The following is a 288,358-nucleotide window of genomic DNA, read 5'->3' on the forward strand; positions in this document are numbered from 1 at the left end:
TTAATGTTTTTAACCTAGATGTTTATATATTTTTACCTTGTGTGCTGTCATTCGAAAATGAGATATTTTATTCCTATTTATATCTTCTACAAGATATAAATAAATCTTCTACAATGTGTGAATTACTTATTTTTTTTTATTCTTATTCATATATTTTTACTACTTATCATTGGCTGCAGGTACAAAATACATTTCAATATACATTGTACTGTGTATAACTGTGCATGTGACAAATAAACCTTATTTTATCTTAAAATAACCTACCAGAAACAAAACATCAAGACATGTTTGGGTTTTTTTTTGTTTGTTTGTTTTGAGACAAGGAAGTTCTAAGAGGTTTAATTTAAAGAGCTTTTTACAACTTCAAAGCTGAATTTGTGTACTACCAGGCACTGTTTTTGTGTTTCTGTGTGTGGAGTGGAACTGTGAAACAGTCTGAATCCCCATGTCTCATCACTGGTGACATTTCAAAAGTTTTTTAGAGGACGCTGTTAGGGTACATAAACTGAATAAAATATATCCAGACTATATATGTTTTTATCTGTTCATTTACTGCTCTTACCAGATGCTGTACCGAATACATGGTCTAGTGAGCTAAACACTTGCCCAATGCAACACTTCAGACAGGAGCTGACGTTGAGGTAGTTCATTGGACATCCTTTTTTGTGAAACTGTAGACACTGATATGAAGATGAAGAAATGGGTAACAGTGTTACATCCAATACTATGCTATGAAACAAGATAAGTTTGCACCAATTACACACTCTATTCGATTTACAATTGATTAAAACAACTCTGTAACATTTGGAAGGCATTTAACGATTACATAGTTGCCTCTGATTGTCACATAACCACTAACTCTGACCATGACATCATTGAAATATAAGAAAATGTCAATATATGTACAGTGAACTTAATACTCATCAGAAAAATATACAACTGAAAACATACTTACAGTTTGGTTGAAATCAAGGCCAGAAAGGAGAGGATGGATTTGGATGCTGCCATGCCTCTTTGCCGTCATGTGCTTCCACCTTCCAGACAAAATGGAGGGCTTGCCCTATACATAGGTTTTATTTTAAGTCCTCCCACCACTAGGTGTCAGTAAAACGAACTAAATTCACTGGGACCAGAACACTCCCTGCCTGGCATCAGTAGGATGCCAGGCCAAGTAACAACATAAGATTAGCTATACTAATAGAAAAGCACTTACAAGTTTCATTTTTTGAATGAAATAAAGTAAAGTAAAAGTAAAGTAAAATTTTATTTATATAGCACTTTTCTAGATAAAATCACAAAGTGCTTTACAGCATTTAAAAGAAAACAATAATACACAATAAAACACACACAAACCACTAGTTAAAAGCAAGCCTGTACAAATGAGTCTTGAGCTGTTCTTTAAATGATTCAATAGAGTCCACAGATCTCAGGTGTGATGGTAGTGCATTCCACAATTTAGGAGCTGCAACCTCGAAAGCACAGTCTCCCTTAGTTTTTAGCCTAGAGCGAGGAACCACCAACAGATTTTGGTCAGAAGACCTCAGCAGTCTGTGCGTTATGTATGGGTGTAAGAGCTCACTAATGTATTCAGGCATTTGACCATGCAGAGCTCTGAAAGTGATCACCAAGATCTTAAACTGGGATCTGAACTTTATGGGAAGCCAGTGCAGAGATGACAAGATAGGTGTCACATGAGACCACTTAGAGGATCCTTTAAGTAGCCTGGCAGCAGCATTTTGGACCAACTGGAGGCGATTCAAAGACGATTTGCTGAGACCAATGTATAAAGAATTACAGTAGTCCAACCGAGAGGAGACAAAAGCATGAACAATAATTTCCAATTCCGGCTTGGACACCATTCGACTGAGGCGGGCAATATTTCGCAAATGAAAAAAGCAGGATCGCACAAGGCTATTAACATGTTTCTCAAAGCTAAGAGCTTGGTCAAATGTAACTCCTAGGTTTCGAACATTTGACTGAACCATTGATGATAAAAAACCAAGATTGTTTATCACAGTGGGAACAAAGCTATCGAATATCATGAAAAATAAATCAACTTTTTCGTGATATTCTAATTTTATGACCACCACCTGTATGTCAAAGAAAGCAGACCTGGCCAATGACACATTACTCTGGTCATCAAGAATTACGTACATCATCTTCTTTTGTTCAGAACATTCTTTGGGATACACATTGACTAAACACACCTTTGCACACGACTTCCCATAGAGGCCTTCCCCACAGACCTCTGTGCAGCTGCACCTTGTGATATCGAAAAGAGGAAGAGGTGCCCTCGTCACATTGCTGTCAAAAACAACAGTTGAGTACATTATAAGTACAATCCAATCCCTAATGAAAAACATTATTGCAACAGAAATCCTTGAGACTGGTATGTACTCTAAGACCACCAGCACCACTGCACGTGTCAATGCAATGGGATACATCACCCAGCTCCTGAAGTATGAAACTGTACTTACAGCCCAGATTTTCCTGAGAATTTTCCAGTCTCAAAGTACCTCCAGACAAGTGGAATGGACATTCTGACAGCTCATCTGATGGTTGTGGCTGCAGAAACACAGCTGACAAATATGAGCCGAGACTTTCAGGAAGAGCAAAACAGCAGCTTTGTCCACTGGGCCAACATCAACCTAAATGATGAGAATGAGCTGGAGGTTGAAGCCTGTCTTTTACAAAAACTTTGTAGAAAGAAAAAAATCCATGCCAGGTAAATGTGCCAAGACGAGGCTGTAAGTGATGTTATCACCTCATATGAGATTGATGTCCATAACCAAATCATGGACAGAGTTTCAGACAGCATTCACCAGCGATTTCTCAAAAATGGCACACTGCATGCAGATTTGGCACTTTTGGATCCCAAAAACTTCCACCAGGTGGCAACTTATGCTGGCAGATTCCCAGAGTCATCTTTGTAACAGCTGACCAAGTGTCTGCTGCCATTTGAAGACAATGCAACAGTTGCCAATTTACAGGGTGAGCTCTTCAGCCTGGAAGGACAGTGGGAGAGGTGAAAGTCTTCTGTAATGGAGGAATATGCAATCAAGGAAACAAAAGAAGGACCGCAGGATGCTGAAGATCAAGTGGAGATAATTTACAAAAACTGTTCATCTTGTAACAGCTGTCCATTTTGCTGCTATCGTGTTCTGAGACAATACAACCTCCTTACAAATGCATACAGTATCATAGGGCTTACATACAAGTTTCTTCTCACCCTGTCTGTAACACAGGTAGCTTGTGAAAGAAGCTTTTCCATGCAAAAATTCATCAAAAACAGTCTTAGGGCCTCTCTCTCACAACAGCTCCTTGAGGCTTTCATGCTCATGGCTACTCAGCCAGATGTACTAAAGCTGCTGGAGAGTGATAAGATAATAGATGGTGTAGCAGAAAAGAGTCAGTTGCTGCAGAGGTTACTCATAGAGTAAATAATGTAGGTTTACAAAAGCAGAAACTTTCCAGTTTCATTAATACAATACAATAATGGCTTCATGAATTTCAGAGATGTGAAAAGTTGATATCTTCCACCAATGAAGCATTAACATCAACAAAAAAGAGAAAGAACTAAAAATGGCTAAAGCTGTGGTGAGGAAATGACTGATGACAGGAAGTACGATCATCTTAAAGAGTCGTCAGTTCAGAGACTGTGACAGTCGAGATCAGGAACAAGGAAGAAGTGAGACAGAGAAGCACGATGGATGAATTCAGATGGATTCAAATGTTTTTATGTCTGATGCTGATGATTCAGATTGCAGGTAAGGATACAGGAAACATTTTAATAGCAGGAAAACTAAATGTTATCAATATTATTACAATCAGTGACCTTTACAGTAAATAAGACAGCTGAGCATGCTCTGTGGTTTTAGGGCAGCATGGGACATGTTTATAAACTTGTGTCTAAAATCATAAAAAGTGCTGTATTCTCATTTATTTTTTATATTTCTCTTCAATCTTCAACAGTATCTGTAAATGAAACGTCCATTTTTATGAAAGTTGGAGATGACGTCACTCTGCCTTGTCTAAATGTGATAGATGACCAGAATAACTGTGATGGTACTACGTGGATCTTTGGTTCAAGAAACAAACCAAAAGCAGTAGAGCTGATCACACTTGGACAGATTAGTGAAGAAGCCAAAACTGAATCAGACAGACTGAATGTTACAGCGAACTGTTCTCTGGTAATAAAGAAGCAGAAGTGGAAAATATTATAAAGGTTTATTGGATCTAAACTATTAATCATTATGCAACTCCAAAACTTTCACATGTTTAACTTTATTGAAAGCTTCATATTTAAAGACAAACATTCACAGTAATGACACATTTATCAACAGAAACTGTCTGACGCAATCAAAAACATTCAGGTGCTGAATGTTTTTAAACATTTTCAAAAGTTAAAAAATCTCTTTAAAGTGACAGGATTTAAACCACAGAAAACTGTAACCAACGAATTTTAATAATTAGAAGTTTTTATTCTTTTTACAGATTTTTCTGTGTCTTTGAGGTTCATTATTGTCTCTGTGGCTTTAGCAGCACTTCTAATAACTGCTGTGACAGTCAACAAATGGACAAGAGCTAAAGGTAAATTTAATCATGACAAGTTTGAATGATTTTGAATTTTCATTTCAAACTGAAACTGACTTTCTTCTCTCATTTTAGGGAACAAAGCACAGATGGATAAAACCACAGTAAGTACAAAACTCAGTAATCCAACATTCAAAAATCTGAAGGTCGTGTTTCTGATATTTGTTATTTACTAATAACTGTAGATGATGTTCATGAGATTGTTTTGGATTTCTTGAGCTAAATGTGGTTGAGCAGAGGACTGAGAGTCAGAAGTTTATAACTGGAAGGTTGTTGGTTTGAATCCCTGAGAACCCACATGTGAGAGTTTGCTTTGGGGAAGTGGACGATTGATGCTCTCCTTTAAATTATCACTGAAGTTATATTGATGTCACACTTGTGGTGGAGTTGTTAAGCCGGGCCCAACAGCTGACATACTTGAAGCAGACCGGCAGGTGGCAGAGCAAAAGAATTTGAACTAGAAATTACAAAGAAAGAAAAATGGCTGCACAGTGGAAGCAGAAAAGTCAGAAACACAGACACAAAACAAAGATCAACAAAATCCAGAGAAAAAAGAATCCAGCAGGAGAAAAGAGAAACTCAGGAACATCCACACAGCAGGGAGAGGGATAAAAAGGCACAGATGAACTCAGTCAAGGCAGGAAGCAAAAACACAAAAAGACACACAACAAGCTAACCTTCAAAATAAAACAGGAAGTAACTGAATGAACAAAGAAAAGAAATGCACAAAGACAAACAGTACGACACAGAAAGGGAACAAACTCAAAAACACAAAGGAAGAGAAAACAAATAAATGTTTGTTTTCCACAGGTACGTTATGATAACGATGAAGATGATGTTGCAATAAACTATGAAAACGTGGGAGACTCTGCAGCTTCTGTCAGACTCCACTGATCAACATCAGCTCACCAGAGAAAACTGCTGTTATATTATCAACATTTCATCTAGATTTACAGGTTCAATCCTTCAAATGTAAAAAGATTTAAGACTATTTTAATATAAATGGTTGCTTTTGTATTTCAAGCTGTTTTTCTGTTAGTCTCATTGAATGATGTGTATTTAAGTCTGACTCTCATCTTCTGTCCAGTATGAGTTTAACATGTCTTTCATGATCTTTAAATAGAATCTGTGTCAATATCCTCTTTATTATTCTTCATCATAATGTAATCTGGAAATAAAATGTATTTCTATTCACTTTTAGTGTTTTATGTTGTTGTTTTTGCAGGTGTAACTGTTCTTGTGTAGAACAAATTTAAACTCGTCACAGTTCAGCTCTGAGCCCTTCTCTCCACCAGAGGACCTCAGTCTGTCAGTCTGTCAGTCACCTGTTCATTACACCAACCTCACCTTCCCCCAAAGCTTTTCTCATTTCTCTAGTTTGTGCCTCCTCGTCTCCTCTGTCCTCCATCCTGTGATCCAGAAATTAATCTCACTACACCATAGTGAGGGATATCGTAATTCCCAAATCTTTGGGACAGAGGAGGCTTGCTGGAGGAGCTCCAATCAGTGGTTGGACAGGTGTGTGCTTTGCAAAAGTTTTGACCTTCACTGTAAAAAAAAGAGGCCTGACACAGAGCCAAGAGTACTCAATTGCACACCTAAATCATTGAATTCAGGTGTTTCAGTCACTTCCACGGCCACAGGTGTATAAACCAAGCACCTAGGCATGCAGACTGCTTCTGCAAACATTTGTGAAAGAATGGGTCACTCTCAGGAGCTCAGTGAATTCCAGTTTGTTACTGTGATACGATGCCACCTGTGCAACAAATCCAGTCATGAACTTTTTTGCTGTTAAATATTCCAGTCAGCTGTTAGTGGAATTATAACAAAGTGGAAGAGATTGGGAACAACAGCTACTCAGCCACAAAGTGGCAGACCACATGAAATCACAGAGTGGGGTCAGCAGACTTGAGAGCAATGGAGACGTGTTCTCTGGAGAGACAAATCCCACTTCTCTGTGTGGTAATCTGATGGATGAGTGTGGGTTTGGTGGTTGCCAGGAGAACGGTTCCTATCTCACTGCACTGTGTAAAGACTGATGGAGGGGGGGCGGGGGTTATGGTGTGAGGGTGTGAGGGTGTTTTTCTGGAGTTGGCCTCGGCCCCTTAGTTCCAGTGAATGGGACTCTTAATGCTTCAGCATAGCAAGACATTTGGGACAATTTCATGCTCCCAACTTTGTAGGAACAGTTTGGGGATGGCCCCTTCCTGTTCCAACATGACTGCACACCAGTGCACAAAGCAGCTCCATAAAGACATGGACTTCCAGATTGCATTTAATGTGTACCTAAATAACAATAAGACAAAGAAACATCCATGATTTGTAATCCATGTGTGTAATGGCTTTCTTTATGGAAGGGTCATATTTAATTCTACTCATTTCTGAAGTCTTTATACAGACCAGCCAAAACAATCAACCCACCTGTCTAATATTGTGTAGGTCTCCTTTGTGCCACCAAAATAGCTTTGCCATATAGAGGCATGGGAATGAATATCTGAGGGTTTTCCTGGGGTTTATGGAAACAGTGTAACCATTTGAGCTGTTTCCTCTGGAGGTTTTGGGATGATTTGTTTTGTTTTAGTTTTTTTCATTAACATGTCACAGTTAATCTGTGTGGTATGCAAGGTTGGACTCAAATGCAGGACATGAAACAGAGCTAGACTCACACAGCTTTATTCGCTGGAGGGTCAAAGGTACAAAACTCAAAATATAATAATAAAATCTCAACCAAGGAAATAAACCAAGCCTGGGAGAAAAGGGGAAAACAAACCACTAATGGGGAGGAGCTCAGACAAAGACACAACAAAGAACAAAGAAAAACTGAAGGCTTAAATACACACACTACTGTAGGTAATCACAGCAAGTGGAAACAGCAGGGAACAACAGCTGAAACAAATTAATAACACAGAGGAAGCAAAACTAAACACAAAGCACAGGGAACACGGAACTGTCAAAATAAAACAGGAAGTGACCAAACAAAATACAAACACAGACTTGACACCACACGAGGAATAACATGCATACTGGGGAAACAGACACAAGAGACACCACAACACAAGGGAGGGATACTAAGGGAAAACAGAGGGAAAACTAAACCCTAAAGCTACAGGAGAGGGAACCTGAACACCACACAAGGAAACAACAGGGAAGGAAACTAAATACAAAAGGGCAAAACACGGGAACAAAACAGAGACAGGAAGGCAAAACACGGGGAAGACAAGAATGAAGGGAAACCAGAATAAAGTACAAATAACTTTAACCAAAAACAGAATACAAAACAACAACAAACTGAGTCTAAACTGTGAGAAAACTAAGAAACACAACCAGAAAATACAACAAAACTGCAAAACTAGAACTCAAAACACTGAGCCACTAGCAGGACGATAACATAACAAGATGTTTTCAATCAAATTTGTTCCATTGAAATTATATCTGCAGAATAAATTACATAAAATGAAGAAAAATATAAAATTGCCAGTTTAACTTTGTTTTCATGTATATCCCCGTCTATCCATCAGAGGGCCTCAGTTGCTCATTCTGGACCACATCAACCTCCTGCCATTACCCCATCACACACACACACACACACACACACACACACACACACACACACACACACACACACACACACACACACACACACTCTGTGCCAGCTTATTTACTGAATTTATCAAATTCAAAGCTTCTTTGCGCATTTTCTGCTTGTTTGATGAAATTTCTGTTTTACATTTATCAATAAATTGTTTCCTCTGTGAATAACTTGTAATAAGTGATACTGTCAACAGGTCTGTGAAAAACATGAACTGATAGCTGAAGTGAGAGAACAGGAAGCTGATTGGAGTGAGAAGCTGACAGAACTTCACTAAAACACTCCCTCCTCCAACACGTGAAAACTTAACAATGAGGAAGAGGAGGGTCTCAGTCCACTAAAACATCTGCTGGATTTCCTGTAGCTGCAGCTGGATTATCAAGTCATCTCTTAGACCTCAGGAGTCAAACTGTGGTGGGTGAGGAGTTTGACCCGTCAACTGCCAGCCGCATTATGGAAACGCTTATCTTAGTTAATAATCTTCACACATTCAACTTCCTCACAAATGTACTGTGGGAATGGACAATGTGCAGCTGCTGGGTCTCAATTTCATTTCTTTTAACAATAATTTCCCTTTTGGAAAATGTCTTCATCCATTTCAGAAATCAGAAAAGTTGATATACACCACCTATGAAACATTATGGACAAAAAAGAAAACTAAAAATGGCTAAAGCTGTGGTGAGGAAATGACTGATGACAGGAAGTACGATCATCTTAAAGAGTCGTCAGTTCAGAGACTGTGACAGTCGAGATCCGGAACAAGGAAGAAGTGAGACAGAGAAGCACGATGGATGAATTCAGATGGATTCAAATGTTTTTATGTCTGATGCTGATGAATCAGATTGCAGGTAAGGATACAAGAAACATTTTAATAGCAGGAAACTAAATGTTATCAATATTATTACAATCAGTGACCTTTACAGTAAATAAGACAGCTGAGCATGCTCTGTGGTTTTAGGGCAGCATGGGACATGTTTATAAACTTGTGTCTAAAATCATAAAAAGTGCTGTATTCTCATTTATTTTTCATATTTCTCTTCAATCTTCAACAGTATCTGTAAATGAAATGTTCATTTTTATGAAAGTTGGAGATGACGTCACTCTGCCTTGTCTAAATGTGATAGATGACCAGAATAACTGTGATGGTACTACGTGGATCTTTACTTCAAGAAACAAACCAAAAGCAGCAGAGCTGATCACACTTGGACAGATTAGTAAAGAAGCCAAAAATCAATCAGACAGACTGAATGTTACAGTGAACTGTTCTCTGGTTATAAAGAAGCTCAGAGTTGAGGATGTTGGTCGTTATTACTGTCAACAATACAAAGTAGGACAAACTCCACACACTCTGGTTCATCAGTCTGTGGTTCTTCTCTCTGTTATTATCTGTGAGTATTTATATCAAAATGTTTTCAGTTCAAACTGGTTTTGGAACTAAATAATTACAAAAATCATAATTAAAGTTACTGAATTAATTTGACTAATTTGTGCTGTCTTTGTCTCATATTATCACATTATGTTCACCAGTGACTGAACACAAGGACACTAATAAGGTGACATTAAACTGCTCTGTGCTGACTTATGAAGAGTGTCATCACACAGTGAAGTGGCTGCTTAAAGGTCGACATCTGGACAAAGATAACAATCAAATGATGACCTCACAGACTGGCTGCTCCACCTCTGTGACTTTTCTGGATTCTCACTATTTATACTCATCAAGATATAACACAGTGAAGTGTGAAGTGACTGATACTGAGACAGGAAGAGTGCAGCTGTTTACCTTCAGCCCTCAGACCTCAGGCGAGGAAACAGGTGAGATCATCATCAACTGTTTAAGATGATTAAAATCACCTCAAACATTTATTTGTTGGATTTCAAGAGTTTAGGCAGGATTTTTTTTTTTTTCAGTGTCAGTCAGTAAAATCAGGCATCTGAATTCAAACCTTCTTGCTGTTCGTAGGATTTCCTCTTTCATTAGATCTGTAATAAACTGACTTTTTTCACATAAATTAGCAGAAAACACGTCTCTGCTTATGTGTGTTTATATTTTTCTGTGCATACAACATCATACAAAGTGATTGTGTATAAACAGAATGCCACTTTAGCTGTATTTTTGCACATTTGTAGCTACATGAAAACATTGAAAATTTTGAGAAAAATTCACCCAAAATGTTTGTTTGTTTATAAGTTTGTTTCTTTCCTTCTTGTCAGATATCCACTGGTACATCATTGCAGCTGTGGGTTCAGTCTCACTCTTGATAATAGTTGTGATTTTTGTCGGCTGGAAGAGAAATAAAGGTGAGAACATTTACAGATAAAAACTTTTTAGTTTTACTGTCAGTTTTAGAGACTGTTTATTTTTTCTTTCCAGGAAAAAAAACACAGATGGATGGAGCTGTTGTGAGTTTTAATATAAATAATTAAACGCTTGTGTAACTGGCATTAAATAAACACCAAATCAGCTCATCTATGAGGAGGTTTAACAAGAACTAAACTGCCTTCATGGAGACAGTTTTAAATCCAGATGTAACTGAACTGTGTCTGTTTTTCAGGGACTGAGTTTAAATCCTGCTGCTCCACAAACCAGTCAGGACTTGGTGAGATCACACACACACACACACACACACACACACACACACACACACACACACACACACACACACACACACACACACACACACACACACACACACACACACACACAAAAAACCACACTACACCCAGAGCAGAGTTAAAATCACTTCTTCTTTGTGTTCTCTAAATATAAATCCACGAGACTCTCTGTGACTTTGATGCTCCTAAAATAATTTAGTGCTGAAAGTGATAAAATAATGTATAAAGTTATTGTTACATGACACATCATGGCACATCATGACACACACTGTGATGCTTTTTGTCAATTTTTGACCAATAAATCATGAAGTTGACCTTGAAGACCTTGATGGATGTCAGCCAAGTTTAAATGGATTAACATGACCCCGCTCTACACCCTTAAAAGGTTTTATCAGAATTCATTCAAACGTTTTCAGGCTTCTGTGTTTACAATCAGAACGACACACAACCGTTACCAGCAACATAACCTGCATGGCAGAGGTAACAGTGTGGTACTCGTCCTGTTAGTGGAACACTGGATCAGCTCTTGACCCTCTCAAGTTTATTCGAGTGTGTGTGGGAGTTTGTCTATCCAGTCAATGTGTGTTTTGTGGACTTTGAGAGAGCATTTGAGTGTGTCCCTCAGGGGATCCTGTGGGATGTGCTTCAGGGCTGTGGGGTATTAGATCCTTTGTTGAGGGTTATCTGATCCCTGTATGAATTTCTGGCAACAAGTCAAACTGCTGCACCCTCAAAAATGATGACTGTTGGTTAGAGAAGCATTTGTCTCTCCTTCTTTTTCTGCACGTGCAGAAAAACTGAATTTCTAAGCAACTGAAACAGCCTCATTAACAGGCGGATAAAATAATATATGCTGAGCACAGTGTTCTAGACAGCTAGACAGCTCACTGTCTTCAACAATATTTTTCTGTCCTTGTTTGTATGTGGATTTCTTTAAAACATGTTTTGATCATAGTTATTGATAGTTTGGTATAATAAGTAGCCTTGTTTAGAATTGTGCAGAGAATTTTTGCAGCATCGTTTCAGATATGACGATTGCAAAAGTGGCCAGTAGGTGGCGATGGGTGTCAGATTGTTTCAGTGCCTTGATACAATTCTGGCACAATTGTTTCAAATGTTTCAGTATTTCACAAGCGTCCCTTTGCACATCACTGTTATTATTATTATTAGAGGTAGTAGTAGCAGCAATAATACTAATTATAATAATTCAAACTTCTGTGGCAAAATTATTTTTGGTATAAATATGAGATAAATAAAGCATTTCCCATCTCGTCATCATCCATATGTCTGCATGTTCATGTCTGTGTAGGTGGATCCGGAAGTTTCCTACGCTACCATCAGTTTCACCAGGACCCCCCGCAGAGCCCGGGTAAGCTGTAGCAAGAACAAACAATGTTGACAGAGGGTCTCAGCTACACACGGTGCTTTATTTTTGTAATAATTACAACTCTAACAATGTTAGAAATGTATATTTTTAAGATAGATAGATAGATCTCTTTATTGTCATTGTTACAAGAACAACGAAATTAAAAGTGCCATCAGTCGGTGCCATAACTAATCATTTGCACACAACATAAGAAATAAATAACAAATAACTAACATTCTCATGCACATCTTACATGTCGATTTTGTGGGTTGTTTGAAATTGCATTTAGTTTGGTTATTGCTGTGGGATAGAAACTGTCTCTGAGTCGGTTTGTTTTTGTTCTTAATGCTCTGAAGGCAACAGTGCAAACAAAGAGTGAGATTAAAACCATGGTTACTGCATAAAAAACATAGGAAACCATGGTGGATTGTAGTAAGTGTTATATTAACACATATTTCTAACATTGTCAAATGTATTTTAAGCCACTTATGAGGTGGGTCTGGGGGTCTGAAACGAACCAAACTTGTATGTATCGTGTGAGATAGATCCTTGATCCCGGTGGAGGGTTAAGGAAAACTTTGGAGGATGCGGGCATCGATCCCGCTACCTCTCGCATGCTAAGCGAGCGCTCTACCATTTGAGCTAATCCCCCGTTCTGCTTTACGATGTAAGTCATCTGTAAGGAAAGTTACATTAAAGCTACATGAAACTTCATGGAACGTCATGAACAGGTTGAGCACAGGCAAATAAAGAGTCGGTCATATGTTGGAGTTGATCCAGATCACTTTCTTTAAAATTGCAAAATAAGGCACTGAACAAGGGAAGATGCGCCCCCCCCCCCCGAACCGAGGGGGGAAAGTTTTGTGCCCACTACAGAGGACATAAGGTCTCTCTTTTTATGTTAATTTATGTGGACCGCTTCTTTTGGTTTTCCAGGTGCGAGGTGATGATGAAGGTGACGCAGTGACCTACAGCACTGTGAAGGCTCCTTCCTCTTCTGCTGCAGCCGCTGCTGATCCCACCAACCTCGACTCTACTGTCAGTTTTCCAGTCCTGTAGCTCAAGCAGCTGAGAAAAAGGGCTGGCATTTAGGTGAAAGACAGTTTAATAACCATAACTTCAATCAAGCAAGTAAATGTAACCACAAAATTTTATATAAATATTAATGCTTTCTATATTTCATGACAAGATGTCATATTTTGGAGGGAAAATGTCTCTAAATATTCTTTCTCAACATATTTACAACTTTAAAAAAATTAATTTGTTCCTTGTTAGGTAATAAGAGGCTGGAATTTCATTAGAAACCTGTTTGCTGTTTTTAGTTTGGTTCATTTTAAGCCAATGAAATTAAATATGAAATGATGGCAGCTGGGCTACTGAATGGCCCACAGCATTCAGTGTTACCGTCCTCGGGTTTTGTGTTGTATTTAAGTTTTGGATTCCTGTTTCGATGACTTCATTATTCTGGTAATGTAAGACAAAGGTCAGAGGTCAAGTTTTTATGATATCTGGTGAACCCAGTAACTTGATAACAATGTTGCCTAGGATGTTCTAATTGATGCCACAGAGCTACTAAAAGTCTGGGATGGTTTAGTTCTAGTAATAATTTCTGATTGTCTTCATGTGTCTCGCTCCCCTCCTGTCTGTCATCTCCTCAGTGTATATATAGTCCCGTCTTTCTCAGTTGTGCTTCCTGCCTGTGCCATAGTGGTTTCCCTCATTAATCCTCTGGTTTTTGTTTCATCTTGGTCTTTTGTTTTGCTGTTCATCTGTTTGGGGGGGGGGGCTTTGTATTGAGCCAAATAAAGCATCTCTGTTATATATGACTTGCAGTCCGGTCCTCTCCACACCTAAATCTGTGGCATTCAATTCTGAGTCTTCTTGTCACTACATTTCCTCGAGTTTACAGGATCCTGATTTTCTGAATTGATGTCTTCAGTGCCTCTATTGATTTGACAGTGTGATTCCAGGAGCAATAATTACATTTTGTGGATCCTCAAGCTGTTAAATGAGTTTTATTTGATGTTAAAAAAATGTATGAGTTTTTTTTACATGAATTTTACTGATATTGAGTCAGCACGATGGGGCTAATTCAGGGTCTATATTTGCCTCACAGGCACCCATCCGTAAGAGTTCTTTAATACGGGACTCGTTTCAAACAGGAAACTGCAGGAATGAATTTGTGGAGGGTGTTAGATGATGATCCAAAGGAGAAAAATGTCTTTTTCTTATTATTTATTGCTCCACATGACACAAACATAATTCTCCAACACTTCACTGATATCATTTGCATTTTGATTAAAAAAAAGTCAACATAAAGTAAGAAATCACTGACAGTTACAGAGATCATCATCATCATCATCATAGACTGTGCTTTCAGAATATTTGTGCGTTTCCATCTTCAGTTAATGCAACACTTTTCTTTAAAAAAAGGAACACAACAGAAAACAACCTCTGCATACAACCAGGGGAGGGGTGTAACAGCTCTAAAGTGGACATACATCAGAAGCATTTAGTTTGTTTTTGTTCATGAGCCAAATGATTATTTTTGCCTCTGTGGGTTTGGAGAACTGTTACACCCCCACAATCATCTGACGTAACAGGCTCAGTAAATCGGTCCAAACAGACAAAGTAAAATGTGGACTTAACCCTCTGACATCCTCACTGGTCCCTTTATACACAGCAGATGAAGCAGCTGCAGGTTTAACCCAGATATCAAAAATACTTTTAAAAAAATGATACCAGCACCCACTTCCTTTTCTTCCTTCCCTTTGCTCCTCGATTTGCCACATCGATGCACAAACACTGATTATCTCTAAACCTTCTCAAACAAGAAAGTTTCTCTGTGGTCCCTAAAAGTTCAGGTTAAGAAGGAGTTTTCTGTTTTAAGACATGTAAAAATAAAGTCATCTTGAAATACAGCAGGAAAAAGAAACATCTGTGTGACTGCAAAAATATCATTTTAATGTTTAATGTTTAATATTTGTAAAATTGATATAAAAATGAGTAGTAGTCAGGATTTTAGCAGTTTGTAGTATATATTCTTTGCGGTGTAAGCATGTTTATTTCTAACCTGTTTGATGCCCTTTGAGGCCACGTAGCTGATGATCTCTGCTGGCATGTGGAGGTTTTTGGGAGCCACGTAGCGCAGGGTGATGCGGTACTGGGTCAGCAGCTTGGCGAGGGAATGAACTGTGCGGCCATGCTTCAGATCGCCCACCATCGTTATCTGAAAACCAGAGTTTTAACGTGTTTTTACACGAGCTTTTATTCCAGCTGAGGATTTCATTAAAACGCTTCACTGTCGCTCACCGTCATGCCGTTGACCGTCCCCAGCTCCTCTCTGATGGTGAAGACGTCCAGGAGGGCCTGGGTGGGGTGCTCCCCGACACCATCGCCTACATTGATCACCGGCTTACGGCAATGGCGGGATGCTCTCTAAGACAACACAGAAACTCAAATTCAGAGAGACCAAATTGTTTATGCCCCTAACCAGCAGTTAAAAATGTTACACACACACAAAAGAAAGTATGTCTAAAACTCACCTCTACAGCTCCAGGCGATGGGTGACGGAGCACGAGGACGTCTGCGTAGCAGCTCATGGTCTGAACTGAGTCGGCCAGCGATTCTCCCTTCTGTGAGGAGGAAGTGGACTCGCTGAAATGGACGACGGAGCCGCCCAGACGCTGCATGGCCGCTGCAAAGGAGCTGCTGGTGCGAGTGCTGACCTCATAGAACATGGAGGCCATCGCTTTACCCTGGACAGGAAGGAATGAGGGATTACTTTAACGTGCACTGATCTCATTATTTTATAACTTTGGCCACGTGTGATACGGACATCTGCCACTGTAACAGAACATATATAATAAACTGTGGAAAAAAAACAAGTTAGTTTCGTCTTAACAATAAACAGTAACACGAAGAGCTTTCTGGAGATACCTTCAGGATTTCCAGACTTCTTTCCTTCTGAACCATCAAACGCAAAGTGTGAGCAACATTGAACAGGTGTGAGATCTGAAACAGACACAAAAACATGTCAGCAGGTGGATTTTCAGACCACAGAGACCCTGTTCACGCACTACTGCAGTGTTATCTTCTTTGGTGTACCTGCTCCTTGCTGAACTGCCTGACAGACAGGATGTGCTGGCCCACCAGTGGGTGAAGCAGAGGAGACATCTGGAGGTGTAACACCTGACCAGGAGGCACCTGTCCCGACCCGGACTGTGGGGACAGCAGCCTGGACAGCGGGGGAGGGTGGCTGTAACCGTCACCAGCACCGGCTGATGGGAAAATGACCATCTCTGTGGAGATAAGAGTCACAGTTAATCAGTGGACACATAAAGAACACCAAGATGCTCGACTTAGAAGAAGAAACAGCCTTTATTGTCCCACAGAGGGGAAATTTGGGTGTAACAGCAGCCGCAGTTATTATAAATATAAGTAAAAATATAATAATTCACACTATTAAGAAAAGAATATAAATATATATAAAATCAACAAACAAGATTAACCTTAATACTACTAATAATAACACTATATACAATGTACATGATGTGCCTGTGTGTTGAACCTTGACAGGCCGGACTATTTACAGTATATTATATATTATCCTACATTGTGTAGGTTATTGTGGTTTTTGTTGGGAGCAGTGATGATTATAAAGTCTTACAGCTGCTGGGAGGAAGGATCTGCGGTAACGCTCCTTTGTGCATTTAGGATGCAGCAGTCTGTCACTGAAGGAGCTCTCCAGCTCAGCAACAGTTTCATGCATGGGATGGGAGACCTTGTCCATCAGTGATGTTATTTTGGTCAGAGTCCTTCTGTCTCCCACCACCTGCACTGAGTCGAGAGGACATCCTAGGACAGAGCTGGCTTTCCTGATGAGCTTGTCTATCTTCTTCCTCTCAGCTGTAGATAAGCTGCTGCTCCAACATACTGCTGCATAGAAGATGGCTGATGCCACCACAGAGTCATAGAAGGTCTTCAGGAGTGTCCCCTGCACTCCAAAAGACCTCAGCCTTCTCAGCAGGTAGAGTCTGCTCTGACCCTTCCTGTAGAGCGCATCAGTGTTATGAGTCCAGTCCAGTTTATTGTTTAGGTGAACACCCAGGTACTTATAAGAGTCCACTATCTCAATGTCCACTCCCTGGATGTTCACCGGTGTCCGTGTGGTGGGTCTGCGCCTGCGGAAATCCACCACCAGCTCCTTGGTTTTAGCGGCGTTGATCAGGAGGTGGTTCCGCTGGCACCAGTCCACAAAGTCCTGAGTCCACTGTCTGTACTCTGAGTCATCCTCACCTGTGATGAGGCCAACTATGGCAGAGTCGTCAGAGAACTTCTGCAGATGGCAGCGTGGGGAGTTGATGGAGAAGTCTGCAGTGTAGAGGGTGAAGAGGAACGGTGCCAGCACAGTTCCCTGTGGGGCCCCCGTACTGCAGACCAGCCTGTCAGAGACACAGCCCTGTGTCCTCACGTACTGTGGGCGAGCACTGAACAACTTAAAATTTCACTTAACCTTGTTTTCAGACAGTAATGAATAAGTTTGCTTATCTTGATTATGGAGCGATATCAGCAGAACATGTAAAATGATATTAACCCTTTTTTTTTTAACCCATTTATACCTTTTGTTAAAAGATTTTTTTTTAATTCGTGGTCCAAAGGCCAGCTTGTAATTCACTGGTGGAAACCCTGATGCTGGAGGCAGCAGGGAAAAAAGGTTTTATTTTGTTATACTTTAGTTACTCTTCAAACGAACTACATTACAAGCAGCTTCAGATACATAAAAAAATATTTGTTCCAAAGCATTATGGGAGTTGTAGTACCTGGTGGCAGTCCAGGATCAGAGGAGCGGTGGATGCGGGGCGGCAGCAGGTAGCGGCCTTCTCCAGCACCCCGACGCGGGCTTGCTGCTCGTGTCCGAACGCCTTCACGGGGAGGAGTCGGACGCCGACGCTCAGGAGTCTGACGGAACAGAATAAACGCACACAACACGTTAAATAGTACCCAGGCAGAGGACGAGATCCATACAGACTATAAATGTTTGTCTTACTTTTGTCATCAAACTTGGCCAGTTGTGCACTCACCAAAAATTGTGCCTGCATTTTTGCATTTTGTAAACTTTTGTAACTCAGCCAACATCTGACCGCGCATTATATTAAATTCTTCTATAGTAAAGAAGACAAAACACAGACGCTCAGCACCAACTTGCAGATATCTGCATCTGTGTCTCACACGCCGCTAACAGAGCTGGTTATTTTTCACAGATAACTTAACTCTACCCTGCTGTTAAAATACTTCTTTCTACACTCATTGACTGTTGTGAGTACAACATTCAGGTACTCAGAGAGCACATCGTTTAGCAGACTGTAAACACACTTGCACATCATAAAAGCAGAAGTAATGGAAAAGTACACAGACTGAGCCTAAAGCATAGTATAACACAACAGTTAATTCAGCTGCATTATTATTGGAGTCCCTTTTAGTACCACTGGAGTTTCTTTAACAGGTTAGTACACCATGGTGAGGGATATCGCAATTCCCAAATCTTTGGGACAGAGGAGGCTTGCTGGAGGAGCTCCAATCAGTGGTTGGACAGGTGTGTCCTTAGCAAAAGTTTTGACCTTCACTGTAAAAAAGAGGCCTGACACACAGCCAAAAGTACTCAATCGCACACCTAAATCATTGAATTCAGGTGTTTCAGTCACTTCCATGGACACCGGTGTATAAACCAAGCACCATTCAACCTTCCAGGGCAAAGCCAGGGGGGTTGCTATATTGATTAATAAAAATGTACCCTTTACACCAGCCTCTTCAATATTAGACCCCAACAGGCGTTATGTTATAGTTACTGGTAAACTTCATAACAAAGATGCAATATTAGCTAATGTGTATGCTCCAAATTTTGACGACCCCCAATTCTTTTCTCATTTTATTAAGCTACTCCCTTGCTTGAACTCGTATGAGCTTATTATGGGAGGGGATTTTAATTTGTGTCTGGACCCTGGGCTGGATCGATCATCAGTGAGACCAGGTTATGCCACATCCAAATCAGCATCCTGTCTACAAGCTCTTCTTGCAGAATATGGCATTTCAGATATTTGGCGTTTTTTACACCCACTTGATAGGCAATATTCCTTTTTTTCTCATGCTCATCATAGTTACAGCAGGATTGATTATTTTTTCATTGATGATAAATTAATTCAGGATGTTCAATCATGTGAATATCATGCCATAGTAATATCTGACCATGCTCCACTGATGCTTAAACTTAATATATCTGAAGTGATGACTCCTAGGAGACACTGGAGGTTTAACTCTCTTCTATTATCTGATGAAAACTTTAGAAAATTCTTGTCAGACCAAATTTCGCTGTTCTTGGATATCAATGTGACCCCTGAAGTTTCTATGTCGACTGTTTGGGAGGCGCTCAAGGCATATCTAAGAGGCCAGGTAATATCTGTTGTGGCCAAAAAGTAAAAGAGCAGTGTAGCCAAACAACTGGATTTGGAAAGTCAGATTGCGGCCATAGATAACAAGAACGCACAGGCTCCATCCCGGGATCTGTATAAGGAACGTTTGAAACTCAAGGCAGAATATGATTTACTTTCCTCACAATCTATAGAATACCTATTATTGAAAAATAGGAGTAACTTGTATGAACATGGCGATAAGGCTGGAGAGATATTGTCAAGACAATTAAAAGGCATGAGAGCTAAACACATTATTAAAAGGTATCAAGTCTCATCATGGCAGGCTCACCATTGATCAGCAGGGGATAAATGATGCTTTTCAACAGTATTATGAAGAATTGTATAGTTCTGATAATCTCAGCAACCCTGATCTCTTACAGAACTTTTTTAGGGATTTACCTATTCCAATCTTGTCTCAAGACCGGGTCTCTGCCTTGGATGCACCAATAACGCAGCAGGAGGTCGAGATGGCAGTCAAAACACTGCAATCTCGGAAATCTCCCAGGCCAGATGGTTTACCGAGTGAGTGCTATGCCACATTCTCCGCACAACTTACTCCTGTGCTGGCGGCCGTGTACTCTGACTCTCTTGAGAGAGGGTCTCTTCCTGCCACTTTGAATGAGGCTTGTATAACATTGCTACCAAAAAAAGATAAAGACCCCTTGGACTGTGCATCCTATCGACCAATATCCCTGTTAAATTGTGACTATAAAATATTAGCTAAGGTACTGGTCCAACGATTAGAGAATGTCTTGCCAGACATTGTCTCTCCAGACCAAACAGGTTTCGTTAAAGATAGACGCTCCTTCTTTAATGTACGGTGTCTGTTTAACATTATGTACACCACATGCCAGGCTGACTCAGAGTGCCTTCTCTCCATGGATGCAGAGAAGGCATTCGATAGAGTAGAGTGGAATTACCTTTTTGAGACATTGGCAAGATTTGGATTTGGTAGAACATTTATTTCATGGATTAAGTTATTATATACCAACCCTTCAGCCATGGTTCTAACAAATCACCTTTATTCTAAATCTTTCAAATTAAATCGTGGGACTCGCCAGGGATGTCGTCTGAGTCCCCTTCTTTTTGTATTAGCCATCGAGCCCTTGGCTATAGCCATAAGATCTAGTGGTTCTATTCATGGTATTATCAGAGGCTGTACAGAACACAAATTATCCCTCTATGCTGATGACCTACTGTTGTTCGTATCCAGGGCAGAGATGACTATTCCTCCTATTCTAGACCTTCTCACTCAATTTGGAAAAATTTCAGGGTATAAATTAAACCTGCATAAGAGTGAGCTGTTGCCATTAAACTTAGATAACACTGTTCTTGCAAAGATTAGGGTGCCTTTTAAGATTGCTGAGCATAGCTTTGTTTACCTAGGAGTTTCTGTAACTAAGGATTTTGCAGATCTCAAAAGAAATAATTTTAATAAACTATTACTTGAACAAGATTTGGCTAAATGGTCTCCCCTCCTGCTGTCTATGCTTGGGAGAGTGAATGCGATTAAAATGTCTGTGCTTCCTAGGTATCTATACTTGTTCCAGTGTCTCCCTGTGTTTCTTCCCAATGCCTATTTTAAAAAGCTTGACTCTATTATATTAACATACATTTGGAATGGGGAAAGGCCACACTTGCGAAAAGATCATCTACAGAAATCAAAATAAGTTGGTGGAATGGCCCTTCCAAATCATAGATATTATTATTAGGCAACTAATCTGTGGTGTCTGTCATTTTGGGCATATTACTGCTTTGATAAAGAGGCCCCATATGGGTTGAGATGGAGAAACAGTCCTGTGACCCTCAATTTTTACCATTAGTAATTGGAGCATCTCTACCTTTTTCCATAAATCGGACAATCAATAACCCAGTAGTTAATAACTCTATTAGAATTTATTCACAATTTAGGAAATACTTTGGCCTTTGAAACATGAACCTTTCTAATTCAATAGCATCAAACGTTTTTTTTCCTCCGTCGATGCAAGAGGCCACTTTTAATACTTGGTTCAAAAAAGGCCTGAAGTATTTTAAAGACCTTTTGATTGAAGACAAGTTTGCCTCTTTCGCACAGCTGTCTTCTAAATTTAATCTCCCCACTTCACATTTTTTTAGGTACCTACAAGTTAGGCATTATGTTTCACGCTCCATTTCAGGGTTCCCAGATAAACCAGACAATAATATAATTGACGAACTGATATCATTTAACCCAACCAAGAAAAGAGCGATCTCTGCCATCTTGAGACTGATTTCCCATTTGCATTTCCCTCCCATCCCTGCAGTAAAATTAGCTTGGGAGCAAGACTTGCAAATCACAATCAGTGAGACAATTTGGGCTAAAGTATTAAAGAGAATTCCCGCCTCTTCCATGTGTGCAAGACACTCCCTTATTCAATTTAAAGTTGTTCACCAGATGCACCTTCATAAATCAAAATTGGCTAAGATTTATCCAGAAGTAGATCCAATCTGTGATAGATGTAAATCTGAGGAAGCCACTCTGATTCACATGTTCTGGGCCTGTCCTAAAATACAAGAATTCTGGGGAGGTGTCTGTGAAGCTCTTTCTGCTGTTCTTGCACTTAAATTGAACCTAAATCCAACTATGTTGCTTTTTGGGGTTGTTCCTGAGGGGATGATATTACCTGTTGGGGGACACAGGGTGATCGCCTTTTCGACTTTGTTGACACGCCGTCTGATCCTTTTGGGGTGGAGGGACGCTGCCCCACCCACAGTAACACACTGGATCAGGGATGTGTTAGCTACTTTCAAACTGGAGAAAATCAGATGTATAATGAGAGGCTCAGAAAAGAAATTTTATCAGACTTGGAAATCTTTCTTTCTTTTCCTTAATCAACCCTCAACACAGGTTCAGGAATACTGTAAGGCTCTTTCTTTAGTTATACAGATCAATCTGGTATTATTCATCAGTATATACAGTTTTACACCCTTTGAATAGTATTTCATGACAGTGTGGACTGGGTTTGTTCATTATTGGGGGGTGGGAGGGGGGTTCTTTTTTGTTTTTTGTTACTATCATTATTACTCTTTTTTTCTCTCAGGGATATTTCTTGTACATTTATATCTGTTTTTGTAATGTAAAATTTTCAATAAATATATCAAACACTAAAAATGGCTAAAGCTTTGGTGAGCAAGTGTCACAAATGACAGGAAGTACGATCATCTTAAAGAGTCGTCAGTTCAGAGACTGTGACAGTCGAGATCAGGAACAAGGAAGAAGTGAGACAGAGAAGCACGATGGATGAATTCAGATGGATTCAAATGTTTTTATGTCTGATGCTGATGATTCAGATTGCAGGTAAGGATACAGGAAACATTTTAATAGCAGGAAAACTAAATGTTATCAATATTGTTACAATCAGTGACCTTTACAGTAAATAAAACAGCTGAGCATGCTCTGTGGTTTTAGGGCAGCATGGGACATGTTTATAAACTTGTGTCTAAAATCATAAAAAGTGCTGTATTCTCATTTATTTTTCATATTTCTCTTCAATATTCAACAGTATCTGTAAATGAAACGTTCATTTTTATGAAAGTTGGAGATGACGTCACTCTGCCTTGTCTAAATGTGACAGATGACCAGAATAACTGTGATTGTACTACGTGGATCTTTGCTTCAAGAAACAAACCAACAGTAGAGCTGATCAAACTTGGACAGATTGGTGAAGGAGCCAAATTTCAATCAGACAGACTGAGTGTTACAGCGAACTGTTCTCTGGTTATAAAGAAGCTCACAGTTGAGGATGTTGGTCGTTATTACTGTGAACAATACAAAGTAGAACAAACTCCACACACTCAGGTTCATCACTCTCAGGTTCTTCTCTCTGTTATTATCTGTGAGTATTTACATAAACATAGGACACTAATAAGGTGAATTTAACCTGCTCTGTACTGACATATGAAAAATGTTATCACACAGTGAAGTGTCTGATTAAAGGTCGACATGTGGACAAAGATAACAATCAAATAAAGACCTCACAGACTGACTGCTCCACCTCTGTGACTTTTCTGGATTCTCACTATTTATACTCATCAAGAGATAACACAGTGAAGTGTGAAGTGACTGATACTAACACAGGAAGAGTGCAGCTGTTTACCTTCAGCACTCAGCCCTCAGGTCAGGAAACAGGTGAGATCATCATCAACTGTTCATGATGACTAAAAATTGCCTAAAACAATTATTTGTTAGATTTCAAGTGTTTAAGCAGATTTTTTTTTACAACAAATGAAGAACATGAAAATGTTTTGGTTCATCAGTCTGTGGTTCTTCTCTCTGTTATTATCTGTGAGTATTTACATCAAAATGTTTTCACCTTAAACTCTTTTTACAGTAATTGTCTAATTTGTGCTGTCTTTGTCTCACATTATCACATTATGTTCACCAGTGACTGAACACAAGGATAATAATAAGGTGACATTAAACTGCTCTGTACTGACATATGAAAAATGTCATCACACAGTGAAGTGGATGATTAAAGGTCGACATTTGGACAAAGATAACAATCAAATGATGACCTCACAGACTGACTGCTCCACCTCTGTGACTTTTCTGGATTCTCACTATTTATACTCATCAAGAGATAACACAGTGAAGTGTGAAGTGACTGATACTGAGACAGGAAGAGTGCAGCTGTTTACCTTCAGCCCTCAGCCCTCAGGTGAGGAAACAGGTGAGATCATCATCAACTGTTTAAGATGACTAAAATCACCTGAAACATTTATTCGATGGATTTTAACTTTTGATGCAAAATGTAATCATTTTTTAATCAAAGATTTTACTGGCAATAAATGAGTTAAATGTGTCAGATTCAATAAATGAAGAACCAAAATAAGGAGAAAATGTGGAAATTGTTTCATGAGGTACAAACACTTGTAAAACTTGACATAAAATATTAAGCATTATGTAATCCCAAAGTTCAGATGTTTAACTTTATTAAAAGTTTTTCATTTAAAGACAAACACATTTATATCACAGTAATGACATATTTATCAATAAAAACTGCCTGTCACAGTCAATAACAGAAGATTTTAAAGGAATTTCAACACAACATAAAACTGTAACCAACGAATTTTAATAATTAGAAGTTTTTATTCTTTTTACAGATTTTTCTGTGTCTTTGAGGTTCATTATTGTCTCTGTGGCTTTAGCAGCACTTCTAATAACTGCTGTGACAGTCAACAAATGGACAAGAGCTAAAGGTAAATTTAATCATGACAAGTTTGAATGATTTTGAATTTTCATTTCAAACTGAAACTGACTTTCTTCTCTCATTTTAGGGAACAAAGCACAGATGGATAAAACCACAGTAAGTACAAAACTCAGTAATCCAACATTCAAAAATCTGAAGGTTGTGTTTCTGATATTTGTTATTTACTAATAACTGTAGATGATGTTCATGAGATTGTTTTGGATTTCTTGAGCTAAATGGGGTTGAGCAGAGGACTGAGAGTCAGAAGTTTATAACTGGAAGGTTGTTGGTTTGAATCCCTGAGAACCCACATGTGAGAGTTTGCTTTGGGGAAGTGGACGATTGATGCTCTCCTTTAAATTATCACTGAAGTTATATTGATGTCACACTTGTGGTGGAGTTGTTAAGCCGGGCCCAACAGCTGACATACTTGAAGCAGACCGGCAGGTGGCAGAGCAAAAGAATTTGAACTAGAAATTACAAAGAAAGAAAAATGGCTGCACAGTGGAAGCAGAAAAGTCAGAAACAGACACAAAACAAAGATCAACAAAATCCAGAGAAAAAAGAATCCAGCAGGAGAAAAGAGAAACTCAGGAACATCCACACAGCAGGGAGAGGGATAAAAAGGCACAGATGAACTCAGTCAAGGCAGGAAGCAAAAACACAAAAAGACACACAACAAGCTAACCTTCAAAATAAAACAGGAAGTAACTGAATGAACAAAGAAAAGAAATGCACAAAGACAAACAGTACGACACAGAAAGGGAACAAACTCAAAAACACAAAGGAAGAGAAAACAAATAAATGTTGTTTGTTTTCCACAGGTACGTTATGATAACGATGAAGATGATGTTGCAATAAACTATGAAAACGTGGGAGACTCTGCAGCTTCTGTCAGACTCCACTGATCAACATCAGCTCAGCAGAGAAAACTGCTGTTATATTATCAACATTTCATCTAGATTTACAGGCTCAGTCCTTCAAATGTAAAAAGATGATCAAACTATTTTAATATAAATGGTTGTTCTTGTATTTCAAGCTGTTTTTCTGTTAGTCTCATTGAATGATGTGTATTTAAGTCTGACTCTCATCTTCTGTCCAGTATGAGTTTAACATGTCTTTCATGATCTTTAAATAGAATCTGAGTCAATATCCTCTTTATTATTCTTCATCATAATGTAATCTGGAAATAAAATGTATTTCTATTCACTTTTAGTGTTTTATGTTGTTGTTTTTGCAGGTGTAACTGTTCTTGTGTAGAACAAATTTAAACTTGTCACAGTTCAGCTCTGAGCCCTTCTCTCCACCAGAGGACCTCAGTCTGTCAGTCTGTCAGTCACCTGTTCATTACACCAACCTCACCTTCCCCCAAAGCTTTTCTCATTTCTCTAATTTGTGCCTCCTCGTCTCCTCTGTCCTCCATCCTGTGATCCAGAAATTAATCTCACTACACCATAGTGAGGGATATCGTAATTCCCAAATCTTTAGGACAGAGGAGGCTTGCTGGAGGAGCTCCAATCAGTGGTTGGACAGGTGTGTGCTTTGCAAAAGTTTTGACCTTCACTGTAAAAAAAAGAGGCCTGACACAGAGCCAAGAGTACTCAATTGCACACCTAAATCATTGAATTCAGGTGTTTCAGTCACTTCCACGGCCACAGGTGTATAAACCAAGCACCTAGGCATGCAGACTGCTTCTGCAAACATTTGTGAAAGAATGGGTCACTCTCAGGAGCTCAGTGAATTCCAGTTTGTTACTGTGATACGATGCCACCTGTGCAACAAATCCAGTCATGAACTTTTTTGCTGTTAAATATTCCAGTCAGCTGTTAGTGGAATTATAACAAAGTGGAAGAGATGGGGAACAACAGCAACTCAGCCACAAAGTGGCAGACCACATGAAATCACAGAGTGGGGTCAGCAGACTTGAGAGCAATGGAGATGTGTTCTCTGGAGTGACAAGTCCCACTTCTCTGTGTGGTAATCTGATGGATGAGTGTGGGTTTGGTGGTTTCCAGGAGAACGGTTCCTATCTCACTGCACTGTGTAAAGACTGATGGAGGGGGGGCAGGGGTTATGGTGTGAGGGTGTTTTTCTGGAGTTGGCCTCGGCCCCTTAGTTCCAGTGAATGGGACTCTTAATGCTTCAGCATAGCAAGACATTTGGGACAATTTCATGCTCCCAACTTTGTAGGAACAGTTTGGGGATGGCCCCTTCCTGTTCCAACATGACTGCACACCAGTGCACAAAGCAGCTCCATAAAGACATGGACTTCCAGATTGCATTTAATGTGTACCTAAATAACAATAAGACAAAGAAACATCCATGATTTGTAATCCATGTGTGTAATGGCTTTCTTTACGGAAGGGTCATATTTAATTCTACTCATTTCTGAAGTCTTTATACAGACCAGCCAAAACAATCAACCCACCTGTCTAATATTGTGTAGGTCTCCTTTGTGCCACCAAAATAGCTTTGCCATATAGAGGCATGGGAATGAATATCTGAGGGTTTTCCTGGGGTTTATGGAAACAGTGTAACCATTTGAGCTGTTTCCTCTGGAGGTTTTGGGATGATTTGTTTTGTTTTAGTTTTTTTCATTAACATGTCACAGTTAATCTGTGTGGTATGCAAGGTTGGACTCAAATGCAGGACATGAAACAGAGCTAGACTCACACAGCTTTATTCGCTGGAGGGTCAAAGGTACAAAACTCAAACTACAATAACAAAATCTCAACCAAGGAAATAAACCAAGCCTGGGAGAAAAGGGGAAAACAAACCACTAATGGGGAGGAGCTCAGACAAAGACACAACAAAGAACAGAGAAAAACTGAAGGCTTAAATACACACACTACTGTAGGTAATCACAGCAAGTGGAAACAGCAGGGAACAACAGCTGAAACAAATTAATAACACAGAGGAAGCAAAACTAAACACAAAGCACAGGGAACACGGAACTGTCAAAATAAAACAGGAAGTGACCAAACAAAATACAAACACAGACTTGACACCACACGAGGAATAACATGCATACTGGGGAAACAGACACAAGAGACACCACAACACAAGGGAGGGATACTAAGGGAAAACAGAGGGAAAACTAAACCCTAAAGCTACAGGAGAGGGAACCTGAACACCACACAAGGAAACAACAGGGAAGGAAACTAAAAACAAAAGGGCAAAACACGGGAACAAAACAGAGACAGGAAGACAAAACACGGGGAAGACAAGAATGAAGGGAAACCAGAATAAAGTACAAATAACTTTAACCAAAAACAGAATACAAAACAACAACAAACTGGGTCTAAACTGTTAGAAAACTAAGAAACACAACCAGAAAATACAACAAAACTGCAAAATTAGAACTCAAAACACTGAGCCACTAGCAGGACGATAACATAACAAGATGTTTTCAATCAAATTTGTTCTGTTGAAATTATATCTGCAGAATAAATTACATAAAATGAAGAAAAATATAAAATTGCCAGTTTAACTTTGTTTTCTTGTACATCCCCGTCTATCCACCAGAGGGCCTCAGTCGCTCATTCTGGACCACATCAACCTCCTGCCATTACCCCATCACACACACACACACACACACACACACACACACACACACACACACACACACACACACACACTCTGTGCCAGCTTATTTACTGAATTTATCAAATTCAAAGCTTCTTTGCGCATTTTCTGCTTGTTTGATGAAATTTCTGTTTTACATTTATCAATAAATTGTTTCCTCTGTGAATAACTTGTAATAAGTGGTACTGTCAACAGGTCTGTGAAAAACATGAACTGATAGCTGAAGTGAGAGAACAGGAAGCTGATTGGAGTGAGAAGCTGACAGAACTTCACTAAAACACTCCCTCCTCCAACACGTGAAAACTTAACAATGAGGAAGAGGAGGGTCTCAGTCCACTAAAACATCTGCTGGATTTCCTGTAGCTGCAGCTGGATTATCAAGTCATCTCTTAGACCTCAGGAGTCAAACTGTGGTGGCTGAGGAGTTTGACCCGTCAACTGCCAGCCGCATTAATGGAAACACTTTTCTTAGCTAACAATCTTCACACATTCAACTTCCTCACAAATGTACTGTGGGAATGGACAGTGTGCAGCTGCTGGGTCTGAATTTCATTTCTTTTAACAATAATTTCCCTTTTAGAAAATGTCTTCATCCATTTCAGAAATCAGAAAAGTTGATATACACCACCTATGAAACATTATGGACAAAAAAGAAAACTAAAAATGGCTAAAGCTGTGGTGAGGAAATGACTGATGACAGGAAGTACAATCGTCTTAAAGAGTCGTCAGTTCAGAGACTGTGACAGTCGAGATCCGGAACAAGGAAGAAGTGAGACAGAGAAGCACGATGGATGAATTCAGATGGATTCAAATGTTTTTATGTCTGATGCTGATGATTCAGATTGCAGGTAAGGATACAGGAAACATTTTAATAGCAGGAAAACTAAATGTTATCAATATTATTACAATCAGTGACCTTTACAGTAAATAAGACAGCTGAGCATGCTCTGAGGTTTTAGGGCAGCATGGGACATGTTTATAAACTTGTGTCTAAAATCATAAAAAGTGCTGTATTCTCATTTATTTTTCATATTTCTCTTCAATCTTCAACAGTATCTGTAAATGAAACGTTCATTTTTATGAAAGTTGGAGATGACGTCACTCTGCCTTGTCTAAATGTGATAGATGACCAGAATAACTGTGATGGTACTACGTGGATCTTTGGTTCAAGAAACAAACCAACAGTAGAGCTGATCACACTTGGACAGATTAGTGAAGAAGCCAAAACTGAATCAGACAGACTGAATGTTACAGTGAACTGTTCTCTGGTTATAAAGAAGCTCAGAGTTGAGGATGTTGGTCGTTATTACTGTCAACAATACAAAGTAGGACAAACTCCACACACTCTGGTTCATCAGTCTGTGGTTCTTCTCTCTGTTATTATCTGTGAGTATTTACATCAAAATGTTTTCACCTTAAATTCTTTTTACAGTAATTGTCTAATTTGTGCTGTCTTTGTCTCACATTATTACATTATGTTCACCAGTGACTGAACACAAGGACACTAATAAGGTGACATTAAACTGCTCTGTGCTGACATATAAAAAGTGTCATCACACAGTGAAGTGGATGATTAAAGGTCGACATGTGTACAAAGATAACAATCACATAAAGACCTCACAGACTGACTGCTCCACCTCTGTGACTTTTCTGGAATCTCACTATTTATACTCATCAAGAGATAACACAGTGAAGTGTGAAGTGACTGATACTGAGACAGGAAGAGTGCAGCTGTTTACCTTCAGCCCTCAGCCCTCAGGCGAGGAAACAGGTGAGATCACCATCAACTATTTAAGATGATTAAAATCACCTCAAACATTTATTTGATGGATTTTAACTTTTGATGCAAAAGATTTTTTCTTTAATTTGCAACAGATGAAAACCTTTTGTGTTCAATTTATTCAGGTGACACAAGAACAACAAAGAAACTAACTGAAAGCACAAAATCTGAAACAACCACAACAACAACTGATGATCCTTCAGACTGGAAAGGTGACTCAATACTGTATCTTTGATTTACTAAATGTATTTTTATCAATCATTTTTATTGATTTATTCATTTATTAAATTTTTATGGGATGATGAACCAAAATGTGGAAAATGTTCCATGAGATACAAACACTTATAAAACTTGACATAAAATATTAAGAACTCTGTAACCCCAGAGTTCAGATGATTAACTTTATTGAAAACTTTTCATTTAAAGACAAACACATTTATATCACAGAAATGACATATTTATCAATAAAAACTGTCTGACACAGTCAACAACAGGATCTGAAGATTTTAAAGGAATTTCATCACAACATAAAACTGTAACCAAAGAATTTTAATAATTAGAAGTTTTTATTCTTTTTACAGATTTTTCTGTGTCTTTGAGGTTCATTATTGTCTCTGTGGCTTTAGCAGCACTTCTAATAACTGCTGTGACAGTCAACATATGGACAAGAGCTAAAGGTAAATTTAATCATGACAAGTTTGAATGATTTTGAATTTTCATGTCAAAATGAAACTGACTTTCTTCTCTCATTTTAGGGAACAAAGCACAGATGGATAAAACCACAGTAAGTACAAAACTCAGTAATCCAACATTCAAAAATCTGAAGGTCGTGTTTCTGATATTTGTTATTTACTAATAACTGTAGATGATGTTCCACCAGCAGGTGGCAGAGCAAAAGAATTTGAACTAGAAATTACAAAGAAAGAAAAATGGCTGCACAGTGGAAGCAGAAAAGTCAGAAACAGACACAAAACAAAGATCAACAAAATCCAGAGAAAAAAGAATCCAGCAGGAGAAAAGAGAAACTCAGGAACATCCACACAGCAGGGAGAGGGATAAAAAGGCACAGATGAACTCAGTCAATGCAGGAAGCAAAAACACAAAAAGACACGTGACATACAAACCTTCAAAATAAAACAGGAAGTAACTGAATGAAAAAAAAGGAAATAGATGCACAAAGACAAACAGTACAACACAGAAAAGAAACAAACACTCACAAACACAAAGGAAGAGAAAACAAAGAATTGTTGTGTGTTTTCCACAGGTACGTTATGATAACGATGAAGATGATGTTGCAATAAACTATGAAAACATGGGAGACTCTGCAGCTTCTGTCAGACTCCACTGATCAACATCAGCTCAGCAGAGAAAACTGCTGTTATATTATCAACATTTCATCTAGATTTACAGGTTCAATCCTTCAAATGTAAAAAGATTTTAAGACTATTTTAATATAAATGGTTGCTTTTGTATTTCATACTGTTTTTCTGTTAGTCTCATTGAATGATGTGTATTTAAGTCTGACTCTCATCTTCTGTCCAGTATGAGTTTAACATGTCTTTCATGATCTTTAAATAGAATCTGTGTCAATATCCTCTTTATTGTTCTTCATCATAATGTAATCTGGAAATAAAATGTATTTCTATTCACTTTTAGTGTTTTGTTTGTGTTGTTTTTGCAGGTGTAACTGTTCTTGTGCAGAACAAATTTAAACTTGTCACCGTTTAGCTCTGAGCCCTTCTCTCCACCAGAGGACCTCAGTCTGTGCAGTCACCTGTTCATTACACCAACCTCACCTTCCCCCAAAGCTTTTCTCATTTCTCTAATTTGTGCCTCCTCGTCTCCTCTGTCCTCCATCCTGTGATCCAGAAATTAATCTCACTACACCATGGTGAGGGATATCATAACTCCCAAAATACATCTTTAGGACAGAGGAGAGAGGATGTTTGCTCGAGGCGCTACAATCAGTGGTTGGACAGGTGTGTGCTTTGCAAAAGTGTCACGGTTGCTGCGTCTAACTTGGCAGGGAGACCCTCAGAGCAGGACACAGGCGAAAGCAGGATTGACACTTTAAATTTTATTGACAACGCTGTAACTCAAACAGGCTGGTCAGGACTCAGCTACACAAAGAAAACCTGAAAACACTAAACACACAGCAGGGCCGTAAACATAGACGTTAAAATGACGAGGACCCAAACACAGAGCTAAACAACACTGAGACTTAAATACACAAGAGGGAACGAGGGGCGAGTGGAAATAGCGGGGTGAAACAGGTGAAATGAATGAACTTAACACAGGAAGCAAAATCTGAACACAACACACAAAGAGCACAAGACTACCAAAATAAAACAGGAAGTGAACAAAATACACGCAGAACTAGCACAGAAAACTTGACAAAGGGGACTAGACATTCACAAAGAAACAACAGGAAGGGAAACTAAACAGAACATCCAAACAACAAACTGAGAAAATTATCTATAAGAAACACTAAAAGGCACAACCCACGATAAAACAAAACAGAGCTATACAAAAGAAACAAAAAAACACTGGGCCATCGGCCCAGGACGATAACAAAAAGTTTTGACCTGTGCTGTAAAAAAGAGGCCTGACACACAGCCGTCTTCCTGCATTGGAGGGGTATGTGGCCCCTTGGCCATGTGGGGTGGGTTGGCCCGTGTCGGGGTGGATGGCTGGAATTCTGGGTACGTTTTAGACATTGAGGGCCTTGGGGGGTTGGTGTGGTTGGGCACTGGTATTCAGTGCTCATATTACATCTGTCCCTCCAATTTTAATAGCACTATAGCTTTCACACAGCCATACACATTCTTCTCATTACATACACTCACATCACCCCAAACACGTTGAGTGGGAGGAGGTGGTGTCCAGGTCTTCTCACATGTTCGGTGCTGGGTTGGCTGCTTCCCTGGGTTGCCGCTGGCTCTGTGCTGGTACCCGCTCTCCCACACTAGGTGTCCATGTATGTTCCGTGTGTGTGCATGAGTGAGTGACTGGTGCGAGTGTGCGTGTGTGTGTGTGTGTGTGTGTGTGTGTGTGTGTGTGTGTGTGTGTGTGTGTGTGTGTGTGTGTGTGTGTGTGTGTGTGCGTGTGTGTGTGGGCAGCTGTGCCTGGGTCTGTGGCTTAATGAGCCTTGGCACCTGTGGGACACGGTTGAGGAGGGCGGGAGTTACCCCTCCCTACCGCTCCACGCTGCTCCCCACTGATCGTCACTGCCGCCCCTGGGGTGTGGGTGCCCGTGGGTCCTGGGGTGCATGGCCAGATGTCTTGGCGTGGTTTTTGGCCCTCTCTCTTGGTGGCTGTGGCCTGGGGGTGGCTTGGACCTCTTTGTCGTGGGGGGTGGGGGGCTCTGCCGGGTGTTGGGCCGTTCTTGGGGGTGGGCTGCTCATCACATCTGGCTCTCTGGACTCTTGTCCTTTGGCCGTGGAGGCACAGTCTTTGGTCTCCCTCCTTCCTCCTCTGGGGTGTGCACGTGGTTGCCATCAGGATGTGTGGCCTCAGGTCTTGTGAGCTCTGAGTGACAGTGGGAAGGAAAAACTCCCTTTTAACAGGAAGAAACCTCCAGCAGAACCAGGCTCAGGGAGGGGCAGTCATCTGCCACGACTGGTTGGGCTGAGGGGAGAGAAAAAAAGGCATGCTGTGGAAGAGAGCCAGAGATTAATAACAATTAATGATTAAATGCAGAGTAGAGTATAAACAAAATAAATAAGGTGAATGAGATGAAACAGTGCATTATGGGAACCCCCCAGCAGCCTAGGCCTACAGTAGCAAGGGGTGGTTCAGGGTAACTATAAGCTTGATCATAAAGGAAAGTTTTAGGTCTAATCTTAAAAATAGAGAGGGTGTCTGTCTCCTGAATCCAAGCTGGAAGCTGGTTCCACAGAAGAGGGGCCTGAAAGCTGAAGGCTCTGCCTCCCATTCTACTCTTAAGTATCCTAGTGAAGGAAGTAATTTTATGAAAATCACAAATATAATCATTTTATACATTTCTGCCTTTGCGGAATCAAATTTATTAAATTATATTAGAAGAGAGAAATGAAGAAAGTGTTGCTAATCAACAGAGAAGAAGTACATCTTGTTTTGTGCTGTAGCAAGAACAGGCTAGGCCTTTTGTGTCTCTGTGTTTTTCATAACAGATCCCAGAAAGTGCTGGCCAGAGCGGCGACGGCCGTCTCAGGCGCCTGAGGAGATAAACAACGATAAGGGGAACATCCAAGGTCCCCCAAACCAACAGCTGATGGGAACCAGCCTGAACCAGCCTGAACCACCCTTGCACATTTTCAGATATTTTTAATGATGTAATAAAATGTGATAACCAAAAATTATATGTCTGGGCTTAGCCAGAGAGGGGTTCAGACTTCATGCCCTGAACCAACTGATTTGTATTAGCTCAGATAGGTTGCAAGTCTCACCCAGACCGGTCTGTAACTTGTGTGATTTTTTGGCTGATTAAATTCAAGTTATTGATTTTTATTCCGTTGTCGTTTGAATCCTTTTTGTTTAAGAGAACACGCACATGCACCAGATATATATATATATTAAATTCCAACACTAGGAACCACAAGTAAGCCAGCAGTCTGAGAGAGAAGTGCTCTGTTGGGGTGATATGGGACTATTATTCAAGATTATTGATTATTCAAGACCTTGTATGCGAGGAGAAGGATTTTCAATTCTATTCTAGATTTAACAGGGAGCCAATGAAGAGAAGCCAATATGGGAGAAATCTGCTCTCTCTTTCTAGTCCCTGTCAGTACTCTAGCTGCAGCATTTTGGATCAGCTGAAGGCTTTTCAGGGAGCTTTTAGGACAGCCTGATAATAATGAATTACAATAGTCCAGCCTAGAAGTAATAAATGCATGAATTAGCTTTTCAGCATCAGTCTGAGAAAGGATGTTTCTAATTTTAGAAATATTGTGCAAATGCAATAAAGCGGTCTTACATATTTGTTTAACATGTGCATTGAAGGACATATCCTGGTCAAAAATGGCTCCAACATCATTTTTGACCAAGATCCATCTGTGCAGGAAATTAAAGGTCACCCAGGCCTTTGGATCAGCTGGGATAAGTGATAGATTTTTACACAGAAATCCCAAACAAATAATTGGACAGGAGTTACAATTCCCAGCAGAAAAAATAAGCTTTATTTCCTTTTATTAGCTACAGGCCAGATTTACTAAATGGTGCAAATTAGTATGATGCCACGATCACAAAGTAATCTGCTAGTTTTGCATTACTTTCCACACAAACATGCAACTAATTAATTTGAACAATAGTCAGCACTCTACACAGAAAAGAGCAAATTAGCAGCTCAGCAACCTGCAGACCCGATGAATGAGTAATACTAATCAGAATCAGAGAGTGTAAGTGCAGGTCTGACATCCGCCTCTGAAAACAGCAAGGCTGTTCCATGTTCATCATTTCTTGGTACAATTTGCTGTTTTCTTATTAGTGTCTCAAGAGCTCCTGCACTGCTGTGTGAGGGACAAACCTTCCAAACACAGCAGAATGAAGTTCTTTTGAAAAGCTGCTCTTAACATTTTCGTCTTAAGACTTTTAGAAATAATTACCATACCACTTTATTTATAAGGCACTTTTAAAAGCAACAGGGCTGACCAAAGTGCTGTACAATAGCATCAAACATAAAAGACCAAGACAGACCAAAAGGCAATGAAACAGAAACAAAACAAAGGTGTAAGAGATTAAATAAATAAATAAATAGATAAATTAAGAACTATAATGTCTTACGATTTCAGTCAAAGTCTCACACTGGTTCGAAGGCCAGGGAATAAAAATGTGTTTTAAACTAGATTTAAAAACAGCAAGTGAAGGAGCTTGTCTGACATACAGCGGCAAATCATTCCATAATTTTGGAGCCGCAACTGCAAAAACTCGATAACCTCCAGGACATTATAAAAGCATGTATTACCATTTCCAGATTACCTTTTGAAAGAAGAGATTTTTGACAGTCTCCTCAGCTGAAAGAAGCAGGATTTCACCACTGCGTTCACCAGAGTATCAAGTCTTAAAGTTGGGTCCATTTTCACACCTAAATTAGCAATAATGGATTTCTCATATGGGGCCAGAGAGGAAAGGTCAACAAAGCGGGTACTGCTGGTCCCACTGGGTCTAAACAACATCCTTTCTGTCTTTTTTTCATTCAAACTCAGAAAATTTAGTGACATCCATCCCCTGATGTCCATAAGGCAGTCAAGGAGAGGCTGGATAGAGCGTGAACCAGTGTGTTTCAGTGGAAAATGTGCTTGACAGTCGTCAAGTGTAACAGTGAAAAGAAATAACATTTTTCCAGTAAATACTTCCAAGTGTCAGCAGGTACAAGTAGAAAAGGAGAGGTCCCAGAATGGAGCCTTGTGGACCCCCCAACGGAGGGCAGCAGAGGCAGACTTAATGTCATCAATGCTGACACAGAAGCTTCTATCAGAGAGGTACGACTTAAACCACTGGAGAGCTGCACCTGTGATGCCCATACACTGCTCCAGCCTGGAGATGAGGATCTCATGGTCCACAGTGTCAAAAGCAGATGTTAAGTCTAATAACACGAGTACACAGTCATCAGAGTCGGTTGCTAACAGAAAATCATTAAAACTCCTTAACAGAGTGGACTCAGTGCTGTGTGCATGTTCATCTGGGAAGGTCTTTAGTTTGGTGAAAACAATCTTTTCCAGGATTTTTGACAAAAATGGTAGCTTGGAGATGGGCCACAACAGCATGTTGTGCAGCATAATTCACTCGTGTCATCAAGGCGTTTGTTTTTCTGATGTGTAACTGGTCATTATTATAGAGTCATACCTTCCGGGCTCTGCTGCTTTTGTAGTCACATTCTCACCAAAATACTTCCTCTTCAGTTCTCAGGAAGAAATTGCTGAAGATTAACAATGAGGAACAAGTGAGTGTCAGTCCGCTAAGATATCTGCTGCATCTCTTACTGCTGCAACTGTATCAGCTCATGGTTTGTAGTAGGGATGGCACAATACCACTTTTTTATGTCCGATACTGATATTTTACATTTAGGTATCTGCCAATACAAATATTGGTAGACCCCCTCCAGCACCCCCTCCAGGGTCAACCAAGGAAACGGCTGTATATCAGGCCTCTTTTTCACAGCAAAGGTCAAAACTTACTGTCATGGTTTTGTTTTGTGTTTCTTGTGTATAGCTCTTTTTAAAATAAATAAAATAAAAATTGTTTTTAAATGCCTGGATACATTTTACATAAATCAACAGTCTCTCACACAAAAAAATCAAAACCTTTTAGTTGTTCCATGTACAAGACTAAGGACCAGGGGGGCAAAGCTTTTCAGGCAGTGGCGCCAAAACTCTGGAACTGTTTACCACTCCAGCTCTTTTTAGATGACTCTGTGGTGTTTCTTTTAATATGGTAATGTTATTATGTTTTTAACATGGTGTTTTATCTGTTTGCTTGTTTTTTTGATATTGTCTTTTAATTATTGTACAGCACTTTGTGACTTTTTTCTGTGAAAAGAGCTAGATTAATAAACTTTACTTACTTAGAACAATTGCTCAGTCACCTGAATCCTGTTGCTCCAATGTGAGAAGGTGATGCATTGGCTTATGGCATGTTGCAAATTTCATAAGGGAACACATGCCGTCTCTTGAGTGGATGTGTATTCTTGGAAAAAATCCTCGCTGACAAAGTCTTAATGCATATACAAAGTTTATTGCAAAGAAACAGACAGTGTCAAAACAGGCGCTTCTTGCCACCTGGGACAGGGTAAATTGCCAATCGCCCTAGCTCACTAAACAAAGGGCAGAACAAAGGTTATATAGGGGTGGTCAAAACCCCCCAAACTCCTAACTTTCCATATATGGCTATGAAAACAGCTTCATCCTACAACCTACAGCTAAACATATGGTCTATTCCTTATATGGAAGGCCAGAGAGCCTGCAAAGGGGGCCTCTTTGTGCAGGATGTTTAAATCAAATTTCCTTTGCATGAACCCTTAAGGAAGAAGAGACGATACATGCATTTAACACAGACTTTAGCATGGCAGTACAGACACCACACACACATGTGAGTGTTTGCTTTGGGGAAGTGGATGATTGATGCTCTCATCTATTTATAAAATATCACTGAAGTTATATTTATGTCACACTTGTGGTATAGTTACTGTAGTTGAGAAATTACAAAGAAACAAGAAGTTATTTTAGGGGATTTTAATCTCACAAACGTGTCACTCTCCAAACACTGAATCACTGAGATAACACAGAGGTCCTGTTGTCCATGCCCACAATTTTCCAAGGTTTTAAAAGCTGAAGTACAAGAAATGAATAACTTTCATTTTATGTTTTTTTTTTCATTTTCTATGAAAGCTATATCTGTTATAATGAGAATATATATGGCACCAGTTCTTGTCCATAACTGTGTACACAATATCAGATAATTCTGACCGGGTTTGAGAGAGATATGACTTTTTTTTATTATTATTTTGGCCTATGTGGAGTCCAGAGTGTAACTGCCTGTTTTTGACTACTGTTATGTTGCTCCCTTATAGTGTCAAGTAAACATTATTACTCGACACACAGAGCATGGAGGACAACTTCTTTCTGGTTCACTCGTTTGTTTATTATCCTACTGTTGCTATGGTTACATTCAGAACCCCTGTATGCCCTAGTGGCGGTCTGCCCCTCTGGTGGTAAGTATTGGTAGGACATCTCTAGGTTCATACATCACATATCTCCTCCCCACTAAGATTTGTTGTCAGTAACAAAAAAATTTCTTAGGAAACAAACGTAAGACATTATATCCCCTTTTAAACTACATGAGATTATTTCTTTCTATACTTCTCCACAACATTACCAGAAAATAGGAGAGTTATGTCACGGCTTATAATCACTTCAAATATCAAAACTCAGAACCATTTAACAACATTCTACAAGAGCAAACATTCTTAAACATTCTTCAACTTTTTCTTTTCTTTTTTTTTTTTACAACATCTTGGAATGTCAACATTGTTCAACTCTTTTTTTTTTTTTTTTTTTTTTTTTTGTGGTTGTTAAGTTTACTGATCCCTGTAACGTACCGGCGGACGTGTGATCCTCACAGGATATCGTCGTACAGTCCCTGTTGTCTCTGAATGTTCTGTGTGTGTCATTTCTGGGGACTGTGGTGTCTTGAGTGTTTTGGGTGTTTTTGGTGGTGCATGTGGTGTGTGTGGCACTGTATCAGTATCCTCCTTCTGTTGAGGTGTATTTGGGTCAGGTGTGGTTGTCTGAGGAAGTGACAGCGGACAACTCACAGGAAAACTCCCTGCAGTCTCTGGTGGGTCTGACTCGGGCCGAGTCAGCATCTGGTCCACATGACGCTTCCAGACCCCTTGTGTTCCCACATGTACCTTGTAGGACACTGGTCCGGTCTTCTCGATCACCACAGCTTGCGTCCACTTATCCTCCCCCCTCCTATAATCACGCACGAGCACTGGCTCACCAAGTTCAAACTGTCTCTGTTTAGAGTGTAGCTGGCGTCGTTGCAGTTGAGCCTCTTGTGACTGGTGCACTGTTCCAGCCATACTTGGTTTCAGGAAATCCAGTCGAGAACGCAGCTTGCGTCCGATGAACAGCATTGCAGGGCTTTCCTTGGTTGTTGCATGGGGGGTGTTACGGTAGGTCAGGAGGAACGTATCCAGACGCTGCTGCACTGGTGTAGTTCCTCTGGAAGATTTCAGAGCGTGCTTGAAGGTTTGCACAAATCGCTCTGCCAAGCCATTGGAGGCAGGGTGGTATGGTGCTGAGCGAATGTGTTTGACTCCATTGGCTTTCAGAAACGTGCTGAATTCTTCAGAGCAGAACTGAGGGCCGTTGTCGCTTACAAGACTGTGTGGAATGCCATAGCGACTAAAAAGTCCCCTAAGCACTTGGATGGTTTTGCTGGATGTGGTGCTATCCATGATGTGCACCTCGGGCCATTTGGAGTGTGCGTCCACTATGACCAGGTACATGTGCCCTTCAAATGGACCGGCAAAGTCCACATGTATCCGTTCCCAAGGACTGGATGGCCACATCCACGGGTGTAAGGGTGCTAGGCCAGGGTCTTTCTGCACTCGTTGACATGAGTGGCATGATTTTGCTTGGTGCTCGATCTGGGAGTCGATGCTGGGCCACCAAACGTAGCTACGAGCTAAGCTCTTCATCCTTACTACACCTGGGTGTGCTGAGTGTAGCTCTGTCAGCACCCGGGGGCGCAGTTTGGGTGGCACAATCACTCTCAACCCCCACATAAGGCATCCGTGCTGCACAGTGAGATCATGGCAGCGCTGGAGATAGGGAGACAGGTCACCTGCGTCCTTTGCAGCTGGAAAACAACCAGTTGTGACCATTTCCATGACACGGGGCAGGGTGGAATCCGACATGGTGTGACGCTTGATCTCGGCATTGCTGACTGGCAATGTGTCCAACTATGACGTGTAGAACACCTCCACTGCACCTTGTTTCTCACTGGGGGCATGAGGGAGCGGTAACCTTGACAGTCCATCAGCGTTGGCATGTAGGGCCCCCTTTCGGTACTCAATGGTGTAATTGTGAGCGGAAAGCATGAGCGCCCAGCGTTGCATGCGAGCTGCAGCCATGGATGGTGTGCTTTTCACTGGACTGAAGATGGTTGTAAGCGGGCGATGGTCAGTGAGTAGCGTGAATGTATTGCCATACAGGTACTGGTGGAACTTGCGTACTCCAAAGACTATCGCTAACGCCTCCCTCTCAATCTGAGCGTAGTTTTGTTCTGCTTTGCTGAGAGTTCTGGATGCATAGGCGATGGGTTTTTCATCGCCATCCGGCATGACATGCGAGAGAACAGCTCCGACCCCATAGGGTGAAGCATCGCAAGCAAGACGGAGAGGCAACTCAGGGTTGTAGTGTGTGAGCACCTCTTGTGATACCAGGAGTGCTTTGGCTTTCTGGAACGCTGATGCACAGGCTGACGTCCACTGCCATTTCTTTTCTTTGTTCAGCAGTTCATTCAATGGCTTTAGCACAGTGGCCAGATCAGGGATAAAGCGTCCATAATAGTTAAGCATTCCTAGAAAAGATCGAAGTTTACTTACATCGCCTGGTGCTGGTGCTTCCACGATGGCACGTACCTTCTCCGGTGACTTGTGGAGCCCAGCAGCATCGATGATGTGGCCCAGGTATTCCACGGATTCCTGGAAGAAGAGACATTTCTCTTGCTTGAGGTGCAGGCCGTATTCCTCTAGCCTGCTGAGTACTGCATCCAGAATTTTCAGGTGTGTCTGCTTGTCAGGACCACTGACCAGTATGTCGTCCAGGTAGCAGTGAGTGTGTGGCAGTCCGAGGAGCACCTGGTCCATTGCCTTCTGGAACAAGGCGGGCGATGACGCTACACCAAACGGCAAGCGGTTGAAGCAGAACAGTCCTTTCTGTGTTGTGATGGTCAGCAACTTCTTGGAGCTCTCTTCTACTTCCATCTGTAGATATGCATTGGATAGATCCAGCTTACTGAAGCGTTGACCTCCAGCAAGAGAAGCGAACAAGTCCTCAATACGTGGAATTGGGTACTTGTCGATGCAGAGGGCTGGGTTGATGGTGACTTTGAAGTCCCCGCAGAGTCTCACGGCGCCGTCCTTCTTGTTCACGGGCACCACTGGCGTAGCCCAGTCACTATGCGCCACAGGTGAGATGAGGCCAAGCTCAGTGAGGCGTGTCAGCTCAGCTTCCACTCGCGGTCGAAGAGCATATGGCACATTGCGTGGTGGGCAGAATTTGGGTACACTGTTTGGTCTTAGAGTGAGCCTGGCTTTCACTCCTCTCATGGTGCCTAACTTATCGGAGAAAACAGCGGAGTGTCTCTTTAACACTGTCTCTAAGCTGTCTGTCTGTCTGTACTCAATTGCATGTACAGTCTTTAAGTCTCTCCAATTTAGTTGAATGGCTCTCAGCCACTCCCTGCCAAATAATGGTGGAGCATCCGCCTTCACCACATACAGTGGCAAGACAGCGTGTTGCTTGTTCAATGCCACTTGCACTTTAACGACTCCTTCTGGTGCCAAAGGCTCTCCTGTGTATGTCTTTAGTATGATATCAGTGGGTTGCAGAGGAAACTTATGCAGCTTTCGTTTGTACAGTTCCCAAGGAATCAATGACACTGCAGCCCCTGTATCCAATTCCATCTCCATTTTCTTTCCGTTAACTGTTGGCACTACTGATATGCGTGAATATTTCCCTTTCTGAGACACTGCATACAGTCCCAAGTCACATTCACTATCCGATTTCGTTCCTTCACTTTCACTTTCATTCGCCTCAACGTGATGGATCTTTTTCTTTCTATCTTTCACGCTGCGTTTGTGTGCATGGCTTTTCTGTTCAGGCTTAATATCTTTGTGTTTATGTTCTCTTTCATGACTGCTTTTTGATTTACTCCTGCACATTCGTTTCGTGTGGCCCTTCCTCCCGCACTGGTGACATTCGCGGTCTTTGTACCAGCAGTCATCATCACTATGATTTCCCTTCCCACAGCAGCGGCATTTTTCACCTTGCGAAAACACTGCGTTTACTTTCAGGGAATTACTTAACTGCTGTACGTCGCGTGCTGCTGTCTCTGCTGACACTGCATGTTCAACTGCTTTCTTGAACGTGAGGTTTTCCTCAGTCAGAAGGCGTTTCTGCACAGCTTCACATTTCAATCCGCAAACAAATCTGTCCCTCAGAGCGTCCTCTAGGTAAGCCTCGAACTCACAGTGTTCCGATAGCTTCTTGAGCACTACTACATACTGTGCTACCGTTTCTCCTTCCCCCTGATTTCGCTTGTGGAACCTGAACCTCTCAGCTATAACAAGCGGTTTCGATGTGAAGTGATCTTTAAGCACAGTCACCGCCTGTTCGTAAGTCATTGTGCCAGGTGCCACGGGAGCTACTAAGCTACGAAGCAGTCCATACGTTTTAGGTCCCATCACACTGAACAGTACTGAAACTTTCTTAGCCTCATGAATGTCATTAGCCACCACGTAATGCTCAAAACGTTCAATATACGTTGCCCATTGCTCACCAGACTCATCGAAAATGTCCATATGTCCATATATTCCAGCCATCATACGTCTTTCTGGGATTACGTGCACTGTAGATGAACTCGAAGCACTCGATGTCCTTGTATCCGCAGATGTAACACTAGCTGCACTCGGGTCATCCGCTCATTGCTCTTGGTGGCGCTGTCACTTGGTGTTGGCTCTCACTGCGGTATTGTATCACTTCCTGTTCCTGTTTCGGAGCACAGTGTTTTGCTGTCTGTTAGCTGTTATATCTGTATAACTAGATTTATCTGGATAATAACATATTTTAGTGTAATCTTCACCTACTTTAAATAGCATACTCTTTGCTGAATCACCTGTATTCACATTACTCACTTTATTTGTTTTTAGAAATTCGCTAGCTTAGCTTAGCTAGTAGCTTAGCCCTTAGCCGACTCACTACCAGCATGGCTTCTTCTCCTGTCTCTCCTGCACTTTCCTGCTCTGGGTGTCACATGTTTAGTTACTCCTCGGCCTCCTTTAGCAGTAACGGTACTTGTAATAAATGTAGTCTGTTTGTAGCTCTGGAGGCCAGGCTTTCTGAACTGGAGACTCGGCTCCGCACCCTGGAAAATCCTACATCTAGCCAGGCCCCTGTAGCGGGTGCGGACCATGGTAGCTTAGCCACCGTTAGCTCCCCCCCAGCAGATCCCGAGCAGCAGGGAAAACAGGCCAGCTGGGTGACGGTGAGGAGGAAGCGTAGTCCTAAGCAGAAGCCCCGGGTACACCACCAACCTATTCACGTCTCTAACCGTTTTTCTCCACTCGGCGACACACCCGCCGAGGAACAAACTCTGGTTATTGGTGACTCTGTTTTGAGAAACGTGAAGCTAGAGACACCGGCGACCATAGTCAAATGTCTTCCAGGGGCCAGAGCAGGCGACATTCATGGAAATTTGAAACTGCTGGCTAAGGCTAATCGTAGATTTGGTAAGATCGTTATTCACGTCGGCAGTAATGACACCCGGTTACGCCAATCGGAGGTCACTAAAATTAATATTGACTCGGTGTGTAACTTTGCAAAAACGATGTCGGACTCTGTAGTTTTCTCTGGGCCCCTCCCCAATCAGACCAGGAGCGACATGTTTAGCCGCATGTTCTCCTTGAATCGCTGGCTGTCTGAGTGGTGTCCAAAAAACGACGTGGGCTTCATAGATAATTGGCAAAGTTTCTGGGGAAAACCTGGTCTTGTTAGGAGAGACGGCATCCATCCCACTTTGGATGGAGCAGCTCTCATTTCTAGAAATCTGGCCAAATTTATTAACCCTCCTAAAAACTGACTACCCAGAGTTGAGACCAGGAAGCAGAGTTGCAGTCTTACACGCCTCTCTGCAGCTTCTCTCCTCCTGCCATCCCCCCAAAACCCCATCCCCATAGAGTCGGTGCCTGCTCCCAGACCACCAAAAACCAAAGCTAAAATCAGCAAAAAACTATTTAAGCATAAAAATTCAAAAACAATAAATAATACAGCTTCATCAACTGCACCAAAGAATAAAACAATTAAATGTGGATTGTTAAACATTAGGTCTCTCTCTTCCAAGTCCCTATTAGTAAATGATTTAATAATTGATCAACGTATTGATTTATTCTGCCTTACAGAAACCTGGTTACAGCAGGATGAATATGTTAGTTTAAATGAATCAACACCCCCGAGTCACAGTAACTGTCAGAATGCTCGAAGCACAGGTCGAGGAGGAGGATTAGCTGCAATCTTCAATTCCAGCTTATTAATTAATCAGAGACCCAGACAAAGTTTTCATTCTTTTGAAAGCCTGACTCTTAGTCTTGTCCATCCTAATTGGGAAAATCAAAAACCTGTTTTATTTGTTATTATCTATCGTCCACCTGGTCCCTACTCAGAGTTTCTGTCTGATTTCTCAGACTTTTTATCTGATTTAGTGCTCAGTTCAGATAAAATAATTATAGTGGGTGATTTCAACATCCATGTAGATGCTGAGAATGACAGCCTCAACACTGCATTTAATCTATTGTTAGATTCAATTGGCTTCTCTCAAAATGTAAAGGAGCCCACTCACCACTTTAATCATACTCTGGATCTTGTCCTGACATATGGCATAGAAACTGAAGACTTAACAGTATTCCCTGAAAGCCCCCTCCTGTCTGATCATTTCTTAGTAACATTTACATTTACTTTAATGGATTACACAGCAGTGGGGAATAAGTTTAATTACAGTAGAAGTCTTTCTGAAAGTGCTGTAACTAAGTTTAAGGATCTAATTCCTTCATTGTTATGCTCTTCAGTGCCATGTGCCAACACAGTGCAGAGCAGCTACCTAAACTCTGCTCCCAGTGAGGTTGATTATCTCGTCAATAGTTTTACATCCTCACTGCGTACGACTTTGGATACTGTGGCTCCTCTGAAAAGGAAAGCTTCAAATCAGAAGTGCCTGACTCCGTGGTATAATTCACAAACGCACAGCTTAAAGCAGATAACCCGAAAGCTGGAGAGGGAATGGCGTCTCACTAAATTAGAAGATGCTCATTTAGCCTGGAAAAAGAGTTTGTTGCTCTATAAAAAAGCCCTCCGTAAAGCTAGGACATCTTACTATTCATCATTAATTGAAGAAAATAAGAACAACCCCAGGTTTCTTTTCAGCACTGTAGCCAGGCTGACAAAGAGTCAGAGCTCTGTAGAGCCGAGTATTCCTTTCACGTTAACTAGTAGTGACTTCATGGATTTCTTTACAAATAAAATTTTAGACATTCGAGAAAAAATTATTCATAACCATCTCAAAGATTATTCTTCATGTTCGGCTGTTTTCAGCACTGCTGGTATTTGTTTAGACTCTTTTGCTCCAGTTGATCTTTCAGAGTTAACTTCAATAGTTACTTCCTCCAAACCAGCAACATGTTTATTAGATCCCATTCCTACTAGACTGTTCAAAGAAGTCTTTCCAATTATTGATGCTTCAATCTTAAAAATGATCAATCAGTCTTTATTAGTTGGCTATGTACCACAGACCTTCAAGGTGGCTGTAATTAAACCTCTGCTTAAAAAGCCATCACTTGCCCAGCTGTCTTAGCTAATTATAGGCCAATCTCCAACCTTCCTTTTCTCTCAAAGATTCTTGAAAGAGTAGTTGTAAAACAGCTAACTGATCATCTGCAGAGGAACGGTTTATTTGAAGAGTTTCAGTCAGGTTTCAGAATTCATCACAGTACAGAAACAGCATTAGTGAAGGTTACAAATGATCTTCTTAGAGCCTCTGACAGTGGACTCATCTCTGTGCTTGTCCTGTTGGACCTCAGTGCAGCTTTTGATACTGTTGACCATAACATTTTATTACAGAGATTAGAGCATGCCATAGGTATTAAAGGTACTGCACTGCAGTGGTTTGAATCATATTTATCTCATAGACTCCAATTTGTTCATGTAAATGGGGAGTCTTCTTCACACACTAAGGTTAATTATGGAGTTCCACAGGGTTCTGTGCTAGGACCAATTTTATTTACATTATACATGCTTCCCTTAGGCAGTATTATTAGAAAGCGCTGCATCAATTTTCATTGTTATGCAGATGATACTCAGCTTTACCTATCAATGAAGCCAGATGACACACATCAATTAGTTAAACTGCAGGAATGTCTTAAAGATATTAAGGCCTGGATGACCTCTAATTTCCTGCTTCTAAATTCAGATAAAACTGAAATTCTTGTTCTCGGCCCCACAAATCTTAGAAACATGGTGTCTAACCAGATACTTACTCTGGATGGCATTACTTTGGCCTCCAGTAACACTGTGAGAAATCCTGGAGTCATTTTTGACCAGGATATGTCCTTCAATGCACATATTAAACAAATATGTAGGACCGCTTTTTTGCATTTGCGCAATATTTCTAAAATTAGAAACATCCTTTCTCAGAGTGATGCTGAAAAGCTCATTCATGCATTTATTACTTCTAGGCTGGATTATTGTAATTCATTATTATCAGGCTGTCCTAAAAGCTCCCTGAAAAGCCTTCAGCTGATCCAAAATGCTGCAGCTAGAGTACTGACAGGGACTAGAAAGAGAGAGCATATTTCTCCCATATTGGCTTCTCTTCATTGGCTCCCTGTTAAATCTAGAATAGAATTTAAAATTCTTCTCCTCACATACAAGGTCTTGAATAATCAGGCACCATCTTATCTCAAAGACCTCATAGTACCATATCACCCCAACAGAGCACTTCGCTCTCAGACTGCTGGCTTACTTGTGGTTCCTAGGATACTTAAGAGTAGAATGGGAGGCAGAGCCTTCAGCTTTCAGGCGCCTCTTCTGTGGAACCAGCTCCCAGCTTGGATTCAGGAGACAGACACCCTCTCTATTTTTAAGATTAGGCTTAAAACTTTCCTTTATGATAAAGCTTATAGTTAGGGCTGGATCAGGTGACCCTGAACCATCCCTTAGTTATGCTGCTATAGGCCTAGTCTGCTGGGGGGTTCACATAATGCACTGTTTCTCATTCACCTTATTTACTTTGTTTATACTCCACTCTGCATTTAATCATTAATTGATATTAATCTCTGGCTCTCTTCCACAGCATGTCTTTCTCTCCCCTCAGCCCAACCGGTCGCGGCACATGACTGCCCCACCCTGAGCCTGGTTCTGCTGGAGGTTTCTTCCTGTTAAAAGGGAGTTTTTCCTTTCCACTGTCGCCAAGTGCTTGCTCATAGGGGGTCGTTTTGACTGTTGGGTTTTCTCTGTATTATTGTAGGGTCTTTACCCACAATACAAAGCGCCTTGAGGCGACAGTTTGTTGTGATTTGGCGCTATATAAATAAAATTGAATTGAATTGAAAATGATGGTTGGCTCATAGTTGATCAGCACATTAGCTATCCAAAAACGCGGGTGTTCATTTCGGTCCAAAAACTTGCACAAAGCTGACTTAACTTTCACAGCCAGTCGATGAAAAGTATTCCGAAATACACGACTCGTCACCAATTTATGTTATGTTGCTCCCTTATAGTGTCAATAAGTAAACATTATTACTCGACACACAGAGCATGGAGGACAACTTCTTGCTGGTTCACTCGTTTGTTTATTATCCTACTGTTGCTATGGTTACATTCAGAACCCCTGTATGCCCTAGTGGCGGTCTGCCCCTCTGGTGGTAAGTATTGGTAGGACATCTCTAGGTTCATACATCACAACTACTTTTGATTTTACTTTTATATTTTACCTTAAAAATTGTCTACCTCGTCTTGTTTGGTATAATTTTTTTATGCACAACCTCACATGTCTGACATTCCATCCATCCATCTATCCATTTTCTTCCACTTATCCGGGGCCAGGTCATGGGGGCAGCAGCCTAAGCAGAAAAGTTCAGACCTCTCTCTCCCCAGCTTCCTCCACCAGCTAATCCAGGGGGACCCCAAAGCGTTCTCAGGCCAGCCAAGAGACAGAATCTTTCCAGTGTGTCCTGGGTCTGTCCCAGTAGGACATGCTCGGAACACCTCACCCAAGTGGCGCCCAGGAAGCATCCTAGTCAGATGCCTGAACCCCCTCAACTGACTCCTTTTGATGTGGAGGAGCAGCGGCTCTACTTTGAGCCCCTCTCAAACGGCTGCACTCACTTTATCTCTGAGGGAGAGGCCAGCCAACCTTCAGAGGAAGCTCATATCTGCTGTTTGTATTGGCAAGCTCATTTTTTTCAGTCACTACCCAAAGTACATAACCAGAGGAATCACATTATTCCTCTTGAATCCAAGGTTCGACTAACAGAGGGACCATCCTGGCATAGACCTTACCAGGGAGGCTGAGGAGTGTGATCCCACTGATAGTTGGAGCACACCCTCCAGTCTCCCTTCTGAAAGATTGGGACCACCACCCCAGTCTGCCAATCCAGTGCCACTGCCCCAGATCTCCACACGATGTTGCAGAGGCGTGTCAACCAAGACAGCCCCACAACATCCAGAGCCTTCAGGAACTCAGGGTGACTCTCATCCACGCCAGGGGCCCTGCCACCAAGGAGCTGTTTAACCACCTCTGTGACCTCACCCCCAGTGATGGGTGAGTCATCCCCCTCACCTCCAGTAACCACCATCTGGTTCAGGATTACCACCGCGACAGGCACCAACTGTCATATGTGGCTTTGTGGGGTCGGAACCAAATGCAGGATGCACGAGACAAAATTAAATTGTGAGGCAGCTTTAATTCTGAAATCTCACAGGATACAAAACTCAAAATACAAAATCCTAAACTCAACCAAGGCTGTACAAAAGACAAAATAACAATCCTGGGAAAAAAAGGGAAAAACACTAAACAGGGGAACAGACAGCTCGGGCAAACAGATGAGGACGCAACAAAGAACAGAGGAAAAACTGAGGGCTTAAATCAGGGGTGGCCAAACTACTGTCAGTGGGCCACATGTGGCCCATTGGTCGTTTAATCCAGCCTGCCAAAGATTGGTGCATAACTGCCCAAATCAAATCCTGTCATAATTATGACTGATGTCGAGGATCCTAAGAATTGCTGCAACAAAACTAACACCAGGCTTCGATGTGCTGGTAAAAACAACACTGTTCCCACTAAATGTAAATGTAAGTATTAACACTGTAACACCTTTTTTACATTTATGTTTGATATGTATGCATGTGGTGTTGGCCCGGCCCCTCTGTCAAATTTCAGAAAGTCAATGTGGCTCCAGAGCCAAAAAGTTTGCCCATCCCTGGCTTAAATACACAAAAGGAAATTATGGAGAGTGAAGACAGCAGGGAACAACAGGTGAACCAAATGAAATTAATAACACAAAGGACGCAAAACCAAACACTTGGGACTGTCAAAATAAAACAGGAAGTGCCCAACCATGACATACATGCAGACTTTACAGAACACAGAAGCACAAACATAAAAGGGATACGAACATACTGCCACTCAGACGGGATCTAAGGGACAAGAGACAAGAAAGGAAAACTAAAGTCAGGATAAATAAGAACACAGAAAAATACAGAAATGCAAAGGTGAAAAATGAACCAAAACACAAAACGCTGGGTGAAATCCCAGGATCATGATACCAACCACCTTGCAGCCACAGCTCTGAGCAGCAGCTTCAAAAAAGGAGATGCAGAACAAGGTCCATTCGGATTAAATGTCCTTAGCCTCCCTTGGAATGCTTTTAAAGTTCTGCTGGAGGGGGGAGTTGAAGATCTCGCAGACTGGGGCCTCTGCCAGGCATTCCCAGCGCACCCTCACAATATGTTTAAGTGCACCAGGTCTGTCCAGCATCCTCCCCTACTACCTGATCCAACTCACCACCAGGAGGTGATCAGTTGATAGCTCAGCTCCTCTCTTTACCTGAGCTTCCCGAACATATGGATGCAGATCTGATGATACGATTGAAAACTTGATCAGCTTCTAGGTGCAGGTCCTCTTCTGCTTCTCTTGCCTGTAGTATGCCGCAAGGTTCTTCAGCTTTCAGGCCCCTCTTCTGTGGAACCAGCTCCCAGCTTGGATTCAGGAGACAGACACCCTCTCTATTTTTAAGATTAGGATGACTGTTGGGTTTATTCTGTAATTATTGTAGGGTCATTACCTTACAGTATAAAGTGCCTTGAGGTGCATGTTTGTTGTGAGCTGGTGCTGTATAAATAAAATTGAATTGAAAAGGTTGAAGCAGTATTGTAAAAAAAATTAATAATCAACTTTAACCCTCCAGCATTAATAACGGTTAAGTTCAGGGGACAATGAAGTGGTATGAAGCGGGCCCCAAATCAAATCTTGCTTAGGGCCCCTTCAAGGCTTGGACCCCTCTGCTGTAGGCGAAGACAGCAGCAGCAGAGAGGAGCAGCCAGAGATGCAGGCTTTGGAAACCGAGGGACAGAGTGAACAGGAAAGTGTAGTACGTAAGCAGGTAGTAATGTTAGAATAATACAGGGACTTTGAGGTAATGGAGGTAACGTTAGCTCTATTACATGAGAATGATGAGCAATGGCAATTGATTAGTATCAATATTTATTGGTATTTGCATACTTTCCAAAATCTGGCAGCCACGGCACCTTAATCTGATAAAATAGCAAACGGTCAAGGCTGAGAAGTGTTGGATCAGCAGCAAGTGTCCATTTTAGGCTACATCATAGCATTTTAGATAATTAGGTTAAAGGTGTGCTGAAAGGCTGCACAGTAGTTTGAATTTGTAGCCTCTATGCTGGTTAATCATGTTTTAAAAAGTAATAAATGCAAAATAAAAGATTTTTTTTAAAAAGCTAAGTAAAAACTCTGCAATTTAAGCATTACTAGCATAGTCCTGGAGTGGTGGCCTAGGGGAGAAGAAGAGGGTTCGTCACTGAGAGGACCCTGGTTCAAATCCTCGGGCTGGCATCACTGTGGGTCCCTGAGCAAGCCCACCCCCCCAGGTTGCTCCCCGGGCGCCCTTTGGCTGCCCCCTGCTCCATGCTGTGCTGTGTGTACTACATACTCCATGTGTGTGATGGGTTAAATGCAGAGAATGAATTTCACTGCATGTAAATGTATGTGACAAATAAAGCTCTTTCTTCTTCTTCTTCTTCTACTAAACTAAGTGTAAAAAAGTATAAAAAAATTATTAGCAAAAGGTATGCCCACATTGATTAAGAGTAAGACAGTGTCAAATGCTTTTAAGGCATAATTGTGGGCCGGTCTAAGCCAAAAATGCCAGAGCCGATTTTTTGCCCCAGTCCAGCCCTGTCTGTGTTAGGTCTGTGTCTGTTATGTTTCACGTCCTGTTTTATTTTGGCAGTCCCGTGTTCCCTGTGTTTTGTGTTGAGTCAGTCACGGCTTGCCGTTGTGCGGGCAGGAAGGAGGACCCCAAAACGCAGAGCTCCGGGATGGGTGTAAGTCACTCACATGCTTTATTTGCACAAATACACAGAAATACAGGAGCTCTCCCCGGCATACACCAAACGGGGGAGAGACGTGAAACCAACTGGGCTTTACTCGAACAGACGAACATGCAAGACAGCAGCGAACAACCAATGACCACACAACCACACAGAGAAAACACAAGACTTATATACACAGGAGGTAATGAACAAATGGGAAACAGCTGGGAGGGAAATACAGGAAACAAACTAAACCCGAGGCGCACAGACCAAGAACCTACCAAAATAAAACAGGAAGAAACCTAACATTGTACACACAGACTAAACATCTAGGGACAACACATAAGCACAGGAAGACAGAAACCATAATAAAACAGAACTATACAACAAGAACCAAAAACACTGGGCCACCGGCCCAGGACCATGACAGTCTTACTTCCTGTGTCATTATTTTCATTCAGGTTCAATCCTTCAAATGTAAAAAGATGATCAGACTTTTTTAATATAAATGGTTGTTTTTGTATTTCAAGCTGCTTTTCTGTTAGTCTCATTGAATGATGTGTATTTAAGTCTGACTCTCGTCTTGTATTGTGTCCAGTATGAGTTTAACATGTCTTTCATGATCTTTAAATAGAATCTGTGTCAATATCCTCTTTATTATTCTTCATCATAATGTAATCTGGAAATAAAATGTATTTGCTCCGTATGCAGCTCCGGAGCCGCATGCAGCTCATCCAGGCTTAATCTGCGTCTCTGTGCGGCTCGCGGAAGTAAATTATAAGTATCCAGTTGAAGTGCATTTTATTTTTCTCAGTTCGGTTTTTGTTGTAGTTTTAAATTGGAACATTAGTGTGATCATGAAATATTAAAATAAAATCATTTTATTTATTTATTTTAGTTTCTCAATATATGTGTCACTCGCGGTAACCGCTACCGGTAGCGGCTATCGGCTTCCGCTAGTATTTGCGGCTTTTCCGTGTAAACCGGGTTTAAATGGCTCTTTCCGGATTACGGGTTGCCGACCCCTGGCCTCGGGTCTGGAACCAGTTTCCTGGAGAAAGGCTGGACTCTGTTCATGAGCTTGACACCTCTCACCAAGGGCGTCAAGCTCAGGTGGGTATGCTTGTACCCTCTAGACTTGCTGCCTGTACATCAGAGTATGTTGAGAGGGTTGCTTCCTGCACCTTCAAGAACAGATCCTGATTGTGCTTGTGCACCAAATGAGAATTCAGAGTACCCTCCTTTCCAGCACCCTGGCATAGACCTTCCTGGGGAAGCCGAGGACTGTGATCCCCCGATAGTTGGAGCACACCCTCTGGTCCCCCTTCTTAATGATGGGGACCACCACCCTGGTCTGCCAATCCAGGGGCACTGCCCCAGATCTCCATGCTACGTTGCAGCCAAAACAGCCTCATAACATCCAGAACTTTCAGGAAGTCAGGGCAAATCTCATCCACACCAGGAGCCCTGCCACCAAAGAGTTGTTTAACTACCTTAGTGACCTCACCCCCAGCGATGGGCGAGTCGTCCCATTCGTGCCAGACTCTGCATCCACTACAGAAGGTGTGTCAGTGGGATTAAAGAAGTCCTCAAAGTATTCTGTCCAGTGCCTGACTAGCCTCTGTTGGAGTCAGTAGTGCTTCGAGGCCATCACAAAGTCTTTTTCCATGGCCTCACTGAACCTCTCCCACACTTGAGTTTTTCCCTTCAGCCACCAAGCGAGCCATGTTCCACTTGGCCTGTTTCTACTCGTCAGCTGCCTCCAAAGTCCCAGAGGCTAACCAAGCTCGATAGTACTCCTTCTTCAGCTTGATGGCTCCCTTCACCTCTGGTGTCACCATCTGGTTCAAAGATTACCACCATGACAGATACCAACCACCTTGCAGCCACAGCTCTGAGCAGCAGCCTCAACAATGGAGGTGTGGAACGTGGTCCATTCTGAGTTGAGGTCCTCAGCCTCCCTCAGAATGCTGTTGAAGTTTTGCTGGAGGTGGGAATTCTGTGAGTTCAGTCATAGCAGTCGACAGATGAAGGGCACTACTCCACTATTGTTTGTGTTAAACAGAATAAATCAACCTTGAGGATGCCATTCAACACCTCGTGATAAGCATTTGTATTTCTGATGTTTAACTGGTTGTTGTTATTAGAGTCAAATCTCAAGCGGTCTGCTCCTGTTGTGTTCCTGCAGAAACACTTCCTGTTCAGAAATTTTTTCAGATTAACAGGGAGGAACATGTGGGTTTGGACCACTTAAATATCTGCTGTATTTCCTATAGCTGCAGCTGTATAATCTAATCATCTCTGAGACACAGAGAGTCAGACTGTGGTGGGTGAGGAGTTTGACCCTTCAACTGTCAGTTCTTACGTGCTGTTTGTTTTCTAATATTCAAAGAAAGAGAAGATACATTCATGGAAAGATTTATCTTAACTAACAATCTTCACACATTCAACTTCCTCAGTCATCCTTCTAAATTTCATGGTGTCAAAAACGTCATTGTCACAAATACACTGTGCGAAGGGACACGATGTGCAGCTGCTGAGTCTGAATATAAGTTCTCTTTATAATAATAGCACTTTATAAAAAGCAACTTCACGCGCACCGGGGCAGCTCAGTGGATGAGCAGCCAATCGTGTATGCCACGTGTCTTTACCTGCGTGTCTTCCCCTCTTTGTCTCACCCCACTTTCCTGTCTCTCTTCACTGTGCACTATTTAATAAAAAGGGGAAAAAAAAAAATCAACTTGATATATTTCAGAGATGTGAAAAGCTGACACATGAAACATTAATATCACAAAAAGAAAAGAGACCTGGAAATCGCTAATGTTGTGGTGAGGAAATGACTGATGACAGGAAGTACGATCATCTTAAAGAGTCGTCAGTTCAGAGACTGTGACAGTCGAGATCCGGAACAAGGAAGAAGTGAGACAGAGAAGCACGATGGATGAATTCAGATGGATTCAAATGTTTTTATGTCTGATGCTGATGATTCAGATTGCAGGTAAGGATACAGGAAACATTTAATAGCAGGAAACTAAATGTTATCAATATTATTACAATCAGTGACCTTTACAGTAAATAAGACAGCTGAGCATGCTCTGTGGTTTTAGGGCAGCATGGGACATGTTTATAAACTTGTGTCTAAAATCATAAAAAGTGCTGTATTCTAATTTATTTTTCATATTTCTCTTCAATATTCAACAGCATCAGTAAAGGAAACGTTCATTTTTATGAAACTTGGAGATGACGTCACTCTGCCTTGTCTAAATGTGATAGATGACCAGAATAACTGTGATGGTACTACGTGGATCTTTGGTTCAAGAAACAAACCAACAGTAGAGCTGATCAGACTTGGACAGATTGGTGAAGAAGCCAAAACTCAATCAGACAGACTGAGTGTTACAGCGAACTGTTCTCTGGATATAAAGAAGCTCAGAGTTGAGGATGTTGGTCGTTATCACTGTGAACAATACAAAGTAGAACAAACTCCACACACTCTGGTTCATCAGTCTGTGGTTCTTCTCTCTGTTATTATCTGTGAGTATTTACATCAAAATGTTTTCAGTTCAAACTCTTTTTACAGTAATTGTCTAATTTGTGCTGTCTTTGTCTCACATTATCACATTATGTTCACCAGTGACTGAACACAAGGACACTAATAAGGTGACATTAAACTGCTCTGTGCTGACTTATAAAAAGTGTTATCACACAGTGAAGTGGCTGCTTAAAGGTCAACATGTGGACAAAGATAACAATCAAATGATGACCTCACAGACTGACTGCTCCACCTCTGTGACTTTTCTGGATTCTCACTATTTATACTCATCAAGAGATAACACAGTGAAGTGTGAAGTGACTGATACTGACACAGGAAGAGTGCAGCTGTTTACCTTCAGCCCTCAGCCCTCAGGCGAGGAAACAGGTGAGATCATCATCAACTGTTTAAGATGATTAAAATCACCTCAAACATTTATTTGATGGATTTTAACTTTTGATGCAAAAGATTTTTTCTTTAATTTGCAACAGATGAAAACCTTTTGTGTTCAATTTATTCAGGTGACACAAGAACAACAAAGAAACCAACTGAAAGCACAAAATCTGAAACAACCACAACAACAACTGATGATCCTTCAGACTGGAAAGGTGACTCAATACAGTATCTTTGATTTACTGAATGTATTTTATTGATTTATTGATTTATTACATTTTTATGGGATTTGTTAAAATGAATTCTGAGATAAAACAGCTTAAAGTAATTGGACATTTATCTTTAGCTTTACATTATGTAACCTTTTGGTACAGCAGTGTTTATTTTTAACAGGTTTTTAACATATATTTCTGTCGGTGTCAGTCAGTAAAATCAGGCATCTGAATTCAAACCTTCTTGCTGTTCGTAGGATTTCCTCTTTCATTAGATCTGTAATAAACTGACTTTTTTCACATAAATTAGCAGAAAACATGTCTCTGCTTATGCGTGTTTATATTTTTCTGTGCATACAACATCATACAAAGTGATTGTGTATAAACAGAATGCCACTTTAGCTGTATTTTTGCACATTTGCAGCTACATGAAAACATTGAAAATTTTGAGAAAAATTCACCCATAAGTTTATAAGTTTGTTTCTTTCCTTCTTGTCAGATATCCACTGGTACATCATTGCAGCTGTGGGTTCAGTCTCACTCTTGATAATAGTTGTGATTTTTGTCGGCTGGAAGAGAAATAAAGGTGAGAACATTTACAGATAAAAACTTTTTAGTTTTACTGTCAGTTTTAGAGACTGTTTATTTTTTCTTTCCAGGAAAAAAAACACAGATGGATGGAGCTGTTGTGAGTTTTAATATAAATAATTAAACGCTTGTGTAACTGGCATTAAATAAACACCAAATCAGCTCATCTATGAGGAGGTTTAACAAGAACTAAACTGCCTTCATGGAGACAGTTTTAAATCCAGATGTAACTGAACTGTGTCTGTTTTTCAGGGACTGAGTTTAAATCCTGCTGCTCCACAAACCAGTCAGGACTTGGTGAGATCACACACACACACACACACACACACACACACACACACACACACACACACACACACACACACACACACACACACACACACACACACACACAAAAAAAAAAACCACACTACACCCAGAGCAGAGTTAAAATCACTTCTTCTTTGTGTTCTCTAAATATAAATCCACAAGACTCTCTGTGACTTTGATGCTCCTAAAATAATTTAGTGCTGAAAGTGATAAAATAATGTATAAAGTTATTGTTACATGACACATCATGGCACATCATGGCACACACTGTGATGCTTTTTGTCAATTTTTGACCAATAAATCATGAAGTTGACCTTGAAGACCTTGATGGATGTCAGCCAAGTTTAAATGGATTCTTAACATGACCCCGCTCTACACCCTTAAAAGGTTTTATCAGAATTCATTCAAACGTTTTCAGGCGTCTGTGTTTACAATCAGAACGACACACAACCGTTACCAGCAACATAACCTGCATGGCAGAGGTAACAGTGTGGTACTCGTCCTGTTAGTGGAACACTGGATCAGCTCTTGACCCTCTCAAGTTTATTCGAGTGTGTGTGGGAGTTTGTCTATCCAGTCAATGTGTGTTTTGTGGACTTTGAGAGAGCATTTGAGTGTGTCCCTCAGGGGATCCTGTGGGATGTGCTTCAGGGCTGTGGGGTATTAGATCCTTTGTTGAGGGTTATCTGATCCCTGTATGAATTTCTGGCAACAAGTCAAACTGCTGCACCCTCAAAAATGACGACTGTTGGTTAGAGAAGCATTTGTCTCTCCTTCTTTTTCTGCACGTGCAGAAAAACTGAATTTCTAAGCAACTGAAACAGCCTCATTAACAGGCGGATAAAATAATATATGCTGAGCACAGTGTTCTAGACAGCTAGACAGCTCTCTGTCTTCAACAATATTTTTCTGTCCTTGTTTGTATGTGGATTTCTTTAAAACATGTGTTGATCATAGTTATTGATAGTTTGGTATAATAAGTAGCCTTGTTTAGAATTGTGCAGAGAATTTTTGCAGCATCGTTTCAGATATGACGATTGCAAAAGTGGCCAGTAGGTGGCGATGGGTGTCAGATTGTTTCAGTGCCTTGATACAATTCTGGCACAATTGTTTCAAATGTTTCAGTATTTCACAAGCGTCCCTTTGCACATCACTGTTATTATTATTATTAGAGGTAGTAGTAGCAGCAATAATACTAATTATAATAATTCAAACTTCTGTGGCAAAATTATTTTTGGTATAAATATGAGATAAATAAAGCATTTCCCATCTCGTCATCATCCATATGTCTGCATGTTCATATCTGTGTAGGTGGATCCGGAAGTTTCCTACGCTACCATCAGTTTCACCAGGACCCCCCGCAGAGCCCGGGTAAGCTGTAGCAAGAACAAACAGTGTTGACAGAGGGTCTCAGCTACACACGGTGCTTTATTTTTGTAATATTTACAACTCTAACAATGTTAGAAATGTATATTTTTAAGATAGATAGATAGATCTCTTTATTGTCATTGTTACAAGAACAACGAAATTAAAAGTGCCATCAGTCGGTGCCATAATAATAAAATTATAGCTATAGTAACTAATCATTTGCACACAACATAAGAAATAAATAACAAATAACTAACATTCTCATGCACATCTTTCGTGTCGATTTTGTGGGTTGTTTGAAATTGCATTTAGTTTGGTTATTGCTGTGGGATAGAAACTGTCTCTGAGTCGGTTTGTTTTTGTTCTTAATGCTCTGAAGGCAACAGTGCAAACAAAGAGTGAGATTAAAACCATGGTTACTGCATAAAAAACATAGGAAACCATGGTGGATTGTAGTAAGTGTTATATTAACACATATTTCTAACATTGTCAAATGTATTTTAAGCCACTTATGAGGTGGGTCTGGGGGTCTGAAACGAACCAAACTTGTATGTATCGTGTGAGATAGATCCTTGATCCCGGTGGAGGGTTAAGGAAAACTTTGGAGGATGCGGGCATCGATCCCGCTACCTCTCGCATGCTAAGCGAGCGCTCTACCATTTGAGCTAATCCCCCGTTCTGCTTTACGATGTAAGTCATCTGTAAGGAAAGTTACATTAAAGCTACATGAAACTTCATGGAACGTCATGAACAGGTTGAGCACAGGCAAATAAAGAGTCGGTCATATGTTGGAGTTGATCCAGATCACTTTCTTTAAAATTGCAAAATAAGGCACTGAACAAGGGAAGATGCGCCCCCCCCCCCCCGAACTGAGGGGGGAAAGTTTTGTGCCCACTACAGAGGACATAAGGTCTCTCTTTTTATGTTAATTTATGTGGACCGCTTCTTTTGGTTTTCCAGGTGCGAGGTGATGATGAAGGTGACGCAGTGACCTACAGCACTGTGAAGGCTCCTTCCTCTTCTGCTGCAGCCGCTGCTGATCCCACCAACCTCGACTCTACTGTCAGTTTTCCAGTCCTGTAGCTCAAGCAGCTGAGAAAAAGGGCTGGCATTTAGGTGAAAGACAGTTTAATAACCATAACTTCAATCAAGCAAGTAAATGTAACCACAAAATTTTATATAAATATTAATGCTTTCTATATTTCATGACAAGATGTCATATTTTGGAGGGAAAATGTCTCTAAATATTCTTTCTCAACATATTTACAACTTTAAAAAAATTAATTTGTTCCTTGTTAGGTAATAAGAGGCTGGAATTTCATTAGAAACCTGTTTGCTGTTTTTAGTTTGGTTCATTTTAAGCCAATGAAATTAAATATGAAATGATGGCAGCTGGGCTACTGAATGGCCCACAGCATTCAGTGTTACCGTCCTCGGGTTTTGTGTTGTATTTAAGTTTTGGATTCCTGTTTCGATGACTTCATTATTCTGGTAATGCAAGACAAAGGTCAGAGGTCAAGTTTTTATGATATCTGGTGAACCCAGTAACTTGATAACAATGTTGCCTAGGATGTTCTAATTGATGCCACAGAGCTACTAAAAGTCTGGGATGGTTTAGTTCTAGTAATAATTTCTGATTGTCTTCATGTGTCTCGCTCCCCTCCTGTCTGTCATCTCCTCAGTGTATATATAGTCCCGTCTTTCTCAGTTGTGCTTCCTGCCTGTGCCATAGTGGTTTCCCTCATTAATCCTCTGGTTTTTGTTTCATCTTGGTCTTTTGTTTTGCTGTTCATCTGTTTGGGGGGGGGCTTTGTATTGAGCCAAATAAAGCATCTCTGTTATATATGACTTGCAGTCCGGTCCTCTCCACACCTAAATCTGTGGCATTCAATTCTGAGTCTTCTTGTCACTACATTTCCTCGAGTTTACAGGATCCTGATTTTCTGAATTGATGTCTTCAGTGCCTCTATTGATTTGACAGTGTGATTCCAGGAGCAATAATTACATTTTGTGGATCCTCAAGCTGTTAAATGAGTTTTATTTGATGTTAAAAAAATGTATGAGTTTTTTTTACATGAATTTTACTGATATTGAGTCAGCACGATGGGGCTAATTCAGGGTCTATATTTGCCTCACAGGCACCCATCCGTAAGAGTTCTTTAATACGGGACTCGTTTCAAACAGCAAACTGCAGGAATGAATTTGTGGAGGGTGTTAGATGATGATCCAAAGGAGAAAAATGTCTTTTTCTTATTATTTATTGCTCCACATGACACAAACATAATTCTCCAACACTTCACTGATATCATTTGCATTTTGATTAAAAAAAAGTCAACATAAAGTAAGAAATCACTGACAGTTACAGAGATCATCATCATCATCATCATAGACTGTGCTTTCAGAATATTTGTGCGTTTCCATCTTCAGTTAATGCAACACTTTTCTTTAAAAAAAGGAACACAACAGAAAACAACCTCTGCATACAAGCAGGGGAGGGGTGTAACAGCTCTAAAGTGGACATACATCAGAAGCATTTAGTTTGTTTTTGTTCATGAGCCAAATGATTATTTTTGCCTCTGTGGGTTTGGAGAACTGTTACACCCCCACAATCATCTGACGTAACAGGCTCAGTAAATCGGTCCAAACAGACAAAGTAAAATGTGGACTTAACCCTCTGACATCCTCACTGGTCCCTTTATACACAGCAGATGAAGCAGCTGCAGGTTTAACCCAGATATCAAAAATACTTTTAAAAAAATGATACCAGCACCCACTTCCTTTTCTTCCTTCCCTTTGCTCCTCGATTTGCCACATCGATGCACAAACACTGATTATCTCTAAACCTTCTCAAACAAGAAAGTTTCTCTGTGGTCCCTAAAAGTTCAGGTTAAGAAGGAGTTTTCTGTTTTAAGACATGTAAAAATAAAGTCATCTTGAAATACAGCAGGAAAAAGAAACATCTGTGTGACTGGAACAAAAAGCAGCACTTTTATAAACTATGACTCTGTATTAAATCTAGTATTTAATCCTACTTGCGACCCGTCAAGGGCAGGAGATGAGAAATTTATGGATTTCAGGAAAGAAGATACCGTGTCTGACATTTATGTTTCTCTAACAGTTTGTCCCACAAAGAAGTGACACACGGATTTATCGGCCCAGTACGGTGGCCAGCAGGGCCATTCGGATGTACATGCCGTTCTCCGCCTGACGGAAATATGCCGCCCTCGGGTCGGTGTCCACCTCCACACTGAGACAGAGAAACAGATGATTAGTTCACCTCTATAGGAAAACAGTAAGTGTAAGCGATCAGTGATCTCACTGATAGATGATCAGCACACAAAGGTCTCATCATTCAAGGCATTTTTAGAGGGGCAATTTCAAGAGACTCCAGTTGTTACCCCCACAGAGGTCAGCTGCAGATGCTGCATTCAAGTGAATCAAGACTTTTCATGTATTGCCTCACATCAAAGAAGAGATTTACTGGAAATGTGGCCCAGATAGAATTCCAGTGTGGACTTTTCACAGCCCTGAACCGACCTGGCAAAAGTTCAACAACGTACTCTGAACTTTTAGAAAGTTAAAGTCACAAAGTGACAACAGTCACATATTTAACTCACCTGATTTCATTGACTCTGGGCAGCGGATGCATCACGACCATCTTCTTTTTGGCTCCAGTCATGATGTGAGGGGTGAGGACGAACTGACCAAAACACTGACAGAGAAACAGACACAGAAGACCCATGTTCACCTCCGGCTTCTGACTTCAATTTTCTTTGAGCTCATTTTACTACAAACACTCCTGTGAGTCACGATTTTACACATGGGATATCTGGTTTTTAATCTCCAATGAAAAACGGTTATTCAGTACCGTTTTACTCTGAAACATTATTTTGAAAGTGAGGCATGAGGGAACATGTGAATCAGTGTGTCTACGCTGTCTTTCACAGCACATACGCTGCTGTCTTAAGATAATTGTATTTCTAAGTTTTGCTTTATCTGTACTTTGTACTTCGTGAAGAATAACTGAACAAATCAGCTTCTCTCCGATCAGGATGAACTCCAGCTTCAGCATCTCTGCCTGCAGCTGCTGATGGTGGTTCTTCAGCTTCTGTGAACTCTCTGGAGCAGCACATGAACGAGCTGCTCACCTGCTGCTGCTTCAGATTAAAGGGACACACATAATCCCGTAGCTGATCTCCAGCATGTGGAGTCTGGGATATGTCCAACTATGAGATGAAACCCCTCTTATGAAGCAGCTTAATGATATTAAAGACAACTACAGCAGCAACATGGCCAACATGAGGTGGGAAGCAGTGGGACTGGAACTGGAACTTTCAAAATAAGAGAGGACTGTCCGCTAGTCAATCAATTATGGATCATTCTCTCACACAGATAAAATAAACAGTGGATGTGCAGTTAAAGTTCAGTTCATTCAAAATTGACCTGCAGGTCAGTCCGGGTCACACACTAAAAATCACTCGATGAAATGAAACTTACGGCTTCGTACTCGTCCTCAGACGCAAACCTCTCCTTCTGGATCCTCGTCATGTAGAGGACGTCGGTGTCAGGCAGAGCCTCCTCGATGCTGTCAAACTCCTCCTGCAAAAATATCATTTTAATGTTTAATATTTGTGAAACTGATATAAAAATGAGTAGTAGTCAGGATTTTAGCAGTTTGTAGTATATATTCTTTGCGGTGTAAGCATGTTTATTTCTAACCTGTTTGATGCCCTTTGAGGCCACGTAGCTGATGATCTCTGCTGGCATGTGGAGGTTTTTGGGAGCCACGTAGCGCAGGGTGATGCGGTACTGGGTCAGCAGCTTGGCGAGGGAATGAACTGTGCGGCCATGCTTCAGATCGCCCACCATCGTTATCTGAAAACCAGAGTTTTAACGTGTTTTTACACGAGCTTTTATTCCAGCTGAGGATTTCATTAAAACGCTTCACTGTCGCTCACCGTCATGCCGTTGACCGTCCCCAGCTCCTCTCTGATGGTGAAGACGTCCAGGAGGGCCTGGGTGGGGTGCTCCCCGACACCATCGCCTGCATTGATCACCGGCTTACGGCAATGGCGGGATGCTCTCTAAGACAACACAGAAACTCAAATTCAGAGAGACCAAATTGTTTTTGCCCCTAACCAGCAGTTAAAAATGTTACACACACACAAAAGAAAGTATGTCTAAAACTCACCTCTACAGCTCCAGGCGATGGGTGACGGAGCACGAGGACGTCTGCGTAGCAGCTCATGGTCTGAACTGAGTCGGCCAGCGATTCTCCCTTCTGTGAGGAGGAAGTGGACTCGCTGAAATGGACGACGGAGCCACCCAGACGCTGCATGGCCGCTGCAAAGGAGCTGCTGGTGCGAGTGCTGACCTCATAGAACATGGAGGCCATCACTTTACCCTGGACAGGAAGGAATGAGGGATTACTTTAACGTGCACTGATCTCATTATTTTATAACTTTGGCCACGTGTGATACGGACATCTGCCACTGTAACAGAACATATATAATAAACTGTGGAAAAAAAACAAGTTAGTTTCGTCTTAACAATAAACAGTAACACGAAGAGCTTTCTGGAGATACCTTCAGGATTTCCAGACTTCTTTCCTTCTGAACCATCAAACGCAAAGTGTGAGCAACATTGAACAGGTGTGAGATCTGAAACAGACACAAAAACATGTCAGCAGGTGGATTTTCAGACCACAGAGACCCTGTTCACGCACTACTGCAGTGTTATCTTCTTTGGTGTACCTGCTCCTTGCTGAACTGCCTGACAGACAGGATGTGCTGGCCCACCAGTGGGTGAAGCAGAGGAGACATCTGGAGGTGTAACACCTGACCAGGAGGCACCTGTCCCGACCCGGACTGTGGGGACAGCAGCCTGGACAGCGGGGGAGGGTGGCTGTAACCGTCACCAGCACCGGCTGATGGGAAAATGACCATCTCTGTGGAGATAAGAGTCACAGTTACTCAGTGGACACATAAAGAACACCAAGATGCTCGACTTAGAAACCAGTGGATGAGCACTGAACAACTTAAAATTTCACTTAACCTTGTTTTCAGACAGTAATGAATAAGTTTGCTTATCTTGATTAGTGGAGCGATATCAGCAGAACATGTAAAATGATATTAACCCTTTTTTTTTTAACCCATTTATACCTTTTGTTAAAAGATTTATTTTTAATTCATGGTCCAAAGGCCAGCTTGTAATTCACTGGTGGAAACCCTGATGCTGGAGGCAGCAGGGAAAAAAGGTTTTATTTTGTTATACTTTAGTTACTCTTCAAACGAACTACATTACAAGCAGCTTCAAATACATAAAAAAATATTTGTTCCAAAGCATTATGGGAGTTGTAGTACCTGGTGGCAGTCCAGGATCAGAGGAGCGGTGGATGCGGGGCGGCAGCAGGTAGCGGCCTTCTCCAGCCCCCCGACGCGGGCTTGCTGCTCGTGTCCGAACGCCTTCACGGGGAGGAGTCGGACGCCGACGCTCAGGAGTCTGATGGAACAGAATAAACGCACACAACACGTTAAATAGTACCCAGGCAGAGGACGAGATCCATACAGACTATAAATGTTTGTCTTACTTTTGTCATCAAACTTGGCCAGTTGTGCACTCACCAAAAATTGTGCCTGCATTTTTGCATTTTGTAAACTTTTGTAACTCAGCCAACATCTGACCGCGCATTATATTAAATTCTTCTATAGTAAAGAAGACAAAACACAGACGCTCAGCACCAACTTGCAGATATCTGTGTCTCACACGCCGCTAACAGAGCTGGTTATTTTTCACAGATAACTTAACTCTACCCTGCTGTTAAAATACTTCTTTCTACACTCATTGACTGTTGTGAGTACAACATTCAGGTACTCAGAGAGCACATCGTTTAGCAGACTGTAAACACACTTGCACATCATAAAAGCAGAAGTAATGGAAAAGTACACAGACTGAGCCTAAAGCATAGTATAACACAACACAACACAACACACAATTCAGCTGCATTATTATTGGAGTCCCTTTTAGTACCACTGGAGTTTCTTTAACAGGTTCAGGAGGATGGGTGGAGGACGTGCCCCAAGTCTTCACATCTTCACCATAACCTGGAGGCACGAGCACCTGCAGGAGATGATCTTCAGTCAGACAACTCACACAAATGTGAACATTTACATAAACAGTGAAGTTCCTCTTCTATCTGAGAATCAGACGATTCATGACGTGCTTATATCGTTGTAATACGTTTGGTTTTATTTTCACCTTAATTGTATAGTTTGAACAGGGTTCTGTGCGTGTGATTTAATACACAATGATTTATATTTCTGCTGTTTGTTTGCTCAAGCAAAATGAAAATATGGACACACAAAAAAATTATTATAACTGAAGTTGTCACCACAGACCCGGAGACAGAGAGCTCGTAAAACACAAACTGGCGCGTGCGTGGATGCTCACCTGGCCGTCGATGTAGGCCACCTCTCCTCGCAGGACCACGCGGCGGACTTTACCTTTCACCTTCATGCCTTCAAATGGAGTCCACTTGGACTTCGTGAACTGCATTGCCTGAGGAATAACCCACTCCTGCTCCAGGTCCACCTGAAAAACACACAAATGACAAATAATCAGGAACATTGTTTGTCAGGTTATTGATAGTCTGTTCATTTTTGCATAAAGTAAGTAAGTAAAGTAAAGGAATGGCTTCTTAAGTTTAACTGCGTGTGTTTGTCTGTGTACCTCCACATAGGTGTTTTCCTGGACTGGTAGGTTGAAGATCTTGCGTGGATTGTCATAAAGACGTCTGACAATATCATCCAAAGTCAGACGCCCATCGCTGACGGCGGTGAGCAGCAGAGGCAGCATGGTTTCCAGACCGGGATAACCAGGAGGAGACTGCTCACTGTTCTTCTCCTCCACGGAGTGAGGAGCTAAAAAAACAAGAAAAAAAAAAAAAAATGCAGTTCAGGAGCTTTTAAGACAGGTTTGTCTGCATGTTTGGTGAAAGAAATGCGTGCTCTCTAACCGTGGTCTGTAGCAAAGCAATCGATGATGTCCATGTTTTCCCAGAGCGCTTCCATGTCCTCACGTGTTCCCAGCATGGGTCGCACCTGTGCTCGACCACCGCCAATCTGTGCCACATTTTCCTCACACAGGAAGAGGTGGTGGGGGGCAACCTCACATGTGACCTGGATGCCCTTCTGCTTTGCAGCTCGGATTATCAGGATCTGAAAACCATTTAAAAAGTATTAAAATTGTAGGAAAGGATCTGAAAATGAAATCAGGAGAAATGAAATTACAGCATCATGATGTAATGTAGAAAAGCTGCACTTTATTTCTAAAGATTAAACACAATCTACAAGAGCTGACTAAATGTAAAATAACCCAATAATCCAATAAAATACTTACTAAAATTCCACAGAATAAACAACAATATGAAAACCAGCTCTTTACCTCCTCTTTTTTGGCCACGTGGCAGATGTGGACTGGGCGCTGGTACAGCTGGGCCACCATGAGGATCGCAGCCACCGTCTGCTTCTCAGCGTGAACCACAATGGGCATCTGCTTGGGCCACTTCTCAAAGTGCTTTAGACAGATTTACACAGTTTAGTCAGAGCACCTGTAACGACCGCCTCCAATAACATTTAAAATCCAGCTGTCCATTCAGCCTACCTCCATCCACAGAGAGACGTTGTCCATCTTGAGGGTGGAGTACGTGTCGTTCAGGTACATCTTCAGGCCGGCGGTCTGGCTGGCGATGGGCGGCAGCAGAGCTGCATTGTCGGAGGCGGCGCCCACGTACAGGGCGTAGTCACAGCGGCAGCCTGCTTTGGCTAGCTGCAACATAACACGAGTTTATCTCACATCAGTCAAAAAAATGTACTGAATCCTGAGCTGGGATTGAGTGTAGGTAATAACTGTAGTTTCCAAATGATGTAAGACCATGTGTGCCATACTTTCTCATCTATTACTGTCATATAAAACTGCACAAAGAGTAGTTATACATTAAGATATACCTACAATTTTTTTCTAAATCCTTTCTGTCAAAGGCAACCACAACTACCCACCAGAATGAACCACCATCTATAGAAAGGTTCCACAGCCTGCTGTCTGACGTGGCTAATGATGCCATAGTGCCAAACAACCTGATAAACAAATATAAGTTATATGCTCATTGAGCTTATTACAACTATTCAAACTACATCAGGGCTATTTACCCATGTATGAATGTGGGTATGCCTGTATGCCTTGATATGTTTTTATGCCTGTGAAGCCCACAGCAGATCTGCCTCCACCTCATCCAATCCCTGGCATCTTCCTGACTCTTCCTACTCTGCACATGTCCAAAACATCTCAATGTTGTCATCAAACTGCTCAACCTTGAGCTGCCCCTCTGGAGTATTTCTAATCTTTTCCATCCTGGTCACTCCCAGCCAAACATCTTAACATCTTCAACTCTGCCACCTCCACCTCCAGCTCAGCCTCCTGTCTTTTTGTCAGTGCCACCATCTCCAAACCATCCATCACAGCAGGTCTCACTCGTGCAGCTATCACATCTTCATTGAACACATTTTGCGTCCTTTTGTAAAATACGAGGTGAGCTTACAAGAAAAACACAGCCCACATAAAGTGTCATGAAATCACGTGTAGCTCAGGAGCATCTCAGCCATCTGTCAAGGCTACTAGCTGCCTCACTAAGCATCAGTTTAAAAAAAAAAAAGTCCCTTTGCACACACACCATTACAGATACCATTGAACTGATCCAAAAGCAGCCACAGATTAAAAAATAAAGCATGAGGGCTTACCTTCTGCACCAGAGCGAGATTATTAGCATCGATGATGGAGGGGGAAGTGTTGGGCATCGCACACACCAGGGTCACTCCTCCCGCCAAAGCAGCTGCTGAACCAGAGGAGAAGTCCTCCTTATGGGTGGCGCCAGGCTCCCGCAGGTGAACGTGGACATCGATCAGACCTGTGATTCAATCAAAAAACGAAAAGTTTGACCGGATATCTTGGTATCAAAAGAGCCCGTGATTAGATGCACACAAGCACCCATTTATGAGATTCATCTTTCTTTTAGATTCTGCAATGAGATGTTTCTAGAAGCAGGATAACATGAAAATCCAAGATTAGTAGATATGGAAATAAGACTTTACTTTCAATTAATCAATATATTAAAAAAAAAAATAGAAGGGCACTCAGTAGAGCGCATACCTCGCCCACCCCAAATTTTCTGTGTGTGACACTACGCTGCAATAGATACCACCCAGGTGATGTTTGTAACCACTCACCTGGCAGACGGACAAGCGTCTGGGATGTCATGCTGTCGATGTGCGTTTTCACTGGTGGACTCCTTCCGATCTGATGAAGAGCCTGCAAACGAGTCCCCTCATTACTACTTATGCTCCTGTGCAACTGCAGGCTAGTAGCTTAATAGATCATCTTCAAATAGAGAGGAAAACAAGAGACAGCGTACCTGAACAAAGAGCTTGGTGCACTTGATATCAATGATGAGTGGGACGGAGTAGTCGACGGCCATTCGCCTGGTCCTGTAGCCTTTGGTGACAAAGGAGGAGAGCCTTCGACCTCCGCTGTTCCTCATGGAGAGGTTAATGACCAGGTCGAAGTGGTTCTCCTCCAGGTAGTTCATGATGCTGCGCTGCTTCTCTTTGGTGGCACATTCACTGTCATCCTCCTCAAACGGCCAATCGACTGCAGTCACCTGGAGAAGAGGACAGAAGCTCTTTTTGATCCTGTTTTCATTATATTTATCCATTCAGGAAGTATTTAATAGACTGATACTTAAAAGAGAGTTTTAGTAAAGTGTATTTAACAGTTACAGATATCTACACTGTCTCCAGGTATAACTGCTGCTCAGCTGGCATCTTTAATTTAATGACACAGATGTAACTGGCCTTAAAAATGAGTGAACATAAACATGATCGTATTTATGATCACAAACATCTGCAGATGTGCCACTGCAGGGTAAGTTGATTTTAATTCAAATTAGGTTTTGTTACAGCAGAGATCTTTGGTTTTAGGCCACATCGAGTCAATTTATAGTCACTGTGTTTAATTACATGCAGTTCCTGCGTCTGAACTATCCAGGTCCTGATTGTTTTTATTCATTCCATTTTTTTGGCTGGTTGGGAATCAATAAAATCAAATAATGAAGCTCGTGTCAGAATAAATACCTTGACTCCATGTTCTGTGTAGAAGTCAGCGGTGCCCATGCTGGCGTACAGGTCATATCCCATAGACTCCAGAGCCTGCACGGTGGGCAGCAGCTCACTCTTGTTCTGCAAACACAAAAATAATCAGAATAAATGATAAAAATCATAACATTAGTCCTGAAACTGGAAACATGTCTTTGTTTGCTACACTCCTCACAAGTGGAACAATCTGAAGAAACTCAAAATCAGATGAACTCAACTATTTAAATCTACTGCGGTGGACATTGAACGGTCTTATTTCACCTGACTTTATCTTTCATCTTGGCCTTTATTTATTTGGCCTTTATGTATTTGCATTTAATGGAGTTTTTATATATATTATTTTATATTTTTTAAATCCTTCCTGCTTTCAATGGCCATCCATGCTGAAATAAAGTCACCATAATAACTCTGAAAAATCACTGCTAGACGACCGTTTTAAACCGTTCAGCCCGTATACATCTGACTGCACTGCTTTTCTGTCTGAATTGCATCCATTTCATTAATAAACAATAACTTAAACTGGTTACAGATTAATTTTCTGCCAAGAATTACATGATGAACTCACTTTTGAGGTCCCACTTAAGAGTTCAGCTACATTATACAGCATGATGTGATGTATTAATATTTAGTGGCAGCACTCCTACTGACATTTGACTGCACAGGAAAAAGCAAACACAGAGACAAACAGCCACATATATACATTCACATTCACACCTACAAACATTTAGAAGTTAAAGTGATATTTGGACTGTAGGAGGAAGCCAGAGTAAAATGTTTACGATAAAAGTTTATCATTCTTCTGTTTATGTAACTGAGATGGATTTGATTTAGAAATTAAGGTGGTGGCAACTAATAGAGATACAAATAAACAGTTCAAACAGCAGTCAGGTCCTCAGTTCTGTTGGGAACTTTGTGGTTTGAATTTGTTCATTTTCTGATTTTTATCATCAGACACCATCATGAAGCAGATCTGTCTGCATAAAATCTGCTTTTTAACCTTGCGTGGCTGAGCAGCCACAAAAACATTTAGCAAACACACAACCCAAGGCTGTGACTGGACCTTAATGCGCCACTGTGTTCCACTAAAATGCATCATTTGTCCTGCCAGCTGCAGCACATATGAGCTGAACTCAGTGTTCATGTCTGCATCCCTATCTGCTCTTATTAAGTACCTTGTAGCTGCCGATGGAGAGCAGGATGTTCTTCTTGGGGATCTTGAAGCCTGTGGAGAGCATGGCTTTGAGGTAAGCTTCGTACCGGTTCTCCCCAAAACAGGCTACTTCTCCAGTGCTGGTCATCTCCACGCCGAGCACCACATCGGCTCCGGCCAGCCGAGAGAAAGAAAACTGAGGGACCTGGAGGACATTTGGTTCCAAGGAATCCAGAAATCCATTTCCACAGAAATGATTTTACATCAAGAGAAAAATTTATGATTGGATTCAGGCTACTTACCTTAACTCCCACAATCCCTTTCCCTTTCATGAGGCCCACTGGCTCCACATCCTCCCCCATAATGACCTGAGTAGCCAGAGCAACGAGGTCCACTCCCAGTGTTTTGGACACAAAGGGGAAGGAGCGGGAAACCCGGACGTTGCACTCGATCACTTTGAGCTGGTCATCCTGATGAGAAACATAACAGCGATGAATTATTATTATTATTATTACGACTTATTATTCTGAGTAGTGCCAATAAAGGATATAACTGTCCTTTGTTTATTTTCATATGTACTTTGCACCTTTCCTTTAATCACTACTTTGAAGAATAAACAATGGCACATTCAGTTTACTTTAAAAGCTGCAGTAATGGTTGTTAAAGGGTAGAATAACAGGATATACCTGTAGTCTGTTTCTACAGCAGAAGCTCACATTGGTCATGGATGAAGCTTGTTAGTTTGCTTCCTGTGCAGGAAGCAGGCGTAAACCTTCTTCTCAATCCACCTACTCGAGTTATTTGAAGGTCTGAAACGAAGCTAAGATTGTCTCAGAGACTAACATCACATTCATCTCTTCTTTCCTGGTGCCCCCTGTGCTGGCTCTGAGCCACATTCACTGCAAAACTGCATCCAACAGCCTTTTTCAAAGGGACTTGTACACCTACTACTGCATGAACGTGGCATTTGTTGTATTTTTTTGTTACATCAGAGTTAGCTTTATTAAGAAAATAATTTTAAAAATGATCCTTTGAAGTTTTTATTAGATGTAAGTAAAATTATTACTGTCAGATTTTTCTCTCTGCTGCCTACAAAATGCTGAGATCAGAAAACTTTCATTTCAGGTTAAATCTCAAATCTCTTTTCTCCATGAGATTGTTTTTTTTTTTTTTTTTTTTTTAGGAGTCACAGTTTTGCAACATTTTAAGGATTAAAAGGTTGATTAATCTACTCGTTTGTAGCTGTATGATCAAAGAAAGGCCATTAATTGCCCAGAATTTTTAAAAAATTGAGCAAACATGTCAACTTTGGGGCGCCTGGGTGGCTTAGTGGTGAAGCCAGCGACCACATACACACGCCGCGTTGCGGTGCGGGCGGCGCGGGTTCGCGCCCCGGCCTGTTGCCAATTTGCCTGCGTGTCTTCCCCTGTATCTTTCCCCCATTTCCTGTCTCTCTCCACTGCTAACAAAAGCTGCTGTGGCCAAAAACGCAAAAAAAAAAAAACAAAAAAACATGTCAACTTTGAATTTGAATTCCCAGCCTCAGTAACAGCACTTCCACATCCCACTGCCTACATCCAGTGGATTTCTCACCTTGGCAATTAACTGCAGGTTAAATGGTCCGGTGACCTGCAGCTCCTGGCCGATGGCATGAACGATCTGCATGATCCGCTCTATGGTTTTCTGATTGAGGTCCTGAGGCGGCGTCACCAAGGTGGCATCACCAGAGTGAACTCCGGCGTTCTCCACATGCTCAGAAATCGCGATGGCCATCACTACACCGTCACACGCGACAGCGTCCACGTCTATCTCCTGTGAAATCCAAGAATATTACACGCTCAACTTGGTCATATTTAGCAATAAATTTACTGTAATTATCATCCCTTGAATTACCTTCGCTTCCTGTATGAATTTAGAGATGACCACAGGGTGTTCCTTGGATACTGCTACAGCGCTACTCAGGTATTTTTCGAGGTCGCTGTCACCGTAGGCGACGTTCATGGCCGCTCCGCTCAGAACGTAAGAGGGGCGAACGAGGCAGGGATAACCGACCATCTCGCAAAACTTCACAGCCGACTAAAAAAGAAAGAAATGTAAACATTGAATACAATACAAATACAATATTAAAAAATATATATATTTTAGTGGCATATTACTGCAACACTGGAGTATTACAGTATACTGGATACATCAGTAACAGAAGCTTAGCTCGTTTTCAGTCTGGTGTACCTCCGTGTCTGACAGCTCCTTCCACTGTGGCTGGCTGATGCCGATGGTGTCCAGCATTCGTGAGAACTTGAACCTGTTCTCGGCGCTGTCGATGAACTCCGGCGAAGTTCCCAAGATGTGGCACTGCTGGCGGTGCAGCGACATGGCGATGTTGTTGGGAAGCTGGCCTCCCATGGACAGGATCACCCCCTCTGGGTTTTCCCTCTCGTAGATGTCCATCACCACCTGAGATCAGCATAGAAATATTTACCTCGAGATGACCCGCTGCACCATCAAGCAGGATTAATACATGTACAAGCAAATTTAATAACAGATGTGGAAAAGACAAGTCTCAGCCAGTGAAGTAAAGCTGGATAAAACCGCAGGTGGTAGTTAGCTTGTAAAGTCCCTGTTAACTATGAATGCCTGAAAGGAAGTAGTTTAAACTGCAGAGAGACGAACAAAACAGTAAAATGAAGCCTTTCAAAGACAGAAATTCAGCAATAAATATCCTGGAGCTGGAATAAGATAACTGTAACAGATGGAGACAAAGTTACTCAAATCCTATTTCTAAACATAATTGATTAGCATGCCTTATGTTTAGACTCATGAGAGCTATGACATTCTTATTTTACTGATTTGTTGCCTTTTATGCTTTTATTAGAGACAGAGAAGGTTTGGGAGTAAGAGAGGATGACATGCAAGGAAGAGCCAAAGGAGACTCCAACCTGACATTATTATTTAACATGATTAAATCCAGGAGACGGTGCAGGATTTATATCTATACATGCCATCATCAGTCAAACTAGAGGGGCTACTTTCATCCAGAAAGTGGGACTTAAATAAAGTCACATTAATTAAGTTTCCAGTATGAACGAAAACTTACCTCAAAGGAGATTTCATCAAAGTAGAGGCGGTCACACATGTCGTAGTCTGTGCTGACTGTCTCGGGGTTGTAGTTCACCATGATGGTTTTATAGCCCATCTGAAAATGGTTTAATGCTCAGGATTAGTGGCTCTGGCGTCCATGACCAAAACAATTTCAAAACATGTAATAAGCAACCTATTACACGAAACATCAAAATTTGCATCTATGTTTTAAAAGTAAAACATTAACTGAATCTCGAGGAGCCTCCAGTACCCTTCTTACCTTCCTGAGCTCTGTGATGCACCCAACAGCACACCAATCAAACTCCACGCTGCTGCCGATGCGGTACACGCCTGAGCCAATCACCATGACGTGCGGATCGCCGAAGCTCAGGTCATCCTCGGTGCCGTGGTAGGTCAGGTAAAGGTAGTTTGTGTGGGCCGGCCATTCAGCTGCCACCGTGTCAATCTGCTTCACCACTGGCAGGATGGACCAATCGTGACGCAGCTTTCTGACAGCCAGCTCTGTGCTGTGAGAGGGAAACATGGATTTAATGATAGAGAGGAAACTGAGGAAGAAAAGACCTTCAATCAGTTTTCTTTTGCTGTTTAAGACTGTGTAATGCCACTTTATATACAATATAATTTAAATATACTGATCAAAGAGGACGTTGAGATTAAGTTAAAATAAGACAAATTAATATTTCCTTTCACACAGCAGCTGTCCTACCCACCTCTGTACAGCCAGTGCTATCTGCTTGTCTGAGAAGCCCAGCTGTTTGGCCTTAAGCATCAACTCTGGAGGCATGGTGCTCTCATCCTAGATGGACACGTTAGTGAGAGGAAAATGAATCCACATCGATCGATCTGGAACGGCTCTCAGTTTTTCCACCTTATGTTTGATCAGCCTTACCTGGTTGTAGGTCTCCAGCAGCAGCTCGTGGTCCGCGATGTTCTTCATCTTGTGCAGGAACCAGCGGTCGATCTTGGTGAGCTCGTACAGCTTTTCCACCGTGTAGCCAGCTCGGAACGCCGCCGCCAACACAAAGATACGCTTATCTGTAGGAGTCTGCAACTCCTGGTGAGCGGAGGCAGCACAACATTAACGCTGACATAATGTCGTGCTAGTTATTTGTCAGTCATGAGCATCAGGTCAGATATTTGGGTTTATTTTCTCATAAAATTAACGACACGCACATTAGCAGAGCATGATTAACAACATAAACACAGAAGCCATAAGCATGTAAATGGCTCACCAGATAATTTGAACATGATAGTGTCAGAGACGGCTCTTTATGCAGACATAAAGTGAGTCTGCAGGCATTTCACATCCATAAAAAAAGATATGCAACACACTCAATGTTCCAAAAAAATTCCAAAAAGGAGAATATGAGCACTTGAAAATGTTGGAAGTTTCCACCATTAAATGAGGCAAAGCATTTTTTGCTCTGCCATTTTTAAAAAACTGAAAACCGAGCTGAAGTAGAGAAAAATTTATGACATTTTCCTCAAACGGCGTGTGGACAGGTTCACTCAGCAAATGTGAACGTATTAAAAAAAGTGATAAAATGAGAGTAACACTGATTCATCACAGCTTAACAAAGATTACGGGGGTGTTGAGATGAGGGCCAAACTGCTTTTTGCTTTTTACCTTTTCAGAGACGGGCTTGATGGTGTGGTCGAAGCCAACACAATTCTCATCCACCATCCGCAGAGCTTTCTGGAAAGCTTCCTCAAAGCTACGGCCAATAGCCATCACCTCCCCTGTTGAGAAAAAGGATCAAGCACTGAGCCCAACAATAAGCACCCGGCCTCTGTACCTGTACAGGTAAAGATCTACTTTCTGACCAAAGCTTATGGAATAAAGCAGTAAAATAAAACTTTAATGGCCTCATGAAGAAATCTGCTTTGACAACAGTACACACACACACACAAAATTTTTTGCAGCTGTGGTTATTGCCTCTTACCAACACTCTTCATGGAGCTGCCTATCTTGGTGGAAACCCTGAGGAACTTGCTGAGATCCCAGCGAGGCACCTTCACCACACAGTAGTCCAAACTGGGCTCAAAGTTTGCTGTCGTCGAGTTGGTGACAGAGTTTCTAGACAAAAAGACAAAAGTACTGTAAATATTTTTCATGACTATATCACCCAATTTAGGGGTGCTTTATAGTCAAACTTCTTTAAAGGGAAAATCCTGCTATCCTTAAACTGAGAGACGTACTTGAGCTGTGGCAGCGGGATTCCCAGACCGAGTTTAGCTGCGACGTAGGCCAGAGGATAACCAGTTGCTTTACTGGCCAGAGCAGAGCTCCGCGACAGACGGGCGTTCACCTCGATGATGTAGTACTGCAAAACATTATACGTGGAAGATGAAACAAACTGTGTTTCAACCAGAGACATCGAGGGAATTACACGGGTGTACTGCACACTAATCAGGAACAGAGACAGCAGCTCCTTACGTGTTCAACGCCCGGTATCTCTAGTTGTGATTTGTATGAAATGAATGTGATCAACAAGGTAATACGGTGACACATTAAACAATTTTCCTTTAAAATCTACTGAACCGTGCAATTCAAACCTTCAGGAGAATTTTACAACAGCAAGTACGGAGGCAGAAACTTAAAATCTTAAACTTAAAAATTTAGAAGGTAAAGCTTTTTAAAACCTTATTGTGGATCAAAATCAGCAAACCTAATAAGATGTTTCTTCAGATTTGACTGCTGAGTGTATACATGCAATCCTAGAGACTTGAAATCTAAGATAATTTAAACACAGCTTCAAAATATAAGCCCAGGGGAGTCCCCAGGGGCAGCTGCATCTAGAAGGACTTTGTTTCAATATCAACTCTTCTACAAAATAAGTCTTTTAGAACAATTATCAAAAATGCTGCCTTGGCAGGGTGAAACGCATCACCAAAGCTCCAGCTCACTCTAATCAAGCACTACAGGAGCCTCCACCCACACCAGCAGGCTCGGGAAGAGCTTCCTTCCTGAGGGTGTCACCCTAAGAGGAGCTTTGCATGATTCACTGTTTAAAATATTCTGTATATAACTTAAAGGAGGTCTCTGTGCAGCTCATCGGTTCAGTTCCCCTGTCTGAAACCAACTTTCTTCTGATTGGCTGCCCCTCACGAGCAGAGTGGGCGCTCATAGCCAGAGCTGTCTGGATGATGATGTCAGTGAAAGATATCCAGTCTCACTGACATCATATACTGCTGAGCCAGGAGTAAAAAAAAAACCTGGAATAATAATTTTCATAATATTAAAATTAGATGGTGGCAATACAGGTGGTGGTAGCACATCTACAAGCTGTTTGCAAGCTGCTATTGAACAACAAAAATAGAAGAAAAACACCCTACGATCTGATTTATGCTTTTCATAACCCACGTCTTCACATATACCTGTTCAGATTCAGGGTTAAGAGCATACTGGATGTTGCACTCTCCCACGATGCCGAGGTGCCTGATGACTTTGATGGCTGTATTTCTCAGCATGTTGTACTCGCGGTCGTTAAGCGTTTGACTGGGGGCCACCACGATGGATTCCCCAGTATGGATGCCCAGGGGGTCGATATTCTCCATATTACACACCTTAACGAGAGGAAAGAACTCTTAAGTGGTGCAGCAGGAAAAACAAGTGATTTTAAATCATTCTTAGTTATTTTGGCGTATATATTATTTGTTCTCTTCTTACTCACAGTGACACAGTTGTCATAGGCATCCCGCACCACCTCGTATTCAATCTCCTTCCAGCCTTTCAGGGATTTATCCACCAGCACCTGAGAGGTGTGAGCGAATGCTGACGTAACCAGAGAGGTCAGCTCCTCTCGGTTGTTAGCAAAACCAGAGCCAAGGCCTCCGAGAGCAAATGCTGAACGAACCAAGACGGGATAGCCAAGACGCTCAGCAGCCGCCACCGCCTACAGCAGAGTTAATCAGATCAATTTAGACTTCATGGTGGGAAAAACAAAGCAGAAGTGAAGTTTTGTAGGTGAATGTGTCTCCTCACCTGTTCCACTGACAGCGCTGCTTCACTGGGAGCTACATGCTCATTGATCTCTTCCATTTTCTCCACAAAGATCTTCCTGTCTTCAGTCATCTCAATGGAGGAGACCGGAGTTCCCAGAACCTTCACTTTATACTTCTCCAAGACACCCAGCTTAGTCAGCTCCACACCGCAGTTCAGAGCGGTCTGACCACCAAAAGTCAGCAGGACGCCATCCGGACGCTCGTTTTTTATCACCTGTAACAACGAAGCATTCAAACCACATAGAAATGATACCCAGAACAACTTCAGTGTGCACATATAACACTTTTTTTCCCCCAAACAGCTCTGGGAAAGGGCCCAGGAATGACATTTTGCTGTTTGCAGTTGCAGCACTAAAAGCAGCTCAAGTGATCTTTTGTTTTTCCATGTCAGTCAAAGTTTCTTATCCACAGTAGGAGATAAAAAAAAAAAAAAATGCTGCTGTTCTACAAACCAGGCAGACGCAGAAAAAAGACTCCAACAGTTACTAAAACTATAAAATGTCTCTCTGGTCCTAAAACAATTATCCAGAAATGCTGTGTTCTTTGGTGGGTTGTGTTACATGTGAGTTTATAAAACAGAAAATCTGGAGACAGAATTGACCGATAAAAACAAACAAACAAACAAAAAAACTCTTGGCCCTCAAATTTCTCCATGTCCACAGTTTCTCTTCTTTTATCAGTTACTTAGTTACAACAGAGAGAATCCATACCTGAGTGACATACTCCGGTGTAATCGGCAGAAAGTAGACTTTGTCAGCCAGACCTGTGGAGGTCTGGACAGTGGCAATGTTGGGATTGATCAACACAGTCTGGATATTCTCTTCCTTCAGAGCTTTAATAGCCTGGAAAACAGAGCAGAGTAACATCAGTAGGAGCACAGAAAATGTGTGATCAACTTCAACATCTTCTGTAATCAAGCGGTGTTCTGTAAATCTTCAACTCACTAAGAGCTTTAAAAGGCCACCGTCACAAATTTCCAGTTTGCAAATCATCCCAAAAAAAACATTTATCCGCCTTTACCTGCGAGCCGGAGTAGTCAAACTCTCCAGCCTGGCCGATGGAGAGTCCTCCTGAGCCTAGGATGAGGACTTTTCTGGGCCTGACATCCTCTTCAGTCTTTGGGGAAGCAGTGAAGGTGAGGTGGTCCATCAGACGCTGCTTCACTGGGAAAAATAAATAAATATCACATGCAAATTGTTACTAATTAATTGTTACACAAGCCACGTTTACAAAGGCTTTCTCTTCTAATTCACAGTGACAGTTACATCAATATGCTGAAAAATAAATAAAAAGTAATTTAGTGATAAAATAATATCAATAACAATTTTAAAGATAATAAAAAAATCTTGTCACCAGATTTTCCAGTGTTGCCCTCTTTATGGTCTTTCACCGTTTCCAGGAAGACGTCAAACAGGCCGACCAGATCCGTGGGACCAGCCATGTGCTCTGGGTGGAACTGAACGCTGAATGAAAGGGATCGCAAATGATTTAATCACATTTTTTATCCAGAACACATTCATGCAAGCCACCAGAGCCGGTTATTTATGGAGTGAATCACCACTGGACCCCATCTCTCAGAGACCATTACCTGAACAGGGGTTTGGTGCTGTGCACGATGCCCTCGTTGGTGTGGTCGTTGGCATTTGTGAAGAGCACGTCCCAGTCTTTCGGCAAGGTGTGGGGGTCAACAGCGAAGCCGTGGTTCTGACTGGTGATGAAGCAGCGTTCTGTCCCCTTGTGGATGCACGGCTGGTTGTGTCCACGGTTACCATACCTGAGAAACAACAGAAAAATAAAGCGCTAATAAAACAAAAAAAATTAAAGACATTTTCCACTGTTAACAAAGTGTATGCCTCTGATGAGGCATTATAATAGTAGAAGCTTTAATAAAGAGGTTGTACGATGGTTCAGTTTCACTGTTAGTTGGCAAGATTACCCCAAAAAAGTCATGAAGCTTTAACTAGATTTGAGGCTTGTGCCAATTTAGCACTGAAGGACAGAGCAAACCTGAATATTTCATGTCAGACGTTCACAAAAAACATCAAAGGGATGAATTATCTTATATTATATATATTATTATTATATATATTAATTTTATAAGAAAATGAATCCATCCACAAATACACAAATGAATCCATTCCAGACCTGGAATTCAATGATTCATGAAGAGAGAACTCTGACACGGCAAAGATCTCGGGCCGTCCCGCCTCTGCCTCAAAAGAGCCAATCAGCAACATGTTTCAGGGTTACGACCGTTTCAACAGTTTGACAGAACACACAGCGACTCATTATCGTAGTACTGATGCTTGCAGATGCAGCTGTGGTTCAGCTGATCTGGTCATATTAGTGAGGGACGGTCAATTTTGTCAGTACTCCTGATTGATGGAAAAGTTATGTAGTGAAATTCTGTACATGTATTAGGACCTTTTAAAAATCATTTTGGAGCAGAGTGGCCAAACTTTTGAAGCTGTTTTTAAATTAGATTTGATTGGAGATTATATACATTCAGTTTCGATGTTCTAGTGAGCAGTGAAATAAAGGTTATAGCTTTATTTTCACTTTTTACTTTGGTCTATGCAGACATGCTGTGAAGATGGCTCCCAGGTGGCAAAACCAGCTTTAGACTTCCCCTCCAGGAACAGACAAAACATGCTGTAGGACCACATGTTTTATACCCATAGTCTGTCAGAAAGAATCTCCATGAGTAACCCTAATCTGGGATGCCAGCCACATTCCTGCAGAACACTGGGAATATTTGAGGCCACCCTGACCTTCAGACTTAGCCTGATAAAGCTCCCATCTGTGGAGTCTCCCCTAACCTTCCCAGCCAGAGCTCCAGAATTTGACATGTTTATTCAGCCTTTTTCATAACAGCGACGCTCAATCAACACTCTGGTGATCATAAGGGAGAAGCCAGACTGCTGAGAACAGCAGAAAGCTGCATTTCACATCACAACGCTCCCAAAGAAAGTGTGCGAGTGTGTAAATCTCTGCTTTTAGAGAGCGTAGAGGGTGCCCCCAGTGACCCGGGGGCTCAGCAAAAGACAGACATCAGTGCGTGCCATCAGTACACAACAAACTGAATCAACTTTTAACTCCTCAGCCTTTAAAGGCGCTTTCCATTAACGGGCTCATCAATGCTCTAAGCTTTAAGTTTCAAAGTGTTACAATGCTGACCTCGTTTCTTATAATGGAGCGGCGTTATTTTGTAGTTCTTTGTGTAATCTTGCAAACAAACAGCAATGATCACATCGCTTGATAAAGGCAATTTGTCTTTGTGGTACAAGTTTAAAAGCACTTAGTTCCACATAGTTCGACATTATCCTTCAGTTTATGCAAGCATTGAGCTCGAGGTACTCACTTCATCTTGTAGGTCTTTGCGCCGATGACCAGAGAGAGCAGCTGGTGCCCGAGACAGATGCCGAATACAGGCTTCGGTTGGTCCACGCAGACCACATTTCTCACGTTGGTGATGGTGGCCTGACAGAGCTGCGGATCCCCGGGACCGTTACTGATGAACAAACCATCAAAATCTGGAAAAAGACAAAAAACGTTTGTTTATATAACAACAGATAGAAACAATACGAGTTCCCTTGAAACAAATGTATGGCATAACATGAACCAAATGAAGTCACAATAGGTGTGTGTGTCTGTGTGAGTGGCTGTGAGCGTGTGTGTTACTGACCGGCGGTGCTGAGAGGGTGGTCCCAGGGTACGACAGTAACGCGGGCTCCTCTCTGAGCCAGGCAGCGGATCTGGTTGTACTTGATGCCGCAGTCCACCACTGTGATTCGACAGCTGCCGCTCGGGTTGAACACTTTTGGCTCCTGCAGACAAACAAACAGGAAGAAATGCAGATTTCAAAACCTCTCATTCGAACTGCGGTGTCAACACTACACTTGAATTTTATTTTGGAGCTTTATTTGACACAACATAACAACCTGCACAGTATTAAAGCCAAAGATCAAATCACAGAGTTTCTAATTTATCATGAGCATAAATGATCCACTTTACTAGCACTAGAGAGCCGTCAGAGCTTCGATGAGGCAACCACAGCATTGTCGGTGGGTTACCTTCATGGAGACCTCTTGGACCAGGTTCCTCTTGTCTGGGTTATCAAAGGGAATGCTGTCCTCAGGAGTCCCATCCACTACCAGCTTCCCCAACATGGTCCCCTTCTCTCGAATCTTTTTGGTCAAGCAGCGGGTGTCGACACCTGAGAAAATGGAAACAACGTGTAGCATTTAAACTGAAACGCTCGCATCTGTTATTATTTTATATTCTAGATGTTAAATTAATCTTATTCTTATTTACATATTAAGACATTTTCAGCTAAAACATATCGCTTTTTACATTGGGTTTCTGACCTTGTAATCCAGGAATGCCTTGCTCTTTGAGCCACTGGTCCAGTGACTTGGCTGAACTCCAGTGACTGGGACTTTCGGACAGCTCTCCAATGATCAAAGCAGCAGCGTGGATCTTGTACGACTCAAACCACTGAAAAAGACGACAACATCAGATAAGACGGCGTCTTTTATTAAGTCCTCTTTCATTCAGATAAAATCGTGTCCTGGAGGGAAATTACTAACTCACTTTTCCACTTTAAATATTGCAAGTTTTAAATGTAAATAAGTGCTTACCCTGCTCAGCCCAAACTCTCCCTCTTCATCCTTTGGTACACCATAGTTGCCAACCAGAGGGTAAGTGAGGGTCAGCAGCTGCCCGTGGTAGGATGGGTCAGTGAGAGCCTCGGGGTATCCCACCATCCCCGTCTGAAACACTGAACACACAAAACATTCTTCAGCATATCACATCTTAAATCTGCCACACAGTTAATTTAAACAAACGAGTCAGAGTATAATTACAAGGCGCTGCCTCAGCTGGAAGGTGCCACATGCTTTAATTTGGCAGATTTTTACACCGAATGCCAAACCCCAAAGGGAATTTTATCTCTTCCTGATACCGAACTGGGAATATTTTGCTTGTTAGGTGACTGTGTAACCCACTACACTAGATACATGACATAAATATGAGATATTAGGTCATAATTATACCATAACATTGTAGTCCTGAGGAAAAAAAAAAGGCAGTATTTAAATGAATCTAATGCATGTTAACTGAGGTTAGTTTTGTTTGCTCTTTAACGGATTGTTAGTGCACTGATGCAATTTTAATAACAATTATTTCCTTGCTTTAATGACTGAGCTCTCATGATTAGGACTTGGATGACTTTATGAAGTTGTACCTCATAATTATGACTTAATATCTCATACTTGGCTTTGCATGCACAATGATAACTTTGTATCTCATCACAACTATGTTTGTGTGTAATAAATATGATATATATTCTCATTAAGCCCATTTTTCGTTTTTGCCAAATGGTAAAGCAGGCTTCTGGTATTAAAACTATTTCATTCAGTGATGTATGAATGCACAGGTACCTGTGTAGTCTGGTGCTCTCTGAGTGATCACTAACACTAGAAAGTTAATTATTTTCAATAACTCTTTCTGATAATTGATATAAAATCTGACAGTGTGGCTCAACATGAACTCACGCAGCAGCGTTAACTCTCTACATCTGATTACTTTTTATTGACAGTGTGTTGATGTTCCCTGAGCTCTACAGTCTTTTTTTTATTAGTGTGTCTTACCTCCTGGTGTTTCAGTAATAAACCTTTAATGGGTTATGACGCCCGGCAGAGACACATTCCACTGGGCTGTACTTCCTCCCGCCAATCTACACTTAAAATTTAGTCACTTTAAGGTTGAGTCGCTCATCTCTAAATTCAAGCAGACCCGGCGGTAAAAAATTGACTGTTTCTAAAATCATTATTGTCTAATCTTTAATTCGGCATGCCTATTACGACACAGCAAGCAGCTCACTGGTCACATCAGTCTGCCAAAATACACACAGGCAGGTACTGAAAGTTGATAAAGTCTATGACGGCGTCACTCTATTTCACGCTCTAATGAGACCTTTTTAAACGGACTTTGGCTCTGAGGGGCAAAGCGTTATGAGGGTTGGCGCTTTACAGAGCGTCTCAGCACAAAGGGGCAAACCACATCAAACACCCAACTTACACAATAAACTAAAACAAATGCTCAACCCTGTCTTGTTTATGTTTTCCAGAGGTGGATTATGCACAGTAATACAGCTGAGGTCTGTTCTGTATTAAAACCCTCTAAAACACGTACCAACTTCTCCGGATATCGACACGTTCGCACCAAACAGTCGGCCTTTGAACGTCGTCCCGTCCTCCAAAACCAGGGTTGCCATCTTTGCCGTTTTGTGTGGTGAGGATAGCTACGGCTAACTGCTGATACCGGTAAACTGATGGGTTTCCAGTGAAGTGATGAGCTCCGGTCTCCACGTGAACCTTCTGCCGCGCGGAAGCAAAGGATGTAAATGAGACTGAGCCGCCCCCCCACACACAAAAAACACCAATAAACATGAGATTTGGCTCCTCCAAAACAAACCTGGAGATACTGTAATTAATCCAAGTTAAATTCGGGAACACCAAAACAAAACAAATGTGTTAAGTTTGATACTTTACTGGTTAGTCGGACGGGACGTTGACACCGAAGCGTTCCACACGCGCCGCCAGCAGCGTGGAAGTCGACCCGCAGGCCGCGCCGGTAAGTTTGACGCATTCACGCTCCACGCTTCCATAAAGGATTTTCAAAATAAAACACAAGTTGAACGACTCAAAGAGCTTAGTCCCGACAAAGGTTTAAAAAAAAAAAAGTCAGGACTTTCAGAACCAAAACACAACAAAATTAGTTCGAATTAAATAAAAATAATAATATACCTAGAAATACAAAAAAACTAAGATAATTATGAGCACATTAAGGAATATTTTAAATACAGTTGTAACAATGATGCAATCCTGACTTGACTGACTTTAATGAATCACTACCTCATAAGACTTGTTTTTTTTTCTAATGTAATAAAATCAACAAAGGTTACTCCAGAAACTCCAAAAATGCAGACAAGCATTATGTGAGGCACCGTGTTGAGACAATGTCCCATATTTTAATTGGCTCCATTTTAAAAAGGTGAACGGATTAAACCAGAAATGTGTGGTTCAAATGAAGATATAAGATAAGATAAGATAGTGTTTAATTGTCACATGCGCAAGTATACACAGTACAATGCACAGTGAAATGTATTTTGTACCTGCAGCCATATATACATACACACATATAAATAAGGAGAATAAAAAGTAATTCACACTATATTCTATACACTATACACACAGAATTATAGAATATTATATTATTTACATTGTGCAATAATGGTCCAGTTAGGGCTCAAAGTTGAGCAGATGGATGGCTTGTGGGTAAAAGCTCTTCTTCAACCTTTCAGTCTTAGCCCTCAGGCAGCGGTAACGCCGGCCTGATGGGAGCAGGGAGAAGAGAGTGTCCGGGGTGGCTGGGCTGTTTTAGGATCTTCAGAGCCCTCGACCTGCACTGCTTGGTGTAAATGCTGCTTGGTGTAAATGCTGCTTGGTGTATATGCAGATCCCTGCCAAAGCCCTAATATACACTCCCCTCCAAAAGTGCTAGAACAGTAAGGCCAATACTTTTATTTATTTATTTATTGCTGTAGATTGGAAACATTTGAGTCTGACATTAAAAGCTGAATATGAGACAAAAATTTCAACACCTCAGCTTTTATTTCCAGATATTTACTTCTGGATCTGATACACAATTCAGCACCTTTAGTCTGAACCCACCCATTTTTTTTTGTGTGTGTGAACAAAAATGTTGATCAGATAGACCAAGGAAAACAACAGCAGTTGATGACAGAAACATTGTAAGCACTGTAAATAAAGACCCTAAAACAACTGTTAGTGATGTCAGCAACAACCTCCAGAGGGCAGGCGTGAAGTTATTACAATCTACTGTTTGCAGAAGGCTTCATGAACAAAAGTACAGAGGCTTCACCAGAAGATGTAAACCACTTTTTAGCAAGAAGAACAGAAGGCCAGGCTGGAACTTGCCAAGAAGTACAGAGGCAGAGGCAGTTTTATGGACTGATGAGACAAAGATGAACCTTCACTAAGGTGATGGAAAGGCTAAAGTTTGGAGAAAGAAAGGATCTGCTCACGATGCCAGACATACAAGCTCATCTATGAAACACAGTGGAGGTAATGCCATGGCTTGGGTATGCATGGCTTTTTCTGGGACAAGCTCATTAATCTTAAACCCTATAAAAAAGCCTGGAAGAACATCACAACAGAAGAATGCAAACATTTAGTGATGTCAGTGGGTCACAGGCTTGATGCAGCTATTGCAAAGGATTTGCAACTAGATATTAAGTCTTATTCACTTTAGTCTATTTTAAGTTTCTGTTCCAATTCTTTTGCTCACAAGAAAAATGAGTGGGTTCAGACAAAAAGTGCTGTTTTCTGAACTGTGTATCAGATCCAGACATACATACCTGGAAATAAAAGCTGAGATGCTGATCTTTTGTCTCATATTGATTTATTTATATCAAACCCTGTAGAATCTAGGTAGAATCGCTGATTTCCGGTACACTTTGGAAACTTAACACCTCCACATTCTCTACGTCACCACACCACCTGCAATTTTTCAATGTTTCTTAGTGCTGCCAGTAAAGAAGTTCCTACAACTTTTTAATTTTCACATTGTCGTGAAATGTGTGATTATTGCATTCTCATCATCTCAGCTGTTGATAATGAATTTGATGATATGGAGATTTTGAAAAGCAAAAGATACCTCCAGGCCCTTTAGAAGGGATAAATTAAGTATGACATCCTTTCAGGAATGGATTTGGGAATACTTAAACATAACATAACATAACATAACATAACATAACATAACATAACATAACATAACATAACATAACATAACATAACATAACATAACATAACATAACATAACATAACATAACATAACATACATGTTCGGATTAAATTGGTTACGCTTCTTAACACAAGTATGCACACCATCCCCAGGTCACTGGTAGATTTATAGATAGAGGACCATCGCTAACCGAAACGCGGAAGGGGATGTAGCTCAGTGGTAGAGCGCATGCTTTGCATGTATGAGGCCCCGGGTTCAATCCCCGGCATCTCCAATTAGTTTTTTTTTTTTTCTCTCCGCTCACATTTCCTGTTTCTGTTCTCAACAGAAATGTACACATATCATAGCTAAACTGATCGCGAATATGTATAAACAAGGGGATTTTTTTTACTTTTGCACTAGTTTTAATTATTTAATCGCATTCATTTCTAGAAACAAAAGCGGACAAGCTGCTGGTGTTTTGCCAAAAAGTGATTGTCTGCCAAAAAGTGATTTCCGGTATTTGCCAGAAAACGATTGCCTGTATTTAAACTGTTGTAAATGACTTGCTGAGCTATAATCTGTGGAAAATACGTCAAACATATCTCTTGTGAATGTTATCAAGTCACTTTGAGCGAGAAACAACGATCTGGCACAAGGCAGAAGTTGCAATTAGTTTTTGGCAGTGACTTTTATATATTCTTTATTTTTCAGGGTAAAAACTATAATTGATCTTAAAAATGTCTTTTAAAGAGAAATCTGGCGAAGAGGGCAGCAGAAATTACAACAAATATAACATTACACTCTATAAAGATATTTTAAGTGACCAAAGAGGACTGGATTTATTATAATGTATAATAATGAGTCATAAACATACGTGAAAAACAGGTAATTTCTTCATTTTATATATAAGCCCTTCATAAATCCTACTGACTACACTCTATTCACAATATAAGCAAATACATTATACATAAAAGTACATAGAAACATCGGAAATCACTTTATGGCAGACGATCACTTTTTGGCTCAACACCGGAAAAAGCTGGTATTCCCCACAGTTTTAAACGCACCATAGGTCCCCGCCCCAGCGGTAACTAAGGAGATCACAGTTATGTTTACTTCAAAGATGTCTCCCCCCTCCTCCCCGCTAGCTCTTAGCTTTAGCTCACCGACAAAATTTCCAAGAATCTGAAGAACATTCCAGCAATAATAATATTATTCTGTGTACGAGCTTCCTAAAGCGTCCTCGGAATGCAGCTGAAGCATCTCAAGACACTTTTAACCCCGCAGGTAAGTACAGCGGTGAGTTAGCTAACGGTAACTGATGCTGGGAAGCCAATAATCTTCATACTGAAAAGCTCCAATTTAATTTGATTTTACAGACTTACGTTGGACGTGATCCAGGTTCATACAGGTTTATAACTAACCTGGCTTGCTAGCAGCTAAATGTGACATCTATATGATTCACAGATGGTCAGAAATGATGTTACAGCAGTCTTTGCGCAAGTTAAACCAGGTTTTAAAACAGCCAAATCTAGCATGTCTGATTAAAAAGACCATCTAGCTTCAGCTCGTAAGGGAGGGTATCTCTGCTCGCCAAAAATAGCCAGAAATGCTCGGCAAAGACACCAGCTAGTGGTCACTTGTAATCATAATAATATCAGTTTTATCGATTTAGCGCCTATAAAAATATGGTTAAAACCTGCTTTGATGGACAAATAGAAAACCAGGCATCAGAGCCAAAATTAAAACGAGATAAAAGAGAGAGAAACATTGTTTTTTTATTAACAGTAGAAACATTAAACCACGTGTAACAGATACACAAACAATATTAAATTAATTAACTGAATTTAAAAGGATTGCGTCATGTAAAAGCAAGTCTGTAAAACAAGTGTTTTGGGACTGTGTGGTTTCCCTGTCTTCACAGGAGGGTGCTGCCAAAGTGACCTGCATGTCCTGGGCACCGAACAACAACAAGTTTGCTGTTTGCACTGTGGACAGAGTGGTGCTGCTCTATGATGAGCAGGGAGAGAGGAGGGACAAGTTCTCCACCAAACCTCTGGATGCCAAGGTGAGACTAATCCTGCTGTCCTCTGAGCTGCATGTGCATATGAAGGGTGCTGCTGTATATAACGTTAACAAATCTGCAGCAGTACATTGTGATGCATGAATTGTCCTTAACTGAAATGTGGTGTTGGAATCATATAAAAGATGGTTGTAGCCATTGTGACTTAGCCCACTGATTTTGGATTGAGTAAGGATCCGGTAGATGATAGATACTAACAAATAAAACAGTTTTTTGAATTTGCCATTTAGGCTGGACAAGAGAGTCAGGCTTTTGAATGAGATAAAGTGTCTGGGTCTTTGATTAATTAATAACCTGGAGTGGAAGATTGCGGTTACTCCTCCTCCTCGACCTGTGCTTCAAGCATTCTGGCAGTTACTGTGACTCGGGGGTGTTGATTTATTTAAACTAACATATTCATCCTGCTGTAACCAGGTTTCTGTAAGGCAGATTAAATCACTATGTTGATCACTTATTAAATCATTTACTAACAGGAACTTGGAAGAGAGAGACCTAATTATTAATAATCCACATTTAACTCTTTTATTCTTTGGTGCAGTATTTTATCCTTCATGGAGCTACTGTGGGAAATCTATGTTAACCCTAGAACACGAACCTAAGTTTTGTAACACTATCATCTAACGTTAGTGTTCTAGGGTTAAATGCAACCAAGCACCTACCCAGCAAACATACCCTCCTGAGGCCCATCTGGGGCCGCTGTGGGCAGACCCATACAGTCCACAGCTGACAGCCCACCATGGGCCCCAGTACTCGCAATAAATGTGGGGCCCCCTGGGGGTTTGGCCATGCAGGTCCCACAGTAGTTTTAACCCGTGGTGCCCCCATGATGGTTTTCTATGGGCAAGCCCACTGTGCATATTTTCTGGGTAATCATAACTGAGTTTTGGGGAAATCTCAAAGTTTTACCTCTTACACACTTGTATCCTCAGCACAGGATGCAATTTAAAATTTATTTTTGATAAAAGCCAAATTTTTGATTAAACAAAAACTCACCCAACAGAAAATGCTGCCAGGAAAAAGCAGCTTCTTTTCCTGCACCTCGCTGAATCTCTACTCGCTGGTCAGGATAGTGGCTACAGTGGTGTTTTTGGCACAGTCCAGAACATGTAGAAACTCAAGTAACCAAAAACTGAATATTTTTTAGATGGATTAAATTGAGATATATCTAACATTCTGTATCAACAATGGATCGAGGTTAAACATCAAAATGTTGTAAACATTGACTTATTGTGCACATGTCCAGGACAATATTGTGTATTTTAGGACCCTACTAGAGTAACTTTACGTGATTCACAGTTCAAAATAGTCATAATAGAAGATACACTTCACTGACACAACTTTTATTACAGTGCTTTTCTATCAGGTTTGTCTAAGATTCTTCCTGTTTGTCTGATAATAATATTCAAATGTGATTTTTCCTCAGTATGGAAAGCAGAGCTACGTTGTGAATGACATGGCCTTCTCGCCGGATTCCACCAAAATTGCCATCGGCCAATCAGACAATATCATCTTTGTCTACAGGATTGGAGAGGATTGGTAATTATCTTTTCTTAATTCAGTTTTTCTCATTAGTTTATGTTTCGGTCTGTTTCCAAGCAGAAGTTTTAATCAATTTAATCGTCTCTCCTAGGGGGGACAAGAAAGCCATCTGCAACAAATTTGTTCAGACGGTAAGAAAGCATGAATTAATACTTTGTTACTGCAGTGAGGAGTGTGCAAAAAGAGATAGTGACTATGTTTTTTGTCAGAGTTGTAGAGTTGATGTTTCAACCAGACCAGTAAGCAGTTCTTATAGATGAGTGCAGCATTTCTTTGCGTAACTCAGCCACGAAGTGGTTCGCAACGTAAAATGAGAGCGCAGGGTCGGTGGATACGGATTTATTTTTGCATTTTATGTTCTTGGCTGACATTTTAGTGTTAATACACTTTGTAGGGTTTAACTGTTGAGTTATCTATTCTGGTATTGGTTTTTACTTGTGGGATAAATTTTGTTTTTGTCAGAAATTTTACTTTTTCCTGCTTTCTTCCAATTTTACAGCATCAGCTGTAACAGCATGGTTGTGTTATTTTCTTGTATTTATTGCAGAGTGCTGTGACCTGTCTGCTTTGGCCTGCAGAGCATGCTATTGTCTACGGATTAGTCGATGGCAAGGTAAGCCTCAGGCATTTCATGTGTTTATTATAATATTAGGCAGAAGTATTAAAAATTTTGTAGTGGTTGCAGTAGACTAATAGTTGCATCATTTTGATTTTAGTGGACATTTTAGGCCCACATGTCTAATTTCTTTGTCAGAGGTGAATCTGTAGAGGTCCAAAACTGCCAAAGTAATAAATAAGTGAATTACTAAATAATTTAATATTTAATAATGTTTGGGACAAAGACAGAATTTTTGTAGTTTGGCCTGCCCACACCACTGCAGTGGATTATAACTCAAACAATGAATATGTGGTAGAAGTGCAACCTTTAAGCTCTAATTTTAGGGGTTTTACAGAAATTTTGCGTGATGTGTTTTAGAAAGACCCACAAACAAGCAGCAGCTGAAGGTGGCTGCAGTTAAAGTTTACTGGAACAGCACGAGGGAGGAAACCCAACATTTAGTGGTGCCCGTGGGTTCTAGACTTCAGGCAGATGTTGGCTTTTTTTCAATCAAGTATTAAAAAGAGTCTTTATATTTAAATTTATGCTAGTTTGTGCCATTCACTGTGAATCTCCTTCTTGGACTGTGTATGTCTATTAAACAGTTCATGCAAAATCAGCTGAAACATTGATTTATGCTACATTCTATAAATAAATTCATATATTTACTTTTACACTATTTTTGATAACGTATTATTATGTATCTATTTATTTTTGGGGGTTTTGGCAGTTTTGTTGTTCCATTTTTGGCCTTTTGTATTTGTTGACACTGAATTATTCAAGTTAAAATAGTGTTCATTTGTGAGCAGAGAGGTTTTAGATTTTACTTGTCGTACAGCTGTTACACTGGTATAAAAAAGCTTTTCCAGAGAAATAAAAGCTTGTTTTAAGGAAGTTTATTGATCTTAATGAATAAGTTCTCTGATGTTCTTTACAGGTCCGGCTTGCCAATATTCAGACAAATAAATCCTCAACCATCTACGCCACAGAGTCCTGTGTTATCTCATTAGCATCAAAGTAAGTCCTTAAAATATCTTTATATATAACTGTGACCTGGGATGCAACTATATACGTTTATGGTGAAGATTTGTTTGTTCACCTGGTGCAAAAGAAAGTATAAATGCCATGAAAACCCAAATAAAAATGAGCAGTGTGCACGCTTTTGTCTGTCCCAAAACATGATGTGAGTGCTGACTTTCTTAAACTGATGAATTTCCCAGTTGTACAGCTCGTGAAATAATTTGTGCTTTATTGCTTTTGTTCTACGGCCGCTGTGGGCCATTTGTAAGACCTCTGCTCTGTGTCAGTGTCTCTGGTAAAGGGATCCTGTCGGGCCACGCTAACGGGACAGTTGTGCGGTACTTCTTTGATGATGAAGGCTCAGGGGAGTCACAGGTACATCCACCCACAGAAGCTGTTTTCACACATGAAATCCGGAAAATGCTGGGAGAATCGGGTTAAGATATTGCTCAAACTTGTTCTTTTTGATAGAAGGAAACAACCAGCTTCATTCTCACTTTAGGAAATGCTCTGGTTTGTCATGGGGTGGTGCTAAGTGCAGGACTTGGAGTCACAGAGAATGAATTAGAAGAACAGGCCTTTAATGGGCAATTTAAAAACAAAAAACGAGAAACATAAAGCCCAAAAGTGAAGGAAATAGGAATCCAAAAAACATGAAACAGTGAATAAACAGACAAATTGAGAAACATCAAGAGAAAGATGTGCCAAATCCTAGGCACAAGTGGAAACAGTCAGACGTGAAGTAATGAGCGTGGGGCAAATAATTCCTCTTACTCATTCCCCAAATTGCACATCCTCAATTCCTCTCTTCATGTCCTCTCCTCACATCTTGGTCCCTTCAGACATGTGAGCGAATGAGGTGATGAACGGACACGAGAAGAGGAGTCAAAGCTACAGGCATTTAAATTACTTTGGTCTGAATATTCCAGCTGTGTGTCACACAGCTTTTATAGGCTGAACGTAAACACACTTCCACAAAGGATACACCCGTGCATCCTCCAATCAGCCTCTTCCATTGTCCTCTGGTCTCCAGATGCATTTTAGGAATTGAGAGACTCTGTAATATAGTAGACTGGGATTGATTTCCAGGTCAGTGACTGCAGGATGGAGGAGATGACGATGCACAGATTAGAGAAAAGGGAAAAGGAAGGAAAGGAGCAAAAGCAGGAAGAAACAACTAAAACAAAACACCTGAGAAAATAAGTAAAACAGAGCGATGGATACATAGAACACTAAACCTGCTGACAGAGACAGATATAACAGAAACTATGGTGCATTCACTCTAGATGCAGTACCGCCTAAATAGAGGAGGCAGGAAACAGGAGGACCAGTTTTTGGACTCTTGCCTGCACTAGTCTCATATTGATGTGATCAAACATTGCTCAGAGTTTGTATTAATGAGCTACAAGGTTTAAAAAACATTCAGTGTTCAATCTGACTGCACTTTATCCCAATTTTGAAATTTGTGTTTCTCTTTGATCTCCAGCAATAAAAACATATTTTCTCACACATTTGCACACTTGTCACAGGGTAAGCTTCTGACACACCCGTGCCCACCCTACGCTCTGGCCTGGGGTGCCAACAGCATCGTGGTGGGCGGCTGCGACAAGAAGGTGGTGGCCTACGGCAGAGAAGGCCACATCCTGCAGACCTTCGACTACAGCCGTGACCGAGCAGAGAGGGAGTTCACCGTGGCCGTCGCCAGCCCCAGCGGGCAGTCTGTGGTGTTTGGCAGCTTTGACCGGTCAGTGTACGGCAGTCTCTCAGTGAAAGTGCAGATATGTTTGTTGTGACACTTCTGCCAAGTTTGTTTCTCTTTCCAATGTGTGTCCAGGTTGCGGGTGTTTAATTGGGCTCCGAGGAGAGGAGTGTGGGATGAAGCCAAACCTAAAGAAATTGCCAACCTCTACACCATCACCAGCTTGGCCTGGAAGAAAGATGGATCACGCCTGTGCGCTGTAAGCTCTTGATCTAGCACATTATTTGAATCCACAGTGTGACTTTATCTCCAACCTTGTGGTACTTTGCCTTTTGATCTCTTATTTTTCACCAACTCTCAACTGAAAGAGTTTATTATGGCACTGAAAACGTGTATATCCTAAAATAACTCCTAATTTCTTTACAGCTACATCAGAAAATTAGAAACAAACACACAAACAAATCTGTAAAATAATTAAAATTGTGTCTTTTTAGGTGTTTAAATTGTTGTGTGTGTGTCTCAACAGGGAACGCTGTGCGGAGGAGTGGAGCTGTTTGACTGCTGCTTGCGAAGGACCATCTATAAGAACAAGTTTGAGATAACCTACGTCGGCCTGAGCCAGGTAGGAACAACCAGGCAACAAGAAAACCATCAATGCAGAACCGCAGTGTTTGTAATTTCCCCAAATTGGACAAACAGGCAACCAAATAGGCAATTTCAGCCTTCTCGTTGCTCTCCTTCTTTTGCTAATTAACAGATGATGTGAAAACAGCCCTGTTGATTTTGTGAGAGCTGTAATGCAGACTTAATGAATTCAGGTGCACCAAGCAGGCGTGTATGATTAAGAAAGAGATGAGCTCTGAAAACAATCATCCAGCCTTTTTGTTTGTCTGATTTTGTTCTTAATTGACAAATTAAATGTAGCAGAAAATGATGTTTACAGTAGTCTGGGGACAAAAAGTCAGCTGGAAATACACGTCTTTTTTGTTTTTCATTATTTGTAAGCTATCAAATATTGATGTTGGCCTTTTTTATTATTCCTTAAAGTATATAATTTATTATTTTTTATAATGTTACCCTTACAATAAATAATTTGCTGTGGGCCTTTACAATATGGAGACGTCAACAACACATACACAATAGGCAGTGAGGCAGGGAGGGTGCTAGGGGGTGCTATATCTCCCCCTGGAAAAGTCATAGCACCCCCTAGAAAATAGCTTGTGTCTGTGTGTGTTGAGAACTGAAAGAACAAATGATCCTTCATAGCCAGTGGCAGTTCCTGATGTGGGCGACATGGGCAGCCGCCCAGGGCAGCTTCTCATCTAGGGCGGCATGACCCCCCCCCCTACGCATTGCGATCGCCGCAGCAGCACCTACCGCACTACTCCACCTGTGGGGTAATGGGCGCCCTCTGCCTGCTGTGTGGTGCATGTAGCTTTCTGCCATGATCAGACAGGTTGTAACAGAAAGAAAGCAGCAGGTGGGGGATTCTCCCGTCTCGGTTGCTGAGCCTACAATGAATCTATAATGAATCTATTGATAGAACACAAAGCACATTTCATTTATAAATAGTGATGGGAATCGAGAACCGGTTCCCAGTAATTCAGTCCCTTGGAATCATTAGTCTGCTTGCTTCATGATTCCACTCATCGATTCCACTAACACGAGGATGCATTTGCGTGATTACATCACACACGCGCCTCATTTGGTTCGGAATATATTCAACAGCCATGACAGAAGCGTCAAGATAAAAAGCATTAACGACAGCAGCAGCTGTTTTACACGCAGTCTGTGCGCAGCAAGCGCAAAAAAGGCGGAGCCGTTACCGATGAGCTCGGATGGAGCGAAAGGAAACGTTTTTCTGGCGCCCAAAGCAGCAGCGCTTTTTCCTGTAACCACCGTTAAAACCTTTACTTTGAAACAGCTGGAGGTCCTTCATCAACCACCTGATCAGTAAGTGAAGAACAGAGAACTTTGTAGCTGCTTCATCCACCCTGTTTGTTTCACACAACAAAAAACTGCAGTACGGAATTTAAAAAATACAGATGCATTGTAAATACGAGAAAAGTATTTCTAATCTGATCACTCAATCAATGGAATAATCAATAGTTGCAACCCTATTTGGCTGTAGTGCTTTCACTACACTGTATGAATAATCTCCATCTCATGTAACATTTAGTTGATGAGGACTGCCAGAGTCTGGCTGGCTCAGAGGTTCTCGCACACCTTACAGTTGTATTTTATGTTAAAATATTATTAGTATTGATTTTGAAAGAGGAATTCTTGTTTGTTTTTTTTATACCAGTTTTAATTTTGTTCTGCTTTACATTTAAAAGAGTTTGTGGTATATTTTATTCACTAACCCAATAAGAATCGATAAGAGAATGGATAAGGAATCGAATTGATAAGTGATATTGATAATGGAATGGGAATTGCTAAATTCTTATCAATTCCCATCCCTATTTATAATACTGTAAGTATGGTCATTAATTTACAGTATTTGTGTGAACCTGAATCCTGTGTTGCCCAGTTGGGCCAGATTCTACATTATTTATTTTTTTAGTTGTTTGTTATACTTTTAACTTACCCAGTATTACAGTTTTTTTATTATGTTTGTTTATAGTAATATTTCAGTTTCTTCCATTTTTTTTTTAAATAAAATTTTAAAAGAAATTCTGATTGTGCCTGTGATGGTGGTGGTGGTGGGGGGGGGACCTTCTGTTAAAACCTGCCTGTCAGACAGTGGCAGAAAGCTACATGCACCACACAGCAGGCAGAGGGCACTCACTACCTCCCAAGTGGAGCAGTGCGGTAGGCGCTGCTGTGGCAGTCGCTGTGGGGGGTGGTGGTGCTCGCTCAGGGTGCCAAACAGGCTAGGACCACCACTGTTGATAGCACCCTCAATAAAATGCTTAGCCCCCCTTAGCACCTGCAGAAAAATATTTCTGGAGCCGCCACTGACAATAGGTAGGACAAAATAGAAGCTATACAATAATTACACACATTATGGACACAGACAAACTCTTCTTCTTCTTGGGAATAAGTTGCCGGATGTTACGCCCACCTGACTGAGCTGATTGGTGTTTTCAACAGGATTAACAGGCTGAAAGCGTCTTATACTGCAGCAGTGTGTAAATCAGCTGTTAATGGATTTCAGAACATTAAATACTGTTTTTTTTTTTTTTTAATTCTAGGTGATAGTGAGAAACCTCTCTACAGGAACTCGGGTTGTCCTGAAGTCCTACTACGGTTATGAGGTAGAAGAAGTGAAGATCATGGGGAAAGATCGCTACCTGGTGGCTCACACCTCAGATACTCTTCTGCTGGGAGATCTGCTGACAAATAAATTAAGTGAGGTTGTACCTCAATTAATATATCATGAAATATACCATAAAAGAAAGACGTAACCGGGTGGTGCTCATGGAAGGGAATAATAAAGGGAGAGGGAAACATTTTGACCCAAAAATAAATGCATATAAATTTCAGGTCAAGCCACTCATTATTGTGCTATAGCAGTGCGTGTTTTACAAGTGCTTGACAAATATTAGTGATTTTCACAGTAAACTCACTCTTCACCCTGTGTAATTGTATTATTTTCACCATATTGTGATAATGTTTGCACCAAAGTTAATCCTGCTTTCTCCGTCCCCTCTCAGGTGCCTTGGCCCGGCTCTGGGGGAAACGAGAAATTCTTTTTTGAAAATGAAACAGTGAGTACACACTAACAATTTAGACAGTGTGCAAATAGTTTTTTTTTCTCTTAAAAATGACAAAACACTCCTACCTTTATAGCATTGCCAAAGAGCGCAGTGGCCTGGTGTTTATTAAATATAATTACCTCTGCCGAGGAGGTTATGTTTCAGGTCCTGCCATGTTGTGCATAAAACCACAGCCTCTGCTGCACTGTAGTCACTCTCCTGTTTTTATTTCTGTGTTTTCAGGTGTGCATGATTTTTAATGCTGGGGAGTTGAGCCTGGTGGAGTACAGCAGCAACGAGATTCTGGGATCAGTCCGGACGGAATTTATGAACCCCCACCTCATCAGGTTAGCTCAGTTCCTCGAAATCATACAGAAGCATGTCGCGTTCGATGACGCTCAAGGAACGCCTCAACCTGTTGGTTTGGTTCCAAGGAACAGATGTGAAATAGTCCCACAGATGCAGTATTACTGATGTGCTGATGGGTGTAGAAACTGTATAAATATCATTAAAAGTCCCAGTAGGAAAGATATCGGCAATGTAAGCAGCAGTCTCAGCTCCAAAACAGGAATGTTTTGGGTTATTCAAGCATGCATCACCTAGTTGAAGACAGTATTTGTAACATATTGGGCAACTAAACAAAACTGAAACTTAGTTTTTATTTTTTTCCAGTGTTGACCATATAAAAATGTCAAATTTATACACATAGAGTACAAATAGTCTCTGCCAGCAGTAACCTTGTTCCTCCCTCATAAGTGCTTCCAGTTCTGACCTTTAGATGGCAGTATTGTGTTTTGCAGAAATCTCCTGCATCATTACAGTAAGGCGCGCACAGAGGTCAGTGAGGCTAAACCAGCTAGTCAGCACACATCCATGTTAATGTATTCAGACCTGTCAAAGGTGTCAGGGCTGACAGCCCCGCTGTGACTGACTGATGGCTGTTGAGGCGAGCGGATTTTAGGATACTCTGACTGCTGCTCGCCTCCGGCTGGACACTGTAGCATGACAGCATCATGACCAGGTTTATCCTCTGTGTGTGTGTGTGTGTGTGTGTGTGTGTGTGTGTGTGTGTGTGTGTGTGTGTGTGTGTGTGTGTGTGTGTGTGTGTGTGTGTGTGTGTGTGCTTCTAGTGTCCGACTAAATGAGAGGAAGCAGAGAGGAGTTGAAGACAACAAGAAGCTTGCTTATCTGATTGACATAAAGACCATCGCTGTTGGTAAGAAATAATGTGTGTGTGTGTGTGTGTGTGTTTGTGTGTGTGTGTGTGTGAGAGAGAGAGAGATATTGAGTCTGTTCAAAATGTGGCCGTGCAGGTTAGCGGAGGATTTGGCAGTAGGCAGGGCTCCTCCCGACGCCCCCGCTGACCTGCGCTCACACCGTGCTCCACAAACAAACACACTTCGGTTTGTCTCAGCATCTTAGCTCCTCCCTCTTGTGCTCACTCTCTCTCTTTCAAAAGCGCACGCGCATTCATGATTTTATGCATTTGAGGCTTATTTTTTGTGAGCACACACCGTTCTCTCATGTGTCCTATAGATTTATTAATTATTTACCAGAGTGGTTTTCATGGAGGCGGCTGTCATTGAGGAACTGTAGGAGTTCTGCTCTGGCTCACCTCCTTAAGTGGGCCAGGTCACAGTACACCGGGCTCATTAAAGAAACTGGACTTTGGATGTGATAGATCAATGTAGGGGTGAGAGGCTTGATAATGCATTCATGTCCTCAGAAAGTGTGCGTTTACCTGTTTTAAATTAATTTGTTTTTCACATGAAACAGCAGATATTACCAGCACTTTCTAACTTAACCATTTTTTCTTTGGCACACAACTCCAAGCTTGTTGCTTTTTTACTGAAAACATAAAATATGTTTAATAAAGTTTCATCTCATAAGAGTTCAGATTGAGTTTTCATGAGTGTGTAAAACAGGTATTTTAGGCCAATATTATTTAAACAGGAGGAGGTAGCAGGAGGGGACTATTTTCAGCAGCGGATGAATATATTACAGAGGCCTACTGGGTATTTATGGTAACAACATGGCGCATGATGTATTGACTAAAAATGAAGTTATAAGGTCATGTTTATGGTTAAGAAAGTCTACCATTCATGATCAAGGGCAACATTGTTTCTTTCTGGCACAAAGAAATAAGACATAAAGGTCATACTTGTTAGTAGAATCTGTATTATTGCTTTAAAGTTTGTTAAGAATATAAAAAAATGCTGAATATTTTCAGCCATATTCTGAGGATCTCTGAGGACGCGCATAACGCATCTGCAGAGCTCTGCAGAGGGTGTTAGGAGTAACGGCAGGTCGCAGAGGCTCCTTTGATAAAGCTCCTGCTCTTCTTCAGAAGAACACAAACGTACTCCATATGAGCATAAAAGAAACCAGCATGTAGTTGTACTTCACTGGGGCCCATACACACCCATCTACATGCAGCTCAAAGTCTATAATTCCAGCTTTATCCTTTTTATTCCAAGAACAGCTCCATGAAAACTGTCAGCATTTGACCAAGTCATAACACACAGGAGCTCAGCCAGCCCATATGATTACTTACCATAATATTAAACTCATAAAGTAATATACCGACAATAACTGCAATATAAAGTCAGTTAGATCATACTGAGTGGACAATAACCCCCATTTTAATTAAAAAGACTGTATAGGCCTCACATCAGCACACTAATATCAGCTGGATCCCAGAGCAGGTACATTTTGAGAGTAGAGAAACAGCTCAGGCTCTGCCTGATAGAATTATGGAAAGTTATAAAAGAACTGGCTGATTTGTGATCTTGAATAAAAGGCCAGTGTTAGCCAGACGCTGGCAGTCTGACTCAGTTAATCTGTCGGTTTATTTCTCCCCTCAGTGGACTTGGCCGGAGGCTACAATCTGGGAACCATCAGCCATGACTCCAAGATTGACTGGCTGGAGCTCAATGAAACCGGGCACAAACTGCTGTTCAGGGACAAGAAGCTGCGGGTGAGAATAAAACCTCGGCACAATGAGATAGAGACCCAGAGGCAAAAAAAGAGCAGGGGGGGTTGATAGACAGTGTGATGAGTAAAGTAGAAAAGTCTGTCGATGCTGAGGACATTTCTTTAGTTACGGCCACGTCAATCATCCAGAACCGGTGCTGTGGCTCTGTTTTGAACCATCTCGGTCATACGAGCTCTATGACAGACCGCCAGGACAAACGTGGAAGCCCTTTGCCACTGGGGGGCGCCGTAAATTAACCATGAAAGGTATGAAATTTTATTCACAGGGTTTAAATCACTGGTTTTGATTCCTTTAAATGACACAGTGCTCACTTCTCTCACTGTTTTCTGAGACTTGAAGAAGTAAACATAATTAATAAGAATAAAAATGAAAGAACATCTGAAAATGCTTTCTGGGTCAGTGTGAATATTTTATCTGCTTTTGTACTAATGTTTAATGTCTGGCAATTTATTAAGTGGAAAAGGTTTTCAGCATCATGTTGTTGCTTTCCTAGCAGGATGCCCTCACTCATGTGTTGTTATAAACGTGATATTATATTGTATTAAGATATTAAAAAAAAATCTAAGAAGAGAGCCAGTTTTAAATAATTTCTCTTCTTAGATGTATAATTCTTAGCTGACCAATGATAAACCTGCAAAATATCTGCGTTTTTTTACGTGAAGAGAAGTAGAAATATGTTTTTTATATATATATTTAAAGGACAGGACAAAATTAAATTTACATATATTTTCTCTATTCAGCTATTAATTATTCACATAGATTATTTTGGGGCCGGTTGCCCAGTTTTGTAGATACTGTCTGTCTTCCTTCCCTTCATTTTAATGGGAACCTATTATGCCGTTCCTTATTTTTAGTCATAAATGTTCTATTACAGTGATGGATGTTCATATTAAATATGGTGAGCGTTTCAGATAGTGAGTTCATTGTATGTATAGGTAATCCCTGTGAGCCAAAACCTCAGGCTTCAGGGTGCTCAAAATAATCAGTTTCACAGTTTTTTTTTCTTCTCTTGGCTCTGTGTGATGCCTCCTCAGGCACACAGCTGTGGCCGGGCACACAGAAACCCACTCATCTGTTATTCAAACCTTTTGTTTGCAAAAAAGTATGAAAAAAAGGTGAAACAAGCTCAAAGGGAGGATAAACTGAGGAGCTGCAGCAAGGCACAATATAAGAAAAATTATACATTATAAGAAAAATTTATTGTTTTGAAATATGAACCATGCAGAGCTTCTCAAGTAGAGGCCAAGAATAAACCTATAGAGCTTAAAATAAGCAAACAGGTCCTGTTTAAATTAGGTTGGATTTGTTCCTTCTGACAGTTACCAAATGAAAAAATGCAGTTCAGTAAATGTGCTAAAAGGCACTCGTCCTGGCTCTTAAAGCAGCAAAACAACAACAAAAAGAACAGTGAAAAAAAATTCAGCAGTGATGTCTCTTTCTATAAATCATGACCCAGTTACTTTAAAAAAAAAAAAAACATCCATAAAACTTGATGCATCAGTTTCATGTGAGAACTACAGCGTTTTCTTCCTACCAAACTCCACCCAGCAATCACCGCACCGTGCAGAGGGAAGCGGCCACGTGAGGAGAGACTCATGCCTGTGACAGCGTGACAGGATGTAAACTCTGATGACATCACTTCTCCTCTGCTACGCTGGAGCGTTAGCTGACGCCACACGTGTTTTGGTTGGTGGATGTAGACAGTAGAAAGAAAATAGTTCCCACGTGAAACGGCTTAGAACAAGGTTTTTGGACTTCTTTAGGCACCAGGTCACAACTTTTGGAAGTAGACATTTCTGCTGACTTCTTCAAATGTATTTTTTTCATATTCAGGAGAAGGTAGATATACAGGTCATACCTCAAAAACTGGGCAGCATAGACCAATGCAATCTGGGTGAAGAAACAGCACTTACAGGCCAGAAAATCTGAATTATTTTGGGGGGTGGACTGTCCCTTTCAAGCTGCCTGGTTTAAAGCTTCTTTTGCACGTAATGACTCATATTTTTTCTTTTAGTCACATCTTGTATTATATAGGTGGGAATGCATTAATTTTGGGCCCCATCTAGAAACAATATAAATTTTCTTGTGGTTATATGTAAGAGGTTGCTGAGATTCACAGAGGCCTTGTGCGGAGGATGAGAGTAGCAGGGAGTTGTTGTCAGTTGTTGCCTCGGGGTAAATAAAAAGTTTGATGCCTAAGCCTTGGGGCAAAGACGAGGAGAACTCAGGTAATTGAGAATCCCTCAGTGGAGTAACTTTTTTCTCTAGTGTGACTTGCTACGACACAGTTCAGCTCTACAAATGTAATGTACAAGTTCCTTTTTAGTATCTGCAAAATTGACTTTGGCGGGAGAGACTGTAAAATATTTATGAGCACCGATGACTCGAGGAGGAAGACAAAGAAAAGAAAAGTTTGATGGTAATTAGAGCCACAAAAATTCTCTGTAATCACTGAAAAGTTTTGTGGCTCATATGCAGATTGTTTTATTTCAGTGAAGCTTCTTTTATGCACAGGTTTATTTTAAATGTTCGTCTGATCTGCAGTAGTTATTAACTTTCCCCTTTACTTCAGCACTCGTGCTGATTTCTTAAGTGGATGAACTACAATTCTGTGTTCAACAATCTGGGAGAAATTTCATTTTCCCATTTTTTTTCCCAACAGTAAGAAGTCATAAAATGTTTCTTTAATTGGCCCTGGCTTTCAGATGACCTTATCAACAGGCTGCTTGTCCTCATTACATTTTAAAGTTGGCAAGCTCAGCACCAGGGTGAGACTATAGACAAAGCATTATTAAAATCGGCGGCAGTGGTGGGTGTGGGGAGGGCATTAAGGTAGCTGATTACAACAGCGGGTGGTTCGACGTACTCACACATGCACATTAAGTGCTGCAGGAGTCTCTGCAGCTTATAGAATCTACATTCTCATCAGGTGCACAGTGGAATAGATTATTGCAGTGGGAGTTTTCACGTGGAGCTGCTGGAAGTTAATCAACTTTGTTCAAGCCAAATGAGTTTAACTATGCTAATGTAAACCTAAACCTACTAGGACAGGGTGCTAACAAAATCTGCTGTTTCCTTTAGAATAGCTACTCTTTACTTGAAGTGTTTCTGACACACATAACAGATAACAGATAAGAGTGTACGTTAATCCTGAGATGTTACAGTAGCAAAAGATTATACTATAAAGGAGGAAAGTCAGTTAAACATTGAAGTGTACCTATTAAGCACTTCCTTGTTGTAGGCTTGGTTAAACATGGTTAAGGTTTCAAATAAGGAAGTTAGCGTATACAGTTAATCCATGTTAGCCAAAGGTTTAGGCTTAGGATTGCTCTAAATCAGGGATCCTCAAATCCAGGCCTCGAGGTCCGGTGTCCTGCAGGTTTTAGATGTGTCCCTGATCCAACACACCTGAATCAAATGGCTGAATTAGCTCCTCAGTATGCAGTCAAGTTCTCCAGAGTCCTGCTAATGACTTCTATATTTGACTCAGGTGTTTTGAAGCAGAGACGCATCTAAAAGGTGCAGGACACTGGACCTCGAGGCCTGGATTTGAGGATCCCTGCTCTAAATCCTCCAAGTTTCAGAGTATTTTTTTCTTTTTTATATCTTATTCTTTTATATCTTATCAATAAGTGGATAGCCCTGGTATGGTCATCTCAGTCGCACCATCCCATCTGCTGTCAAACCTTTTGGTTCCAGTGGCAGCCAATCAGAAGAACGTTGGCTCAAAAGAGGGTGGAGAGTTAAAATGGCTTGTTTCCAGCCAGCCTGGTCTCTCAGCAAAATGTGAAAGCGGAAGAATATTTCATGCTTTAAAAGAAGTGGCAACTATTGTATTTGAAATTTTTGTAAACCTATACAAGTAATTTTTAGTGCCTGAACCTAAACAAATATCTGTAATTAATAATGTATTAAAAATAGTACAAATGAACTGTGACTAGTATGACTGAGGTTTCTGGTATGGGCAGCAAAATGATTCACTCCATTTCAAATCCCTCCAACCTCCAAATTTGGAGTTCTCAGCCTGTCAAAGTGGAACATGTTGCTTTTGTGTACATGAATGCCAATCAGTGTAAATGAAACCAGAAAAAATTGTGTCCAGGGACATAAAAAAACACAGATCAGTCAGTCAGTCAGAGGATGAACTCAAGGGTTGGTCCATAATTTGTTGGACAAAGACAGCAACTTGATATAGTTTTTTTCTCTGTAAAATAACACAGTGGAGTTTAAATTAATCAAGATGTGATGTAAGTACAAACTTTTAGCTTTAATTCAGGGAGTTTTACAAAAAGTTATGCACTAAATGTTTAGGTGGTGTTCTGGGAGAGAGACAGAGAGAGAGAGAGAGAGAGAGAGAGGAGGAGATGTATTTCCCAGCCTCTTTAAATAGCAGAACAATTCAGACTGTTTCTTGAGACCAGTCTTTGCAAAAGTATTCTAATTTTAAATTGTTCTTTTCTCTTTAAAAATGTTAAAAATCAAATTAAATCCCACTTAGTCCGGGTTTAGTGGGGATTTGTGGTGATCCATGATGGCCTGAATACTCTTGAAATGATTTTTCCAGGCAAATCAGGAAAAACTATTTCAAAGACAGAAAAAGATTGTCTGGCAACATAATCAGGTGAAAACTGCTGTTGGCCTAACCTTCCTATAAAAAGTATTTTTGTGGGTTCAGGTGAGCTTTAATGAACTGGAAGGTGGATTTTGCTGCCTTTGTCTAAAATCATTTTCACTTGTTATGCTGAGCTAAGCCAGGCCAATTATCTCTGGACTCCAGCTTTAACGGTCACAGCTGAGATCGCTATCATTTTTCTTGTGTACAGTAACTGTTGCTGGATTTTGCCTTTGCCACTGCGCTTGATGGAGGTCAGAGCATTTGCTGATAATGAAATTAAGAATTTCTACAGCTCCCTGTCTTTCTCTGTCCTCCTCAGCTCCATCTGTACGACATAGAGTCTGGCATGAAGACCACATTGCTGAGCTTCTGCTCTTACGTCCAGTGGGTGCCCGGCAGCGATGTGGTGGTCGCCCAGAACCGGGGAAACCTCTGCATCTGGTACAGCATCGACAGCCCAGAGAGCATCACTATGTTCCCTATCAAGGTGAGCCTTTGTTCTCTTTGTAAGCGTGATTTATGTATGGTCAGCATCATTAACTGTTATGGCTGATATGTTATTCCACAATGGAAAAATATTCTCATTCTCAGTGAACGTTTTAGGCTGAGTTTGATGCTCTGGACCTGCCCTGGCTGGCTTGTTTGATAGTTTCTTCATTATGTTATTTTTTTTATGAAATAGCTCCACTGTGTTTATACTCAAGCCACATGTTTTACTTTTACTATCCTCAAGCTTTTTCCTGTTGCTGGTTAAACCTTAACAGAGCAGCAGCTTATTGCGCCGCTGTCCTGAGGCAGTTAGTGGCCCTTGGCGTGCACAGGGTTTTGAAATTTGCTTGCCTTTGAAGCACTTGCTGGTGTTCTCATTAATAATAAAAATCAAGCAGAGCAGCCTCTTGTGTGGCTGATTTATGTTTCTGCAATGCGCACTGAGCTTTGTGCAAGACATTTTTATTTTGCAGACAAATAGCAGAGGGTCATGATGGATAAATCGCTGCGGTTATGTGTTGACCGTAATTTTTAAAAAGTGTTTGATTTCATAGTGGTTAGTGGGAGTTCTCATTAATAATAACCATATTATTGGGCATCAAAGTGTCTCGAGGTGACTATTGATTTGACGCAATATAAATAAAACTGACTTGAATTGAAGATTCCAGTTGTGAGGTGAGTCCTTCTATAAAAAAGTCTTACCGATCCGGAGCCATCTTAGTGACACCTCCGGGTTGTATAGAAAGTTATTTTGAAGCCGCTATCTAAAAGAATTGGGAGAGGGCCAGAACTTCAATTTCAGTAGTAACTGGAAGTAAAAACTAGACATATAAAATCACCAGTCGAGTCTGAAAATAAAAGCTTAAAATGTTTAAAGATTTTGCTGCAAAATAATGTTTAAAAACCTCTGAACAGCCAAGCCAGGAAACAGAAACCTGTCATACTGGTTCCAACCTGTTTCCTATTTGTCTGTTTTTTTTGTAATAATGACGCATTTAAGTGTACTCGCTGTATTTCTTGGTTAAACACAAACACATTCACACTGTGAATTTGCAGGTGCAAATTGATTGTGTTGGTAAACTGGATTGAGCCATTAGTGAAGCTGTTATTTTGTAAAACTGTGTGCATGCATACTAATTAGCAGAGGGAAACCAGCTTTTTAAACATTGTTTTAAGGGCAAAATTACCAACATCTGGTGACTCTTGACATGTAGCTTTTATGGCCTTAAAACAATTTAAATCAAAGCTGTACCTCGCTCCCCATTCATTTAGATAAAGCCTCTGTCACACAGGCCTAGAGACCAGTCAGTGACCCCCTCGAAACTTCCATTCACTGGGGAAAAATCTGTGTTCCCTGACTGGTTGGCGAGTGGTTGTTGCAACTGGTCAGGGAATACACTTAAGGGGTTGCAAAGTGGTCTCTAGGCCTGTGTGATTGAGGCCTGAGAGCTTCAAAAGAACAGCTCCTTTAACTCTCTGGAGGTGTTGCTGAGATGGCTGCAGAGCTGCAGGACCCAGTTCTTTTGTCAAGATGCTTCAAATAGATAAAGACTAAAAAGAAAACAAGTCCAATTTTTTTAATTAGTAGTAGTAAAATGTACCTGTGAAGTTAAACAGAGTAGCAGACTATTCCAACAAGGAGTAAGCAAAATCAATGTCCACAAAAGGAGGACAATAATTATAAAGCTAAAAAAGGAGCTAAAAAACTTTATCTAAACAGAAAAATTTAGTAACTAAAATTGTCTAATAAATATATTATCACAAAAAGTGCAAGGTTTTTCACTTTATTAACGCAGTGTTCAGGTGTAAAGAAGAATTTTTCCTTTCTATGTCAGGGAGACATTGTGGATCTAGAAAGAGCCGATGGGAAGACCAATGTGATTGTGACAGAGGGCGTCAACACGGTGACATACACACTGGACGAAGGCCTCATTGAGTTTGGTACTGCTGTTGATGACGGAGATTATGACAGGTAAGCACAGACCGCTAAAACAAACATACAGCCCATCAAAATGATGGCTGCGATGCAGTGCGAACATCCGTCCGTCCTTCCTCGCACTCGTCACTTTTCTGGGTCAGAGGCGCAGTGACAGCAGGGCGAGCAGAACAGGCCAGATGTCCTTTTATCCAGCAGCTTCCTCCAGCTCTTCTCGAGTATTTCCTCGGCACTCCCAGGCCAGCTGGGAGATATAATCCATCCCTTCAGCGTGTTGTGATTTGAACACCTCCGAAAGGATGCGCTTGTGAAGCCACCTCATCAGATGGAGTAAATAATTATAACTGACCTCTCTTATTCTGGAGCAGCATCAACTCGACTCCTTCCTCCAGCACTTTGGGAGTCCTTAGAGGAGGTTGATTGTTTATGTCATAAAAAGTGTTGAATTCACTTTTGTAAGCTAAAACTACACAAAAAGGGAAAATCATGAATATTTTTTAAAAGTCAGATTTTCTCTCTTTATGTTGTAAATTTAGTTATAAAACATTTTTTATCGAATTGCTGTGTTTTGGGTGACAGTATACTACAACCATTAACCGAACGTAGGACTGTTTTAACGTGGGATTGTCCTCCACTGAGCACCATCAGGCCTCCGGCTGACACTGTCACTAATGCCAGCTACAGCAGAAAAGCCTTGTTTCTAGCAGAGGCTTACTTTGAATCACTTTAATGAATTAATTGTTTTTCACTTTAATGAATTAATTGTTTTATTTTGATTAATTCATCAGTGGAATTGATTCTGCTACTCATTCCAGTCAAGGTTGCATTAGTAGTTATGCAGTTATAAATTATTGTGGTATACTGCTGGGAAGTATTAAGCTTGGCTTGATTTTAGGTAATAAGAGTGAGATTGTGTTTAATTGTATTCTCTGTGGTGTTATGGATCTACTAGAAGGAATGTATCTTAGAGGGGGAGGAGCTAAAACGTGGTGTTTCAGACATTAGATCTTTGTTAGGTAATGGATCAGATAAATAAGGATTATTTTGAACTGTTAATCATGCAAAGCTTCTGTAGTAGAGTCCAAGAATAAAAATCACATGGGGACAAGTGCCACTGAATATGTGAAACTTCTGCAGGGCATCTTATTTCAGCCAATGATCATCAGAGCTAAAAGGTCACTGTGTTATTGCAATTATTTTATAAAGTCATTTTACAGCTTCGTGCTTTCTAAAGAGCAATTTCTTAGTCCTCTCATTTGTATAAATCTTTGTAATCCACTAATCTGTCAAATAATTCTTGTAAATTTTATTTTACTAATGTTGTTGAATCTGATTGAGTTAGATTAAGAAGAGAGCCCTGGTCGCTCTGTCGCTGTCACACTGATGAAGTTCAGCATCTTTTCAGGTCATACCAGTAATAATCTTTCTAACTGGTCCAGTGATCTCCGCAGCAGACTTTGTTAGATTGAGAGCATCTGAAGGTCCATTATGACTTGCTGTGTATTTTGTAGAGCATTTTATAGTTAAACACTGGACTGTGAGCAGTTTTTATTTATTGATTTGCTTCATTCAGTAATAGAAAACATAAATATTTGGTGTGGTTAAACTTTGCCATTAAAACAACGCCGTTTTTCCTCAGTTCATGTGAAACACATCATGGGGAAATAATCACACGTCCTGTTTGGACTCTGCCAGTGAGAGTATGTTCTTCATGTTCCTGATGGAGTGCATGATGTTGGGATCAGAGGCCTGCTGCAGGCTTCTTTTTTCTACATGTGGCTGTAGATAGTTCTTTATGATTCTGGCTCTGTGTGTGGGACTCTTATCCTGCTGTAGAAGGAATTTAGGCTGATCAGGCAGCAGTTTAAGGCTAGATTTTAGTTCAGCCTCCGTGTCCTTCATTTGGGTACTCTCCCCAACAAATCCTGACAGTTTTATGGTTGACTAAAACTAAATTAAAAACTTACACTAAATGTGAAAAACAGTTTAAAATATTGAAAATTACATTTGAGTCCCACTGATACTGAGGTGTCTGTGCAAGTGTGCATCTGCTGTTTGCATTGATGTATCGTTCTTTTCCAAATTCTTTAAATTGCACAACCTGACATATACCTGACAATAGTAACAAGCAACTTTGGAGACTAACTAAGCTGAATTAAAGAAGATTTAAAACTGAAAAAATAATAATACAATTAATAATAACTCCATGAACTCTGAAGGGCCTTACCTTTTGGACTTTATTTTGGATGTGTAAGAGTATACCAGTTTAACTATGTGTTTTAATGGGGCAGTGAAAGTAATTTATAATAAACAAATAAATACATAGATAAATACAATTCTTAATTTTCAATTTTATAATTCAGTGTCATTAAATATTTACATTAAATAAAGAAGTCATGGGATTTAACTCGTCTTATAGTTTATTATTAGCAGATATAAAATAAGTGGAGCCGCGGTGGAAGTAAAGCTGTTAATGGAGAATCAATCTTAGCTAGTAATCATTAGACGATTCAAACGAATCAGTAAAAACCGAGACTGCTTCACCTTAGCCAGGTGTGATAATCAGAGTGATGAGTTTAGTGGGCCACCTTAAAATTGGGAACGGCTGCTATAACACAGTTTCTTCAGTATTTACAGCTCCTCTGCAGCTCTTTGTCTTTATACAGCTTTTGTGGGAGCTATCTGCAACACAGAATACTTGCTTTATGCCACCTGGCTCAGCACAACTTGTGCATGTGTGTGTGTGTGTGTGTGTGTGTGTGTGTGTTTTCCAGAGCCATAGCCTTCCTCGAGACTCTGGAGATGTCACCAGAGACTGAAGCCATGTGGAAGACACTCAGCAAGCTGGCTCTAGAGGCTCGCCAGCTGCACATCGCAGAAAGGTCAGCACGACACACACACACACACACACACACACACACACACACACACACACACAAACCCTTTCAAAGTAATGTTCTTGTCTCCGGACTAATTACATTCAGTATCAGTCGTCACTGGAAGTGAGACTTATCTCTGGGACTGGAGAGAAAAGAGGCAACAAAGGGCACCTTCATCACCTGGAATGAAGAAATAGACTCTTGGACACACTCACACACACCTGAGCAGAGCGGTTGTTTTTCATCACTTCAGAGGACATAACAACGACTAACATTCATTTCCTAAAGGTTTACCATAACCTTTACTCTTCTAACCAAGTCTTAAATCTAAAATGTTTTATAACTTTTAAGGGTTTGCTTTTTTGCCCGTAAAACATGGTCATATAATTCCCCCAAATATTAGATTAAAATCAGATCAATGTCCCCATAACATGTTATAAATGAAGCTGATGGCTGTGTCCCTGCCAGACCCCCACCCAGCTTCATTTATCATCAAAGACAGTTTTTAATTTTCTATCATTTTTCCCTCTCGCTCCATCTTTATTTCTCTCTGTTTTGAGAAACCCTTTCAAATTTGAATTCTCTGTCATTAATAATGCATATGCTGTTCGTTAGGCATCGGCTTGAATTGCATAAATCATGAATTCGGGCAGAGAAACAGTTTTGTCTGGAGTGGATAATGTTAATGAGGAAGGGAAGTGATGTTAATGAGAGAGGGAAGCAGGAAAAAAAGAGTCAGACAGTAGGAGTTTTTAAACTTTTTTTTTTTTCTTTCGTGACTCGTTCATTAATCTGATGCAACTGTTCACAGAGAGTTGGTAATAACGTGGCCAAATGCTAAGATGTGCCTGTGCATTTCTCAGTTCCTCACACTGAATCTAAAGGCTAATTAGACAAAGAGCTTTAATTCATCTCAGTTCATTAAGTGAACAAGTTTTCAGAGCTTCGACCGACCAGCACTGCGTTCTTCCTCAAATGAGCCAAATACGCTTCTCTTTATTTCTTTGTTTCTGTTGGTCTTTCTCTGTCACCATCTCTTGCTTAATTGCTTACTTCCTTTACAGTTTTCTGTCCCTTTTTATTTTGTAGGTGTTTTGCTGCGCTGGGTGACGTCTCAACCGTCCGTTTCCTGCACCAAACAAACCAGATTGCAGACAGAGTTTCACAGGAAATGGTGGGTTTCATCTCAACACACTGACCATAAATAGAGCAGATAAAGACCCTTAAAGATAGTAGAGAGTCTTGGATTAAATGGCTAATTACTAGTATTCGCCTCCAAAATGCAACGCTGTATTTGGCATTTTTATGCAACGGAAACCTGAATAATTCAACAGTTCCCTTAAAGATTAATGCATCTTATGATGGAACTGGAAACGCAGCATTCATTGTACAGAAAGTCTCTGCTGGAGTTGATATTAATGAAATTCTTTTTAGCTGAGTCTCTGTGATTGGTCCTTTAAAAAATGCAGCTTTGCAGTTCTTGAAAAGTTTCGCTGTAGGTTCCTCTTTCTCTCTGCACATCTCAGAACGAGTGCTCGGTGGCTTTTATATGTTTTAATCTGTGTGTGTCTTTATTAGGGAGAGGATGGTGCATCGTTTTATCAAGTCCAAGCCCGTGTGGCCATGCTGGATAAGAACTTTAAACTGGCTGAGATGCATTACATGGAACAGGTGGGCAGTAAAAAAAAAAAAAAGGTAGAAATTAATAACCTTCAGCAAGAAGGTTATATTTTTGGCAGCGTTTGTGTGTGTGTGTGTATTGAATGAAGTCTGATTGTAGTTTGAAGTCTGATTGAAGTTTGGGGACGCTGCACCAGTCTGTCGTGGTGAAGAGGGAGCTGAGTGTAGAAACAAAGCTGTCGATTAACTGCTCGTTCTACGTTCCTACCCTCATCTGTGGTCACGAGCTTTAGGTAGTGGCCAAAAGAATAAGAGCGGAAATACAAACGGCAGAAATGAGCTTCCTCCGAAGGGTCCTGGCCTCTCTCTTAGAGATAAGGTGAGGAGTGCGGCCATTCGGGAGGGGCTCAGAGTAGAGCTGCTTCTCCTCCACATCGAAAGGAGCCAGATGAGATGGTTCGGGCATCTGATTAGGATGCCTCCTGGACGCCTCTTGGGTGAGGTGTTCCAGGCATGTCCCACCAGGAGGAGGCCCGGGGGTAGATCCAGGACACGCTGGAGAGATTATATCTCTCAGCTGGTCTGGGAACGCCTTGGGGTCCCTCTGGATGAGCTGGTGGAGGTGGCTGGGGAGAGGGAAGCCTGGGCTTCTCTGCTTAGGCTGCTGCCCCTGTGACCCCGCCCCAAGTGGAGAAAGATGGATGGATGGATGGATGGATGGATGGATGGATGGATGAAATTTGGCTTTCATCCATCAAGCTCAACTTGATTTATTGGTCAAAAACTGACAAAAAGCCTTATAACTTGAAAACTAATTAACCAATTATTATGTCACATTTGACCTCTGACCTCACGTTTACATATCACATCTGCCTTTCTTTCAAATTGACCCCAAAATGTGTTCTATCTTTAAATAAAGTGTCAACAGAAAGAGAATGAGCTGCTTGATTAGTTAGAAATATACAGTAGTATAATATTACATAATAAGCTCAAGTTCTTCATGTCCAGTTATTTACAAATCAATACCTGTTATTCATGACCTGCTCCTACATAATGTTTGTGTAATCAACGTAAACTATTATTATTATTATTAGTTTATTTGACAGGGACAGTGTACATTAATTAACATTACAGTAAATGCACCAGAATTAGCCAAAAGGCTATTTTTCATCTGTTGTCCCTGGACAGATCTTAAAATTGTCTACCTAAAAACAACAATAAGAAGATTACAATGAACAAATATCTGTTTACCTTATCTGATTTTTATTGCACTACAAACTTCTTAAAGTATGTTTAAAAATAACAATGGAAACATAATGAATATATACAAAATTCGATGCTTTTCCCTTAAAAGTAAATACTGCCCAGAGAGTGAGCTGCCCTGGCGGAGGTTTGCGCTCTCGGAGTGCTTCTTGCTGTTTATAAAATTCAATGCTTTTCAGATTTTAGAGCAAACCAAACACCCCAAAATTCAGAGAGTTGTTAACATAGGGTACGGTTTGGTTAAATATCCTTTATTGGATTAGTATTTATATATGATTATAGATATTATATATGATTTATATTACAGCATCATATCTACAGCATAACCTGATGCGCACCTTCCCAGAAATGTAAGTAAATGTTGCAGCACCACCAATGTCAACAACTTTTATTGGTCTGAAAAACTTTACTACAAACTAAATGCAGGAACCACTAAAACAACAGAGGCACTCTGTCTTCAGGTAAAATGATATTTTAAGTGAAATAAGTTTGTTCTATGAGCAAAGTGACTTAAAATAGACCAACGTGTGCAATTCTAAGTCTTTGGTCACTTTAATGTAATACACAAAAGGTTAACAGACTGTAATTGTTTTTAGCTTGCTACATAATGTTAGTGCAGTCAGTACTCTGCTGCTGTAGACGCATCATTTTTCTTGCTTTTTACACGCTTGTTGAAAGACGGGACGCATTATGTGATCATTCGGCGGGCTCGTGGGCATCCATTGAAGTGTCCGCTCGATAATTTGAGAACCATTCAGCCTACACTTACCAAACTTCATGGGTAGATGGCTTTTCACCAAAGCAAAGTTGGGTTTGTATGTGGGGTCACTGGGGTCAAGATCAAGGTCCCTGTTATTTAAAAAAGAAAAACTGTGTCCACTCAGTACCTTCGCCTTCGGAGCAGCGGGCAGCCACACACTAGACTAAATTTCCTTCCCCCATGTAAGCACAGGACAGGCTTTCACTGCTAAAAGTATTGATTACCTTGGAAGTTAGTAACCAAGAAATCTTTGTGAGGATCGCACTGATGAGTTAATGCTGTCTTTTACCAAACATCTGTGATTGGTAGGACAGTTTATCTTGAATTGGGAGCCCATGACAAACCACACCCGGTCACTAGATCAAGCTTCTAAACCTAACTCTGCATCCTTAATGCTAGGTCTCTGGAGGATTAATTTAGTATCTTGCTTTTGTTATGCAGAACGCCATTGATGAAGCCATAGAGATGTACCAAGAGCTCCACATGTGGGATGACTGCATTGCCGTAGCTGAAGCCAAGGTAAAAATTAAAATCGGATAAAATAATTCTGTACACGGTAACCTGTCAGCTCAGTGTATTTTGGCTTATTTTGATTCCAGCCCCCTTAAAATATGTGTTTTACATATTTATATTAAGATAAAAGCTACTTTCGGCTGCTCCCTTATTCAGAAGGGGTTGCCACAGCGGGTAGTGCCGCATATTTGACATATTTGGTCTTACTGACTCATATTCTTACTCACTTAAAATAGTGTTTCTAAAACATATTAAAATAGCCCCTTCATGCTTTCATCTCACTTAGATGTATTCCCTGTTTACATTACTTCATCTATTCTGAAAGACCTTTGGTTGGCCAGTAAGTGTCCTCATTATTTTCTTAAGTCTGAAAGCAGAGTTCAGATGATGGGCAGGAGTCTTGTTACCCCTCATAAAATTTGAATTACAATATTCTAAAAGGTTATTATGTTAATTTTTTATCTAATAATGCCTACCCGCGCTGCCAACCACCAGAAAGTATTGTTGGTTAACTGTTTGGTTCTTTATTGTTTAAATTAAACCAACCAAACCAAACTTTAAATGCAAAATAACCACAGGGCTACCCAGAGCTCGACACCTTGCGCGGGAACTACTACCGCTGGTTGACTGAGACGGGTCAGGACGAGAAGGCTGGTGAGGTGAAGGAGAGCGAGGGAGACCTCCAGGGCGCCATCAACCTCTACCTGAAAGCGGGACTGCCGGCTAAAGCTGCCCGCCTCGCCATCAGCCAGCCGGAGATCACGAATAGCAGCCAGACCGTCGGTCGCATCGCTGCCAGTCTCATCAAGGGAGAGTTTTACGAGAGAGTGAGTGGATTAGTTACACTGGTGAAACATTCCTCCTCCTCCTCCTCCTCCTGTGTTCCCACTTTTCTTTACCTCTGAGCCCACCCCTCCTTGCCTCAACTTCAATGCAGGAACAAGTGTTCTTTGTTATTTTCAGTTTTGAACTCTGTCTCCCTCCATCTGTCTGTTTTTTCTCGATGGGTTTTTTTTTTGTCTAAAAGCTTCTTTTCCCCTAGCCATCTGTGTTTATGTAACAGGTGGGAAAAAAGCTTGGAAAGACAGAATGAATCCTCAAAGCAAATTTTGGATCCTCATATTGTTGAGTTTTCATCAGTTTAGGTGTCTGGAAATATATATATATATATATATATATATATATATATAGAGAGAGAGAGAGAGAGAGAGAGAGAGAGAGAGAATTTGGTGATTGTAATTTAACTTGCAGTAGCTAAGACAACATTTTGAATATTTTCTGTATTTTGCAAAGAGCCCTTATTCTTCCCTGCATTTATCATTAGAAACGCCACCGAGTTAGCATTTAAAGCATGCACATTCTTGTACAACAAAAAAAGAGATAATCATAGTTTGAACATATTTAAATGAGGATGGATGCAGGAAAAGATTTAGCCATAACAAGACTGTAAGTATTCTGATTGTTAGTCATTTCATCATTTGTATATGGAAATGCCTAGCAGCAGAGAAATAAAGGAACAAAATGTTCCCGCTCAATTCATAAAAAAAGCAAACAACAAAAAAAAACTAAGGTAACTAATTAAATTGTAGCACTGTGTAAACGCCAGCTTTGGTCCACACAGTCTCAGCTAAATTCTTCACAGTTATTGTCCAAGAGTATAGTGACACCGGGCACCCTGTGTTTCAATCCAAAAGGCACCAAATAAGAATATATACATTTTAAACACTACTTTCATATGTGATAGTAGTCATTATTCCTAAAGCATCTGCTGCAATAGGAAACTCCCCTCTTCATTTTACCAATTATATGAACAAGATTCAAAAGAAACCTTCTTAAGCTCCTCATTTTTATTCTTTACTCTCTACTAGAGTAGCTTTGCATTATCCGCAGTTCAAAATAATCCTTCTTTATCTCTTCATACACTGTCAGAATCAAGCTCTCTTGCTCCTCTCTTTAAGCTAGCTTTCTTCTGATTTGCTGCCCTTTGCATAAAGAAGGTTTGAGGATGACGATCTGTGAAATATTTGATTTCCATCGTGGTACAGTGGTTAGCACAGTCACCTCCCAGAGTTCAGACCTCCTGGCTGGAAGTAGCATGTTCTCCCTGCACCTGCTTGGGTTCTTTCCAGGTGCTCCAGCTTCTTCCACAGTCCAAAGTCATGAACCTGAAGTTACCTGGTGTGTGTGGTTGCCTGTTTTTTTGTGTGTTAGCTCTTTGATGGACTGGTAACCTGTTCAGGGTGTAACCTTCCTCTAGCCCAATGACAGCTGGGATAGGCTTCAGGCCCCCATGATCCTAAGATGGAAAAATGATTAAGAAAATTGACAGAAAAATGTGTGTTATCTCTGCTGACCAGGCAGGAGATCTGTATGAGAAGATCAGTAACAACCAGAGAGCTCTGGAGTGCTACTGCAAAGGAGGCGCCTTCAGGAAAGGTAAAACAGTTATGTAGCTTGTACATAACATATACCATTTGATTGCTTCTTCAATATTTTGTACAGTTTGGGTGGTAACTTTTCTGGGACCAAAGTTTCTCCTTCCTGTTTCCTGTAGCGGTGGAGCTGGCTCGACTTGCCTTCCCTGCTGAGGTGGTGAAACTGGAGGAGGCCTGGGGAGACTACCTCGTCCAGCAGAAACAGATGGACGCTGCCATCAACCACTTCATTGAAGCAGGGTATGTTGTGTAGAGGAGGGATGATAGAGGGAGAGGACTGGAGAGACAAAGATAAGGACAGATGGAGAGGAGGAAAGATGACACATGAAAAACAGTCCAACGGCGACAGCCAACAATTCTTTAAATCATCACCAGGATAATGGAGAGATGAAAAGACAGTTCTTTAAATATGGCTATATTAATACCCCAAAATTCCAAATAAAGGCAGGTAGTCAGGGCTCTGAAGCTTCTGAAACTGAATTTTGACTGTGAGCGGCTAAAAGTCTCTACAGAAACAAAGGTGTTAAAAATACTGCTTTTGTATTTCTATAGTCAGTAAAATTTCAAGCAGTATTTCAGAGAACTTCAACCAGAAGTGTTCTCTAAGAAGTACTAATGACACAATCTACATTTCATCTGTGACGCTTGCTACCTGAGCAATTATGGGTGCACAAGCACAGTAACATGTCCAGGTTGCCTTCCATGTAGCTGTTCCCTTAAAGCAATCGAGGCGGCCATCGCAGCTCGCCAGTGGAAGAAAGCCGTCCACATCCTGGAGTTACAGGAGGACCCGTTGGCAGCGAAATACTACGTGAAGATAGCTCAGTACTACGCCTCCATGCAGGACTATGAGGTGAGAGACAGGAGGAGCGAGGTAGGAGGTGAAGAGCAAGTAGGTGAAGGTATAACCACATCATGTTTTCTTTCAGATCAGTGAAAAGAACACATTAAAAAATGCATGTTTATTTTACAGTCTTTATTTATTGGACTTTTATGAAATTATGTGACTATTTAATGTTGTAATGTATATGTATTGCAGATGTAAATATAACTTTTCTTTAAAAATGTCCAATAAAAAAAGTTATTATCCTAATGTGAACTGGGGGAGGTTCACATTAGGTTCATAATCTGAGACATAAAAATCTTCAATAGCACTTAAATACATATTTTTTTCTAGTTTTATCCTTGTCTGTATTCTGAAGGGGTTTATTCATTCAAAGACTGAATTAGAGAACACATTTTTAAAACCATTTTTTTTTTAACTTTTTTTATGTTTATCCCCTCTTTAAAAACCTTTGACTATTAATACAACAGCATATTCATATTCTCATATTAGAGTCGAGCAGCTGCAGCTATGAAAAGGATGAAGAGTGGAAATGCAGTTGGTCCAGATGACATACCTGTGAAGGTATGGAGATGTCAGGCAGAGGGGGCAGTGGACTTTTTAACCAGATTGTTTAACACAATCTCGGAGAGTGAGAAGATGCCTGAGGAATGAAGAAGTGTACTGATGCCAATTTTCAAGAATAAGGGTGATGTGCAGAGTGGCAGTAAATACAGAGGGATAAAGCTGATGACCGTACCGTGAAGACATGGGAAAGAGTTGTTGAAGCACAAGGTTAAGAAGAGAGGTGACAATCAGTGAGCAGGAGCATAGCTTTATGCTGAGAAAGAGGACCACAGATGAGATGTTTGCGTTGAAAGTTGATGGAGAAGTCTCTGTGGACTACCATGTTTGCAGACAACATTGTGATCTGGAGTAAGAGTTTGGAGCAGATCGAAGAGAACCTGGAGAGGTGGAGGTATTCTCTGGAAAGAAGAGCGAAAGTCAGTAGAAGAAAAACAGAATACATGTGTGTGGATGAGAGGACGACAGGTGGAAAGGTGAATATGCAAGGAGCAGAGGAAGTGAATGTAGATGAGTTTAATGCAATGGACAGTGCACGAGAGAGGTGAAGGAGAGTGCAGGCAGGGTGGAGTGAGTGGAGATGATGTCAGGGGTGATTTTCAGGAGGTAGTGGTAGTGAAACCTGCTATGATGTATGGTTTGGAGACAGTGACACTGACAAAAAGATAGGAAGCAGAGTTGGAGGTGGCAGAGCTGAAGGTTTTCATTGGGAGTGACCAGGATGGACGGGATTATGTCCGAGCAACAGCTCAGGTTTGGAGACAAAGTTGGAGAAGCAAGGCTGAGATGGTTTGGAGATGTGAGATGTTGAAGATGGAGCTGTGAGGTAGGAGGAAAAAAGGGAGACAACAGAGAAAATTAATAGATGTAGTGAAAGGAGGACATGCAGAGGGTCATTGTGACAGAGGAGGATATTATAGACAAGGTGAGATGGAGGCAGGTGGTGACCCCTAAAGGCAGCAGCCAAAGGAAGAAGAAGAAGAAGGAGAACAAGAAGAAGAAAACATTTATACACCTGGGAAAGTCGTCTTTTCAGTGTCATTTCAACAAGGTTTTGCTCAGCGGATAGTGGTGGGAAGGTGCTTTCAATGAAAAAGATAAATCCACCGTACACGTCCTCCACAGCACTAGACAGATGGTGAAGTAAGAAACACAACTTCAAATGATTTCAAATGTGTGCAAACAGGAAACTGCATTTTCAACTGTTTGTGGTGGTCATCTACTTTGAAGTTACCTAGTGGTATTCTCACTTGTGTTATGTATGTACCTCATAAAAGTACTGCACAGGCTCGGCTACTGTAAATGCTGGAACCTGGCATTGTGGTTAGGTCAGCACACAAGTTTGGTTTTGCTCCCTGAACACTTCACAGGACTGTGGAGACAGCCAGAGGGATGGAGGAGACTGTGACATTTTGCCACTGGCAATTAATTTCTACACATCTCATGAGGATATGCACACACACACACACACACACACACAAACACATGTACACACACCCACACACACAGTGCCCAGTTTTAACTTTACTGCAGTCTCTGTGGACACTGAGCCGTGTTTGTTCCAGGGTGCTTTGGCAATAAGGACGAGTTTGGTAGTTGTAACAATAGTTTTAAAAGTTGCCCCAAAACCACAAAAAACATGACTGTTGAAAAGAAGAAGATAACGAGAGCAATCTGGTATGAATACAAAGAAAAGGAAGTGAGCTGATGGTGGCGAAGCGCAGTGGGCTCTGCTTATTCTGATGAGCTCAGCTGAGCCAAACGGCCTCCACAGACTGCCAGGCTCTGAAAATAGCAGCCTATTTCAGTCAGATTGCTCCATGGGCATATTCACAGAAAGTAATTAAGATAACAAGCTCTTTGCTCTCCAAGTTGGGGGGGGGGGGGGGGGGGGGGGGGGGGGGGGGGGTAGTTGTTGCAGCAAAGTGAAATTCAGTGCAAGCTATAAACAATGACGCGCACGCACCTGCTACAGCTATAGAGAAAGTATCCTGGAAAAACAGTGACTAAACACTTTTTAATCAGAATGGCAAACAACCAGCTCATCCGCTTGTTGTGTTGAAGCGACTTTTATTACAGATTCAGTGTATGAGTATCTTTGCCTTTATGTAGCTTTTTGTGGTTTGTTTATTGTAAAGTAGTGGGAACTCATTCCATTAACTGTTACACACCAGGGCAAGAAATCATTTCATTTACCCTGCAGAAATGCCATTCAGTGTATTAATATGTTGCAAATTTTCACTCTCTGCTTTGTGTTAAACTCAACTCATGTGCCTCAACATAAAGCTGCAACTGGCAGCAGAGTTTACAATAACCAAAAAAATCAAAAAAGCCATCTCACAGAAGCTGTCATTTAAGAGGTCTGATACTACATTGTGTTACATGTAATGGAAGAATTTCAGAGCAGCCTTCCAGTATGTGTTATGACACATCTAATGAGCAGTAATAAAAAAGTATACCACCAGAATAAGCATAATTAGAATTTAATTTAACTAATTACAGATCCTTAGTGTAGAAGAATAAGCAACCATTGGAGTGTGGGGAGCTCCATATGCTCCATACATGACTTTTATGCTCATCTCCTCAGGTATGGACAGTGGCAATAAGCTCTCTGCAACACCCAGAAACTCTTGCACAAATACAATATATATCATGAATTCAAATTAAATAAGTCTAGGTTTTTATATTTTGATGTAGTGCCTGGGCAGATCACATAAAACTATACGATAAACAAAGAGTGAAGCAACTGAAAAGGAACAAATACAAACAACACATCATACAAAACTCAGTCTTTTCTTCACCTATCTCATGACAGCTGGTGACCCACTCAAACTTGATGATTTTATTTGCTGGGAACCTGCACGAGTGCAGTGCCAAGTTTGAAGCCATTTGGATGAGAGATTCTCATATTTTGGCTACAAGTTGTTCTTTATTACTGGTGTTTTCCTGTAATAACTGCTGCCTGCTCCACTCTGTGTGTAGGAGGAGGGGACTCATACACACACACACACACACACACACGCGGCATGTTTGGCTATCCTTGTGAGGACATTCATTGATATTGTCTTCCCAAAGTGCTTACCCTAAAAATCAACCATCAGAAGTAAGCTCCAAACCATAAGGGGCATCCAAACAGGAAGTGATTGACTCGGCGGGCGTTGCTTTGTCGCTAACAGAGCAATTCAAGGCTCTGGTTGCCTTTTTAACCCTGTAATATAATCAGCTCACGCTGACAGTCACTCCCATCGCTCACCTAGTTGAGAAAAGTTCATTTTGGGGCCATTTCTCATCACCATCTGTTATTTCGCTGGTCATCACTTGAAGTTGCTGAATGTAGCTGACATTTTATGATCTCTGGTCACCACGTTGCTGCTGTCGCATCCTGTGTGGACACCTGTAACATTACTGTAATTCTGACTTTAACCCTTAAACAGGCCTTTGAAGGGGTGTAAGAAAAAAAAGTTCTAACCATCAAAAGGTTATTCTAATAGTCAAAACCTCAAACAGTTTCTTACAGGATAGCTGGGCAAGAGCTTATTATTGCCTCTATGACAGATGACTTTAATAAATCACTCATGTTGAACTGCACTAGTAATATCAAATATAACTTTTCTAACATTATGTTCTGTATTTTGTTATTTTTTTATTGACCTGTAGGTGGCAGAGCAGCTGTTTGTGAAAGGAGGTCACATTAAAGATGCAATAGACATGTACACCACAGCAGGACACTGGGAGGAGGCTCACAAGGTCAGTGCTGACGCATTACGGTGTAGTTTTAAATATTCAGTGTTTTCTGGACTCATATTGACTCTCCTGTTAAAGAATCTCTCCCTGGAATACATATTTAAGCGTCTATCATCAAATATGAGATTAAATAAGAAATTTTCCCTTCTCGTGTGATCATAACAGAAGTGTTATTAAAGGTATTTTTTATTTGATGTGTGTCTTATAAAGCTGGCAGTGACGTGTATGACAGAGGAGGAGGTTATGGCTCTGTACATCGACAAAGCTCAGGAGCTGGAAAGCGAAGGGAAGTTCAAGGAGGCTGAGAGGTAAATATGAATCTCCAGATTTACAGGAATTTGTCACGTTTTTTGGTGGGAGACAAACTAACATGACGACTTTTGAGTTAATCTCTGACCTTGAAAACAGCAGGAGAAAAACTGTGAAAATGTGGTTTCAGATGCGAGGCAGTACTTCAGACCTCAAGTCTTTTTTAAGTCCTCTCTCCCCTTTAACTCACACATGATGAGTAAACCGATTATTCACTAATGGTCACCTTTGTGTGTGTGTGCATTCACACAGGCTGTTTGCTACAGTAAAGAAGCCCGAACTCGCCATCAGCATGTACAACAAAAACCGGATGTTTGATGATGTCATTCGTTTGGTGGCCAAGCATCACCCTGACAAGCTGACTCAGACCCATCTCAGTCTAGCCAAGGTACGCACTACACTGCACTACACGACTGTGATAACTGTGATAATCAAATACTGCCTGCCTGTGACCCTGTGAGCCTGAGCTCAGGGGGGGAAAAAAAAACCTAAGAGTTAAAAATGCCTCTTTTCACACACATTTTCAAATTGCTTCATGCATTTGTAGATCTGCAAGTGCAGAGATGCTAAAACCTTTTTTTTTTTTGGGTACCAGCTTATACACATGTTTATTTCTGCTTTAAGCTTTGGGAGCCAATCTCAAGTGGCCGCTAGAGGAACTGCAGTTTTGTCATCATTTGATAAGAACATCATCCACTGTTGTAACAGCATGAATAAATGACAGAAAGTCAGGAAAAGCTTGATAGGTCACAAAGTCGGGCTGAAGAGGTAGATTTTAAGTGTGTGTTTAAAGGGCTTAATACTTCCCGCTGCTCTCAGGCACAAAAACTAATCGCTGCCTCTTTCTCCTCATTGTACTGGTTCATACACTTTAAATACCAGAGCACTAATGCGGGACTTTAAGACAGGTGTAATTTGTTCTCTCCTTGGGTGCTATGAAAGATAAATAGGATGCTTAAAATGCAGTGGCAGTGTTTGTACTGTAAAGCAGAGGCTTGTTGCGGCAGTTCATCTGCTTATTCTTCCTGTTTAATTACTTGCAGATGAGGAACAAAGTGTCAGCAGCAAAAACAATTCCTTCAGATTTTTGCAGCTCATCTGAACCCAGTTTAAAAGTGAGCGGCCGGCGCTTTGGTTGATGTCATTACCTCACAGCTCAGCATTACACAGGCAGCAGTGGATGAGGCTTCTAATCAGAAGAGCTCTCACGGGCGCAGATAATGCTGCGGTCCTGCAGCTGCGTGATATTTTATTGGGAAGGCTGCATCTGAGACCACTCTCTGTTTCTAATGTAACAGCAGAAAAACGAGTGCGCTCACAGTTTGTTTTGTGAGAATCGCCCTGCAGCGCTTTAAATTCAAACAATAATTAACTCAGAGTTTTCCTGAATTTTGAAGTCCATTTTTTTGGCACCAATATCCCTTTTTTTGCTGTGTCAAAAACCTAGAAAAATAATTTGCTGAAGGGACATTAATTCTATCCTAACTCTGATTCAGCGCCCCTTTCATGCGCTGTGTGGTAGGTCTGAGCCGGCCTGTATACGATGTGTAAGTTAAGATAAGTGATGGTGATGATAAATGTGCTTTTTTTTGCAGGAGTTGGAGGCAGAATCGAGGTTCTCAGAGGCGGAGTACCACTTCATGGAGGCTGAAGAGTGGAAAGCTGCTGTCCACATGTACAGCGTCAACGATATGTGGGAGGATGCGTACAGGGTACAAATGCCGCATTTGTTTTATTCATTTGCTTTTAATCTCATTACATTATTAAGAGCTCGGTAAAGTCTAGAACCTCGTCCCACGCAGCAAATGTTTTCTGCACCTCACGCTCTCCTTAGATCACCTGTTATCTATTGTTGTAAGCATGTAGATTACATATATTATGTTTATTCCTGCTGCTAAATAGTGGGGTTAATGTTACTGTTATTATCAAGCTTCAGATACACAGCATTCTTACAGGTGTGTGCCTCCCTGTTGACAGTGTTTATTGCTGTTGTCAGTCTGGGAATGCACCAGAGCTTTACAGCTTCTTCCAAATGTTTCTCTCTGGGATTATGTGTGGTAAGGGGGTCAGGGAGCCACAGGACTGAAGTGCTGGTGTAATGATTTTTTTTTTATGATGTGTTGGTGTGTTTGTCAGGTGGTAAAGAGCCACGGAGGTGCTGGTGCGCAGAAGCAGGTGGCCTACCTGTGGGCCCAGAGTCTGGGTGGAGAGGCTGCCGTCAAGCTGCTCAACAAGTTTGGCCTGATAGAGCATGCCATCGAGGCCGCTTCAAATAATTAGTGAGCATCATCTCAACAGAGAGACCCAAATAACTCTGATTAAGTTTAATTTACTCACACACCGAGTTTCATTTTACCAGCTTAAAATATTATGAGATAGTGTTGATTCTTTCCAAGAGCTTTAACACATATTTGCCACTCATTCAGAAGGTTTTATTAGTTGGTTTGTCTCAAAGGAAATCCTAACAGTAAGACTTGGAAAATTGCTTTCTTCTTAAAAATAAAATGAATCAATGAGCAAAGTCCTTCTAGAAGCAAGAATTATTTTGGCTATAATTTCCCAGTTTATATCAGAATGAATAGGGAGAAAGCTGTGACTTTAACTTCTATGATCACGGGTATAATAAATTATAGGATCACGTATCACTGGTCAAATCCACATCTTACACTTACCTACCGTTATCTATGCTGTTAAAGTCTTCTCCCATAGATTTCTATTCAGTTCTTTGAGTGCCATATCTCCTCTTATGTGCTGCTCAAAAAAATTAAAGGAACACTTAGAAAACACATCAGATCTCAATGGGAGAAATATCATGCTGGATATCTATACTGATATAGACTGGGTAATGTGTTAGGAACAAAAGGATGTCACATCATTTGATGGAAATGAAAATTACCAGCCTGCAGAGGGCTGAACTCAAAGACACCCTGAAAGTGAAAAAAGTCAGTTTTGCTGAAATTTCATTGCAGCAGCTCAAAATGGTACTCAGTAGTTTGTATGGCCCCCACGTACTTGTATGCATGCCTGACAATGTCGAGGCTCCTAATGAGATGACGGATGGTGTCCCAGGGGGATCTCCTCCCAGATCTGGACCAGGGCATTACTGAGCTCCTGGGCAGTCTGAGGTTCAATCTGGCTGCATCGGATGGACTGAAACATAATGTTCCAGAGGTGTTCTGTTGGATTTAGATCAGGCAAGCATTGGGGCCAGTCAATGGTATCAATTCCTTCATCCTCCAGGAACCGCCTGCATATGCTTGTCACATGAGGCAGAGCATTGTCGTGCACCAGGAGGAACCCAGGTCCTACTGTACCAGCGTAGGGTCTGACAGTGGGTTCAAGGATTTCATCCTGATACCTGATGGCAGTCAGGGTGCTGATGCCTAGCCTGTAGAGCTCTGTGTGTTCCTCCATGTATATGCCTCCAGAGACCATCACTGACCCACCACTAAACTAGTCATGCTGAACGATGTTACAGGCAGCATAACATTCTCCACGGCTTCTCCGGACCCTTTCACATCTGTCACTTGTGCTCATGTTGAACCTGCTCTGGTGGAGTGGTGGACCTGCCAGTTCTGGTATTCTATGGCAAGTGCCAATCAGGCTCCACACTGGTGGGCAGTGAACACAGGGCCCACCTGAGGATGTTTGGCCCTCAGGCCACCTTCATGAAGGCTGCAGATACCGGTCCTGCTGACGGGTTAAGGACCTTCTACGGCCCTGTCCAGAGTAACTGCCGGTGTCCTGGGATCTCCTCCATGCTCTTGAGTCTGTGCTGAGAGACACCAAAAACCTTGTGGCAATGGTACATATTGATGTGCCATCCTGGAGGAGCTCTGTAGGGTCTGGGCTTTGCTCTAATGCTACCAGAAGTGACACTGACATTAGCCAAATGCAAAATTCGTGAAAAAGAAAAAACGAGTAGAGAAAAAAATTCATTGTCTTCCACCTGCTAAACCATTCCTGTTTGGGTGTCGTCTAATTGTTGCCCCTCTAGTGCACCTGTTGTTAATTTCATGAAGTCCAAAGCAGCTGAAACTGATTAACACCCCCTCTGCTACTTAAATGACAGAACAATATCCCAGAAGTTTAACTGACTTGATGCTATACTCTAATTAAAAACTTTTTTTTTGAGCAGTGTATAAGGTCTCTGGCATAAGTAGAGTCTCTCTTTTTTCTTCTCTTCAGCTCATTTGACTTTGCTTTTGACTTGGCCCGACTTGCATGTAAGGAAAAGATTCCTGAGATCCACCTCAAGCATGCCATGTGCCTGGAAGATAAGGTAACGCCACCACAGTTTTACTACATTGTTAGTTCGCTGTTGTTCATATACACTATGAAAAGCTGCTACAGCTAAACACATATGCTTTTGAGTCACCATCACCACGGACGTTAAAAACCTGATTTTTTTTTTTTTTAATTACTCAGCAGTCAGCTCACATCAGAATAAAAATAGAACCTGCTGCTCTTGTTTCTGTAAAGTAACCCACTGAAATTTCTGCTTGTACTTTCTATAACTGTTAATCTCTTGCTGCACACATTAAGTCGTATTAATCCTAAATTTTGCTATGGTTTCATCTTCCAGGGGAAGTTTCCTGAAGCTGAGGTTGAGTTCATTAAAGCAGGAAAACCCAAAGAAGCTGTGGACATGTGAGTATTGGAGGTGACGGTGTTCTGCTCACACAGCTGAGGAACAGATTTATATCAGTTTAATAATAATATACTAATTGTACTATGATAGTAGCAATAGTAGCGTATGTATGTCTGTTCCCTAAATTCTCCTACACACGTGAATCAATCTGGATGAAACTTAATATATGGACTGCCCAGAGTACCAGGGTTATCAACAACTATATAGCTTTTGTGAATAATTTTTATAATATTCAAAGCCTTACAAAGGATAAGCTAAAGAAGATGGATGGTTGGTTGGTTGGAAGGATGGATGATGGATGGATGGATGGTTGGATGGATGGATGGATGGATGGATGGATGGATGGTTGGATGGATGGATGGATGATGGATGATGGATGGATGGATGTGTAGTAGCTGATCTCAGATCAAACAGTGGCATTATGTGTACTTTCCCACACATCTGTGAATTGTACATTTAACATACATGTTAATTTACCATACGTGTATGATAAATTAATATATACTGTAAGTCTGTGTTTCAATACATGAGTGAAGTGAACAAGTATAATATTGCTACATTTTTTTGGTGCAGTTTATTGCAGTGTTTTTACAGTGTGGTATTTTGGTGACTTTTTCTCTCTTTTTAAAATTTTTTTTCTATTAACTTTAAAAACATATAAGACACATAACAATACACAAGACAAAAACAAAAACTGCATCTCAACAGACACAGCACAGCACAGAAAATATTTATTTTTTTAGTTATTTACTCTACTCTTGGGATGACTTCCTAAAAGAGTGAGTCCACAAAGGGGTCACAGGTTTGAGGTTCAAGTTTGAGGTGTTGCATTACTTCCCTAAACCACTGACTGAAAGCACACACGTTTTTAAATCAATTTCCAGCCTCCCAGGTAACCCCTGCTTTAAGTAAATTTCTCTTGAACTGAACTTATTCAAAGTCCTTTTCAGAGAGTTAATCCTGAAATAGCTTATTTTTAGGTTTTACTTTCTGTGTGTGTGTGTGTGTTTGTGTGTGAACTGTTCCAGGTACATCCACAACAAGGACTGGGCCAGTGCACAGCGGGTGGCTGAAGCCCACGATCCAGAGAGCATGTCTGAGGTTCTGGTTGGCCAAGCCAAGTTCTGCTTTGAACAGAAAGATTTCCAAAAGGCTGAAGCTTTCCTGCTCCGAGCACAGAGGCCCGAACTCGCTGTTAAATACTACAAGGTGACTCCAAAAGCCAAAAAAAAAAAAGAAAAGAGAGAAGAAAAGATTTGCAGAATGTTCTTCATTTTACTGAAAAATGTCTTAAATTGTAGGATTTATTTTCAAAATGTAGATGTTGATGAGCTGCCTGATGGTTGACTGTTTCATTTATTTCACATCTGTTTTAAATTTAGGATGCAGACATGTGGAGCGATGCCATACGTATCTGCAAAGAGTATCTCCCCAACAAGCTCTCCATTCTCCAAGAGGAGTACGAGAGGGAGACCTCCAGGAAAGGAATCAGGTGAGATTAAGACCAAAAAAAGAAAGAAAGAAATCTTGTTTCTTGTGTTGTTCATTTATTTCAGTTCTAGATTGTAAATGAATACTGAAGTCATCCAGACTATGAAGGAACACGTAAGGAATCATGTAGTAAACTTAAAAGTGTTAAACAAATGAAAATATGTTTTAGATTTGAGATTCTTCAAAGTCGGCACCTTTTTGCTCTGATTACAGCTTTGCACACTCTTACCATTCTCTCAGTCTGCTTCATGAGGTCATCACCTGAAATGGTTTTGCAACAGTCTTGAAGGAGTTCCCAGAGGTGCTGAGAACTTGTTGGCTGCTTTGCCTTCACTCTGCAGTCCAACTCATCCCAAACCATCTCAGTTGGGTTTAGATCAGGTGATTGTGGAGGCCAGGTCATCTGACGCAACACTCCTTCACCCTCTTTCTTGGTCAAATAGCCCTCACATAGCCTGGAGGTGTGTTTGGGGTCATTGTCCTGTTGAAAACCAAATGTTGGTCCCACTAAGGACAAACCAGATGGCATGGCATTATGCTGTAGAATGCTGTGGTAGCCGTGCTGGTTAAGTGTGCCTTGGATTTTGAATAAATCGCCAATAGTGTCACCAGTAAAGCACCCCCAAACCATCACACTTCCTCCTTCAAACTTCACGGTGGGAACTACACATGTAGGAACCATCCGCTCACCTTTTCTGCATCTTACAAAGACATGGTGTTGGAACCAAAAATCTCAAATTTGGACTCATCAGACCAAAGGACAGATTTCCACTGGTCTGATGTCCATTCCTTGTGTTCTTTGGCCCAAGACATTCTCTTCCTCTTGTTGTTCTTCATTAGAAGTGGCTTCTTTGCAGCAACTCGACCATGAAGTCCAGATTCACGCAGTCTTCTCTGAACAGCTGATGTTGAGATGTGTGTGCTACTTGAACTCTGTGAAGCATTTAGGTGGGCTCTTATCTGGGGTGCTGTTAACTTGCAGTTTCTGAGGCTGCTAACTCTGATGAACTGATCCTGTGCATCAGAGGGAACTCTTGGTCCTCCTTTCCTGGAGCGGTCCTGATGAGAGCCAGTTCCATCAAAACATTTGATGGTCTTTGTGACTGCATTTCACAGTTTGTGAAATTTTTCAGATTGACTGATCTTCATTTCTTAAAGTAATGATGGACTGTCATTTTTCTTTACTTATTTGCCATAATGTGGATCAGAACATTACTCACTGTATACCAACTCTACCTCTTCACAGCTGATGGTCTCAAACACATTAAGAGGGCAAGAAATTCAAGAGATTAACTCTTTAACAAGACACATCTGTTAACTGAAAGCCATTCCAGGTGACTGAGAAAATACCAAGATGTGCAAATCTGTCATTTACATAAGAGGTGCATACATTGAAGAATCTAAAATATAAAACATATTCTGGTTTGTTTAACACTTTTTTGTTTACTAAATCATTTCATGTATATTTCTTCATAGTTTGGGTGATTTTTGTATTAATCTACAATGCAGACACTTTAAATGATGAAAAACCACTGATACAGAAGATGTGTCCAAACCTTTGACTGGATGTTGTTGAAGTCAAAAGCCTTTCAACTCAACCCATCATTATTTGTGGGACATTATTTAACATTTTTTGAACCTCAACGGAAATGCATCTATGCACAAAGAATCAGTCTGTTTTTTGTTTTTTGTTTTAAAAAAAACAACTCACGTGTACTCCCAAATTTGAACTCCCAACTAAGAACAGCTCGTTAGACAGCAAACCAGCCGCGTGCAGCCCGTACCCTCCTCCCATCACTTCTCCCTCTTTAATGACTTGTGGGAGGAAACATCAAAAGTTACCAATGGAAACGGATGAAAAAAAGAGGGTCTGAAGAGAGAAAACACTGAATTATTCCTGCAGACTTTACAGCTCAGGCTTCAGATAAGTGCAAGGCTTCTCGTCTCCCACGGGCATCTGCAGAGCCGTGATGGAACTGCGGCTTGTAAAGGACGAACGCGGTTTTAATCTCAGTGATATAGAAGCTGATGACGAAGACTTAAACAAGAGAAGTAAATATATTGGGTGGATAATATGATAATAAGCTGTGGATAATATGATGACATTAAAATGTAGAGTGTAATCCAGGCAGAGAAAACCAAGATTCAAATGACTGCAGCCAATATCTAATATCTCTCACTAATATCTCGTGTTTTAGCTGCAGTGACGACACTGAATGGGTCAGTTTGATATGAGAGAGATCGTGTTAAAAACAACCTTTTATAAAAATAGATTTTTCACTCTTAAAATAATTTGCATGCGACATCTTTCATATTATTTTTTACCACTTTATAACATCTGTAGTGAACATTAAACCGTCAACTAAACTTTAGTAAATTGTAAATATATAGTCAATTATTTTAACTTTAACATAATTGAAATAATAATAATCAGTGTTCACTAGTCATGAGTAATGGTACCTGTTATATCTGTGTCATTAGATTTTGTAATAAGAAATATCATCCAAGCTCCTGCCATCTCAGAACCCCCCCCCCCCCCCCCCCCCCCCCCCCCCTGTGCTTTGCCATGTCCTGGTCCTGAGTTTGGTTGAATTCATGTTTCATTCAGTGTTTACCCATTTATGCCTCAGTCCCCCTCAGCTCCCGTATCTATATTAGTTTCTGATCTCTTCCTCTTCCCGTTTGTGCTGCCTTTGAATATTTTTACTCTGATGTCCTCCTGTTTTCCGTTGTCTCCCTGTAGACAGAGAAAACATTTTGGACGCTTATTAAAACTATTAAGTCTTTCTTTTTGTTATGTTATTCTACTTCCTGCATCCTGCGTTTAGTGCCTGATGCGTGTGCTGGATCAACAGTAAACCTCTGGTGAAAGTGAAAATAAAATAAACAAGTAAAGTCTTTTTGAATTAAGCCACCGCTGGTATGTCTTTTATGTCTATTTGTTTACAATACTGCAGCAAAACTACCAGTCCAAATTTGCATGAAAGATGTCCAGTGACCCCCTAGATCACCTGATTAAGTTTTTGCCATAATTGGGTCGAGGTCAGAGTTCACAATCTTGTGAATGTGATAACTTGAGAACAATATCACCTAGGCTGTTCAAATTCACACCAGGCATGCATTTACTAAAAATCTTGGATGAGTTTGAATCTCAGCAACTTTAACCTCAAGGTAAAGGTCAAAGGAAAATTATGGGCATGGACAACAGGACCTGTGTGTTATCTCTGTGATTCAGTGTCTGGAGAGTGACATTTTTATGAGACACACACCGTTTAAATCAGCTAAAACTTCTGCTGGGGGCGGGGTTTGTTGTGTCTGGCACCACTTGTTACAGACTTGAAACGCATTGCACATGAGCCTCAAATGAATGGGACTTGTTTGTGCCTCCTTATGCGACGCTGTGTGTTTGTGGATTCAGGGGTGTGGAGGGCCTCCTGGAGCAGGCCAGGGAGTGGGAGCAGTCAGGTGAACACGCCCGGGCTGTGGAGTATTACCTGAAGGTGAAGGATGACTCCAACACCACCCTGATGGAGAAGTGCTGGATGAGGGTAAAAAAAACCAAACCAATCAAAGAATTATACCTGCTGCACCCAGCATGTTAGTTCACACTGCTGTTAGTTAGTTTTAACAATGTGAAATTAGTAATGAGTTATTTACATGTGTAGCTGCTACTGAAAACAGAAGAGCATCTTAGTCTGTTGTGGGTTCATTGGAAATACATGACAGTCTGCAGCGGGTTGACAGTCAGGCTTCACAGTCACGGCCAAAGGCTCGAGTCTCTGGAAAGGTCTTCGCTGTCCACTCCTCATCGTTTTCTCCGTCTTCCTCCTCTCGACTTTCCCTGAGTGTTCGTTGAATTAATGTTTTGACTAGTCCTTCAGGTCTCACAGCATTGCTGTAACATTTGAGCTTTTTTGGCATAAAAACGACAAACAATGATTTTATCATCATCTTCATGGGATTTTTCCCTGAAGACTGAAACCACTCAGTAAGATTAGATTTGATTAGATTAGATTGAACTTTATTGTCATTGTACACAAGTATACAATGACAATTGCTGTTCCAGAGCCCCCATCCAAGAGAAGACAAACAACAGAACAAACAGGGGAGACACTCAGTAACTTGCTGTTTGGCAGAAAAAAAGAAAATTTCCCACCATAATTTTTAATGGCCCAACTATAGATCTTATATATTATATTTAGACAGCATCAGTAATTAATTTTCACTTTTACTTTGAGCACTATAGTGGGTGAAGGACAGAAAAGTATAACTGTATAATTGTAGCCAATATTTTCACAAATGGTGGAGGAAGGGGAAAGGTCAAAACGTCACCAACATCAACAGATTCTTGCTGGTGTGAGCATGAAGATACACAGCAAACACGGCTTGTTATTGATTAAAGTGCTACAGATCACTATGACTCTAAAGGAGAGGTCATCGAGAGAGCAGCAGATTGTTTTTCCCAAGTGAGAATTTCATTAAGTCAGAAAATACTGCGCACACATTCGAGGCAGGTCAGAAGTTAGGCTGTAAGTTTTGAACATTTGATTCCTTCTTGTAACGAGTCTGTTTTTGTTTTAAGACACGATACTTTTAACAGGTGAACGCGAGCACTAAACGTGCCAAACGCCTGACAGATGTTCTGCAGTTGTTAAATCATTAGTAGTCTAATTAAACTTAGCAGTGTGTGGATTCACTAACAGAGATTACACATAGTTTAGTTTAAAGGATACTGTATACATTTTAATTACAGCTCAAACGATTAGTCTTATTTACAACTATTATTTGTTCTAAATCTGTTTTTAGGTTCTTACATGTGAACATTTCCTGTTTTTCCATTTAAAATGGATTTTTTTGGACTGTCTGTTAAAACCTGTGAAGCTGGAATGTGGATGGTCATTTTTTTTTGCTATTTAGACAAATAATTTAAAAAAAAGAAACCAATTAATTAATGAAAATAGATATTAATAGAAGGTACAGTCTTATTAGAAATAGTAGATCTACAGCCTTTTGTCATCGATTTGTTACCAAAGAATTAAAAGACAAAGACACACACAGTTAAGGTTGTTCTTGTATCACCGACTGTCCTCACAGTCAGGTCAGATGGTTCAAACTTAGGTTATTATATTGCCCTTTAAGATGATAGTTCGTGCCAGTTATATATTGTTATCATCTATTGCTTAAATGTTATAGGCTAAATATATGAAGTTTAACGCTTTCTGCCTCAGAACCTGCTAACAGCTGTAGAGTCAGGCTCTTTTTTTTTAAATTATTTTTTTGGCCTTTTATGGCTTCATTTGACAGATCGCAGTGGAGAGAGACAGGAAAGCGGGACGAGAGAGACGGGGGGGAAGACACGGGGTAAATGGCGACAGGTCGGAACTCGAACCTGCACCGCCACGCGTCTCAAACGCTTAGCCACCCTGGCACCCGAGTCAGGCACTTTTTAAGTGTGTAGCTTTTCTTACATTGGGCTGCACAGAAACTGGTGGCCACACTTAAGTTTGTCGGTCTGCTGCTGACTGATTAAATACTGTAATTTTTTTTTTTAACCTGTTTACTGAAAATTGTGAACAAAAACTACTACTTCTCATTTGTCCCTTTGTTTTAATTCTGTTTTTAATGTACAGAATATCAAGCAATCAAACGCAATAAATAAACAGGATTAGTACATATGTGCATGGTTGTACACACACATACAAAATAGTAAGTACAAAAGCCAAATGTTTTTTATCCCAAAAGTTGGAAAATTATTGTTACAACAGCCAAAATATGAAAAACAACAAAATAGAAAATTACACTAAATGAACTTAAATAAGTTAAATAGAAAATAACTTGCAGGTTTTGTGGTATGAAGTGGTAAAGATCTGTCCTCATGTCAGTGGAGCTGAAACAGATGTTAGAGAAAGTGTTCAGCTGCATGTTCAATCAGTGGTATTAAAGTGTGTGTGTGTGTGTGTGTGTGTGTGCGTGCGTGTGTGTGTGTGTGTGTGTGTGTGTGTGAATGGGTGAAAGTGCCTTGATTGCTCAGCAAGTGCAGAAAAGTGCTAAATAAATGCCACCAATACCAAGTCCATATGTAGAAGATAACATAAATCAGGACTGGCTTTTGCTTCATACTGTACCTCTCTCTGTCTTCTTACCCAGACTTTATATTTGAAACATTTCAAAATGGTCATGTCTCACGTAATTTATCATCCATGTTTTCAGTGGATTTTTCCTTTAACACAAAGGACTTTTCATGTGTCTGCTTGATGTGTGCGCTCACTTTGTGCACTTGTCCAGGCGGCAGAGTTGTCCATCAAGTTCCTGACAGCAGACCGAGCGGTGGAGGTGATCCAGGTGGTCGGACCACGACTCGCACAGCTGCGGAGGTTCAACGCTGTCAGTAAAAAACACACATACATGCAGTAAAAAACATACACACACCCTCTCCAAATATATATACTCTTAATGTGTCCAGTCATCAAATATCTGATTGGTTGACTCTTTCCTGTGTCCTGTTTGTATTTGCTTGCTGAAGGCTGCCGAGCTCTACTTAAACATGGACCTCTTCAAAGAGGCAATCGATGTCTTTATTGAGGGTGAGGAGTGGAACAAAGCCAAGAGAGTCGCCAAAGAGCTGGAGCCGAGGTTTTAAAACGCACAAACACACACACAAACACTCGAGTGTGTCATAGTTATTACAGGCAGAACACTAAGCTAGAAGAACGGATACTCACTGGTTATTTTTTCAGTGCCATATCGGTTTAATTAACCATGCCTGCCTCCCTGTCCTGTTTCTTATGAATCTGATATTTGTCAGGTATGAGGACTACGTGGACCAGAAGTACAAAGAGCACCTTAAAAACCAAGGCCGAGTGGAGTCTGTAAGTACAAGTATAAACTCTGTGACACCCTGGAACAAACAAGTACAGTTTTATTTGTGGAAAAACTGACATATTATCAATCTAATACCGGGTTTGGGCTTAATTAGGATAAAATCCAGCATCCAAAATCACTCCAAGCAGTGTGGTCCAAAAAAATAAGATTGTCTAAAGGAAACGTAGATACATATTCTTCACCTGTTTCATTTCTGTAGTAAACAGCAGATTAAATTTTTCAAGAACTGTTGCGTTTCAGTGCAATGATTTTACAGTGATTGCTGTATTTCCTGCACCATTTCACCGGAGCTGCATCTGTCTCAGACTTGTTTACCGTGGCAGTGTTATTTGATAAATATGAGCAGAGAAAGACAGAAAATCTAATGGTCTGATTTCAAGTTTCATGCTGTGTTTCTTGGAGCTGAAAAGCTGTTTGTTTTTATTTTTGATGACTGTGTTTGTTCAGCTGGTGGGAGTGGATGTCATGGCGGCTCTGGACATCTACGCAGAACGAGGCCAGTGGGAGAAATGCATGGAGACAGCATCCAGACAGGTATAAAGTACACCTCTATCTCTCTCTCTCTCACTCTATCTCTCTAGATAGATAGATAGATAGATAGATAGATAGATAGTCAGACGTTTGCATACATTCATCATGGGCACGATGAGGTGGAATGATTGTACAGTGTACATCTTTAATGATTTTAAAAAAACAAGAATTGGATGCACCAGTTTGAATTTATTTTGGACTTTAATAATCCAAAAAGGGCCAAATGTATAGATATGCAGTCTCAAATATATGCATGCACCCCCGCTAATATTTGGTTAAATTTCCATTAGCAAGTTGCACCTTGACCAGATGCTTTTGGTAGCCATCAACAAGCGTCTGGCATAATTCTGGCTTGATATTAGACCACTCCTCTTGGTACAATTTGTAGAGTTCATTTAAATCGGTTTGGCTTTTAAGCGTAGTACACAAATTCTTTTTAATAGGGTTGATGAATCCTTCTTGTCCAGCATCAGTGTCTCACCTCACAAATCCGGTTCTGGAAGAATGGGCAAAAATTCCCATAAACACACTCCTAAACCTTGTGGAAAGCTGTTATAGCTGCAAAGGGTGGGCCAACATCATCAGCTTCAGAAACAAGACAAGTGAGCCATTGCTAAACTAGAGATTGAGCAATACTAGAGTGAGCCTGAACAACAGCACCACACTAGGTGATGCAATGATCTGCAAGAAGCGGAGATCAAGTCCAGAGCTTTATACTGCAGGTAGGTAATAATGATGAGCAGGTGCCCTGGCCGTAGAAGCATGGGAAAAACCCATGTACACTCACACACGAGAGAGATGCAAGAGGGGGAGAAAAGTTAGAGGATGGGACGACCATAACACAGAGCAAACATTTCTGCAGGATGACCAAATGTGACCCACTGTCCATTATTTGTATACTACTGCTATATAATAAAAAAAGGTGGAAGAACTTTCCTTTAAAATCCAAATGTATTTGAAGGCAAATTGACCCAAACCATGTCTTTACTGCAGCTATGGGGAATTTGTTGTTACCTCTAGTAAAAATGTGTTGCAAGGCTCCCAGCGAAGCACCTCCACCCCTTTTTACAGCCGACTTTCCAAAGTGTCCATGTCTGGAAATGGGATGATCCACTTTGGAGGTCTCTCAAATTGTATTACAAGTCAATTTGAGACATTAATCGAACTCTTTCCATCACTGAGGGGGTGGTTCTTGTTTTGTGGGGGGGTTCTGTCCCATCCAAAAGTCCTTCCTAATTCAACTCTGGTAATATCAGAAAGAAAAGCAACTTTGCTGCAGCTAAGTACTTTACTCTGATTTATGTTTCCCTGCAGTGGGCCTTAATGTGCAGTTTTTATGAACTAGCTAAACTCATCTCCACACTGTGGCAATATTCAGACAAATAAGGCCTGCATAGGCGTTTCTGTCGCACAAGATGAAGCATATTTGGGCGCTTATGGACAATTATGTTTTGCTGAGGCAACCCCTTTTTCTTGTGCTTCTTGGTCTTGTTTGCTCGTTTGTCTAGTCAAGTGTTCTGCTTATGAAAAACATTAACAGCAGTTGCTGACCCCATTTTTCCGTCAGGCTTTGTAATTTTTGTGTTGTGTTTTGTCAGAACTTTCAGATCCTCCATAAGTATGTCGCTCTGTACGCCACACATCTCATCAAGGAGGAGAAAGCGCCAAAGGCTCTTCAGCTTTACGCACAGCATGGAGTCCCACCAAACCCTCAGGTGCACACACACACTGCTCACAGTTTATTCCTTCCCCACCCGGTGAGCACTTTAAAATGTATGCCTTCCTTGTTCCACTGCCTGATAACCGAGTTTCCCTAACACCTACACTTAAGCTTTATAATTTCTCTAGAAGGTGAAATTGCATAAATATTCACATATGACTAAAGGTTTTACAGGTTTCCTCCAGATCCTTCAAAAGTTTTAAAAGATATTAAATTATGAATCCAAAAATAAGGCCTTGATTGACTGAACAGGATAAATATTTAGTTTTTCAGTTGTGGCCTGCACTGTCTGATTTTTAATGCACAAATAATCAGAAAATTGGCACTTCATGAAGAAATGAACATCAGGCAGCATATATGAGGTTCACTTAATTTAAAATTCAAATGTATATACCGCCAGTTCACAACTGTAATCTCAAGGTATTTTATATAATAAGGTAAAAACACAATATTAGGGAGAAAATTGCACGATCAGATGATTCCCTATAACTGAGCACTTGGTAAACGTGGAAATGGAAGAATGAATGAACAGGAAGAGAACCCGAATCAGGGAGGTGCAGTGAGCAAAGAGAGACCATGAACCACAAACAGGACAAAACACAAGACAGGTGTAAATTGGAGTGTGGTGTATTTTACCCAAAAGGTAAATTATGTATTTTCTTCAGTTTTTTTTGGTCATTGTAAAGTGGCATTTAAAAAAATTTGGCTTAAGATGTGGGAATCCCGGTTTACAGATGCTTACTGCTGTTCCAGATTATTTCACTAGGCAATAATTTTGATGGCTTTGTGAAATTATTGCCATGTAAGAAAAAGCAAGCTGACTGTGAAATGGCAGCTTGCTTTTATTAAAAAAAAAAAAAAAAGATCTTTAGGTTTCTATTGCAGCTAGAACCCCATGATTTAAAAAGGGAGACATCTCTTGTTTATTACTTTTTAATGAGATTCACCTTTTCCCCAATCAGAACTTTAACATCTATAAGCGTCTGTTCCTGGACCTGATTAACCTCCCTGACTCCGACGGGCCAGAGTCCTACCGCATGTGGGCCGACCTCCGCGATTTCCTGTTCCAACTGGTAAATCAACATAAAAAGAAGCTCACGCTCATAAAATGGATTCATTTTTAATGTGATATTCCACAACTTTGTGTTTGCTGTGATTTCAGTGTGAGAACATGTCCAAATCAGCCGAGGCAAACAGTCCAGCTCATGAAGATTTTGAACAGATGCTGCTAATCGCTCACTGCTACGCCACGAGATCCGCCGCTAAAGGAGTCGAGCAGCTGGTATGAAAGCACAAACAGCACCTGCCTAAATACAGAATATTTAAGAATGAGGACGTCTTTAAAATGACTTTGTAAAAGTTGCTCAAATACCCGAAATTTGAAAAAAAAAAGAAAAAAAAATCAACAACAAGAGAACAAAGTGCTGTGAAGTCTGGAGTCTTGTGGTAATAGGCTAAATGATGTTTGGCAAGATGAGTTAGGGATGTAAACCATAACCACAATGTGAAAACACCTTGGGGATGTATTATGGACAGCTTCACCATGTGAGCTGCAGAAAATTAAACCAGGGAGTTCTCTGCTCATAAAAATGAAAAAACTGATCAGATTTAATTTTGGTCCCTGCTGAGGTCATCTCCTTGTGCACCTTGGATGCACAAGCCGCACACTCCCATCTGTGATGTGTGCTGGATCTCCTCCAGCTTTCACTTTGGGAAAGAAGACACAGAGAGCCAGATCTCTCAGGACATTACAGCAGGCTTCAGCGATGATAGTCTGACCCGAAGGAATGAAGGAACTGAGCATTACCCAATGTCCTGCCTCTTTTTTTAATCTCTGAGTCATAGCCGGAGATTCCTCTCTTAGTGATGATCCTCACCTTAGATGATGCTCACCAGAAATTTGACCATTTCCACTGACAGTTTAAAAATAGCAACAACACTGAACTGTGGTGCAGAGCTCCACAAAGAGAAGACATGGAAGTCAAAGAAAACACTTATGTCAAAACTCTGGCTTCAATCTGAACATAGCTGGCTAACCTATTGATCTCACATTGTAGCACACCCCATATAGTATCAGAAGATTTACCCAAATGCCAACAAAGACAGGAACAGTGCAGAAACAGAAGGCACAGAGTCCAGGGGCTGGCTTAAGCAAAACAGGGATCCACGAGGGGAGTTAACAGGTGGGCAAACAGCCGAGATACAGGAGTAAAATCACACAGAGCTGCACAGGTGAAAAGAGCTGAACACAGGTGAGACTGGGATAGACGCAGGAAAACACAGTAAGGATGCAAAATACCAAAATAAAACAGGAAGTGAGAATGGTGGAAGATGAAGAAACAAACACAGGAGATACTAGAAAAATGTGAGAATATTTAGAAATATGAGTATGAATAGCAATTAAATCATAACAGGGACCAAAACAAATACTTAAGAAATCAAGACCCTCTCATGGCAAAAATCTGAGAGAAGTATTTGATCTTTTATAACATGAAGGAGGCTTGTTTGCTCGTTTAATTTCTTAAGTTTTCTCTTCTTCTGCTGTGTATTTTCAGATCAGCGTAGCAACCAAGCTGTCTGTGTCTCTGCTGCGTCACACTGAGCTCGTTCCTGCAGACAAGGCTTTCTACGAGGCGGGCCTGGCCTGCAAGGTGTGCCCACCGATCAGAGAGGAAGAGACGCAGCAGTTCTGCTTCAGATTAGTACTCAGATGGTGCTGATGTGTTTTAGTTTCAGGTTCAGATTCACAGTGTCCTACACTATTTTGTAAAGTTGCCCAGAAAATTGAGAATATTCCCAGATATTCAATGATAGAAGTACATTCATTGTATACTTCAGGTTGTGCGTGTTTATTTACAAGCCTCTAACTCTGTTCTTATTGGTCAGTTTTTGGAGTTCAGTGCTGATATCAAATTTGCAGTTGAAACATGTATTTATTTATTTTTTTATTGCTTTTGAAATGTAAATTAGACATTAAAGGAAAAGGTTTTTTTTGTCTCTATCTAGTCTCAATTCTATGTGTTATGTTTTTAATTCTGGCAGGCTATTGGCTGGGAAAACATGGCCTTCATCTTTCTTAACCACTTCTTGGATCTGTGTGACGTATGTATTCCAGAAATTTTCATTTTTGTGACCTTTGAATATATTCAGTGAATACTAGAAAACTCCCATTAGTCCCAACACCAGTACACTGTCTAACCATTCATTTATACAGCAAAAGGTTTTTATATTTTAAGTCTTGTTTATTTAATAAGTTTTCTTTTCTGATTGGCTGATTTCTGTCTCCAGGCCATTGACGAGGGGACTCTGGACACTGTGGACCACACCGACTTCCTGGACACCGATATTCCCTTTGAGGTTCCAGTTCCCACCAAACTCTGCGTCACAGTAAGACTTCACCTCCGCCCACCAAACACACAGACTGCGGTCAGACTGATAAATGAAGACAATATCGGTGATGTGCCGCTAATCAGATCTGGTCCAGTTAGTGCCACATTCCTCTGAGATATTCTTTATAAATGAGCACAGATGACAGATCGGTCCATTTAAGCATCCAGTCTTAAGCTGCAGGGTCACAGTAACAACAAGTTGGAAAGTGTCAGTAGGCAAACAGCTGGCCTGTGGGCCAAATCAGGCCCTCTAAACAAAGATATCAGGGCCCAGACGAATTATGCTTCACATTTTTCCTGTTTATAGCTCACATTAAAGGTTTTATATATATATAAACTCTTGCTACTGTATAAGATGATATGAATCATCATAAGATTGACCAAGTTAGGAGCCATAAATTCAGCAGTTTGCTGTTTTATTCATACCATAAGTGAGTAAATTATTTAATCATTTTAAAGACATACAGTACCAGTCAAAAGTTTGGACACACTCACCCACTTATATGAATGGTAAATATATAAATTTATGCCATGAAGTCCTGCCTTTCTGCAGCAGTAATTTAATGTTAATTAATATTTAATTATAGAGTCTTTAAAGGGCCTAAAGTTACTGCAATTTGGAGCACTACTACTACTACTACTACTAGTACTACTACTACTACTACTACTACTACTAATAATAATAATAATAATAATAATAATGTGTATTTTTTGTTCCTTCTCTGTGTGACTGGAATCATGTCTTTCATTGCACTGAGGTAATACGTTGACACTGTTCATTTAAAGTTATTGTCTAAAGATCACACTGAGTCGCTGTATTTATGTGTGTGTTATTCATGGCTGGAGATCATAAATCTGTTCACACAGTCAGATTGTGGACTCAGTTGGATTTTGGGCACAAAACAATTACTTCTTGTGTTGGTCTTTAGGTTTTAGAACGAAGATTTGGTTTAAGGTTTGGTGTGGGGGTCGTGGTTGGAGTAAGTCCTCTGAAGTGATGGAAACGTGATTCTGTGCAGCTTTCTCACACTCGCACTGCTACAGCAAATCCACCAGCTGGTGGGGGCCTGTGAGGAGTCTGCATGTCCTTTCTCTGCCTATGCTGGTTTCCTCTGGGTGCTCTGGTTTTTGCACATTAGGTTAACTGGCAATTCTAAATTGGCAGCAGGTGTGAATGTGAGCGTGGACAGTTGTCTGTCTCTCTGTGATGCAGCCTGTTCAGGGCGTTTCCTGTTTTTTGCCCTATGACAGCGGGGATAGGCCCCAGCCCTTCAACCCTGAATTGAACAAGCAGATTGGGGTGGGGTGGGTGGGGTGGCTGGATTAAACTGTAGAAGCAGGAGGAAGAATACATGAGGACACACGTGAATTCACTGACTGTGAGCAGCTCTGTTTACACATCAGTGCAGTTTGGCATCACACCGACTATTCGGGAGCTGGCAGGTTGAAGATCTGACGGGTATCACATGCAGCTCAGTTGAGCAATGTTTAGAAAAGTTGCCTGAAAACGTTGTGTGTGTTACAGGACAGCCAGCGGGAGCAGATCCGTGACTGGGTGCTGATGGTGTCCATGGACCATCGGCTCGAGCAGGTGCTGCCACGTGATGAGAGGAACTCATACGAAGCCTCACTGGTGGCCGCCAACACCGGCCTTCGCTCGCTGCCCTGTGTCCTCACTGGTAGGACACAAACACGCGTTTTTAACATGTCCGCGGCCTCTTGAACGTTTCGACAAATTCAAAGATTAAAAACAAAAGATCAGACGGGAAACATCTGATCTGATGCAGCAGAGAACAGCAAACACCAACTCAAGGGGAAAAGTTTCATCATTGATTTTGTGGAAAACATGAAATAAATTATAAAAATATTATAATGACCATAAAGTTTCAACATGTCCTCCGTTATTTGGAGTTTTATAGTTTACTTATTGTTAAACTTTCTTCTCACACTGATGACGTTTGCAAACAGTGCTGATACTTATACACCATCCTGTATTAATTGTAGTCTTTTTATTAAATATACATATTGTAAATATAATTTACTACAAAAAACAAAACCTCACACAAGAAGAAAAAGGACAAATAATAAATGCAAAAATAAATCTAACATATCAAAAACAGTGATTATACTCTCAAATAAAAAAACACCAAACATGCATTTGTGCACAACAAGAAGATAAAGTATGGCGCCATTGTGTATTTATAATTATAATCCACTTTGCTATGCAAAATTTAGCACAAGCTTAAACGTTTGCATGTTTATGTAATACAATTTAAATTCAGGAAACTGTAGAGCTGATGTTTGAGGCGTTTAGCAGATTTTCTTATATGAATGTTTCACCTCTGTTTTATGTGAAGATAATCTGTTGTGCCTGCCTCTTTACAGATATTTGTGTGTATTTCTGTTGTTTCTTTTTTATTGTACCTTGTCTACAGTTATTGTATTATTTTTATTTAATAATGTCTGTATTTAAGGGAGACCTATTCTGCTAATTTCCAACTCCATATTTGCTTGATTCCCTTATATATATGTATCCTATAGTGGAACTTAGTGCAGCCCCTCAGTCTAGTTTCTCGACCTTTAAGCCAGCATTCTTCTGATTGGCTACCCATCACAAACAGAAGGTTTGACAGGTGGGCGGGGCTTCTGTGCTCACAACCAAAGCTATTAGGAATATCCTCTCTCTCAACGTTGGCCTTGTTTATATATATATATATAAATATATATATATATGACAGAAAAGGAAGTGCACAGTAGGTCCACTTCAAGGATCTTCCTTTAAAACCCAATGGACCATCCAAGGGTTTTGTTCCTTAAGTTTTAATATGATATAATAACTACTGTATAATAGGCCACTATCATACACGATGCATACTGTCACCTTGCTGTAAGTGTTAATTCTCCAGTTTGCTTCGTGACCCAGACACAGCATGTAGCCCTCACTCTGTGGTGTTCCTGCTTTCAGGCTACCCCGTGCTGAGGAATAAAATCGAGTTCTCAGCTGCGGGCAAAGCAGCCAACAAGGAAGACTGGAACAAATTCCTCATGGCCACGAAGGTGAGACCAAACACACAAACAGTGTTTTTGTAAGCTGAATATTTTCACTGCAGATAAAACTGACACAGAACAGGTTTCTTCTTCTTTCTTAATAAAAAAAAAAATCCTCAGGCCTGTTTGAGTGCACAGAGACAGTAAATTACTGTAATAGCATTCAAAAACGGGATAGCATTCAGCAAGAGGACTCCATTTGTGGAGCAGTGCTGTCCACAGATCAGTCGCTGTAGCTTTTTTGAAGGGGAAAAAGTCACAAATTCTAGTGATGAAGTGGTGAACTAAAGGTCAGTGCTGTGAATGAGAGTGATGTCAAGAGGCCATGCAGCCCAGTGGTTTATATTTCTAGACAACTGACAATTGAATTGGCAATTGAACATCCATCCATCCATTTTCTTCTGTGTATCCAATTCAGTGTTGTGGAGGGGGTGGAGCCTATCCCAGCTGCTATAGGGGAGAGACAGCTGAATATCCATGAAGTCAAAAATGTTGGTCCAGCTTTAGTATTTCCTAAAACTCATCTTTTAAAGTTTGGAAAGTGTCAAAGCAAAGATATGTCCTGTGACACAGGTTAAACTGTCTTTGAAACAACATAGAGTTTTAAGGCCTTTACACACATAAATTTACAGACGCGTACATTTCGTGCGAATGTTTTGTGCATTGAAAATATTTTTCAGACTCAACTGTTCTTAATGCAGCCGTTCACACTGACCGCGTCATTTCACAGGACGAATTTGCGGCATTAATTTTTTCGGATCAAGTTCGATTTGTCTGACGTTTCTCCTGCAAACAAACTGATCTGACCAATCAGACGGCTGCATTTGGCAACACGAGGTCATATCTCAAAACACGCACCGATTTACTGAATATACAGTGATGTTGGAACAGTAAAATAATACTATTTTTCCTCAGACACTAGATGCTGCAGGTCAATCGAGCTACTGAAATTATTTCCTCTGCCTCCTCCGATGTGACTCCAGCTCTGCCAACAAGAGCTCAAACTCTTGAGCTGACGTCCTGATATCCTGAAAGCGGACGTGATACAGCGTCAACGCTGGGATCAAACCATGAAATTCTCCCTGCTGCTGCTTTCTCATGAGAGTTGGATGAACCCAGAATCTCTGTTTTTTCCTTCTCTCGTTTAGAAACATCAGGACCTCGTTACTTCATCGCTTTAAGTCGACTGCATTTTTTTCACAGTGTGTTTTATGATGATTATTAATTCGCAAAAACACAACGCGTCCAGTGTGTATGTAGGTTACTCAACAAGTTTGCATCGGACGGATTCGTAATTTCCTGTCGTTTTTACGCAACACGTCCGGTGTGTAAAGGCCTTTAGTGTAACTGCTATTGTTAAATTTATTATATTATATTAATATAATTAATATTTATATTAATATAATATAATAAATTAATATAATTAATTTATTATATTAGGCCTAGAGAACAGTTGGTGACCTCCTGGAAACCACTAGCTGCCAACCAGTTGGAGAGTGGTTGCTGAAGGTTGCTGGCAGTGGCTAGGTAAAAAATCAGTCACAATGAAGGTGCTGCACCTAAAGCTTGCTTGCAGTTGCTGTGGTTGCTATCTGATCGCCATGATTACACATAGTCTGCATAGAAGAGACCTACTTATCTGTAAACACCAAATTTATTTATTAATTGTAGTGAAGTTTGAAAAACCAGAAATGGAGATAATTTGCTCTCAAAGTAAAAGCTTTACCTTACTTGCAAGCAACACATTTCAAGAGGTGCAACTTTTACTTTGAAGGCAAATGTTCTCCATTTCCAGTTTGCATTGCACTTTTCACAGTTTCACTAACGCTTGGCGAGTAGATACGAGTGTTTGCAGAGAAGTTGGCATCTTTCATGCGAACTACGGGTGACTGCAGCAGCCTGCTAGTGACCAAAGAGTTTTTGTGGTAGCAGCTGCCAGCAACCACTCACCAACAAATCAGGGAATACACATTTTCCGTTGTGACCGGTGGTTGCATACTGGTCTCTCGCTGTGGGTGACTGAGGCTTACCTGACTCTTAATTAGTTGTGATGTGAGCAGTGATGATTATTTCAGTCTGGATCAGCCTACGAGTAGGCGCAGCATCCTTACCTACCTGCTCACTCATGTTTTCTGAGGGCTGTTGTTCATTTTTGTCTCCCTTCCACCCCCTGCAGACCACTCACAGTCCAGAGTGTCAGGACGTCCTCAAGTTCATCAGTCAGTGGTGCGGCAGCCTGCCGGCATCTGGATTCTCCTTCCACTGATAGAAATGACTTCCAGCTCTGTCCTGTATCGTTTTACTCTGTTGCACACTTCTATCTCTGCTGCAACATTTAAAAGAGCTTCTTCTTCTTCCTCATCTTTTCTCTACTCATGCAGTTACTTCACCAGCTGCCAAATCTTTTATCTTCCCCACAAATTCATTGTTATTTTTTCAACTTGAGGTCTGGATTTTTTATCGATTTGATCACATTTAACCTTTTCCCTCTTGGTCAGAGGAGAATCAATATCCCTTTATTTCGGTTTAAAACAATTAATGATTTTTTCCTCTTTAAAAGCACAATCTGTGTAATATATATTAAACTGTACATTTGTATAAGGATTATAAAACTTACAAACATGTACATAAACATGACTCTGAACCTGAGCAATCCTTTGACAGTTCAAGAAATACACTTAGTTATGCTAAACATGAGACTGCGGCTAGCAGCCTCTTAGCTTAGCATAAAGACTGAAAATGGGGAGGCAGCTAGTCTGACTCTAGTTTAACACTTCATATCTACTTTATTGAATCCACACACAGAAATGCAGTAGTTGGAGCAGATTTAGTTGTTTCCCCCATACAGACAAGAGGCAGTAAGCATATTTCTAATAACTACTCTTAAAATTTTTACCACTGTTGGAGCAAAAGCACAAGATAAAAATCCATAACTATTTATTACAATTCAGGTTTAAATATTTCTGAAGCAACTTTAGAAAAACCAATAAGCTCCAGCACCAATATTTTTTTATTGCAGCAACTAACAGTGGATAAAAATAGACACAACATGAGCTTCAGTTTGAAACCCATAAAGCTCCGATGCTCTGTTCATACAGTGCTCTCGTTAAAAGCCTCAAAGCTCAGAAGAAAGCTAAAATCTGTGGAAAATATCTGATTTTCAGTATCCGTGTTCGTCAAGCACAAGCCCTTTTTGTTCCTTAGTGAAAAGAAAGAAAAAAAGATGCAATCATTTGCCAAAACAACTCTAGCTCTGTTTGGTTTTTAACCAAATTTTAGTTAAAAGAATAAATTTGTTGGGCATTGTTTTCAGCAGCAGATTAATCCTGGTTTGCTCCACTGAGGGCGACGCAGAATTAAAGCAAAATCAACATCAGAGCTCTGAGGCACAGAAGGCAAATGATGCATCAGGACGAGCCGATGTTTTTTTTTTTTTTTTTTTCAGGATGCTTCATTTATTTTATCCTCCGACTGGTCACTTTATCCCAAGACATCATCACCATGGAAACACATATCATCCATCTCGTTGTTTCTGTCTAGATTCTCAGTCCTCTCCTCTCTCTCGCTCATCATCACAAGGACTTTCTCTCAGGATGGCATTGCTGAATTAAAGCCAAAGGTTTCCGTCTGTGAAGGCTTTCTTCTGCAGCAGCAATTACAATACTTAGTAACCTGACACTATGACGCTACGGCAGCGGTTTAATGTGTGCAGACTGAAATGTGCTCTTTTCTCTGCGAATGCGCTTCAGAGGCCGGTAATGTTTGTCAAAGCTTTTACTGTGTGTTTGATATGGAATGTATTTTGTTTAATAAAGTTGGAATATAAAAGTGTTCAGTGGTTTTCCAAGCATTCATCGCGCCCTGCTTTATCCAGCTTTTTGACTGCAGTGGTGACCACAGTTAACTTCATGTTGTATCCAATAAGGTGTGAAACTAAGTAGTTGCTGAGGTTTTAGATTTAGGGCGGTAAAAGGTTTGTTTTGCTGGACAATCAGACATGTTTTTGTCTCAGAATGAGTCGCCTCTTGCTGGCTCTTAGAAAGAATGCAGGTTTAAGGCACTTAGTTTCACTTTTTTGGCTCTGCGTGCTGTCTCTGCTGACAGGTGGGTGTCGTAGCTGCTACCTGTTTGCTAGGTCTCACCTTTACTGACCTGAACTGAACCTCTGTTGTTGCTGCTTTTCGGAGCTCCTTGCTTTGCCTCTAATTGTACTAATAATCCATCCAAGGACTAATATGAACTAGTAATTTAGGTCCATAGATTGATGGACAATGACACAATTTTTGTGATGTGCCTCTGTGTATTATCATAATAGATTTTAAATTGAATAATCAAGATGTGATTGGAGTGCAAACTTTTAAACAAAAGTATTTAACTGTTTAGGAATTACAGACTTTCACAGTCCCTCATTTTCAAAGGTTCTAAGGTAATTGGACAATTGACTGATCAGTTTCACGGCCAGGTGAACCCTGTTCTCTGATTATTCCATGACAAATTAGACAGATAAAAGATCTGGAGTTGCAGTTCAATGGAATTCTCAATATGAGGTCCAAAGAGATGTTAATGCAAGTAAAGGAGGGATCAATAAACTGAAAAACCCAAAGAAACCTCACAGCAAAAACTTTAGCAGTGGCCAAATCAACAATCTGGTGCATTTTTATAAAAGAAGGAATGAACTGAGTAACTTAGCAACATCAAAAAGGCCCGAAAGACCACGTAAGACAACTATGGTGGATGACCACAGAATTATTTCCATGGATGAGAAAAACAACTTTGTAACAACAACTTCATGAACGTAAATACAGATGGTTCACAACAAGGTGCAAACCACGGGTTACACTTCAGAACAAGAAAGTCTGATTAAACTTTACCAGAAACATCTAAAAGGACCTGCACAGTTATGGAAAAATGTCTGGACTCATGAAACCAAGAAGAACTTGTAGTAGAATCATAAGAGACAGAAACAGCTGTCAAATATCATGGAGACTGTTACGGCATTTGCATGTATGGCTGCTATTGGAAACAGGTCCCCAGTGTTTACTGATGATGTGAATGCTGACAGAAGTAACAGGATGAACTGTGAAGTGTGCAGGAAAATAACAAGCAGCAACTGAAGGCAGCAAACCCCTAGCAGCATCTCAAGGGAGGAAACAGCATTTGGTGATGCCCATGGGTTCTAGACTTCAGGGTGTCATTGACTGGAAAGGATTTTCATCCAAGTATTAAAAACAGTCTATATGATTTAAATTGTTTAGTAAGTTTGTTCAGCCACTTTTGAGCCTCTGAAAAATGGGGGACTATGAATAAAAATGGTAGTTGATACTTTTGTGGAACCACTTGACTTAAACCTGCATTTCAATCACCTGTTGGTTGTTTGAGGTGGTGGACCGAAGCAAAACTACAAAAATATGTGACCGTCCAGAAACCAACCAAGCTAGCCAACTTTAAACTGATAACATGGTACTCCACCATCATCCATATATGGTCGCTTTTGACCAGACTAAAGGCTTCAAAACATCCATCTTAGAGTCTAATCATCACCAACATAAAAATACAAAGCTGTCATCGTAATCACCATATTTAAAGTCATTATACCCTTTGTCATCATCATCATTCTAAAAGGTATTATTTAGTAATATTATGGTATCCGGTAGTATCTTCAAAATATGTTTATCATTTGTGCCTATGAGTGGGAACAGTGCCTCGGTGGAGGTACATGAGAAGCTGTGTATGACCCTGTCAGGATCAGAGAAACTCAGCACCCCTGTGTCACAATCCAAGCAAACTCTGACCCTCTTCATCCTCTTCTTCACTGGAAGAACAAAGACTGAATCTGATGGCGAGGATGCTTTGTATTTACCTTTATGAAACACCATTGTCCATAACCCGGATTGCGAGCCTAACCGCCCTTTCCTTTGGATGGACTCTGATGCCACACCCAGGATCCAGTGTGGACTGTGTTCAAGCTCAACTTCCCAGCTGTGGACCCCTGATTTAAAGCCCTCAGAGCCGAGGACGATGCAGAAGCTGCTGAACCTCTCCGGGTTGTTGGGGCGCTCCGGTCTTTTTCCCCATTTAACGCCACTCAGATCTTCAGAGAGGGAAAGTCTTGGATGGGCAGTGTTTGGATCCAGAATGACAGGAGTGAAGGAGCTGGCCTCAGTCATCCTGTTCAGGATGTTGAAGGTCAGGTTGCCCAGGTGTTTAGCCCGGTCTATCAAAGCACCTCGGTGCAGCTCTGGATCATCCAGCAAGCGGTGCTGTTGGACCCTTTCTACTGCAGCCTTGTAGTTACGCAGGAAGAAGGTGTCTTCAGCTCTCAGCTCCTCCTCTGTTGCTCTGATTATTCGTGAAAGAGCTGCCATCTCTCTTCTCAGAACCTCCATCTTCTCCTTCAGCACCTCATGTTTTTGCCTTTCCTCTGCCCTCACAGCAGCGATCCTGGCCTCCTCTTCCTCTTCTAGAAACCTGTGAAGCCTCTTGAACTGCTTCTTAATCTGCTTCCTTGTGTCTTGAGCCTGGACTTTAATGTGTTCTGTTGTTCGTGTGTAATTTCTTTTAATTTGTTCAAAGAGCTTCAGTTTCTCCTGTAAAGGCTTCAGGGATTTTTGGAGCTCGTCTCTGTGATCACGCGCCGCTTCATCGATGGGTCTGAATTTGTGGTTGGCGTGATTTTCGGAGTCTCTGCAGATTAAGCACACTTGCTGCTCGTGGTCCAAACAGAAGAGTTTGAGTTTCTCTGAGTGCAGGCTGCACAGAGCCTCAGACGTCTGATCGCTCTCCAGCAAAAAGGCCTCACACAGGTTCTTCAGTGCTAAGTTACACGGTGGGTGTTTCCTCCCAGAGACGCGCTTACAAACAGGACACTCGAGTGTTTCTTTCCTTCTCCACCACCTCCGGAGGCAAACTTTACAGAAGCTGTGGCTGCATGAAAGAAGAACTGGATCCTTAAAGATATCGTAGCACACAGGACAGCGGAGATTGTCCTCTGATCCAGGCGCCATTTTCTGTCTGAGTGAAGCAGAACACAACAAGCAGGTTGTTGAAACTATTGTGCGTAATTCTACAGAAATATTTTGAGTTGCGAATCTTTGAAAACTCACACTCACTGCAGATTGAACACTCAGTATTCCAGTTTGGCTGTCTGTACTGCTCCACCCTCAGATGCAGGTTTTGTCTGGTGGATCTCCACCCCGTGGAAACATAATAACTTGAGTGAGTCAGAGAATGGGAGGTGCTTTCTCAGTTGTTTTCCTCTAAATGCTCAGCTGTAATAAACCAAGGGGGGGTATTTCATTCCTCTGTGTTAGCGTAATTGGCTTGATGGATACTGCCACTTTCCTTCAGTGCAGGCTGAGTCATGCTGGCAGGCTGATCTTGGATCTCTTTGCCAGACAGAAACTAAATGCATTAAGCTCAAGAGTGTGCGCTTAAAAGGTTAACGCCACCAGATTTTACGCATCTGTTTCCTGGTCTTGAGGAGCCAGAGAGGTTGTTAGAACCAGGGGCTTTAGTTCAGTTTAAGTACAATTTAATGTTGTAAATGATTAGTGGAGCACTGTCCACTTGTTGCAATGCTAAATGCCAATTCTGTGGCATAGACAGAATGCATTTGTGCAGAGACAGCAGGGGAATTTATTTATTCCCCACATTCAGCATGAAGTAGAAAATGTACCGTTGGGAGAGCATCAAATCATATTTGCCTTGTTTACATACAACTCTGAATGCTTTAGTCTGGATCAGTAGGCATAAGTAGATAAACACATGTGCCATTTCATTAGGTACACCAGTTCAGCTACTCTGTTGTGCAAATATTTAACCAGCCAGTCACATTTCAGCAACTCGATGCATGTAAGGGCATGTAGACATCATGCTGTAGTTCAAACTGAGCAGGTTATTTAAGTGACTTTGGTTCTGAATGTGCTGTGGTTGTTGGTGTCAGGCAGACTGGTCTGAGCATTTCAGAAACTGCTGGGATTTTCCCACACAACCATCTTTTACAGTGAATCGTCCAAAAAGAGGAAATATCCAGTGAGCGTCAGTCTCTAAGTGAAAATGCCTTGTTGATGCCAGAAGTCAGAGAAGAATGGCCAGACTGCTTCAAGCTGAGAGGTAGACAACAAACTCAAATAATCAGTGTTTATAGCAAAGGTTTGCAGAACCAGAGCATCTCTGAATGATCTTCTGCACAACACATCAAACCTCGTAGGAGATGGGCTACACCAGCAGAAGACCCCACCGGGTGCCACTCCTGTGAAAACTGAGGCTACAGTTCACACGGGCTGATCAGAACTGGACAATAGAAGATTGGAAAAACATTGCCTGATCTGAAGAGTCTCGTGAAAGCCTCATAGCGGACCTGCTGATCCTACCTTGCGTCAACAGTTCAAGCCGCTGGTGGCGGTGTAATGGTGCGGGGGATATTTTCTCGGTCCATAGTACCAACTGAGTATTGTTGCTGACCATGTCCATCCCCTTATGAACACAAGCTGCCCATCTTACACACCATGCCACAAAACTCAGATCATCTCAAACTGGTTTCTTGAACATGGCAATGAGCTCAATGCACTCAAACGGCCTCCCCAGTCACCAGATCTCAATCCAACAGAGCACCTTTGGGATGTGGCAGAACAGGAGATTCCCATCATGGATGTGCAGCTGACAAATGTGCAGCTACTGTGTGATGTTATCATGTCAATATGGAGCAAAATCTCCGAGGAATGTTTCCAGCACCGTGTTGAATCTATGCCATGAAAAATTAAGGCAGCTCTGAAGTCCAACCAACTGCTAACAAAGTTTCCCCAATAATGTTCCTGTGACTGTATGTGGCTGAATGCTGAGACAGTATGAGACCATATGGTTCCACAGACTCACATATCTGCTAAATAATGCTAAGTAACAGCTAATAAAACACTATTTTTTTTTTTTGATAGTTTTTACCTCATAGTGAACCATGATATTTTTCAGATATTCCATTAGAAATGCTCCAAAAAGCACCAGCATCACAAACAAGGAGGAGAGGTCAAATTCAGTGACTCCATCAGCTACAGTATAACTCCCTGTGTCAGGACACCTGTCAATCAGACCCTCATCTACAGTATCCAGCCCTTGTAGAGTTGTAATGAAGGGAGAAGATAATGACATAATGTAAGGATGTTTTTGGCGCTAACCTTACGTGGCCGTCAGAGAAGCTGCAGCTTTTAGCATTTGGATTTATTTTTTGGTTCTGGAGTTTGCAGCATGCTCGGTCCTCAGAGACACCTGTGCTTAAATGCTTCACACCAAAAACAAATATGTTTACAGCTTGTTGCACAAACTCTTTTGCACTTCCAAGGCAAACTATCAATCACCACTTGCATTCTTTATGAGCAGCCTTCTCCTTCAGGCAGGTGCTTTCGAGTCCAGTGTTGCAGGAGAAATGAACTCCATCACCTTATTCAGCCAGCACAGGAGAAGCTTTAGCTTTTACTGTCATCATTTATGGCCTTCCTGTGTGTAGTCACATATAGACTAATGTAACAACAATAATCTACTCCCAGGTTTTCAGTGCTTGTGTCTACGGTTATAAAAGCAATTCCTCTCCTGAATGAAGCACAGCACTTGTGAGACAACGTTCTCCGGATAGATGAGAAACAAGATGACCTTTTTGAACACCAGATGCAGAGAAGCGGGGTGTAGAGAGCATCGAGGTTCGGGGCTGCTTGACCTCGACCATCACTGAGGAAGCAATAAATTCAAAATTGAATCAAAAATGTTAGAGTAGAATGTAAGGACAGCTCTCTGTGACCCAGAGCTGAGGAGATTGTTGGTAATTGAATGTTACAGTGAATCAGTGACAGGATGGTTTTAAAAAACAAGAAAATTCATGTTTGTTTGTCGTCGTGTGTGTACACTACAAAGCTGAATAGGAGCTTTTACACTGTGATCAGGAATGCCATACTTCATGTGTTTCTGTGCCTCTATCAAAAGCTTTGAGTGGGGTCGGGCGAGTCAGCATCCACAAAGCTTAAACTAGTGTTCTGTTTGTTTGTGGTTGATTAAGAAATGTGGAGCTTGCATGTTCTCCAGGTTTCTGCACGGGTTCCCTCTGCGTTCTCTGCTTTTCTCCGACAGTCCAAAGACATGCATGTTAGGTGACTCTAAACAAGCAGTTAAGAAAATGGATCGATAGATGGAAGTAGAAACTAACAATCTTTATTGTATACAAGTGTAGGTTTTGTCTCTGCACTTGGCATTTCTTAATTTCTGGTTAATTTTGTGCCTTTTCTGCATCTGTTTACATTTGTGTTCTAAATATTTTGGGGGAGTGTGTGTGTGTGTGTGTGTGTATCCCTGAAATCTACATCTATGGTATATCAAGAGATTTGTTTTAATTGTGAATTCATCCAGTGGTTTTGATGACTTTCTTAAACATGACTCTTACAATAAATGCTGGTCATTTTTTTCTTATGTCTTTTAAATGTGCCTTATTTTGAAATGACTCAGGTGTGAGAAAGATTAACTGTCATGTCCTCGGTCCTTATGACTCAGCGTTTTTGGTTTATGATTTGTTTTGTATTGTATTTATCTTTTCTGGGTTTCTTTTGTTGTGGGTCTTGGTTATGTTTGGATTTCTAGTTCCTTGTGTTCTCGGTGTGTCCCTGTGTGTTTTTAGGTTTCTGGTTTGGTCATGTTTAGGTTCTCTCTGTGTGCCAGTCTCCGTGTGTGTGAAGTCTGCGTTACTAGGTGTGGTTACTTCCTGTTTTTATTTTGACAGTCTCTTGTCCTGTCTGCTTGTGTTTAGTTTTGCGTCCCCTTGTCTCGTCTGTGTATGGTGTTCAGCTGTGCTCCTCACCTGTTGTCACTCCCCTCATTACCAAGTGTGTATATATATTGTCTATGTTCTTGTTAGTTCCTTGTCAGGTTGTCATCTATGTCTATGTGTGTGTGTTTTATGTCAAGTTAGTTAAGTAAAGTCATGTCACATTTTGTTTTGAATTAGAGTTTGTGCTGCTGGCTCCGGTCCTTGTTTTCTTCATTTAATAAAGCTAAAGTCCAAGCAAAGCTTTTGCCTTTGGTGTCCTGCTCTGGGGTCCTCCACTTTGCCTGCTTAGAAAATGTTTTGTTCAAAATGAAAAAAATTTTTTTAATTCAATTTGGGGGGAAAAAAATCCAAAGTACAATGTAAGCAGGCTGTTTTATTTAAAAATGTAGCCACAAATAAAGCTGAGCAGGCTGAGTGTGGGAAAAAAAAGAGAAAGAAAATTCATGTTCTGGGTAACCAAGTCAGAGTCCTACCTTCAACCCACCTGAGATGGGCTGAAGGGAGTTTCAGTCAAGACATCCCAAAAATATTGAACTGAAACAGCTTTGTGGGTGAGAATGGTCTAAAATTCCTCATCATAAGCAGGAAATGTCTTTTGGAGGTTATTGTTCCTAAAGGAGGTTCTACAAGTTACTAAATCCATCAACTTTTTCAATCCATCCATCCTCTTATCCTTTTTCACGGTCGCGAGAGCGCTGGAGCTCATCCCAGCTGTCACAGGGCAAGAGGCTGGGTACACGCTGTACAGGTCGTCAGCCTGTTACAGAGCTACCACAGAGAGACAGACAGCCATTCACACCTGTGGGCAATTTAGAATCACCAGTTAACCTAACCCCAGTAACTGCATGTCTTTGGACTGTGGGAGGAAACCCACGCAGACACAGGGAGAACATGCAAACTCCACACAGAAAGGCCCGGGCCAAGGTGGACTCTAACCCAGACCTTCTAGCCGTGAGGTAACAGTGCTAACCACCTCGCCACTGTGCTGCCCAACTTTTTCAATCCTGCAATAAAAACACAAAACTTTATTTTATTTTTTTTTACAATTGTGTTTAAAGTTATGACTTAAATAAGGATCAGACTGCGTTTTATGAATAATTAATTTGTGTTCGCAAACTTTTTATTGCCACTGCAGGCATTAAGATGACACGTTTAATATGTTATTTGTGTATATATGGTAAGAGACTGAGAGGACCCAAACACTGTCAGAAAAAAGTGAAAATCTGAATCTTTAATCCATGCAAAGAGTACAAACTGGAGGGCACTGGACTGCAACAAGAAGAGAATGTGACAGGGAACAAAAGGAAACTGGTGTACATACACACAGGTGAGCATTTGGATAATTGACAGCAGGTGTGGAAGAAAACTGGTGGGAAACAGTTAGGAAGATATTCAGTTGTTTTTCAAGTCTCGTGTGGCAGATTCAGATACTTCAAAATTAGGTTTTCTGTGATCAGTCTGGAAACCTGAGCTTGGTGTTAGACCCTTAACAACAAAGTCATGAAATAAGTCCCAGCAGAGCATACACTATACACCAGTATTCACTCGTCTGCCTTCACACACATATATGAACCTGAGTAAAATCCCATTTTTAATCCATAGAGTTTAATATGATGTGGGCCCACCCTTTACAGTATAACAGCTTCAGCTCTTCTGGGAAGGCTTTCCACAGGTTTAGGAGTGTTTATGGGAATTTCTGACCATTTTTCCAGAAGCACATTTGTGAAGTCAGACACTGATGTTGATGAGAAGGCCTGGCTCACAGTCTCCACTCTAATTCATCCTAAAGGTGTTCTATCAGGCTGAGGTCAGGACTCTGTGCAGGCCAGTCAAGTTCCACACCAAACTGGCTCATCCATGTCTTTATGGAGCTGCTTTGTGCACTGGTGTGCAGTCATGTTGGAACAGGAGGGGGCCATCCCCAAACTGTTCCCACAGAGTTGGAAGCATCAAATTGTTCAAAATGTCTTTGTGTGCTGAAGTATTAAGAGTTCCTTTCACTGGAACTAAGGGGCTGAGCCCAACTCCTGAAAAACACCCGCACACCATAACCCCCCCCCTCCACCAAACTTTACACTTGGCGCAATGCAGTCAGACAGGAACCGTTCTCCTGGCAACCACCAAACCCAGGCTTGTCCATCAGATTGCCAGATGGAGTGCAATTCATCCCTCCAGAGAACACGTCTCCACTGCTCTACAGTCCAGTGGCAGCGTGCTTTACACCACTGCGTCCGATGTTTTGCTTGGTGATGTAAGGCTTGGATGCAGCTGCTCAGCCATGGAAGCCCATTCCATGAAGCTCTCACTGTTCTTGAGCTGATCTGAAGGCCACATGAAGGTTGGAGGTCTGTAGTGATTGACTCTGCACAAAGTTGATGACCTCTGCACACTATGACCCTCAGCATCTGCTGACCCCACTCTGTGATTTTATGTAGCCACTTTGTGGCTGAGTTGCTGTCATTCCCACTTTGATATAATTCCATTATTAATTAGTAATGAGGAGAGTGGACTTGTTGCACAGGTGGCATCCTGTCACGGTAGCACGCTGGAATTCACTGAGCTCCTGAGAGCGACTCATTCTTTCACTGATGTTTGTAGAAGCAGTCTGCATGCCTGGGTGGTTGGTTTATACACCTGTGGCCATGGAAGTGACTGGAACACCTGAATTCAATGATTGTAATGGGTGAGTGAGTACTTTTGGCAATATAACGTACAAATACCATATTTATACAGAACTGCAGTGGTCATGTATGCTTCCAGTATACAGATGATTATCCTGCTCGTTCTGTAGTTGGACAGCTTAGACATTTGATTGTTATCACCTACACCTACAGAGAGTCATCACCTAAAGCAGCTGCTTGTCTCCCTCCTTTAAAGGATCTTCAGCTCTTCTGGAAACAGAATCATTCTGGTTCGGCTTATTAGGATCACATTCAAGAAAGGCTTCTCACAATGAGCCCGGCTTTTCTGAGCCCCTTTTATTAGTTTTTATTGTGAACAGACTGAAAAGCATTTCAGAGCTGAGGAGCATAAACGGATGCACGAAGGGTTCACGGTGACTTTATACACTGCTGAGGCCATTTTGGAGACTTTCATTTGAATTAATTTTAAAAGGATAAAATTGCCATCTACGGGTCACTTTATGAGGGGACTTTATACAAACAGGAAGGTTTGTTTGTCTCTCTGAGATTGAAGTCCTTTTTATATTTCTCATGAGTCCTTCTGGGCGGTGATTATAAAAAACAAAAACACCGGTTTGTTTGTCTTGGCATGAGTCTTTAGTTCATACACACAATAAAATAAATAAGTATCATCCCAAAAGTGAAAAAAAAAATGCAGTTTATTTTTAAGATTCTTTCAGAAAACTTTATGGATATTCAGTGCATGTTAAAATCATCAAAGGGGGGCTGTGTTGTGGTGGTTTATGGTCATATGATTGTGTTGTTCATCCACTAGTAGCAGCAGTTTTTATTTCTAGATTATTCTAGTTAAAGTCAAGCTAGTGAGCACTATATATTTTTTTTTTATTTTGAAACTCTTCTAAATCATTTTGCAGTTCAAAATAATCCTCATTCATCTTATACTGTGCCTTGGTGTATGGACTGGTACTTATATGGCATTTTTCTACTCTGAGCACTCAAAGCATTCATGCAGCACTTTGCTCTAATTCTTTGAGAGCTTTTTATCACACGTGCACTCACACTATGATGGATGCATCAGGAGCCATTTGGAGTTCAGTATCTCGCCCAAGGATACTTCAACATGTGGACTGGAAGGAGGAGAAGAAGACCTGCTCTACCTCCTGAACCACAGCCTCACGCAGCTCCTCAGTTCAGCCTCTGTCGGGAATCTCTTTTAGCTCCTCCCCCCTTTAAGACCACCTACCCTTTAAGTCAGCTTTCTTCTAAATGACTGCCCCTCGCAAACACAAGGTTTGGGCAGTAGGTGGGTGGGGCCTCTGTGCTCACAGCTAGCTGAAATGACCATATTAGGGATATGCCCTCTCAGTGACATCACTTACAACCAATAGGAGAAAAAACTTTGATAAATAGAACATTTAGAGCAGCCTGAGTTTTTGGCTCAAAGGAAATCCCTGACATCATTATTTGAAGAATTATTATTTTAGAATTATTATCATTATTTTAATATGGGCGTCCACCACTGTGACAGTCTGACAGAGGATAAGGTAAAGAATAATAGGTCCCATTTAAAGATAAAATACATTAAAACAGAAAAAGACAAAAACAATGTTAATAGTTTTTATTTTATTTTATTGTTTGGCATTTTATACAACACTGTTCATTAAACTACTTAGAATAAAAAGAAAGACAGCACATACAGAAACAATATACACACACACACACACAACGCCGACATTTTCAGCTCACTGCTTCAAAATTGTTTAACCACAGTGCTCGAACAGTTGATCCAAATACATAAATCTCACTGAATTAATCCAGAAATTTCACTGTAATAAAAGAATAAAACACGTCTTTAGCAGAAAAGTGCAAAAGCTGTAAATAAGCACGGAGGGAAACTGCAGCACGTTGATTTGGTTACTTTTATTTAATCAAATAAGAAAAAATATTAGGACAAAAAAGAATTCAGCCAGAGGATGAACTATAATACAATCACAGTGTCTTTTCCTGCAGCGCCTGTACATTAATCATCTGTTTCATCTTTCAGCTGTCAAATCGAAGCTCTAATATGTGCCTATGTAACGCTCACAGTCCATACATCCACATTTATCCCAGACGTGTGTCAGTTTCTGAAGAAGTAGTTCTTATTTTTACAGACATGTCAGCTAATCTTTGAAACCCAAAGCGATGCAGATTTACAGCAAAGTAAAGTTAGTGTGTGAAACAGGAAGAAAAGAACATTCTTTGTGTAATTTGATACATTGAAATCAGATTTTTAAAGAATACTTTATTTGCAATATTCAAACAGTCTGAATAATCTCAATATAGGTGCAGCATGTGCAGTACAGTATACAGTACATATCCAGAGTACAACCTCCTTTCCCAGCAGAGGAACTATACGTCCTTGATCGATAGAGTCTGTGTTTGGGGAAAATGCATTAGTAAGTGATAACACAGGAGACTTCCTGTCCAGCTGCTATCTTTGTCTCTGCTGTGAATCTGAACATCTTCACCCACACCCTTATAATACCTTCTCTTATTTCACACACAGCAAATAGTGTTGACTGGGCAGCAGTAATTATACAAATAAGCATTAATTTTATCAGGAACAAAGCTTGGAGTTACTGCGAGTCCAAAAAAATGTCCTTTTAAGCCTAAAATCTCCTCCTATTTCCATTACTTGCAGCTCTTTTTTCCTCTGCTGCTGTTTTCTATCTAATATCAGAAGGCTCTATCCCATTGTATAGTATTTATTGGCCTTGTCTGCATGTCAGAACCATAACAAATGAGTCTCATGTGAAACACAGTTACTTTAATCACAATCCTGCAGCACTGAAGCAAAGCATGCCAGCCTGGATTCATGCAGGCTGACAGGAAATTAACAGGAAACACAAGAACAGCGCATCGACACTCAGTTCCTCCATATTACATGTTATAGACATGTATGTGGAATGAAACATGCATTATTAAAGCCTCCGGCAAACTCGCTTTGTCCATACTTTTAATTTCATTTCAAATTTTAATCTGTAAACACAGGGTGTTAATTAGTGGTGGGTATTAACCTGGCTGCTCACACCCTTTTCTATTTTTTTTTTCCAATCGGTGCTTCTAATCTCATTTAAATCTAATCTCATTTTAGAACATAATTAATCAGATCTTACAGTGAGGACATTAACTAGACCTGCATGTCAGACAGCTTTCAAAGTCTCAAAGACTACAAATTACAGAGGATTTCTTAGGATTTAGGAGGCTGATGTAAGTGAGATGCAACAGAGCAGCGATGGCAGTGGAAACAGAATGAACTGATGTGTTTATTCGTGTTTTTCGTTGTTCTCTCCCTCATTTAATTGGGTTTTGAACAAATTTCTTACCTGAATGTGATGATAGAAATTTTTGGGGGTTTTTTTGCATTCTGGCTTCTGTAAATAAAACTAAGGACTAGCTTGAGTTTGGAGTTCCTTATTAGTGAACATTTAATTGGCTACAATCATTTGCTGCCTTTCTGCAGCACTCCCTGGTGTGTGGTAGCGATGCTTTTATAAATTTTTTTATATTTTAAAACAAAGGGCCTAAATCTGAGAGCCCAGTAGAAATAAATGGCCTTTTCTGAGGCCAAGCTAGGTCATATCTACATCTATCATGTAATACTTTGGCATATTTGGCACTGGACCAGAACTAATCTTAATTTCTACCTAAATTTCTACTCCCTTTGGGGTTAAAAAAGAAACCCCACTGCATTATGTGGTTGACATCTTATGTCAAGTTTCTGATTTTGAAACTCTGAAGCTTGGAGTTTTGATTAGTCCCAGGGGATTTCTGGGGAAAACAAGCAGAAAATCTCAAACTGAATGACCATATAGCTCATATGCTGGAGCATCTTTCAAGTTAGCCCCCTTTCCTAGAAGCAGGATACTTTTTACCTCCATTTGTTCAGGGTTAGCAAAAGATCAGGGTTAAAATAAATTTGTAGCTTTTGGTGAAAAAAAGGTAATGTCACAGCAGAGTTCCGGACCAATTCATCCACCCCTAATATCCCCTAATATCGGCTCTATATTACCCCACCCTGACGTCATGTTAAGTTATATAATTGCTTCTGCCACTAGAAGGCGCTGTCATAGTCAATCTTAATTATAGGTGGTGTTGTAACGCCATAAAAACAAACTATGAGGGGCCATTCTCATAAGAAAATACAGCCAGCTCTAATAATCTTCCATTAAAATTGATGTTTTAAGAAGGTTTTATAAAAAAAAGGATAAATAGGTGCACCTTCTAGTGGTCAGTGGTGGTACTGCATCAAGCTCTTCCCCAGGCTGCCATCTTGGCAGCCATGTTGGAGACTTTGAAATGCATCTTTGGCTGTTTTTGCATGAAATGGACACTCAAGTATGAATCTGACACAAATAAATCTTCGTGATGGCTGATATTTAGTCGCTCTCTTGGCATTCACCGCGTGCCTTAATTGTATGGACATTTAAATCAAGGTCCGCTGTGAACACGAGGAGAGACGACCCATGTTTCCCTCTGCTCTTTGTCCTCATCTGACTCACTGCATCAGGAGTTTGCAGTTTTTCATCCATTTCTTGCTTCTTCTTTTATTTTTTTTAATGCAGCTCTGGTCTTGTTTGCCCCGTTTTAACGTATCCACTGAATCCATTTTGACCACTTTTCCCAGCACTGCTCTGTCCTGCTTTACCCCACTAGAGCTTTCTCTTTCCAGCTTAGCTAAATCACTTCCTCCTTATTCCTCTCCTTATCTGTCTCACTAGTTTTTCTGCAACACCAGCACTCCAGAAAATAAAATTGCTGCCAAGTTATCAAACACTGAGGGGCTTCCTCTTCAATGTATTTGTATAAACAGATAAACAAATTTCAATATATTGAGCTTGTAAATCTCTCATGACACTTAGTGGGCTATAAATTTATTACATTTCAATATAGTGAATGCTTTATTGTCACCGTTGGGCTATATTGACTATGACTGCACTGATTATTTATCATGCTTCTGTATGCTGCTAAGACTGCCGTACATATTGAATACAGCTGATCAAATTACACTGACAGCAACATTTATGATATACTGGCACTGATTGTACTGGATATTGTGAGTGCAGACTACTGATAACATTATAATACATTATTTTTAAAGCAAAAATAGTGACTCATTACAATAATGGCAAGCTTTTCGCGCAGCTCTGCTCCTCTGCAGTGCTTTGTCTCCTCCTGCAGTCCACACACACAGAAGCAGCTCAGGAGGACCCTGTGGTGGTCCATGCTTAGGTGTAAATACGACTGTTTGTGCATTTGTGTGCATATCTTTCTTTCCCCTGAGATGTCCTTCACATAATTGGGCGGACTCTAGAACTGGTTCAGTGGTCAAACCAACAGCCATGTTTATCTGCTGTGTATGTGGACCCTTTGTACATGCACTTTGCATGTTTTAGCCCTGTGATTACAAATCCTGTCACAATACGCACAAATCATTTGATTATAACCTGTTTCCATTTCCTCGTTTGGCTTCCAAAACACTTGAAATAATTAAATCTCTTTTTGCAGTCTCATCTCACTGGTTTAATTTGGCAGCAGTTCCACAAAAGTGTAATTATTTTCTTCTCAGATTAACACATCTGCAGGATTTTTGGAGGCCTAAAGAAAAAAAATTGAGCTATTCTAACATTTTGTGCAACGTAAAATTATGATTTTACATTGCACAAGTTTTGTTTTTTTTCTTTCTTTGCTGCACTGCATGCAAAGATAATGCATCTTCAACTGCATTATATGCAGACATGGTGCTCACTGAAATTGACTGACTGCACGGAGCAAGTGTAAAAATCTCTACAAATTGATTTTCATACCCCCGGATGAGTGGACAGCAATAATGGCTTACTGGAAGACTGGAGAGAAAAGGCATTTAAAAAAGAAAATCCAAAATAATGCAGTGTGTGTGTAAAAGTATTGCAGAGATATGCAGTTTGAAACATGCACACACACACGGCAGCACTGCGGACCATTAAAGCATCATCCTCCATTATCCAACAGCAGCGGCAGCAGCAGCCATAATGTAAGTTCTTATACAGCACTGCATTAGTGACACAGCTGCAGGGGAGGAAGCTGCTGCTGCAATTTTACTCCTCATCCCACATGAGTACACAATCCTGTCAGCTAAAAAAAAAAAAAAAAAGAAAAAGAGGAGGGGGGAGGGGGCGCATCAGGATATGTAGCCTCTTCTTTTGATTTGTCCAGATGAAAAGCAGCAGCATCAGCATCATCTGTGCTGCTCAGCGGCTCTCCGGCAGAGAGGAGGACCCATCTGCAGCCTCATTAACCGCTGAAATGCTAATGACCCAGATAGCTCATGTAGGCTAAAACTGCAGAGGGGAGGGGGGGGGAGGTTGCCTTTGTGGGGGTCGGGCGTGTGTGTGCGCGCGCGCGCGCCTACGTGCGCGCGTGTTTTATATATAACATTTTTTAAAGTAATGCTGTCTTGCTGACAGCGATTAACTCAGATTACAACATAACCCAGCAGACAGTAAAAGATAATGAAGGTTTGCGTTTTGCTGTTTTATAATTAGAGCATCATATTTGTCAGAAAACATGACGGCCTATCAGAGTTAAATATTACATTTGATGCAGTATTTGTGGGTAGATTTGGGCGTGAGTGCAGAATTTCGCTTTTTTTTCCCGCAATAGAAACAGAAAAAAAAAAGAAGTTCCGCAGAGCACGACAGCACACTGCGGTTTTCGCAGGAGCAAAGCGCAGATGAAAGGAGCTGATGGAGGATTTTTTTTTTTTAAACACAAAGCCTGCAATTTGTTCAAAATGAACAAATGCCATACAAATGTGTGTAAAACCGAACAACAATACCTTTCAGCGGCAGGGTGCAGGATAAATGGCGCAGGTGACTATTTCTTTTGCTATTACCGAGCACATTCTTTTTGTTTGATGTAGTAATAATAATAATAATAATAATGACAACAAAAGGGCAGCCCAGACCTCTGTGAAATACACCGATGCTTGAGGCTCTGTGTGGCCGGTGACAGAACGCTGTAAATCGGCTTGATTTGCGGCTCGGTCCGCGGTCCTCTCCTCTGGAGGTCCTTGCAGGGATGCTGAGGATGCGGAGGAAGCGGAGGGATGTTGCGGGCGATGCGGAGGTCGGACCGTCCTTCTTCAGTATATGAGCTGAATAGACGGTATTTTTTCTCTCTCCGGAGAAGCTCTTAAAGCACAAATAGTCCAGACCCATAAAGAGTACAAGTGTCACGCAAATATCCCGAACCCTTAAAAATCAGGTTTTGTGCGTGTTGGGTGCAGTCCGTGTAGCTGTATGGCAGGATGGACGGAAGAGAAGTTGGGCGCAGTCAGATGGAGAGAGGAGAGAGGATAGGGGAGGGGGTGGTCCTCTGAAAGAGAGGGAGTCAGATGAAGCCGGATTTTTACATCCTCGGTTTCAGCTTCCAGCTCCGTCCTCCCTTTGCTTTTCATCCGCCCCATCCTCCTCTAAGAAGGGAGGGAGGGGGGAAAAAGAGTGAAAGCATCTGCCTCACCAAACAGACCAAGTGAAACAAGCCCCACTCCATCTGACCATAAACTGTCATTAATTTAATCCAAATGGTTTAGAGGAACAATACTATCCTCGGTGCCCAAAAGTATGTGGACACCCGAAGCTACATTTAAATGTGGCTGGGTGATGATGTAATGCCTAAACCAGGCTGATTATCAGCCTCTTCCTCTCATGGTTTCAGGCTTGCTGTGAAAATTTGTAACCTTGTCTTCAGAAATGTGCTGCCATTCATCCTCAGGAGCATTTGTGAGGTGCAGCACTAGACTTTCATGGAGTTCCTCAAAGGTGCAGGATGAAGCAAGCCAAACCGGATCTAGCTTTGCAAAATTAAGACCTGCCATGCTGGATCTGGAAAGGGCTTTCTCCCCAAAGCGTTGCCACAAACTTGGAAGTGCAGTCAAAAATATTAATGTGAGCTATAATTTAACTAGCGTGAAAAACCAGTTTGCCCAAGAAAAGGTGGACTGTCCCAAGTGTTTTGTCATCGTGACAAAGAATGATGGGAAATAAAACCATCAAAATTTGGTTCATTTGGTAACTAAGTCACTCAAGATTTTCAATTAACATTTTCTATTTTTTATACTAGAGTACATATGTTGACTTCATGGTAGTGTATGCCATTAACATCATATTTACCAGAACATTCAATAATTAATCTGACAATTTGGAAAATATGCCTGTTTGCTGAAAATGTTTTTGGTTGAATTTTGAGTTTGCCAGCTAAGATTCACATAAATAAGGTGATTTTTGGAGCTGCTGGAAGATGCAGTTTTCACTTTTTTGGTGCCCAACTGTTCTTTAGGACTTAAATAAACACCATTATTCTAATTTTTTCACAACCTTTCCTTTTATTTTTTCCCCTTTCTGAGCATAAAAAAAGAAAAGATGCTCAGACTCCATTCTGTGGCTAAGGCCCAAAGTGATTGGAACAACAAAAACCCCACCAAAAGCTCTTATAGGCATTTTTGGATGTGACTTGCATGAGACAGCGGGTTCTTTACAGATGAGAAAGCAGTTTAATTTGCTTTGCATTAAACAGATAAAGTATTGATTTTTTTTTTTTGTTTCTGTGGTTGATTTTGTCAATACTGCCATCATGAAGATTTCTAACCACCTAACTCCCCAGCTTTTTCTCGCTTTTTAAACATACACCTTAAAAAATAACCCCCAAATTCAACCCCTTCATCTCCAACTAAACCACTGATGTCTAACAATTCCCAACAACTCTACCAACTTTAATGCAGCAGAAATAAAGCACATTAATAGTTGCACCAGGCGACGTTTTCATTTAATGTTCTTCTTTCAGTCAAGCTCCAGAAATGGTTGGAGAAATGTTGTGTTGCTTGGTCCCAATGTGGAGACATGAGGGGATGGAAAGCATTAACAGAGAAGCCTACATTTAGAAAACTCTTCTTCTGTGGTGAAAAATAAAACTGTGCACCTGCCATCTGAATTATTGATGATTCCCACCTTCACACAGGCACAATGAGACACTGAAATTAACAGTTTTTTCCAACATTAGCAGCATTCCTCCTGGGTTCTTCCATATGGCTCATCATCTGTCCTCCTGACATCCATCCACCCACCACCCTCCACGTCACCACCTAGTGTACTGGGAACCAGTTGACTGATGGAGGCTGTTCAGTGCTCATTTGACTGCACCATTATAGCTGCCGACCACGGGATAATCATCATCTCCCATCTCATGAAGCCTGATATTCTTAAGGAAATCACTACACGCTTATTTGAACTGTCTGAGCAATACGGCTGAATAGTTAATGCTTTTTTTTTAATCCATTGTGTAATGTTTGTAATATTTATTTTTCATTTCTCATCAGGGCCGAAGTGTTCCTAGCTTAAATTAAGCTGTTCTGATGTTTGAATTTTTTATTAAAATGTCAAAAATTTATAGTTTAATTTCACAATTCAACTCAACCCATTGTACTCGTGTAAAGACGAGCTGGTGTTTAACTATCTATCTTCTATCTTCCATATGCTGCTTTCATGCACGCTTGATACTGTGAACACATTTGTGCATCCAAAAGAATGAGAGAAGTATAGAAGTGCACGATTTGAGACACAACTTAATCCTTCACCTTCCTAAAGATACATAGCAGTATTTTTAATGCAAGTCACTGAATTTGAAAAATGTACAAATAAAATGAGACACTATTGTTTAAGCGAGCCTTGGCCTTGAGGTAGTCTGTCTGCATAACAGCTTCTACAGGTCTCAAGAAGCCTTTACAGTCTGTAACTAAAAACCCCGACATACAACAGATTGTATGAGACGGCTCCAGATGTTAGTGTTTAAAAGTCCTGTTAAAGTATTCTAGTGTATTGTAGGCCTAAGTCTACATCAACAAACGGCTTCAGGTAAATCTCAGGCTCATGTATTTGTGTTGCTGTATTAAATAAGTCTTAGTTGATTATCCATCTCTCAAGTTTGTTAACCATTTATACACCATTGTGATGAGGAGGGGGCCTGAAGCCTATCCCAGCTGTCCCACGGGACAAGCAACAGGGTACACATTGGACTGGTCACCTGTCACGGGGGTGCTATAAGCCCTCGCCTAAAAGACTTGGGGGGAAGTAGAGTGTAACATAAAGTCCCAGCTGACCAAAACACAAATCTGTGAATAGGATTGCTGAATGAGCAACAAACTATTTTCTTTTACAATTAATGTACAATATTAAAATAAGCAGGAAAAAATAAGAGGAAGCAAATGGATATAAGCTTCCTGGCTGGCCACTTGTAAAAAATAAAATGGCAGAGAACCAACAATATACAACCACAAATAAGCTCACTGAGACAGTAACACAGAACTCCACTCAAAATAGTAACAATTTTGTGTTACCTTAGTTATTAGTGAAGATACACTACTTCACAGTGTACACAGCAACAAGAACGAATAAAAAAAACCGTCAGGTGAATTCGGCTTACTTGTGGTCTCAGGTAATTACAGGAAAACACAAATAAAACAGGATGAACAACTTCTCTAATTAACTGTTGCTTGATGCATCGTGTGTGTAAAATGGTGAGTTTTTTTTTTTGTTTTTTTTTTTTTGTGAGAAATGCTGCATGTTGTGTTTCAAGTCTGCAATAACGTATTGTTGGTTTACAGTCATCGTTGTGTAACGGGTGGCACCTTCGGTTTCACAAGGCGTGTGTGTTAGGTAAGGTTAGCTAACTGGGCTAGCCCTCAGTGCAGCAGGAGGCTGTCGGTGCTGCTGCTGGTCAATGGTCTCTCCGTCCAGGCTCCATCTAGTTTGGCGTCACTTTGTCAGCAGCAGGATTAGAAATATGGCTTCCAAAGCACAGATGCCGACTCCAGAGACAGCGCTGCCCGGTCGGGCTGAGAACATCAAAGTCTCCGGTGAGTTAGTGAACCCTGTTAGCTTCAGCAGGCTAGCTTAAGTTAGCAGTGTGACATAACTTTACTGCACATCCGCGTTATGTAGCGAACAAAAAGCGACTGCTTGCTGGTTTATTTTATGTTATCATTATCTGTGGCTGACGTCTCGGGTGCTGTCATCCGTTCACGGAGAAGGCAACTTCAGTAATGAAGATGCAATTAAGTTAACCGCAAATTTAGCTGTTACTACACCTGCTACTACCCAGTTAAGAATGCCAGTATTGCGCATGCGCATCGCAGCCTGTCAATAGTGAGAATAAAAATAAAATGCACAAATATAGTATTTGTGCTTTCACTTAAGTATTTACTTATTAATTTAATACCAATACATGCAGTTAAAAATACTCCATCACAGGTTAAATTTGAACCACTGGAGTATGGAATATAGGGTTTAATTTTCTCAAGAATAACATATGTTTTTGTTTATCAAATGACCATAAATAACACGAAAATGTTTAGACTGCTGTTAAGTGGGGTAACACAAACTCATTGCCTTCACTGCATGCAGACAAACCATGCTTATGTGCACCATCATGCCTCAAAGACCCATTTTGAGCCAGGAAAACAACTTATTATTATCATATATGCAGTTTATAGATTGTTGGTCGTAAAGTAAACAATGTTTAACAGTTGTAGCTTGCTGTGCTTTTTCCTGGTTAATGATTGGTACCACCATTAAGGGTCAGTAGATAAATCTAAAAGAAGGGAAATTATTTATTCTTCAACATATTTCTAAATATGGCCAAACTGTATGGAGCTGATAGGAAGGCAACAGTTAGGCACATAACCACCCAAGGTATGCAGAAGAGCACCTCTGAAAACACAACCTTGAAGCAAATACTGAGGCTACAATTTGTACAGCCTCACCAAAATTGGACAATAGAAGATTATAAAAACATTGCCTGGTGCGCCTGCTGCAGGTTCTTGTGTGTGAGAAGAAAGATTTAAAATTCAATTCTGGTTTTAACAGGGAGCCAATGAAGAGAAGCCAAAATCGGAGAAATATGCTCTCTCTTTCTAGTCAGTACTCTAGCTGCAGCATTTTGGATCAGCTGAAGGCTTTTCAGGGAGCTCTTACAACAACCTGATTGTAATGAATTAGAAGTAATAATGCATGAATTAGCTTTTCAGCATCACTTGGAGACAAGATGTTTCTAGCAACAACATGAAAGCATGCATACATCCTGTTTTGTATCAACACTTCAGGCTGTTGATGCCAGTATAATGGTGTAGTGCACAGTCTGGACCCCACAGTACTAACTGAGCATCATTTAAACACCACACCGATGTTAGCAACTTCAGTTTATATACATCAGCACTTGTTTTTAATATTCCATACATCTGCTGATTTACTTCCCACTTTAGAAATATAATTGTCACTCCTCCATGTAAATGGCTCAAAGAAAACTGTGTGTGCATGTATATGTGTGTGTGTGTGTGTGTGTGTGAGATAGAGAGCTCTCTGTGAGCATAAACAGACCGACAGCAGCACTAAGCTGGCAGTCAGGGCAGTTGGCACCAACCTGCCCCCTCTTCACTACAAGTGAGGGCACAGAGTCTTGGCACATGATGAATAGATCTGCACTGGCACTAAACAAAAGACCTGAGACACACATATACTCACACACACAGTGAGAGACACACAGTCACTTCCTTTTTGTAGTAAGTGTGAAGGTTGTTTGGAAAAAAGACTTTTTGAGAATATTGAGTGATTTTTGGTTTCAGTGTTGAAGAGACAGAACAAGAGGAGGAATCAAATGTTTGAGTGATTATAAATGAGTTGAATTGAAATTGATTTTTTTTTTCTTTTTTGGAGTGTGTTTAATGTTTTGGTTGGGCTGGAGGGGGTTGGACTGGGGAAGGAGGATGTGGGAGTGGAGGGGTTAGCGGGGCGGGGGTCCACAACGAAAGGACGATCGGGATGGAGGGTAGGATGGGAAGGTTCAGACGGAGTGGCAGACATGCTGGAGCATCGCCAAGGCTCCTCGGGAACACTGCCACAATCGAGAGAGAGCCGAAGAAAGAGCGAGGGAGCAGAGAGGGAAGGAAAAAGCCATGCCTGCAGTCGAGAGACTTGGCAGGACTTCCCCTCCTTTGTCTGTCTGGCTCAGAGATGCAGCGCCAGAGGAAATCAAGAAACGTCCAGGCATGGTGGTGGTGATGGTGGTGGTGGATGGGGACAAGCTCTGCCTCGGCTCCGAAAAGACGCGAGAGATAAAGTATTTCCAACGGACTGAAACCCAAGCTTCTTTGAGGTCAATGGAAATCGGAAACAAAACAAGCCTTTTTCTTGTTTTCCGCGTTGGACCCATTGGACCTGACCGGGTTTCGGAGACAGAGTATAGCGTATACACAATATCTTAAAAGTCAACGTGTGATTTTAATGCTAACAAAGTCATTTATAATGCATTTGTATTTTTTGGAGCATGAACTGGACAAGGCCGGATATTCTTCAGGGAGTCCAGTTGTCACCAGAGGAAGGCCGTCCCTGTGTAGAGCATGAGGTTTGTGCAGCAATGCTTTCAGGGCTTTCAAACTCATTAGACCAGTTCTTACTATCTGGGGGAAGAGATTTCATATTTTTAAGGGAGTGGAAACACAAACAGAAACAGGTAGTGTGTTTGATAATCAGATAGAGCTCATGGAAACAAAACTGGCCAAACAGGCCAAACAGGGCCAGAAGCCTAAACAAAAGACCAAGGTGGCCACGTCTCTCCAAGGTCTTTTGGTTTGACCTTTGCGTGGTTAACAGTGAGTCAGTTTAGATTTTGTTCAGAACTATGCATTTGGGATGTTAAATCGGACTAAGTTCATTTTTGATCTTATAAACAGTACTTGTGGACTTAAATTAAGTCCTTCATTAAAAATTTCCAATTCCCACATTTAACCACAGCTTTCTTCACCTGAAGTCTCAGAATGTCTAAGGTTCAGCTTGAAGGGCACAAAAAAGTGATGGTGGTATTTTCTTTATACAACTGAGTATCCCTGAATTAATACAGTTACCAATTAGATGTAAAATTTGTCTAGTAATCAGTGTTTCACACAGACTTTCAGGTGTATTTGGCATTTTTTTCTTTATCCATCAGAAAAATGACACCATCTGTGTTCCACTGACTCTTGTTTTGAAAGTTTAGTTGTAGCTAACCCACTAGCCGGGTAGCTGTTATGGCAGTCCACAGAGACAATCTCGTCCTGCGCTGTTGGAAGTTCTCCAACTCCACGAGTTTGGACTTCATCTAGTGTTGCTAGTCCAGCTGGCCAGAACTAGTTCATATATGTGCCATTACACCGAGCTCACTGAGGCGGCAGAGCAGTTTGGTTTAACCAGCTGCAGTCCAGTGATGGTAGAGGTGGAGTTCTTCACAAAAGAAGCAGCTTTTTATGTTGATCACAAAGCACTTGGCAAATCAAATATTTGCAGATAATAAATGGTTTAACAATTCATAATTTAAGAAATCCTGTGCAGCATGAAAATGCTCTTTTATCAGGAAGCTTAGTTGCAAGGTGCATTCATAAGCTGTACAGATGCAATGCACAGACAGATACCTGCTAATTAAAAAAAAAGGAATCTCATTCACCAAAACTGAAGCACAAATTAACTGAATCATCTGTACCCATAGAAAATGAAGTAAAGCCAACATGTAAGGGCCTTAAATTACCATTTTGGTTACTGCCACCCACCCAGGAGGTGGGCACTTGGTGGTTCCAGGATGCATGGCTGGGTGTTTTGGTGTGGTTGTTGGCCCGCTCCTTTGGGGCTTGTGGTCCGGGTTGGCTCTTGGCAACCTCTAAACCTAGACTCGTCAATTGGATTGCCAGATGGTGAAGCGTGATTCATCACTCCAGAGAACATGTTTCCACTGCTCTAGAGTCCAGTGGTGGTGTGCTTTAAACCACTGCATCTGGCACTTTGCATTGCACTTGGTGATGTAAGGCTTGGATGCAGCTGCTCAGCCATGGAAACCAATTCCATGAAGCTCTCTACACACCCTTCTTGCGCTAATTTGAAGGCTACATGTAGTTTGGAGGTCTGTAGACTCTGCAGAACGTTGCTGACCTCTGTTTACTATGCACCTCAACATCTGCTGACCCCGCTCTTTCAGAAATGTTTGTAGATGCAGTCTGCATGCGTAGGTGTTTGATTTTATACATCTATGTCCGTGGAAGTGAATGGAACACCTGAATTCAGTGGTTTGAGTGGGTGAGTGTATATACACTATACTGCCACATACACTTTACATAAAAGATGGATGTAGCCCCCGATGATGCCACCAGTTGGTTAGACTCAACATTAGCATTTAGGCTGAGGCAATGTTTGAGTTTTGGAGCCCAGGTTCTATAAAAGTTCTATAAAAAATTAGGAAAAAAAAAAAGGAAACCCACACAGTTGCTATGAAGGTGGGAAAAGAATCCACAGAGCCCCAAACTGTTTTTGTAGCAGTCTGTAAACATGCTTTTTAATGCCGTGAAGTTCGGCATTTTAACATGGCTGACTCACTTTTGGAGCGAGCCCCATGTGGCCAGTTGAGGTAGTGCGCTGTTTGGTATTTCTGCATTGGCTTTACTTTATTTTTTAATGTTACCTGGGCATTACTGCTCCTACCTGACTCGTCTCAGATGTCTTAGCTGCGCTCTCACCACCCACACACACAGATGGAAAATTGTAAAAAAAAGACTAATGAAGAAGTTAATGTCATCTTCATCAACTGCTTAATACAGATGTGTTCAGACACCCAGCAGCTGGTGTGTGTGTCTTAATTAGCAGGTGTACTTGTAGGTGTAAGTAATGATTATTGCAGCTTGCTGTAATAATAATTGTGACAGGGAATTTTTCCAGGCATTTTTTTCTCAGCTGATATAAATGTATGAAGTGATATTGTGCTAATGAGGCTTTGAATAGAAGATATCATGTTTGTAAACTTGTTTATTTGCACCACGCTCTGTAAGCTGAAAGCAGCCGCTCAGTCGAAGCCAAAACACTTTTGTTGTACTTTCTTCATCTGAGGAGCTCACTGCAGCTCCATGTACATTTGCAGTAACTACTTCTGCAATTAGTGTTTGCTGGTACTCTGAGGAACTGTATTTATAGCTTCATTTTGTGTTTTGTCCTTTTTAGCTTTGAAACAAAAGATCACTGTCAGTCTTTATTTATCATTTACTTGTTTATTCCAGGAATCTAATAGGATTCACAGTTTAAAAAACAAACAATGGTGAGGTTGGTGTTCCAGCCGTTGATGAGCCCTCATGGTTCCCGGGTTGCTCCTGAACATCCTAAGCCTTTGCTTGTCATCTGACATTGTTAAACCTTGAGCAGCACTTTGAAAAGATTTAAGTGAGTGTATGTATATAAATGAGCCTGTTGGTATATTTTTGACCCTGTGTGGATTAGAGAAAATCCAAACTAATTTCAAACTTGTGCACCCAATTATTCTTTTTTTTTCATTTTCATTAAACATGCATGCTGTACAATCATTCCAGCCTGGAAAAAGAATAATTCAAAGCCCCAAATTACAATCACATTCATGTCCATGATGAGTTCATGTAAACTTGGGATCACATCTGTAAATTAGCACACCGTTAGTGCTGTGGGATTTATTTCAAATGTCAGGACATGCAGATGTTTGGGTATTTTTGGCATTAACCTGATATTAATTATGAATTATATTAAGACCTGCTTCACATTTTCACATGGCTAAGAAGTTGTCTCCATTAAAGTTTTGTTAGTGATTGGCTGGATCAACTTGGCAGCTTATGTTTATGAATAATTCCTTTTCTTCTTTCGGCTGCTCCCTTTTCGGGGTCGCTATAGTATTACCCTATCATCTTACCGTATCACTAGCATCCTCCTCTGTCACACTAACCTTCTGTCCTCCTTCATTACATCCATGAATCTTCTCTGGTCTTCCTCCTTTCCTCCTGTCCGGCAGCTCCATCCATAATCCCTTCTCTGTACATGTCCAAATCATCTCAGCCTTGCCTCTCCAACTTTGTCTCCAAACCACTGCTGTCCCTCTGCTACACTCATTTCTAATTCTGTCTATTCTGGTCACTTCCAGTGAAAATGTTAGCATCCTGTTTATGAATGATTTTTCTGTTTCTCGCATTATTTTTGCAACCAAACCTCTGCTTATGTGTAGGAAACACACCAGTCTTTCATCAGTAAATGAAGCAGCACTGAAGCTTTAAGGCAGCCTTTACTCAGCATAGTGTAGGAGTACTTTTAGCATTAAGTAAAGGGACTTTTTACAAGATAAAAGAAAACTATATCATCCCCATCATCCATCCGTGTTCTTTTGTTTATGCAGTTCAGGGATAAACTATAGCAGGGATCCTCAAATCCAGGCCTCGAGGTCCGGTGTCCTGCAGGTTTTAGATGTGTCCCTGATCCAAAACACCTGAGTCAAATATAGAAGTCATTAGCAGGACTCTGGAGAACTTGACTGCATACTGAGAAGGTAATTCAGCCTTTTGATTCAGGTGTGTTGGATCAGGGACACATCTAAAACCTGTAGGGCACCGGACCTCAAGGCCTGGATTTAAGGATCCCTGAACTATAGCAATATATCATAGATTTCTTGATTTTAATAAAAGCTTTTTACATGTTAAAGTAAACAGTCTCATATGTTACACATTAAGTATAATTTACGGCCTAATTTAGCATGCTAGATGGTAAATATTGCACAGTATCATTGCTCTACTAGCACTCAGATTTTTTCCACAGCATGTATTTAAATCATGTATGAATGCAAAGAGCCATTAGTATGACATAAAGATGTCTGGAAGATACTAACCACTCCACCAGTGCAAAGTGCGTCTAGTTTCCCTGCACCATATACTGTCTCAAGACTAATGGCTCTGAGCGATCGATATTAACCCACACCACCACTCTAACTACACTCATAGCTGTCGAGCCACTGATTCACAGGCTTGAAGAAGAAGAAGAAGAGGAGAGCTAATTCTAGAACTTGTGCTTCAACTGGTAGCAGCACAGTCTCGTAGTTCTGCTCTCCTCACTTTGTATTTGTTGTATTTTTTTGTCTCTATTCTTTTGTCTTTATCTATCTTTTATCTAAAGTATACAGTGAGTGCAGTCTCATGTTTTACTGAAACACAGTTGAATTAAAACATGTCGGACTCTAATGTGGATCTACCTGGGTTCACCCTCATACGGTCAGACAGCGATGCTAAAGCCAGTGGCAAGAAAAAAGGTGGAGGGCTGGCTTTGTCTGTCAACCAGAGATGGTGTAATCCTGCACATATCGCTGCAGGACGTGTTAGACGTGTTGTCCTGATATTGAATTATTGGGAGTTGGTATGCAGCCATATTATGTACCAAGAGAATTCAGTCATATTATAACAATACTTGTACGCATTCCACCGAAGGCAACGGCCGAAGTTCCACGGGAAGTTCTCCGTTAAACTGTTGCTAGGATACAGATTAAACATCCACAGGCACTCTTCATAATTTCAGGAGACTTCAATCATGTTTCTCTCTCCTCCCACCTGAGTGGATTCACACAGTTTGTTGACTGTCCTACCAGAGAAAATAAAACCCTTGAGCTGCTGTACGCCAGTGTCAAAGAAGCTTAAAGAGCTGCTGTCTTACCACCACTCAGCAGATCAGACCACAACTTGGTGTTTGCTGCAGACATTTTACAACCCCTGTGTGCAAATGCAACCTGCAACTAATTTCACAGTCAGGACATGGACACTTCATGCTAGTGTGGCATTGAGGGACTGCTTTGAATGCACAGATTGGAATGTGCTGCTGGAAACAGATGAGAACAGTATGGACACTGACAGACAGGTTGATTGCTTTACTGAATACGTCAGCGTCTGTAGAGACGCAGTCATACCTACAAAAACTGTGAACTGTTTCGACAATAACAAAACCCGGATCACAAGTGTCATAAAGGAAATCCTCAACCAGAAAAAGGTAGCTTTCAGAGAGGTGACAAAGAGTGGCTCAAACATGCAACATGAGCTGAAGAAGAGACTGAAAATGGCAAAAGCGGAATACAAAAGGAAGATAGAAGGAATCTACAACACAGCAACATTCGTGAGGTGTGGAGTGGAATCAGTGCCATCTCTGGCTACAACAAAAATAAGCGGCAGCTACTTTTGTGTGATGTGGAAAGAGCTGATGACCTCAACCAGTTCTTCAATAGATTTGACTCTGCAGTCACACCCACTTCCACTGCTGCTCTTCAGTCTTCTTCTTCTTCTTGTCCATCTCAAGATGTGGGAATCTTCACTGCTACTCAGTCTTCTCCTCCACAAGTGTGCTTCTCCACCACAACTACCCCCATCTCCCTGCATCTCTAATGTGGCAGCTACTCCCCCCCCACATTTGTTCCTCCACCCTTGTCTGTCACAGAGACAGGGGTCAGATTGGAGCTAGGATTGGATGGTCTGGGAACGATGCTGCCCCTGATGGTGTGTGTCCAAGGCTGCTTAAGGACTCTGTCAACCTCTCCACAGGATCTTTAACCTGGGTCTACAGCTGGGGCAGTGCTGGCACTGTGGAAGACATCCTGTATTGTACCAGTACCAAAAATAAAGTGTCCAGCTGAACTAAATGACTACAGATCAGTGGCCCTTACATCGCACATCATGAAAACCTTAGAATGGCTGACTCTATACATACTGAGACTTGAGGTCAAAGACAAACTTGATCCCCTGCAGTTTGCATACATCTACATGCTTCACCAGACCCCAGCTCATCTGGAGGAATCTGGCGCTTATGTGAGAGTATGTTCTGTGATTTTTCAAGTACTTTCAATACCTTCTAGCTCAAAGACAAGCTCACAGAGATGGGTGTAGATTCATCCTTTGTTTCCTGAATCACAAACTATTTGACAGAAAGGCCACAGTTTGTCAGGTTGGTCAAATGTGTTTTGGGGACATTAATGAGCAGCACAGGTGCTCCACAGGGGACTGTCCTGGCTCCTGGCTTTTCATACCGTATACAGCAGACAGATATAACTCTGAGTCCTGCCATATCCAGAAATACTCAGATGGCACTGCCTTTGAGGCACGTTTCAGGAATGGACAGGAATCTGAATATAGCGACTGGAATCACAAAAACCACGAAGGAAATGATATTAGATTTCCGAAGATTAAGGCTACCTCTCCAGCCTGTGAAAGTGTGTGAGGTGGACATAGAGGTTGTAACAAAATATAAATATCTAGGTTTACACCCAGATAACAAACTGGACTGGTCCCTGAATACAGATGAACTATACAAAAACACAGCCGTCTCTTTTTGTTAAGAAAACCAAGATCTCTTGGCATCTGCCGTAAAATGCTGAAGATTTTCTGTCAGTCTGAGGTGGCGAGTGTGCTGTTCTATGCTGCATTCTGCTGGGGGGGCAGCATCAGAAACAAGGATGCAGGGAGACTGGAAAAACTAGTGAGGAGAGCTGGCTCTGTAATTGGAGCCAGAATGGACATGCTGGGAGAGGTGGTGGGAAAATGCAGAAGACATCCTGAACAACTGTGATCACCCACTTTAAAACATCTTTATGGAACAAAAAAAAAAAAAACCCAGCAGTGCTGGAAGACTCTTCTCTCTCTGCTGTAAAACAGAGAGATACAGAAAATCATTTGTACCCACAGCTATCAGGTTTCTCAATTATCATACAAATAGCAGATGAGCTATGTTAGACATGAATTTCCCTCTTCATATTCTTAAACAGACAGCAGACCTTAAGATGCACACATCAAACTGTTGTTTTTAATGATTACATTACCCTTTTTATTCATATATATATATAAAGACAGGTGTGCTTGTTTTGTCCTATTGTCACAGAAGTGAAGTTTTAGCTGCTTTTTAAAGACACCAAATAGGAAACTTACAATGATCTTTTCTAGTTTATAGAGTTGATATGAAAGAAAACAATGCATGCAAGTTAAATGAATAATTGCCACCTTTTTGCCAGTTTCTGTCAGCTATGCATGTTTGCAGAATTAGCCTTTAAAGTGGCTCTACGTGTGTACTTATATTATTTTAAAAGTTCAGTTGATGCTAATCAGCTAGCTCTCTGGCTCGTGTTTTCTGAACTGCAGACTGGCTGTGTCATTGTTGTGGTGGCGCTCAGTGACCTTCAGCTACTCCTACAGTGAGTCTCCCAACCCATCACCATATGGACTCCATCTACACCATCTTGGACTGCAGCTGGCGGTGGCAGTCTTTCTTTTGCACCTCGAGTTAGAGGATCAACTGGATCACGTGCCGATACTCTGAGACCACTGAGGCTTCAGAGCAGAACGAGGGCTACTGCTGCCAGCTGCAGTCAAAGATTGTGGAGTTGGTGACCAAGCGCTGCCACAATGGCAACCTGGCGAGCTATGAAATCCAAGACAAGATGAGCTTGGGCTATTTGTTAGCTGCAACTGAACTTTCAAAAGAAAACACATATAGCCTACACTTTGCTAGTTTTGTTAGCCCACACGTTTCCTTTAATAAGACATATAATTTAATTCTGAATGTGTTAACTTTCCCTCTAATTCATTCATTTATTTTGTACATCTTATTGTAAGACAACATATCTGAATCTTAAAGAAAACCCCCCAGAAAAGTAAATTCATTTTTTCTCTGTCCTGTGGTGCTATATATCCATCTAGACTGTTTTAGAGGGAGTTTTTGAAAAACTGTGACCAAAAACCAAGGTACATATCAAAAATGTATTTGGTGTAGTTTATGGTGTACTCAATGATAACTAAACCTGCAGTTAGCCAAGTGTTAAGACTACTGCAAATAATCCTAAATTACTAACCAACGGTTATTTAACACAATCACTCAGAAAAAGTGGTGCAATTCTCACACTTTAGAATAACATTAATCATGTGTTCTGATTTGGTGGATGTCCTTTGACTTTAAATATAATTCATATTTATAAATAAATCCTACACCTGCCACAGTCTGGTAGACAGTCGGTGCAGAGCAGCAAAAGAAAAGAAAATGTGTTGAAAGGTAAAATGAGAGAATTATTGCAAATCATAATGCAACTTAATAATTGTTTTTTTTTTCTCCATTATCTTGTTTTAATAATTGCTAGAAGGCAAAATTGTAATTGAAATTAAAATTTGATTAAACGCCCAGCGCTGCTAAAGCTAAATCATGAATATTGATTAATGGTAATAAAATAATTAAAGTAATAACTAAAACATTGGTTAAAAAAGGAAAGCAGCACTTTTAACACAGGCACGCTGAGGCAGACCTAAGACACAAAGTAAAAGGAAAATACACTACAGAAACTTGAAGCTTTGATACCCATAGATGGTTAGATAGATCGTTTGTAACATCTTTAATTTGCATCTGATTTGAAATTTTAAACATATCACATGGACTTTTGCTCCAGAAGCACAGAGGGCAGGGAACATAAAAAGATGCCTTTACACAGGGTGAAAGGAATAGGCAATATACAATATAGATGATATCCATCGGGGCTTACTATACAATAGGACACAGCTGGGATCAGTACACAGGTGAAAGCAAACAAACACAGGTAAAATGAATGAGGGCAGAGCAGGTAATCCCAAAGCCAAACAAACAGGAAGCAATACTAGAGCAGGCACCATAGAAACAAAACAGGAAGTCACCTAGAGAATGAGGACTAGGCATGAGGACTAACACTAATCAAGATGTCAGAGACAGGGGAACAAATAGGGACAAACAAACAGACACACAGAGAAGACAGAGGGAGGCGAGACACTTAGGAACCCAGAAAATAAGAACTCATTCATGAGAAATAGAAGAATGAGTAACAAATCAAAACAGGAACCCAAAACTCAACAAAGACAGCGCAGTAACCTGGGACCATGACAAATTCAACGCCTGCACAATCATCTGGGGAAACACTAACCTCTAAAATGTAATACTTTCCTCAGGATACACAGGGGAGTACAACAATCTTGTATTAAAAATAAGTGAGTATACGGGTTCCTTGTCATGTCCAGTATATCTGTGAGCCGCAGAACAATAAGGATAACGCTGATGCTTGTAATGATGGGTGGTAATAAAAAATGATGACTGCAATCAGAGCAGCTGATTGAGGGGCTGAGATAGAGTGACAGAGAGAAATACTGTAGCAGGGGGAAATAAATGGAAAGAGAGATACGGGTGAAGGAGGGAGATGTAAAGAGAGGATGTAAGAAAGGGGGAGCAGGAGGAAGATGAAGAAACCAGGCAATCAGAGAAAGACGAAGGTGGGGGGAGGTTACTTTGTAGATTTAATTGCAGTGCAGTAGAAGCAATCTTTTCTCTGTGCGTGCGTGCGTGCGTGTGTGTGTTAGTGTAGACTCACCAATCTCCCCAAGCTAGACATTAGCTGCAGTGCTTCATTTATCACTGTCAAGTCTAGAGCTCCGGGGGGGAGGAGACGGGGTTCTTCATGAACATGGGCAATACCATTTTTTTCTTTTTTCCATTTGGTATGATACCAATATTTCTTGTTACAATTTTATTGATACAGATACAAATCATTTCTTAAGTGGATATATAAATTTTCATAAATGGTAGTCATTTTGTAGCAATTACAAGAAGACCATCTGACCAATACTGGCCATTAATAACACATTTATTACAATAATTGGAAATTATTGCCATGAAATTTTGTACAGACACTCTTCAGACAAGAAATAAAACTTTACTGGTCTCCTAACTTTTCCTGTAGCACCACCATCAAGTTTTGTGTAGGCATGTAAGTAACTTGAGTAACCTCACGTTTCATCTAGCGCTGCCAGCATGTTTGAAACGGCGGACTTACTTGAGTAATGCATGTATTCAGACAGGGCAGTACTGTCTTAAATTAAAGACAGTAACTTGTTCACATATAGTAGTGTGCATAAGTCTTGAGCCACACCTCATTTCTTTAAATTTTGCGATTAAAATGGGAGATTGATGCAGTGATTTATTGAAACATGCAAGCATAAATGACCGTATATAAGGCAAAAGCAGAGTTTGTACCTTTTTTGTAATTTCTTTAAGTAGTCTTCGGGAATAGTTCTCCAGGCTTGTTGAAGGACATTACAAAGCTTTTCTTTGGGTGCTGGCTGCTATTTGTCCCATTCTCTGTCAAGATGATCCCACACAGCTTCAGTAATATTTGGGCTCTGGTTTAGGCCAATCCATGACTGATAGTGTTCCATTGTGTATTTTTCCTACCCAGGTACCCTTTTACTGCCTTGGCAGTGTATTTGGGATCATTGCCATTCTGAAAAATGAAGCTGCTGCAAATCAGATGCTTTCCAGATGGTAACTGCATGGTGGATCAGAATCTGCTTTCTGCTTTCAGAATTCAGTAATCAACACCACTGGATGAAAGGCAGCCCCAAACAATGGCAGAGCCTTCACTGTGTATTATGGATGGTTGTAGACTCTTACTGTTGTACCTCTCTCCTGACCTCTGTACATATTGACCATGATTTGAACCACAAATGTTAAATTTGGATTCATCGCTCCATGAGACCTATTGCCACTGAATTCCAGTCCAGTTCTGCCTTTTCTCTGTTTCCCTTAGTTAAAAATGGCTTCTTGACAGCCACCCTTCTCCTGAGGCCATTTCTAATGAGGCTTCAGTGAACAGTAGATGGATCAGCTGAAGGCCCAGATGCATTTCTGAGGTCCTATGTCAGGTTTTTGCTGGATTTTCTTCAGTTTCTTAAGGACATAGCTTAGATAGTTTTTGGGGGGTTTTTGCCTGCAATTTCATTTTTTGCCAATGAATTTATAAGGACACACTGCACTGTGGAGTATACTCCACGGCAGAGATGAGGCTGCCTGCATCCGGATACCTGTGAGTCAAAGTGGCCACTCCCCTAAATCGACATCAGTCCACCAGTCCACGTCATGCTCCACCTTCCCACTTGTTGGCAAGAGCTCAAGATACTTAAACTTCTTTGCTTTGGGCAGCATCCCTCCCCAAAGCAGATGGAGCTGCCATTGTTTTCTAGCAGAGAATCGTGGCCTCTTCAATTTTGAATCTTGACCATCTTTAATGTTGAAATGCTGCATGTGTCATAGTTTAGTAGTTTTCTTAGCTGTTTTTAGATTTGCTACTAATCTCCAGTTTAATGCTCAAATGACAGGTAGAATAATCTAATCTGATAGAACATTAATCAGAAGTTACTCTTGGACTTTTGATTGGACCTTTTTGACCATTTTCTGACAGATTTGAGTGGTTGATTGGAAAAAGTTTGCACTGGTATTGCTGTATGCATGTTGGGTGTTATCTTGCCTCTTACTTTTAATTTTTCCCGTACTTTCAGTTGACACGAAGAAAGTTTGAATAATTAAACTGGAGTTTGTTCTTGCTGCAGCCATAATGGTTCTTATTGTGCTGCTGGTGAACAGTGAAAGAAAACCAAGTAAAGAATAAAAAGATGAAATGGCCACAAAATATAAGACAATGACGCAGGAGCCTGACTCAGCACTTTGTCAGCTCTGTGTGCAGGGTGACGTAAGACACTTTCTCCTTTCGTTTATCTCGGATCGGCAGAAATGTACTGAAAGTCACATCTTTACACTCTTCAGAATAGGCTGATGGAAATCATGCAGATTCATAGAATTGAAGTGACTATCTTTTAATGACGCAGTATAGCCTCTTTACACAACAATAAATTCAGTGCTGATCGGTTTGTTTAACTCTTTTCTTTCTTATTTTATCAGTTTCTGTTTCGTTATCTGTGGCTGCACTACAGAAAATTAAAAAGTGATGAAGGGCGTGATGGAAGGCCATGAAGATAAACTAGAATGTACTGAGTGTTGATTGGCTGATTCTGCCTGCCTTCACACACGCACACACACACACACACGTAGGCCTGAGCTGAAATAGAGCAGCACTAATGGAGAGTGTGAACGTGTGCGCCACAGATGTCACCATGGATAAACGCCTGTCCTGAGATCAGGCTTATTATTGTGACAGGATTTAGGGAGCGGGAGAAGAGACCGGGAGGCAGGCTGGTTAGTCACACACACACAGACACACACACACACACACTGAAACACACGTTGTGTCTAAAATGAAGTGGCTCTCTGTTCGATGTGATGGGCCCTGGAGTGCTTTCTAACCTCTTTCACTGCTCTTTACCACTAAATAAAAGAAAATTAGTGCAAACAGTCAGAAACTGTCTTTAATAAACACAGAAACAAGATTTGGAGCAATCTGCATTCTGTTTTCTCTTCTTTAATTCACTACAGTGTCAGTGCAGCATGAGAATGAAAATAATGTGTGTTTTCAGAGCCTTAATATGTCCGCTATGCTATCATTTTTTGCTTGTTGCCTGACTTTTAAAATGCGACCCATGCCCACATATTGGACACCACACCATTATTTTTGACTGACTCCTGCTCCTCCTCGGTGCGCGCGGCTATAATTATACTCTGCTTCCAGTGGCAGTATAAAAGATCACCATTGTGAGGTCACCCACTGGTTTCTGAAGCCCTTCAGAAAAGCATTGTCGCCGTCGCCATCTTGGTGTTTTGGAACCAAATGTGACAAGAGGGGGGGCGGGGGGAGATCTGACTGTGAGTTGGTTAACTGCTTGTCAGTCACAAGTGGTTAGCCAATGAGCATATCCTGAGTAATCCTCCTTTCTGATCTACAGTGACCAAAATGTGCAAAATGAATTCAGTGCTTTATTCAGTATGAAATTAGTTACTGAGACCATAAAACTCAGCAGGAAGTTGTTTACAGAGTTCAAGCCTGAGAGCCCTTTTCCAGTGAAACTTCTGCAGGACCAGAAGTTTTATTATCCTGTGATGGCCGTTACAGTACAAAGAATACAGGCTTAAGGCAGTTCCTCATTGGCTTCCCTTTATATGCCAATGGTGCGAGTTGCTGGGGGATGTCAGGGATATTCGCGACCCTAGTCTACGTGTCCCTGCTTCTGCTAAATTATTTCTTATCCCGAGTGGGGTTAAAAAATGCATGTTGCTTGCATGCAATGTTACATGCATGGTTTGTTGGATTTGCAAGTGATGGAGCAGCAGCTGCTGATAGAGAGGAACAGCCGCACTCCTGTGTGGAACCCTAACCCTAACCCGCAGGTTCTAATGGCATCATTCTCAGTTAGAACCTGCAGTCCATGATGTTGTAGAACACGTTACAGAGCCAAACCATTTTCACACATGTATTGACTCTTAAACTCCGAATGTCCTGCAGACAATGCAGAAAAGGAGAAAAAAAAAATCAGTTACAGCAGACTTAGCTTTCTAAGGCATCTAAGAATATTTATTAATAATGTCTTTAAATCTTTGTGTTGCATTTTGACATTATTTCAAATTAAATCTTGAAGTAAAATATTGAAGTGGAAGAGGGATTAAATTTTGGCATGTTAAACCATTTGTATTGTTTAAGAGACTGGGAATATTGCACATATTAATTCCATTTAAAAAAAAGAAAGAAGCTAATACAATAAAATTGTAAAAAGCTGCAGTTATATTTTTAAGCTACATTGATGATACCCTAACAGGCTTCAGAGCACTCGGGTTCCTGAATTTCATTTTTTACCAAAGGTTTTACTTTGTCAAATACACAGGAGCTTGCTGATGCTCTGTTGCTGATTTTTCTTTAACTAAAATTAAACTGATGCTTTTTTGTTGGTAACGATTGATTGAAATTGTGGGGTGTGGAGCTTTTTTTTTCAGCGTCTGAACTGGGGCATACTAGGAAAAAAGTTAATCTAACTCAGGAAAGGTGAGCATGATTTCAAAAATACTTTTATGTGAGAGCTATTATCTGGGGGGGTCATTTGAATTTAAATTTGACATCATTCATCGCATGTTGTAAACAGGTCTGCATGTTCTGGAAGTTCAGTGCACAGAATTAACTGCTGATGTTTGGTAATGCATCTGCTCAAGATGAGCCCAGCTGGATTCTCAGTCACATAAGCTGATCTTTCCCTGCGCAGTATTGTGTTTGTAGTGTGCGATTGATTTGTCACTGCAGAATAAATCAAAAAATTGAGTGGAATTGCTGCAACAATTTTGTGAAAACTCAAGTGAGCCCATTTGTAGAGCTGAGACCAAACAACAAGTCCCGCGCAGCAAAATTATAAAAGCTGTAGACCAATTTTACAACAGATAACAGAAGTGCTTTTTTTTTTTCTATTCTCTGACTTTAGATGAGTCCTACAATTTTATTGGCACAGATTATTATCTGCTCTTGTTCAGATCTTTCCGGAAACAACTGTGCTGGTGCACGTGTGTGTGTTTGCAACAGATGTTACCTAAGAAAGGTGCTTACATTACAGCGCCTGTATGTGTTCAGTGCACCGTAGCAGCTCCACACCTGACAGGTGATTTGCATCTTGTGTTGTTTTTTGCTTTGTTTTTTTTTTTTTTCTTTATCTTGCTTTTTCCTTGTGAATCACACACACACACACACACACACACACACACACACACACACACACACACACACACACACACACACACACACACACACACACAAAGACACTGAAAGATAAACAATTTAAATGTAAATGTCAGTGGGAAAGACAATAAATCCAGACAGAATACTAATGGGTGCAAAAGCTCACTCCGTGTGTGTGTGTGTGTGTGTGTGTGTGTGTGTGTGTGTGTGTGTGTGTGTGTGTGTGTGTGTGTGTGAGAGAGAGAGAGAGAGAGAGTTAGTAATGGCTGCCTTCAGGGACCAGCAAAGGCATGTTCATTACTGGCTACACACACATACACACATACACACACACACACACACACACACACACACACACACACACACACACACACACACACACACACACACACACACACACACACACACACACACACACAGGATAATGTGGGAGGAGGAGGAAAGGGGAGGCTGAGGATGTGTACTGGTATTAAGATGCAGCATCTTAAATTTCCATTTGAAATCATGGAGATTTGCAGGTTGTTGAAGGTTGATGCTTTTTGGATTAAAGCTTTATTTGTGCTGATTTTTATGGCTTTAAACTCCCTTGGTTTCATGCCAAAAAAATGATTCCGTTACCAGCGTTTATTCTAGAGTTTAAATCCAGTTTTCCAGTGTCTGGAAACTGGGGCATCTCAGTTGAAAAATCTCTCAGCATCCGTCCAATTAAGATTGAAGAAGGCAGCCAGTATCTGCACACTGGATTACACCGAGGATTACCCAACAGACAACGCTCGGCATCCTGCGGGGCAAGATGCTGTATGTTCAGGGTTTTTCCTCCACAGAGGGAATTTACACATCTTCCAAAGAGGTTTTAGCAAGAGCCAAAGCAAAAGGATTTTTTAACCAGTTCTGTTAATTGGGTTTTTAATTAGTCAAGCACAGTTGACATTTTTCTTTATCTAATGTCTAGAAATGACATTTATGTGAGGATAACAGCATTATTGCCGTCACTGTATGTTGATAGATCTTTGTAGACACACCCAAAGACCCATTCTTAGCCCTCCTGATATCCGTTTGTCAACCCATCTATTCATTTTCTACCACTTATCTGGGTCGGGGTCATGGGGGTGGCAGTCTAAGCAGAGATGCACAGACCTCCCTCCCTCCCTCCAGCCACCACCTCCAGCTCTTCTTTGGGGACAATGAAGCTTTCCCGTCCAGCTGAGAGGCACAATTTCTCCCTGGCTCCACAATGGAGTCTCCTCCCAGTTGGACATGCCCAAAACACCTCCCCAAGGAGGCATTTGAGTCAGCAGCCTGAACCACCTCAACTGACTGCTTTAGCCAGACCTGACTGATCCCTGATCTGACTGAGCACCCATCTGAGGAAGCTCATTTCCACCACTTGCATCCATGATCTTATTCTTTTACTTCTTAACCGCCCTTTGTGGCTATAGGTGAGGACAGGAATGCAGATATATGCAAGAAAATCCATATGATCCATATAGGTAACCAGTCAAATTTGGGAAAACATTTTCATTAAGGCATTCAAGTTGACTGTCCATCAGTATGCAATGAAATCAGTTTGGATTTGATATGAAGAAATATATATAAAATGTCATAAGCAAATAATCGTATGTATATTTGATACATTCACTTTACATGATGTTTAAACACAACATTATTCCAGTGTACTGAACATACAGCAGCGTTTTTGGCTTCAACAGCAAATGCTGTGCTCAGTCTGACAGTAGGAACAACAGGAATATTGTGCAATGGGATACAAACCTAACAGTAGGATTGTAAAGGGACTGGAGGTTAAAGAGGTGCAGTCATTTCCTCCCTAACTCCCAGTCGGGGCAGGAGAAGGCTGCAGCTCCAAGCCTTCCTCCCCCGGAATGAAGAGGAAGATGAGGTGTATGAAGATTTTTGTTGTGCTGACACAGGATGAAAGGCTGCTCGTGTAATCAGACAAACAAGGTCGAGTCACGGGCTCAGATTCTGAAAAAGTGTTTTTCTGTGTACAAGATGAAAAAAAAAATCTGAGAACACTGAGTGCAAAATGTAAAAATTCAAACTGATAATCACAAATCATGTTCTGATGTGTGTGTGTTGCTGATTGGTTGGCAGTCCATCTGGCTGCTTTTGTCTATAGGCATGCTGCCCCTCATGACAATTACGCGATCACGCATGAAGACTGTGTGTGTGTGTGTGTGTGTGTGTGTGTGTGTGTGTGTGAAGAAAGAGGAGGGTGTAAGGAGGAGGTGGGGGGGGGGGGGGGGAATCCAGATGTTGGGTTTATTCTCCTTCCCCTCTATCATCACATTTAATTTAATCCGTCTCCCTCCCCCACAGCATTGTACAGCAAGCCATCTGTACACACACACACACACACACACACACACACACACACACACACACACATGCAGCCTCCAGCATGCTAATGCTAATGTGTGTTAGCTCAGCCAGGTGGCTGGGTGGCCTCAAATGGGTCCTTGTGCACCTCTGGCTCTGTGCTGATTGGAGTGAATGCAGCTGCTATGAAATTATGCAGATCTGTTCGCCACTGTTTAAGTGGGTCACTCAGTGTGTGTGTGTGTGTGTGTGTGTGTGTGTGTGTGTGTACTACAGCTTGTGTATTTTAGTGGTGCAGTCTTGTTAAAGGCATGTTTTTTTTTTTTGTTGAAATTGTGCTGTACATTTGGAAAGAAATTCCTCCCTGACGGTAGCTGGCTACAATAAAGACTGTTTAACAGCTATTTTAAAATGATGCTGGCATGAATATTAATTACATTTATAGACAAAGTCTGAATTTGCATAAGCAGAGTGGTCTTTGCTCCCTCCTATACTGGATTCAGGGAGACATTAACATGTTGGGAAACATGTACCAGTGGAGCAAATCTAATGAATAAATCCTCTCAGTGTCTGTAAACAATGACCACACTGCAGATAACAAAATAACTGAAGAAGGAAAGAGAGCCAGTCTGCAGCCATTTTGTTCTTATGTTTTAATTCTTAGACCTTCTCTTTCTTTGTCACTTCCACCTGCAGCCAAACATGATGTGAACGGAAACAGGACTGTTCCACCTTTTCCAGAGGGGACAGAGATGGCCATGTTTGGTAAGTATCTCATGCTCCAAACACATACCAGTAAATTTAGGCAGTTTAGCTTAAATACTGAGATGACCTAAAACTTAAATTGCAGCTTGTTATAAATGTGAGATTGCAGTCAATTTCAGTCTTTCCTACCTTGCTAACTTCAGTGTTTATTGTACATGTATAAGCCACTATAAAATACTATAAAAAAAAATACATTCACGCACACATAGAACCATAAAGTGGAGAGCTTCTTGTCAATGGTGAACTGAAGCCTATCTTTTATGCGGTGTCTATCTGCTTCTCTACATATGATGTTAGACTAATAACCGGCTGTAATGGATGATCAATGAAAGGTAGAGGAGAGACAGAGAGAATAAAAAGAGATACAGTTAAATAAGCTGCAGTTAGGGACCCGGCTTGTTAGCATGCTTTGAAATTTCATGCTCTTTGGCTTTCATGTTAGTTCAAAAATGTTTGGATTTGTAATCTGGATACATTTCATCCCAGATAAACACAACCTAGGGGAGCTGCTGTACACTTACGTGGAGTTACTAGGGATATCGGTGATATTTAAAACTACAATATGGTGTATTGACAGATTTAATATCCTCAATATTTGTGTAGTTGTTCTTTTTGTACTGCTTTTTTTTTTTAGCACTATGGATACAAACTCTCTCTCTCTACCTTACTTCTCTTATAATTTGAGTATAATTCATTTCCAGAAAAAGACAAATTACACAGCTAACTGATAGTAATCTTGTTACATATATATATATATATATATATATATATATATATATATATATATATATATATATATATATATATATATATAAATTTTCTCTCCTAGACATCCAATAATATAATTAAAGTGAATGCTTTTGGCCAATAAAAGACACTGAACAAGAGTTAATAGCAGAATAAGCTGTTTGGCATGGGCAGAGAAGTTTTTTGTAGGTGCAGCTTACATACTCAAACGCAAATTTTGTTACTTTTTGTGCTAAATTTATTTGCCAGTTGACTTAAAGGTGGGTGGTTCTGTCCGACGATCAACAGCCAATCAGGATTGGCATAATGAGATAAATGCTTTGGAGGAATACACATTTGAGGCAGGCACATTCCATAGTGAGTCGTCTAACTCCTGCTACTCTGAGAACCCGGGTTATGCACAAGTAACCTAAAGTTTCTTTTTGATTTCTGTGTCTGCATGTTAATTGGGTGGGTCATCCTCGCCGGCCTTATTAACACAACACAGAAATAAATAAATTAACAAATAATAAATTTTTCCATCCTGTGTACAAAGTCGACTCCTGGTCAAACTGCCTCTCATTTTCTGTATTTGTCTGCCATTATTCTTCATGTAAATGCTCACATCAAAGTCAAACATGTCTGAATCTTTGAGAGTTTTCTCTGTCAACAGAAAGTAATGAGGGACTCAACTCAGTAAATACTCCCACAGATGTGATGCATGGTGTGACCGGGTCTTTACTGTCTTGTTAAAATGGATCGGCTGTTAACGGCTGCTGTTATTTGACTGCTGTTATTTGACTGCTTTTCTATTTCTCTTGAAGGTATGGGCTGTTTCTGGGGAGCGGAGGGGAAGTTTTGGAGGCAAAAAGGAGTTTATTCTACTCAAGTGGGCTATTCTGGGGGTTACACACCTAACCCCACCTACAAGGAAGTTTGCACAGGTAACCTCTGCTTACCAGCACACACACATAGCCGTGTGTTTTCTACTGCGAGTCAATAAATTGTTGAAAACAAGACACACATAAACAGAAGAGTGAATCATTTCCCACAGGCCCTATTATACCGGGGCGTGGATAAGGCTGCTATTGATGCCTGACCACTCTGAGCAGGAGCTGTGTGTGTGTGTGTGTGTGTGTGGTCAGTGTCCAGACCTTCCAGTCAACCAGTAGAGAGTGAATCCATCATTAGATCTGCATCACCATCTGTCTCTTTTACTTTCTAACTTGGTTCTATTCTGTCAAACGGACGCATCGATATGCTGCAGAAAAGTTTAGATGATTAATTGATAAGTTGGTGTTTTTTTCATGCTCTCTGTGTGTGCAGGGAGATAACCACACCGAAAGGAAAGAGAGCAGCTGGCTTTTGAGTTTCTGGGAAAAAGATTAGAAAATACACATTTATTTATAGTGATTATGAACATAAATAACAGAACAGTTTGCTCGGAGTAAAGGGCTGATGATGTACCAGATGTGCCTGACGATCTCATCACAGGTACATTCAATTACAGACGAAAGGTAAAGATCTGATTGGATTCATTCCTAGTGTCATCTGTAGTTTACAGAGATTAGCTCCTTTTGTTTCCACTTGTGTTTTTTCTTGTCATTTAGCAATATTTGTGATTAGTAAGCACTCAGTAAGTAAGTAAGTCTCTATAAGTATGTATGCATTCATATAAATGATCCAGTTATGTGGCAAAAGCCAAGAGACAAAACTGTACATGTGCAAGAACTGACCCAAAGTTCATTTGGATTTTTCTCTCTTGGTTTTGCATCTATTCAGCCAGAAGATGTTTTTTTTTTTTTTAAACTGGTAAATTAGTGATGGGCCAAATACAGAAATATAAATTCAACTGAAAAACGACACACTAGGGGTGTGCCAGAAATCATAAAGAACGTAATCGATAATAAGAGTCTGTAAATATGGTTCTACTATGAAACTAGGGCTGTAGCACTTGTTTGCTGGCTTTTGTTTGCTGATTCCAATTTCTGCTTTCAGTTTTCTGTCTAAAATATCAAGTTTAGTCAGTTTGTCTGTATATGCACATGGAAGCTTGGGGAGGTCCCAGAATGAAGCCATGGTGGCAAAAATATAAATGACTGCAGAAGGAAATAACAATCTTCTTTTAGCTACAGGGGTTCAGACTGAAGTATAATTTCTAACTTTATGTCCATTTAATAGTGTTTATATTTCTTTAAAAAATGAATACTGGACCCTCTATCACCCTCAAACAAGTTGTGAGACAGGCTTCGGGTTACTGGACAGAGATTTTTTTGTACAAATAGAATCCAAGTGAAAATGAATTGCAGTATAATTACATTTTATCTAACATGGGGCATGGCTCTGTAATGACACCGCCAAAACACTGATTGATGGTGGGGTCTCCGTGCTGCTCAGTTGAACCTTAGTTTTACTTTAATTATTACAATGCAGAATAGAGACGTTATAACAGGCTGAGTTCAAGCAATACAGACGGCTACATTAGCGTTACGGGAAATCTAGCTACAACAACAGCCTATAATGATCACACTATGTTTTACAGAAGCATCGTGCAAATCAGTAACCTTTCACAGCTGCAGTCTGCATCGTGAACATGCTATATTTCTGGAGAGGCGCGGGAAGGCTGATGCAGTCATCTTGTAAATATCAAAAGGGTGATTGGCAGGTCATGGCTGGTTAGTGCGTCGCTGTATTAAAGTTAAAACGGCACATTTGATACATATTTTTAGTGTGATTTATCTGTGAGAGTCGTCAGCAGAGGCAAAATTCACAGATCAGTGTGGCAGTCTGGACTCGCAGTCATGGGTGAGTATATTGCAAAGAACTTGGGAATACTGTTAGGACATTCACTTTTACTTTTCAGCCACGTTTACGTCTTGGCTCCTTAATTGCAATCAGTCTGACAGTTATTTATACATTTATTTAAATGAGCCCAGCGTGCAGGTCGGCATGTTATAGAGTGATTTATCTGTGCGCTGAATACTTTTGATGATGCAGTTTCCAGTATGGACACATGAATTTTCATGAAAATATTGCCTTTCATATTCAAATGCAGCATAGTGATAATCCTAAACTGACACTAACTAAGCGCTCTTACTGTTTCTGAAACAAAAACACCTAACGTGAACCTGGTTTGAACTGCTGGATGTGTGTTTTAATTAGCACAGTATCTTGGCAGACTATTGAAAGAGGGCACTTGGCTAAATGAAGTGCTCCTCACACCTTCATATCTTCAAGAGACACACAACCGGAAAAAAAAAAAAAAAATAGGAGATTGATCTGAATATTCATTGTTGGTTAAATATTTACAGTCAGATCTGCGTAGGTTCAAAATGTGATGATTATATTAGCATATTTTTCTCTTTTTTTAAGATAGAGTACCTGAGTTAGTATAGATGTAAAAACACTCCCACACACTTCATTATTTTTCTCATTTGCAGTCTTTGTTTCTGTCTCTCACTCTGCTGTGTGCTCATCATTATTTGAGTTTAAAGCCATCTTCATACGCGGTCCAAGGAATGCATGTTTATTCTTACTGTTTGAAGCTGTGCGGACTGCAGTGAAGGTGAGCGTGTGTGCCAGCAGCTTATTTGTGGCCGTTAATCAGGATTGGATGGACGGATTAAATTTTTCAATTGTACATAAAACTGGAATATTATAAAGACACTATGATGATTAAAATGATGGCGTTTAAAATGAATTTAATGAATTCTTAAAGTAAACCATTTAGCTACTCCTCCAGGCTTTATTTATCATGCAGTAATGTGCAAAAATCTTGAGCCACCACTCATTTTTTTCAGTCATTATAGCATAAAAAAGGCACCTAACTCAAGGGATGCACCACTGTTGTGTCTACACATAACAGAAAACTTAGCAAAGAACAAATTTTTAATTGCATCTTTAGACTTTGTTACTTTACCATGTACAAAATTCTTCCACTGTAATAATCTGATTTATGTTTCTCACTTTCTATTCTGTTCTTCATGACTTCAGTTTTTGACATCGTCACATGACCAGTTTTGACCAGTGAGGTGACGTCAGGTTTTCAGCATTTTTCAGCCACTAGCAATAGACCGAAAAGCAAAAGTAAACAACCTCCTGAGAGTTTTTCTGCATTCTGTGCAGAAAGTTGAGTGTGTTGGTTCAGTGAGAAATATTTAACGTTAGAACTCTGATGGCTGATGTCACACAAGCTCAGCATTCAGCAGGCAAATTAAAGAACCTCCATATTGACATGAATATTTGCCAAATCAGACATACAGAGCTACCCGCTGTGATGACCCCTTGTGAATAAGGGAGCAGCCAAAAGCAGCGTCTTCTTTATCTGTGGTGTTACCAGTGCTGTCGCCGGGCAAAAAGACTGCTAGCAGCTGGTCTTTTTGCCTGCTGTAATTATACAAAGTAAACATGGCGTATAAGCATTTTTGTAAAAATGTTTTTCTCTTCCATAGTTAGTTATGTTGTCACACACTGAATAACACTGCTGACACTTGGGGGCAGCTCGCATCAAGTCTAGCTGTGCAGTCGCAGTGGGTTTCTAACACCATAGTTCCAACCCAGACATGCTAAAGCTGTGTGGCCAACAGATTTAATCTTTCAATCACTTTTTCTGTTTAGTTACTTTCCATTTCTCCTCTCTCATTCTGGGCTTCAGCCGTCAGCAAACAAAAAGAGAGGCATAAGTGTGTGACGTCTCTGCAGTACTTTTAAATAATGTCAAAACATTGCTGGAGGTCCTTTGTCCTTTGTTTCGTTAAATGGCAGCTGTTATGTTTATTTCCAACTCCATATTATTATTCCCGGACTCTACTGGAATAGCTTCGTATGATTTCGTCCGCTGAAACGATCGGCTTTGCTCGTGTTTAAGTTTCTTCTGATTGGCTTCTGCAAATGGAAGGTTTGAATCGCAGGTGTGCAGGACTTTGGCATTCACAGGTGGAGCTGTGCGCCTGAGATGATCGCATTTGAGATATTCACTCTTTTTGACATCATACAGTAGTCAAAAAAACTATCTGAAATGAAGTGGATTGTCCCTCTCTCACAGTCCCTACTTCTTGTTTAGTATTTGTTGAGTTTTTGTTGCTGTTTTTAAACATATTTTTCATATGTTTTCTTTTGTTTCCAGTGTGCTAGTCTCTTCTTTTCCTGTAATTTCACCCTCTGCTTTACTTCTGAACTTCATCCTTGTGTGTCAGCTGCACCATTACTGCCTGATTTTGCTTTTTCTCACTGCTTCCCTCATTGTTTCCACCTGTGTGGAGTCTTCTCCTGTCTGAGAGCTCTCCCCTCTGATTGTTTCCACCTGCACTCACCTGGGTTTTATTGATTACCCAGCCTGTTATGTATACATAGCCCCTTCGTTCATCATCAGACTGTCTACTTTTTCTGTCGTTTTTGTTTCCCCTCATGTTTCTTGTGCCTGTTTTGGAGCTTTAGTCCTGAACTTTGGTCTTCACTCCTGAGCTGTGACACCTTGAATCCATCTGGAATATCTGGATCTGGATCAGTTTGGGATATTTAACACTAAATGTCCAATTTTGCTTAAAAAAAAAAGTACTGAATCAGCAGTCAGATTCAATCCAAAAGTGAAACAGTGAAACAAGTCGGGCCAATCCCCACCTCTGCTAAAAAAAATATTCCATGCCAATGTGTTCATAAGTAATTCATCAAACAAACTAATCACATAACCTCCTTACTTTGCAATAAACTGTCAAGTGTCAAGTAGCCAGAAACATGAACTAAGTGAATGCAAATGTTGCGTAGTGTCTGCTTGATGTGTAGAAACATGCAGCTGCTACATGTATAACATGTATTGAATGTACAAGATGATATTATGTAGGCATTTCACTGCCATCAAACAGCCAGTAAAGATCATTTTTAGAGGTCTAAACAAAAGAGTTTTGTAGAAAAAGAAACTCATTCTGTTTAACAAAAAAAAAAAAGAAAAAGTTATATTTCTGTTCATTGTACAATCCATCATCCATTCAATCTGAGTTAATGGTAGATTATAAGATAATTTTGCAGCTAAGTGTCTATTAAGCTAACAGCTGCAGCTTTATTTTTGTGGTTCCAACCACTGCTGTATTTCTCATGCTGTCCAAGATGAATTAATTCCTGTGAGACTGGCCTGGTGAAGCATTAATTTAATATCGACCACTGCTTTGTCTCTGTTCGCCAATATCTTTCTGTAGGAATCCATAACTCCTGATATTAAAAAAGTAATAAGACAGAGAGAGACATAGGAGTGGAGGTGGAATAAGAGATGGGGGGGATGAGGTGTCACGTAATGGGTCACGCTCATTACCAGCACCAGCTGCTGTTTGACTGTCTGTAACAGCGATTGTTTGTAGTGGGTGAACACTAAAATCAGCTTAGAATCTGTATTTAGAAAAAAAGCAGCATTTTCAGGTGTAAATTAGATCATTTGATGGACATTCAGGAAATTTAAAAATATTTACCTTAGGGCTCCTTAGCTTTGCCTCTTGTAATACTGTAAGTCATAAGTTAGTCCTGTGTGGTACAGTTAACTCTGAAATAAGTGAGGAAGTTGACCTGTTATGCTTTTCCTTATTTTCTGTCTGTATTCTGATAAAATTTGATGCAAGCAAAAGATCCAAAGCAAGCGAGTAAATAGACCTCGATTTAAGACTGTTTGTTGATGGCAGGTGAAGAACAATGAGGTCGTCTTACTGGCTTATTTCAGAGCTGCTAAAGAACTTATTTACTAATAGATTATAGGTTATAGCTTGCTGGCAAACCAGCAGTTAAATTAAAATTAAATCAATTGCAGTACGTTTGTTGTTTTTGAGTTTTTGACTATATTGCATGGTCTTTATCAGTAGCAGGATTTGTTCACTTGTCATTCATTTACGGTGACTACAGAATTGGGTTTATAGCCAACTTTGAAAACAACAGGTGCTGTTGTAAGCTAGCATATGAAAAAATTAAAATCATGATAATTCATCCATTCATGCCTCCATTTCCCTCTGCTTATGCTTTGCAGGACAGCCCCAGCTGTCGTAGGGCAAGAGGCAGGGTACAGGGTAGTGGGGTTAGCTTCAGTAGAAACTTATGAGTTTCCTCCGAAGGGGGGCTGGACTCTCTTAGAGATGGGGTGAGGAGTGCAGCCATTCGGGAGGTTCTCAGAGTAGAGCCGCTGCTCCTCCACATCGAGAGGAGCCAGTTAAGGTGGCTCGGGAAACTGAGTAGGATGCCTCTTGCACACCTCTTGGGTGAGATGTTCTGGGCATGTCCCATCGGGAGGATTACCAGGACACGCTGGAGAGATCATATCTTTTGGCTGGCCTGGGAACGCCTTGGGGTCCCTCCAGATGAGCTGGTGGAGGTGGCTGGGGAGAGGGAAGCCTGGGCTTCTCTGCTTAGGGTGCCGCCCCCACGGATAAGTGGAAGAGAATGGATGGATGGATGGATGGATGGATGGATGGATGGATGGATGGATGGATGGATGGATGGATGGATGGATGATAATGCACAACAAATTAACTAATCGAGGTAAACCAGTGACTCTGGACTCCCTCATCAGAAAGGGCTGTACACAAAATGGTGAAAATATTTCACATATTGTATATGTTGTAAACTGGGATTAATGCAAGTAATGCAAAGACTTTGGACAATGACCTCATACGACCCACTTAAAAAATTCCAGATGTTACAACAGCTGTCTTATAATGTATTTGTGCACAATGTAAAAGAAAAAAATGTTTTTTTTTTAATTTTATAAGCAGTAAATTAGTAGGAACCTGTTACACCTTTCTGTATGAGTCATTTGCTCACAGATGTTTTATTTTGCAGGCAAGACGGGCCACACAGAGGTGGTCCGAGTTGTTTTCCATCCAGAGCAGATCAGCTTTGCCGGTCTCCTCAAAGTCTTTTGGGAAAGCCACAATCCAACCCAAGGTACATCACTCACCAACAAACTCATTACTTACCCCCCAAAGGAGACAAAGTTTTCTTTGTAACTGATAAACAGAATGAAAAAGTGGCTAATGTAGTGAATACTGAAAAGTGTAATTTTTCTTCTTTCCTTTTTCCAATTACTCTTCATTTTCTTCTGATTTTCACCTGAAAATTTTATTAACCAGCACTAACAGTAATATCAGTTTGTAATACATTCTAAATTTTATTAAACTGAGTGAGAACAGGAAGCATCATCTATCATCCTATGTATCTTATCATACCATTAGGGGAAATTATTATGAGGATAAAACTGATGGAGTAGACTATTTGATGGATTAACAAAAGGAGGAAAATGTTTGCTTTAAAGATGGCAACAGAAGAAAAACAGCTAACAAAGCCTTTTGAAACACAAGCATCTTTTGCTTTGTGGCCTTTTTTTTCAGTATTACAGACTCAGCTCGTCAGCCTCGGCTCACGTTTTAGATATGATTAGCCAGCTTCTTAAGATGTTGTTGTATACAGTAAGTTGTTACAGTGAATTACATTATTACCATTAAAAATAATCAATTGCATTTTCATGTGATTTGCTAGAGTACTTTTGAATTACAATATATACGCCCCTTTGCATTTAACTTGCAAGAGCCTGAACAGGATAAGCATAAGCGAATGGATGGATGGATGGATGGATGGATGGATGGATGGATGGATGGATGGATGGATGGATGGATGGATGGATGGATGGATGTTAGTTAGCTTGCACAGAGGGTGTGTAACCTACTTTACATTTACCTATGAGTATGTATAAAGTGGGAGTATTAGCTCATTTCAGCATTTCCTCCACTGTGCAACATCCATCATGCTGCAACTGAGTAGCAGCTTTAGCTAAAAGCTGTTGTGGCTTCATAGCTGTGGTACTAATGTCATTCTCCTCCTCATGAGCTTCATCATCACCAGAGTGGAGCACTTCTCTTTAGCTTGAATGCATTTCTTCAAAATGTGAACTAGACCTTCCTGGGGAAGATTCATATGCACACACTGCTTTAACGTGGTGGGCATGCCTGGTGTTTTTGGTTACATTTGTTTCCATGTTCTTTATGATCCACGCGTTTGATTTCAAAAAAAAAAAAATGACACTGGATGCCCCTCCTGATGCAACCCTCCCCATTTGTCTGGGCGTGGGGCACTTGGACCCGTATTAGGAGTACGCTGGCCTGTAGGTGGCCTAGTAATTTTGTCCATGTACAGTGAATGTGGGAATCCTCCCTTTTTATGATTCTGGCACAAAATAATGCAAATGCTTCCCAAAAAACACTGTACTTAAAAATAAAATGTGATGGAAATATTACCGCCTCATGTGTCAGCTGGCATTCTGGGGAAAAAAGTGAACAAGTTTTTTTTACTGCGTACAAAAATGTTGGAACACCCAAAAAATGTTGATGTTCTTCTAAAGGAAACTCAGCAGACTGAGATCACAAAGAGTAATTTCTTCAAGTAGGGCTTCATTTTTTCATGTACAAGATACAGTTTTGTTTATGGAAAACCATTACAACAAAAAAGCTACTATAGTATGTCAGCATATTTAGTATAATAATATACTAGTTAATAACTAGTAGCATGTAAAATGTCACATTTCTGTGAAGAGCCTTATATTCAGAGAAAAATAGGAGCCGTTGCTGGTGTTTTTCCATGCTTGCTTTAAACAGCCCTTAGTGTTGCTGTTTATAGAGCCGCAGCAGCCTCCTGGATAATGTGACAACCCTCTGTTTTTTTTTTGTTGTTGTTGTTATGACCATCATATTTAATTATTTACACTTTGTTTCTGAGAAACCGTGTTCTGTCTGTCGTTTTTTGCTGAAGGGTCTAAATGTTACAATCCCTTTTGTGTAAATGCACTTTAGTAGATATGCGAACAGGCTTGTTCCTTTATATTTCTATAAAATATATTTTTTAATGCTGGTGTTAATCTTTGTACTGGCTGCAACTGTGAGTCATGTCTAAATTAAAGAGACCCTTTAGAGCCAGAGGTCTCTGAAAGAACTGATTCAACCTTGTTGGAGGTTTGAATTTGAAAAACATGTCTCATCTTTTTCTTGCTGTTGTGTTGGATGAGAGGCATGATATTTGAGGTTATCCCTTGGCATAAAACTTCCTGATAAACACATATTATTGTACTGATTTAGATTTGTTGCGCATGCCGATGTCGGCAGCGGGGGTGCAGGTAAGGTTGATGATTTTTGCTGTCAATAGGTGGATGAAATATGTTTCAAAGTCACACTGGAACATAAATGTCTGCACCTGTGTGTGTTTCGCAGACTGACCCACACATGTTGCCATCCTTAGAAACCTTTGAGCTAACCAGACATGGCTGTCGACAGGCTGACAAGCTAACAGCCGAATGATGAAAGGATGCACGAGGAGATGATCAAATCAGTCAAAAACAGCATTCAGTTCAACCAAGACAGACAAGTCATATTTTTGGAAATGTTGTCAGCTGTTGTTTTCAGATGATGTGACGTTCCCTCTGCCAAGAACTGTGGACGACGGCACCTCACGTCAGCTGAAATGATCAAATCTAGGTTTATTTTTTTTGTCTGTTTTTGTGTGTCTGTTTTTGTACAGGGATGCGTCAGGGGAACGATATTGGGACGTCATACCGCTCTGCCATCTACACCTACACAAAGGAGCAGCTTGAGGAAGCTTTGGCCTCCAAAGAGCAATACCAGAAGGTACACGAATATATCAGTCATTTGTTTTTATGATTGGCTGATTTTAAATATCTTGTTTTTGTGTTTGTGCCTTTAAACATCATATGCTGATTTTAGAAGCCTTTACTCTGGATTTGAAAAACCCAGATATGCTGAAATGGTGAAAATGGCTTCAAGGAGAGGCCACTTATTCAAGTCTATCGTAGAGACAATGACCGGCTTTATCACTTATGGTCAGCAGGGAGAATTTTCCTCTGGCTGGCTGACTGTATAGAAGTCTATATGAAAATGACCTGACTTCTCAGTTGATCTGTGACCCCTTTAAAAACTTTATCAGTGAGTTTATGGGCTCTCACTGTAGTTTTCAAGCTGTATTTTATGCAACATGATCATTTTGTAAACTATGTCTAGGGCTACCTCAATAAACAAGCTGCTACTTTAAAAATGTGTATAGCTCATTTCCCCTCACTCACTGGTTTAAGGTAAGAGCTGCTTTATATATCCTCAAAAGGTGGGAAATTCCTTTGTTACTGCAGCCTTTATCACAAATAGGTTGACTAATATGTAACTTAAGAATAATGACAAAACAAATGTCTCAGTAAGGTAAAAACTATATAAAAGAATGAGCTCAATTAAAAAGAAAAAATAAATTCAATTAAAATGAATTAAAGGAGCTAAATAAGTAAACTAATAGTGTTGTGTAAAAACTTAAATGTCATACACTATGAAGGTCAATCATTCAGATTAAATTAAATTAAAGTAAAGGCAGAACATAATAACATAAAGTGGCTGCCCCTGGAAGAGCAGAGGCAGGGAGAGCAGATCAGGCATCACTGAAAAGAGATGTGACATTAACTGTGTCAGATGCTCCATGACAAAAGATAAGATGGGATCGAAGTGGGTTGCAAAGTGGATTGCAGCTGCATAGTAACTGTAGGATATATGCTGTGCTGTCAGCACTGAGATCAGCTGTTCTGCCAGGATTGTGGCTGAGCTTCACTTTGTGACCTGCATGAACTTCTGCTCTTCTCAATTCTGATTAAAAAAAAAAAAAAGAGGTCAGATTAAGCATTTGTATTTTTAAACATCACAGGTGTCTGCACAGACATGCAGTAACAGGAATCTTTTTATTTATTGTGCAGCCATGGAAAAAAAAAAAAAAAAAAAAAAGTGCAGTATATAATGTAAAGCCAGTTAAGCCTTACATCCATCTAAATATGCTCATTGTGCCTTCTCCTCTTCCTCCCTTTTTTGGTCTTTTTCTACCTCCTTGTTACTAACTTCCACTTACCAGCACCCCCCTCTGCCTCTCAGCCCTCTTTCTTGTGGTCTGTATCAGAGACTTCTGACTACAGTGTATGAATACTGAAACATAATGGACTTGTCTGTGTGTGCATGCAGCATTCTCCATATATTTCCATATGCTTTTAAAGTCTGCGCACACAGAAGATGTTCACACGCTGCCTCTCTCGAACGCTCCTGCTGAGGCTTCTCCACCACCATCCCACCAAAGGGCTTGTTGCCATGGAAACTGACGAAGAAGAGGTTACTTTATTCTACTCTATTCTATTCTAGTGTAGTCTGGTCTTCATTAAAGGCCTTTTTTCACCCGGTTTGCCCTTCCTTTTCTTTCGCAAACCATTTTTTCTTTCAGCAGAATTTGTCTCAGAATCAAGCACTTGAATGGGCTGAATGGAGTGCAGTCTTTGGGGTTTCATAATGGTTCTGGCTATGCTGTGGCTTTGTATGTGTAACGTGGATATCAAAAACAACTCATCCAACAGAAGGGGGAGAGTAATAATGTGGGAGCATTAATTAACAACCACCCGGTACAGAGCCTGAGACACCAGAGTGGATTGGGAACACGGTGAGAGGTGGGGGATGAACCCTGCTCTTAGCATAACAACTGAAAAGCTAATGGACATGTAATGATACTAAATTGTCCTGAAATTAAGCTCCCTGCACACACAGAGAAGGCCAGTCTCATCGTCTTTATTGTCTCATGTCAGAAGTTGTTTGTACCAATCATCTTAGGCAGCTTTTCCCCGAAAACACCTTGAGTTGAAGATAATCATAAAATTCGTCTTGTGTTATATTTACAGGATATTTAGCGAATAATAAGTGGAGAAATAGTTGAAGCTCGCGGTGTTGGAAACAGATTTAGGAGGTTGTGCACTGGTTAATTTTTTTTTTTAAATAAATATTTTATTTTACAGAGCGCTGAGTTTAAATATGACGAGGTGGGTCCCATTACTGTAGGTGGAGGCTGTGATATGAGGTTATAACACAGTATAGTAGACCTTCTTTATGTGGCTGAAATTAAGTTCTGCTGTAGCATGTCTTCAAACACATTTGCATGTAGAGCATGGTGTGGCATACAATTTTAATACGTTTGATTTTTGTGTAGTGGGCTGATATAGTGCTTATTACTAGGACTTAAATTGCAGCTGGACAAAAAAAGACAGGGCTATAATAGACAGTCCACACCAGGGATGCACACTTAATTGAATTTTAATCTTCATCATGACTATGGCTTCCCACAATTAAGTGAACGTGATTGAGCAATATTTAAAATACATAATCTGCCATTAGAGCATAAAGCAAATCAAGACCCCCTCCCTAAAACAGCACCTGTCCACATGCCTGCGTGTGCCAATCACAGCTGTTCTCTGCACCCTGCAGCGTGAAGTTTCCTGGATTAGTGCGTGAGTAACACTAAAACAGATATATAACAAAATTCAAATGTCTCGCACAGCGGGAGGGAAAGAACTGGATCATCATCCGTTATTTGGAAATACTTTAGATTTATGGCGAGTGAGGTTAACCAGGAACAAATCACATGCAAAGAGTGCTGTAGAGTTGTGTCTGTACCGCAAAGCAACGCAACTGACTTATTCAACCGCCTGTAAAGACACCACAAGCTGCAGTATAATGAATGCATGAAGGCCAAGAAAAATAATGCAGTGGTTACTAACATGATTCATCCAACACCAGTGCATCTGTGGATCCATCCACCTCACAGAGATGCACTGAAATCACTAATCAAAGATATGAACAGCGTGTAACAGAAGAAGAAACAGAGAGCTGTGAAGTATTTTGCTGAGTTTTATTCACATCCATCATGCAGGTGGAATGATGGATTTGATTTAGGCCATGTGGATAAAAATCCTTTTTAAACAAGTTATTTAAATTAAAAAAAGTTTTAATTAACGAAAATGCAGCTCAATGTAAAAATGAAAGCGGTGTGATTTTTATGTGACAGTGCAACAAGAACATTTCTGTCACTAAAATCATGGAATAATTGTGACAAATAAAATCATTTTGGCCATTTCGTGCAGCCCCTGAGTCACTATATGCATCCGGTCTGTTCATACAGTGAGCCTGTCTTGAATAAGTGAACAAAGATTGAGTTAGTCAATGATTATACCCAGCATGATGCAAACTGACCCAAACACGAGCGGAGAATGGTTCAACCTTTCATCAAAGCATTTGCTGAAGAGGGGCTGGAGATAACTCTCGTTTTCCACTAGTGAAAAAAATGATGTGTTGAAGAGGGCCTATTTTTTAACAATGGACAGCTACTATAGGTGAGTGAAAAAGAAGCAAGATGGTGAATTGTTTGCCTGCAGGCTTTTAGCACGTTATTGCAAATATTTACTCGAGTCTGACAGAATTATGGATATTTTGCAAATGCATACAACTCAGACGGCTTGTATGCTGGATGTTATAAATAAGAGCTTTGGATCCTAATATTTTATGGGTTCTAAAGGAATGCAGGACCAGCTGAAAAATGCAGCTGGTTCTGCATTATTTTGAATGCCTCTCGAGTTATCTGCACTAATTATGAATGTGGTACAACTGCGTTCAAGATCATGTGTATGTAATATACTGTATTGTTACTTTCAGGCTTTATTGAGCGGGCATGTCTTAGTTAAAAGGGATAAAACTGTGGTTAGGCTGCCATGGTTTAAGCTTCAGGTCCTGTTCCCAAGTGGAACCAACTTTTTTCTTTCAAATGCTCTAACATGGGTTTATAAACTAAAATCATTTATGGAGAGGAATGATCCACAATTGGTCGATGATCGGTTCACAAGAGGTTAAGGCAGTGTGTCTGTGGTACCTGAGAACTTACCTGAGAGAAGTCTATGCATCTATGCTAATGTAGGTAGCACAGCTGCACTGGCTCGTGTGGTAATAAATGCAAACCTTCCCTGGCACGGTGCTAAACAGAAACCTTGATGCCAACATTTCCACTAATACACTGATATACAATAATGTAATAGTCTGCCACGACATTAATGTGTTATACATGCACACGTATGTCCAGAAGCTCTTCTTTATCTGATGCTGTGTGCCTGTTTGCTCACGTCCTCTTTGTTTCTTCCAGAAGCTTCACTGTCCCACAACAAACAGTCCTTCACTCACAGTTTCCCTCATAACCAGGCCCTTTAGCCACAATCATTCTTGCATCCTTGCAATTTTCAGTTGATTAAAGGTCTAAAAGAGGTCTACATGGTACATTGCTGCACATAGGCTACAGTTGGCTTTGGTTTGATTCAAAAAGGAAAGTGTGATTGACCTTGAGACACTCAGCTATTGAGACAACCACACAGCATCCCACCCAGGTAAACAGACCTTTTTTTTTTTATATATATATATATGTATATATATATAAAAAGTGTATTCACGTATTTCTGCATGTAAAATATGTTTCTCATAGAGTTATGTCGCTGTGTCGGATGGTGAGTTTATCTGTTAGAGCCTCCGGATTTTTTATTTTTCCCAAATTCTGGGGCGGCATGGTGGAGTGGTGGTTAGCACTGCCACCTCACAACAACGAGAATGTGGGTTCAAACCTGCTGGTGTCTGAGGACTTTGCAGAGGTGTTGAGGAGGCAGTAATGTTGTCTCGGCCTCCTCAAAATTTAGATATAAATTGACTCATGGGAAATCTCATGAGAAAAGATGACTTTTCACCTTCCAGTTTTTAACCAGATATCTAGCAAAATTGTCTTTCTTCAAGTTTTGTTGGGCGGGAAATTCCTCTCTATGCCGCAGGAGTAAGCACTGGACTTGGAGGTGACTATTCTCCATAGCTTGTCCACTTCCTCTAGAACATCCAAGACCACGATCAATGTCCATATTAAACCTTACAACTCCATCTGTCCTGTATTATACATTTTATTGCAGGTTGTTTCCTGTACTTTATTTCTTCATGTGAAGCATTTTGTAGGATCTTAAAAAGCGCCCTTTGAATAATATGTCTTATTATTATTAGCATCTTTAAATTATTTTTTACTTCCTTTCTCTGTTTAAACTCTATTACACAGACATTTGATGGATGGATAGATTCCTCTATAAAAATCTCTCTTAGGTTTTGTTTCCTCTCTCATTTTTTTCTCACCAGATTGGCTCCCCCACCTCTCCCATCTGTGTGTGTGTGTATGTGTGTGTGTGTGTGTGTGTTTGTGCATGCATGTTCGTGTGTGTGCAAGCAGTTGGCCTATAGCAAACAGACTCCATGCCAAACCATCTGGGTCTTAAATCTGTCCTCCACAAAAATCGCTTTAGTTGCAAAATCACGCACACACACGTATACATACACTGAGCGTTAGGTATCGGGTCCGCAGTCCTCCGTATGCAATGTTTTACATAAAGCTGCAACAGTTTTAAGTTTAAGGGTTTCCCTGCCAAACAGCAGGGTACATTTGAATTATTTAGTGTCTTTTTTCCCCCCCCTCATTTTTGGAGCGTAGATGCATCGTATTGCAGTGTTTACCTCTGCGCATTAAATTGGCGTGCATTGGTACACTGCTGTCTTTAAAATATTTATGAATCTGTGCTCCCAAAAATCTTGTTAAAGTCTTTGTTTCTGCATCCACAGTGGCTATGCATGCTCACGCCAACCACCTACTTCTTCTCTGGTCTTTCAGACAAGAATAGTAAATGCATCACAGCACAGAGGATTTTCCCAGGGCATGGCTTCCAGACACAACCTGAATGTTTATTGCCTTATTCTACACGTGCAGGTATAAAAAATGTAGATGGAGGCGCAAAACAGAGAAACACAGATAAAGTTTGGGACAGGACTGGTTGAAAGAGAAGAAAGACTCTGGTTAATTTGGTGTCAGGGTATTGACTACGCTCGCTTCGCCGCCTGGCTTGATTGTATTGTTCACACAGGGAGTGATTGGGGAATTTGGTGTGTATATGTGTGTGTAAGGTACAACAGCACTGCAGTAAATTACCTTGCAGGCGGCTGGTGGTTGAAAGCATGAAAGGAGCCTCCCCTTTCTTTTCTTGCCTCCTACCCATCATTAGGGTGTGCACTGCGTCTAAAATGGCAGGTGGAAATGGTAACTGTGTGTGTGTGTGTGTGTGCGAGCATGCTCGCTTTATGTAATAATGTGTGCTTGGTCTGTGGGTGCAAGCATGGGTGCTAAAGCAGTTTGTACTCATTGTTCTGGCACCTCTTTCTCTCTTGATACACCTCTCTGGCTACATTTTCTTTTCATGAACATTCATATATCCACTTCTGAACACAAAATAGCTGCTTTTCTTCCCCTATTTCCTTTTCTTTCCATTTCTTCTTTGTCTATGAAATCCCTTTCTAGTGCTTTTAACATGCCAGCTTCACCTTTTTTTCATTCCTCTCTCTGTCTCATGGGTGCTTATCAGTGTTGTTCACATTTTCCTGCTTTACCACAGCAGTCAAGGTATTTGCATTCCAAATGAGCAATCTACGTCTCTGACATGCAAATTAATGGATGTGAATTATGCATTTATAGCAGGCTGCTAACACAGCAGCAGGACCAGTGCAAACAAATGCAATGAAGCACTGGCTAAGGCAGGAAACAGTTAAAGATGCCACTACAGCAGAATGATGGCGAATGCAGCCATTTTGGGGTATTTGAGGTTTTCTTGATTTAATGTTAAAATGCATGTTTTTGGCCTGTATCAAGTATTAAGTGCCAGCATTTATTATCTCAAATGAAAGCTCTTTTTTGTGTCAAATACTCACGGTTGGCTTTGAAATAATTCAACCAGCAGCTCATGAAAAGAACATATATTGAGTCAAAGGACAAAATAGGTTACGTGTAATGCAAGGAGAATTTTTGTTTTTTTATAAAGTTTATCTTTCTCACATGGAGCACAAATAAGACATTATCTGTGGTTTAGGTGAGGCGTGCAGGAGGTTGACTTTGTTCACTGCATTGTCTAACCAGAACCATTCCAGGTTAGCCATTACACTCCCATTAATCCCACTGGATGTGCAGCAGGGGGTGCTATAGAGCTACAGAGCCAGTGATCAATGGAGCTAAATTATGGTGGCCCTGACAGATCAAATGCTTGCAACTTAAGAAAACTCGAACAAATAGAAAAATGCTACAAAAACAAAAAACCAAAAAACAAAACCTAACTCACAAAACACAACAGAAGCGTTTTTGGAGCGACAATAATGTGACTTTGCCTAAGTGACAAGCTAACAGTAAACAGCTAATAGCAAACATGTATCTACAGTATTATATGAATTGTACAATTGAAACACATGCTACCTGCATGTTTTTCTCCCTCACAGCACCGATGAATCCTCTTTAAAGCACGTTAATCTTTCATCTTTTGGTTTCTGTCGCTTCTGCAGCTGCTCCATCGTGTTAATGTCTCCCCAGAAACACCGCCATTATGTTTTGTGAGATTGTTTTTTTTCTGTTTCCGTTGTGTTTTATTCAACAGCTGTTGTGTTTTGTGTGCTTTTGCAACATTTTTCTATGTGCTGGTGTTTTCTTAAGTTCCAGTGCGTTTGACCTCTCAGGGCCACCATACTAAGTGGCTAAAATAATTATTTACACCTGCTTGTACACAAAAGAGTCCATATTTTATTTTTGTTTTCATAAATACAATTTCAGTGTGTTGGGTTTGAAATAGAACAGCTTTCATGTCCGTTAGTTTCCTTAAAGTGAAGCTAGTTTTACCCATAAAACACCAGCATTCTGCTTAATGCATGCTGATTGGTCGGTTGTGATATTTACAGTTTCCTTCATAGCACCCATTTCTGAATGATAGCTTAAAAGGATGCTTGCATGCTTGCATAAGAAGCGGCTGGTGGTGGTGGTTGATGGTTACTGCTTTCAGGCTGCTGCTAGAAATTCTCTGCAGCTGCTCGTTTCATGTGTCAAATCAAAATGGCAGACGCTGTAAAGTGGCTCATGGTGCTGTGCATCCTTAATACTCACTGAAAGGTGCTTTACTGCAATCAAAACAAGTGAAAAGTCTAGAAATGCAGCTGTATATATATATATATATATTGTCTCAACCCATTTAGTTGAAAATATGATGAACAATTCTAGAGAAAAAAGAAAAAAAGCTCCTCCACCAAAAGAAGTCAGCTGAGGTGGTTCAGGTATCTGATTAGGATGCCTGCTGGGCGCCTCTTGGATGAGGTGTTGGGGGAAAAGTGTTTAAGATACATTCCTTAATATCTCTTGTGTTATGATCACTAGCTGATATACTTTTGTTATCACAAATCATATAAATATGCTCACATTCATCATGGTAGTCTCCAAATCCATTGTTACCATTTTGGTATAAATAGCAAGGTTAAGATGATTTAATGTGCTGAAAATAGTAGCTTTCCATGTTTACTTATAGTTCATTTAGGCTAATAAAGCAGGTAGGCTGCATTTTTTTTTTCTTCACAGACATGATTTAATTTGACTACTATCCCCATGTGGACATAATCTGATATCGCACACAGATAAGCCATTTAATGTGATCCCAATGATTTGGACATTTGCCTACTCAGAATATAGCATTACAGTTTTAATTTTAACAAAGCAGGCAAGAGCTCATCCTGAAGTCATACAGCTTTTCAGGTAACACTGATTAGTGTGTCATCCAGCATCATTAGGACCTGATGTGGGGAAATGAAAATCTAGTGATTGGCTTCAGGATTTGTTGCACGTTAAAGCCCCTAATGCATGTGGTTTCACAAATAACTCATACAGAAATGATTCATTGTGAGCTTTATTAGTATAATATGACCACACATAAACCACAGGTTATAATAATGATGTAAATCAGTGTCACAGGAGACGCTTTTTCAGAGAGCAGAATTCAGACACAACAGACTGCAGCTTTGACTGTTTTTGACTGCCTGGTTGTGACGTGCTGAAACTCATGGTTACCGTGTTACCATGGTTACAAAAAGATTTTTACATATACAATGCATATAATACATACAGTGTACAATGTATACATACATAGATATATACATATATTTGCATGTAGATCAGGTTGCTTTACAAACAGTTCCAATTTGGCACACAAGTCACATGTGAGTTATCTTGTAGCCCCGTGGTTGATCTGCGCTTTCACAGAACAAACAGCGGCTCTTCTTTTCAAGTGGTCTCCACAGCAGAGTGTGACTGCCAGCTCTTATGCCAGCCCAGAAAAATAGGCTTAGTTATCACATAGGTTAAATGTGAATGTCTCTGTGGGCCAGATTCAAAAAAAAAAAATACAAACAAAAAACTTTCAGCCATCCATCCATCCATCCATCCATCCATCCATCCATCCATCCATCCATCCATTTCTTCTGCTTATCCAGGGCCAGGTTGTGGGGTCAGCAGCCAAACCAGAGAAACCCAGACCTCTCTCTCCCCAGCCACCTCCTTCAGCTTATCCAGGGAAACACCTAAGTGTACCCAGGCCAGCTGAGAGATATAAAATCACTCCTGCATGTCCTGGGGCCTCCTCCCGGCAGGACATGCCCAGAACACCTCACCCAAGAGACGCCCAGGAGGCATCCTAATCAGATACCCAAACCACCTCAACTGGCTCCTTTCAATATGGAGGAGGAGGGGCTCTGACCCCTCTTGAATGACTGAACTCTTCACCCAATCTCTAAGGGAGCGGCCGGCCACTCTTCGGAAAAAGCTCATTTCCGCTGCTAGTATCCGCAATCTTGTTCTTTCGGTCGTTACCCGATGCTCATGAACATAAGTGAGGGTAGGGATGTAGATCAGCTTTTACGCTCATCTCTTTCTTCACCTCAGCAGACCGGTACAGCATCTGCATCACTGTAGCCACTGCCCCAATCCATCTGTCAATCTCTTGCGCTCCTCTCACTTGTGAACAAGACTCTGAGATACTTACTCTGAGATACTCCTCCACTTGGGACAGCAACTAATCCCTGACCTGGAGTGTGCACTTCACCCTTTTCTGGCTTATGGCCTCAAAATTGAAGTTGCTAATTCCCATATGTACCTTTTCACACTCAGCTGCAGACAACTCCAGTGCAAGCTGGAGGCCACTACTTGATGAAGCCAACAGGACCACATCTTCTGCAAAAAAGCATGAGAGATGAGATTCAGAGGCCACCAAGGCAGAAGCCTTCCACCACTTGGCTATGCCTACAAATTCTGTCCATAAAAGTTATGAGCAGAATTGTTGACAAATGGCAGCCCTGGTGGAATCCAACACTCACAGGAAATGAGTCCGATTTTGTCCGGTAATGCGGACCAAGCTCTTGCTACAGTTGTACAGAAATTGAATAGCCTGTAACAATGGTCCAGACACCCCATACTCCTGTGCACCCCCCACAGAATACCCCAAGGGACGCAGTCAAATGCTTTCTCCAGGTTCACAAAACACATGTAGATTGGAAAACTTTCACACACACTCAAATATCCTTGGGAGGATAAAGATCTGGTCCAGCATTCCATGACCAGGATGAAAACGGCATCCATTCCAGCATCCTGGCGCAGACCTTCCTGAGGAGGCTGAGGAGTGTGATTCCCCCTCCGGTCCCCCTTTTTGAAGATGGGAACCACCACTCCAGTCTGCCAGTCCAGCTCTGCCCCAGAGCGCCACACGGTGTTGCAAAGGCGTGTCAACCAAGACAGCCCTACAACATTTAGAGCCTTCAGAAACTGAGAGTGAATCTCATCCACTCCAGGGGACCTGCCAAAAAGGAGTTGTTTACCACAGTGACCTCACCCCCCCAGTGATGTACGAGTCATCCCTCTTGTCCTCAGATGCTGCTTCCTCTACAAAAGGCTTGTTAGTGGGATTGAGAAGGTCCTTGAAGTATTCCTTCTATCAACTGATTATATCCTCAGTTGAAGTCAGCAGCATCCCGCCCACACATGTGAGTAAAGCATACTTTCTCCTCTTTAGTCGCCTGACGGTATGCCAGAATAGCTTTGAGGCTGTTCGAAAGTTTTTTCCATGGCCTCACTGAACTCCTCCCACACCCGGGTTTTTGCTTCAGCCATTACTCGAGCCATGTTCCACTTGCTGGTACTGGTACCTGTCAGCTGCCACTGAAGTCCCAGAGGCTAATCAAGCCGGATACAACTCTTTCAGCTTGACACCTCCGGTGTTCACCATCTGGTTCGGGACTACAACCACGACAGGCACCAACCACCTTGCAGCTGCAGGTCCGTGTGGCAGCCTCAGCAGTGGAGCTGTGGAACATGGTTCATTTGGACTCAATGTCCTCAGCCTCCCTCAGAATGAAGAAATTATGTGGGAGCTGGGACTTAAAGAACTTGAGGCCTGGGGCCTCTGTAAGGCATTCCCAGCACACCCTCACTATGCACTTAGGTGCATCAGGTCTGTCCAGCATCCTCTTCTGCCAACTGATCCAACACACAACCAGGTGGTGATCAGTTGACAAGTCAGCTCCTTTCTTCACCCAACTGTCCAGAACATACATATAGACAAACTGTGATTTGCACAGAAGTCCAATTACAGAACACCACTCACATTCAGATCAGATAGGCTGTTCCTCCCAATCACACCTCTCCAGAGAATGATTCCATGTCCCAATAGCCAGCCTCAGTAGCTGGGGATTGGTTCGCCAGGGCCTTGGGCACCCGACATCTTGTGGGTGGTGGGCCTACAGAATGGCGGAACTATGTCTCCTCTTGAGGCTGCGTCCGGCTGGGCCCCATGGGCTAACATCTGGCAACCAGGTGCTCCACCTCGAGCACCCTTTCCAGGCCTGGCTCCAGGTTGGGACCCATGTAACGCTGTCCTGCGCAGGGTAAACTGTTCCCTTGATGTACCGCTCATAAAGGTCGTTGGAATCGCTCCATGTCTGGCTCCTCACCCAGGACCAGTTTGTTTTGGGATACCTTACCAGGGAGCAAAAGCTCCCAGACAACATAACCACTGGGATCACTGGAAAACACAAACCCCTCCACGACACTAAGGTGGCGATTTGCGGAGAGGAAAACAAAAATGATTTTATACTGTGTAGTGTATCACGATGTCCGTATGAAATAACCCTAAATGACTACCTATTTTTTTCCCCTTTTTTTGCCATCTATAACAACTTCAATAAAAAATGCCGTGACATTAACCAGAAGGAGCTCAGGATGCTTTTCATTTTATTGTGTCTTTTTGTAGTTTCTTTTATTCATTTTATTGTTTTTGTTGTACAGGGCTTTGTGAATACATGTCTGTGAAAGGCAGCTTATAAATAAACTTCACTTAAATACTTACTACACCACAACTGCAAACATAGTTAAGTAAAAGAAGAGCTAAAGCACAATAGACACTATAGCCAGTATCATGCTCATAATATGGGACACCATTGTGTTTTCTTGCTGTTCCTGCAGTTTGTCTTGGCTTTGTATGGTACAATGTGGGACCATTACTAAAACTTAACACTTAAAAGACGAACCCACAAACTATGCAGCTGAAAGCTTTTGCATCGATTCCATGAAACAGTTATTTGAATTCAACTTGTTTTAAGCGTAATGTAAGCTAAAGTTGAACGTGGTCATGTGGTCTTTTTAAGTTTGTTTACTTCTCTCTCACAGTAACTGTTAAAGTTATCTGTTATTTCTCACACTGTCCTGTGTGGCTTTCAGTAGGGATGCATCCATATATCAGTGCTTTTCTTTTTGAGGCACACATTTCTAATGAGGCATGTGCTTCCTTTTTGTGGTTGGATAAGAGATAAAAATGTTACACATGAAGTGGGACACCTGGTCACCTTTGGCTAAAGCCAATTTTTCAGGGCTTCCGGTGCAGCCAGTGGATATCTGGGCCAAGATTTCCATTTCTACCCACTGGACAGTGTTTACAAATGCAGATGAATAAAAAAAAAAAAGCTAATTAAAAGCTAAATCATTATCATGTTATAGCCAGTAGTTATCGGATGCATTTTGGCAAATGCCATCTCTCTTTTTCTCTAAACACAGATCGTTTGCCAGCATTCAAGCAAAGACTGCTCAAAGGCAACTGGTCAATTGTACTTCTACTACAAGCGCAACCCTTAAAGTTTTTGGCACAAAACATTTGCCCTGTGCCTACAAATTTTGCATATTTATATACAAAATATGTTTAAAGTGATTGGTCCTGGCACCTCTTTCCTAATCACATAACAAAAGGCATGATGATTGGTCAGTAGTCAGTCATGTCTCACAGCACAGTCATGAAAATTCCTGACAAAAATGTCAGAACCTAAAAAAAAAAATCAGATGTATGAAACTGTGAGCCCACAGCTCCCTTTACAGATCACAATCAACTTCAAAATGTTCACACGTAGTCCGCCCACTACACTCCCACAACCAATGGTCAATGCAAGTCACTCATGAATATTGATGTGCACATTGTTCCTGTGGAGAACAGAAGCAGTGTTAGAAACAAAACATAGTTTGAGAGGCTGATGGCTGCCAAAGCTTTTAATCCACTTGGTGTTTGTAAAGCGTCCATAGAGGCAGAGAGAAAATCTCAAAATCAGTGTGTAAAATAACAGTTCCAGGGTCTCCACTTAGGTAATTATTCCACTTCCTAATGTGGCTGAGATTTATAATTAGGATATTCAGGGTTACTGTTAAAGAAAGGCGAGCCAGACTTTCCAGAATCTGCAGCTCGATGCATCCTTGTATGTATATGTGGAGGTGGGACTAATTATCAGTAATGCAATAAATCTTGTCAGCCTTCATTTGTGATACAGCACCAAAACACTTTTTTCATGCTGACTCTACCCAGGATGCCCAACCAAATATACTTGGTGACTCACTTTATTTATTTATTTATTTTTGTTTGTTTGTTTGCTGTCTGGAAAAAATGACGCCATCCATGATCGCTTAGGTAGGATTATTTTGAAAGTTCTGACGCTGCTAACCAGCCCCACCCTTCCTGTCTGGTGTTTTCTCCACCACAGGGCAGATTGATATTCTGCCGGTCCTCAGTTTCATTCAGCTGCTCTCACAGAGAGAATCTCATCCTGCAGTCAGACGTGCTGCAGCTCCACCATCTGGGACTTCAGCTGGCAATGGTCTTTGTTCTGCTTTACAGTTCTGCTGCTAGCTGGAGGGTCACTCCAACCAGAACCTCCAGCAGGTCGGGATCTGGTTCATGAGCGGCTACTTCAAGATCACTGAGGCTGCAGGGCAGAACAAAGACAACCACTGCTTTCTGTAGTTCAAGACAGTGGAGTTTCAGTTCATACAAAGAGACTCACTCGAGAGGCAGCGAATCATTTTTCTTGATTTATTTGTCACAAAGTTCTTGGCAAATAAAGGATTTTTAAAGGAGAACAATCAAAGCTTATTTTGGGACATACACTGAAGGAGCATACAAGCCACGAGTAAAATCTAAATTTATGGGAAACACTGGATACAAATATTACCCACCAGTTTGACTTAATCAGTTATTCCCACCCTTGATACAGTATATGATACTACACAACAGTCAGAAGATCATGATATAAAATCTGGCTTTGTGTCTTTACTACCTGTGTTGGGTCAGAGCTTCCATACAGCTTGTGCAGATTTTCCTGTTTTCTTTGGGAATTTTATTTCTCTTCAAATGGTTAATCTAAAATATGGAGATGAATAGATTCCTCAAGCCTGAAGAATCTGATTTATTTCCTTTCGCTTTTGTCTGTTAAATGTATATTTTTACTGGGGAGCTCGTTGTTTTTAGGTGCAGTGCTAAAAATAAACCTGCCTACTGTACTCGTAAATCCAGCTCACCAGCCCGAATCACAAATGGCAAGCTGAAGCAGAAAAGAGAATCCCATTCTGACTAACTGCTGATGTGCCGTACCTCCACCCTTCTTACTCAAATTAAATTGTGGTGTCAGTGCAGTCATGGTGGGGAATCTTCACAGGAAGCAATGAATCAAGCAGCAGTGAGCGAACTCTGCATTAAGAGCAGAATTGCCAGCGCCACATCTTTGGTTTCTCTTTATGTCTTTTTTTTTTGCTAGAAAAGCTGCTCAGACCCTCTGGGTGTGTTTGCTGACATTTTCTTTAACAACTGCTGCGTGCTGACGTCAATGAAGTTAAAATGGTTTGCAAACAATTACCTCTCACTAAGTATTAGAGGCACCAATGTGTGAAATTGCAGCTTTAGTTTGATTGTTTTTGTACTAAAAATAAAGTGAGAACTTTTTTTTTTGTATTTCCCCAAGGAGTTCTTTCTCTTGAAGTTAGAAGTGCAGTCCAAACAGGGATTTCACATTAGACCCATTTGCCGTATCATCAATGTAATCGTGTGGTAGATGCTTATATATACGTGGATATCAGTTCAAACTGAAGCTGCTAAAAAGTCATTTAGAATGCTCTTAAAGGAGACATTAGACTTTTCCTTATGTATGTCTTTAAATTGCTCCCTTTCTGACCACGTGGTGCATCATTGCACATGATGAGAGATATCTCTTTTCAGCTACAAGTGAACAGTTTTCAGCTTAAGACTCAGCAGGTGACCACGAGCATGCTCATTTTTTCTGACATTCATGGGATTGTGCACCGTGGATTCCAGGGAAGGGCTGGAAAGGGTGGAAAAGGTTCCGAGGAAACTCTGAACTGTGGTGTGTGCCAGCGTGTTAATGCGCTCCGCTGCCACATAGTGCATTAACAATGTAGGAGCTTTATTTTACTACAATAGCACAGTCTTTGCTTACCACGTGGGCCCGATTTTCATGTGGTTGGCGTGGTGGGGTAGTGATTAGTACTGTTGCCTCACAGCAAGAAGATTCCTAGTTCAAACCCTGATTGGGATATTTCAGTGTGGCATTTGCAGACTCTCCCTACGGCCTCTAAGGATTCCTCCCACGGCCCAAAGATGTACATGTTGGGTTAATTGATGAGTCTAAATTGGCTGTGGGTGTGAGGTTGATGTGGCTTGTAGTGTAAAGTGCTTTGAGTGGTCAGTGAGACTAGAAAAGTGCTATATAAATGCCAGTCCATTTCCATTCTGTTTTCACTTCCTGAAAATGAAAATCAAATTGAAAGACAACCTCTTTGACACACTGGAGGCGATCCAGCAGGCACTGGATGGTGTTAGTTAAAGGCTAATGAAATGACTACCCTCAACTAAACACATAAAAAGAGACACATGACAGACTGCTGACAAAGGCTCTGTTTTAAGGCTGAAGATCTAATTATTAGATACAAATATCACTGGGACTTTCTTTGGTTTTCTTTACATTTCCTGCTTTTAAAGGCCTGAATAATCTTGAATCAGCATAAAATGATGGCTGTCAGGAACCGTAACCCAGTCATTTAAACCAATCATGCACCACTGCACTGTGTTTGTTGCCTCTTAAGGCTCAATATCACTGAAACGCTGATGTGTATTCAGGTCAGTGGAGGACCCTGCTGGGCTTCAGGTCCAGGTCACCTACTTGAGGCCTTTGGGTCTTTGGCTAATGACAAAAACACTGCGTGGTGGTGGTGGTGGTAGTGGTGGGGATAAAAGGTGAGGATGATGGTGGATGTAGTTACATGATGTCAGTTTCATTGTGCTTGTGAAGCTCATCATAATAAAATGAAAAATCTAATTATTTTTTAGCAATAAAACAGTCAAGAATTAAACATTTTACTCTCTTATTTTTTTATTAAATATTATTAAGAATACAAGAATGTCAGAAAATACACATTTTCCCAAATTAGTAGCTTCCAGCCAATAACGAGCTCCTGCCACTCTTCCCCACTTTAATCTTTTGACTTTCTTTACACATTTCTGTGAATTATCAAGTTTAAAAAGCCACAAAATTACAGGATATGGAACATACAGTATAATCAAGCTGTGAATTATAGCACGTTTCCGGTTGAGTAGCTGCTCAAAATGTTCTGAAGCGCTGAGTGCTTGAATAATTAACCTGAATGCTCATTCACATAAAGTTTTAACCAAATAAATATAGAGGAAGGCTGACATGAATAAACCAAATCCAACCTTCATGAAGAAGCCAAGCTGAAAAATCGCCCTGTTTTTATGATTATTTAGGTTAATTACATAAACCTAATGTAGTGGCTGCACGGGCTCTGGGCTTGTATTCCTTTTTGCAGCTTTCATGTCAGGAAGAATAACTGCAGCTCTGCAGATAAAAGGCTAAATGTGTAAATGTCCTGCCAGATTTATGCCTCCCGATGTCTACAATCAAATAAAAAGCTTCGCTGCTAAAAACACACAAACGGCCCTCCATCAGAAATCAAAGTTTCATCATTTTCATGCCCACCGTTTCACTTCCTCTTAATTTACCCACACACCATCTGGTTGAGTAATTTTTATCACAAGGAGGAGAGGGTGTCATCATCAACTGATTACACACTGAATATGTGTGAGTGCATTGTCTGTTTTTGTAGGTACCGCCCCACCTGGAGCTGCATCAACACATTCGACGGAGAGAAGATGCTAATAAGTACCTGCAGAAAATGACCTTGATGAGAGGAGTTCTGCTGAAAGTCAGATGATCCTTGCAGTTAAATTGGTTCAGTGCAGACTAACAAGGATAAGATGAGGATATTGTTATTGATAACTCGGGAAGGGGGGGGGGCTCATTCTCAGCATCTGTGTATCCTGAGTTTTAGGAACTTGATGACTTATTTTATAAATCCAGGTTAATTTATCGGAGCTGGTGTTTGCTTAGGACTAGATATAATTTTGCAGAAGTGGATTGTGTATCTGAGGTAATATTCTGTATATGATTTGCACTTATGGCATGAGATGATGTGGTTTTCAAACAAAGTTTCAGATTGCACGTTTTTCTGTGTGCAGAAAATAAACTCCTACTTTGACTGTATGGTCAGATAAAAGCACTGTTGAGCATGACAAACCTGCATTTTTTTTATGCTAACATATAACCTGCCTCCATCACCTCATCAGTCTTTCTGCCCGTTCTTTATCTCCAGTGCTCTTTTAAAGCAGGCATCAGAAGGCATGTTTGGTTTCTAAGTGTCTCTTTAGCTCATATCTCCATAAATACAAATCAACTTGAAATAAGAAACTTGGGAGAAACTGTTTTTATGTTCTCAAGAAAACATCACAAACTAGTTTAGATCTTGTATCAGTCAGTTTGTGCAGGGTGTGGAGGTGAAGCTGCTGACTGCTTATGTCTATTTATGCTTTTCATTTCTTAATGACCTGTTCAGTAATTAGTGGGGGGTTTTTTTGGCTCTGTCTTTCAGGTACTAACTGAGGGAGGTCACGGTTCCATCACCACAGAAATTGCTGAAGCCAAGCCGTTCTACTATGCTGAGGACTACCACCAACAGTACCTGAGTAAAAACCCTAATGGATACTGCGGCCTAGGAGGGACAGGGGTTGCCTGTCCTATAGGAATCAAGTCGAAGGCCTAGCTAGCCAAAGCCAGCCAAGAATTATCTCTGATCTGTTTGCAAGGATGCTGCAGTGGATTTGATTTGAAAGATGATTTTTACTGATGCAAAAAGCTTTGAGTTTAAATTATAAAAAGCTACTGTTTCCCATATTTTATGCAATGTTTATCTCTATTATACTATATCTGAAGTTCTGCTCAGTTTTTGCTTTTTTATGGTGGCAATATCTGCTAGATGTCACCCACTGACACAACAACATACCATGAACCTCTGTGTGAAATCTGATAAAGGTTCTCAGTCGTCACAGCTGCCCAGTAATAACAAACATATCATAGCTGATAATGTATGAATAAAGGGGGTTGTGCTGTTGATTACGTTTTTAAAAGGTGCAATCCAAAATTTACTCTGTGACACCGAACAGATGATGAAATTGTGAGCAATTTCATGCATCCTGTAAAGCAGAGCATTAAATTTTGTGTTTTTAATGTGTGGACAGATTGTTACACTTTCTTGGGTTTGTTTAATCAGCTCTTATAACTTAAACTACTTATGGAAAATTATACTTCTGTTGCTTGAGTTAAAAGAAAATAGTATAATAGTATTTAGGGGCTTGTTGCTGTTGAATGAATACTCTTTACTTTTTGAAGTCTAAAAGAATAAAACACTTTCTGAAGTTCCTGCTGTTTCTTTCTTCTGTCTTTTGTGTTTTATGACTTCTACACTGTCCTGTGTGTACACTGCATACATGCTTTTTTTTTTAGAGAAAAGTCTCATAGTTCCACCGTTAAAGGAAACGGCTTCACAACATCAAGAGCAAATTGTTGTCTTAAATACAGTGACAAAGAAAGCCCACCAATTCACGTCTAAGGTTCCTACATACCAGGACGTGATAATAAAAATCATATTGCCCTTAACATGTCTGAAAAACAAAATGTATTCTGCAGTGTCATTATTTATTTAACAAAACTAAGTACTAAATACAGAAGCAGTGTGTGAAAAACCAAGTACATGTGAGCAACCAGGTGCTGCTAACCAGATGCACTTGATTAACTGTTCAGCAGTTATCAGCAAGTGTGATCACCTCTATAAAAGCAGAGGCTTTGGCACTTTGCTGGTCTGGAGGATTCAGGTGTGTGTTGACACAGTGCCACAGAGGATAGACATCGGAAATGACCTTAGAAAAGTAATTGTTGCTGCCCATCAATCTGAGAAGGGTTATAAGCCATTTCTGAACAATTTGAAGTCCATCATTCTACAGTGAGAAACTCACAAGTGTAAAACATTCAAGAGAGTTGCCAATCTTTACAGGAGTGGAGGTCAGACTGTGCACGGCTCAGAGAAACAGCAAAAAGCCCAAGAGCTACATCTCAGACTCTACAGGCCTCTGTTAGCATGTTAAATGTTAAAGTTCATGACAAGTGTGGTTTGTTTGGAAAGGTTGCCAAGAGAAAGCCTCTCTACAAAGAACATGGCAACACAGCTTAGGTTTGCAAAGTTGCATGTGAACAAACCACATGACCTCTGGCACAATGTCCTTTGGAAACAAAGTGGGACTGTTTGGCCATAATGCACAGTGCCACATTTGGAAAAAAGCAAACAGCATAGCAGCACAAACACCTCATACTGACTGTCAAGCACGGTGGTGGAGGGGGGGATAATTTGGGCTTGTTTTGCAGACACTGGACAACTTTCATTCTTTGAGTCAGCCTCAAACTCCTCTGTATACCAAATTACTGTAGAGTCAGATGTGAGGATATCTGTCGGACAGCTAAAGCTTAAGTGATAAGTGATTGCCACAAACCAAAATGTATCCACATGGATGTGGTGGTCCAATAAGCTATTGAATCATGGGGTGTTTTCACACAATGCTTTTGCATTTTGGCTCAGTTTTTCTTAAATAAATTATATAATACTGTAATATCTCATGTATTGTTGTTTAGCTGAGGTAGAATTTAAATAATTTTTCACAAATGTAAATTTATCATCCAGAGATTCCTATGGATTTTAGAAAGAAAGAAAGAAAGAAAGAAAGAAAGAAAAGTGCTTTTGTGAACTGTAGTTTCTTTTGTTGTGTGTGTGAATGCTGTGGTTGGGTTGGGATTGTGGATGACCTCCTTACTCTGATCTTCCCCTGAAGCGATGTTCCAAACCGTGACTCGTCTGTCATCGCTGTTAATCTCCAAGCATGTGTGTTTGTATAGTGTGTCTGTTTTGTTGGTACAGAATACACACACACACACACACACACACACACACACACACACACACACACACACACACACACCAGCAGGAGGAGGAGGAGGGTGTATTTAAGTGCCAGGCCCTCCAAAGCTTGGCATCACCATCACAAAGCAAAAGAGATGGAAGAGATGAGTCTCTTTGGAAATGGCAGCGCGCCACCTTGGAGGATCTGTGCCGTGTTGGATCACCTCCACGGTGCTGCAGGACCACAGCTCGATCGGCTTTTAAAGCCAAATCTGACCACTATTTTTGGAATGGAGCTGATTATCATGCACACCATATTTAATTACGTCCAGTAAAACCTAAATGTGCGTTCATGTGCGCGCCTTTAACTTTTATCCAAATCTCAGAGTTTGTTTTTGAATCTGACCAGTTGATGTCTACCTCCATCTATAGCCAATCAATCGAAGAATTCCCAGTAATTGTTGTTAAAACAAAATGCACCGTATCATATTTCATATAAAAACACCTGCTGAAATCATTGCTGTTTTAAAGAAAAAACTTGTGTTCTTTTTCTTAAAGAACAGCAATAATTTGATCAAATAAACGTATCACATTTGCTTTGAATAGCAATTAAACCTTTACTTTGAAATCGGTGATACGTTGTCGTAATTATGAGGATTTAATGAATTTAGCTTTGGAAAACATCTTGTGTGGCCACAGCCCAAGGACCTCAACACCTATAGGCTGTCTAACATCACACCTAATGAAGACCCTGGAGAGGCTGGTCCTTGCTTATCCTCAGCCCCAAGTGAGCTCATTGCTAGATCCATTTCATCGGCCCAGCATTGGGTTAGATGATGCTGCTATCCACTTGCTCACCTTGAAAGTGCGAGGAGCACTTTAAAAATAATGTGTTTTTATTTCTCCAGTGCTTTCAACATCATCATACCCACAATCCTGAGGAACAAGCTGGTTCACACAGGTGTGAACCATCACCTCCCCACATGGATCCTGGACTGTCTAACCAGCCTCAGTACGTAAGGATCCCAAACTGTGCAGCTGAAAGGGCTGTCTGCAGTACAGGTGCCCCACAGGGAACAGCTCTGCCGCCATGTATGTTCACCATATACACCTCAGACTTCTCCCACAACTCTGCTAACTGCTTCCTGCAAAAGTTCACCGATGACTCAGCAGTTGTCGGCCTCATCACCAATGGGAGAACAGTGAACTTAACAAGGAACCACTTCCAGATCAACAGTGGGAAAACCAAGGTGCTGGTGAAACATTCTCCACTTACACCAGTGAACACTCAGGGACTGGACATTGAGATGTTGGGACTCATATCAGCACCTGGGTGTTCACCTGATCAATAAAAAGGAAAGGACAGAGCAGGTTGTATCTGCTCTGCCGACTTGGGTCTTTTGGAGTGCAGGAGGGAGCCCATGATGAGCTTCTATGACTCTGTGGTGGGTCTGGCCATCTTTTATGGTGTGGTCTGCTGGGCAGAGTTAATTTGGCCATAGTATGAATAGTATTGCTATGAATGGCTGTGATAGATCAGTCAACTGTCCAGGGTGTAGCCTACCTCTCATTTTTTTGGGCCAGTCAGTGACTTGATGGTGACTGGAATCCCACAGAAAAACAGCATATTAATAATGTCTTATCGTGTGTATGAACTGGCACACACCATTTCTGCCTTTCATTTATATAATCAGCATTACTCACACTCTGGAGCCTAAATCTGTTCTTAGAGTGTTTGACAGTGCTGCCATCGTGTGGCATGTTCAAGTTAGCACACGACTCAAGCCTAATGCCCACAATCCATCTTTGGACCAATATGGCAAGAATTCATATAAAAGACCATGGGGGGTACAATACATCCAGACTTTTTCAAATAGGGTGGGACTAACAGCCAATAAAAGGGATGCAGATGGTGGCAAATCAGAAAATTCAATCAGACATAAATATCAAACCAAACCGTCTGAAAATTAGTTTAAAAATTAAGTAAGTCATAATAATTTTAATTATGAAGAGATCTCCTTCCTCGAAACACATGAAAAAGTAGATGTGGCTGGAGCTGTGTGGGAGTCACAATGAAAAATGTAACTAAAACATGTTTTGGTCAAATAAAGAAAAATGTCTCACACAGCCTTTGTTTTAAATGGCAGAAGTTAAGGAACAGTAAGAGTAGTACAAGGATGTGGCTTTTTAACCCCCTACGCCCACCACCCTGTTCCAGTTTTCGAGTTTAGGACTGCCGCTGATGTAGCTGGTTCCAGACCAGCCGTGTCTAAATTGTAAAGTACAAATTCAGCTCTCGCCTTCCGTCCTGCTCTGAGGTCCTCCCTGCCTTCTGTGCCGCAGCAACCCTGGCAGTGGTGGATTTGCGTGTCCAGGCATGTACCGCATTTATGGTACTTGCCTGATTTTCAAGATGGCACCAGTGTCTGTGTGGCCTGCCTTCTATCTCTACAAACTGTGGTTGTATTCCTGCTGTTTTGGTTGCTTGTTACACTGAATGTCAACTCTTTACTGGTTTATGATCGCCAAACACTCCTAAATATACATCATTGGTTCTTGTTTGTTGTTTTAATTGTGGTTTTACTTTTTTATACATGTATTTAAAACCTGTTTGCTCTTACTTGTGTACAGCACTTTGGCCAATGGCATTGATTTTAAAGTGCTTTATAAATAAAGTTGAGTTCAGTTGAGTTGAGAACCTGTTAAATTCTATTCTCTCTTTTTTTGTTTGTCTTAAATAACATGACACAAAAACAAAGTGAGACATTTAATGTTTAATTCAAGCAAGCGGACATTACTACACGTGTATAATGCATCTCTGTATACATGATAAGATGACACAATAGTTTTGTTCCAAAAGACTGTGACTTTTTTTCTGTGATTACAGTTTCTGAAACATAATGAGAGTCTCTAAAAAATAAACTATGCGGTTAACGCTGATTTCGATCCTGTCGTGTCTTGCATAACAGAATTTAATAAGATTTAGTGATGTGAAGCCTTCAAGCAGATACTTTACCTCCCCCCACATCAGAACCCCTCCACGCCCCCAGTCTGCAAAGTTATCATCTTTTAACAATGAAAAAAATGCTAACCTTTGAACTGCATCTCAGCTGCCCACTAATTCTTCTGTGGTGTTGCTATGTGTTTGCAATCTTCCAGTAAAGGTCGTCTGATGACCTCAAATTGTCACTCAAATTGTGGTGATGAAGATAAATGAAGGTCCTGCACTGTTGTGAAGTGTCAAAGTAAAAGATCAGCTCTCTGGTGTGGGCAAAGATATCATTCTGGTGCCAGGAGCTATAGTGGTATATGTAGTTTTTTTGGTGCCAGAGTCAGGATTAATCCATCTCTTCTGAAAAAATGCAGGACAAACGGTGGATATGTAAATATCTTTAAACCCTGAGTTACAGAAGCAGTACACCATCAGGTCCAGCAGGCAGTCACTGTAAGACAAAACCATGAGGGCATCGTACACCTGGACGGCTGTGTTTTCCACGTCCTGCACATACAGCAGAACTGCTCTGGCTATCGTGCAGGGCAGGAAACAGATGGAAAAGATGACAACTATGGATATGACCAACCACACGGCCCTCCTCAGCTTAGCCCTCTCCCCGACCGTCTTCTTCCTCAGCCGCTTGACGATGCAGACCGTGCAGTAGACGAGGATGATGTAGGGGATGATGATTTGCGAGAAGAAAACAATCTTAAAAAAAAAAAAATCATTATTAGGTACTATTTGGTACAACAGTAATATGTTTTAAACAATACACTCATATTTCTATGCACAAAGTTTATCATATATACTTCTGACTCTAAGATTACCTTTGTCCTGACATGATGGACTAACTTTTTAAAGCCCTTTATGAAAACTCCTTCGCAGTTTCAGCCGCCCCCACCCTTTATCTAAGTTTGGACAGCTCTTTGTTCCATAATTTTAGAATTCATTTCAAATGATTAAACTTATTTTTTGAGAATTAACTGTTCATTGCATGATGATGTCTTTATTAGCATTTCATCTACTGATTTGTTTTGTAACATCCGTTAACAGTTTAATCACTAAAATGTCCATTGTGTAAAGCATTTTTTAAAAATGTAGGCACTTATCCCAGCAGTGGTCCAGACCCTGAAAATATTGACTTTACTTTGTCAGAAGCTTACAAGAACCAAGAAGGAAAATATGGTTTATTAATTTTGTTTTGTTTTTTAATTTTATATAAATTATTCATTAAAATTGTTGCTGATACACTGTAATGTTGCTAGATGTGTTCAGCTGTCTGACTGAGGTGGTGTGTACCCTGTACAGGTCACCAAACCATAACAGCAATCATTAGTAGATATCATATTATTATTAGTAGTAATATTAGTATAGTATAGTATTATTATTAATAGTATTATTATTAGTAAAAGAACAGTAAGTCCAAACAAACTGAAACAGTACCTCTCTGAAGGTATCTGTCACATCGTGAAAATATGTCTCATTTTTACGGCCGTGGCTGTTGCAGCACTCAAAGGTTGTGACCATAGTGGGGATGGTGAGGGGAAGCAGGAGGATCCAGATGATCACGGATATCTGAGGAGATTTCTTAAACACTTTGACACAGTTTCTCCTTCCTGTTTTCTGCCTTTAGTTCCCTTGTTGCCCCAGTGGATACTGCAGGTTGTTAGTTCCCTTTTGTAGTCTTATTCTGTCCTCCTGTCACTGCTCTGTGTTGCTTGTCTTCTGTCTCTGTGTCAAGTTCCTATGTCTTCAGTTATTTACTGTCTTATTTTGATAGCCTTCTTTCTCTCATGTTTTGTATTTAGTTCTACTTCCCTTGTCTCATCTTCAGTGACTTGCCCCAGCTATGCTCCCACCTGTTTCCTCCCAGGTCATTCAAATCACAGAGAGAAGTGAGGGGGAAAGAGCATCTTTTACACAACATCCCGGAGAGATACGATTACTGGCTGAATTCCTGATAAATGCAGATGTTTTGGAATAGACTTTCTTGTTATTTTTCTCGGCAACCTTCAGTTTTTCTGGGACACTCTCAGTAAATCCAATGGTCCAAATTGCTCAGTTACCGTCCTCACTGTGCAGACACGTACCCTTATCTCCAGATCGAATCCCTTTCAGGTGTGAGCACATTCTTAGCTGGACTGCGAGCATCCAGCTTGCAGCTCAGGTCCAACAGGTATTGAGTCTGAGTCTGTACAGTTCTGCATAGCCCATCCTTCTGGTTAAGCAGTCTCACGAGGGGCTGAACTGCTGCCCAGATTCTCTTAATTTCCTGGTAAATCAGGTATCCTCCAAGCCCAGACAGAAGAGGTCCTCTTACCAAAAAGCCGAATATGTATACGTCTTCCACGTCCTCAACCAATAGTGCTGAAAGACACACAGGTCTCCACATGCCCATGACATGTGGGCTCCCCTTTTCCCGATCTCATAGTGGAGAAAATATGGTCAATGGTGTTGAGAGCCCAGTTTTCCATGTTGATTCTTATTCGGACGGTGTGTAACAGAGGCACTTACAGCGAGCAGCAAAGCAGGGAAGATGGGGAGGGCAGGAGAGAGAGAAGGATGCGACTGTTTCTGTTGAGAGCACGAAGAGAGGTTTGGGAGTGTTGATGGGAATTTCTGTGCAGTCCAGTCAAGTTCTTCCACACCAGACTCACTCATCCATGTCTTTATGGACCTGCTTTGTGCGCTGTTGTGCAGTCATATTGGAACAGGAACTGGCCATCACCAAACTGTTCCCACAAAGTTAGGAGCATGAAATTGTCCATAGGTCTTGGTATGCTGAACCATTAAGAGTTCCTTTAACTGGAACTCAGGGGCTGAGCCCAACTCCTGAAAAACACCCCCACACCATAATCCCCCCTCCACCAAACTTTACAATTCAATTCAATTCAATTCAATTCAATTTTATTTATATAGCGCCAAATCACAACAAACTGTCGCCTCAAGGCGCTTTGTATTGTGGGTAAAGACCCTACAATAATACAGAAAAAACCCAACAGTCAAAACGACCCCCTATGAGCAAGCACTTGGCGACAGTGGAAAGGAAAAACTCCCTTTTAACAGGAAGAAACCTCCAGCAGAACCAGGCTCAGGGAGGGGCAGTCATCTGCCGCGACCGGTTGGGCTGAGGGGAGAGAAAAGACATGCTGTGGAAGAGAGCCAGAGATTAATATCAATTAATGATTAAATGCAGAGTGGAGTATAAACAAAGTAAATAAGGTGAATGAGAAACAGTGCATTATGTGAACCCCCCCAGCAGACTAGGCCTATAGCAGCATAACTAAGGGATGGTTCAGGGTCACCTGATCCAGCCCTAACTATAAGCTTTATCATAAAGGAAAGTTTTAAGCCTAATCTTAAAAATAGAGAGGGTGTCTGTCTCCCGAATCCAAGCTGGAAGCTGGTTCCACAGAAGAGGCGCCTGAAAGCTGAAGGCTCTGCCTCCCATTCTACTCTTAAGTATCCTAGGAACCACAAGTAAGCCAGCAGTCTGAGAGCGAAGTGCTCTCTACACTCGACACAATGTCGTCAGACAAGTACTGTTCTCCTGGCAACCACCAAACCCAGACTCATCCATCAGATTGCCAGACAGAGAAGCCTGATTTGTCACTCCAAAGAACACGTCTCCACTCCTCTCGAGTCTAGTGACAGCAGACTTTACACCGCTGCATCCAATGCTTTTCATTGAGTTTGGTGATGTAAGGCTTGAATGCAGCTGCTCGGCCGTGGAAACCCATTCCATGAAGCTCTCTACACACTGTTCTTGAGCTAATCTGAAGGTCACATGAAGTTTGGAGGTCTGTAGCAACTGACTCTGCAGAAACTTGGCAATCACTTTCACTATGCGCATCGGCATCATCTGACCCCGCTACGTTCCTGAGTTGTTGTCTTTCCAAACTGCTTCCACTTTGTTATATTCACACAAAAAGCTGACTGTAGCATAATTAGTATTGAGGAAATTTCATGACTGGACTTGTTGCACAGGTATCATCCTCTTACGGTACCACGCTGGAATTCACTGAGCTTCTGAGAGCGACCCATTCTTTCACACATGTTTGTAGAAGCAGTCTGCATGCCTAGGTGCTTGGTTCATACAGCTGTGGCCAAGGAAGTGATTAGAACACCTGAATTCAATGATTTGGATGGGTGAGTGAATACTTTATGCAATACAGTGTATTATCTGAGTCTCTTTGTTCTTTGCACCATTGGCCCTCATTTCACAGTGAAGGAAGCATAGCTGGGGCAAGTCACTGAAGATGAGACAAGGGAAGTAGAACTAAATACAAAACACGAGAGAAGAAGGCTATCAAAATAAGACAGTAAATAACCGTGTTCCGCTCATGTTCCTAGTCTGTATTCCTGGCTCCAACCCAGCTCAGTGTACTCTGTTCAGCATTAAATCTGCCTTTTTCAGTTCACATCCTGTCTCCACAGCCTGCTTTTTTCACAGCACTTCATGACACTGATGGCTCACTGTTTTAGAAAGGGTAACATATCAGATAAACACTTCAAAATGAATAGAAGATTGTGGAAATATGATGTTTAGTTTACTTTTTAATGACTTTTAAGAGCTGCTTTTTCTTTCTTTCTTTCTTTCTTTCTCTCTTTTTTTGAATGTGAGAGCTGGACGCCTTTTCAGGCTGTCAGCCAATGAACTTTCTGCCTGCAGCACTGTGCTGCACATTCAATGTGCTTATAATCAGTCTCAGTGTAACACATGCAGTTCAGCTGCGGTCTGTATTGTGCATTGTAATTTTTCAAGAACAAAATTTGTTTCAACTATCCATTTCATATTTTGGATGGGTTTTTGGACATTTCTTGTGCAGCAGTTCTATATGATTTGTTATTATTATGGTGTATGAATTAATTGCATCTTTAAGTGTCCAACATTTAATATTCTCACAAGATTTTTTAAAAAAAGCTCAGCCTTGTTTTTCACATTATTAGCCGAGTTGGTTTCGATTTTATTTTGTGAATTCTGCCTAGTAAACAAGAATCCAAAGAGGACATGAATACAAACTTTCTCCTGTTCTTCAGTAGAACAAGCAAAAATCTATTTTTTCAGTAAAGAGTCTCCAAACAGTGATAAGACACATTCCCACTAGCTGTTTGATTTTGATTCCTTAATGAAAATAGAGGAAAGGAAGTGAAAGAACGAAAAGATTTTCCGTGTTTCCTCATACCTGAAGATGAAGATGTAGAGGACAGACAGGCCGAGAGGCAGTCCCAGCGCAAATTCTCCTACCATCACCCAGGAGAGGGCTTGGGATGTAATGTTACTGGGTGTTCTGCAGTGTTTGCTCCTTGATCTACAGCCATGTTTTGTTGCATGATCGTATAAGTGGTGGAAATTGTACTTCTTCCACAGCAGTAGAAAAAGCTGCAGTCAAATCAATGTGTCATTTATCCACACAGCTCCTTCGTCCTGGCAGTGGTCATAGCTTCTCCCCTCAGGCACAGATATCTCCTTCTCCCTCCACTTTTTCAAATTGAGCAGTCCACTTCAGAGAGCCTTACAGTGATTGTGGAGCGTTGCCAAGGCTTGTTTGTCTGTGCCAAAAAATACAGAGGAAACATACTGTTAACAAAGCATGCACTGAAAAATAGCACTGAGTGTAAACGTGGGGAAAATGCCCTCTGTCAGCTTCCCAGTTTGTGTGAGGCTGCCACTGGTTCTTTGAGAGGAAGTATTTATTGTCAGCTGGTGGTGTGGTTTATAGAGCGTGACTCAACTGACTGAGAAGCAAAGAACCAGATGTTTTCTTTTTTCAATCTAAACAAACTGCAAGCTCTAGTTTATTACTGTAACAAAGAATGCAGCTCTTGTTTTATTTATTAGTAATTTAGAAACTGGTAGTTTAAGGTAATTTTGTCAGTAGAATGGCTAGAATGCACGTCAGATTTTTTTTTTTTTTTTTTAATTAGTGTTGCTTAATATAGTGATGGGAAGTTTGGCTCTTTTCAGAGAGCCAGCTCTTTTGGCTCGGCTCCCAAAGAAGAGCCGGCTCTTTCGGCTCCCAACCATCTCCTCAGATTGTAGTTAAAAAAATGTGTAAAGTGACTTACTTTTCCTCGCCATTCCTGCATGTAGCCTCTATGTAAAGCGCAACTTTCTCTTGTAGGGATGTTCTTGGTGACTAATTTAACAGCCGACTAAACAAGGAAAAAAAAAAATTAGACTAACTGACTAGTCTAAAACTAAAACACTCAGATATAATTATTTGTTTTTCTCTCTTTAATGGACAATGTCAAACGCTGTCCAAACAAAGGCATTTGAAGCCATTAATTAATTCTTCTACGGATATCATTATTTTCAAAATGAACATCATATTGCATTCAGTAAGACCTGAAAGTAGATAAATCCACCAGGTAAAGGTTTACTGAGCTCTTAGAGCTGTTTTTCATAGACCTCTATACAATCAACTTATTTTTGCAACCAGAGAAGCCCCCTGCTGGTCGCTAGAAAGAATGCAGGTTTAATTCACTTCTGTGTTGACTACATTTTTCAGACTAGACTGCTCCATGCTATCTTTCAGATAAAGCCTTTGTGAGCACAGCAGTCCCGCCTATCGTCTGTTCAAAACTTTCTTTTGATGATACCAATCAGAAGAAAAGTGGCTTAAAGGAGGAGTTAAAATGACTTATTTCAGACACAAGATGAGCTGAAGGTCTCCACCAGGGCTCAGTAGATGAAAATTAGGATTGTATTGAACTGTCAAGAGCTGGAAACAAGAATATTATGTTCCCTCTAATTATCAATTTGTGAAGTCAGCTGCATCTCAGTGTGTTTTTATCTTCCTTTTCTGGTGTCAAGTTCATGTGCCTTAGTGTTGGTCCCTGTCTTTGCTACTTCCAGTTTTATTTTGGTGTGCCTTCGGTCCTTGTGCGTATAGTTTTGCTTCCTGTGTTCCCCTCCCAGCTGTTTCCTATAGTCATTACTGTAATGGAAAATGTGTTTTTTAGCTCAAATAACCTCTATGTACTTCTTTGGTATGTAATTGTAATTTTCTAGTACAACGACCAAGTGTGCAAAGTAGAAAACAAATTTCTTTCCAGGTTGTGTCCAAGGCCACGACGCACTTATTATCGGGCTGAGGTTACATGGTGGTGGGAAACTGAACTCCCCACAGATATTATTGGTTTCCCTCTGTTCTTTGTCAACAACTGCTCAATCAGCATTATGTTGCCACACGATCACAGCGAACAGTTTTTATATCTGAACAAACAGCAAAAAGAAAAAATTGTTCTGATGAATCATTTTTGGCTCAAATGTTTTGTTTGTACTTTTTATTTCACTCAGTTCATGCTAGAAAACCTGGCAGTAGTACGCATCACATGGAGTATAGGAAATGATAATCTTAAATGTAAGCATTAACTCGATAACAGTATCCTCATCGTTGTTGCAGCGGTCAGTGTTTTTCAGTATGGTGGGGATGGTGAGAAGCAAAAGCAGAACTCAGATGATGATCAAGATCTGATGATTTTTTTTGAGTATTTTTAGGATTTCTTAAATGTTTTTTACCAGGGATGCACCACCTTTAAAATACTGATCAATGGAAATCACACGAGCTGATGCTGGCTCCGCCGTTTAAAAACAGCATGAAAAGCATAGCTTTGGAGATGATCTCACTTATACTCCTTTGCTCCCCCCTGGATGACGTTATGGACTTTTTTGAGCAGTTCAGCCGGAGGAAGTCAGCCAACACCCGGTTGAAGAGGAAGATTTGATTTGTGTTGGGTTTCCAGAACATGAACATGAATATAAAGAGGTGGATGACAGGTGCACTTAGAGGCAAAGTCAAGATGAAATTTATAATCACAACAGCTGCATAGATACAGTCTGTGGTATTCAGCTTCACAGTCCTCAGTGCATTGGTAAGTTGCAGTGATTTTTTTATATTTCAAAAGTCAAAAACAACTTGCCTGGGAGGGAGTAAATGTGAATTGCAAGCTAGAAAACAAAATGAATTTCTAACCTGCAACCACAGAGCAAAGTAGTTTCTCCAAAGTGCAAAAGAAATCAGTTCAAAAATCAAGTCTCACCTGTAAACAAAACCCGGAAATCCTGCCAAACAAGTTTCCTCGGTGTCTTTAGTTAACTGTTCAAGGTTTTTCTTTCAGTCCTGGAGTCAATCCAGCTTCACGTCCTGTTCAGTGAAATTTGGTGCCAGTTCCAGTCAAATGGGCAGGCACGCATGCGGTACAAATGATAGGTCTTCCCTTTGTGTTGCTGCTCTGCCTCCTTGTTGTAGCTCCTCCTTGTTGCATACGGAGGTGAGTCACCAACGGGCTTACACTGACCAAAACTCCCCCACAACTTTGAGAACACAAATAATTCAAAGGTGAAACTAAAAAGCAAAAACACTGTTGATTTAAAAAAAAAAAAAATTGCTGTTTGAAATAAACCTTTATTGTCATTGCACATGACAATAAATCAATTAAAAGAAAAGAGTATGCAATTAAAGAAAGAGTATGTAAACATTAATGAATTAAAAGAGCAATAAATAATTTAAAAGGGCATAAACATAATTTAACTATAAGATATCCTATATACAGATGTACAACTGCAGCATCAGTTATTGCACATGATTGTCAGTTATTGCACATGGTGCTTTTGCAACCTAAGTTATTTCCCTTGAATGGAAAAACAGATCTGCCTACAGGTGAACTGTCTTGTTTTTATCTAACAGGAATATGGCCCTGTTATAAAAACTGTCTCTCAAATGGTTTGTTTTTGTTTTTAGTTGTCTATAGCGTTTGCCCAAGGGCAGCAGTTCAAACATCCAGTGTCCTGGGTGTGTGCTGTCCTTGATGATAGTGTAGGCCCTACTGAGACAGCGGGTGCTGTAAAGGTCCTCCAGGGAGGGGAGAGAGTGTCCAATGATCTTTTGGGCCGTGTTGATGACCCTCTGTATGGCCTTTTTGTGTGCTGTGGTACTCTGTCTCTCCTCTGCAGATGCTACAAATGCTGCTCTGGGATATCTGGAGGAAAATTGAATAGAGTACACAGATAGAAATCCTTGGGAATCATTGATAGATTTAAATGTAGGCATTAGGAGTTGACAAGGTTTTCCACTATGTAACTAAATGTGAACAAAGAGGAATGCTGCATCCTAAGTGAGACAGATTTCTTTAAGGGGAGTTAGCCCCAGGCCTCACACTGTGCTCTGCATGCTTTGAATGCCTTCACTGCTTCAGCAAGTCTGAACAGCTCCAAAGATTCAGACTCTCTCCAGCAACAGTTTAAAGAACCACATGATTATCCTGCTCTTCTTCATCATTTTAACAAGACTAAGTACATGAAACATGAAACATGCTTATATGTTTTTTTTTTTTTTCTGAGCTACCTTGAAGCTGGCTTTCCACGGAGCTTGACCAATCTCCTGTCAGTGTTGACCTTTTTATTATTGTTTTTACATCTACATGTTTTCAAAATGACCTTTGACTTCATAGTGATTTACTCCATCCTTATATGATGCTTTAATTTTATGTTGGGTTACTCAGTCATGAAAGCTGAGCAGTACATGACACAGCAAAACTTTACCTGGACAAAATACAGTTTCAAATATGTACTGCTCCCTGTAAGGTGCAGATGCATTATTAGATGTCAATAGATGCACCTTTGACTTCCAACCATAATACACATAATGTGACACACATAATGCAGTTTTTGTCTTCTCAGTTTCAGTTCATGTTGTTCTTTGATTTCCTTAGCAAACATTTCCACACTCCCACAAATTCCTTTGATCAGTATCATTTTGTTGGAGTAAAAGCACAGCTTTTCAAGGTACATTTAGACAACAATCTGTAGATTTATTATGCCTTATTCAGCCGCGCAGAAGTAGCTCAGTAGTGTAGGTAATGCTAAGTTACCACAAAGCAGAGTTTTTGTTCCTTATTGGTTCATAAGTATCTGTAAGTTAGTTTAATGACCACTTTATTCATTAGTCACTCGTTACAAGTCTGTTAAATGACTTCTTTAGAATGTTGGTGTAGTGTGACTAACAGTTGTGTATTTACTGACATTCAGGTGAGTAACTTGTTATGGCAAGAAAACCAGCTTCCTTCCTTTTTCACAGCTGGTCACTGTATGGCCTCATCACCGAATGATTTCACAGTCCAAAACTCTCCAAGTGTGACTGCCATTCGTTAGTCCCTGCTGACAAACTCTTAATCATGTTGGAGAACTTTCTTGCTAATGTTGTGTACCACATTGTAAAGTGTTGCTATTTCATAGCAAATAAGATAAGTCACAGTAAAGATTTGTTTGCCCGCTGCAACAATTCAGTTCAGTTAAATTCAATTCAATTTTATTTATATAGCATCAAATAACAACAAAAAGTCACCTCAAGGTGTTTTATATTGTAAAGTAAAGACCCTACAACAATTACAGAGAAAACCCAACAGTCAAAACGAAACCCTATGAGCAAGCACTTGGCGACAGTGTGAAGAAAAAAAAAAATTACCTCTTAACTGGAAGAAAGCTCTGGCAGAACCAGGCTGAGGGAGGGGCAGTGATCTGCTGTTACCAGGAGGGGCTGAGGGGAGAGAGACGGGAAAAAAGACAAAACAGTTTAGATGATTCATGCAGTCAATTTATGAATCTGTGTTTTTCCATTTCTGTCATCACATGACCGAGACAAGCATCTCAATACACGTCAAGAGTGAGTCATAGACACGTACTGGAAAGAGTCTGTCCGTTTTTCAAAAAAAACATCGTTCTGATCAGGGTTATAATAGTTTTGGATTTTACATTATCGTTTAGTTTTAGTTAGTTTTTACTGTTTTTTCTCTAATTCAGTTAGTTTTAATTAGTTTTCAGAGCCGTTTTGCTCGTTTTTATTTTTGGTTTAATGCTTAGTTTTAGTTTAGTTTCGTTAGTTTCAGTATTAGTTTTAGTTTTTCATACTTCATCAGGTGCAAGATTCAAGGAATAAGAGTGACTACTGTGTAATAAAAAAATCTACAAAAGATACTGTTTAAAAAAATATGTTCACAGACAGCAGCACTACATGCTAAATGTGTGTAATATTAAGGACACACATGAACAAAAACAGGGAGAAACAAAGAAAAATATGAACTCCAAAACTCAATAAATTCTACAATAAACTCCCAATAAAGTTCAGCGTCAGTGCAGCAGATTAACAAATCAAAGCTCAAATCCAGCTGCTTCCTGATGTTCTCACCACCTGATGCTGCTTCTGTTTTGGAGCTAGCTTGGTTAGATGCTCGCTGATTAGACTTGCAGGGTCTTTGCGGCCTATGTACACAACGGAAGTGGCCGACCTCATGTCCGCATTTATGCTTGTGTAGCTGGATTGTGTGTTAATTACCTTGTGGTCGCATGCTGGTGTTTTATAAGCGGTGCAGGCTGGGACTTTTTTTTGTTCCTCACTCTTTGTGCTCAGTTTTTTGGCTGCAAACATATTTTCCCTGTTTTTTCACTTTCTTCTTTCCTCACGTCCATTCTGACAGTTTCAGCAGTCTCCCTCCAGGAATTTGCTGACATTGAGTCCTTATATTGATGCTTTGATTGTTATTCCTGATTATTATTCTCTGACTGATAAGTAGACGGAAACGCACAAGGACGAAACAGGTTAATCACAACGCTGTGGCTGCGTGGAACCGACGAGTAGTCACATTTCCCCAGAGGTGAACGTCGGGTCGGTTCAGAGCGACTCTGCCGCTTTCTCGTGCACACGCACGCACACAGCTGCCCGACCAGCTTAAACTCGGAGAGAGGAAAAATTATGCATCCACAAGACTATAAATACAATAAAATGACAAACAAGAAAAGAGAGGTAATTTTATCCATAATTTTAGTTAGTTTTAGTTAGTTTTTTAAACTCACAATACAGTTTTAGTTACTTATCGTTTTTTCCTTTTAATTGTAGTTTTTATTTATTTCAGTTAACGACAATGTTTCTTTCAATTTCAGTTTTCGTTATTTCGTTCGTTTTCGTTAACTAAAATAACCCTGGTTCTGCCTCAAATAATAAATTAAATGGAAATAATAAAAGTTATTTATTCTTTTCAGTGCAGCCGAGTACTGCAATGAAAATGATCTGTTTCTTGAAGTCTTCTTTAACGCCTGGCACATTCGATTATGCATGTGATCAATAGTTGGTCAAGACCACCTCCAGTAGGTGGACAACCCCAGTGGGGGGGTTGGGTATTAACCCCCCCACTGGGGTTTAATACCTGGGTCACCATTTGGTTTGAGAACTGAAGAGCCCTTTCAGATGAGGGCTGCAGTGATAGTTGACTTTGTGGAACTTTCTCCCATCTCTCTACTGCATCTCTGGAGCTCAGCCACAGTGATCTTAGGATTCTTCTTCACTTCTCTCACCAAGGCTCTTCTCCCACAATTGCTCAGTTTGGCTGGACGGCCAGGTCTAGGAAGAGTTCTGGTTGTCGCAAACTTCTTCCATTTAAGGATTATGGAGGCCACTGTGCTCTTAGGAACCTTGAGTGCTGCAGAAATTCTTTTATAGCCTTGATCACATCTGTGCTTTGCCACAATTCTGTCTCTGAGCTCCTTGGGCAGTTCCTTCGACCTCATGACTCTCATTTGCTGTGACATGCACTGTGAGCTGTGAGGTCTTATATAGACAGGTGTGTGCCTTTCCTCATCAAGTCCAATCAGTTTAACTAAACACAGCTCGTCTCCAATGAAGGAGTAGAACCATCTCAAGGAGGATCAAAAGAAATGGACAGCATGTGAGTTAAATATGAGTGTCACAGAAAAGGGTCTGAATACTTATGACCATGTGATATTTTCGTTTTTCTTTTTAGATAATTTTGCAAACGTTTCTACATTTCCATTGTTTTCTGTCAAGATGGGGTGCTGAGTGTACATTAATGAGAAATAAAATGAACTCTTTTGATTTTAGCAAATGGCTGCAGAGAAACAAAGAGTGAAAAATGTAAAGGGGTCTGAATACTTTCCGTACCCACACAACAGTTTATTCAGCTCACAATTCTGGTTGCAATATCTGCCAGACATGACAGGCTGTAGTCCTTTCATGCATGAATTATGAGAACCTTAGTCAAGGTTTTTTTTTTTTTTGAATGTTTTTATTTCTCTTTAGGCAAGAAAAAAATGCAATTAAAATTTTGTTTATGAACTTATTTTTCATGGAGTTACAAATATGTCCACTCAGCTGGACACCATGCATTTGACTTTTCAACCAGAGAAATATGTATTTAACACACCAATAATAGACAATGATTATGCATCCTCAGATCGACTGTCACTGCTGCTAATATTGACTAATCCTGATTCTCTTAATTACATTCAAATAACAAATAACTGGCCAATTGGTAGCAGTGTATGGGATGATCACAAGCATCCACTGTGTTGACTGATATACAACTATAGCAACATAACACAGGCATATACAAGAGAACAGCTTTGAACAGCCGTCCACTGTAGTGACCACTATGCATGAAAGGGTAAAAAAAAAAAAAGTGCATGTCTTGTGTTGTCTATATTTTGTTGATGTCCACACTGTTGGAATTGTTGTATGAAACTTTATTTTGGTTGCTATGAATTATCATATCTTCAGTTTTTATAAGGTGATAATTTGTTTTCTATGTTATATTGTTTCTTTTACCTTGATGGGGATTACACACACACATATATACATACACATACATGTGTGCCACGTATACCATATGTCAGGGGTATTCAACTGGCGGCCCAAGGGCCAGAACCGGTCCATCAGTCATTTTGGACCGGCCCACTGCCCATTTACTTCTATTAAATAAAAATTTTAAAAGAAGCTGTGACTAAACTGTAGTTCACACTCCTTACAGGTGGTGGCGGTAACGCACCATAGATTACCAACCTCCATTAAACTCAAGAAGAAACAACAAGTTGGCTGTAGAACATTTAGTTTTCTTTATTTTTTGGCATGTTCCAAATCATCCCCGAGTTGGTTCTGATGCAAACTGAGCAGATCCACACAGCTCTACAGGCGCACAGCAGACCGCTGACTTTAGGAACAGGTCAGCGTGAGACCACATTCCTGTCAGCAAAAACCTACTTCTTCAGCAGGGCGATTAAATATTTCCAGCAACTCATTCTGAGCTTTTTAAACCAGATCAGTGTAAGAGAAACATAAAATGAAAGGAGGAATTTTATTCTCCTTGAATCTGTAAAGCTTCCATCTCTGCACTTGTCACTTACCCTAATGACCCAAATCCCATAAAACTGCTTTCAGGCTGAGGCTGGGTCATTAAGCCATTATAGGCTTTTAGGAAGCAGACAGTACATGGAGCCAATTTGCAGTCATTCTGAGAACAGTAATGCAATAACGTTTTGTGTTTTACATTTAGGCCTTTCTTTGCCTTTGTTTTCATACTTCTGTTCTCTGCTGTTGCAACTGCTGTAATATCCTGGCTTAGGGGTTTCTAGCCTCAACTTTAAAGCCATCCAAGCAGCTTGCCCTGTGGCTGCAATACCCACGCAGTGCAAAGGCTACAGACCTCAAAATTTTTTGCATAATTTGTCAAAAAAAAAAAAAAAATGTGGGCCTAATGAACGAATGTGTTACTTCAACTTAAAAATGACTTAATGTTGTGCACAAAGACAACCTGAACAAACTGTGGCACTTTTCTATTTGGACTTTGCAAGTAAACGTATCGAGGTTCTGTTTTTTGTATCCGTTTGGCTTACAGTGTTGTAAAAGCAGAGCAGTCAACTTTGCACAGTTGTATGTTTCTTGTGGTTTCACTCAGAAATTACAACATTCTTCTCTTGCACTCTCTTAGATGTGTGTTTACAGCAGCAGTGTACACACACCATCACTGATGGTGAGTATTACAAAAAAATGTATACAGTGTAAAACAGGAGTTTACTACAGTTTCCCAGGTTTTTGGTTTCCATGAAGGAGCTGCATTTCTGTAGTGGTGGTTAATTTTTAAACATCACCGCTTGTTAGTATAATAAGAAAAAAACACTCACTGATGGCAAATAGAAAATCAACCACAGAAATAAATAATTCCACAAGTAAATGAAACAGCTGCAAATGTCAAAGTGCCATTTGAACTCTTGTTAGATTAGCAGAATATGCTGTACTGAGGGAAAGCCCCAGCAAACAGTTCATACCGGTTTGAGGCATTTATGACACGTTGCTCAGCACTCAGCAGGTTCCTGAGTGTTCAATGAGCATTCAGAATATATATTCAGCTATCTGGATTAAATGATGCTAATAGGTAAAAATGCTTTAATATTAATATTCAAGTATTGATATACAGCATGCATTTAAATTTTGTGATTTAAAACGTTCAGCTGAAGATTTATCTGTCACAAATTATTTTGAACACTTTATTACTTAATTTTAATGAGTGGACCAATCAGACAGGATCTTTATACATTGCTCTGTTAATCCACTGAAATGCCCTGCACATGCACACTGGATTTTAATACTTTGGCTGAACCATATGACCGTATGTACACATGAATGCACTCACAACACATTTCCAAGCATCTGTATTCAGCATTTAAAGGTGTGATGAAATGTTCAAATGGTAGCGTCTGTCTCTGGTAGGAAGGTTGTTTAAAAACTCTGACCCGACCTTTCACAATAATGAAAAATGTCCTCAGTTTACACAAAAAAAGGAAAGTAAAGACGCATTTGCTGGAACTGCATTTCAATTATGGAGATGAACTGAGTCAGTCGTTAAAAAAAAAACATAACCATAGCTGTGAGGGAAAATCAATCACTGGAGGTGCATGAGCAATAAAATTCTCATAGGTCAAAACGTCTCATTTAACATAATATCTGACACAAAGCTCATATTAGCTCATATACTCCTAGTTTTTTCACAAGAATTGATCCACTAGTGTTTTAAAGATAAAAGAAGGCTTTGTATTTTTTCCACTTCGATCCTGTCCTGTCTCCCATAACAGGATTTAATAAGATTTAGTGATGTGAAGCCTTGAAGCAGATACAGGTACTAACCCTAACCCACGATGACAAAATGTAATTATTTTTTGCAGCATTCCAGCTTCTCCATCGTCTGCTTGGAGATCTGGCATGAGTATGAACAAGTATGAATGACCCCTATTGGTCACCTCTGAGTGGTTATGCAACTGGTGGCGATGATAAATGAAGGTCCTGCACTGTTGTGAAGTGTCAAAGAGACAGATCAGTTTTCTAGTGTGGGCAAAGATATTGTTTGTGTGCCAGTAGCAATAGTAGTATATGTAGTTTTTTCAGTGCCAGAGTCAGGATTAATCCATCTCTTCTGAAGAAATGCAGGACAAAAGGTGGATATGTAAATATCTTTAAACCCTGAGTTACAGAAGCAGTACACCATCGGGTCCAGCAGGCAGTCACTGTAAGACAAAACCATGAGGGCATCGTACACCTGGACGGCTATGTTTTCCACGTCCTGCCAGTCTTTTAGCCGCACATACAGCAGAACTGCTCTGGCTATCGTGCAGGGCAGGAAACAGATGGAAAAGATGACAACTACGGATGTGACCAACCACACGGCCCTCCTCAGCTTAGCCCTCTCCCCGACCGTCTTCTTCCTCAGCCGCTTGACGGTGCAGACCGTGCAGTAGACGAGGATGATGTAGGGGATGATGATTTGCGAGAAGAAAACAATCTTTAAAAAAAAAAAAATCATTATTAGGTACTATTTGGTACAACAGTAATATGTTTTAAACAATACACTCATATTTCTATGCACAAAGTTTATCATATATACTTCTGACTCTAAGATTACCTTCGTCCTGTCAGAGTGAGGTGGGGTGTACCCTGTACAGGTCACCAAACCATCATAGTAATCATTACTAGATATCATATTAGTAGTAGTAATAATAGTATAGTATTGTTATTAATAGTATTATTAGTAAAAGAACAGTAAATCCAAACAAACTGAAACAGTACCTCTCTGAAGGTATCTGTCACATCGTGAAAATATGTCTCTTTTTTACGGCCGTGGCTGTTGCAGCACTCAAAGGTTGTGACCATAGTGGGGATGGTGAGGGGAAGCAGGAGGATCCAGATGATCACGGATATCTGAGGAGATTTCTTAAACACTTTGACACAGTTTCTCCTTCCGAGATGAACCACGCTGAAGTAGCGATCGAGGGACATTGTGATGAGGAAGGCGATGCTGGCCCCTCGATTGAGAAACAGCATGAAGAGCATTATCTTGCAGAGCGTGGTGTTCTCACTGCGCCTCAAGTTGTGCCAGTAATGGTGGATCTTGAAAGGAAGGCAGCCCACCAGCAAGAAATCAGCAACCACAATATTGAATAGGAAGATGGCGTTGTTCTTCCAGAACTTGAATCTAAAAAAAAAAACACGGAGGAACAGGAAAAAATAAATCTAAGCTTTTGATGCTGATGCTGTCGCCACATTTTGTACAAAACATCTACACAACCTCTGCGTGCCTCTGTCCAACAGTCCTCTTACCACTCTGATATCTCAGTCTCTGGGTCAACGACACAGAGTTTTGAGTTTTATGTCTCATTATAGTAGTTCCCATCTTTATATGTGTATTCCTGGGTTTTGTATTCTTATCTAGTTCTGTTCATTGTTTCGGTTTATTTTGGTTTGTATCTTCTGAGTCCCTTTGTATTCCTGCCCAGGGGCAGGCTGGGGTTGAAATTCAGCCCGGGAGTTTTGTATTTAAAAATACGGGAAATTTTAGCTGCTGAAAATAGAAGTCACTGTGACGTCATCGCCTAATTTGCGTAATTGCTTATTTGGATGTAGTTGCAGCCAAGGCTGAGGGAGAGAGGAAAAACCTCTTTGGAGAGGCAAAAAGTGAAGAAAAAACACCCTAAATATGAACTACAAATGAACTTTAATGCTTTGATAAGACCCACATTATGTAGATGAATTTTGTCTCGTATTCTTTAATGTTAGAATATCAAATTTATCCAGCTGGAGCCTATCCCAGCTGTCATAGGCCGAGAGGCAGGTCACACCCCGAACAGGTCGCCAGCCTGTCGCAGGGCTAACACAGAGAGAAAAACAACCTTTCACGCTCTCATTCACACCTATGGGCAATTTAGTGCAGCCAATTAACCTAACCCCAGTAAGTGCATGTCTTTGGAATGTGGGAGGAAACCGGAGTACCCGGAGGAAACCCACGCAAGCACGGGGAGAACATGCAAACTCCACACAGAGAGAGGGAGCGGCCTGGACCAAGGTGGAATCTAACCCAGGCCTTCCAGATGGTATTCTAACTGTGAGGCAGCAGTGCTAACCACCGTGCACCGTGCTGCCCATATCAAATTTATCGAAAACACATTGTGGGGTGAGACTGCTAAGTTCAACGCTCCTCCTCTATCTGGGCCACTGTTGCCAACTTGTGTAAGAAAACTCGCTGTCGCCTGTCTCAAAGGTTGAAAAAGGCCGAAGTGAGGTCCGGGGATGGGAGCGGAGGGAGCGGGTGGGCAGGCTCTGTGTTTAAGTGAGGTTCAGGGGTTGGAGGGTGGAGGGTGGAGACAAAGTGAGGTTTGGGCGATGCCATAGTGTACGAAGGGATGCAGGAAGACAGCTTTATGTACAGAATACACGACGACAGCGGAGGATTTCACTTTATGGAAAAAAAAAAAAAAAAAAACCTCGCTAAGTTGGCAAAACTGAGACCAACCGAGGTCCGGTTGTTTTTCCGGCTGTCAGCACTAACCTCGCAAGAACTACCACCCAGGCAGTGTTGCCAGATTTCGGAACAGAAACAAGCAACCAGCTCTATGAAAACAAGCCCAAAAGAAGCCCAACTGGCAACCCACAACACTGTGTAAAACTGAGGCCGAGTTTAAACAGTATATCTCTATAGTAGTATAGCTCACTTCTTTGTTTTGTCTCATTGTGTTGTGGAGCAGTAAAACCCATGGTTCTTAGCCTCATAGAACAGAAGGGTGCACAGTTTTTGTGTGTGTGCTTCTCTGTATCAGCATGTTGAACTAAATCAGCATGGTGAGCACATATTTCACACTTGCAAAATCTGGGGAATGCCTTTGGTGCGTCTCCCATTAGGACCGCAGCTACTTTCAGAGGTGTATGCGGACACCTCTGGAGGAGGAGGAGGGGAGGTGAAGGAGCACAGGGGGGTGCCTAATCAGCGCCGTTCCTCTGTTACTGATCATTTCATATGCACAGCTGTTAAATACAGAAAATGCCGACTAGAGAAATAATTTCGTTTTGGCGCAGCGCTCTTGTGCAGCGCCCCTATGCACTGCATATAGTGCATACCCACTTTTAGCGCCACTGTCTCCCATCTGAGCTCGGATCCATTCTGTAAGTGCGCTATCTTTCTCACACTCTTTATTATATTTTTTTTCTATATTTTCCCCGCTTACTGGAGTTCATTCTTGCGCTGCCTCCTCACTCTGGGCTGTTATGAGTGTTTGGGTGTGCGCCCGGTCAACTTGAATCCTGCCTCTCTTATCTTTCTGTTTCCTTTTTGGATGCTTGTTCACTAGAGCTATTATAACAAAGTGGAAGCAATTTGGAGCGACAGCAAGTCAGCAACTTGCTCACCCACTGTCGTACGTTTGCATGGTACACTTGAGTGGTGGGAATCTGCAGTGTGTCACCAAATAAAATGCTGAGAGTGTGAGCTGGAAGCCTTTTCAGCCTTCTGCCTGCAGCACAGTGCTGCACGTTTAACGTGCTTATCAGTCAGTCTCAAAGTAACACATGCAGCTCAGCTGCTTTGGTCTGTACTCGTAATTTTTCAAGAAGAAAATTTGTTTCAACTGTCCATTTCTTGTACAGTAGTTCAAAAACGATTTGTTATTATTATGGCATATGAATTGGTTGCATCTTTAAGTTTCCCACTTTTAAAGTGCTCAAAGATTTAAAAATAAGCTCAGCCTTGTTTTTCACATTATTAGCCGAGCTGGTGTGGACTTTATTTTGTGAATTCTGCCTCTGGTGAACAAGAATCCAAAATGGATATGAATACAAACTTTCTCCTGTTCTTCAATAGAACAAGCATATATCTATTTTGTCTGTAAAGATTCTCCAAATAGTGATAAAAACGTGTAAAAAAAATTTATTTTTTTTACACGTTTGTGTGTTTCTACGGGAAATATTTCCAGGGCTTTTTTTTTTTTTAAATCACTGTTTGACTCACTGACTTTGTGTAAAAGACTGTTTGGCTTTGGTGCCAAGAAATTCCCACCAGCTGAGCTGTACAAACCTTAAGCATGTTTTCAGCTTAGAGACTTCTTCACTTTATGAACCAACAGTTTGATTTTGCATCTTTTCTGAAAATAGAGGAAAGGAAGTGAAAGAATGAAAAGATTTTCCGTGTTTCCTCATACCTGAAGATGAAGATGTAGAGGACAGACAGGTTGAGAGGCAGTCCCAGCGCAAATTCTCCTACCATCACCCAGGAGAGGGCTTGGTATGTAAGGTTACTGGGTGTTCTGCAGTGGTCAACTGTTCGATTTACAGACATCTTTTGTTGTATGATCATATAAGTGGTGGAAATTGTGCTTCTTCCACAGCAGTAGAAAAAGCTGCAGTCAAATCAATGTGTCATTTATCCACACAGCTCCTTCGTCCTGGAAGTGCTTGTAGCTTCCTATGACCTCAAATCTTCTCCCCTCAGGCACAGATATCTCCTTCTCACTCCAATTTTTCAAATTCAGCAGTGCCCTTCACAGTGATTGTGGAGCTTTGCCAAGGCTTGTTTGTCCATGCCAAAAGATACAGAGGAAACATACTGTTAACAAAGCATGCACTGAAAAATAGCACTGAGTGTAAACGTGGGGAAAATGCCCTCTCTCAGCTTCTCAGTTTATGTGAGGCTGCCACTGGTTCTTTGAGAGGAAGTATTTATAGTCAGCTGGAGGTGTGGTTTATAGAGCGTGACTCAACTGACTGAGAAGTGGAGTATGAGATGTTTTTTTTCAATCTAAACAAACTGCAAACTCTAATTTATTACTGTAACAAAGGAATGTGGGTGTTAGTTTTATTTATTAGCAATTTAGAAACTGGCAGTTTAAGGTGATTTTATCAGCAGAACGGCTAAAATGCTTGTGACAGTCACCTCTTTACACTCTGTGTTTAATCATTAGTTATTAATCTCTGGCTCTCTCCCACAGTGTGTCTTTTGTCCTGTCTCCCTCCCCTCAGCCCCAGCCGGTCGTGGCAGATGACTGCCCCTCCCTCAGCCTGGTTCTGCTGGAGGTTTATTCCTGTTAAAGGGGACTTTTTCTGTCCCACTGTCGCCAAGTTGTTACTCATAGGGGGGGCGTCTAATTGTTTTTTTTTTCTGTAATCATTGTAGGGTCTTTATCTGACTGTTGTGATTTGATGCTATATAAATAAAATTGAACTGAACTGAATTCATAAGACGACTTTCAATACACAACCATCATGTTGACACTTGGAAACATTGACAAAAGAAGTGCAGAAACATTATGTTTACTTAGCTAAGTTATATATCAGAAAGTGACATATCAGCTATTCTAGGTACACAGTTTTCAATATTTACAGGATGCTTATTATGCCATTTATAAAGCTGAGCATCAAGAAAACGGATGGAATATACAGTTACTATTTTAACATGTTCAAACTTCTTTTTCTTTTTGCTAATTGCTATTGTGCGAGGCATTTTATTTAAAAAAAATTATATTTAAACCATGTTTCAGTACTTTGTACATTAGTACTTTAGGCAGCAGCTACAGCTTCCAGTATTCACAGGTAGATCTTTACAATCTTTGCACAGCTGGATTCAGGTAGTTTGTTCCCCTCATCCTGGTTTAGCTTTTCATGGTCTGCGAGATTGGATGGAAAGCCAGTCTGGCAAGAAAAAGAAGCGGTAATAGTGCCTTTATCATAATTTCTTTTCTTTTTTTTTATTTCATTATTATTAGGACCATTGTGCTCTTGGTACTACTCAAAGCTTTTGAAAGGGTCTGCATTCAGACCTGCTGGGTGGCTAAAGCTTTTCTGTGAGGGTGTTCTGGTACACGGGTGGTTAAATAGTGTCCATAAGCATAAATGTTGTTTTGTGTTAGCTCTGTGATACAATTCGGGACTGTATCACATACACTGTCTAAGAACTGAGGCGCATCTTTTATCAAACATGCTGGTCACAGCCTCTAGGGAAGCACTGGAGGCATTTAGGGAGAATTACAAACAGCAGAAAAGTGATGTCTGTGTTTTAGGTCAGGCATGAAGAGTCTTGTACACCTTTGAAAAATTGGGGCTAAACATCGACAGAAAACTTAGTCATTCTTACAAAACGCTCATTGCAGAACCCAACCTGAAAATGCACGGTTGACTTAGTGTTGAATAAGTTACAGTAAAGCACTTTGTTCTGCTCATGTTAAACATTAAAGTAACCTTTTCTCCTCTCCCTCTGGGTCTCCACTGCTGTAAAATCCACAAAGCTAATCATTTCAAACTCAAATATAAACTTTAATTTCTGTAAAGCTGTGCACTTACTGGCCCTCTTTACTGTCCTGGTAAATTTTACTGCTGTGTCATTGTCTTGGATATGAAATAACGTTGCACAAATGCATGTCTGTACATCTTAAACTTTGCCTCTGCCAAAAACCACCTACAGTAATAGTTCAAAAGACTGGCCTGCCCTATTTTCACCTGTATTTGTTTGTTTCCACCTGTACCTCACACCAATTAGTCTTTGTGTGTGCTTTCTTTCCCTTTATCTATCCATCCATCCATCCATCCATCCATCCTCTTCCCCTTATCCTGTTCAGGGTCACGGGGGGCATAGGGTGAGAGGCAGGGTACACCCTGTCCAGGTCACCAGCCTGTCACAGGGCCTTCTCAGATCATTTCTGCAGCCCTAGTTCCCTCCTTGTTTTCCATTTTTGTTTAACTTTTTGGACTTTGTGTTTCTTGATTTTATGCATTAACCATTGAAGGTTTTCCTATTATTTACTTAACCTGCCTCATGTCCGGCATTTGTTTCAACCCCCCCCCCCCCCCCCCCCCCCCCCCCCCCCCCCGCAGAGCTCTGCTCTGAAACTAATGAATTGAAAACTAAAATTAAATCAAAATGTCCAGGATGGGGTTACTGGGGCCTCACACTGGACATTAGCTTGGAGTGGGCCTTAGGCCATGGGGCAGTGGGCACAGGGCCCACTAGAGGATGTTGGGCCCTCAGGCCACCCTCATGAAGTCTGTTTCTGATTGTTTGGTCTGAGACATTCACACCAGTGGTTGCTGGAGGTCATTTTGTAGCTCCGGAAGTGCTCGTCCTGTTCCTCCTTGCACAAAGGAGCAGACACCGGTCCTGCTGATGGGTTAAGGACCTTCTATGGCCTCTCCTAGAGTAACTGCTTGTCTCCTGGAATCTCCTCCACGCTCTGAGACTTTGCTGGGAAACACAGCAAACCTTCTGGCAATGACATGTATGGATGTGGCCATCTTTGAGGCGCTAGACTGCCCGTTCAACCTCTGCAGGGTCTGGGTTTTCCCTCATGCTACCAGTAGTGACTCTGACTTTAGCCAAATGCAAAATTAGTGAAAAAGAAAAGATGAGTAGAGAAAAAATGTCAGTGGCTTCCACCTGTAAAACCATTCCTGTTTTGGGTGTTGTCTCATTGTTTCCCCTCTAGTGCACCTGTTGTTAGGAGCCTGAGCTAGTGTGTGAGCTTGAGAGGTACCTTTTGATATGGTCCCACCTTAAGGGAAAGATGGGGTTCTGGAGCAAGACTCCTGGAGAGGGGTAGAAGTTTTCCCTGGTTAAGTGCCTTGAGTCGACTGTTTGTTGTGCAGATTCTGTTCATAACTTTTATGGACAGAATTTCTAGGAACAGCCAAATGGTGGAGGGTCTCTGCTTTAGGGGTTAAAAAAAGACTACTCATCAAAAATTTTGGAGAACCATGCAGACTCAGTAGTTATGGCTTTGAATGGTTCTGCTTTGTATGAGTGAAACATGCAAAATTAATTTTTAGTATGTGGACTTAAACCTTGACTCAGTAAATTTGCACGTTTGATCAGTTGCCTTATTTGCCTATGACCAACGTCTCTTCAGATAGGAGGCCTAAAGGTTATCTTTCCTTTGTTTTAATGGTGTTTTCATGCATCAGGAAACCCCTTCAGTGAGATTGCAACACACCTTTATTTTTCTTTAATACCTTTTTATATCAGACAGCAGCAGCATGCAGACATGAAGTTGTTTACATGTCTGCACTTCTCTGGAAAGTTCAGCTCTTTGCGTTTATTATAATCAGCGTGTGTTGAAATGATAAGAAGCTCTTTCTGAGTGGTGGTCTGGCCCCAAATTCCATTTCCTCCCATGTGTATGAGAAGATTGGAAACTGAACATCTTATTTCATAATCTAATCTCCCTCTATGCTCACTCTCTCTTTATCTCTGCCCCATTGGTCTGATGTTTCCTGCCCGTGTGTGTGTGCCATGACAGGCGGTTGGCTTAATGTCTGTGCTGACGGCGAGCAAAGCAACGCACACAAAGCAGGCATTTTTAAACTGCACATTTACTTCATTTGGCTTCTCTTTCCCCAAAAAGTTTAATTGTGAAAAGTCAGCATGCTAGATTTTGTTAAATCTAGGTTAAGAATAAAACTCTTTTCTACCAGCAGTTGTAGTTACACAGTCATTTCTAAGCCCTTTGGGTCAAATTTGCAAAGTTCCACAGTTTTATAGTGTTTCATTCAACTTGGTGAACTTTTCTGTTTCATTGAAAAAAATAAATGTGAGAAAGAGGCTTACATTTGTACTTTCGCATTTGCTCAATAGTGCAAAACAGCGGTCATGAAATTAGATGCACTGTAGGAAACTTTTTAAATTTAGATCTAAAAGAGTATAATTAATAAACCCATATATCTGCCAAAGATAGTGTAACATACCAAGCAGGAGAGATGTTTTCTCATGAACTCATCACAATGGGACAGTTTAATGTTGCAGTGTTATTGTCCTTCACACATTTTCACCTGTTTTGCCAGTGAGTGAGATTATACTTTAAATGTAGCTGCACAACATAGCAAATCACCTCTTTTTATTTCCAAAGAGCCACGAGGGGTACTTCCCAATATCTGACTTGCACAGGCTTAAAATCATCAATGTATAAATAATTAGCTTGATCTTGATTTTTTTTACTACAAAAACCCAACTGCATGGTCTCTTGGTACATGTAGCTGCTCAGTAGACTGCAGCTATGTGGCACAGGGAAATATTTGGACAGACCTGCCTGTGTTTCATCCCTGCTTTGCAGTGGTTCATGCATCTGCGCTGCCTTTGGTTTAAGACACTTAAAAAAAACATTACTTAACCAGGGAACCGGTGGATCTTTCACATCCCCATACTTCTGCCAAAACAACTCTAACAGATGTAGGCACGGGCATACTGTACATATAGGATCTTGGGGGTGGGGGGTTGGGGGGTAGGGGGTCCGTGATCTTTGGCACCAGGATGTTGGCAGCAATTATGTGGTACCTGTGGGTTGTCATCACTGTGAGTCAGGCTTGTTTCTGAAAAGAAATCTTGTTGGGTCAGATTGTTATCATGTCCTTCCCTGCAGCCTGTGAGTCATATTTCAAATTTGCACAGACAAAAAAAAAAAAAAAAGCAAGAAAAAGCTTTAATGGAAATAATTGTAAAGTATTTTCTGCAGATCGATTTTAAAGTTTATCAATAGATTCAATATACTCATCCTCCTTTTGTGGTCACTTGAGGCTTTTAGAGGTTTTGGCTCTCTGCTATCATTTGCAGCCACACGCTGAAGAGCTTTTCAGAAAGAAGATGAATTATTGCTTTGACGTGTTTTCATCTGAACATTATGGGAATGTTTTCATGTTTCTTTAATCAGCTGGCTGAAAAAAAAAAACAGAAATGCATTCAAGTCCCAAATCAAAGTCATTATAGTTAACATTTACATATATCCACATACACATATACATATGGACTGAATTTTTTGATAAGCAAAGAGGAAGATACGCATTTACATGATGGAGCAATAATAAAATACACAAAATGCTAATAAACAAAAAGCTAAAATGTCAAATTCTGTCAGTCTTTCTCACAACTTTGATATTCTGCTGTGATATCTGTAGGGTATGCTTTTTTTTAATTTGTAGCAAAAGAAATATGTCATGTTGTATTTAATGAAACTGTGATGTGCTGATGGATAGAATTATGCATTTTTTCTTGCACACAAAAAGATTTACTCAGCCCCAAAAGGAAAATCTGCAGGATTAAAATAAATATTTAAAACCATCTCTTTCAATAGACTGAAAACAAGTAATAGGAAAATATCAGCAGCAGTATTCAAGCATGTGGTGGGTGTAAAAGTAACATCATCATGTGGATGTCAGGACCCAGGGCTTCCCAACAGAACATCATATTGTATCGAGGTGATCAGTAGTTTTAACGTTGTAGCTGATTGGTGTATAATGAAAATTAAAGGAGCCCTATGATGTTTACATGTGCTGCTACAGTGGCAGATTCTTGTATTAAACATTTCAACGAATGAGGTCAGTATATATGCAAGTAATCTCTGTGAGACAAAACAGGCTTTATTTGGTGTTTTGAAACTGGATGTGAGAAGCGAAGGGTAAATATGACAGTACAGTACAGACTTGCTGTATCGATCACAAACTAGTTTCCCCATAAAGCATCCCCTGTTTTATCATCCTTTGACTCTAATGGATATCATCATTTTTGAAATGAACATCATATTACACTCGATAAGACCTGAAAGTAGATAAATCCACCAGGGAAACATTTACTGAGCTCTTAGAGCTGTTTTCTCATAGACCTCCATACAGTCGACCTCTTTTTGCAGCCAGAGAAGTCTGCCCCCTGCTGGTCATTAGAAAGAATCAGTGTTAATTTTGACAGCAAATTCTGATTTAGTTTTAGTCATAATTTAATCATCTGAATAGTTTTAGTTTTAGTTGACGAATTATCGTAAGAACATAGTCGACTAAATCTACAGTTGATTTAGTCGACTATAATATAAAGAGTGTAAAATGTAAATGCTTTTTCTTCAGGTCCCTTGAATTAGTCATTATACACACTTACACAAAATTAAACATTTATTAAAAGTTATGGAATATTATTAATAATATTAACATTAGCGTTTCACCTGCTTCCCACACACCTGATCATTAACACCACCTTACTGAGATAATACGAGCGTTTTACAGCAGGACGCTCTGAAAGGTACAGGGCAGTGTTCAGGACTAAGATTATAAAGGCTAATCCACCGCGGTGTGGAGATTTTCTCTAAAAAACTGGGAAAAACACTTTACCCTGCATGACATTAAAATGCTGACCTCTGCATGGAGATCTGGGTGACTGGTTTGCAGATGTGGTTTAAGATTTGTCGTGTTTTTACCCGAGATAGTCGCCCCACATGGTTTACACATCGTTTTGTTTGTCACAATGTCAAAGGACAAATGTGTCCATACATCGGCTCTTCTCTTTCTCCCTGCTGACATTGTTTACATCACTTAGTTCTATCGGAAGTAACGACCAATCACAGGCTAGTTTGTCCTTCCCGGGTTTAGAGCAAATTTGTGAAACTGTGCGTTTGACTGGATGTTTTCCTAACTTGTCCCGCCCTGACACAAAATTTAATAAGTTCTGATTGGATGTCATTCCCACCAAGCATTTTTGTCTCGTTTTCATTCGTTGACGAAAGTGTCAATTAATGTCGTCATCGTTTTTATCCTTTTAGGTAGTTTTAATTTAGTTATCGTCTCGTTATCGTCAAAAAAAACAGGGTTGTTGACGAAAAATTATGATGAAAATATTTCGTCAACGAAATTAACACTGGAAAGAATGCAAATTTAATTCACTTCTGTATTGGCTTCATTTCTCAGACTAGGCGGCTCCATCCTATCTTTCACATAAAGTCTCTGTGAGCCTCCCATCTTCTGTTCAAATCTTTCTTTTGATAGTGTGAAACCAATCCGGTCTTTAAGTCCGACGTCACTTCTGGGTCCAGATGCCCATAAATGGACAGCAATGGCAGCCCAGTGACTGTTCACTATTACATTCGGATCGGTCAAAACAACGAGGGACACAGCATTGCTGAGTATTGGACACAGGAGAGTTTGGACCCGGAAATGAAATTCTACGTCATCACTTAAAGATCGGATGAGACAAAAAGTGGCTTAAAGGCAGAGGAGCTGAAATGATTTTCACTCAGAAGATGAACTGAAGGTCCCCAGCAAGGCTCAATATAAGAAAAATAAGGATTGTATTGAACTGTCAAGAGCTGGAAACAAGAATATTAAGCTCCCGCTAATGATCAATTTGTGACGTCAGTGTGTATTTTCTTTTCCTGGTGTCAAGTTCACGTGTCTTAGTCTTGGTCCCTGTGCGTGCTACTTCCTGTTTTATTTTGGTGTGCCTTTGGTACTTGTGTGTGTTGCTTCCTGTATTCCCCTCCCAGCTGTTTCCTATTGTCATACCTGTGTGTATTTATTGCCTTGCCTACCTTCTGCTCCTTGTCGTGCCGTTCCCTCGTGGTGGTGCGCTCTGGTCCTGGTTTTGCCCTGAAGATTCTTTGTTTGGATTGTTTGCCTTTGTTCTGCTCCTTGAAGGATTTTTGCATTCTGTTTCTGAACCCGGCAATAAAGTCATTTTTAGTTCCTGCGTGCCTGCAGACTCCTGCCTTTGGGTCCTAATTCTGCCCTCCTTGACATTAGGTAAAATACTTCATATTTCTCAAGTACAATGGCTGTAGTAGTAGGTGTCTTTGAAATGTATTTGCTGTATCTGCTAGAAAACCTGACAGCAGTATGCATCACATGGAGTACAGAAATGATGATGATGATAAAAGTATCCTCATCATTACCTCGCTCAGTGTTTTTGGAGGGGATGGTGGGAGGCAGAAACAGCTCTCAGATGATGGTCGAGATCTGTGTGGGGTTTTTTTTGAGCATTTTTTTTTTTTTTTTTTTGACCAGGGTGCACCACCTTAATATACACATCAGTGGAAATCACACAAGGTGATGCTGGCTAAAAATGGCTTGAAAAGCATGGCTTTGGAGACGATCTCCCTCGTACTCCTTTGCTCTCCTTGGATGAAGTTCTGCACCTTTTTGAGCAGGAAGTTCAGCAGGAGGATGTCGGCCAACACCAGGTTAAAGAGGAAGATATGATTTGACTTGGATTTCCAGAACTAGAACATGAAGAGCTGGAGTACAGATGCACTCAGAGGCAAAGCCAAGATGAAATTTATAATCATGACAGCTGCATAGAACTTATACAGTCTGTGGTGTTGAGCTTCACAGTCTTCAGTGCATTGGTAAGAACTGGCCTGGGAGGGAGCAAGCTAGAAAACAAAATGAATTTCTAACCTGTGAGCGCAGAGCAAAGGAGTTTCTCTAAAGTGCAAAAGAAATCAGTTCAAAGTTCAAGTCCTGCAAAACAAGTTTCCTCAGTGTCTTTTAGTTTTTTGTCCTTTTTAATTGTTTAAGTTTCTTCTCTCAGTCCTTGAGTCACTGCAGCTTTACATGAAAGTCTGCACCAGTTCCAGTCAAATTGCAAGTAATACCTAAGTCCATCCATTCTCTTCCTCTTTTCAGGGGTCGGGTCGGGGGGGCAGGAGACTAAGCAGAGAAGCCCAGGTTTCCCTCTTCCCAGCCACCTCCTCCAGCTCATCCGGAGGGACCCCAATGCCTAAGTGTGCGGTGTAAATGGAAGATGTCCCCTTTGTGTTGCTGCTCTGCCTCCTTGTTGTAGCTCCTCCTTGGTGCATGAGGAGGTGAGTCACCAACGGGCTTACACAGACCAAAACTCCCTCACAGCTTTGAGAACACAAATAATTCAAAGATGAAACTAAGAAGCAAAAGCACTGTGATTTTTAATCATGGCGTTTATCTAAACCTTCAGTGTAGCTGTGTTAAGCTTCAGTTTGAACCAAGTTAAAACAGGCACTGATATCACCTTCTGACATCTGACAGACTGACTGCTGTTTGAGGAAACAATTAACAGGTTTGATTCTCTGAGAATTCAGTAAACTCCAGAAGCTACTGCATGACTTTAGTTTCTCTTGAGTTACAGCGTTCGAGTATCTCACCTCAGCGATCAGCCTCAATGTCACTTTTAAAACTCTCTGCAGATGCTAAAATTCTGCTCGTGGATGTTTGATTGAACAAGCAAAAATGTGCTTAGTATTTAAACCCTGTATTTATTTGAAAATCCTACAAAGGCAGCCTTCAGTGAGCAATTTTAGAAGTAATTTAAAAGAATCCATGTTCATTTGAAAGTTGAGACAGGGGCAACGACAGACTGAAAAAGTTGTACTAATAAAAATCTAAATAAAAAGCAAAAAATCTTATGGAACAACTAGCAAAAAAAAAAAAAAATTAGAGTTAATCAGTAACATGATTGGATATAAAAGGGCATCCCAATGAGGCTTTTGGAAGTCTGTAGAGAACAGTGGGAAACAGAAATAAGTTGTGCTATTTGCATGCTGGATTTCTCTGCTGCCTGTTTATGTCTTAATAATAATAAGAAGAATCTGCCTATCATTGAACTTGCATCCAGGGAACAAGCGCACACAGTGGTGGTACACTAAAACTTTACTGAGGAAATTTCAGTCAGTCTCACTTAACTTTTAACTCTTACGTTTGGCCTCATTTTAAGTGACATTAATATATTTTTGATTTAGGATCTGAATGTATGCACAATAATCATACTGACTTCAAAAACCTTCAGCTTTCTTAATAGTAAAAATATCTTTAAGTTTCCATTTCCTTGAACTCATAAAGTTGTGTAATGCACTGTTGCTTATCTGCAGCTTGAGAGGCCAGTCAAATGGACTTAACATGTGCTGTGACCACACAGAGGGGGTTCTTTATTGTGTTTTTAAGTGTATAGTTCCTCTCTCTAGGTTCCCCTGTGGAATATAAAATGCTTGAACTGTCTCTCATTTAGACAAGTCAGTTGGTTGAGTTCTGTTATTTTGTTAAGCATATTTTTTATGTAAAGTTTTGTTTCGTTGACCTCTTTTGTGGGCCCACTGACTTCTTAGAATAGCTTACTTTCATGGGTTTGTATTTATAATTTGTTTGAATGATTTATTTATTTATTTTTGGGGTATATTTAGTGATGTGTGATGAGGCCCTGTGAATGTGTCCAATTTTTCTGGCCAACCCGATCACGCGAAGCTCCGCCTACCGACTCATTTAGGATTGCTGACATCTGCTGTACATCATTCCTACTCTTATGTTAACGTGCTGGCTGGTGGATCTTTAAGCATAGCTATGCAATTATGTCAAAATCTCCATTTGAACTATTGTAAAACCAGATCAAGTAAATCTAAGTATCAATAGATCAGTTGTAGTATATCAGTAAAGTATTGTATATAAACAGTGTGTGGTGTGTGTTTGTGGATAAACAGTTACAGGAAGTGCTTGGGTGGAGCTGGGGGTGCTTTATTGATTTTTATTCACGAATTAAAAAACTTGACAGTGTTGGGGCTCAGGCCCCAGCCTTAGAAAACTCGCTCTCTCACAGAGGACTGAAGCAGCAGGGGCTGAAACTGAAGTTCTAATATGTACAGGTGAGGGTCCAGGTGCTTCTGCTTCTGCCGCTATAACAGTGGATCAGACTCACCTCAGATCACCCAGAACACTCCCTCTGTTTCCCGTCTTTTTCAGCAACTCCAATCGCATAATGACGCAGTCAGGGGGTTTCAGAAAACGGGGGCTTGATTGGCTTTTGTCACGTGATATTCTGATAAACGCTACGTGCCTCATTTGGACACACACCCTTTGCTCTGCACAGGCCTCGGGGCTTTAGTGCCGGATGTAACATCACTGGGTACAATAAAACCCACAGTTTGAAGGTACACCTGGCCTACAGGTTCTTGACTGCTGGGTGCCTGATGGCATGAAAAAACAGTTTTGAGGTAGAAACGATATTCTTGGACAAATTAATAAAATAACACTTGCTTAACCTTTAAGCCACAAAATACTGGTTTGACAGCTATTCTGCAAAAATTGCTTAATTAAACTGCTTCTCATGACATCACGGGCCTGTTTCACAACACCACCCCTCCCACTGAGCTACAGACACACATTTGATCGGTGTTCTTAGACAATAACAGAGGTGAGCTGGTCCCCTGTGAAATCGCAGTATATCAGAGGTATACCTCCATAATCATTTACTGTCCTGCATTGCTGAAAAGCTCATTGTAGTAGTATCCCTTTGAGTATTGAACTCAGTGTGCAAGTTGTAAAAGTGGTTCCACTGATGGTCGTTGTATTCAGTAGTTAAAGAACTCTGTACCTCTACAGCTCTTTCATTGAATTTCAGCCTTTCAGTACAAGAAAGGATTAGTGAAAATCAGCCTTAGACAAATGCTTAACTGTGTGTTGAGATTAAATTACACTCTGGCGTTAACCTGCAGGTCATATCTTCTGATAATTATTTTGTGCTTTTGCTGTTGGAACTGACCCGGACAAGTTGCTGCCTGTTTCTTTTTTTTGTTTGGTTTTTCTGGTTCATTTGTCTGCTTGTCAGACTGCAGCTTTAACACTTTGTGTAAGGAGGCGTGGTAACAGCAGTTCTAATGTGACAGGCAAAAATTTAGTACAAGCTTTTAACACAGGCTGAAAGAGATAAAATGAGATTATTTCTGTCTGGAGGGCAGGGGCGTGGTGGCCATCGGGAGGTTCGGGAGTTTTCCCGAACGGCCGGTCGTTTCCAGGCCAAATCCGGCCGGTGATCAGAATTTTTTTTTTTTTTTTTACCCAATTAAGCACAGCAGCGCTCGCGCGGCCACAGGTGCAGACAGTGATGGTCAGTTGCGAACGTTTCGGCTCTAAGAGCTGGCTCTCTTTCATCAGGCTACAAATACAACAGCCCAGCAGTTTTAATCCGGCCTTAAATTCTGACGTCATTTCCGGGGCCAAATGCTCCTAAATAAACAGCAATGGCATAACCAATGACTGTTCACTATTAAACATGATTGTAACATACCTTATCAACTGCAACTATTTCCGCTTGTCTGTATTTTTTTTTTTTAAATAAATATTAGTTTTCGTCAACGGCCCTTTTTTTCATGACGAAAACGAGACGATAACTAAATAAAAACTACCTAAAAGGATAAAAAGCATGATGAAATTAATTGACACTTTTGTCAACGAATGAAAACGAGACGAAAATGCTTGTCGGGGAGGACATCCAATCAGAACTGATTTAATTTTGTGACAGGGCGGGACAAGTTAGGAAAACATCCAATCAAACGCACAGTTGCGCAAATTTGCTCTAAACCCGGGAAGACCAAACTAGCCTGTGATCAGTGTTGCCAAGTCCGCTTATTATAAGCAACTTTGGGCTTGTTTTTTTCTAGAGTCGCTTGCAAATCTCGTGAGTCGCGGGTTGCGGTTTTTTGGGCTTGTTTTTGAACGTGGAGTTGCTTATTTGGGCTTGACTTTCTTTCCGAGTGAAACTCCTTGAATATCTCTCGGCGCCCTATAATAAAGGAAAAGACGCGTGGTAGGTAGTTTGTCCCTTCCAAGCCCCCGTTTCCTGTTTATCGCTCCTGCACAAGTTGACCGGGCGCACATCCAAACAAACACTCATAACAGCCCAGAGTGAGGAGGCAGCGCAAGAATGAACTCCAGTAAGCGGGGAAAATATAGAAAAAATATAATAAAGAGTGTGAGAAAGAATGGATCCGAGCTCCGATGGGAGACAGTGGCGCTAAAAGTGGGTATGCACTATATGCAGTGCAAACGATGTGACAAAATTATTTCTCTAGTCGGCATTTTCTGTATTTAACAGCTGTGCATATGAAATGATCAGTAACAGAGGAACGGCGCTGATTAGGCACCCCCCTGTGCTCCTTCACCTCCCCTCCTCCTGCCCCCCCCCCCGCCCCCCCAAAAAAAAAAAAATTGTGTCCGCATACACCTCTGAAAGTAGCTGCGGTCCTAATGGGAGACGCACCAAAGGCATTCCCCAGATTTTGCAAGTGTGAAACATGTGCTCACCATGCTGATTTAGTTCAACATGCTGATACAAAGAAGCACACACAAAAAACTGTGCACCCTTCTCTTCTATGAGGCTAAGAACCATGGGTTTTACTGCTCCACAACACAATGAGACAAAACAGTGAGCCATACTACTATAGAGCTATACTGTTTAAACTCGGCCTCAGTTTTACACAGTGTTGTGGGTTGCCAGTTGGGCTTGTTTTCATAGAGCTGGTTGCTTGTTTCTGTCACGAAATCTGGCAACACTGCCTGTGATCTGTCTTTACTTCCGATAGAACTACTGTAAGTTATTAAACAATGTCAGCAGGGAGAAAGAGAAGAGCTGATGTATGGACACATTTGACCTTTGACATTGTGACAAACAAAACGATGTGTAAACCATGTGGGGCGACTATCTCGGGTAAAAACACGACAAATCTTAAAGACATCTGCAAACCAGTCACCCAGATCTCCATGCAGAGGTAAGCATTTTAATGTCATGCAGGGTGAAGTGTTTTTCCCAGTTTGTGTTTAGAGAAAATCTCCACACCGCGGTGGATTAGCCTTTCCTAATCTCCTAATTAGTCGACTATATTCTTACGATAATTTGTCGACTAAAACTAGACTAAAACTAAAACTATTCAAATGACTAAATTATGACTAAAACTAAATCAAAATTTGCTGTCAAAATTAACACAGCAGCCCAGCCAGCACACCATTAGGAGAGGTGAAGGGCGAGACACCAGCTAAGGGGGGGTTGACTATCTTTTTTCCCCCTTTTGCTGCTCCGTTGTACAATCGAATAAAAGGCCTCTCCAAACCAAGCTCCCTGTCATAACCCAGGGAGGGCCGGCCTGTGTTTTTGTGTTTGTGAGTTGTTGGCTGTCCAGCAGAGATGGAGAGGGGTTTCAGGCGTCTCCACCTCTGGGCAGATACGTGGGCGTGGCTCCACCACACCTGTGATGGATCAAGGCATCAGGTGGAACTACTTAAGCTGCCAGCGGACATTCACTCGTCGCTGGATCATTGACTACTTCCAAGTTAGTGTCGGCTCCTTCAGTGACTTCCTGTCGTGTATTCCCAAGCTTACCTGTTTTTTCGCTGTTCGCCTTCCCCAGATCTCCGTGTCGGCTCCTGCCTTCGCTCCCTGAAAATCCTGCTCTCCGCTCGCCACGCCGTTCCACGCCGTGCCACCGCTGATCCTCGGGACTTTTCCACCTGCCTGCTCACTCACCTGCCTGGCCTCTCCTCCCCCCCCTTGGCCTCTCTGCTCGCCGCTCGCCACCAGCTGTTTCCCACAAAATCCCCGGACCTGCTTCCCTTCACACATTCTCACTGTAAATAAACTTGCACTCTGCTCTCATCAATTACCGCCTGTGTGTCTTCTCCATCTCAGTTGTGACAGAATGATCCAGCCACAATCGGACACCGCGGAGGCTGATCCCATCAGCAGGACTTTGGCCAACCAGGAAGAGACCCTCCAGCGCCATGACCACATGCTTCGCCTGATCACAAGCCAACTCAGTGCTACCACTCAACACCTGGCTGACTTACGGGGTATGTTGGAACCCACTGTGTTATCTGCCATGCCTCACCAGCCCGATTCATCTGCCCCGCCGCCGGCACCGTCGGTAGTGTCAGCCTCCGCATCCGAAGCCACCGGAACACCGGAGAAAGCCCTGCCCACTCCTGAGGTATTCCATGGTGAGCTAGGGAAGTGTGGAGGATTTCTAACTCAGTGTTCACTAGTTTTCAGACAGCAAAGACTCGCCTACGCTTCAGACTGCGCAAAAATTGGATTTATGGTCAACCTGTTCCGGGGACGGGCGTTGGAGTGGGGGCACGCTGTTTTACGAGGTAACCCCGACCTGTCTTTCCCCACTTTCCTGTCTCGCTTTAAAGAAGTTTTTGACAAGGGATCCTGCCCCGAGGCTGCGGCTCAGAGATTGGTCAATCTGCGGCAGGGCAGACAGCGTATGGCGGATTTTTCCGTGGACTTCCGCATTCTCGCCGAGGAAGCCGGCTGGGAGGAGAGAGCGCTCAGAGGAGTATTTTTGAATAGCATCAGTGACGACCTCAAATATGAACTTGCAACCCGCGATTTACCTCTTTCTCTGGAGGCGGTAATTTCACTGTGTATTCGGCTAGACGATCGCCTGAGAGCTCGGCGGACCCCGGGCAACTACGACTCCCAGCATGCCTTTCACCGCGCTGCTTCCGGTGACCGGAGAGGATCCCCGGAGGATGACGCCAGGCGCACGGCGACTCCTGGTGGCGCGGAGGAGCAACCCATGCAGCTTGGACGGGCCAGATTGTCTGCTTTGGAACGACGACGGAGATGGGAGGCAGGGGAATGCATGTATTGTGGCAAGATGGGTCACTTCATCGCTTCCTGTCCTGTTCGCCCAAAAGGTCGTGTCCGTCAGTAAAGGTGGGGGTACTGGCGGGCCAACTTAACTCTTGTTCCTCCCTGCCGAGATTCACGCTCCAGGCAAAGCTTGTGCTTCCCTCCGGTTCCCACACGGCGTTGGCATTAATAGATTCTGGGGCTGAGCAAAATCTTATGGATTCCGCCCTCGCCCAGCAGTGGGATGTTCCATCCATAGCCTTGCCCACTCCGCTCCGGGTCTCGGCACTGGACGGCGCTGCTCTCTCTGTTATCACTCACAAGACCCAGCCACTCTCCCTCACCCTGTCGGGTAACCATTCAGAACAGTTGTCATTTTTTCTTTTTGATTCACAACAGACTCCCATCGTCCTTGGCTTTCCGTGGTTACAGTTGCATAACCCCCATATCAATTGGACAACTCGAAGCATCGCAGGGTGGAGCGAGCGGTGCCACCAGCATTGTCTCCGGTCCGCCACGCCCTCTGTTAACCGCTCGTCCACGCCCAGGGGGGAGACAAAATCCGATCTGTCTGGGGTGCCCTCAGCCTATCACGATCTGGCTGAGGTGTTCAGTAAGGACCGGGCCGTCTCTTTGCCTCCTCACAGACCCTACGATTGCGCCATCAATCTCGTGCCTGGGGCTCCCTATCCATCCAGCAGACTCTACAGCCTTTCTCAGCATGAACGGGACGCCATGGACCGGTATATTACCGAAGCCCAGGCAGCTGGCCTCATTCGGCCGTCCACTTCTCCCATGGCCGCGGGATTCTTCTTCGTGTCAAAGAAAGACAAGGCTCTCCGCCCCTGTATTGACTACCGGGGCCTCAATGCTATCACTGTTCGTAATAAGTATCCACTGCCACTCCTCACCTCCGCTTTTGAGCTCCTACAGGGGGCGACCGTCTTCACTAAACTGGACCTCCGGAACGCCTATCATCTCGTTCGCATACAAGAAGGAGATGAATGGAAAACAGCTTTCAACACCCATCTCGGTCACTTCGAGTACCTCGTGATGCCCTTCGGGTTGACCAATGCCCCGGCAGTGTTCCAGGCCCTCGTTAACGACGTCCTTAGGGACTTCATTAACCACTTTGTGTTCGTTTACTTGGATGACATCCTGATTTTCTCTCCCTCGTTGCAGGAGCACAGGAAGCACGTTCGGCTGGTGTTGCAGCGGCTGTTGGAGAACCGGTTGTTTGTGAAAGGAGAGAAGTGCGAATTTCACGTTGAGTCTGTCTCCTTTTTGGGTTACATCATTGGAAAGGGGCGACTGGAAGCTGACCCGGTTAAGGTACAGGCGGTTCTGGATTGGCCCGAGCCATCGGATCGGAAACAGCTACAGCGTTTTCTCGGATTCGCTAATTTCTATCGCCGCTTCATTAAGGACTTTAGCACCATCACCCATGCTCTTACTTCTCTCACCTCTCCCAAGTTGCCTTTCAGGTGGACCTCGGCTGCGGCTGGTGCTTTCTCTTTTCTGAAGAATCGGTTCGCCTCCGCTCCGGTTCTCATCCAGCCTGACCTGTCCAGGGCCTTCGTGGTGGAGGTGGATGCTTCCGACGTGGGAGTGGGGGCAGTCCTTTCTCAACAGGCCACAGGTGGCCTTCGACCCTGTGCTTTTTTTTCCCGTCGCCTCTCGCCAGCTGAGCAGAACTACGATGTGGGGGATCGGGAACTGTTGGCCATCAAGTTGGCTTTGGAGGAATGGCGGCACTGGCTGGAGGGCGCGACCCATCCATTCCTGGTGTGGACGGACCACAAGAATCTGGCATATCTCCGGTCCGCTAAGCGCCTTAATGCGCGACAAGCCAGGTGGGCCTTGTTTTTCACTCGCTTCAACTTCACCATCTCCTACAGGCCTGGGTCACGGAATGTGAAGCCCGACGCCTTATCTCGACAATTCTGCTCCTCGGACCACTCTGTCCAGCCGGAGTTTATCGTGCCTCCCTCCTGCGTTGTCGGCACCCTCACCTGGGAGATCGAGTCCGCCGTTCGAGCGGCTCTCCAGGCCGAACCAGACCCTGGCACCGGACCCCCCAATCGCCTCTATGTGCCCTCCCAGGTTCGGGCCCGGGTTCTGCAGTGGGCACATACAGCTAGATTCACCTGTCATCCCGGAGCTAATCGCATGGTCTCCTTTCTCCAGCGCTATTTTTGGTGGCCCACGCTGATCAAGGAGACCCGTGAGTACGTGGCAGCATGCAGTGTCTGTGCACAGAATAAACCATTGTTGTCTTCTCCCTCTGGTCTCCTTAGGCCGCTGCCTACTCCCAAGCGACCATGGTCCCACATAGCGCTGGACTTTATCACTGGCCTCCCTCCTTCAGAAGGGAATACCGTTGTCCTGACCATCATAGACCGTTTTTCCAAGGCAGCTCACTTCATCGCCTTGCCCAAGCTTCCTTCCGCCCTGGAAACAGCACAACTCCTGACCAACCATGTCTTCCGACTACATGGAATTCCTGAAGATATAGTGTCCGATCGGGGGCCCCAATTCACATCCCGGGTGTGGAAGGCGTTCTGCGAATCCCTCGGAGCTAAGGTGAGCCTCTCCTCTGGTTACCATCCACAGACCAACGGCCAGACCGAACGTGCCAACCAGGAGTTAGAGGCAGCTTTGCGGTGCGTGGCATCTTCCAATCAGGCCACCTGGAGCTCTCATCTACCTTGGATTGAGTACGCGCACAACTCTCTCTCTTCCACCGGCACGGGCATGTCCCCGTTTGAAGCTGCTCAGGGTTTTCAACCACCTCTCCTTCCTGCCATCGAAGAGGACCTCACCATTCCCTCAGTCCAACATCACCTTCGTCGCTGTCGTCGGGTATGGAAGGCCACCCACGCTGCTCTTCTCCGGACCAAAGAGCGGAACAAGCGGATTGCTGATCGCCACCGGACCCCTGCACCAGACTACCAGCCGGGTCAGCAGGTATGGCTGTCCACTAAGAATGTTCCAGTGCGTGTGGAGTCTCGGAAGCTCGCTCCAACCTTCCTTGGGCCGTTCGAGATTGAGTCTATTGTCAATCCTGTGTCTGTCCGTCTAAAGTTGCCTCGTAACATGCGCATCCACAACGTCTTTCATGTTTCGCAACTCAAACCTGTCTCCTCCAGTCCTTTGTGCCCCCCGTCTGGTTCTCCTCCCCCCGCTCGGATTATTGACGGCCAGCAGGTCTACACTATCCGTCGCCTTATGGACGCACGTCGCCGTGGGCGCGGTTACCAGTTTTTGGTGGACTGGGAGGGCTACGGTCCTGAGGAACGGTCCTGGGTGTCCCAGGCTAACGTCTTGGATAAAGGCATGGTGCGGGACTTCCGGAGACGGTATCCAGAGAAGTTTCGGTCGCCTGGAGGCTCCCGTTGAGGGGGGGGTACTGTCATAACCCAGGGAGGGCCGGCCTGTGTTTTTGTGTTTGTGAGTTGTTGGCTGTCCAGCAGAGATGGAGAGGGGTTTCAGGCGTCTCCACCTCTGGGCAGATACGTGGGCGTGGCTCCACCACACCTGTGATGGATCAAGGCATCAGGTGGAACTACTTAAGCTGCCAGCGGACATTCACTCGTCGCTGGATCATTGACTACTTCCAAGTTAGTGTCGGCTCCTTCAGTGACTTCCTGTCGTGTATTCCCAAGCTTACCTGTTTTTTCGCTGTTCGCCTTCCCCAGAGCTCCGTGTCGGCTCCTGCCTTCGCTCCCTGAAAATCCTGCTCTCCGCTCGCCACGCCGTTCCACGCCGTGCCACCGCTGATCCTCGGGACTTTTCCACCTGCCTGCTCACTCACCTGCCTGGCCTCTCCTCCCCCCCCTTGGCCTCTCTGCTCGCCGCTCGCCACCAGCTGTTTCCCACAAAATCCCCGGACCTGCTTCCCTTCACACATTCTCACTGTAAATAAACTTGCACTCTGCTCTCATCAATTACCGCCTGTGTGTCTTCTCCATCTCAGTTGTGACACTCCCAGGCTGAATTTCAACCCCAGCCCGCCCCTGCTGGAGGCCCTGTAGCTTCTAAAGCCACAAAGCCTAAAAGTACAGTATTACAAAGCAACAGCTGCTGATTATTCACTGTTCAGCTGATTTAATATCACAGGATCCTGAAAAAAGACCAAGTCAGCTTTAAGTTGAGCTGTTGAGACATGAGCTGCAGGTAGTGGACCGTAGGATGTACACGCCACATGTTAGGATTAAGTGGATATGTATCTGCGTGTAAACACCAGACAGCTGTAAAACAAGTATGATGTAAACAGTTGGCCCCAAATCTTTAATTAGAATGATTTCAGTCAGGATTAGAGCAAAGTGTGCATGTAGTGTGTGTGTCTTTGTGTCACCTCAGTACTGCTATCAAACACTTTAAAGATCATGGTGACTAAATCAGTTCAACGTGTTCAAGCTTGTGATTCAAAGATTATGCACATTAGCACTGAAGCTAATTAAACTGATGATACCATTTTAAGGATATCTCCTTCAAAAAAACAGCATTAATAATCACTTTGTTAATTAGCTGCATATTTGTAATCAGGATGTTTCACTGTGATTTTGATAATTAACATTAGCCATTTGACTGTTTCTGTGATGACCTGAGTGGCACTGTGTGGCCACTGTAAAAAAACATAGAGGGCTTTGTTTGCATCGTGGCCAATAAGTCAGACACAAGTCCAGATTGCATTGGACTCTGCTAGGACTGCCCTTTCTTCTAGATCATGTTCATAATTTTTACAGACAGAAGTTTACTTTGGTGGTCTCTGGAACATGCTTATATTTTCGTGGGTCATGTGGTCCTCCTGGCTTCATCAAGTGATGACCTCCAATTCGCTTTGTCATTGAGTGGGAATTTTCAGGAAGATGAGAACGAACACCTCCAAGTCTGAGGCCATGGTCCTCAGCGGGAAAAGGGTGCAGCATCCACTTCTGGTTGGGAACAACTTGTTGCCTAAAGTGCAGGAGTTCAAGTATCGCAGGATCATGTTCAGAAGTGAGGGGAGAATGGAGCTGGAGATTGACAGACAGATAGTTACCATCTTTTGGCTTGCTTGGAAACACAGTGGTATCCTCCCAACATAAACACATTTAAATCTTGGTTTTATATAGTGTGCAGTGTGCAGGCTGAATCTAGTATTGTCAAAGAAGGAAATGCTTGAGCTCAGGAGTCTTAGGTTTTGCAGTATTGTGGTTGTTATTTCCAATTATCACTTTTGTTTTGATTTAAATGGGCTTTAAAGTTCTTCCCGTCTCCAGACGGTGACTCCTGTCATCGGGAGTGACGTAGAGCAGCAGCTGAGCACAGCAAACATGCTCCCAGTTCTTACTGTACAAACCTCAGTCATGTACATGTTTCAACAGGCTTGTGTTGTGACTTCTTGTGTGTGCATTACTGTGACTGTGTGCGTGTAGGTCCTCATGTTCAACATAGCCAGGCTGTCTTTGCTCTAGCTTACTTGACAAAACCCAATTTGACAAAAAAAACTTGGCGATAACGGGTATCATGACTGTGGATATCAACTTTCTGGGTTAAGCCAGGCTTTCTGCTCCATGCTCTGTGCACACACATTAAAAGTTTCACGGGTCATGTGTCTCTTCTTTTGCACAAAATCAGCCCTGAGTGCCACTTACTCCAGTCAGAGTCTTTATCAGATGATAAAATGATGACTAAAAAGTTATAAAGGACATTAAAAAAAAAAAAAAGTAACAGCAAAATGTAAACTGTTGCAAATAAGACAGATTAATGCTTCAGAAAATCATTAATCTGCTGATTTAGTGGACAGATCAGTTAAAGAAACACTTTAATTCAATTTTTTAGACACTGTGTTCACTCCGTGCTGCTGGTTATTTCTAAGGGAGTTAGAACACATTAGAGCTCTGAAACTTTACGCTTACTGTCCCACAGCCTTCAAGGAGACGTGGACATCACTTTAGTTTCTCAGCACTTTAAACATGCTCTAAATAAAAGAATCAGTGAAAATGGGTTCAGCATCAGTTACCATGGTGATTTAGCCAGGTAAAAAGAGTCATTTTCATGACACGAAAACCCTGACTCAGCTATTTTAAGCTTGATATAGCTCTCTAAGCCATTAATCTCGCTCAGATTGATCTAATCTCAGGTGGAGGCTCCTCAGCAACAGTTTAAACAGAGAAACAGTTTGTAGCCCAAAGTCAGCTGGAGCAGCCAATGAGAGAAACTTTGACTTAAGGAAGAAACTTTATGCCACACTGCACTTCCAGCAAATGCCATTTGCAGGAGGAATGTGTGGAGTCCGGCGGAGCTTCGTCAGGGTGGTCAGGTCTCTCATAGTATCACTGCAAATTGTGCACATTGCTACTACTGTAGTTTAAAGTTTGTCAGTCTGGGGCCACAAACAGTTGCCTGCTTCTGCGCTCGCTGTTATGAACAAATATAAAACAAAAGTTGTACTTCTCAGGTTCACTTTCGCCGCTGTCATACAGACGATTTCTGCCAAAACCAGCTCAGATTCTTGTACCGGTTCTGTTCTGGATTCTTGGAACATTTGTGTTATTTGACAACGTTCCCTTTTCCACCAGTTTTGTGCAGAACCATTGCAATCAGAGCTGTGAGCCACCAGAGGACCACACAAGAAACGAAAAAAATCTGTGTTGTGCGGTTCTTCAAAAGGCAAACTCAGAGTGAACTACTGTTGTGTATTATCATACCACAATGTCTCTTTTTGTCTTGTACTTACAGAGATAAACAAATCAGATTGTAACATCAAATCTTTTGGCTGTTCGGTTTCCAATCAAACCGAACAGCTTTTTTTTCTTTGCTTATTTTTTGGTGGCTCTGATAATAAACCGTGCTGCTCTCCCAAAGTGTGGAGCATCCAGTTTATGCCTGTTGTTTATGATATTCCTGAAGTTTACAAGTCAATGCAACCAAAGCCTTCCTTTCAACGGGGTATTGAAGTTTGTCCCACTCGTACAGTCTTTATATTATTGCCTCTCAGCTGCTGAAGCGAATTTAAAGCAGGTGAAAAGAATGATTTCATTGATATGTTGAGCATTTTTTAAGTGTGAGAGCTCATGCCTCATGTCGGCTCCACTTTGTTGATTAGCGTGAAACCAGCCGGGTGTGTGACAGAGACGCAGTTCCTAGAAAGAAAACAAGTCAGAGCGCAGCACCAAAGCGTTTCACGGAAATGTTTGTCTGACTAAAACACCTCAAGTGGGCACACGTCTTTGCTTTTACAAATCAAACTGGAAGCTTTTAATGTTTCTTTTTGCTTTTTGTCCACTTCTGCTGCACTCTAGACAATTTGGCCACAGTTTGTTTGATATTCATAAAGTTTCAAAAACCACAGACAACCAGAGCCTCCATCACAAAAGAAAAGTAACAGAGGATGCTGGCTGGTCTGGGAGAGAGGGCAACAATGCTTCACACTGAACGTGGATGATGACCTAAAGCATACTGCAAAACCCAAAAGTATATGAAGGCAAAGAAATGGGATATTCTTCAGTGAACAAGTCAGTCACTGCATGGTTTCCACTTATTAAATACAAACATGAGTGCAGGAACACCCACATGATCGTACATTCACATAATTTTTCTAATGAGAAAAAAGACAAAGGATGAGCAGAACAAATAAACCCAAAAATGAAAATATATTTACACATTAACATATGCAGCAGTAATTAAAACACAATATTTACAAAATGTCACCAGTAAAAAAAAAAAAAAGAGAGTAGGATATTTGTTACATTTAATACCTCTATATATATATATATATATATATATATATATATATATATATATATATATATATATATATATATATATATATATATATAAATAAAATGTCACATGGTGTCTTTCTTATAGTCTCAGTTGAATTACTGCTCTGGTATCTTGGAGGTAATGAAAGATTAATTTGTAATTTTATGAGGTGATGTCTGAAATTATAAATCTCTTTGAACAGCCAGACAGTAACACATAAAAACATCAGTTCTTATTTCTGTTAGCAGCAAAAGAAAAATGCCATGTTGTGTTCAATGACACAAACATAGCTGTATACCTGTGTGTATATATATATATATATATATATATATATATCCAAAATTATTTGCATTAATAAATTAAGAGTAGGCTATAAATAATACTACAAAAAGAGACCATGCTGTATTGATAGGTGGGCTGACAGGAACCTTTACAGTGTTTTTTTTTTCCCCTCTGTATACAAAAGTATTTCAACAGCAAACGAGAAAATCCACCAGAAAGAAAAAATAACCATCGTTTTTAGGTGAGATTCAGCAGTTCAAACAATGCTTCAAATGCCCTGAATACATACAGTGATTCACCTTTAACCCCCCGATGATCGAAATTACAGATGAAACCACAAACACAGACTGAGCAGACTCAATCTGACTGATTACTTGAATGAGTAAGGTACCTGTTTATAGCCAGACAGTGATCGAAGGCCATGTCCTTTCTCACTGCATTATAGCTATTGATGATGTCATTAAGGTGAATGAGATCACCCCGGGGTGACCCATTTTAGTGTCTGCCAGGAGGCATGATTCATGATTTACACAGTAAGAGTTATTCAGGGAAATTTTACTCTTCAGTAAGACGAGCTGGGCTGTCAAACTGGTATCATCGAGGTGCTCTCAACATAACAAGGTACGGTTTATTGTGACTCATAAATCAGTTTACAAGAAACGATCCCGGCAATTTTCTACAGTAATTTTAACCCACATTGTAAACAGTGATAATGAAAGAAACATTTCTGCCATCACTGTTGTGATATAGCTACAGGGCTCATAAACATGTGTGTTTGTATTTCCGCATGTTTTAAAAATCTTGAGAAAGTAGACAAATACTTATATGCCTTATCTCCACAGTGCACTTTAACCTCATAGTCCCCTTTCATGAAGTAAGTGTGTTTTTGGTGAATCTTCATTTTCAGGTGGTATGCTGTGTTTTTGATATGGTGTCACCACAGAGAGAAACTCTTCCTCCTCTGTTTTCATGACCTTCAAATGACAGTACTGCGTGCAGGCTGTGGTGGGGTTCCTGTTGAGGGGTCTGTTGCCTGTGGAGCTCCTTTCAGTAAAAATGGGAAGTAACTGGAGAGATAGAGCGCTTTAAACTTGCTGCTACAGAAGCAGTAGACCAGCGGATCGAGCAGGCAGTCGATGTAGGAAAGGACCATGAAGCCATCAAAGGCCACTCCAGCTTTGTCCTGGATGGTATCAGACTTCTCCTGGACCCGAATGATCACCAAGACCATCCTCGCTATGGCGCCGGGGAGAAAGCAGAACGAGAAGACCACCATGACAGTAATGACCACAAAGACCGCTCTTTTCAGCTTTTTCTCATCCCCGACTGTTTTTGTCTTGAGTCGCTTGACGATGCACGCAGTGCAGTAGACCAGGATGAAAAAGGGGATAAAGATCTGAGTAAAGATGACCGTCTCTCGTATGCCGTCCACCACATCCTTAAACAGGGGGAACCAAAAACAAAGGGGGTCAACGTAATTCAAATGTACATCAATAGCACAGGTATCTTTCTTGATTGTTTGGCCTAAGAGTTCCGAATAGTTGTATAACAGAAACATGAAGGCTAACAGTTTAAAATCATTGTTCAAGGCAACTGTGGAGGATTATTAGAATAAAAACATTTGTGAAAAACTGCTTTGTTTAAATGAAACACACACAACTTATAACATAAGGCCACTCCTGGATCAACAGATCACCATCGTAGTTTTTTCTGTTATTGTAAAATTTACACAAAATATTTTGTTTAAAATAGTATTTTTTTTAACAACTTATAAACTCCTGAAATAAGACTCCAATTCCAAATGAGTTGAGACATTGTATAAAATGTGAAATAAGACAATGCAATGATTTGCAAGAAAAAAAGTGGCAACTAAAGGCTGGTAAAAATAAGCATTACTTAACAGAAACAGCTGGAGAGAAAATTTGACTAATCAGGTTAATTGCCACCAGATCAGTAACATAATTGGCAATTTGCAAATTAAGCATCAGTTTTTAAGAAGTAAAGCTGAGCAGAGATTCTTCAGTCTCCAAAAAACTTAATCTAGAAATTGTGAAACTATTTCTGAATAATGTTTCTCAATGTAAAATTGCAAATGCTTTGAATATCTCATCATCAGATTCAAAAGATTCAGAGTTTCTGAAGAAACCACTGTGCACGACAGACTAAACCAAATGCCCATGATCTCCAGGCCCTCGGGCAGCACTGCATTAAAAACAGGCATGATTCTGCCATGGAAATCAGTGCATGGGCTCAAGAGCACTTACAGAAATCACTTTCTGTGAACTCAGTTCATCAACAAAGAAGAGGCAGGACTGCTGAGCAGCAGGAATCCTGCATCAGACAAGAATAGGACAACATTCCTGCCCCAAAAGTCCAGAAACTGGGATCAAGCGGGACGCTACACAGCAGTAACCATGGCTGTAGGTCAACTTTTTTGAAATATGTTGCTGCCATCAAATTCAAAATGAGCCAATATTTTTCTTAAAATGGTAAATTTTCTAAGGTTAAACATTTGGTATATGTTTGCTCTATTGCGGATAAAATATGGGTTCGTGAGATTTACAAAACATTGAACTTTATTTTTATTTACATTTTTACACAGCACCCTCAGTTTTATCATTATCATCTTTGGTCCCACAACGCAAAAACTGTGCAAACAATAGGATGGGTAAACATCACCTGTGTTTAGAAATTGGCCCCATTGTAACTCAATGATAATCTGAATAACAGACATACTGCCTCATAATGAGACACATGGTTGTACTCACTGAACATTTGTCCATATTTCTGACTGTACATGTATTTGGGTTTCCTCTGGGTACTCAGGTTTCCCCCCACAGTCCAAATACATGCAGTTAGTGGGGTGAATCTAAACTGTGCATAGGTGTGAATGTGAGTGTGAATGTTGTCTGTCTACTAGCCTGCATGGATGAGAACATTCCCATCTGCTCAGACTTGACTAATGCACATTTCTAATTTGTGATTCAGCTTCTAGGACCTTAATCACATCCAGTAAACTGAGTTATTTTAATATTTTCAATCTTATTTAGCTGTGTATCATGTATCATTGTCATCAAGGCTCCTTCGGCACTGTGTTGCCACATGATCACAACACAAGTTCATAAACATCAAAAAATAATTAGAGTTTTGGGCAAATTATTTGTGGCTCAGATGCTTTGTCACCACTTGTTTCACACCAGAAACTGCCAGGAGTAGAAAACACTTGGATGTAGTGATACTAAAAGATACATCAAACATGTGAGCTTACCGTGATCAGGGTATATCTTTCTGAATCGAGGCTGCTGCAGTGAATACTTTTCAGCATCGAGGGGATGGTGAGAGGCAGAAGCAGCACCCAGATCATGATCGAGATCTGTGGCGCTTTCTTGAGCATTTTTAGGATACCTTTTTGACCAGGGTGCACCACCTTAAAATACCGATCAATGGAAATCACTGTTAGGAAGGCGATGCTGGCTCCGCGGTTTAAAAACAGCGTGAAAAGCACGGCTTTGGAGATGATCATATGTGTATATCTTTGTTCCTGGATGAAGTTGTGCACCTTTACAGGCATGCAGATCAGCAGGAGGATGTCGGCCAACACCAGGTTAAAGAGGAAGAAGTGATTTGATTTGGATTTCCAGAACTTGAGCTTGAATATGAAGAGGTGGAGGACGGATGCATTCAGAGGCAAAGCCAAGATGAAAATTATAATCATGACAGCTGCATAGAACTTATACAGTTCCTTGTGTGGAAGCTCACGGTCATTGTCACATTTGTAAGTTGCAGTGACATTTCCCATTTCAACAGTCAAAAAAGTTGCCTGGGAAGGAGTAAATATGAGTCGCAAGCTAGAAAACAAAATGAATTTCTAACCTGCGAGCGCAGAGCAAAGTAGTTTCTCAAAAGAAATCAGTTCAAAGATCAAGTCTCACCCTGCAAACAAAACAGAAATCCTGCCAAACAAGTTTCCTCAGTGTCTTTAGTTTTTGGTCCTCTGTTTAAGTTTCTTCTTTCAGTCCTCGAGTCACTGCAGCTTTATTTTAAAGTCTGTACCGGTTCCAGTCAAATCAGCAAGTAATACCTAAGTGTGTGGTGTAAATGGTAGGTGTCCCTTTTGTGTTGCTGCTCTGCCTCCTTGTTGAGGCTCCTCCTCGTTGCATGAGGAGGCGAGTCACCAACGGGCTTACACAGACCAAAACTCCCTCACAACTTTGAGAACACAAACAATTCAAAGATGAAACCAAGAACCAAAGCACCGTGATTTTTTCTAAAATCAGGGCATTTATTTAAACCTTCAGTGTAACCTTTTTTTAATCCTGATAAGCTTCTGACAGACTGACACCTGCTTGAGGAAACGGTGTGGGAACATTTTGAGTTCTTATGAAAAAATGAACCGTTTTGCTTTTCTGGGGATTCAGTGAATCCCAGAAGCTACTGCATCACTTAGAGTTTCTCTTGAGTGACAGCTCTCGAGGATCCCAGCTCAGAGACCAGTCTCACTTCCTCCTCTGCAGACGCTAAAAATGCTGCTGGGGGATATTTGGATGACGCGGTTTTCTACAATGTGAGGAAAAGAGAATGAAGAGGAGACGGATTTCTGTGAGGGGAGTTACCCCCAGGCCTCATTTTCTGCTCTGCATGCTTTGAACGCCTTCACTGCTTCAGCAAGTCTGAACAGCTCCACAGATTCAGACTCTTTCCAGGAACACTTTAAAGAACCACACCCTTTTCCTGCTCTTCTACATCATTTTAACAAAACTAGGCACACGAAACATGAAAATGCTTATACGTGTTTTTTTTGGTTTTTTTTCTGAGCTACCTTAAATCCAGCTTTAAACTGAGCTTCCACAGAGCCTGACCAATCAGTGTTGACCTTTTCAGTTAAATATTGTTCCTGTGTTTTTATCCACTCTTCATATTTTCAAACTGATCCTTGACTTCAGTCATTTGCTCCATCCTCATACAATGCTTTAATTGTATGTTGGGTTACTCAGTCATAAAAGCTGAGCAGTACATTGTTTTGACTGCTCAAAGTTACTCCTCAGCAAAACTTTACCTGGATGAAAAATAGCATTTTTGCTTGCTTGTACTCTGTACTGCTCCCTGTAAAGTGCAGATGCATTACTAATGTCAACAAATGCACCTTCGACTTCATGATCTAAGTTTCTCCTGCCTTGTCTTGCACCCAGAAGCATTTTAGGTGGTGATGCAGTCAAAAAAATAATAAACATAATGTGACACACATAATGCAGTTTTTGTTACATTTTCCATATTTGTCCATATGTTGTTCTTTCATTTTGATTAGCAAACATTTCCACACGCCCACAAGTTCTTTTGTTCAGTATCATTTTTGTTGGAGTAACAGCACCGCGTTTTAAAAAGATACTAGATTAATTATTCCATACTCACTCAGAAGTAGCTCTGTACTGTAGGTGATGCTCAGTTACCACAGAACAGCTGAGTTTTTATTCATTATTGGTTCATTAGTATCTGTAAGTTAGTTTAATGATCACTTTATTCATTAGTCACCTGCTACATGACTTCTTTAGTATGTCAGTGTAGTGTGACTAACAGTTGTGTAATTACTAATGACAATCAAGTGAGTAACTTGTTCTGAGTTATGTCAAGAAAACTAATTTCCATCCCGTTTCACGGCTATTCACTGTATGACCTCATCACCGAATGATTTCGCAGTAAAAAACTCTCCGACTGTGACTGTCATCTGTTAGTGACAAACTGTTAATCATGTCGGAGAACTTTCTTGCTAATGTTTGTGTACCACATAGTAAAGTGTTGCCATTTCATTGCAAATAAGATAAATCAGCGTAAAGATATTTACCCACCTGTTTACCAGCTGACCCAGCCAATCCTGCTGGACTAAAAAACATCCTTCCGGCTAACCCTGCTAACCAGCACTAGGATGGCCGGTTTTTAGTTTGCTTATTAAACCTATTAGAGATGCACACCTGATATTAATATTTAGTTCTTTGGCTTAAATACTTGTTTGCCCAGCGTAACGACAACCACAGAGGGGCCACAAGCCAGTTGTTCCGGTGCCAGGCCCAGATAAATGAGGAATGTTGCGTCAGGAAGGGCATCCATTGTTTAAAAAAAAATCAAATATGCGAATCATAAAGAATGAGATTTCCATACCGGATGGGTCAGGGTGTGGGTTAACAACAGCCACCTCTGGTGCTGTTGGTCAACAGGGTGTCAGTGGAAACTGTGTTACTGTTAGCTGAAGACAAAGGATGAGGAGAGGGGGAATAACTGTTAGGAGCCAGTGAAAGAGTAAGAAAGAAGAAGACCAGGAGCATTGGAGGTGGATTCAAACTGTGCTACCGTGGTATAGATAGGAGGACAACTTGAGTAGAGGTAATCTTGAAGGAACAGTGTGTGAATAGTGTTGTGGAGGTGAAAAGAGAGTCAGACAGAATCATAAGATTGAAGCTGGAAATTTTAAGGGGTGATGTTGAATGTTGGGAGTGTGAAATCCCCACAGGTTGGATGTCAGAAGAGAAGGAGGAATTCTGGGGTAAGTTGGGGAGAAAATGATGATTAGACATGTAGGTGAAGGGAACAAGCAAGACGAGTAGGCGTTGGGTAAGTATGTGTTAAGGAGAGAAATGCAGATGGGAGCTGTTTTTGCGAAAAGGATGGAAATGGTGTAGTGAACATGTACTTTAAGACTTTAAGTGCACACATGTGGACTACATCTTGTGCAGAAGAAAGTGAAAGAGATGGGACACTGCAAGGTGGTGTCAGGGGAGAATGAAGCTGGGCAGCATCGGATGATGGTCTGTAGCCTATTTAGGAAAACATGACAAAGACCAGGTCGAAGATATGTTTAAGTTCAGAGCGTCACCTACAACATTAGCTGTCAGCTTATGGGGCACCACTTTAGAAGATAGAAGGAAAAGCCCTCTGCAGAACATCCAAGCATACCGTGTGAATTACATTTACTGCAACATCTGAACATCCCCACCCCTCGGAGGGACAACAGTTTCCCCTCGGGCCCGGGGAAATCAGGAAGTTATTGTTAGTTTTAAGACAGCAATCGACCACATAGAGAGTGTCTCAAACGTGAACGTGGAAACTCTATCCACAGGCTGTGATGAAATAACAACACATTTTCTCTTCTGCCAGTGCAACAGTGAGTCAAGACCAGGAAGTAACACTGGCTCAAATTGGGTTAAAGGCCAAGAGCAAGCTTCAACAACAGCAGCGTGTTGTTATAGCTCGCCAAACAACACAAATCAAGCCTCAACACCTCTGAAACTCAGCAGCATTTCCCATGCATTCCACTAGAAGAAGCACTGGAAGCAGCATTGGAGATGAAGATAACCCATCCTCCCAGTGTCACCAGTTTCCCAAGCTTCCATCCCCTCCTCCTCATCTCATCTCAAAGGCTCCCATTTAAATCAGTCAGAAGAGTCCAAGTTCATTGTGTAATTTGGTTTTACATGATGCAGACTTAGTGCTGTAAAACGAGCTTTAGTTTCAGTTTTTGTTTTCCCCAGTGCCTTTAAAAAAATAGATATGTTTCACTATCTTTTTTTAAAATTTCACAAGTGTTAACCTTTCCTCCTTTGGCCCTTCAGAAGCTTAATTGTGGAAGAAATAAAAGTTGTGAAGTGTAAATTAAAAATTCACAAGAGGTCATTTAACACTTCACCACCCAGCAGGAGCAGCACTCGGATAACATGGAGGAAGCTAAGAGCAAAGAGCCACACCTGCTACACTACCAGTATTTCTTTTTATATTCACAGTACTTGTGAGTTAACTGTAAACTGTGGTGTTGTGAGTTGATACAAAAACCATGGAGTCAGCAGCTCAACCGTGTGTGGGAGGAGGTGCACTCACAGTAAGAGCAGGTAAGAGAGAAACTAGCATGACTAGAAAGGACACCAGGATGCAGCAGTCTGACACTCAGAAAGAAATTTTGGCTGCTCCCTTACAGTATTTCCCAAGTTTCCACATTGGAGAGATCCACATGTTTGATTTGGCGGCACAGATTCTTTTAATGTCAGATCCCCACCCTTTTATAAAACAAACAAACAAAAAAATACATCGTCATTGTGGTCTCAATTGTGCCAAACACAACTGCTTCGCCAAGAGTAGCTCAATAGACTCTCTATAGGCTCCTCTTGTTAGTCTTTTTTCTTTTCTTTATTTCTTTTATTATTCGCATTAGTATCTGTGGTTATACAATGCTGGAGTTGACAGAGCCGAGGGGCAGGTTAGCAAAACAGAGAGAAAGAGAAGGAGGAGGAGAAAAAAAAGAAAATGGACAGAAAGAGAGAGAGAGAGAGGGAAAAATGGAGGTAAAGAATCAGGAAAAAAGAGGTAAAAGTAGACGACAGAGCAAAAGTAAAACATTGCATCTGTAACAAAACACACTCAAAAAACAGGCAGCACCTGAAAGAGAGAAAAACGGAAACAGATTCTTGCGTAACTAAGTTAAAGATTCAATTCAATTTTATTTATAAAGCGCCAAAACGCCTCAAGGTGCTTTATATTGGCGGGGGGCAGTCGTCTGCTGCGATTGGTTGGGGCTGAGGGGTGAGAGAGAGGACAAAAAACAAACCAGTTTAGATGATTCATGCAGTCAGTTTATGAATCTTTCTGTTTTTCCATTTCTGACAGCTGTCAGCAACTGGTCTTTTGATGATGTCACCACGTACAGCCTTTCCCAATATTTTGCAATATTTCCTGAAATAGCGATATTTCCTTTATTCTGTATTTCCAAAGAAAAGATGGATGTGACAAAAAAATTAAATAAAAATCTCAAGATAACATGTTTATGCACTTTAATAGTGTTTAACAATGCTGCACAGTTACAAACCACACAAGTTGTGCCAACACAGGTAGTACTCGTTAACATTTAAAATTATTGAATAAAAATAAAATCACACCCACACAACCAAAAAATATTGGTTTGACAGCTATTACGCTGCATTGCTTAATAGCCAAACTGCTTCTCATGACATCATGAGCCTGTTTCACAACACCGCCCGTCCTGCTGAACTGTTCACACACATTTTATTGGCCTTCTTACACACAGCAGAGGTGAACCGGTCCCTGCAGCATATCAGAGCTACATCTCGATACCGCCCAGCTTTCCTGAAAAGCTTATTTTAGCATTCCTTTGAGTCCTGAACGCTGCGCACTCACCGTGTAAGTTGCAAAAGTGGTTCCACTGATGGTCAGTTGTATTCAGTAGTTAAGGAACTACAAAAGCAGCAGTGCTTTGATTGAATTTCAGCCTTTCAGTAAAAGAGTTAAAAGTCTGAAACTAATGTGGATCTTGATTGTCCTCCTTTCAGTTACTGCTGGGATATTACCTCTGACTAATCTTTATTTCACCTATTAAAAACTAGTCATCTGTGTTTACTTTAAATAGCCAATGTGTTGCTGTTGGAGCTGACCCGGCAAGTTGCTGCCTGTTCTGTTTTCTCTGGTTCACTCATCTGCTTGTCAGACTGCAGCTTTAACACTTTGTGTAAGGAGGCGTGTAACAGCAGTTCTAATGTGACAGGCAAAGATTTAGTACAAGCTTTTAATACAGGCTGAAAGAAATAAAGCTGTAGGTGTCAGAGGTTTTAATGGAGGTTAACAGCATTACAAGTTGCAGATGAAGTTTTCCCTCACAAAATGAGATTATTTCTGTCTGGAGGCCCTTTAGCTTCTAAAGCCACAAAGCCTAAAAGGATTACAAAGCAACAGCTGCTGATTATTCACTGTTCAACTGATTTAATATCACAGGATCCTGGGAAAAGACCAAGTCAGCCTCAAGTCTCAACTGATCAGGAAGTGATCAGTGAGAGGATCTCCTCTCAAATATTATTTCTCTGTCCTCAAAACCCCAGAATTTAAAATAAACACGCCTCAGTACTGTTATCTAACAAGTTCATACCTCAGGCTGAAAGTAGCATGTTCTAAAACAGCAGCACTGAACTTCATGGAAACTGCTGCATTTTGGAGGCTACCTTTTTATAATGCTGCTGAATTGTAGTAACAACAGGTTCTATTATTTCATCCCACACTAAATGTGTCTGTGATTGTGTACATGGAGCCTAATATTCCAATTTAAGTCAGTTTCAGTACCCAAACTGAATAAAAAGATCCTTTTATCAGAAGCAACTGACCCAAAGAGATTGAAATTTACAAGCAATCAGAAGTAAATGTGTACCATATAAACCAGATGTGTCAGAAGGAGACCACCAAAAAGGCCCAATTTTACGGCACATTTAAAGGATTTGCAAAGTTAAACTGCAACAAAATCCTCGATTTCCACACTGATTTTGCTGTTTAGGACCTGAGTGATTACACAGGAGTAAGAATATCTGGAAAGTTTAAAGTCTTTCTGCTTAATTTTTCAATCAAGTAGAAAGAAAGACATTTTAATACAGTATAAGTGATTATGCAGTCAACTCAGTACCTCTGAAACAATTTAAACACTTTTGAGAAAAAGAACAATCATGGTGTATCAAAATGCTTCAACGTGATTGTGAAATCAACATTAGGCCATTCATGGTGACCTCTGTGGCTTTGGAAATACCTGCCTGCCTGCGTGTAGGTCCTCAGGTAAAAGGTGGAGGCTCTTCAGCAGCAGTTTAAACAGGGACAGTTTGTAATGAAAAACAGCAGTGGAAGCAGCTGCTGAAAGAAAACTCTGACCTGAGTCGGAAACTCAGTTATGCTGACCAGTGATCAGCTGGAGTGCTGCACCAACACCTTCTGTATGCCTGAATCGGCAAGCTGAGGTGAAATATATTGTGTGAATTTGTCTGATTTGTAAGTTTCTCACATTCAAAGCAATTTATCAATATCCTGAACTAAAGTGAACTCAGTATATCCCAGATAAATGTCTCCCACAACATAAATAGAAGCAAAGGGGCTTTTAATCTGTCATCCATCAACTGTGTTGCACTTTTTGCTCGCTGTCCTGCTAGAACCACATTTTGGTTCATCAGTGGTTCAGTATCCATCCATGTATAGAATCATTAGTCAAATCTGATTTCTAAAAAAGCACTCAAACAGTTTGAATTTCACAGCAGAACATGATCAACATCTCTGGTTCATCCCAGTAGAGAACATTATGCAAGAGAGAAAAACAACTTAGCATAAAAAGTGAGGAAATTTGTTTAGTCGATTATTCCTTTGTTGTAACGATGCTTCTTCTTGGTAATAAATCTTACACTGCTGCCTGTTTATGTCCCCTTAAATGGTGCCACACTTATAAGGAAAATGCATTTGTGGGTTGAGCAGCAGAGCTGACTATGTAGGCTGCACCCATGAAAAACTTGCCAAATCTTGTCTGCAAATGCACTGAGCTGAGCAGTAAGTGGTTTTTGTATTATAGAATATACTTGTATTTGTGTGGTTTGTGTTGTGCAGAAATTCTAGAGTCCACCTCTGTGTCTGCTCTGAAAATCTCATCAGGATCAACTTATTCAGGTATATAATAGGCTGTTAAGTGGTTGTTAAGCACCCCATCAATAATTTATGAGGAAGGACAAAGGGTGGTGTCAGAGCACTGACTGACCTCATTATATGTTCATGTGGTTCAAGCTGATATCTTCGCTGTGCCAGCTCCGTCACTGCACAAACCTGATTTTACCTTCCTAAATATTTACTGCTGTCTGCTTCATCATTCCTCCCTCTAGAGCTTCCCTCTGATATTCAAAGCTTTACAGGGAGTTGCAGCTTATTGTTACAAATGATTATAAACCAGAAGTTGTCCATCCTGCTGCTGTGTAGGATTCTTGGAGCTTAAGATTCATCCAGAGAAGTCACCATTTCCACCAGTTTTGTGCATAACTTCTAAAAGTTTCAGATGCTGAGTGACCACTTAAAGAGCCGCCATATATTTTAGGGCCACACAGGGAAAATGTGCACATCGACACTTTTATTGTTAGAAAAGAATCACTGTGTCACAACCTATGGAAATGTGTGTGTGTGTGTGTGAGTCAAAGTGTGCTGCGTTATTCAGTAGCTTAAACAGAGGTCAACAAACTGCTGACACGATCACAGACGATCTTTAATCTGTGTTTTGGCAAAACTCTAAAAAAAAAAAAAATGTAGTGCTGTTCATCCTGATTCTGTCAAACACATCAGACATTATTCATCCTCAAAATGAACACAGACACTGTTTATCACACTGATGGATTTCACTGGAAGCACTTATCTTTTCCTGTTTCTCTACGCTTCAGGTAATTCAGAAGAAAATGGATGATGGATAGATACACAACTCAGAGTGAACAAGTTATAACTATACCGAATAGCAGCGTGTGTGTGTGTGTGTGTGTGTGTGTGTGTGTGTGTGTGTGTGTGTGTGTGTGTGTGTGTGTGTGTGTGTGTGTGTGTGTGTGTGTGTGTGTGTGTGTGTTAGGTGGGGCAACACTTTATGTCACAAACAATGCATTCTTTTGACATAAAATGTGACACACTCATTTGTTAGGTTGTATTTATCAGGACATTAAAAACACCACTTGGCTCTTGTCAAGTCTGAAAATTATTTAAATATGGCCTCAGAAGGAGCAGCACGGTGGTCTGGTGGATAGCACTGCTGCCTCACAGCAAGAAGCTCCTGGGTTCGAATCCACCATCTGTGGCGTTTGCATCTTCTCCACGTGTTTGTGTGGGTTTTCTTCAGGTTCTCTAATGGTCCAAAGGCATGCAATTAGTGGGGGTCAGGTAAATTGGTGTTTAGGGTGTACCCTACCTGTCACCTTATGACAGCTGGGACAGGCTCCTGCGACCCTGAAAAGGATAAGCAGCAGATAACTTTGGCTGACACATGACCTGGAACACTGTGTCATTATTTATTTAACAAAAGCTGCTGTGCTTGGGATCATTGTCCTGTTGCTCAGTTTGAGCTGGACTTATCTGTCAGACAGACGGCATCGCATCTGACTCTAGAACACTTTGCTATACAGAGGAGTTCATGGTCGACTCTGCGACTGTGAGATGCCCAGGAGAGCAGACAGACGAGTGGATGCACATCTCCCTTATTGAACTTACACGTAAGCTTCATGCAAAAAAATGAATAACTGCCGGTCATGGTCCAATATTTCTCTCCTTGTAACTGGAGCCTTGCAGAAAGAGAGAGATCTTATTTCCAAACCAAACCATCAAGTATCTGGAGCTTGATGGCAATGAGAGAACCACCTTACCTGATAACAGGCTGTTCACCTTTCACCCTGAGACTGAAGCCGCTGCTTTATTTCAGGATTAGCTTCAGGGTATCTGCAGGGTCAGAGACAGAGGAACCCAGAGAGACTGGCTGTCATTTAGGTGGGAGCTAACAGCTAATGAATAAATAATGAGCGCATGTGAAGAAATTGAAATTTAATATTCAAACTTCTACAGACTTTGTTTTTTACTCTTATAAAAATAGTCTCAATGTAGATTGTTTGCCAGTTTATATTTTGTTGATATTTTTAATAAATAGTGAAGCAACACCATCACAGATATGTTAATAAATAATAAAAGAAGCCAAATGTTAAAGCAGCCACTGCTCTCCCTGAAGCTACAGTGAACGTCTTCCCATTCCCAACTAGTGGAGTCAACAAACTAAGCAAAATTAAAATGCCCTTACAATAGCAACGTTTAAAACTTATTTACTTGAGTATTAAAAATCACAAATATTTTTTATTTCTGAATGCTGATGTGCAAGAGTGCATGCAAAGTCTTAAAAATGTGCCACTTCTTCACTGAGCTTCTCTGGACAGTCAGAGGGAACTCTATGAGTCCCTGAATGAGAGGAGAGAGATTCCTGATGGGACAGTTAAGACCATCAATCCCAACAGTCCCCTACTGCCAACGGGAATTCAAGAACACATTCTTTCCCAAAATTAGAGCAAGTGACTCATTTGACACACGAATGAATTTCACAATAAACGTAACAGTAAAAACAGTTTCACACAACAGTCACTCAGTCTGAGTGACTTTGAAGGGGGATTTTTGGCACAGAGGAATTATTTGTTGCAGAATTCTTTAAAAGAAAAATAAAAAGGAAACCAGAGTGAACCAGTGCATGATGATTTACAACGATGTCTCAGATGATGTCATACGCCTGTTGTAAAGAAAAACAAGTCAGATCATAACAACAAATGTTTTGACGCAAAGATTTGTTTGACTAAAAAACATAAAAAATAAAAAACTAAAGCTGGCTCGGGTCCTCTGTCTGCTTTTCCCATCAAACTTTTAACAGTTAAGATGTATTTCCCTTCCTTTGCATTTTTTTATTTTTAGTTTAAAAAAAATGTTTAAAAAATATGGAGCAGCCGCTTTATTACTGTTTATGATATCTGATGTTTCTGAAATTTGAAAGTTAACGGACTTTTTTCTTTTCTTTTTTTTCTCATGTGTGCAAACACAATTGATAGTGACTGCAGTATATAAAGAGGATATCACCCCCGAGATTCACTTTACCAGCAAATGTTATTATAGTTAAACTAGAAATAAAATATGTTTGTGAGAGCCTCCATCCCCCCCCAAAAAACAGAGTAGTAAAGTGCTGTGCAGTACAACAGTTCATTTACATCAACTCGAGTCTGCAAGCAGCTTAAGTTGATTTGAAGCACTGACTGATCAGTGGAGGATCTTTTGGTCCCCACAACAGTGAATCAAAGTCATTATCAGCATCCATGTCTGCCATCACCTCCTCTTCTCCCCTGCTCTTCATCTTGTCTGATTGGCCTGAAATCAGCCGAGCAGTCAGCCTGTGAATCTCCTGTAGGACTGTTGTAATGTCCAGTTTGTGCTGTGAGGCCTTCAGAGTGGCCACGTTAAATGGAAACGTCCTGATGAAGTCTCCAACTCGGACTGGTGGCACATGTTGTCCATTCCCTCTGGTTCTCTCCACAGCGATCCGAGCTGGCCTCTGGCTCCCGCTGTGAAATGTTTGAAAACAATGAATTTTCATCCCTTCTGAAACAAGTGTTGATTTTTTTTTCTTATAATGAAATCAACATTTATTAGCTGGAAATTCCAATTTTATTTTTTTTACATTATCATTTTTTTAAATTTCTGAATTTCAAGCCATAGAAGGAATTTTGCCAATTTGGTGAAAAATGCAAAGTTTTTATTCAAACCTTTCACTTTTAAAACAAACCATATATATTTTTTTCTTTTTTTTTTTTTTGGTTTATTATATGTTTTGCAAATTTAAAGTGCTGCAAAAACCTGTAAATGTTTGGTAGCTTCCAGGACGCAGCATACCGTCTGACTCCCTGACCTCTCTCCTGGGTGTCAAGTATTGAAGAGGAAACGTCTGTCTCTCCTGAGCGCTCCCTCTCAGCTTCTGTTTCACTGTTGTCATGGTTTGTAACATCAGACACGTAAAGACTCTCGTTGTCCATTAGGCGCGATGCAAGAGGTGGCAATGACTGTCTGTTCAACGCTGACTCATTTGTCCTTGAATCCGGGCCCGGGATCAGGTTCCGCTTCTGGTCGGTGTGGGTTTTGACAGCACTGGTGTTAAATATTCTGCATCTGGCTTCATGTATCTCAGCGAAGTCAACAGAAGGAAGGCGTCTTTGGTAGTTGGCTACAAAGTCGCACTGTTTAAACTGTCTCTTGTTCATCTTTGCAGGCTGACAGGGAGCTTTTAGCAGAGGGAGAGTTTGAGTTTCTGAGTCCTTGTTACCTTTTCTTTTCTTCTGATGGTTTAACTTGGAGAGCACAGGTGCAGAGGGGTGGTTGGCTTTGAAAGGCTGCTTGTACCCACATTTCTGATAAGCCCTGTCTCTTAAGCCGTCAGTCGATGTGTAGTTCATCAAATCTATGAGATCGCCGACTAGCTTTTTCTTCACTGAAACATCAGCTTGGCAGTCCAGCGTGAGTGCCGGGCTGTAGTTGACCTCCAGCAGCCAGGGCTTGAACTTGGCATCTATGAGGATGTCAAATCCAAGCAGCTCCACACAGTTTGGAGAGGAGGGCACAGAGGCAGCAATGGTGAGGAGGGTCAGGGTGACAATGTTGTTGATCCTCTGCCACAGAAGAAGCTCTTTGATGTCTTGGCTTTGGAGAAAATGCCTGAACTTGCTCATGGTCCACTTGCATCCCTTTCCTACCTGCCCTTTTTCAGTTTTGTAGAAGGGACCAAACTTGTTGATGCTGGTGTTGGTGAGGTGAGAATACAGGTTATGCAAAGATGACAGATGATACTTCTCAGTGGCGAAACGCACTAGGCCCTCTTGATGAATGTAAACAGTCAGCGGACGAAAGCTCTTCACACACACGTAAATCCTCAGGTCAAACTTGTAGCTAGAGATCAGCAGAGGGTTGCTGATGTACCTCTGAATGACAACAGCGCAGTCATAGACCAAGTCCTTAATATCCTCAAAGATGAAAATCCCTTTGCCTTTGGAGAGATCCACAGGCTTAACAATCCAGTAGGCCGAGGTTCCTCTGGCCATACGCAGTCTGTTGTACTCAGCCAGGAAGCGTGTGTATTCACTGGGGAGAATGAAAGTGGTGGGACTGAAGTCATAAAGAGCTGAACCAAAAGCAGCTTTCATTCTCTTCAGGTTGCGTGCCAAACAGTCCTGTAAAAATAAATACAAATCATTATTTTAGCATTGATGTTTTTTTGTAAAATATTGTGTTTAAAGATGGTGTAAAACCTAAAGCTATCAGCAGAATGTGAAGAAATAGATGTTTCGCACATAGTCAAAGCAGCTATCATATGAAGTCGAAGACAAAGGGGCAGTAAATTACCACGTTGTATCAGTGTAACCTGTATTTAACAAGGAAAGTCATCAAGAACAGTTTCTTAATTGCAATGGCCACGTGAGCAAAGGCAAAGCCTGTTCAGGGGGGTAGTGATGCAAGAAATACCAAGTCAAAAGAACCACAGCACACATCTGAAACTCAACCACTAGTATAATGCTGACCCCTGGTGATAAAAGTTTAATCAGCATGACATAAAATAAAAAGCCTTTCAAGTGGTCCTATTGTGTTTTCCCTTATTGTTCTCATATATTACACTGGAAAGGATGTCCATGTTAAACTTGGTTAAAGCTTCAAATAATCAGTGTATGTAGTCTCTGTGAGGCAAAAGCTCAGATTTCAGAGTCCTCCAAGCACTCAATTTCAGGCAGTTTTTACCTTGCACTTTGTGCTATATGAGATCAGGAGGAAGAGCAGGGTATCTACTGATCGGAAGGTTGGTGGTTCGATTCCTGGCTGCTCCAGTCTACATGCCAAAGTATACTTGGGCAAGATATTGAACCCTGAGTTGCTCCTGATGGATTAATCGGTGTGTGGATGTGTGTGAAAATGTGTGATGCAGCAGGCATGAGAATTACCACCTCTAACCTCTTCCAGGCTATGGTTCTCAGCCGGAAAGGTGTGGTGTGCCCTCTCCAGCTCAGGGACGTGTTGCTGCCCCGAGTGGAGGAGTTCAAGTATCTCGGGAGGAGGAGGAGGCGGGAGATTGACAGATGGATTGGGGCTGCACTGGTTCGTCGTGGTGAAGAGGGAGCTGATTGTGAAAGCAAAGCCATTGATTTACCGGTCAATCTACGTCCTGACCCTCACCTTTGGTTATGAGTATTGGGTAGTGATCGAAAGAATGAGATTGTGAATACATGCAGCAGAAATGAGCTTCCTCCGAAAGGTGGCTGGCCTCTATCTTAGAGATAGGGTGAGGAGTGCAGCCATTAAGGAGGGGCTCAGAGTAGAGCTGCTTCTCCTCCACACTGAAAAGAGCCAGTTGAGGTGGTTCGAGCATCTGACTGGGATGCCTCCTTGGCACCCAGTGAGGTGTTCTGGGCATGTCCTACTGGGAGGAGGCCCCGGGGTAGACCCAGGACCCGTTGGAGAGATTATATCTCTCTGGCTGGCCTGGGAGCACCTTGGGGTCCCTCCGGATGAGATGGAGGAGGTGGCTGGGGAGAGGGAGGTCTGCCCCCAAGACCCGGCCCTGGATAAGCTTGAGAGGATGGATGGATGGATGGATGGATGGATGGAGGATCAAGAGCTGAGTTTTGCTGAACACCTTCTGGCCATAATAAAGAACTGTTTCCATTTCTTGAAGTATAAACATGATGCAAATAAAGAACAGTTTTTTCCTTTGGTAATCCATCTTCTGTCATTTTAAAACATAACACATGTGAGAAAGTACAATCATGAGTGATTCTGGTGTAAACACCTAAAAAGCCCAGGGTTAACGCAGTGTGTCTACATTTACCTTGCGTGTGATGCCAACAGTTTTGGGATGGTGGTTTAGGCGTTGCCATGGCAGCAGGTTGCGATATTGCGAATTGCAAAATGGAGAGCCTCGCCAGTACAGGTTCCAGTCTTCCTCCCCCCGCTCTCCTTTATCGTACTCCTCCCACCCTCTCTCCAGGAGCACCTCCCTCACCAGCTCGGGTCCTCTGTCATGCAGTCTGAACACCAAGGATGCAGCCATGCAGCTTCAGCCACTACAGATCCCGCAGATGCATGCAGAAGAATGATGTTTGGACTTACATGAGAGGCTTAATCTTCATCACTTTATTCATAGTGCAATTTTTAATTCTGGTTTGTTGACCAGTGATTCTATTCTAGACATAAAGTACAGCTGGAGATGATACATCAACTGTGCTTTACTGCAGTTGAAGTTAGAGTTGCATTTCAGCATTCATAAAATTGTTGGATACATTGTGTGATATACATGGACATTTAGTATGAGTAAGTGGCAAAGAAAGAAAAAGAAACAACAGTCGTAACACTATCAAATATTGACATATTAACATAAAATGTGTACTGATATCCAGAAAATCAGTATCCCATATGTGCATCACAAATGCATATAACAGAAATCGGCTTTGTTAAATATTTCTCAGTTATTGTGGTTTTAACAATTTTCTATCATATCTTTGACTTTAGGTTGTACAGAGTTGCTAGAAATGTGAACAAAAACTCAGATACATGTGAAATTAAAAGCATGTCTGTCTGCTTGGTATATTAATTACAGGAACACCAGTGAGTCTGAAAAATGTGTCGTTGTGGGCAAAATTATTACTGGAGTTTGAGTGGGAAAATGTCCACATGCCTTTTGGATCCTCCTGGACAAATTCAACGACGGTCCAAATGTTTCGAGCTGCAGCCTAACAGTTTAGCCCCTGGCTGGACTCACAGCACCTTGTTTGTGTGTAATCCAAAGCATTTACAAGGTAAATCTGAGAGGCCCAAACAAACCTGACACTTGTCCCTCCATCTGCCAAGAAAGAAGGATCAGACTCAAGCTCCTGTGTGCCAACTTACTAACAGGCTCTTTATCACGAGGAAGACACGCTGATCCACTCCAGATAATAAGATAATTAAAACATCTCAACATGACGACTGTTTTTTTAAGAGTCAAAATATGTGATAAAATTGTACATGATGTTTGCAATAAAGGGGAAAATGCAAGAAAGTCTCTATTTCCATGGAAAAAAACGCTGTAGTGGAGGAAACCAGAATATTTAAACATGTTAAAAAAGATACACAAAGTCATAAATGATTTATCTTACCTTTGAATTGAATTGACTCAAAGTATTTTCTTTCTGTATTTTCTTTCTGTCAGAGAAATGAAAGGTAGGATGATACCTTTCATCCTACCCCTCAGCATAATGCTGACAGGCTTCCTGTTCTCTTAGCTCCTCCTACAGACTAAACCAGACTCTCACAGCCCGGCCACTGCTGCTGGTGTGCGCGTTATATTGCCAAAAGTATTCACTCACCCATCCAAATCATTCAATTCAGGTGTTCCAGTCACTTCCATGGCCACAGGTGTATAAACCAAGCACCTAGGTATGCAGACTGCTTCTACAAACATTAGTGAAAGAATGGGTCGCTCTCAGGAGCTCAGTGAATTCCAGCGTGGCCTGTGCAGAAATCAACTGTCGGTGGTATAAGAAAGTGGAAGCGACTGGGTATGACAGTAATTCAGCCACAAAGTAGTAGGCCACATAAAATGACATAGTGGGGTCAGTGGAC

At 41.1% G+C, this 288,358-nt stretch overlaps 12 protein-coding genes and 3 non-coding genes across 18 annotated transcripts; 5 read left to right on the forward strand and 10 right to left on the reverse strand.

Annotated features, from left to right (window-relative positions):
- The first annotated feature begins 8,969 nt into the window (after window positions 1-8,969).
- Window positions 8,970-12,175, forward strand: LOC115774601 (uncharacterized). Its single transcript, XM_030721955.1, has 5 exons — window positions 8,970-9,030; window positions 9,307-9,570; window positions 9,710-9,994; window positions 10,394-10,480; window positions 12,105-12,175. Exons 1-5 carry the CDS (start codon window positions 8,970-8,972, stop codon window positions 12,173-12,175), a joined length of 768 nt encoding a protein of 255 aa, XP_030577815.1.
- A 565-nt stretch (window positions 12,176-12,740) lies between these two features.
- On the reverse strand, window positions 12,741-12,813 carry trnaa-agc (transfer RNA alanine (anticodon AGC)). Its single transcript has one exon. It is a non-coding gene; the product is annotated as a tRNA-Ala (tRNA).
- Window positions 12,814-13,067: 254 nt separating this feature from the next.
- LOC115774602 (CAD protein-like) lies at window positions 13,068-18,663 on the reverse strand. Its single transcript, XM_030721957.1, has 8 exons — window positions 18,647-18,663; window positions 17,984-18,122; window positions 16,269-16,462; window positions 16,101-16,175; window positions 15,707-15,919; window positions 15,474-15,599; window positions 15,235-15,390; window positions 13,068-13,229 (listed from the first exon to the last, which is right to left on the reverse strand). The coding sequence occupies exons 3-8, from the start codon at window positions 16,458-16,460 to the stop codon at window positions 13,068-13,070; spliced, it is 924 nt and encodes a 307-aa protein (XP_030577817.1). The 5' UTR covers window positions 16,461-16,462; window positions 17,984-18,122; window positions 18,647-18,663.
- Window positions 18,664-29,180: 10,517 nt separating this feature from the next.
- On the forward strand, window positions 29,181-31,646 carry LOC115774485 (uncharacterized). Its single transcript, XM_030721803.1, has 7 exons — window positions 29,181-29,270; window positions 29,476-29,808; window positions 29,909-30,193; window positions 30,328-30,414; window positions 30,784-30,879; window positions 30,958-30,986; window positions 31,467-31,646. The coding sequence occupies exons 1-7, from the start codon at window positions 29,210-29,212 to the stop codon at window positions 31,548-31,550; spliced, it is 975 nt and encodes a 324-aa protein (XP_030577663.1). The 5' UTR covers window positions 29,181-29,209; the 3' UTR covers window positions 31,551-31,646.
- Window positions 31,647-34,344: 2,698 nt separating this feature from the next.
- LOC115774603 (uncharacterized protein K02A2.6-like) lies at window positions 34,345-42,429 on the reverse strand. Its single transcript, XM_030721958.1, has 3 exons — window positions 40,676-42,429; window positions 39,492-40,630; window positions 34,345-34,398 (listed from the first exon to the last, which is right to left on the reverse strand). The coding sequence occupies exons 1-3, from the start codon at window positions 42,378-42,380 to the stop codon at window positions 34,345-34,347; spliced, it is 2,898 nt and encodes a 965-aa protein (XP_030577818.1). The 5' UTR covers window positions 42,381-42,429.
- Window positions 42,430-59,069: 16,640 nt separating this feature from the next.
- On the reverse strand, window positions 59,070-59,142 carry trnaa-agc (transfer RNA alanine (anticodon AGC)). Its single transcript has one exon. It is a non-coding gene; the product is annotated as a tRNA-Ala (tRNA).
- Window positions 59,143-60,722: 1,580 nt separating this feature from the next.
- LOC115774482 (CAD protein) lies at window positions 60,723-84,556 on the reverse strand. 2 transcript variants are annotated; one of them, XM_030721799.1, is made up of 45 exons: window positions 84,480-84,556; window positions 84,121-84,305; window positions 82,566-82,705; window positions 82,293-82,422; window positions 81,999-82,141; window positions 81,611-81,752; window positions 81,287-81,458; window positions 79,514-79,699; window positions 79,279-79,388; window positions 78,946-79,088; window positions 78,636-78,767; window positions 77,906-78,139; window positions 77,595-77,816; window positions 77,299-77,487; window positions 76,120-76,244; window positions 75,864-75,997; window positions 75,548-75,660; window positions 74,810-74,974; window positions 74,631-74,716; window positions 74,180-74,426; window positions 73,916-74,014; window positions 73,051-73,275; window positions 72,715-72,897; window positions 72,415-72,633; window positions 71,124-71,291; window positions 70,844-71,026; window positions 69,651-69,755; window positions 68,933-69,178; window positions 68,748-68,829; window positions 68,262-68,428; window positions 67,129-67,293; window positions 66,910-67,041; window positions 66,482-66,683; window positions 66,196-66,386; window positions 65,917-66,057; window positions 65,497-65,586; window positions 64,830-64,968; window positions 64,221-64,414; window positions 64,053-64,127; window positions 63,659-63,871; window positions 63,426-63,551; window positions 63,187-63,342; window positions 62,965-63,066; window positions 62,085-62,179; window positions 60,723-61,714 (listed from the first exon to the last, which is right to left on the reverse strand). In XM_030721799.1, the coding sequence occupies exons 2-45, from the start codon at window positions 84,200-84,202 to the stop codon at window positions 61,615-61,617; spliced, it is 6,693 nt and encodes a 2,230-aa protein (XP_030577659.1). In that variant the 5' UTR covers window positions 84,203-84,305; window positions 84,480-84,556; the 3' UTR covers window positions 60,723-61,614. The 2 variants fall into 2 exon arrangements, with proteins under 2 accessions (XP_030577659.1, XP_030577658.1); XM_030721798.1 differs by having other exon boundaries at window positions 84,403-84,541.
- Window positions 84,557-86,956: 2,400 nt separating this feature from the next.
- trnaa-ugc (transfer RNA alanine (anticodon UGC)) lies at window positions 86,957-87,028 on the forward strand. Its single transcript has one exon. It is a non-coding gene; the product is annotated as a tRNA-Ala (tRNA).
- A 799-nt stretch (window positions 87,029-87,827) lies between these two features.
- ift172 (intraflagellar transport 172) lies at window positions 87,828-147,882 on the forward strand. 2 transcript variants are annotated; one of them, XM_030721801.1, is made up of 48 exons: window positions 87,828-88,023; window positions 88,661-88,804; window positions 90,243-90,355; window positions 90,450-90,489; window positions 90,906-90,971; window positions 91,894-91,973; window positions 92,264-92,351; window positions 93,506-93,720; window positions 93,811-93,934; window positions 94,202-94,297; window positions 96,870-97,031; window positions 97,332-97,385; window positions 97,617-97,720; window positions 98,504-98,589; window positions 100,238-100,350; window positions 105,303-105,470; window positions 107,308-107,444; window positions 110,183-110,290; window positions 111,377-111,461; window positions 111,866-111,958; window positions 114,372-114,449; window positions 115,022-115,270; window positions 116,801-116,879; window positions 116,998-117,118; window positions 117,587-117,731; window positions 121,944-122,033; window positions 122,241-122,338; window positions 122,592-122,727; window positions 123,935-124,051; window positions 124,476-124,618; window positions 126,528-126,621; window positions 126,925-126,989; window positions 128,019-128,199; window positions 128,373-128,482; window positions 131,900-132,029; window positions 134,767-134,865; window positions 135,005-135,114; window positions 135,287-135,350; window positions 135,811-135,897; window positions 137,493-137,609; window positions 138,577-138,687; window positions 138,777-138,896; window positions 140,170-140,265; window positions 140,657-140,716; window positions 140,903-141,001; window positions 142,529-142,682; window positions 143,969-144,060; window positions 146,228-147,882. In XM_030721801.1, exons 1-48 carry the CDS (start codon window positions 87,985-87,987, stop codon window positions 146,315-146,317), a joined length of 5,250 nt encoding a protein of 1,749 aa, XP_030577661.1. In that variant the 5' UTR covers window positions 87,828-87,984; the 3' UTR covers window positions 146,318-147,882. The 2 variants fall into 2 exon arrangements, 1 of the variants encoding a protein (XP_030577661.1); XR_004019195.1 differs by lacking the exon at window positions 146,228-147,882 and having other exon boundaries at window positions 140,170-140,327.
- A 22-nt stretch (window positions 147,883-147,904) lies between these two features.
- LOC115774484 (nuclear factor 7, ovary-like) lies at window positions 147,905-151,215 on the reverse strand. The gene is made up of 2 exons (XM_030721802.1): window positions 151,155-151,215; window positions 147,905-151,062 (listed from the first exon to the last, which is right to left on the reverse strand). The coding sequence occupies exon 2, from the start codon at window positions 151,053-151,055 to the stop codon at window positions 149,667-149,669; it is 1,389 nt and encodes a 462-aa protein (XP_030577662.1). The 5' UTR covers window positions 151,056-151,062; window positions 151,155-151,215; the 3' UTR covers window positions 147,905-149,666.
- Window positions 151,216-168,216: 17,001 nt separating this feature from the next.
- msraa (methionine sulfoxide reductase Aa) lies at window positions 168,217-219,540 on the forward strand. 2 transcript variants are annotated; one of them, XM_030722370.1, is made up of 6 exons: window positions 168,217-168,430; window positions 188,881-188,949; window positions 190,500-190,619; window positions 197,488-197,592; window positions 200,212-200,318; window positions 218,731-219,538. In XM_030722370.1, the coding sequence occupies exons 1-6, from the start codon at window positions 168,295-168,297 to the stop codon at window positions 218,899-218,901; spliced, it is 708 nt and encodes a 235-aa protein (XP_030578230.1). In that variant the 5' UTR covers window positions 168,217-168,294; the 3' UTR covers window positions 218,902-219,538. The 2 variants fall into 2 exon arrangements, with proteins under 2 accessions (XP_030578230.1, XP_030578231.1); XM_030722371.1 differs by lacking the exon at window positions 168,217-168,430 and adding an exon at window positions 170,904-170,973 and having other exon boundaries at window positions 218,731-219,540.
- Window positions 219,541-223,880: 4,340 nt separating this feature from the next.
- LOC115774604 (12-(S)-hydroxy-5,8,10,14-eicosatetraenoic acid receptor-like) lies at window positions 223,881-235,374 on the reverse strand. Its single transcript, XM_030721959.1, has 6 exons — window positions 235,370-235,374; window positions 232,845-233,065; window positions 231,651-231,923; window positions 230,760-230,804; window positions 225,524-225,696; window positions 223,881-224,788 (listed from the first exon to the last, which is right to left on the reverse strand). The coding sequence occupies exons 1-6, from the start codon at window positions 235,372-235,374 to the stop codon at window positions 224,339-224,341; spliced, it is 1,167 nt and encodes a 388-aa protein (XP_030577819.1). The 3' UTR covers window positions 223,881-224,338.
- Window positions 235,375-240,215: 4,841 nt separating this feature from the next.
- On the reverse strand, window positions 240,216-244,540 carry LOC115774914 (12-(S)-hydroxy-5,8,10,14-eicosatetraenoic acid receptor-like). Its single transcript, XM_030722381.1, has 3 exons — window positions 244,386-244,540; window positions 240,988-241,393; window positions 240,216-240,703 (listed from the first exon to the last, which is right to left on the reverse strand). Exons 1-3 carry the CDS (start codon window positions 244,538-244,540, stop codon window positions 240,239-240,241), a joined length of 1,026 nt encoding a protein of 341 aa, XP_030578241.1. The 3' UTR covers window positions 240,216-240,238.
- A 23,883-nt stretch (window positions 244,541-268,423) lies between these two features.
- Window positions 268,424-272,464, reverse strand: LOC115774563 (hydroxycarboxylic acid receptor 2-like). Its single transcript, XM_030721914.1, has 2 exons — window positions 271,653-272,464; window positions 268,424-269,822 (listed from the first exon to the last, which is right to left on the reverse strand). Exons 1-2 carry the CDS (start codon window positions 272,181-272,183, stop codon window positions 269,361-269,363), a joined length of 993 nt encoding a protein of 330 aa, XP_030577774.1. The 5' UTR covers window positions 272,184-272,464; the 3' UTR covers window positions 268,424-269,360.
- Window positions 272,465-282,956: 10,492 nt separating this feature from the next.
- Window positions 282,957-286,808, reverse strand: ttll2 (tubulin tyrosine ligase-like family, member 2). The gene is made up of 3 exons (XM_030721961.1): window positions 286,587-286,808; window positions 283,613-284,940; window positions 282,957-283,284 (listed from the first exon to the last, which is right to left on the reverse strand). The coding sequence occupies exons 1-3, from the start codon at window positions 286,806-286,808 to the stop codon at window positions 282,957-282,959; spliced, it is 1,878 nt and encodes a 625-aa protein (XP_030577821.1).
- Between the last annotated feature and the right edge of the window lie 1,550 nt (window positions 286,809-288,358).

The sequence above is a fragment of the Archocentrus centrarchus genome, chromosome 24, assembly GCF_007364275.1.
Source record: "Archocentrus centrarchus isolate MPI-CPG fArcCen1 chromosome 24, fArcCen1, whole genome shotgun sequence".
Taxonomy (NCBI): Eukaryota; Metazoa; Chordata; class Actinopteri; order Cichliformes; family Cichlidae; genus Archocentrus; species Archocentrus centrarchus.

Bases quoted from the DNA above. Each gene is read 5' to 3' on its own strand.
- LOC115774604 (XM_030721959.1), bottom strand. The intron at 230,805-231,650 runs CGTGTGATTTCC...CTTGTTTCCAGC, and splicing joins CGGCGGAGCCAGCATCAGCT to TCTTGACAGTTCAATACAAT. The intron at 224,789-225,523 runs GTACTGTTTCAG...TTTTTTTTTAAG, and splicing joins TGACAGATACCTTCAGAGAG to ATTGTTTTCTTCTCGCAAAT.
- LOC115774563 (XM_030721914.1), bottom strand. From the start codon at position 272,183: ATGGGAAATGTCACTGCAACTTACAAATGTGACAATGACCGTGAGCTT. The intron at 269,823-271,652 runs GTAAGCTCACAT...CCCCTGTTTAAG, and splicing joins AAAGATATACCCTGATCACG to GATGTGGTGGACGGCATACG.
- LOC115774603 (XM_030721958.1), bottom strand. From the start codon at position 42,380: ATGGAGATGGAATTGGATACAGGGGCTGCAGTGTCATTGATTCCTTGG. The intron at 40,631-40,675 runs GTGCAGTGGAGG...ACACATTGCCAG, and splicing joins TGCCCCCAGTGAGAAACAAG to TCAGCAATGCCGAGATCAAG. The intron at 34,399-39,491 runs GTGAGTTGTCCG...TTATCTCCTCAG, and splicing joins AGACTGCAGGGAGTTTTCCT to GCGCCTGAGACGGCCGTCGC.
- msraa (XM_030722370.1), top strand. From the start codon at position 168,295: ATGGTCTCTCCGTCCAGGCTCCATCTAGTTTGGCGTCACTTTGTCAGC. The intron at 168,431-188,880 runs GTGAGTTAGTGA...TTCCACCTGCAG, and splicing joins TGAGAACATCAAAGTCTCCG to CCAAACATGATGTGAACGGA. The intron at 188,950-190,499 runs GTAAGTATCTCA...TTTCTCTTGAAG, and splicing joins GACAGAGATGGCCATGTTTG to GTATGGGCTGTTTCTGGGGA.
- LOC115774485 (XM_030721803.1), top strand. From the start codon at position 29,210: ATGGATGAATTCAGATGGATTCAAATGTTTTTATGTCTGATGCTGATG. The intron at 29,271-29,475 runs GTAAGGATACAG...AATCTTCAACAG, and splicing joins GCTGATGATTCAGATTGCAG to TATCTGTAAATGAAACGTTC. The intron at 29,809-29,908 runs GTGAGTATTTAC...TATGTTCACCAG, and splicing joins TCTTCTCTCTGTTATTATCT to TGACTGAACACAAGGACACT.
- ttll2 (XM_030721961.1), bottom strand. From the start codon at position 286,808: ATGGCTGCATCCTTGGTGTTCAGACTGCATGACAGAGGACCCGAGCTG. The intron at 284,941-286,586 runs GTAAATGTAGAC...TTATTTTTACAG, and splicing joins CTGTTGGCATCACACGCAAG to GACTGTTTGGCACGCAACCT. The intron at 283,285-283,612 runs GTATGCTGCGTC...AACATTTCACAG, and splicing joins AGAGGTCAGGGAGTCAGACG to CGGGAGCCAGAGGCCAGCTC.
- LOC115774601 (XM_030721955.1), top strand. From the start codon at position 8,970: ATGGATGAATTCAGATGGATTCAAATGTTTTTATGTCTGATGCTGATG. The intron at 9,031-9,306 runs GTAAGGATACAA...TAAATGTGATAG, and splicing joins GCTGATGAATCAGATTGCAG to ATGACCAGAATAACTGTGAT. The intron at 10,481-12,104 runs GTGAGAACATTT...ATGTCTGTGTAG, and splicing joins CGGCTGGAAGAGAAATAAAG to GTGGATCCGGAAGTTTCCTA.
- LOC115774914 (XM_030722381.1), bottom strand. From the start codon at position 244,540: ATGATCATACAACAAAAGATGTCTGTAAATCGAACAGTTGACCACTGC. The intron at 241,394-244,385 runs GTATGAGGAAAC...TTTTTTTTTTAG, and splicing joins CTCTACATCTTCATCTTCAG to ATTCAAGTTCTGGAAGAACA. The intron at 240,704-240,987 runs GTACTGTTTCAG...TTTTTTTTAAAG, and splicing joins TGACAGATACCTTCAGAGAG to ATTGTTTTCTTCTCGCAAAT.
- LOC115774484 (XM_030721802.1), bottom strand. From the start codon at position 151,055: ATGGCGCCTGGATCAGAGGACAATCTCCGCTGTCCTGTGTGCTACGAT.
- ift172 (XM_030721801.1), top strand. From the start codon at position 87,985: ATGCAGCTGAAGCATCTCAAGACACTTTTAACCCCGCAG. The intron at 138,688-138,776 runs GTAAATCAACAT...CTGTGATTTCAG, and splicing joins GCGATTTCCTGTTCCAACTG to TGTGAGAACATGTCCAAATC. The intron at 141,002-142,528 runs GTAAGACTTCAC...TGTGTGTTACAG, and splicing joins CCACCAAACTCTGCGTCACA to GACAGCCAGCGGGAGCAGAT.
- LOC115774482 (XM_030721799.1), bottom strand. From the start codon at position 84,202: ATGGCAACCCTGGTTTTGGAGGACGGGACGACGTTCAAAGGCCGACTG. The intron at 69,756-70,843 runs GTACTTAATAAG...TTGTGTTTGCAG, and splicing joins TCTCCATCGGCAGCTACAAG to AACAAGAGTGAGCTGCTGCC. The intron at 68,429-68,747 runs GTGAGTGGTTAC...ATTGAATCACAG, and splicing joins GACGCTTGTCCGTCTGCCAG to GTCTGATCGATGTCCACGTT.
- LOC115774602 (XM_030721957.1), bottom strand. From the start codon at position 16,460: ATGGTCATTTTCCCATCAGCCGGTGCTGGTGACGGTTACAGCCACCCT. The intron at 15,920-16,100 runs GTATCTCCAGAA...CTTCCTGTCCAG, and splicing joins GAAGTCTGGAAATCCTGAAG to GGTAAAGCGATGGCCTCCAT. The intron at 15,600-15,706 runs GTGAGTTTTAGA...GTGTTGTCTTAG, and splicing joins CATCGCCTGGAGCTGTAGAG to AGAGCATCCCGCCATTGCCG.